This window comes from Eretmochelys imbricata, chromosome 2 (genome assembly GCF_965152235.1).
Source record: "Eretmochelys imbricata isolate rEreImb1 chromosome 2, rEreImb1.hap1, whole genome shotgun sequence".
Classification (NCBI taxonomy): domain Eukaryota; kingdom Metazoa; phylum Chordata; order Testudines; family Cheloniidae; genus Eretmochelys; species Eretmochelys imbricata.
This window is the reverse complement of record NC_135573.1, coordinates 240,620,544-240,902,537: the sequence shown is the minus strand read 5'-3', so window position 1 is coordinate 240,902,537 and position 281,994 is coordinate 240,620,544. Positions and strand designations below refer to the sequence as shown.

General features: G+C 41.7%; 1 protein-coding gene and 2 long non-coding RNA genes across 8 annotated transcripts; 2 read left to right on the top strand and 1 right to left on the bottom strand.

Moving 5' to 3' along the window:
• Window positions 1-38,439: 38,439 nt before the first annotated feature.
• Window positions 38,440-73,522, bottom strand: LOC144259942 (uncharacterized). Its single transcript, XR_013344959.1, has 4 exons — window positions 73,344-73,522; window positions 41,110-41,221; window positions 39,220-39,303; window positions 38,440-38,675 (listed from the first exon to the last, which is right to left on the bottom strand). It is a non-coding gene; the product is annotated as an uncharacterized LOC144259942 (long non-coding RNA).
• Window positions 52,401-92,209, top strand: LOC144259941 (uncharacterized). Of its 2 annotated transcripts, XR_013344958.1 has the most exons (7): window positions 52,405-52,542; window positions 52,716-53,104; window positions 65,243-65,329; window positions 77,544-77,617; window positions 86,066-86,212; window positions 87,004-87,061; window positions 90,648-92,209. It is a non-coding gene; the product is annotated as an uncharacterized LOC144259941 (long non-coding RNA). The 2 variants fall into 2 exon arrangements; XR_013344957.1 differs by having other exon boundaries at window positions 52,401-53,104.
• Window positions 92,210-106,754: 14,545 nt separating this feature from the next.
• NRP1 (neuropilin 1) lies at window positions 106,755-240,137 on the top strand. Of its 5 annotated transcripts, none has more exons than XM_077808291.1 (18): window positions 106,757-107,312; window positions 107,488-107,945; window positions 111,317-111,491; window positions 161,930-162,111; window positions 167,204-167,431; window positions 176,362-176,517; window positions 180,542-180,708; window positions 198,284-198,439; window positions 201,895-202,039; window positions 205,007-205,338; window positions 211,206-211,350; window positions 215,128-215,211; window positions 218,469-218,528; window positions 226,232-226,369; window positions 232,424-232,698; window positions 233,191-233,284; window positions 235,174-235,230; window positions 236,463-240,137. In XM_077808291.1, exons 2-18 carry the CDS (start codon window positions 107,879-107,881, stop codon window positions 236,753-236,755), a joined length of 2,754 nt encoding a protein of 917 aa, XP_077664417.1. In that variant the 5' UTR covers window positions 106,757-107,312; window positions 107,488-107,878; the 3' UTR covers window positions 236,756-240,137. The 5 variants fall into 5 exon arrangements, with proteins under 5 accessions (XP_077664419.1, XP_077664417.1, XP_077664415.1 ...); XM_077808289.1 differs by having other exon boundaries at window positions 215,128-215,232; XM_077808292.1 differs by having other exon boundaries at window positions 106,758-107,312; window positions 232,427-232,698.
• Window positions 240,138-281,994: the final 41,857 nt, after the last annotated feature.

Sequence of the window (281,994 nt, the reverse complement as noted above, 5' to 3'; positions counted from 1 at the left end):
ACTTCCCTAGACATCAGTGGAAGTTAGGAGCCTACATATTTTTGAGGATGTGGGCACTAGCCCTTAGGATAAAATGTTCAGGACTTAGAAGTTTAAATCCCACTGACTTTCACTGAGATTTAAGGTCTTTTTTTCAAAAGCAGCTACATGACTTAGGCTCCTAAGTGCCTAAATCCCTTTTGAAAGTGGGACTTAATCGGGACCAGCTCTAGGCACCAGCAAAGCAAGCACGTGCTTGGGATGGCACAATTCCGGACATCCTTTTTTTTTTTTTTTTTTTTCTTGGGCAGTTGTGCTCTTGGAGCTGCAAATTTTTTGCTTGAGGTGGCAAAAAACCTAGAGCTGACCCTGCTCATTATGAAAATTTTATCCTGTGGTGCTTTGACATTTGACCTGTTGATAGTTGTCCTATTTTACAGGACTTAGCTTAATCGTTCCTAATTGTATTCATTAAAATCATTGTTTGCTGCAGCATGAAACACACAAAAGAAGAAAACCCAGGCCCAAGCATGGGTGATGTGCTCTGCACTAGGAGAACCAGGTTCTATTACAATACTCTTGTTCCCTGGGCTGTCATGGTCTGTGATTGCTCGGAGAGAACAGCAGCAGCAGCTTCTCCAGCTGCTTACCCAGAGATGTTGACAGACTTCCCTGAGCTAAAAGAATAGATGGCTCAAAATAGGAGCAGATGGGATTACGTGAAGTGATGGGACCACTGTGTTCCAATAAGGATAGGGAGGACTGTGTACCCTATTGTTACAGAAAGATGCACATGCTGTCTCTTTCTAGAGCTTGCATCAGAAGGGAGGTCAGATCTTTTAAAAAATGGTGGCTGTAGTAAAGTATAATTTAAAAATTTGTTGAATCCACTAGGTAAGAATGACAAATTTAAAGACACCATATTATAAATAATTTTACAGAGATAATTATCTTAAACATGTCTTTGATTAAACACACTTGTTTCAGATTTTACACAACTGCACAAAACTGTATGGGAACCAGAGGCTCCGGAACAGGGCAGGGCCAGGGACCCATGGCCCCACCACTTTTAAAAGTGGGAGGGCTATGCCTTCCCACTTTTTACTGGCCGTAAGGGTGAGCAACAGTGGAGGGGGGATGGAGAGGAGCCAGCAGGGCCTTGGGGGGAAGGGGTGGTGTGAGGGAGGGGCTATGCTTTGGGCTCTGGTGCCCCACCCCCTCTTTTAGGAAGCTTCCGCTGCTCCTGTTGGGAACTAGTAGAACATTCTACTTTAATGATTAGCTCCCAAGATGCAGCCAAATCTGAAATCCTTCACTCAGTTTTAATGAGTCCGAAGGCAGTTTGCATCAAGTAAAAAATGAGTCTCATCTCTTGCACCCATTGAAGTTAACAGGCCTGACTCTGATGTTACACTCACAGCAGCATAATTCTATTAACTTCAGTGGAGTTCCTCTAGATTTTACAAGTGAAAATAGAATCTTTCCCAAAGGATGTTTTGCACTGACATGGAGTTGGGTCAGCCCCTCAAGAGTTGGCCCCTTAATTTTCATATATAGATCTCATTTCATAATAGTGAAACCACACTGTAGGAATGTGTTGCAAGGTTTTAGGGTGACTTTGCACTTCTCTGGAAGCTATCAATACTCAGTCTTTGACCTTATGTCTTTTAGTACAACCAAAGGTATGCTATAATTGTCCACAAATGCACTGTAAATGGTGTCTTACTGTTTAAGTGGTACCCACCGCAACAGTGACGGGAGCGAAGAGAGGACAGATCTGCTAATTGCATCAGCACTTAGCATCAGGCAATACTGAATCCTGGTGTCAAGAGGTAAAATGTAAAAAATTATATACATTTTCTGCCTAATGTAGACTACTGAGAGTCATTCACCATGCTGTGGTAGAGTACAATGTAACTTCTCATTTGGACCCTCATTAAACAGTATAAATGATAACAGAAACAAAATGGCATCATCTTAAATTGCCTTCAGACTGAGTGTTGATGTTAGACTTAGCTTTGAGCCTCATAGCTTCTGTGGAGCAGAGACTGCTTATTTTCCTCTTTGGGCAGGTCTACACTTAAAACGCTGCATGGATGCAGCTGTGCTACTGTAGCACTTACGTGAAGACACTGCTACACTGACAGGAGAGCATCTCCCATCAACTTCGTTAATCCATCTCTGAGAGGCGATAGGTATGTTGACTGGAGAACACCTACGTCGACATAGCGCTGTCTACACGGGGTTAGGTCAGTATAACTATGACACTTGGGGGGGTGGATTTTTCACACCCCTGAGCAACATAGTTACACCTATATAGGTCTGTAGTGTAGATCTTAGAAGGATTTACCTGGAAAGACAAAGTGGATACTGACTGATACCATTAAGGAGAGCAGAAACCTTCTCCACTGCTAGCAATCCTTCTGGATATCATCTTACCATAGTTCTGTGGAAGATACTGTAAGAACTCAGAATCAGCTGGAAAAAGTACAGTAATGGCCTACCAAGTCAGGCAGATTAATGATAATTCATTATGGAGTTTGGGGGACCCACTTATCTTAATGTACAGACAATAAGCCCCCACTTATTGCTATTGTTCCCTAATGTTTGACATGGCCTCAGCTCTCACTTATGGCCTGGCAGAAACCCAGAGATAGATGCTGATATTCAAAGCTGCAATTGCTGAATCATTTAGCATCCCTTGATACATCTGATTAGAGCAAATGATCAATACTAAACTTTGAGGAAAACGTGTGTGGGTATGTTACAGATGACGTCCCATGAATAAATAACTTAGATAATGGCATTTGTCCTACTACAAAGCTCATCTATAATTTAGGAAGAATAATGCCCATTAACAGAACACCTAAGATCATCACTGCCAAAATAAAGAGTTAATTGGTTTCTATCTTCTGGGAACTCTCTCATAATAAGTAAGGCACAAGGAAGCGATTGCCTACTGTATATAATGAATGTAAAAGTACCTGCTCTCCATATTACTTTCTTTGCACCAAGTCCTTCTTCAACGGCCTTTTAATGGCATCATTTTGATCCAAGTTCTTTATCTGGATAAAGACTTTAGAAAGGTTTAATTCTCTTTTCTTAACATAAAGGTCTAGGACCTGTTCCAACAGCTGTTGAGCTGGGACCTAAGTGAGTATCGTGGAAAAAATGGACTCTTTTTATTAAATGAATGAACTGAGTACTAAATTTAGAGGGGGGGAAACAACCAGTTATGTCTGTGGAATGTTGTACTTTAATAAAATGTAGCCAAATATTCAAAATGCACAGTTATGGAACATCTATAAAAAGATTACTTGATCACTACCACAAAATCAGTTTGCAGATGTCTGCATTCAATCTAGGAATTGTGTGCTTCTCCAAGGCAGAGAGACAACCCCAATCTTGAAGCGTTACTTATGTGAAAATACAAGTGGTTTGTATTTTCCCACAAGAACGGTGCAGATGCACTGGCACATCTGTTCGCTGTGCAGTCCTATAACTTGGTATGGGTAACATTGATTAATAGGGATTAATGCCGGCTTCCCTAGCATAACAAACACTTTTATTCTAACCATCTTTGCAGAATTAAAAACAGAACATTATTTCTTCTGACATCGTGTCAAAATATGGAACACCTTCTAATGCTGCCCTTAACAGGTGATCTGTCACCTGATTCGATTTAGCAAGTTAAATTTACTTTCAGAATTATGGTGATTAAACCAAAATGTTTTGAAACCATTATGGACTAATATCCCCTTTGGAAAATTACAGAGAGTCCCATAGTATTTCACATATACCTTTATCAAATACAATGTAAAACAATCCATATTCCAGACATTCTGTACAGATGTTGTAAGTACCCTATGCCAGCATTTATGAGATCAAAAACATGTCAAGGTTTTAAATCCGCCACCCTGAATATATACTTTGGCTTCATGGAAGACTGAGCTTTCAACCCCAAAGCAACAAATCAGTCCACTGCCCATTGAACCTGTCACAGCCCCATCCTTGAATAAGACCATGTGTCACCTCTGTCAGCTGTCTAGTGTTAGAGTACAGGGAGAAAGCCAGGACAATATAAAACACATAAATTATAAAGTTCTGCTTTGGGAAGACTGGTTGGCTCGGGGATTGGTAATAGGATACAGAGCCACTCTCTAGGGGCTTGTCTACACTTACCGATTGATGAGCAGCAATCGATGCATCAGTGGTCGATTTAGCGGGTCTAGTGAAGACCCGCTAAATCGACCGCAGATCTCTCTCCCGTCAACTCCTGTACTCCACTGGATCGAGAAGAGTGGGGCGAGTCTACAGGAGAGCATCTCCCATTGACATCAAGTAGTGTGGACCCAGCAGGAAGTAGATTTAAGGCCCTAGGTTTCACATCCAGCTCTTCCGATGGCTCTATTCAGTGGCCTATGGGATTGCAGTTCAGTTCCTAGTGAACACATGTCAACATTACTAAAACATGCATTGCTAATTGGCACTTTTGTTAGCAATCAAAGCAGTGAGGCTCAGGATTCAGTGGACACAGAGACTGGATTAATCTTTCAATCCTGAGACCATTTGCCCCATAAGACAGAAGCACATTGGTGGAGGTTTGGGAAAACTCACTAACTGTACTATACAGTATCTGTCCTGGGGATATACAGAAGATTTTAGCCTCCAGGGCTGTCAGCCTAACATCTTTAATGAGTATTAAATGCTCTTACATTTTTTTAAAGTAAGAAAAATGATGCTCTGCACCACTAAAGGAAATCTGCATAATTAGGGTCCATTATTCCCTACAGAGAAATCTCAGGAATCTACTCTGCTTTGAAATGGGAGTAGATTAAAGTTCACTAGGGAACTTTTAGGGTCCACATGGACACTTAGTTTGTGACAGGCTAGATTTGCACCCAAGTTTGCCATGAACTAAATGTCTGTGTAGACAAGTCTGAACAAAAAGAACAGGAGTGCTTGTGGCACCCTAGAGACTAACAAATTTATTAGAGCTACAGCCCACTTCATCAGATGCATAGAATGGAACATATAGTAAGAAGATATATATATGCATACAGAGAAGGTGGAAGTTGCCATACAAATTGTAAGAGGCTAATTAGTTAAGATGAGCTATTATCAGCAGGAGAAAAAAAACTTTTGTAGTGATAATCAAGATGGCCCATTGAGACAGTTGACAAGAAGGTGTGAGGATACTTAACTTAGGGAAATAGATTCAATATGTGGAATGACCAAGCCACTCCCAGTCTCTATTCAAACCCAAGTTAATGGTATCTAGTTTGCATATTAATTCAAGCTCAGCACTTTCTCACTGGAGTCTGTTTTTGAAGCTTTTCTGTTGCAAAATTGCCACTCTTAAATCTTTTTCTGAGTGGCCAGAGAGGTTGAAGAGTCCTCCTACCGGTTTTTTGAATGTTATGGTTCCTGATGTCAGATTCGTGTCCATTCATTCTTTTGTGTAGAGACTGTCCTGGCCAATGCACATGGCAGAGGGGCATCGCTGGCACATGATGGCACATATCACATTGGTAGATGTACAGGTGAACGAGCCCCCGACGGCGTGGCTAATGTGATTAGGTCCTATGATGGTGTCACTTGAATAAATATGTGGACAGAGTTGGTGTCGGGCTCCACTGCAAGGATAGGTTCCTGGGTTAGTGTTTTTGTTGTGTGGTGTGTGGTTGCTGGAGAGTATTTGCTTCAGGTTGGGGGGCTGTCTGCAAGTGAGGACTGGCCTGTCTCCCAAGATCTGTGAGAGCAAGGGATAATTTTTCAGGATAGGTTGTAAATCTTTGATGATGCACTGGAGAGGTTCCAGCTGGGGGCCGAAGGTGACAGCCAGTGGCGCTCCGCCATTTTCCCCGTTGGGCCTATCCTGCAGTAGGTGACCTCTGGGTACTCTTCTGGCTCTGTCAATCTGTTTTTTCACTTCAGCAGGTGGGTATTGTAGTTTCAAGAATGCTTGACAGAGATCCCCGTAGGTGTCTGTCTCTGTCCGAGGGACCGGAGAAAATGTGGCTGTAACCCAGAGCTTGGCTGTAGACAATGGATCGTGTGGTGTGTCCTGGATGGAAGCTGGAGGCATCTAGGTAAGTATAGCGGTCAGTAGGTTTCCGGTATAGGGTGGTGTTTATGTGACCGTCGCTTATTAGTACAGTAATGTCCAGGAAATGGACCACTTGTGTGGATTGTTCAGAATGCTATAGAAAGGAAGGGAATCTTTACAGGACTCCCCCACTCCATTAAGGTGAGGTCCAGAATCCTTCCTGAGAAGAGGTTATCCTATGTACCTCTGAAAAAGCATGAAATGAGAACAAATATTAATTGCAATTCTCACTACAATAGGAAAACTGATTTGGATAAAATCAGAACCAGTCGCCTTCCCCTGAACCTCTGCCTAAAATTCAAACTAAAATTATTTTGAAGTTACAAAATGTTCAGTTCAATGTTCTTTTCATTTTGATATTTGATCTAATTACCAATATTATAAAGCCCTTAACAATCTATGATGAGGTTCATGCTTAGAACTTTGGCTCTGTATCTCAGCAGCAAGGCTGCTGAGATCAGCTGAGACCTTGCCTACACCAGAAAGTTGGACCGCCTTATCTAACCAGTATAGTTAAAGCACTACAACCCCTCCCTTAAGAGGTGGCAGTTATATCAATACAGGGTGCTCATATAGGTATAAAGAACAGGAGTACTTGTGGTACCTTAGAGACTAACAAATTTATTTGAGCATAAGCTTCCGTAGGCTATATAGGTATAATTATTCACATCTGGGAAGGGGAATAACTTTACCAGTAACCATACTATAACCTTTATACTGATATAGCTGCTTCCTCATTAGGGGTTTATCAGTAGGACATTCTGGGGTGCTATCCACACCGGGGGGGGGGGGGGGGGCTGTGTCACCACTTGCCCTGCAACCGGGGGTGCCTTGCAATGCTTTGCTGCTGTAGCTCCCAATCTGGGCTCCTCACAAGCAGCAGCCCTGGTCCCACAATTCTGACCCTAGCAGCTTGTCAGCAAGCACAACCCACACTCTGGCTTCCAGCAGCCTTGGTTACTGCTTGCAAGGTGACCCCAACACACACTCAATCCCAGATATTCCCCCAAAAAGTGTGTTCTGCACTGGCCAGCCTTCTCCTAAACAGACCAGATATATTAGGTCTGTTGATTCTCTACGGGGATCAATATACAACAGTCTGCTACCCTAAATGTAGTTACCCAAGATAGGCTTTAAGTGAGCACAAGGCATTAGAGTCAGAAATGGTTACAAGAGAAATAAAGATAAAACACTTTCTAAACTTAAACTAGACTTGTTTCAAGGTGGAATTCTTTCTACGGGGTTCCAGTAACATTACTGACCAAATTCTCAGGCCAGGATCTGTTCCAAAGGTCCAACAGCTGTTTCTTCTGTCTTTTTAGGTGAAAAGAGATAGATGGATAGGGAGAGATAACTTGGGGTGTTTTTGCCTCTCTGTTTTATAGTTCAGTTACCCTTTAAAATGTATTTTCTTGAGGGTTACGCCTAGTTAAAGTATATTCAAACTGCGAAGGTGGTGACTTGGTGTCTGGTGAAAGAGGATGTATAATGTTTCTTCTCATTTCTGTATGCTGAAATACAGATTTTCCTTGTCTCCTGTCTTCATGCTCTCACTGTCTGAGGACACTGTTTATAACTCATATGTAAATTGAGGTAAACGCACATTCCTTTGTTTAGAACCTGCTTGACCAGTTCTGCATAACTGGGACTATGTGAGTTTGAACATGTGCCACCAACATCATTCAGGGGAAAATCATAACTTTACATATAATGTTGCTACCGACATTTCATCATGATATTATTGATCAGTGAGTTATTAGTTTTCAAATGATACCTCACAAGGCATATTTTGTACAAAGATTATTACAGTGGTGTGTAGGGTGTGAGTACAGGGGTGCATTCCATCACAATCAGGATAATTAGTATGGTAAAATATCACCCTCCCACCAAAATAGTTAACTGGTAAAACTTTCAGGTGTAGACCAGACCTGTGTCACCTTCTTCTTCATTCAGAAGTTCACAGTGGATTAGCCGAGAGCAGTGGTCCCCAACCTTTCTAGCATATTGCTATTCCCAGAAGACCGTGGTGGGCGCTGGACACCCCGCCGCCAAAATGCAGGAAGAAGCGTCGCCACCGAAATGCCGCCGAGAAATGTCAATGCTTCTCGGCAGCATTTCGGCGGCGGGGTGTCCTGCGGGTGCACAAAAATGCCCCGGCGGGCGCCACGGCTCCCGCAAGCACCGCATTGGGGATGCCTGGCCTAGAGCCAGGAATTTCTCAGTGGCAGAGCCTAATCACTGGAATGCCCTTCTGGGATTCCAATAAACATCATCAATTTGATCAGAATTCACTGTAAGTTCATGTCTGGGTCATTTTATTTATGACCATTTAGTTTATCCTATTTACATTTGTCCAGCTCAGAGAGTGATCGGAGATGACTGGAGAGCAGACTCTGTAGCTGAGTCATTTGGCCCCATCTGTGTTTAATGTTTTTTTTAAACTTATCTTTTAATGACTTTTTAAATAAATTATATGATGAGTGGAAATTTAAAAATAAACATCAGAAGGATAGACTTAGAATAGTCCACATTATACAGCATTTGATCTTATTAAATCAAACAGATTTTTAAAAAGTGTCTTTGTGGGAATAGAATATGATAGTCTTAACTTTCTACTAATACAGATGAAAAGTATACTGTCCCAGGCTGTTTTTTTCTTTTCACTCCTGACCTTTAATTATTAAGTTATTGTCATAAATATAAAGGGAAGGGTAAACACCTTTAAAATCCCTCCTGGCCAGAGGAAAAACCCTTTCACCTGTAAAGGGTTAAGAAGCTAGGATACCTCGCTGGCACCTGACCACAATGACCAATGAGGAGATAAGATACTTTAAAGCTGGAGCGGGGGAGAAACAAAGGGTCTGTGTCTGTCTGGGTGATGCTTTTGCCAGGGACAGAACAGGAATGGAGTCCCTCCCCCCCCCCTTTTTTTTTTTCAAAAACCACACACACAAACTCACTCTCCTGCTGGTAATAGCTTATCCAAAGTTGTCAAGGTTCCTCCCCCACTCTGAACTCTAGGGTACAGATGTGGGGACCTGCATGAAAAACCTCCTAAGCTTATCTTTACCAGCTTAGGTCAAAACTTCCCCAAGGTACAAAATATTCCACCCGTTGTCCTTGGACTGGCCGCTACCACCACCAAACTAATACTGGTTACTGGGGAAGAGCTGTTTGGACGCGTCCTTCCCCCCAAAATACTTCCCAAAACCTTGCACCCCACTTCCTGGACAAGGTTTGGTAAAAAGCCTCACCAATTTGCCTAGGTGACTACAGACCCAGACCCTTGGATCTTAAGAACAATGAACAATCCTCCCAACGCTTGCACACCCCCTTTCCTGGGAAATGTTGGATAAAAAGCCTCACCAATTTGCATAGGTGACCACAGACCCAAACCCTTGGATCTGAGAACAATGAAAAAGCATTCAGTTTCTTACAAGAAGACTTTTAATAAAAATAGAAGTAAATAGAAATGAAGAAATCCCCCCTGTAAAATCAGGATGGTAGATACCTTACAGGGTAATTAGATTAAAAAACATAGAGAACCCCTCTAGGCAAAACCTTAAGTTACAAAAAAGATACACAGACAGAAATAGTTATTCTATTCAGCACAATTCTTTTCTCAGCCATTTAAAGAAATCATAGTCTAACACATACCTAGCTAGATTACTTACTAAAAGTTCTAAGACTCCATTCCTGGTCTATCCCCGACAAAGACCAGCATATAGACAGACACACAGACCCTTTGTTTCTCTCCCTCCTCCCAGCTTTTGAAAGTATCTTGTCTCCTCATTGGTCATTTTGGTCAGGTGCCAGCGAGGTTACCTTTAGCTTCTTAACCCTTTACAGGTGAGAGGAGCTTTCCCCTGGCCAGGAGGGATTTCAAAGGGGTTTACCCTTCCCTTTATATTTATGACAAAAGTGACCACTCTCCTTACAATGTGTATGAAAATCAAGGTGGGCCATTTCCAGCACAAATCCAGGTTTTCTCACCCCCCCACCCCCACAAACTCACTCTCCTGCTGGTAATAGCTTATCCAAAGTGACCACTCTCCCTACAATGTGCATGATAATCAAGGTGGGCCATTTCCAGCACAAATCCAGGTTTTCTCACACCCCCCCCACACACAAACTCACTCTCCTGCTGGTAATAGCTCATCCAGCAGGAGAGTGAGTTTGTGGGGGGGAGAGGGATGAGAAAACCTGGATTTGTGCTGGAAATGGCCCACCTTGATTATCATACACATTGTAAAGAGAGTGGTCACTTTGGATAAGCTATTACCAGCAGGAGAGTGAGTTTGTGTGTGGTGGGGCAGAGGGTGAGAAAACCTGGATTTGGGCTGGAAATGGCCCAACTAGATCATCATACACATTGTAAGGAGAGTGATCACTTTAGATAAGCTATTAGCAGAAGGAGAGTGGGGTGGGAGGAGGTATTTTTTCATGCTTTGTGTGTATATAAAAAGATCTTCTACACTTTCCACAGTATACATCCGATGAAGTGAGCTGTAGCTCACAAAAGCTTATGCTCAAATAAATTGATTAGTCTCTAAGGTGCCACAAGTACTCCTTTTCTTTTTACTGGTGGAGTGTCAAAATGTTTCATTACAACACAAACGGATCTACTTTGATCTAGAAAAGAAAATGTCTAAATTGGTACTAAGTCATAACAGCCATTCTTAATAATTCTAAAATTAAAAAAATAAAAATAGAATATTGCGCCATTATGTCATATTATGATATTTCGATACTAGCTTTATTACTGATGTTACAAAATATAAATTATTTTTAAAAACTGTAAAATAAATTTGGAAACAAAATGTTGGAATTCCTAAATGAAAATCTCCAGAAACCAAAATGTTTTGAAACTCTGTTTTGTGAGAAGTTTTGAAAATATTTAGGTTTTGGTCTGATTCAGAATGAAGACAAATTTCATTAATGTCACAATTTTAAGTGAATCAGAAATTCCAAGCTTTGGCCAGCTCTAAGAATTATTTACGTAAAAAAAAATTACACCCATAATCAAAATAGTTATAATGGTATCAAAACTGTATGTGGACCGGGCAGGAGCGGATTTACCATGAAATAAACCGTGCGGTGGCACGGGGGCCCCAACAACAGGGGGGCCCACAAAATGAAGGACAAATATCTGACAACCAGCTCCCGAGTCCCAGCCGGCAGCGCAGCAGGGCTCAAGCAGACAGGCTGCCTGCATGCCGTGACTGGTGGCCCCATGCGACTCCTAGAAGTGGCCAACTGCTGGCATGTCTCTGTGTGCCCCTGGCAGGGGGGGAGGTGGCACCGCGTGCTGCTCCCACCCCGGGCAGTGCATGGAGACCCGCTGCCCCCCTCCTCCCCAAGGGGAGGGAAGAGATGTGCCAGTAGCAGGGCTAAGGCAGCTCCCTGCCCACTCTGCCTCCTTCCCTCCACGCTGCTTCGCTCCTGAAAGTGTCCGGCATGTCCCTGCAGCCCCTGGGGGAGGGTGTGTGTCTCCGCATGCTGCCCCTGCCCCGAGCACCGACTCTGCAGCTCTGATTGGCTGTGAACCGCAGCCAATGGGAGCTGCAGGGGTGATGCTTGCAGGCAGGGGCGCGCAGAGACCCTTTGCCCCCTCCCCCCCGCCGCCTAGGGTAAGTGCCTCTCCTGCACCCCAACACCCTGCCCCAGCCCAGAACCTGCACCCCCCACCGAAACTTCCTCCCAGAGCCACCACCCCACATCCCCTTCTGCACCCCAACCCCCTGACCCAATCGAGGCACCTCACTTTATTTTCATTTACTTCCCGTTACTTATAATATATGAGGCGGATGAAGAAAAAAAGAATGAAAAATGGGGTGGAGATAAGAGAGAATGTTCTTTCTCTTGGCTGGGTCCTGGGGGCGGGGGGAATGAAGCTGCGCACAGGGCCCCACTAACTCTAACTCCACCACTGGGACTGGACCATGAGATGTGGTAAATTCGCCATTTCTTGGAATCTTTAAGTCACGATGAGATGTTTTTCTAAAATATATGCTCTACTTCACCCACAAGAACTAAATTCAGGAAATACTGGAGGAAATGCTTTGGCCTGTGTTATGCATGAGGTCAGACTGGATGAGGTCCTACAGACTTTAAATTCTATGAATCTGAACCTTCACCTTGCAGGGCAGGTCTACTCTGTCTTTGCACTGTCTTAACTAAATAAAAAAAATACTGATTGTGTTATATCAGTACAGCTCCCTAATGTGGATGAAGTTATATAGATCTGTTTGTAAAGGCGTTTATATCTGGATAGCTTGTTTCAGTAACCGAAACTGTGCCAATATAAACACCTTTATTCTGGTATAACTGGGTCCTCCCTAGGGGCTTGTATTCACTTAAATAAATTTTATTTTCTACAAATTTATTTACGTTGGTGCAAAACTAACTGTAGACAAACCCTTATGCTAGTTCTCCTCCCAGTAGAAGATCTTATAGCCCAGGATCTTCCAGTGAGAAAGCTGTATCTCCAGCCCCTGAAGGGGGAAGTTCTTCCCAGTGGAGATGCGTGGGGCAGTCATGTGCCTTCCCCTTTAAATTGTCTTCCCCTCCTCCCCCTAGTATCAGGAGGCACAAGTCATCTATGGTGGCAGATCATGGAGGGCAAGGCATTTTCTGAGATAGATCAGACCTAGCCCAAGCAGGACTTTATGCAACAATTCAATGCTCACGGCAGTCAAGAGGAATCTTTCCCATTAGATCAGTCCTTTTAAGTTCAGGACCAATGTCTTGAAGTGAAACTGCAGCTGAAAGATGTCCATAGCCATTCCCAGGGCTATTTCCATGCCATATCTTGCCTGAAGCATGACTGGAAAGAATCTAGGTTATTTGACTTAGAGGCTAAGTACTGTACTGTTTTGTTGATACTGGCTATATTAGCTTGCCAAATACAAATGTGGAGAGATATGAAAGCACCTGTTGTCTCCTGGGACCTTTGCGAAAATGAGGTGTTGTGTCTCTTGAGGCTATCTTGGCAAAAATAACTTGTAAACCAAAACCCCACATAGCACACAATCTCTTTCTTTTCCTTTTCTTTCTGCCTGCCCCTTCAAGAAAAAATTATCCCTAGAGAGAGTCTAATTAAAGTTGAATCACCAGGAGAAAAAAAAAGCTGAGTATTTTTTATCTGCCTTTTCAAAGTCTTTCTCCTGTCTCTTTTTTGTCTCAATGACTAGGCTCAATCTCAGCTAAAACAGCTGATTCTAATAAAGAACTATTGGCAGCTTTCAGGCCTGCTTTTCCCCCCTTGAACCTAACAGGAAAATAGCAAAGTGTTAGCAAACTTTTCCAAGTGAACTTTGAGGGGCTCACTTTCTATAATTTGAATATCTGGCAAAAGATCCCATTATAATTATAATCAGTGGCAGATTTAGAGTTAGTGGGGGGCCCCCTGGGGACCCAGCCAAGAAAAAGAACATTCTGTCTTATCTCCCCCACCTTTTTCATTCTTTTTTTCTTCATCCTCCTCCGATATTCTAAGTAATGGGAAGTAAATAAAATAAAGTGAGGTACCTTGATTGGGGCAGGGTTTGGGGTGCAGGAAGGGGTGTGGGAGGCAGTTTGGGTGCTGAGTGTGGGCTCTGGGCTGGGGCAGGGGGTTGGGGTATGGGAGAAAGGTGTGGGCTCTGAGAGGAAGTTTGGGTGTGGGGTGCAGGTTCTCATCTTGGGCAGGGGGTTGGGGTGCAGGAGGAGGGAGAGGGGGAGGTGCTTACCTCGGGCAGTGCAGCTCCCAAAGTGACCAGCACACACACCCCTCCAGCAGTAGCTCCCAAGTGGGGCGGGGGAGGGCAAAGGGGGGCAGAGGTGTGACAGGTGGGATCACAGAAACTCTCTTGGGGCTGCCAACTGATGTGCCAAGACTACTTCTGCCCCTGCTTTCCCTGCCAGCTTGGGACTCCAAAACCCTGCCTGGATGTGCCAGACACACTTGCTGGCCACAAACACAGACCCAGGTCTGAACCACATCCCACAAACTGCAAGCTTAACTGAAATCAGCTTAAGAAGTGTTCCTGTCTTTAACACTCAGATGCCCAACTCCCAATGGGGTCCAAACCCCAAATAAATCAGTTTTACCCTGTATAAGGCTTATACAGGGTAAACTCATAAATTGTTCGCCCTCTATAACACTGATAGAGAGATATGCACAACTGTTTGCTCCCCTCCCCCACCCCCAGGTATTAATGCATATTCTGGGTTAAATAATAAGTAAAAAGTGAGTTTATTAAATATAGAAAGTAGGATTTAAGTGGTTCCAAGTAGTAATAGACAAGGTAAATTATCAAACAAAATAAAATAAAACACGCAAGTCTATGCCTAATACAGTAAGAAAACTGAATACAGATAAAACCTCACCCTCAGAGGTGTTCCAGTAAGCTTCCTTTTACAGACTAGTCTCCTTCTAGTCTGGGTTCAGCAATTACTCACATCCCCTGTGGTTACTGTCCTTTGTTCCAGTTTCTTTCAAGTATCCTTTGGGGGTGGAGAGGCTATCTCTTGAGCCAGCTGAAGACCAAATGGAGGGGCCTCCCCAGGGTTTAAATAGACTTTCTCTTGTGGGTGGACACCCCTCCCTCCCCATGTGTAGATTCCCAGCTACAAGATGGAGTTTTGGAGTCACATGGGCCAGTCACATGTCCATGCATGACTCAGAACTTACAGGTAGCAGCCATAGTTCACATGCTACGTTGAACATCCTCAAGTAGACTTCGTATATGGATTGGAGCCTTCCAAGATCCGTTGTTCTTTAAGTGTTTCTTGATTGGGCACTTAACTTGCACATTCCTTTCGCAAGAAGCTGACCAAATGCTTTACTAAGGCTACTTAGAAATCAAGCAAGTACACAGCTGATATTCATAACTTCAAACACAGAAATGATACATGCATACAAATAGGATGAATAGATTCAGTAGGTCATAACCTTTACAGAGATATGTTACATGGCATACGTAGCATAAAACATATTCCAGTTCTGTCATATATACATTCATAAGCATATTTCTATAAAGCCTTATGGGGTGCAACGTCACAAGGGGTTCTCCATGAACCGCTGCCCACAGGTGCCACCCCTGCAGCTCCCATTGGCTGCAATTCCCGGCCAATAGGAGCCGCAGAGTCAGCACTCAGGGCAGGGCAGCACATGGAGACACCCTCATTGCCTTCCTCCCCCCACCTCCCCGGGGCTGCAGGGACATGCCAGCTGCTTTCAGGAGCGAAGCAGCATGGAGGGAGGGAGGCAGAGCTGACAGGGAGCTGCTTTAGCCATGCTGTGCTGCTGCTGTCATGTCTCTGCATGCCCCTTGGCAGCAGGGTCTCTGTGCACTGCCTGGGGCTGGGGCAGCATGTGGAGCCGCCTGCCCGCCCCGCTAGGGGAGCCCAGAGACATGCCAGCAACTGGCCACTTCTGGGAACAGCGTCTGGCCACCAGCCATAGCATGAAGGCAGCCTGCCTGCCTGAGCCCTGCTGCTCTGCTGGCTGGGACTTGGGGGCACTTTGTCAGATATTTGTTCTGCATTTTGGGGGCCCCCTGTCATTGGGGTACCTGTGCCACCACACAGTTTGTTTCACGGTAAATCTGCTCCTGATTATAATGTCCCACTACTGTCTTTAGAAAAGTAGTGTTTCTCTTTCTCTGTTTTCCAGTCCGTTCCCTGGCCTTTCCCCAGAGCAGGAGAAAAGATGTGCCAATGAATAGTAAACTCAGGAGTCCCCAGTTCTTCCCTTTCTCCAGCTGGAGCCACACCTGCCTTGGAGAAACCTGTTACTGTTCAGCAGATGGTGAAATCATAGATCACAATATATTTCATAAGATATGTGTAATATGTGTTTCAGTCTTGTAGCTTGCAATTGGTAGGAATTTAGACTGAGGTAAGTTGAATGCATGTATCTAGCTCAGACAATTCGTCAGTCTTCAATTTATAGCAAGTTGTGTGTGTAGCAATCAAGGGTCACTCTGACTTTCATTTTCTTCTCTGAGGGCCTCTCTGCATTCCCATTTGCGGGATATGGTGGCCCAGATATCGAGCTGCAGAACTTCCTTGAAAAATTATGTTCATTTAGAGGGTGGGGGGATGCATGAGACCTCTCATGCATGAGTGATGTCATCATCCTATTCTATATAAATACATCTCCCCCCAAACACCTCAGTTCCTTCACCACTGCCACAGAGAGTGAATAGAAATCTCCTTTGTGTCCACAGGCCAGAACTTCCCTTAGTCTAGCTTAATAGTTTCCTGTAAATAGTTTATATTAATATAGGATCATTTAGTGTAGATAGCCTTCACTCACTGGGAGCCTTCAGCCCCTCATTGGGACCAGGTTGAGCCCCCAGCTCTATAGGGCTTCAAGAGGTGCACCACTTGCGCTGAGATCATCCTGGAGACCTATGCCTACGTCCTGGGACTTTTATGTCTGGGTAACCTAGGGCCCAGTCAGTTGTGCCTTCACTCCTGTGCTAGAAGGGAGAAATTCTTGAGGCTCCAGGCTCATCTGGCTCCTCAGTGCTTATAGCATGAGACTCAACATGCCCTTCGAATGTACCGAGACCAGCTCTGTGCTGGGGTCCTCTGATGTAGGACCAAAGACTCATTTTGCTGCTCTGTCTTCAGCATTGCCTACTATCCCAGGCTCACAACTAGAATCTCTTTGGGGTCCTAACCTAGGAGCAAATCCCTCACCGAACACTGTGAATACCAGTTAAAAAATAAAGTAGCACTGAAGACCCCACCTGCACCATCTATAAAGGCCTCAATAGTCTTGGTGATGATGCAGGAAATGCCCACTGTGGCACCTACTCTTCACTTAGCACCATTGCCCCTTACGCCAATGCTAGACCATGTCTTCCAGTGCCAATTGTCTTGGCAGTAAAAGCCCATGTAGACAGACATCCAGGTAAAAAAAGAGGTTACATATATCTATGGAAAATGTATTAGCTTTCCCTTTGAGATAGTAGCAGGAACATTATTTCATGTATATCCATTTGTCAAGCTTTTTCTTCTTTTCCATTACACACACACATACACACAAACACGAAAAAGCCTGAAAAATGGATATACATGAAATAATGTTCCTCCTACCATCTCAAAGAAAGGGGAAACTGAAAACATCAAACAAAATGGTATAAACTACCAGGTTTTGATAAAAGATCTCTAGCATTGTATATCCTCCTCACCTTTTTGCTGTTCTCAGCAACAGATGTTTATTTGTTAGCAGTTTTTGTCCTTGATTCATGATATGTTACTCAAGCAATAACTAACTCCTAATTTCCACTGTCTCTCCTGATAACCATGAGCCTCTTTTTATCTGAAAAACTAAGTGACTGAGTCCATTTTATTTTATACCCTGATTACTATGATTGGTCTAAGCCTTAGGTTTGAAATACTCAGACTTCCTGGAGTCACAGGTTTGAATCCAAGCAGATTCTCCTTTCCAAGACACATAAAACTGAATTTCATTTTTGTTGCTCATTCCTCAAAAGTCCCATAAAATGATGGGCTGTGCATCATATCCTTAAGGTCAAGAAAGTCACGCTTTCTTAGATCGGGGGGTGGGACGGGAGAGGGAAAGTGAACTCAGAAGTCCAGGGGCCCTCACAGACAATGGTCTGTCAGCAGCACCCTCTCTTTTATTTTAAGTGGGGAGCTCCAACTTGAGCATATCCACAGATTTAAACTGCAGCAGTATAGCACAAGGAGGTCCCAGGGCACCTAGTACTTCATAAGTCTACACCAAAACGATAAATTCCACCCAGAAACCCTTAGGCATTCAGATCACAAAGCCCATAGTGTAGCAAGAAATTTTGCCTCAGTTTGAATCACCTTAAATGAAGGTTTGCAGAAAAACCTCAGGAGGAGGTTTAAAAATCAGAAAAATTATAATTTCTGTAATTGGGTACAAAAAGGGTGGTGGTAGTGTCAGGACCCTTTGGGATGCTTAGACTAGTAATTAGTTTTAAAAATAAGGCTTTAATTAGATAGAAATTAATAGTAGTTTAAATTAGAAAATCCAGTAGTGGCAGCTATAGGTTGATGAGCAGGATCCTGTGGGAGGCTAATATAAGAGGAAAAGGCATCCAGGACAGCTGGCTGTATTTTAAAGAAGCCTTATTGAGGGTGCAGGAACAAACCATTCCGATGTGCAGAAAGAATAGTAAATATGGCAGGTGACCAGCTTGGCTTAACAGAGAAATCTTTGGTGAACTTAAACACAAAAAGGAAGCTTACAAGAAGTGGAAACTTGGACAGATGACTAGGGGAGAGTATAAAAATATTTCTCGAGCATGCAGGGGTGTAATCACGAAGGCCAAAGCACAACTGGAGTTGCAGCTAGCAAGGGATATGAAGGGTAACAAAAGGGTTTCTACAGGTATGTTAGCAACAGGAAGAAGGTCAGGGAAAGTGTGGGCCCCTTACTGAATCGGGAAGGCAACCTATTGACAGATGATGTGGAGAAAGCTGAAGTACTCAACGCTTTTTTTGCTTCAATCTTCACAGACAAGGTCAGCTCCCAGACTACTGCACTGGGCAACACAGCATGGGGAGGAGGTGGGCAGCCATCAGTGGTGAAAGAACAGGTTAAGGACTATTTGGAAAACCTGGACATGCACAAGTCCATGGGGCTGGATGTGCTGCATCCAAGGGTGCTGAGGGAGTTGGCTGATGTGATTGCAGAGCCATTGGCCATTATCTTTGAAAACTTGTGGTGATTAGGGGAGGTCCCAGATGATTGGAAAAAGGCTAATATAGTGCTCATCTTTAAAAAAGGGAAGAAGGAGAATCTGGGGAACTTCGGTCAGCCTCACCTCAGTCCCCAGCAAAATCATGGACCAGATCCTCAAGGAATTCATTTTGAAGCACTTGGAGGAGAGGAAGGTAATCAGGAACAGTCAACATGGATTCACCAAGGGCAAGTCATGCCTGACCAACCTGATTGCCTTCTGTGATGAGATAACTGGCTCTGTGGATATGGGGAAAGCGGCGGACATGACATCCCTTGACTTTAGCAAAGCTTTTGATACGGTCTTCCACAGTATTCTTGCTAGCAAGTTAAAGAAGTATGGATTGGATGAATGGTTTATAAGGTGGATAGAAAACTGGGTAGATTGTCAGGCTCAACTGGTAGTGATCAATGGCTCAATGTCTGGTTGGCAGCCAGTATCAAGCGGAGTGCCCCAGGGATTGGTCCTGGGGCCAGTTTTGTTCAACATCTTCATTAATGACCTGGATGATAGGATGGATTGCACCCTCAGCAAGTTTACAGATGACAGTACACTGGGGGGAGAGATAGATACAGTGGAGGGTAGATATAGGATCCAGAGTGACCTAGACAAATTGAAGGATTGGGCCAAAAGAATTCTGATGAGGTTCAACAAGGACAAGTGCAGAGTCCTGCACTCAGGACGGAAGAACCCCATGCACTGCTACAGGCTGGGGACCAACTGGCTAAGCGGCAGTTCGGCAGAAAAGGACCTGGAGATTACAGTGGAAAAGAAGCTGGATATGATTCAACAGTGTGCCCTTGTTGCTAAGAAGGCTAACGGCATATTGGGCTGCATTAGCAGGAGCATTGCCAGCAGATCCCCTCTATTCGGCACTGGTGAGGCCACATCTGGAGTACTGTGTCCAGTTTTGGACCCCCCCAGTACAGAGAGGGTTTGAACAAATTGGAGAGAGTCCAGTGGAGGGCAACGAAAATTATCAGGGGGCTGGGGCACATGACTTAAGGGGAGAGGCTGAGGTAACTGTGCTTGTTTAGTCAGTAGAAGAGAAGAGTGGGGGGGGGGGATTTGATAGCAGCCTTCAGCTACCTGAAGGGGGGTTCCAAAGAGGATGGAGCTTGGCTGTTCTCAGTGGTGGCAGAAGACAGAACAAGGAGCAGTGATCAAGTTGCAGTGGGGGAGGTCTAGGTTGAATTATTAGGAGAAACAATTTCACTAGGAGGATGGTGAAGCACTGGAATGGGTTACCTAGGGAGGTGGTAGAATCTCCTTCCTTAGAGGCTTTTAAGGCTTGGCTTGACAAAGCCCTGGATCAGATGATTTAGTTGGGGTTGGTCCTGCTTTGAGCAAGGGGTTGAACTAGATGACTTCCTGAGGTCTCTTCTAACCCTAATCTTCTAAGATTCTATGTAATGGAACACTCCATTACCGATAATGTAATGGAAAGTTCCATTTCCAGTGGAAGATTCCATTTTAAGGGACATAGGGGTCCATTACATTTGATGTAATAATTACACTTCCTGTGATGCAATGGTAAATTCCACTTCCAACTGGGAATTTTGATTGAAAGCTCTAGGGATCACCCACAGGTAAGCTGAAAAAAAATCATAGGAATCCATAGGAGCCCACAGGAAGGTGTAGGGATGATGCAATCAGGAGACAGTATTGCATCATTTCTGGGTGATGCAATAGAGGCACAGTACTACATCACTTCCTGTGGGGAATGACTCAGTAAAATCCCAGAGGGGTAGGCAAACTTTTTGGCCCGAGGGCTACATCTGGCTATGGAAATTGTATGGCGGGCCATGAATGCTTATGAAATTGGGGGTTGGTGTGTGGGAGGGGGTGAGGACTCTGGCTGGGGGTGTGAGCTCTGGAGTGGGGCCAGAAATGGGGAGTTCAGGGTGTGGGAGGGGGCTCCGGGCTAGGGCAGAGGGTTGGGTAGCGAGAGGTGAGGGCTCCGGCTAGGGGTGTGGGCTCTGGGTTGGGGCTGGGGATGAGGGGTTAGGGGTGTAGGAGGGTGCTCTGGGCTGGGACCAAGGGGTTCGGAGGGTGGGATGGGGATCAGTATTGGGGCAGGAGTTTGGGGTGTCGGAGGGGGCAGGAGCGCAGGCTCTGGGCAGCACTTACTGCAAGTAGCTCCCAAAAGCAGCGACATGTCCCTCCTCTGGCTCCTAAGTGGAGGCATGGCCAGGTGGCTGTGCATGCTGCCCTGTCCACAGGTGCCACCCCTGCAGTTCCCATTGGCTGCAGTTCCCAGCCAATGGGAGCTGTGGAGGTGGTGGTTGGGGCAGGTGCAGTGTGCGGAGCCCTCTGGCTGCCCCTACACGTAGGAGCAGGAGGGAGAACATGCCACTGCTTCCAGGAGCCGCGCAGAGTGGGGCAAGCCCTAGACACTGCTCCCTGGTGGGAGTTCAAGGGCCGGATTAAAATGTCTAGAGGGCCAGATGTGGCCCTCAAGCCGTAGTTTGCCCACTCCTGTTGTAGCCCATAGGAATACGTGGGACTTCCTGTCACATGTAGGTACGTTTGCCTGGACAGGGCTATGGATGGAGACAGCAGAAAGCTGGAAGCTGATTGGCTGAGCCTGGTTGACCAACCAGTAGATAAGGGCGACATCTGACAGGCTAAACCCTGTAGTGGGATTGGGGACCTGGAAGAGTGAAGAAGCTGCAAGAGACCTGCAAGGGAGAAGATACTTATGCAGAAGAAGCCACCTGAGAAGTAACATCAGCAGCAGAGAAGAAACTCAGCAGCTTTGGTTGGAGGCTTGTTAGGGTTTGGGAGGGGGTTGCTTTGGGGTTCCATGTAAGAAGCAGCAGCAACCACAGAATTCTAAGGTCGCCACGGCAATGACTTCCTTTGCAGCCCAGCCAACAGAGCTTTTACCTCAGCAGCGGCAAGCGGACAGCGGAAGCAGACAGCGTTTATTGACAGAGCAGAAGGACCAATAGATGAATCAGAGGGCATTTGATTAGAAGAATGCAAGTTTGCCTATTTATTATTAAAGAGTGTATGGGTCTTCCCTGTCAATAAAGCTGGATGTCTGTGGTCGGAGAAGATCTTCCCCTACCCATCTAATAACTGCCTGATCAGCACTTAATGGATGTTAGTGTAAATAGTTAAGTGTTAAATGTGATATGTTTAACTGTCTAATGATTATTGTTACATTGATACACATTATAGAGTGTTAGTGTAAATAGTTATATTGTTATGTCATATAGCATTGAGTCTGTGTCTTTTAGTTGCTGCGCGCTTCATTCTTTTACTGTATTACTATTATTTTTATTATTATTGTACTGTATCTTTCTGTTGCCACACTGCTTATCCTTATTGTATCTATCTCTATTCTTTTTATTGTAACCACTCGCTTCCAAATAAATATTATTTCTGTTTTTGAGGTATTATTGCTTGTGTGCCTATTCTTGATTGGAGGGCTCTCTAGGCTAACTTGGCAATTCCTTTAGGGAGAGCCACAACCTTGGTTACAGGTTTAGATAAATAAAAGGTTAAGGTTTTGAATTAAAAGTAGTGTATTTTGTTAATATCATTGGTTTAATATAACTGGATCTAAATCTTCCAGAAACACCATGGCATACTTGCATCAAGATCATTCCACCTAAAAAGAGGGCTGCTGTATTCTGCATCAATGTCATTATCTGAATACACTTAAGACATAGCCCTAAGTAAGGCATACTGCAGGTATGAATCACAATAGTGAGGTCTACATCTGTGAGTAAAGGTTGCAGTGTCCTAGGTGTATGAAAATTAAAGTCATCCTGACTACTCCTGAAACTTGATTGTCTACCAGTAATTGGGAATCTAACCAGACTCCTAATTTGTGAAAATGAAGAGCAAATGGCTGACAAATACCCTTAATCAGAGAAGCAAATATATTCCTCACCATGATCTCTATTTTATCTGTTTTTAGTTGGATTGAGCCTCAGTCAGCTTGCACACATCCATGCACCAATCCCAACCAAACACTGGGAAAGGTGTTTAACTGCCATCTGAGTCAAAAGCAACAGAAACTGAAAGCTAGATTTCATCCACATACTGAAGACACAATAGCCCATGCTTTCTTATTAGAACCTGTAACATCATCATATGTACGTGGAAGGAGAGCAAGATGAAACTCTTCTGAACTTTATATGAGAGAACTTAAAGAGAAGAGGAGTCATTGTTCGACACCAGTCTCTGGATCTTCTCCAAGGATAAAGAATGAAGCCACGTGAGAGCAGCCCAGCCCACTCAACAGTGCTTCATGATGAACATTATCAAAGGCAGCTGATAGTAATAATATCATCAAGGATAGGGATTCTTCATCTTCATCCATCACTATTAGCAGATCAGTCAACAAAACAGGAGCAGTCTTTGTAGTGCACCCACGTTGATAAAGGGTCCAGGAAACATGAGGCATCTATATACTGTACTAGTTGTCTTACCACAACCTTTTCAGTAACCTTGACCACAAAAGGAAGAGTCGACAGAGGCCAATAATTAGCCAGATTGTCAATGTCAACTGACTGTTTCTTGAGCCAAATCAATGAGGCTTTAAGAGAAGCTGGCAGCCTGTCCTCTTTAAGAGAAATGTTGACTATCTATTTACAGTGGGCTCAGCATCTCACTTATAGAACTCACTAGCTAGGAAAGTCATGGATCCAGAGCACAAGTTCTGAGTCAAAGTTCTCTCCACTCCTTCAGTGCTACAGTCAGCACTAAAGGAATGAAACTAAGGAAGAGATGATATAACATTTTTACCATCCAGATACACACATTCAGACAAGTTTGGTCTGAATTCAAGTGATTTTCAGCTGCAAAATAGTTAATAATTTTCTTACAAGGGGAGGAACTCAAATCAGCCATGGAGAGAGGCAAGATCTACCCCCAGCTGTCAGAGAATCATAGAAATGTAGGACTGGAAGAGACCTCGATAGGTCATCTAGTCCAATCCCCTGCACTGAGGCAGAACTAAGTATTATCTATTCCATCAGGTGTTTGCTTAACCAGTTCTTAAAAACCTCCAATGATGGAGATTCAATCACCTCCTGCTCCAGTGCTTAACTACCTTTACAGTTAGGAAGTTTTTCCTAACATCTAAACTAAATTTCTCTTCTGTAATTTAAGCCCTTTACTTCTTGTCCTGTCCTCAGTGGTTAGGGAGAACAATTTACCACCCTTCTCTTTATAACAACTTTTTATGTACTTGAAGACTGTTATCGTGTCCCTGCCCACCCAATCGTTTTTTGCAGTCCTCTATCCATCACCCAAAACAAATATTGAGATTTGGTGGTTACTGTGCTGCAGGCAAAACATCTTTTCTTTGTCTCCTGCACAGCAGTGGTATAAGAATTTTTATGATGCAATCAGTGCACTTCTGCCTCAGAATTCTACAACAAATGTCGTAGCTGCCTACCATCTCACTTCATCTGTTGCAGATCATCTGTCAACCAAGGTAATCTATAAGGACAAAATCATTGAAGAGGATGCCTAGGGGTCAACCTGTTGATGGTGGAGGACAAAAAATTGTTATAAAATGATAAAATCATCATAAGTGGTCTGAGGGAGGAATGATTCTCTCCCTCAGAGCCCTTTAGATAAACTCCAGTTCCATCAGTCTCTACAGGCCATCAAAACAGATGCTCTGCGCTGATAACAGAGGCGCAACCCACTCTCAGCCTACAGGAGATGATCAGTCTATGAATGTTCCATTGCTCAACCTCAAGTCTCACCCCAGACACTAGATTCAAAGCGTGTAACAACATCAGCCTCCCTTTAACAACAAATTCTAATTCCAGCCTCATACAAAGCATTGTAGCCTTTTATTTTATTTAAAGTGAATTTTGTAATGTGGTATTACAGCACCGGGGGTTTGGCTTTGGTTGCTACAGATATAAGCTTAACAGAGTGAAAGTTACCTTGGCTACTTGCTTTAGATTTAGAGTTTTTAGGAACACATAAAGACCAAGGGTAGTGACCACACACACATTTACAAGTACAAGGTTTATTTGTTTTACAAGTTTTATTAACATTACAATTAAAGTTATGATTATCCAAGCATATAGAAATTTTATACGGACCTATGCACAAGTTACAAATATAGTTATACTTACATTCCTAACAACAGTGTTAGGGTTTGATGGGGTTTTTATGGATTGATCATTAGTAGAGGGATGGTTACTGCTGGAGTTTTCCATAGGGAGCCCAATGTTTTCAACGTAGGCACCCTTTTTTGTAATGTAATTTTGACTATACCTTATTAGTATTTACGCACATTGTGCACCGTCTGGCTGGGGCACATGTTAGAAAAATGTGACTACCGTGTATCTTATCAGCAAAACCAAACAGACAGGAAATCCTGAAGCTCAAATTCTTCTCTTGGCATACCGCCACTATTTTAGGGGCCTCTTTCACAAGCTTCATGGGCAAACTAGGTCCTAGCCACCTTTCTAGTCTTCTCCTGCCTCTTCCAAAGTTGGTAGATCAGTGCTCCCTTCATGCTTACGCTTCCCTAGTACATGCCACTGTCCAGCCACACAGTCGCCTCTGCTGTGAGCTATCCCATTATCTGTCCTCATTTGTAGAAATGCCTAGCATCTTAGCAGAAGGCCTCCATCCCCACCACACATGTTAGAAAAGCCCTTTAAAGTGAAAATTTAAAAAAAACCATGTGAACACCTGTTAATCTGTAGACCAGGTTAAACTACGCAAAAAACTATGCTGTTGAAAGTTCAACCACTGATGAATGCTTAAGTTATTACAAAGGCCTGTGCAAGGCGAAACTGCCTCAACTGCCTATAATTATGAAAGCAAACCTCTTCCGCAGGAGAGTAGAGAAGATCAAAGAAGTTGGCAGAATATGTGTTCTGGAGCTAAAAATGAGTTTTGTATTCTCTCAAGGGTGAATAAAAAAGACAATATATTTTTTTAAAAAAAAGCTGTTACAATACTTTCAGTTTATACCTAATCCCTGATGTTTTAGTAATCAAATGCTTTATCAAGCAAAAAAGGGTTTAGTTTATTACTTAAAAAAGCTCCCCAGCTGGAATTGGTTTATCTCTAAAGGAAGGAGTGCCAGATGCACACGGCAAGAACAGTAAAAGCTCTAGCCCAGCAGTCTTCCTCTTATCTTCACTGGTAAGAGGAAATGAATGAGTCAGCATATCATAGAGGGAGAAATGGAGTTTATTGCACCAATAGTTCTGAAACATAAAAGCCCAAGAAGGTGTCCGGGTTTTTAAATTATCAGCAAAACTTTTAACATTAATACAGGATTTAACTGTAAACCAGTGGAGGGATTTCAAAGTTGGAGGAGTAATAAGTCAGCGTCTCTTTGTACCAGTCACTATTTTGGATTCAGATTTCTGAGCTAAGAATAATATAGCTCTTATATAGTGTTTTTCATCAGTAGATCTCAGCACTAAGTATTAGTCCCCATTTGACAAATGGGGAAAAAGAGACAGAAGGGGGAGTGACTAACTGAAGCCTGTTGCTGGTAAGGTGGTCTGAGAGCCATAAACAGGCAACCAGACAATCTAGAGGAACAAAAGCATAGATCAAGTGTTTGCATATATGCTATCTTTGATTGATAAGATGGCAATGTTCTTCCACTGATAAAAAGCAGGCTTGCTAATTGTTTAGTGTCTTTCTTAAATGACAGCAAACAGTCAGAGGTAATTCAATACTGAGGACGTGCAAAAAAACCCAATGATGATTTTTTAAAAAATTATTTAGTGGCATGTTCACTGTTTGGGGTAGAACAAATTTCTGTGTAGACAGATAATGAGCAAGGTCTAAAGGTTTGGAGGCTCAGCTGAAGTTTGGATAAGAAGCCCAAAGTTCAGATGTTAGTTAATTTGAATTATCTCAACCTTTAGTCTGAAAATTGAGCTGGAAATCTCACAAAATTAAGTTTTGTTATAGGTTTCCTAGTGTTACTAGGAATCCCCCAAAACAAGCCTCTCTTGAATTATTTCAGTATTTCCACTTTTGGTTGCAGCTGAAATCAGGAAGGACAAAGATATGTGGAAATTAAAAGGTTAATCACAAAATTTATTGAATGAGATCAATTCTCAACAACAGATTAAGTTTGGTTTGGTTCCACTTTGTGGGGGAAAGCTCTGGCTTGACCATCCCTAATTAAACAGTGCCATCAGAGATACATAATGTTGTCCAGATACACTATTTTGCCCTGAATAGTAAGGCCTAAATTGTGGCTTAAAGCCAAAGCTTGTAGTTAGAGGCAAGGCACAGATATATGACTCTAAGTGAGAGCTCCTCAAGGCATTTTGTCTTAGGCACAAAGAATGTGCTTGCAGAGACAACCTACTACTACTAATTATAATATAATAACACTTAGATCTTTTCCATCTCTAAGTTATTATTCTAACTATTAACTAACTTTAGCTGGGAAAAAATGAAAATAATTGCCCAGATTTAAAAAGTGGACAGTTGTTGCTGTGGGTGGGAGGGAAAATAGCAGATTTCTTTGATGGCATAGTTGTTAGAAGCAGGCACTTTGGTTCCTGTAGTTTTCAATGTGCTCTGGATTGATTAGAGCAGTTTGGCCCTAATGCTTATAACAGGACTCATATGAATCATTTCTAAAGAGCTCTGACATGCTGGGTATTTGAAGTGAGATTCTCTAGATTCCATTATTAGAAAACTAGGCCTAGATGTTCCAGGGTGCATGTGTCTTGGTTTATAAAGCAGGACCCGCATTGTGAAAAAGGTATTAGTCACTGAAGAAAACATTTTTAAACTGCATGAAGGGGAATTTGTTACCTATAAGAATAGCATGTTTCAGATCTCATTTTGCTTTACCCTTTTGTCCAAGATTTTGGTAGTAATCACAGTAGTTTACATTGTGATTGTGTTGACATTGTGCTGTTTGAGCACGGTCTCCTGTCAATTTCACTGACATCACACTGAGCAGTTGCATTCCCTTACCCTAATGAAAATATATGGGCCTACAGTTTCGGCAATGCATATTACTAGAGAAGTATAGATAGTAAGGCAGCTACAGCTACAGGCTGAGAGAGAATGCTGCGTCCTCTCTGCTTTATTCATTGCTGCCTTCTCTTGACTTTCAATCTCACTGTAAAGTTGATTGTGAAAAGCATGGACCCATTAAGAGATCATTCCCCATATTCTATGGCAGCTAGCCTTCAATAAACATGTCTGCAGAACCATTTTATAATAGCAGGTCCTGACCATGCAAGCAGCAGCAGCTAATTCTCATTCAAATAAAACAATGGGAATGAGAGTCTTGGCTGCTTTGTTAGGAGTAGAATCACTCAAGCATGGCATTCAGCATTGGTCCAAAATGAGCTGTCTCAGATGTAGTGGCTTGTTTTAGCATAGTAAACAACGACCACCTGCTATTCTTGCAACCAAAGAAGAAGTAGCACTTTATTATCTTAACTAGCTTTCAGACTGAGTTGCATATCCCAGTGGATATTTATCAGTAAATTTAGAGTTGTAAGGATATCAAGACTAACATTTTAAAGCCCTTTTCACAAAACATGAGGTCAAATTGAACCTTAATCTTTAAGGAGAAGACAATGTCATTGTCCTGGGGGAATTAAAAATTGGGAGTAAATCATAACTGACTTTTAAAGTAGGCAATAGAACTGTAAGCTTTAACCATGAACAAAATAATTGGCATTTTATGGGAGTATTTCCCATGAACTATTTGACAAACAGAAAAATTTGCAGAATTTCTGTGAAATCATTTCCTAGAGTTGGTCAAAGCTCTTTTCCACTAAATAACTAATAATCTTTTAATAGGGACTGGCAAATGTGTGTGTAAGTATAAAATAGGACATGGTATGTTGTAAAGGGACTGCAAAGTTAGCACATGACCATGATCATTAAAAAAAAACTAAAAAAAAATACAAGCCCATAATTAGGTTACAAGTTATTGCTACCCATTCAGATATAAGTAGAACTTTACATGCTTAGGGCCATATCTTAAGATTTTATGCAGCTTGCTTATTAACTTCATTGAGCGTTCCACCACGGAAGGTGGGTGGAATATGGCTCTCTCAGAAATGAACAGCTATTCCCGGCATATCTTCTTTCCTATTCATAACATTTTAATTCTCCAAACACCTGCCTAATTGGTTAAAGTGTTTCTCTGCCGTCTGATCTTCTTATATACCTTCTTAAAATCACATACACAAACATGACTGAATAGCATCTATATTTTCTCCAATGCCTAAAGAAAAGGGGCCCAATTCATCACGGTGTTACTCCAGTTTTACAAAGCACTGGTTACTCTGGCAGAAGTTTCCTAAGTGTAGTGATGACTTTGAATAGAATGGTTGAGCATTTGCTAGAGAGACGAGATATTTCGTTACATAATTATTTATTTAACCTCGTACCTTCACAAACCTCAAGGCACTTTACAGAAATGAGGAATGTACAACTATATAGGACTCACTTTGCCTCCTTTGAAACACAGCCACCACTGGGGTGAAATGAAGTGGCTGTATAACAGCACACAACAACACTACACAGTAATTTCAGACAAGGGAACTGATTCTCATTTACACTAAGGCCCACTAAGTGTAAACTTCCTGAAAATGGATATAAATGGGCACCCTCTTTCAGTGCCTTTTATACTGCCAGAGTGATATAAATGGACATTAGCATAAATGAGAATCAGACCCGGAAAAATTAGAACCCTGCACCCCCTTAAGCCTTAAATTAGTTGAGCAGAATATAATTACCCAGCAATAAGTTGGCCAGGACAGTAGCATTAGCTATATTTTTATCTCCTTTTTTCTATGTACAAAGTCTAAAACGTAAACACAAGAAAGATTACCTGTAACAGAGAAGGGATGATGGAGGGATTTAAAGCGGTGTGTGTATGTGTATTATCAGCCATCTTCTGAACAAATATTTTTTATCAGGGTGTCAATAGAGTGAGTTTTGGGGGTTAAAGTCCAGAACACTGCAGTGGATAGCTCTTTGCTTCCTCCTGAAAGTAATGAGACACTAAATATTCTCAGATGTGTCCCTACAAGATGCTGAAATTCTCTGACAAGGGCCATACTCAGATACTGACAGCCTTCAAAAACCATTCCCACCATTCCCAATTACATGAAAATTTCTCAATTTAAATTAAAAATGACATGATTTTCCACTGTCCTTGCACATTGTATAGTCTGACACCTGTGCAAAGTGAGTTGAAAACACTGCTCGCATAGCTATGTCAGCATAGCTATCAGAGCACAATCCCAATATGTAGACACAGCCAACACTAACAGGAAGGTTTCTTCATTGTTGTAGGAAAACCCACATAATGGAATTATGGTAGCTACATTGATGGAAGCATTCTTCCGTTGACATAGCTGTGTCTACACTGAGGTTAGGTCTGCATAGCTAAGCCTGTCAGGGGTGTGGATATTTCACACCGCTGACTGATGTAGCTCTGTTGACCTAACTTTTAAGCATAGACCAAGTCCAGGTCTTTTGCTAGAGTCAGAAGTGTATTGATCGGTATTCCACTGGTGTTGTCTGGTGATCAATCAGTGAGCTCAGGAGCAGACGCTCTGTGTTGTTTTAGGGGCCAGCAGGGAAGGGAGAACCTCTTAGCAGGTCTCACAATGTTCTCTAGGAAATCTTTAGCATGGGTGGGTGGAAGAGCTATCCCACAATCCTCAAATGGCTGCATTGGAACTGGGGGTCAACTCACCTCTGAATGCCACAAAATTAGTAAGTATCAGGGGTTGAAGTCCATGCCCACTCCTAATTTGTGTGCCAACCATAGGCACCAACTCCTTGGGTGCTCCGGGGCTGGAGCACCCATGGGAAAAAATAGTGGGTGCTCAGCATCCGCTAGCAGGCCCCGACGATCAGCTCCTTCCCCACCCCGTGCCTGCTGCGTACTGTGGATCAGCTGTTCAGCAGCGTGCAGGAGGTGCTGGGGGGCAAGGGGAGAAGTGGGGGTGGGAAGAGGCAGGGGAGGGGGTTTGGAGGAAGGAGTGGAGTGGGGGTGGGGCCTGGGGCTGAGTGAGGGTCAAGAACCACCCCAGGAACAGAGGAAGTTGATGCCTATGGTGCCAACATTCTCCACTCACCTAAACCTACTTATGTGCCAGAGTTGTTATGGTTTTAATTTACAGCCCAATAATTGTCTTCTAATAAAACTGTGGCATTAATGTACCTAGCAGACACAATGGATTCTTGGATTAATAGATTCTTATATCTCTTACAATATTTAGCAGACAGCAAAAAATATACTGCTTTTTAATTAGGGCCTACAGAGAAAGAGAGAAAATGTTTTCCTTTTAAAATGGTAATGGTTATTATTAGGGCTGTCAAGCGATTAAAAAAATTAATCACAAGTAATCGTGCGATTAAAAAATTAATCTTGATTTAATCACATGATTAATTGAGCTGTTAAACATAATAGAATACCATTTATTGAAATATTTTTGGATGTTTTCCACATTTTCAAATATATTGAATTCAGTTTGAATACAGAATACAAAGTGTAACAGAATACAAAGTGTAATTTATTTTTTTATAAATATTTGCACTGTAAAAATAAAAGAAATAGTATTTTTCAATTTACTTAATACAAGTACTGTAGTGCAATCTCTTTATTATGAAACTTGAACTTACACATGTAGAGTTATACACAAAAAAACCTTCACTCAAAAATAAAATGTCAAACATTAGCGCCTACAAGTCCGCTCAGTCCTAGTTCTTGTTCAGCCAGTCACCCAGACAAACAAGTTTTTTTACATGTGCAGGAGACCACGCTGCCCGCTTCTTGTCACCTGAAATGTCACCTGAAAGTGAGAACAGGCATTCGCATGGCACTGTTGTAGCTGGCATTGCAAGGTATTTATGTGCCAGATGTACTAAAGATTCATATGTCCCTTCATGCTTCAACCACCATTCCAGAGGACATGCATCTATGCTGATGATGGGTTCTGCTCAGTAACGATCCAAAGCAGGGCAGACTAACGCATATTCATTTTCATCATCTGAGTCAGATGCCACCAGCAGAAGGTTGATTTTCTTTTTTGGTAGTTTGGGTTCTGTAGTTTCTGCATTGGAGTATTGCTCTTTTAAGACTTCTAAAAGCATGCTCCACACCTCATCCCTCTCAGATTTTGGAAGGCACTTCAGATTCTTAAACCTTGGGTTGAGTACTGTAGCTATCTTTAGAAATCTCACATTATTACCTTCTTTGCATTTTCTCAAATCTACAGTGACAGTTTTCTTAAAACGAACAACGTGCTGGATCGTCATCCAAGACTGCTATAACATGAAATGTATGGCAGAATGAGGGTAAAACACAGAGCAGGAGACATACAATTCTCCACCAAGAAATTCAGTCACAAATTTAATTAACACATTATTTTTTAATGAGCATCATCAACATGGAAGCATGTCCTCTGGAATGGTGGCCAAAGCACAAAGGGGCATATTAATATTTACCATATCTGGCATGTAACTACCTTGCAATGCTGACAAAAGTGCAGGGGGTCGGGGTGCAGGGTGGGGCAGGGGGCCAATGGGAGCTTCGGGTGAAGTACCTGGAGGAGCTGCCAGGGCAACACACAGCCCCCTTTGTCCCCCTCCCCCAGGTCCTGGCCGCTTCCCGGAGCGGCATGGGAGAAGGGCAGGCAGGCAGGGAACCTGCCCTGCCCCCGGTGCACACCAGGCCGGAGCTGCTCTAGGTAAATGCGGGGGGGGGGGGGGGGGAGGGGAGAGGGATGCCGCGGGGAGCTGGCGGGCCGCAGAAAATAACCAACCAAAGATTATCTTCGCTAACTGATAAAGACGCACAATCACAATCCATCCAAAGATTTAGTTCTTCAGCTGAAGAGTCCAGAAACGAAGAACTGTTACCCAAATCTAAAACTGAAGAACAATTATTGGAAGGTGGAGAAACTGACATGGGATCAGATCCAAGTACATGGCAGACAATAATTACTGATGCAATGCTAATGATTATTGGGAAAAAAGGTCCTTCAAAACTAGATCCTATATTTGAATATCCATTTAATGAGTTGAATCATCGATTTATGCCATCCAGTCTGAAGAAAAAAACGAAAAATGGGACCAAATTAATAGATCGTGGTTAGTGTATTCACAGACCAAAGATGTAGTCTTTTTTATGTTGGAGGTAGCTATAACTTCCATTGAAGAAATATTTTATCAGTTGCATGGGCATTGTGAAACTTTTGAATTTTTATACGATACTGGAAATATTAAAAATCAGTTTTCCAAAGAAGACCTCATGAAGCATTGCTAAGACCTACATTTAGCATTCAGTACTGATAACGCTGCTGACATTGATGGAGTAGAATTGTATGATGAATTAATAGCTTTATCTGAGCTAATAAGTCCTAAAACTTCTCCTCTAAAAGTAATAGAATTTATAGCAAGAAATTATTTTTTCACTCCAAACACTGCTATAGCCTTATGCATTCTTTTAACATTACCAGTATCAGCGGCTTCTGGTGAGTGCAGTTTCTCAAAACTAAAATTACTAAAAAATTATTTGAGATCCACCATGTCTCAGAAGGTTTCAGAGTAACAGCCGTGTTAGTCTGTATTCGCAAAAAGAAAAGGAGTACTTGTGGCACCTTAGAGACTAACCAATTTATTTGAGCATAAGCTTTCGTGAGCTACAGCTCACTTCATCGGTTGCATACTGTGGAAACTGCAGAAGACATTATATACACTCTGTGTATATACACTCTGTGTATATAATGTCTTCTGCAGTTTCCACAGTATGCATCCGATGAAGTGAGCTGTAGCTCACGAAAGCTTATGCTCAAATAAATTGGTTAGTCTCTAAGGTGCCACAAGTACTCCTTTTCATGTCTCAAAAGTGTTTGTCAGGACTCGCATTAATTTAAATTGAAAGTACCATTGCAAAAAATTTAGATTTCACTGAATTATTAAAAGACTATGCAAGTATAAAAACCAGAAAAATTCAGTTCATATAAATTCTTTTAATTTATGTGAAACTGGGTGCACCAGAAGACACTAACATTTTTCATTACAGTGTATAGTTGAACCCAAATTGTTTGTAATTATGATTTTGTTAAAATTAAATGAGTACACAAGTAGGAAATTGTTTTATTTCACTAACTACAAATTCTTTGTTTTCATTTTTTTAAACAGTCAAAAAACCCCAAAACAATACAAAAAACATTGCAAAGTGCAAACATGTGTAAAAGCCAAAAAAAGAGGGGGGGGGTGCATATGTTTCATGGACTTTGGCTGCTAGGCCATACTACCCTGAATGAGTGGGGCATTTGCATAGACTCTGGCCATTGGGCCACAGTACCCTGAGAGTAAGGACGTGTTTCATGGACTCCAGCCTCTAGCCTGCACTACCCCGAGAGTGTGGAGGAATATTTGTATGGACTCCGACCTTTGGACCGCGCTGCCTTGACAATAGGGGCATGTTTCACGGACGCCGGCTGCTAGGCCACATTACCCCAAGTGGGAGGGATATTTGTATGAGCCCTGGCCATTGGGTCACTCTACCCCGCGGCTAAGCCCAGATGTGTGGACTTGAGTTGGGGGAAATAGGCCCGTAAGGCTCATGCGCCTGCCCCTATTCCCTGAGGAAGGTGGGAGCATTCACCCTGCACCGGATGGGGCCCACCTCCACCGTGTCACAGACCCTTGCATAGATTTTTTTTCCCTGTGTCCTTTCCCACACGTTTTCCAGTGTGAAGGGTCAACTGGGCCCAGCATTACTTTTAGCTCAATGATTTTAACAGGCTATTTTATACCTTCACTTTATTCCCACTGATTTTGATGCAAATGCATTACTTCCATATAGGTAAATATATCTGCAGAGTGTCAACACAATATATCTGCACAGTATTACCAAGATGATCATAACTGTTTTTTCAGTCTCAAATAGCCAATGAATTTAGTCCTGGCCTTTATTGGCTTTATTTGATAAATGGCCTCTTCCATAAATATTGCTTTCATAACATCAAGAATCCAGGACTTAACCCAGAACATTGACTTCTTCATCCAGAAGAGAGCTTTTTTACACTGAACCAACAACAAAGCTAGTGATTTTGTTGGTGGAAGTTAATTAAATTTTTCTTATATTTATGTTGCTGCCAGGGTAGTGTGATCTCGAGGTAATTGCTGGATTCTGTCTATTTTTTGAAGTGTACGCTAAGATATTGTCAAGTTCATCCACAGCTTGGGATAGACACACTTTTGTGTAGTAGAAATCAAAATAAATATTTCTGTTCTTACTCATGCCAGTATAAATCCAGAATAATTCCTCTGAAATCAATTAATTTCACAGGAAAGCTACTCTGGAATAACAGTAACATAATGAGCACAGATTCAGAGCTCACAGTCTCTGAATTTCTATCTCCAAGTGCATTATTTTACATATTTCAAGTCTATATTGACTTCTCACAGTATACTGTTGTTTTAACTTTTAACAAGTACATTTGCATCTGTGTACATTTCCATACTAAATGCCAGAAGGTTCCAGTGTGCAAATGGCAGCTGGGACAAAGATAAATATATCTTTTCAAATGTTTGATCATTTCAATTGAGTCACATAAGTTTGGGGGTAACAATTTAATGGATTATAGAAATGTTTTGCCTTTGTGGATATATTTCTAGTGTTTTTACAAATGTTTTGTCAGAGAAGAAGGATGGTCCAATGCACTAGACTAGGACATGGGAGAGCTGGAATGAAGTCTACTCCACTACAGACATCACCTTTGTCACCTAGGGCAAGTCCCTTAGCCTTTCTGTGCCTCATCTTCCCATCTGTAAAATGGGGATAGTTGCACTTCCCTACCTCCAAGGGATTTTGTGAAGATAAACTCATTAAAGATTGTTAGGTGCTTATACCCTATGGTAATGGGGGATAAATAAGTACTTTAGACAGATAGATTGTGTATCTTCTGTTTAGCTTCCCAGATCTTTCTGACTGGGTTGTAGGATAAATTGTAAATAAATTGGATAAGTTGTAGGATAAATTCCATATATGGTTTCACAAATATATTGTTTAATTTGGATATCATATTGTTAGCATTATATTCTTCCTGTATTATTTTCATTAACTTGTCTAACTTTGTAGTAATCATTAAATTAATCAGGACAGGGACTGTGTCTGCTTTTGTGTGTATTCAGCAGACAGCACTCTGGGACTCCTGACTGGTGTTTTTGGATGCAACGACAATACAAATAACAATATTAACTAATAATAAACAGGGATCCAATCCTACCAAAGTGTTACTGCTGTGGGCATATCTAACTCTCACATGCAGCTCCTTTGAATGTACTCCCACATATAGTCCTGTTTAGATCAGTTGGACTCCCTGCAGGAGTAAAGACAAACATGTTAGTCACTATATGCCGCATCAGGCCATCAGTTTTTGACAACACTTCTTAGCGGTATGCATCGATATATTTGGCTTTCTTCCAAGTTGTATTGGCCAATATAGCCATATTTCTATAATGTCCCTGACCCCAAGAAGGAAGAGGAAATACAGCCAGAACATGCTGTAATAGGAACAACAAGGCTTGCAGACCAGGAGTGTAGGCATGTCAGCCCTTCTTTCGCCCGCCCGCATCATGACACTAGGAGAGTGTGACACTAAGCACCCCGGTATTCACACCCTACACATTATTGTAATAATCTTTGTACAAACTATGCCTTGTGAAAACTAATGATTCACTAATCATTGATATTCTTGCATGATGTATGTATGTGGTAGTATCAAGAGTTATGAATACAGACTGGAATTATGACTAAAGTGTGTGTAATCTGCTGAGAGAGTTGGTAAACAGGTCTGCACTAGACAAAGGAATGTGTTTTCCACACCTGGGGGTGACTTCCAAAATCCTTTGAAAGTCAATGAGAATGTCTTTACATATCACGTAAACGGATCCATCAAGCTAGCAAGGGGTGGAGGCAGACCTCATGCTAACAAGATGGGGAGAAGACAGCATGGTGTCTGTTCTCAGCAGGAGAGAGATGCTCAGTCTGGGGTTTACTCTTCAAAGAATGCATTGCAAAGGTTTACTGGTCTATAAAGACAAGGGTGCTGAATCTCCTGTGATAAGCAATTGGATCAACTGATTGTTTGCTGTTGTTATGCAAGATTACCATAGTATAAAAGTGTACAGAGTGAGGTCTTTTCTGAAAGCTAATGGCACACTCATGATTTATATCGATTTGAAATAAAGGTATTAACAATATATGAGGAAATATGGATACTTAATGATATTAAGTTTTAAAGTCTGGGGCCAAACAGGGAGAAACAAGTTCCCTCTCAGACAGGAGAAAAGGCAGCTTTTTACCTGTCTCCCATGTAAATTACGCATGGTGAGATCAGACACAATGGAAGCCCCATTTACATAGAAATTAGCAGAGGGTTGAGAAAGCCACAGGAAGGAAAGAACAGCATGAGGTCATCCTGCCTCTTGAAACAAGGTCATTGAACTTTGGAAGATATAAGAAAAGCCATTTTTGTCATCCATCACTTTACAGACACACGATAACAGAGCTCCAGAAAACTGAGAAAGATGGGCCCTTCAACTAGGGGAGAGGAGGATTGAAGGGTCTGGAACTGAATATAGATGAGAAACCTGCTTATGCAAAGATCTTTCACCTACGAAGACAAGGGAAACCAGCCCCTTGCGCTTTTGACAAAGGTCCTGACTGAGAGTCCTTGGCTGGGAAGAAGAATGACAGATGAGAGAAACCATCTTTAACAAAGCCTATATCTTGCTAGATTAAGTTTTAGACTTTTAGATGTTTGGTTTCACTTTTGTTTGCTTTTAACCTTTTCTAACTTTATTCCTTTTACTTAGCATCACGTCACCCATATCCTAGTATAGTTAATAAATTTGGGGTTATTTTACTATAAACAAACTCAGTATGGTGTTTAAATAAAAGGCTGTATTCACCCCAGTTAAGTTAATAAGCTGGTGGGTTTTTGTTTCTTTAGAGGAACCAATGAACTTTATGATTTCTCTGAATTGTCTAAGAGAGGGCTGGACATTACAGAGCACATGGTTTTGGGAAAATTCAGGACTAGGAATGTGTTGGGGTCATCCTGCAAGTACTAACCAAGGCTGGTGGAAGCCAGAGTGTGACTGGTCTGTTGCTAGCAGGCTGCTGGGGTCAGAGTCTGCTGGACCAAGGCTGAAGCTATACAGAGACACCCAGGGTGTGATCTACATGCTGGCAGGCTGGCTGTGAGCATCCCAGGTTGGGAGCTGCAGCACCAAGGCATTGTAAGGCACCCAGGGCTGCAGGGCAAGTGATGACGCAACATCACGCTGGTCTGGATTGCCCCCTGAATCCCATCACAGGGGCCCATCAGCTGGAGGAGAACTAAAAGGGAATGGGACTATTTATGCCCCAATCCACATGGAGCTGGCTCCAGAAGTGCCCTGACCACAGGAAGAAGAGGGAAATACTGCATGTACAGATTTCAGTAAGACACAGCTGGGCAAGGGAGATGTTCTTCTCAGGACCTCAGTCATCTGACATCATCAGCTCCCAACTTGAATGAACATTTTAAACTATAGTAAATGACATCACCTGGACTACGACTGCTGGGGACTAGTTGCGGGTTAGTAGGAGCCTGTTGGGAGGGAAGAGTGGCCATATGTGCTCCTGGCCCACTCACCCTCTCAACAACTTCATCAGCCAACATTTCTCAATTCCCCACATACATCACAAGAAGTGATATGAGCCATTGATGTCCACTGGTGTCATCTGGAGCTCTGGCTCTACCAACTGACTGATTGGTTAACTCACGCTCAGGGGTGATGACAGATCCCCGGCAGAAAGTGAGAGGCATTTGAGCGAACATTTTCTTGAGGTAGATAGGAGATCAGGAGGAGGGAGTGGGAAGGAGAAAAGAAACATTAGAACTGACCTCTACTAGGCAGAGGGGCAGTTGGGAGAAATTTATAAATTGTGGCAGAGCTCCAACCCTGTCCCTGTGGGTCCCACGCTTCCAGGTGGTTTATGCTAGCCTCAGAGGCTCTACTGCAACCCTCCACATAGCCCTTCTCTCTTTAGGGCCAGGGTTACAGTCTACTGAGCCCTTTTCATCATAAGCGAGCAAGGAGGTTGGTGAGAGAACTCTCACAGTCTCTGTTGTCCCTATGGGCTTATTCCATAATAAGCCTCCTGTCCTGACAGGGGCCTATCTTCCCCTCCCAGGAGGTGTTTCTGTAGTGGCAGTTTTGGGGGAACCCGGGCCCACTCTACTCCGGGTTCTGGTCCAGGGACCCTAATGGCAGCAGCTGTTGGCAGCCGACTTCTCACTGCCAGAGTTGCTACATTTCCCTGGGCCACTTCCCCACAGCTCTCCCACTTCTCTATTCTTCACCCTTACCTTAGGGCTCCCTTACCAATGGCTTGAGGGTGTCTTCATTACTCAGCCATACTTCCTCTCCTCTGGCTCCCTGGGTCTCCTCAGGCTGACTGGAGTGTGCCTTTGTATAATATCAGAAGGGCCTTAATTAGAATTAGGTGTTCACATTAACTTAATGGCCTCACTTGATTCTTTGCAGGTTAATTGGAGTCAGGTGTTCTCATTAGCCTGGAGCAGCCCCTGCTCTGGTCAGTCAGGGAACAGAAAATTGCTAATCCAGTGGACAGTATATCTGCCTTCTACTACTCTGCTGTATGTCCTCACCCTCGTGTCCCACCCTGACACAAAGTGGCGGGACCTCCTGCCACCTCTAGAGGGTGAGGAGCCCCGGTGGGCCAGCCTATATTCCACCTTGGTTCCGAGGCCCGCCGGGGATATCAGTTGGTGGCTCCTTCACGGGGCCGTGAGCACGGGCGTGTACTTGGCGGGTTCACGCCAATCCCGGACACCTGCCCCTTTTACGGCGTGAGGGAAACCCTAGCGCACGTCTACCTGGAGTGCACCAGGCTGCAGCCCCTATTCCGGCTCCTCACGAATATTTTGTTAAGATTTTGGTTGCACTTTTCCCCTCACCTCCTTATCTATGCACTCCCTGTCCGTGGCCCCACTAAGTCGCGGGACCTCCTGGTCAACCTCCTCCTGGCCCTGGCTAAAGTGGCCATCTATAAAACCAGGTTGAGGAGGTCGGCTGATGGAGTCTCCTGCGACTGCGGGGCCTATTTCCGATCCTCTGTCCGTTCACGCCTCCGGGCAGAGTTCCTCTGGGCGGCATCCACTGACTCCCTTGACGCCTTTGAGGAGCGGTGGGCGCTGTCCGGGGTTCTCTGCTTGGTATCCCCGTCCGGTTCCCTTCGTTTGACCCTTTGACCGCACTCCCGTCCCTGTTTTTCATTAGTTGTCCCCCGTAATTAGTTGGCTCTCCAGACCCTGTGGATCTCCCCCTTAGGCTGGGGGGGGATCCTTTCGTAGTGGACGAGCTCTGCCCGCCCACTTCCTGGATCCCAATAGGACTACTCTGCTGTATGTCCTCACCCTCGTGTCCCACCCTGACACAAAGTGGCGGGACCTCCTGCCACCTCTAGAGGGTGAGGAGCCCCGGTGGGCCAGCCTATATTCCACCTTGGTTCCGAGGCCCGCCGGGGATATCAGTTGGTGGCTCCTTCACGGGGCCGTGAGCACGGGCGTGTACTTGGTGGGTTCACGCCAATCCCGGACACCTGCCCCTTTTACGGCGTGAGGGAAACCCTAGCGCACATCTACCTGGAGTGCACCAGGCTGCAGCCCCTATTCCGGCTCCTCACGAATATTTTGTTAAGATTTTGGTTGCACTTTTCCCCTCACCTCCTTATCTATGCACTCCCTGTCCGTGGCCCCACTAAGTCGCGGGACCTCCTGGTCAACCTCCTCCTAGCCCTGGCTAAAGTGACCATCTATAAAACCAGGGTGAGGAGGTTGGCCAATGGAGTCTCCTGTGACTGTGGGGCCTACTTTTGCTCCTCCATCCGTTCACGCCTCTGGGCAGAGTTCCTCTGGGCGGCGTCCACTGACTCCCTTGACGTCTTTGAGGAGCAGTGGGCGCTGTCCGGGGTTCTCTGCTCGGTGTCCCCGTCCGGTTCCCTTCGTTTGACCCTTTGACCTCACTCCTGTCCCTGTTGTTCATTAGTTGTCCCCCGTAATTATTTGGTTTCCCAGGTCCTGTGGACCTCCCCCCGTTAGCCTGGGGGGGGATCCTTAGGAGTGGGTGGGCTTTGCCCGCCCACTTCCTGGATCCCAATAAGGACTACTCTGCTGTACCCAACTGGACTGGGTCTATCACAGAAGCTAAAAGAACTAGCAAAATGTACCAGTCATCACTCTGACTACTCACCGCTCTCCCACCACCCTTCATCTGTTTTTGTCTTCTTAGACTGGAAACTCTTCAGAGCAAGGACCGTACTTTCCCAGAAGTCTGTACAGTACCAATCATGTTGTAGGCACTCCTGTAATACACGCAGCAATATTTTGAACCTATAAATGCTGCAGATGCATTGTCTGAGGTATCCACTTGAAGTGCTTGGAATAGTTCAGGATTATCCCAGACTGGCATTGTTCTTGTCATTATATTGTCTGTTAATGCTTGTGAGCACCATATGCCATATTTTTAGTACAAGTTTTAGCACATGTAGCAATCCATATGGTTATTCCTCACTGTAAGATATGGAAATTTTAAACTGGTTCTGATTTGGCTATACTTTATCCCTTTTTACCTCCATACCATATTCTGTCTTTAGTCTTTTCTGTCTCTTGTTTTCCCTCTCTCTGATCAGTCTTTTCTTATTTGCTCTTCTCTTCTTATTCTGGGCCAGGTTTTCAAATTCAATAGGCGTTAGTGATGCATAGGAGGTTAGCCTGATTAGGGGCTTTTGAAAATTCCATTAGCTATCCATCTGCATCTTTAGGCACCTAAATAGCTTTGAAAATCTGGTCCCCTGTAGGTAGCCTTTTATTTTTCTTTGAAATGCAATATATTTCCTCTTATTCTTTGTTGTCATTTTCATACTTGGTCTCCCCCTCCCTCTTCCCATGTTCTGTTAGCCAGTCCCTCCTTGGTCTCCTTTCTACTCTATTTTCTGACCCATCTCTCTTCCAGTAGTAATCCCATTTTTACATTTCCCCACCCTCTCCAATTCCCCCCACCCGAAACTTGCCTGTCTATCTCTGTTCCTCTTCCTCCTTTTCTTTTTTCCCAACCTCACATCTCTCCTTTCCTTTCTCATGCCACAGGTTCCCACTTCTCTTTCCATCTTTCTTCCTCATCTCTCATTTCTCCTGCAGCCTCGGTTCTCTAAATACTTTGTCCCCTCCTGGGTTAGGATTCTAGAGAACGAATGTTTTCTGCCATCAGGTTACATGAGGAAGCAGTTGGGCTCTGGGGCCCCAATCTTTAACTGTGGCCAAGCTGAGCTCAGCATAGCTTGAGGGGATAGGTGTCAAGATGACTGTGCAGCGCCTCAGAATTCCGGGGCTCCCTGGGGACCAATCCAGCTCTCCCCCATCAGCTAGAGCAGCCTGAGAGCTGAGCTAATTCATGCTCAGCTGCATAACCAGTATGGTTCTGTAGAGCGGGAAGGAGCATGCTGTAGAAAGTTCATCTTGTGCCCATGGAACAAAGCACTGTGGCAGCTTTCACAGTAGCCCAATGGAGTGGGCTGTGTGGGTGCTCCACATTGTATTTTGGGGTGGGTTATTCTGTTCCCCCAGCTTCCCATCATCTTCCTGTTAAATCTGGCTGTGCACAAGGACCAGGTTGTGGCCCTAACTGTTTTTATTTTTGTTATGTTAAATCTGTATCTATAGAATCATGTCAGTAAATATGCATTTAGATGATACCACACTCTAACTGTCCATTTATGTCTGAAATACTTTAAACAGGGTCATAACATTTTTTTAAAAATGATTTACACGATAAACTCCATCTGTTCCAAAGAAGCTGCTTTGTTCTAGTGAGTCAATTAGCAGTGGTTTAAAAAGTCCCTAAATAAGTAGTCGCCTGACAGATCATAATGGCTCCTTTTATTACTCTATGCCAACTCATACACTCCTGCAGAATAATTTGTCTTACTGTTCTTTTGTTTAGGCTTTAAAAAGAGCCGTGATGAAAGGAAACATATGCAAAGTCGTTTTTATAGGTAATGGCACAACAAAACAAAAGCAATTTTGAGAAAAATAAAGTTCCTACTGTAAATGTTGCCAGAATCTTGTATTAGTCCATGTTGCCATATGCAGTGTAGCCCCAATTTATCAAACTCCAGTTAACCAAAAACCTCTGTTAATTTAAGGTCACATTTTCCCCCGAGCAGTTGCAGTGACTGAAGCCCCATTTCTCCTCATCACTGCAGCATTGAACAGCACAGCACTGGCAGTTGCCTCCTTTCCTTTCCTGCTGAGCCTTGGAAAAGTGGCTTAGTTCCCTTCTCTGTAATCAGGACAACCTCAGCGATGCCAACCTCTGCCTTTACAAATGTTTCAGGTGGAGTGGGGGAAATACAGCACAAAAATTGCTAGAGTTTATTAACAAACTCACCTCAGCCATGCTGTGTGCATTCACGCTCCCTAAGCATTCAAACAACCAACCTTTCCAGGCCTGAATGTTAACCAAAAGCAAATTTCAAAAATCACACATGCACAGTGGAAATGCTTTTGCCTTCATCCAACTGAGGAACAGAAGCGATACTATGTGACCCATCACAACTATCCAGCAGAGCATGTAGAGTGAGAAAAGTGTTTTTGATTGGTCACCAGTGTTAAAACGGTCACAAAAAAGTTCCTTGCTTAATGTTTGTAAAGCTGCATTGTCCCAGCTCTCTTAGTAGACTGTGGACAGAGATGCATTTGCTGATGTAACAGGGTCCTGACCTGTTGATGGCTTTGAAGATCAGAATCAAGGACAATAGAAGAAGAGGTGCCGGTAGAAGGTCTTAAGCACAGGGGTGATGTGTTCTTGAAGACCTAACCCACTGAGGAAGCAGTCAGCCAAACTGGAGTCTCCTCACTGCTTTCACATGCAGCCCTAGATACAGTAAATTATAGCCATCTAATCTGCAGTTGATAAATGCATGGGTTATTGTGGCCAGATCCTCTTCCAGGAGGCAGGAACAGGAAGCAAGCAGGAGATAGAAGAAGGCTTTTTTTCATCACTGTTGCTACCTGATCATGTAGAATTAATGTTGGCCTGGACAGGAACTGGACCGCACAGGTGCTTTTGATGTAGTGGGGGAAGAGTGGCTATTCAAAGCATTTCCCCCTTTCATGCAGCATCATTTCAGTCTTGCTTGGGTACGGTTTGAGCCCAGTTACTCTTCATTCAGTATTTGATCTCTTTTAGGCGTTGAGACATCATTTTGGTGGGACTAGTTTTATCTGATGAAAGTGTCATCAGCAACATGTTGTTGGCAGCAGAGCCTAATGCCCTCCAAATATTTTTTCTAGGGTCTCTCAAGTCCCTGTTTAAGATTTAGTCCTGAAGTAACATCATGTATCCCCCCTCTTTCACAAACTTAGGTTCCAATGGCAGTTTAGAAAAATGGCACAAGGATCATAGATTAAACTGAAATGCACAACATGTGGGAAATCTTCTCTAAGATCCCAATCTGAACTCCATCTCTATGTCTCTTCAGTGGATAACACTTTACCAGTGAAACACAAAGGGGAACCCTCAGGAAACTGGTTAAGCTGGCTTTACCTTTGCTTAGCACTGCTCCAGCACAAAGCAGCCAGAACCACTCTAAGGATTGGGCCCAGTGTTTGTGTTTCTCATAAGATTAACCTCTTAGATGCTGCTAACATTTTACCTGCAGACTACGAGTACATTTTCAGAAGAGACCCTCCCCAACCCCCATTTTCAGATTCCTGTATTATCATTCCTTTGGTTGAACTGTAGGTACAGATCCAAATATCTGCACCACTACCTACCTCAGATTCAATTTGTGAGCCCAAAAAAGTGAGGACAAAATTGGCAAGCACCAGGTCTGTTCTCTCAGCCCTTCTGAAATTTTACACTTTTGGATGTAAGTTGTAATGGGGGAGGATGGAAGGAACAATCTTTCTTCTTCATTAGAATTCAAAAATAAACTTTCTTCGATGCTTTGCTCATTATTTTTATAATTAGGCATAAAACGGGGCATTCTTTAGTCATAATTTAACAGATCACAATGTTTATTTCCACAGAAGCCATTTTTTCCCCTGCTAACTGTAGATAAGGAGTCAGTCATATGTGGCTTAAAGCTCTTCTAAAAAAAATTAGTCATGGTAAGTAGTAGTTGGAATTTTTCAAACTTCTGACGATTCAGCTACTAGATGATTGAAATTCAGAATCAAAAATTCATAAGAAATAGCAAAACCTTTTGTCAAAATGATGAAACCAAAGGAGTGTGAAACTGTATTATCTTACAGATCCACAGTAAGATGAAAAATAGCAGCATTTCCAAAAATGCAAGTTATTAAAAGGTTTAGCCAACAGTAGTCAATGTGCATTACTTTTTCTTAAGGCAAAATTATCTCTAACAGTTTGGGAACTGAGCCTGAGATTATCTTCCAAGGGGAAAAAAGAGACATTGTGCATTATTACTGTTAGTGTTTTAAATACATTTGACCACAGGCCATTGAAGCAGATGATAAGGTTTTTTTAGCATGTGCATGTTTTTCCATGCATAGCAGCTAATGACTAGAAAACCATAAAAACTGAGTAGTCCAATAATAAGAGAGGCTATTTGTGTATTTTCCTACTGCAATGGGAAATGAACTTTTATTACCCGTTTTCATTTGTATTATGGAAAACTATTTTTATCCGTTTGGCTGGTGCAGTACAAGCAACTTTTATGTGAGATGCTATGCTAATAACTACAATATGGAGCTGGAGGGACTGCCCTCTGGAAGGGTGAGGTGAGTTCAGTATCGCAGTTACTCTAGTTCTCCTAACCCTTTTCTGAGTAGACGTGCTAATCATTCTGAATTACATCCATTTTATGTGAACTTCAGTTCACTGGTGACTAAACACTGAGCAGCTAACCTCATTCCTTTGAATACTTTTGGCAAGATTCGCAGTATATTTTTTAAAAGGTGGATGAATGCTTTCTTGGAGCCCATGTGACCGACAAGCAGAGATGGGAGTGGGACCTGAAGAAGTTTTGAGTTTTCTGAAACCTTTGTCATTAAAACATGGATATATTTTTCATGATACTGAGAACCTTGGAAAGAGGCGTCTCTCCAGTCTGAGCTCCTACCAGGGAAAAATAAAAAAATGCAGATATATGACCTCTTTAGCCTCACAGAAGGCTGTCCAGAATCCAATCCTTTTGTGAGCCTCTCTGAATTTTCCTCCCTGGTATCCCCTTTGTACCTAGATTAGCCTTTTTCATTCTGCATTTTGAACAGCCTTTGTAAATCCTCTTCTCTCCCTTTGTCTTCTGCAGGACCCAGCCTCTCTGCTCCTTCCTCTGGTTCTTCAGTAACATTACCATTTCTTTCACCCTATGTCTATCTCTGCTTCCAGGATCTCATCTCTGTCTTCCATTACTTGAAGCCCTCTCCTCAGCTGTCTGTCTTTCTATTTCCATGTCTCTTTCCCCTCCATGACTCTCTGTCATTCTGTAGAGTTCTTTGTTCATCAGGCCCAAGGCCATCTTCCATCTCATCTCATTCTGTTCCACTGCTCTCAGATCAGGACTTCCTTTCTTCACTGGATCACTGTTCACATGTTACTCTTGCCCTTTGTTTCTTGTCCCTTCTTGTTCCTACAGCCAGTACAGCTAACAGATGGTTGGGGAAGAGTTTAAACTCCCATTCAATTTACCATTCTTCTGGGCAGAATTTATTAGAAGTTGAACCTGGAAAGGTTTGCTTCTCTCAGGACATTTGAAAAGTTAAGGTCAAATGGACTCTAAGGGCAAGCTCGCAAGAAGTCAATACTCATACATGCAGGGGTGGATAACCATACAAGAAGCTTCTTCCACACCTGCAGCTGCATCAGAACTGGTCATGCTGGGGAGCAGGGGACTGCTTGCTCCCACTCACCATCTGCAAAGGTCCGCAGTGCAGGGCTGGAGTACTGGGAGAGGCAACCTTCCCCACCCTACTTAATGGAACAGTTTGTGCACCCACTTTCACCCCACTTCCATACGCAAAGATTAACACCAGCATTTCTCACCTGCTCCTCCTGGGTGGTGCAGCTCTCCACCTTAGCAGAATAAATGCCACCATCTGGCCCAAGAAGTGTGTATGCTGTTTCAGGACATCATGGTTTGTGTGTGCAAATCAGATTATTAGATTTCTAATGACCAAGTTTGCATCAACAAATTGTACTATTTGTGTGTGCAGACCATTCTGCGTGCAGGGTAGACTGAGACCGTTTGGATTAAGATTAACATTTCTTCAAACACTTATTTCTATTATCCCTAATACAGAAGTGTATATACCATACATTGTTCATTCAAATTGCAACAGTTCTGAATTCAGTGCCAACATTAATGAAGCAAGAAAGTCAATGTTAGACATGGCAACAGATTTTTTTACATTAGTTTGTTAGATTTGGTGGATGGGGATGGGGTGGTTTGTTACAGAAATAACTATTATAGGGGACTTGAACCTTTAAGAGTCTTTAATAAATATAATATAAGGAGAGTGAATTCTTTTTTAACCATGTTGGTTCTGCTTGGTTTCTATTCAGACTTCAATTCCAGAATCCTTTTCTTTGCTGACAGGAGGCGCTCATATGTTTCCATGGTATACATGTTAGTTATTGTACATATACATGTTAATTATTGTATGAGAGGAGGGAATTTAGGTAAGGTTACTAAATGTCACGACTCTTATGTAAACATTTTCTTCCCTTGTCACATCACAGGAGAAAGTCTATTTGACATACCAAAAAAGTCACCAGAATAAGGTCACCAATGTGTTTTGTTTTAAAATCCAATATACGGTAAATAATTAACTACAAAGAGGTCACACTGTTCTTTGTTTGGTCACATAAAATGTATAGCTGAATGGGGAGATTAATAATCATGGTCTTTTCAGAATGATTGTAATTTATAATGCTTATATAAATACAGAAGTAGTATTAGCTGCTCATTTACCATTGCCATGTTAGCACATCAGGGAATTCTATCATTTGTATAAGACACCAAGATGCTAAAATGGCAGAGGAATATTAAATGTTTAATTAAAATTAGATGGCATAGCAGCATGAAAAATCTAATGGAGTTTGCTATCAGGAAGTCTGGATTATATTCTGCTGTTGCTATCTTTTTATTTGTTGTGTTTGGTTGTGGGGGTTTTGGGAGGAGGCGGGCGGCAAAGGGCTTTTTCAAAAAATCTCAGAAGTTGAATAAGACAAACACATTTAAACAATGGGAAATAACTCAGAATCCCATAAAATATGTTCACAGTGTTCATTATTCTCATCTTTGCAACATATAAAATAAATAAAAAATCACAGTGATCTACAACCAGACTGGAAAACATAAGCATTTGCAAACTCCACCCACAGCCAAAGCTCCAACCACTTATGACAACAAAATGATTGCTACTTTCCGGCATGCTTTAATCAGCGGTGAAATTGCTGATAATGTCCACACTTAAATTGTCATCATTACACTTCAGATATAACACTCTGTTTAGGTGAACAGGGCAGTTCCCACTTCTCAGAGCTACTGATTCAAGCTATCTGCACATTCATACTCACTGCCTCCTTTTACATTATCATTGCAACTATGGATAGATCTATTGTAGACCTTTTTTAATTGAAGTAGTTAGCATTTGTTCTAGGCTACAAACATTTGTATTTGACTGAGTAAATGCTCTCATTCACCCACTACAAATCTACAGCAGTACTATTGATGCGGATGGAGTTTTGCTGCATTAAGAGTAGACTCTGGCTCATAAAACTGAAAGCAGATCTCCAAGTAGACTTTCAAAAGCAGAAATGAAACTGCTTCTGAAAATAATCAAATGGTTTTACTAAACTATGTAGATTATAAAGAAATATTGGGTGATGTTATTAATGTTTCCCAAATTGTGGGATTGTGTAAATTGGTCGTGCTTTTCTACTGTCATTCATTTAGGCCTCAGTACACCAAAGCACTTAATCACATACTTAAATTCATCCCTTTTCAAGACATAGAATCATAGAAGATTAGGGTTGGAAGATACCTCAGGAGGTCATCTAGTCCAATTCCCTACTCAAAGCAGGACCAACCCCAACTAAATCATTCCAGCCAGGGCTTTGTCAAGCTGGACCTTAAAAACCGCTAAGGATGGAGATTCCACCACCTCCCTAGGGAACCCATTCCAGTGCTTCACCACGCTCCTAGTGAAATAGATTTTCCTAATAGCCAACCTAGACCTCTCCCACTGCAATTTGAGACCCTTACTCCTCGTTCTGTCATCTGCCATCACTGAAAACAGCCTAGCTCCATCCTCTTAAATATATGTTTAAATTTAAGCACATGCTTAAATGCTACCCTGAACAGGGATGTTTTTTGTTAATCAGGCCCTTGGAAAACATTTATAGAAAGGATGTCAGAAGTTCTTGGTAAAGGGTACATAAAGGGCAGGAATATTAATATTCCATACTGTTTGGGATCAATCTTGCACCATTTAGGCTAATGGGAGTTGACTACAGTGGGAGCTAGATCAGGCTCTAAAACAGGAGATTTTATTCCCCACTCAGCCAAGTAGATAGGGTGTGCACTTCAGGCCCTTCCCACCAAAATTCTGGCAGGTTTTTTGCAATATTACTGGAACCTACACATATGCTTTTCGTATGTTAATGTCTTTCTTTATAATTATATCCATTCCTTCAGGGCACTTGCCTGTCAACTTCATTTCTTTGGCAGGAGAGATGAGCCCAAGTCAAACCCCTAGATGTGAATAATCTCAAACTTCAGAAGAGGTTGGATACAGACCTCAACTCTGCAGCTTGAGGCCCTCTCTAATTGACAGGCCTGGATTTCATTCTGAGCATCTACACTATTATAGATTAACCCCAAATTGGAGTTTGTCTTTACACATGGTTTAATGTTGGCTCCTTGAGTCCTCAGTGTTGAGGACCAGCATCATCAGAGCAACCTGCACTTCATCAGAGGCAACAGGTCCCCTCAAAATTTGGTATCACTCTTCCTGCTTTATATGGCTACCAAGGCAAATGCTTGCTGCTGATTGGCTGCTGGGAGGGAGACTATGACATACTAGGGTACAATCCAGACTAATGAGTAGCTGTGTCACCCCTGCCATATAACCTGGGGTGCCCTTTGCAATGCCTTGCTGCTGTAGCCTTCAACCTGGACTGCTGACAAACAGCTTCCAGCATGGAAGTCACTCCCAACTATGCAAAAAGAAAAGGAGTACTTGTGGCACCTTAGAGACTAACCAATTTATTTGAGCATGAGCTTTCGTGAGCTACAGCTCACTTCATCAGATGTATCTGATGAAGTGAGCTGTAGCTCACGAAAGCTCATGCTCAAATAAATTGGTTAGTCTCTAAGGTGCCACAAGTACTCCTTTTCTTTTTGCGAATACAGACTAACACGGCTGTTACTCTGAAACTCCCAACTATGTCTCTATGTGTGCTGCAACCAGCCAGCCACACCTTGGCTCTTACCAGCCTTAAAAATTACCACAGGGTGACCCCACAAATGTATGTCCTGTACTGTCCAGCCCTCTCCTGGACAGTGCAAATATATTAAGTCCATTATTCCTTTAAGGGAATAATATACACACCACTTGTTACCCCAGCTTGAACACACTGGATTAGATAAAACAATAAAAGAAGTTTATTAACTACAAAGAGAGAGATTTTAAGTGAGTACAAGTAATGAGGCATAAAAGTCGTAAATGGTTACAAGAAAATTAAGATAACATGCTTACTGGTGCCTAACTTAACAAACTACACTAGTTTCACAGCAAAGATTTCTTACCACATGCTTTCAGCAATCTTACCAACCAAACCCTTAAAGTCAGGATCCTTCCCCCAGAGTCCAACAGCTGCTTCCTTTATCTCTTCAATGTGCCGTGAATGTGATGGGCAGGGAGAGAAAGAGGGGTGTCTTGGGGTATCTTCCCCTTCTTTTTATAGTTCTGTCCCACCCCCAACCCCCTTTGAGAAGCATTTCCAGCTGGGAGAAAGGTGACAGGCAGTCTGTGCGGAAGGAAACTCCATGATGTTTCTTTGCTAAGATGAAGATTTTTTGCCCCTGCCCCATTTTCTGCCAAAGAATGGCCACGTAGCAAGTAATGGTCCATCAGCCTTGTTTACATGTGGCTGAGGGGTCAGCTAACCCACTGTCTCTGAGGAACTGGTTTGGCCATGCCCAGACTTATCTGGAAAACAAACTTTTGGTCGTGATTTCAGCTTGTGTTTATAACTTCACATATAATATTGCTACATGCATTTTGTGGTGATATTGCTGATCAGCAAATTATGAGTTTTTAAATGATACCTCACAAGATATACTTTGTACAAACACTACAATAATGGGCATGGTGTGAACACGGGTCTATTCTGTTGCAGAGACTATGGTCAAGTCTAACTGCTGACATATATGGCTGTGAGTGAATTGAGAAGGGGAAACAAGAATGGCAGGATTGGAGAGGGACTGAAAAGAAGTGTGCGTCTGGGGCAGAGCAATGGCTGTACAACATTTATTTCTGTGAGGACCTGAATCCTGGGCTGTACAAGTTTAGGTCTTGTCTACATAAAGAACTTGCACCACTTTAACTTAAATTGATTTTTAAACTGGTTTAGTTAAAATAGTGTAAAATGTGGTGTGAACATTCTTATTTCAGATTAAGAGTGGCTTATTCTTAGCTTAGTTTGGCTTACAACATTGATTCCTAATCAGCATAGCATTGTTATGGAGTGTAGTGCCCCTTTAGGAACAGTCTGGAGCTTACAGCCAAAACATCCTAGTTGCAATCAAGGAGCATCCTGTCCTGTTTTGGGGACTGTACTGTATAAACAAGAAAAGGAAGTTATGCAAGGGAGTAGGGGCTAGAAGCCATACTTGCTGCTACAAGCTTCAGCTCTTGAGCCTGACCTAGGCCTAGAGACTTTGTTTTTCTGGCTATACCTTTAGTTACTTTGACTCAAAGCTCTGAGGACAGGGCCTTATGAACTGAGTTAAGTGGCTCTTCCCCTTATGCCTAAGGGAAAGGGAGAAAATCCTGCCTTCATCCTATAACCATAAGAGACTAGGAACTCTGCTGGCTGGGTTTGGTTTGGAGGCCTTTTTAAAGGGAATGTTTTTTCTCTTAATTTGCTTTGGGGCACCCCACTTCTTGGCTACTATACAAGTATAAACAAAATAAGTCTGTTTTAATCCAAAATAAGAATGTCTACGCTGCCTTTTGCACACATTTCACTAAATTGGCTTAAACATGCATTTAACTTAAACCATTGCAACTTTCTTGTTGACATAAAGTCTTAATCTATAAACACAGCTCTGCATTACGAGAAAACTTATGGTGCACATGGACCAAGCAGGACTGATATTGGTGGCAAAATGTTTTATATCTTGTCTGGGAAATGCATGTAATTTATAGATAGCATTTCTTCATAGCCTTCATGTGATACTTTGAGGATCTCTCTCTAGTATTGTAGAATGTTAATGCTTTGAAGAGAAATTGCCCAAGGGATCAGACCTCTTTCCTTTGTTATTTTTAAAAGAAAGTGTTTCTGGTTCTGTTTGTTTGCTGCTAAGTTACTGTTATACCAGCATCATCCCAGCCTGCTTCCTGCTTCCAGCCCTGCAAAACTTAGGCAACTGTATGAATTATTAAGAACCTCTGTCTGGGGCAATTTGCTCTTAATGACTGTATGTGTCCCTTTGCAATAAGGATCTGCATAGGAACACAGAGATTTTCCAAGATCCTGGTTTTACTGAAAAATTCCTGTCATTTCTAATCATCTTCTTATTTTCTCAATATTTTTATACCTAGGGAGAGCATCTTCACTCCACCACTTCACTCCTCTGGATTCAAATGAACTGACAAAAATACAGTGTTGAGAGGCTGGATAACTCAGGGCATTGATACTGGAATATACAGCATTTCACATCATGGTTTCATTTCAAATTCTGTCTAGATAGAAATGGAGAGCTGTTACCATTAGATGACTGTATAATGGCCTGTATGAAATGATTTTGTGGTCTCGGTCCAATTCCCAGTGGAATTGGGATTCCACATCACATAAAACAACACTGAACTGGCAGTAACTGATACCTTTTAGGGCAGTCTCAGCAGAGAAACAAAGAAGTGAATGAACCAGAAGAATGAACTAACCTTTCACCGCCTGCTCCATTCAGATCAAGGATGCAACACAAAATCAGGTCGGTGTTAGGAAGCTTGCACTATTGCTGTCTATGCTGCCCCTGACCTGTAAGTACACAAAAGACTTAGTTCTTCATGAACATCAGGCTAGTAATTTCCACAAACTCTAAATTTATGTGAAAAATTTGGAGACTTTGGAAGTTAGTATTTAACCACTCAGGTTAGATAAAAAATACAAGTACAAACGACAGTCTCACATAAAGCTGTGCCATTCTGATTGCCAGCTGCATTAATAACTGTTACACTAACTGCCCATTATATATATGCATATATTACATAGGGGCCAACTCCGTGGGTGCTCCAGTCCCGGGGACTGGAACGGGGGTGGGAAGATGCAGGGCAGGGTGGGGGGCTGGGAGAAGGGCTGGAGCTGGGTGGGGGCTGGAGCTCAGCAAGGATTGAGCACCCCCAGGGAAAATTAGAAGACAGCGCCTGTGATATATTATATTTATCTTTGCATGTAATGGGGAGTTATAATAGTTGTTGATCTATGTGTATAGTATCAGAGGAGCGGGTAGCAATACCTATACCTAAGGTTGCCTGACACTCCTTTATAAGAACCTATTTTCATTTTCTTATATAACTTGAAAAACTGACAGTTTGAGGTGGAATTTTCCATGCTGGATGTCTGCACCTCCCTGAATTTGCCTGGCAAGTTTCAGCAAAAATGGTTTAATCACATCCAAGAACAAAGTTTGTGAAAAATGTTATTTTGCCCATGTTAAAATGTTACTTTGCCCACGTTAAAAAATTGTCAGTCATTCAGAGCAAAATGCCCCAGTCACAGGTTCTTAATAATCCGTACAGTTGTCTAACTTTGGGAGCCTGGAAGCACGAAGCAGGCTGGGATGATGCTGCCATAACCGTAATTTAGCAACAAACAAACGGAGAACCAGAAACACTTCCTTCAAAAACAAAAAACAGAGGAAAGAGGTCTAACCCTTTGGGCAATTTCTCTTGATGTTTTGCAGCAAGAATGTGAAATTTGGCAGGGTGTTGCCCTTGTGTCAGGAGTGTATCTTTTGCCATCCCTCTGAAAATCTGGCCAAATTATAATTCTCTGAAAAATCACATTTCTTATATGGTAGAGGATTGTTAGAATTTGCTAGCTAAATTCTCCAACAATCATGTCTGTGCTAAATATGCTCCATTCCCATGCAACTGCTGCATGGCAATCACACTGCGTATGTGCCATCCACAGAGTGACAGAGCATGCTCCATCCCAGGGCTACAGGGGATGAGCAGGACTTTCCCTGCTATTTATCCTCCTAACGGGCAGGGCCCACTGTAGTGCTGGACTCAAGAACTGAGATCAGAGAGACAATCCCCCTCTGGCATCTAGGCAGCATTGAAAAGGAGGAGGAAGCAGCCTTACTGGAATGCAGTGGGGTGGTGAAACATGGAGACAGCAGGCCCAGCTCTAGGGACGGGTGACAAGGTTACCAAATATCTAATCACGCAAACCCAAACACCCTTGCCCATCCCTGCCCCACCCCTTCTTCGAGGACACACCCCTGCCCCACCCCTTCTTTCAGGCCCTGCTCCCTCCGTCTCCCCGTCCCTCCATTGCTCACTTTCCCCCACCCTCACTCACTTTCACCAGGCTGGGGCAGAGGGCTGGGGTGCAGGAGGGGATGTGGGGTGTAGCATCTGGGATGGAGCTTGGGTGCGGGAGGGGGCTCAGGGCTGGGACAGGGGATTCGGGGTACGTGAGGGGGTTTAGGGTGTGGGAGAAGGTACAGGGTGCTGGATCCGGGAGGGGGCTCAGGACTAGGGCAGGGGGTTGGGATGCAAGACGGGGTGAGGGGTGCAGGCTCCGGCCAGGTGGTGCTTATGTCGGTCGGCTCCCGGTCGGCGGTGCTGCCCTGGCTCTGTGCTGCTCCTGGAAGCAGTTGGCAGGTACAGCCCCTAGGTGGAGGCATGGCCAGCTGTCTCTGCACAGTGTGCGTTGCCCGCGCCTGCAGACGCCATCCCCACAGCTCCCTTGGATGCAGTTCCCAGCCACTGGGAGCTGCGGAGTCAGCGCTCGGGAGGGAGGCAGCATGTGGAGACCCTCTGCCGCTCTCCCCCAGGGGCCGCAGGGGCGTGCCAGCCGTTTCTGGGAGTGGCATGGAGCCAGGGCAGGTTGGGAGCTTGCCTTACCCCGCTGTACCACCAGACTTTTAGTGGCCTAAAATCTCCCGGTTTGACTTCAGTAGCCTCCAGGAGATAGAGCCTTATTCCAGGAGACTCCCAGCGAAACTGGGAGGTTGGCAACCCTAGTGTGTGAGCAGGGCTGTCACCCTGGGCCTTTTTTTGTTTGTTTTGTTTGTTCTGATAGACCTGTGGTGTTTGTTTTGTTTTGTTTTGTTTTGTTTGTTTGTTAGGCTGATAGGAGTTGGGGCACCAAAAACATTTTATGCCCTGCCCTGCAAAACATCTAGGACTACTCCTGGGAGAGAGACAAAGGCAGGAGCCAGAAAGAAGGATAGGAGGGGCAGGAATCAGAGAAGGAGGATGATAGAAGAAGAGGGAATTGGAGCATAGGAGTGAAAGACAGGAGCCCAGGGTGTGAGAAGATAGGGGCTAGGCAGGGTAGGAGTCAGTTGGGGCTGTGTGGATGGGGGGGTAGTTATAGAGCAGAAACCAGAAATACAGAGCAGAAGAGTTTATAACCGAAAAAGCAGATTTCCCTCTAGAACCTGGAATAGAACCCAAGATTTCTGAGTCTCAATATTCCTCTGCTGTCAGCAAATAGTTTTAACACACACTTGAAAAGCATGTGGCTCATCCCTCGCCTTTAGTGGCTGATCCACATAAAGGATAACTTTAGCTTATTACTTCTATCTGTTACTCCATTCATTCAAATGGCAGAGGTCTATACTGTGCATAGGTGCAAGCTTCTAATTTTCCCTGGGGGTGCTCAACCCCCCACTCAGCCCCAGGCCCCTCCCCAACTCCACCCCTTCTCACAATCTGCACCCAGTCTCTTCCCGCCCCTGCTCCACCCTCAGCTCTGCCCCCACTCCACCCTTTCCCCCAAGGCCCCACCCCCACCCCGCCTCTTCCCTGCCTCTTTCTGCCCCTTTCCCCGAGCATGCCCCATCCCTGCTCCTCCCCTTCCCTCCCTGCGCCTTCTGCACTCTGCAGATGTGCAGCATTCAGGAGTCACTGGGAGAGAGGGGGAGGAGTTGATCGGCAGGGGCCGCAGGCAGGTGGGAGTCGGGGGAAGGGAGGGGAGCTTGGGTTTTGCTGGTGAAAGCTACGCACCCACTAATTTTTTTCTGTGGGTGCTCCAGCCCTGGAGCACCCACGGAGTCAGCACCTATGGTGCTGTGTATCTAAAGATATGTCTACACTGTAATAAAAATCCCTCAGCAGCAAGTCTCAGAGCCCAGGTCAGCTGATTCAGGCTCATGGGCCTCATGCTGTGGGGCTAAAAATTGCAATGTAGACATTCAGATTCAAGCTGGAATCTGGGCTCTGAGACCCTCCCCTCTTGTGGGGTCCCAGATCCTGGATGCCAGCCTGAGTCTAAACATCTATGCTGCAATTATAGCCCTGTAGCCTGAGCCCCACAAACCCATTAGCTGACCCAGGTCAGCTGCAGCTGTAGCCGTGCCATGGGTCTTTTAATGTAGACATACCCTAAAAGTCCAAACACTGCTGATGACTCAAGGCGGTTAGTGTGGTTCCATCTGATAGAATTTCTATTTTTCTGCAGTGTGCTTTTCAAAAAACATAGGGAACTGCAAACAAATAATCTATGTTAGAAGAATGTTAAGGTTGCAAAGTCAAACACTTAAAAGTTAGGAAATGCCAGAATTAAGGTTGCCTATGCTGTGATCATTCGCAATTGCAAATGAAGTCAACAAGGGCTGTATTTTGAAAAAATAAAGTGCTATAAAAAAAAACTAAGTACTTTGATGCTAATTACTCTGACAAATCAGTTACTTGGTGTATGTACACACTAATTGTAAAGCCAGATCTGAGGGAAATACATCTGTGGACTCAGTGTTTGCAAGCCCATGCTTGGGCATCCACACTGTATTGTAAACCTGGGTTTGCAATTACTGAACCTGTGTCTCACAACCATGCTGGCATGTCCATATTGTACTATGCAGATCTGAATCAGACTTTCTACTCCTGGGGGTATATCCTAGAGTTCCTAGCACTCTTGCCAGCTGTGCCCACTCTAGGCCTTTGTTCAGGGTGGATTGTGGACTGTTCTACATCTGTTTTTTGGTTTAATGTCTGTAATAGTTACTTTTAAAAAATCATTTAAATAATTCTTTATTGGCCATGACTTTAATGAAAAATCCACTAAAGAAAAAAGTTCTTATCTTAAACATAGGTGCTGACTTCCAATATCTCATTTTTCTCTCACAATAATCCTGGTGTTAAAAGTAGGTATTGTATTTATCTCTTTTGTATTGAGCTAAATTTCACTTCACTTTGCTTTATGGTCTTATCACATAGTTTACAAACACTTTATCTTTGTAACTGAAAATAAATGTAATTCTAGGCTTTCGATGAAATGCCAGGATGAAATGGATGGTCCAAAAATCTATATTTAGATGACTGACTCCTGTTTGTAGAAGACATGATAAATGCATGCATATACACTAAAGAATGATGGATTTAATGATCATACCCGAACTGAGGAATGCTATTTTGGAATAATTAAATGTTCCATCATTTGCAAGTCTAAATAGTCCATTGTTAGCTGGTGTTTCTGTCTGTCAACAACCCTTTCCACTTTTTGAGGGAAATTTATCATTAAAACAATTGAAGTAACTGGAACATACTGCCAGTGTGTACAGTTAATAATGCATTTCATGGAACCCTTATTTGGATCCATCATTTAGGAAAACTTAATTTATGTATGGCTCTGGCGCACAAAAGAAACATATGACAGCCACTGTCATTAAAGTGCTAGCAGTAGCTATCTCATTTCAGGTATTAAGCTAGCACTGTGTTTGTGAATCCTACTAGAGTTATTTTCAAAATGAAAAATACCTTGATTTTAATCAGATCGTTACTTGAACTGTACTAAATATTCATAATTAAAACTATAATGAATAACAAAAAATATCAAATTTATGTTTTCATTGGATTAGTAGAAGTTTCTGGGTCCAGTGATACGTTTGAAAATTGAATACTGTCTGTCATAAATATAAAGGGAAGGGTAAACACCTTTAAATCCCTCCTGGCCAGAGGAAAAACCCTTTCACCTGTAAAGGGTTAAGAAGCTAGGATAACCTCACTGGCACCTGACCAAAATGACCAATGAGGAGACAAGATACTTTCAAAGCTGGACGGGGGGAACAAAGGGTTCTCTCTGTCTGTGTGATGCTTTTGCCGGGACCAGAGCAGGAATGCAGGTCAGAACTCCTGTAAAGAGTTAGTAAGCAATCTAGTTAGATTTCTGTTTTGTTTAAATGACTGATAAAATAAGTTGCGCTGAATGGAATGTGTATTCCTGTTTTTGTGTCTTTTTGTAATTTAAGGTTTTGCCTAGAGGGATTCTCTATGTTTTGAATCTGATTACCCTGTAAGGTATTTACCATCCTGATTTTACAGAGGTGATTCTTTTACTTTTTCTTTAATTAAAATTCTTCTTTTAAGAACCTGATTGCTTTTTTCATTGTTCTTAAGATCCAAGGGTTTGGGTCTGTGTTCATTTATGCAAATTGGTGAGGATTTTTATCAAGCCTTCCCCAGGAAAGGGGGTGTAGTGCCTGGGGGGATATTTTGGGGGGGAGGGGGAGAGATGTTTCCAAGTGGGCACTTCCCCTGTTCGTTGTGTAACACTTTGATGGTGGCAGCGTTTAACCTAAGCTGGTAAGAATAAGCTTACGGGGTCTTTCATGCAGGTCCCCACATCTGTACCCTAGAGTTCAGAGTGGGGAAGGAACCTTGACACTGTCTAAGGACTCAGTCTTACAATTAGACTCACACGAGTGGAAACATTCACTTTCACAAATCCAGTTGCTGAACTGTGGCCTGACTTTTTTGCAGTGATTAAATTAAGTCTTGGAGCACTGGGGAAGTTCCAGAAGACTGGAAAAAAGCTAATGTGCCAATTTTTAAAATGGGTAAATGAGATGACCTGGGCAAGTATAGGCCTGTCAGTCTGACATCGATCCCAGACAAGATAACGGAGCAGTTGATACAGGACTTGATTAATAAAAAATTAAAGGAGGGTAGTGTAATAAATGCAAATTAACATGGGTTTATGCAAAATAGATCCTGTCAAACTAACCTGATACTTTTTTTTAATTAGATTGCAAGTTTGGTTGATACATATAATAGTCTTAATGTAATACATTTAGACTTCTGTGAGGCATTTGACTTGGTACCGCACAATATTTTGATTAAAAAACTAGAATGATATAAAATTAACATGACACACATTAAATGGATTAAAAACTGGCTAACTATAGGACTCAAAATATAATTGTAAACAGGGAATTATCATCAAATGAGTGTATTTTCAGTGGGAGGGCCAGCAGAGATCAGTTCTTGTCCCTCTGCCATTTAATACTTTTATCAAAGACTGGGAAGGAAACATAAAATCATCTCTGATAAAGTTCACAGACGACACAAAAATTCGGGGGTGGCAAATAAGGAAGGGACAGGCCACTGATTCAGAGGGATCTGAATCACTTGGTAAACTGGACACAAGCAAACAACAGGTGTTTTGTTACAGCTCAATGTAATCTATACACCTAGGAACAAAGAATGTACACCATACTTACAGAATAAGAGACTTTATCCTGAGAAGCAGTGACTCTGAAAAAGATTTGGGGGTCATGGTGGATAATCAACTGAACATGACCTCCCAATGTGAGATTGTGGCCAAAAAATCAAATGTGATCCTGGGATGCATAAAACAGGGAATCCTGAGTCAGACTAGAAAGGTCATGTTACCTCTGAATTTGGCACTGGTGCAACCACTACTGGTATACTGTGCTCAGTTCTGGTGTCCACAATTCAAGAAGGAGGTTGATAAATTGGAGAAGGTTCAGAGAACAGCCATGAGAATGATTAAAGAATTAGAAAACATGTCTTACAGTAAACTGTGACATTACCCGGGGTACAATCTGTACTGCTGAACATCTATATTCCCTCAATTCTCTAGCCTGGAGTGCCTTTTACACTGTTTTGCTGTGAAACCAACCACTCCTGGCTAGTTCACACACAGCCTCTAGCAAAATCACTCCCGGCTGAAATATAGGAGTGCTTCTAGTCAGTCACTTCTGAATTATATTGCAGGGTGACACCAGCAAATTCTCAGTCCCAGACTTGTCCTCAGAAATGTGTTATCTTGTACTGCCCATCACCCTTCTGGACAATACAAGCTCAGAGAAAGTCCAACATTTCATTAACAAAAATAACATGCTCAAACCATGTTATCTCAAATGGAGGTTCCCATACACTTTGATCCAAACACAGTGGCTTAGATAAAACAATAAAAACAAGTTTATTAACTACAGAAAGATAGATTTTAAGTGATTATAAGTAATGAGGCATGAAAGTCAGAATTGGTTACAAAGAAATAAAAGGTAAAATGCAACTAATACCTAACTTAATAAGCTAAATGAATTTAAAGGAAAACAGGTTTTTCTCACCACATGCTTACAACAGTCTGGCTGGAACTTTCAACAATGACCCCTCCCGCAGTTCAATGATGCTTCTTCTGTCTCTCAAACATTGTTGATGCCGTGAGGGGAGAGAGGTGATTTGGGGCCTCTGTTCCTCATTTTTATATTTTTCCTCCTCTTTGAGAGTCATCTCCAGCTGGACGTAAGGCAACAGCCAATCTGTTTACATGGAAAGCCCCTGCTGTTCCATCACCAAGATGTGAATTTTCGCTCACACCCTTCTTCCTGCCAAAGAATGGCTGCTTAATCAGGTGACAGTCCATTTGATTTTGTTGGCACCTGGACGAGGCATCAGTTTGCCTTTTGTCTGTTGGAAACTGATGTATGCCTGCTTTTCTAAACTTGGACTGTGTCTCAGTAAAGTTATACAATAGAATCTTATAACTTTATATACAACGTTGCCATGCACATTTTACCAGGACAACCATGATCAGCAAATTATGAGTTTTCCAATGATATCTCACAAGGTATATTTTGTACAACATTTATCATGGTCTTATAAAAAGGATGAACATGGGGTAATGACTGTCACAGTGCTCAAAGACCTCAATTTACTTATCTTAGCAAAGGGAAGGTTAAGGGGTGACTGTGGGGAACAAATATTTAATAATAGGCTCTTCAATCTAACAGAGAATGATATAACACAATCTAATGTCTGGAAGCTGAAGCTAGACAAATTCAGACTGGAAATAAGTTATACATTTTTGACAGTAAGAGTGATTAACCATTGGAAAAATTTACAAAGGTCATGATAGATTCTCCATCATTTACCATTTTAAAATCAAGATTGGATATTTTTCTGAAAGATCTGCTCTAGGAATTATTTGGGGAACATTCTATGGCCTGCTTTATGCAGGAGGTCAAGCTAGATGATCACAGTGATCCCTTCTGGCCTTGGAATCTATGAATCTATGAAGAAAGTAAGCTAAATAACTTCTACAAACTGGATCTGACCTCTTAATAATAATTATAGTTCCATATAAACTATGGTCAGCTGTACACCAAACTCCAGAAAGGAAGTACGAAGTGTTATTTTTCCAAACTATTTTTAATATAGTATCTGATGCACAGAAACAAAATAAACAAAAAATAAGATTGGAATTACTTCTTCTGTCCTATCCATACAACTCTGTCAAGCGTAATGTGTGTAAAATCCATAGTAAGTAGGTGTGTTAAAATTGTTCCATTCTTGTTGAAACACTACAGCTAATTAATTAACAAAGAATATAAGTGGTAAGAAGGTAATAGAAAAAATGTTTTAATCACTAATCCCAGATTTGATATCAAGTCACTTCATTTGGGTTGCATGGGAATAACAGAATAGAATTTGGCCTAGTTTTCCCCTCATTTAATATTTATAAGGCACTTGCACTGCATGGTTATAGGGACAATATAAAATAATTAATATTTTCAATGAGAGCAATATTACTGTAACATTTGATATTTGTAAATATAAGATCACTTTATATTTCTTGTTACTTAATATCATTAATATGTGTAGCATAGATCTCAAAATGCTTTACAAAGGTGGTTGATATCATTATCCCCATTTTACAAATTGGGTAATTGAGGCGCAGAGAGGTGATATATCTTGCCCAATGTCACCTAGCAGCCACTGGCATAGTTGGAAATAGAATCTAGGTCTCCAAGTTCCAGTCCACTGCTCTTACTACTAGAAAAATAGTCTCCCAGGAAATAGCCTGATAAACACTTTGCACCAGCCAGTTAATTATCCAGAAAGTGAATCTCAACCTTCTAAAATTGCTCATATCACTTGTGAGTCCCACTAGTAAAATTAAATAGAAATCCAAGTGTGTTCAAATGTGAGAGCTTTGGAAACCCAGATGTCAGATTTTCAATTATTTGACTCGATCAGTGGACAAGATGTACTGAAAATATTCACATGAATATACAGCTGGGATTGATGGTTCAAATCCTAACAAATATGTTGTGGTATACTAGTTTAAACCCCAAGAACGCTTAAAAACTTTTTAGAGATTCTTTTAGTGCTTTTCCCCATGAGAGATTCTTCAGTGTCAGGGATTTCCAGGTCATTTTCTTAATCCTTGGGGTAGCAGTAAAGAATGTCTCAGCAGACCCTTGACAAGAGGTAGGGGGGAGGTTATCATGCTTCAAGAAAATACAGAGCACAGAAAAGTATTGGCTGGGCTGTTAAAAAGACTGATGATTATTTTCCAGTCATCTTATTTGTGGTTTTTGTTTTTAATTACTTTTTCCTAATCCCAAAATGTTTTGAGACACCGGAATTATTCCTAAAATCCTAATTTAATCTGAGGTCAGAATTTATCATCTCTGGGTTACTCAGTTCATGGTGAAAGAGCACTATGTCATGAAAAAGCCTCGATTTGTTCACAAATGACCACAATATGAACATAGATAATTTGGGTTAGAGTAATTAGACAAACACAGCATTATGTGTTACAATGCGGGTAATACATTATTTCCTGTATTACACATCTGTTTTACCATGAATTTCTATTCTCTATTAACAAAGTGCACATAAGACAATGGCTAGGGATAAATACTGATTGCCTTATGCATGTGAATAAAACCACACATGAGTCAGATGCACAGAATTTGGCCCATATCCCAATTACACACAAAGGTGAAATCTTGGCCCCATTTAAATCAATGAAAGTTTTGCCACAGACTTCAATTTCACTCTAGATGAAATCCACTCCACCTACATAAGCCCAAGTAATGAGGCTTAATATAGGTGGAACCTGGGGCCACTGAGCGAGACTGCTTTGCAGCGCCCTACCAACTGCCAGTAGTCATAGCCCCTAATCCCAGTAGCGCAGGGTTTGGACTCATGAGATCTATGTATGAATGAATCCTGTGGCCTTTCCCCTCATCTGCCCACAGCCCACCTGATTCATGGTGAGGAGACCTTTTCTGTGGCACACATACACCTCTCTTTATACAGTCTCTGCATGGAGCAGGGAATTTTATGCTGACACTCCACACCAGGGTGAATTTCCCCCTTTGAGAGAATATCCATTATAGACTCAAGAGCAGAAAGTGATGAGATCAAATCATTATTATTTGTTGTTTGCAGCCCAGTTACAGCCACCAAGTGCCCTGCGCTGTCCACCCACACGAGACAACACAGTCACTGCTCTGAAAAGCTACTGCTGTACCGGTCTAATCTTGAAAACATTTACTCATCTGAGTAATTTTTGGTTTCAGTCAGTCACATGAGTAAAGTGACTCAAATGTTCACAGAATCAGGTTTTAGCTGGCTAATTTCTTGAGGTATCATAGAAGTGGAGCTGAAGAAGGTATTTTAAAAAATAAGATCTTTGGAAAAATAGCAAATGAAAAATGATCATGCATCAATAAATCTATCAAAATTATTTTCAGTGCATGAAAATGAATAAATAAAACATATCAAGACAAGCTTTCAGTTTAATTCATTCATAAGGTATCAGACATAACCATTTATTACAGAAAATTTCACTAATTTGATAGAATTAATTAAAAAAAATTCTTTGCCTAAATATTCTGTTTATGTCTTCCTTCTAAATGAAGATAAGAAGAAACTGATTTGAAGAAGATGTTTTTAATTGATTCCAAAGGGAATATATACCATGGAATATGCTGACTAGTTTTATATAATTCTAGACTCCCATCATTCAGCAACTATTTCTTTATGACAAGATGCTGCAGTGCTGAAATATTGAATAAAAATTCTCTTACTAGCACTGATAATTAATATCAATCATTTTCTAATTATCAATAACCCTCCAGGCCTGTCAATTTAGGTCAGAATTTTCTGAGAGTCTTCAGGGAATTAGACACACTAGCATCAGGGACTGGGGGCCTTCAACACTGGTCGACAAGGTTATGTGGCACTAGCATTCTCCAAGCTGCCAGCTGTTGTCAGAATAAGAGCTGAACCAGACAGAAGAGCCCACTCCTGGGAGCTGATTGGCAGAATGCTGGGGGTTCTGATTGATCCACAGCCCCTATTTAAACCCAGCAGAGGGGCAGGAAATTGTCTGTGCAAATGGGATTCACCTTGCTCTGGACTATGTGCTTCCCAGTCCTGTGGCTTGACTTCCAAGTATCCTGACCTGCCCTGACTCTGGTTATCGATCCGTGGCTCTGTTCTCAAGTTTATCTCCTGTTTCTGATCTCCTGGTATTCAGACCCCACCTGCTTCCTGGCACCAAACTCTCGGTTTGCCCTCTGAACTGTCTTGGACTCTGACCCAGCCTGGCTCCCAACTCCTGTTCTGACCATTAGGTCAGACCTCCCATGTCCCAGTTGTGATACCAAGGGTCATTGAAAGTCAATAGGAGTTGGGATCCTAAATCCTAGGCTCCTTTGAAAATTCCAGTTGAGGATTGAGTGTTGTTACAGTCTCAATTTTTTGATAAACTGTAGTTGTCAGCGCAATAAGAGTCAACTTTTTCAATTACTGCAGCTGCTTATTTTGTCATTCATTCTTTCACTTTTTTCACATAGGTGGCCATTAGTGGAAAAATGCATGGATCTGATTCTGCAATTCCTCTTTGTGTGAAGAGTTCCATTAACTCAAGCAGGACTTCTCATGTAAGTAAGGATTACTCCGAATTAGGCCCTATAGATAAGAGTTTGAAGGATCGGACCTTGCATTTGTAGTTTGATTCAGGGGCTCAGTGCAGGAAATGGGAATCAAGATTCTTCGGTTATAATTCTGATTCAGCTATTGACTGAGTGTGTGTCCTTGGGCAAGTCATTTAACCTCCCTGCCCCTCAGTTTGCACATCTGTAAAATGAATATAATAACATGTACCTGTGTCACATAGATCTGGTAGAGCTTAATTAAAGAATGGGCCATATTGTGTCCCCATGTTCATCTTCTGGCTAGAGAAAACTATGGGAAACTTGGGCTGCATATACCTGGATCTTTTGTAGGTATTAATAAAAATATTCTTTATACATTTCTGGCCTTGCCACACCAGGATGCCACATAATGCTATACAAGGTCCACTGTGGTCAAGGAGTCCCACAAATCTATGGCATGTGGCCAAATCTATCATGTGGCCTCAATTGCGTTTGTAGTATAATATTCTTCTACTTCCACCTGAAAAAGATGTGGCAGATGGGAGATGTGTAGTTAACACTGTGCATTCAGTGCATAGAATAGACTTGGAGCACCAAGGAACCCTCCATTTAACTAGCTGGATGCAAGACCCACAGAGGAAAGATTTACTTTCTTGTAGGCTTACCACTTCAGCAGCATAGCTACATAGTGCAAATGTTGCAGTTGTGCTAGGCCTATGGGGTTATGGGGACCCAACCAGATGGAGTGTAGCATAGGTCATGGGAGTTAGTAACACTGCTGGGTGGCCAGGAGGTGGAGGAGCCATTTTAGCCTGGGACAGGAGAGGAATGCTGAGCCAGTGAGTGGCCAAGAAGGTCCTGGGGGTGGGGGAGAATTGTTGGTAGGCTATAGGGTGAATGGAGAAAGTTGAGGGGTACTGGGGTGGGGAATGTTGGGACACAGAAGAGTGAGTTGAGGAGGCTGTGGAAGGAATGGAGGTTGTTCGGGGGGAGGGGGAGGTTGGGGCTGGGACATTGGGGCAGTGGGGGATGTTGAGGAGGCTGTGGCTGGTGGGGTTGAGGTGTGTAGATTTTGGAATTGTAAAGGGGGTCAGTAGTATACGTCTAGATAGCATTCATCGCCATGTATTTTTGACAAGTTTCCACTTCCCATTTTGAGCTTATGTCTCACCCTCTGTTCCCATTTCCGTTGGCGTCGAGGTTTGGCACTGTTGGCCATTTTGAATTTTTTTTTAATTCTTATTTATGTTTGAATAGGGGGAATGTTGCATGCTTGTGCTTTGATACAATTGGTTGATTGTTTAGAGAAAAAGATTGAAAGAATAGAGTGAGAGAGCTTAAAGGAAAGGAGGTTTATTTTTAAAAAATAAAGCTTTGGTTAGGTTTAGAGTTAAAAAGGAAAGAAAGGTTATTAAACAGCGGAAAGATTGTTTGGTTAGGTTTAGTAAGGAGAGATGATTTTAAAGGCCTTGTTTGGTGTGTTATTAAAGAATAGAAAGAAAGAAAGGAAGAACTTTTTAAAAAAATAAAGATTTTTGTTTTTAAAGGGTTAGTTTGAAAAAATAGAGGCAAGTTATTAAAGAAAAGAAAGATTTTTGATTAGGTTTAGTAAGGAGAGGTGTTTTTAAAGGGCTAGTTTGGCATGTTATTAAAGAATAAAAAATCTGAGATAAATTTAAAAGGTTTATTAAATATAAGGGTAGGTTAAGAAAAGAGCATTTAAAAAGAGTTAAATAAAAGAGAAAAATATAAAGATAGGTTAAAAGAGAGAACATGGCAGGAAAAGGGAAAAGAAAGCCCCTTTGCAAAGAACAAAGGTAGGTAGCATGTGGTTGAGTCAGAGAGAGTTCCTGGGGAAAGAGGGAGCTGCCAAGGTTCACAATCCCTCAGGCTCATTATCTCTGCCTTTGGATCAGACCAATCAGATTCTATTCTACAGCTGAGTCATAGAATATATTTTCCTGAACCAATCCTATAGCCCCAAGATTTTTAAACAAGAGCCATCTCCCTCCCCTCCCCTCACTATGCCCCTCCCTTTTAACTGCCTTATTCTTATATAAGAAAACAGACCCCAGGCATCTTTCCCGCCATGTGGCACCTTTACATATGTGCTTTAATAAAGGTTAAAACCATAAGCCCTTAGTAACAAACAGTTTTAAAAAGTTTTTCCCTGTGCTTTTGGTGAGGACAATTTGAAGCTGCTGCAAAAGCAGCTTTGCTAGCTAGTGAATTAGAGATAAAGAAGGCTGTTAGATGTCTAGAATGTAGAAATAAGAAGTTTGTTTCTTTTTAACATTTTGAACAAAAGCAAGTAAAAGTTATATTAAGTTTTGTAAAGGAATAAAGCTCTATTTTATAATCACTTGAAAAGACAAGCCTGTTCAAAGAAACAGACCTTTATTTACAGGTGTTTTAATAAAAAGTGAGCATGCAGAAACACCCCAGGATTAAAACCAGAGACAACCAGTTTATCAAAGTAATTACAGTAATAAAAAAAGTTTTCCCCTATGCTTTTGCTAACATTGGTTATTTTTCAGTGAGGACAATTTGAAGCAGCCTTTTAAAGTCAGTGGATTAGAAAAGAAGAAGACCATTTTGAAAGACAAGCCTATCTGAAGAAACATCCCTCCATTTAACACTTTTATATGTATGTTTCAATTAAAAATGAGCATGCAGAAGCACCCCAGCGTTAAACCCACAAACTCTTAGTAACAAAACATTTTTAAAAGTTTTTCCCTATGCTTTTAGTGAGGACAATTTGAAGCTACGTTAAAAACAGCATTGTGAGCCAGTGAATCAGAGAGAAAAAGTTTATTTCTTTCCCTATTTTTTACCAAATACAAGTGAAAGTTATATTAAGTTTTCTAAAGGAATAAACACTTTAAAAGACAAGCCTATCTGAAGAAACATTCCTTCACCTAGCACTTTTGCATATGTGTTTCAATAAAAAATTAGCATGCAGAAACATCCCAGGGTTACAATCACAGACAACCTGTTCTTAAAAGTTATTGATAGTGATAAAAAAGTTTCCCCCTATATTTTAGACTCACATTGGACATTTTTTAGTAAGGACAATTTGAAGCAGCATGCTTTTTCAACAAAGCCACTGTCAGCAAAAACAGCCTTTGTAAGCCAGTGGATCAGAGATAAGAAGGCTGCTTCTTTGCCCACTTTTTAAAAAATACAAGTGAAAGTTATATTAAGTTTAGTAAAGGAATAAACACTTTAAAAGACAAACCTATATGAAGACAGAGCCCTTTATTTAACATTTTTACAGGTGTGTTTCAATAAAATAGAGCATACAGAAACACCCCAGGTTTAAAACCAGAGGACCTTAGTAACAGCCAGTTTATATTCCCCTTATTCTGTGAACCAGTGGATCAGAGAGAAGAAGTTTGTTTCTTCCCCCCACTTTTTAACAAATACAAGTGAAAGTTATATTAAGTTTTGTAAAGGAATAAACACTTTAAAAGACAAACCTATATGAAGACAGAGCCCTTTACTTAACACTTTTACATGTTTCAATTTAGAAAAATGACTATGCAGAAACACCCTAGAGTTAAAACCACAGAACCTTAGTAACAGCTAGTTTATATTCCTTTTATTCTGTAATCCAGTGGATCAGAGAGAAGTTTATTTTCCTCCCCACTTTTTAATAAATCCATGTGGAAGTTATATAAAGCTTTCATTTTCTTAGGACTTTTAGATTTAAGTATGAATTTTTCTGTTGCATTATCAGAATGTCTTTATTTTCAAATGTTTGCAACCCATGTGCTGAGATGCAGGTACAAACTTTTGTGTTTGTTTTGATCCATAGATTTTATTAAAATAATACAGCACAGGCTGGAGCTGTGGCTTTCTCTACATTTTAAAAACAGATCAGACTAATTAGGCTAGCTGGTGATCCATGCATATAGTCTGCCTTAGCAATGTTGTAGAGGTCACCCCTTCAGTTTGCTGGGTTTTTTACACAGACTTCTTTCCTAACTTTTTAAATGCTGTTAAAGTTTTAACAAATGGCCAGATTACATTGAAAGACATTTTATGAAAGTTATAACAAGTAATTTATTCCATTTACTTATTATAAAAAACAAAAACCATCGCTTTGTGACTGCATAGGCTATCTCTGAGTTTCATCTGGACGTGTTGTTCCTTGACTTTAGCAAAGGTTTTGACACGGTCTCCCACAGTATTCTTGCCAGCAATTAAAGAAGTATGGGCTGGATGAATGGACTATAAAGTGGATAGAAAGCTGGCTAGATTGTTGGGTTCAACGGGTAGTGATCAATGGCTCCATGTCTAGTTGGCAGCCGGTATCAAGTGGAGTGCCCCAAGGGTCGGTCCTGGGGCCGGTTTTGTTCAATATCTTCATTAATGATCTGGAGGATGGTGTGGATTGCACCCTCAGCAAGTTTGCAGATGACTCTAAACTGGGAGGAGAGGTAGATACGCTGGAGGGTAGGGATAGGATACAGAGGGCCCTAGACAAATTAGAGGATTGGGCCAAAAGAAATCTGATGAGGATCAACAAGGACAAGTGCAGAGTCCTGCACTTAGGATGGAAGAATCCCATGCACCGCTACAGACTTGGGACCAAATGGCTCGGCAGCAGTTCTGCAGAAAAGGACCTAGGGGTTACAGTGGACGAGAAGCTGGATGTGAGTCAACAGTGTGCAGTTGTTGCCAAGAAGGACAATGGCATTTTGGGATGTATAGGTAGGGGCATTGCCAGCAGATCGAGGGACGTGATCATTCCCCTCTATTCGACATTGGTGAGGCCTCATCTGGAGTACTGTGTCCAGATTTGGGCCCCACACTACAAGAAGGATGTGGAAAAATTGGAAAGAGTCCAGCGGAGGGCAACAAAAATGATTCGGGGACTGGAACACATGAGTTATGAGGAGAGGCTGAGGGAACTGGGATTGTTTATTCTGTGGAAGAGAAGAATGAGGGGGGATTTGATAGCTGCTTTCAACTACCTGAAAGGGGGTTCCAAAGAGGATGGATCTAGACTGTTCTCAGTGGTAGCAGATGACAGAACAAGGAGTAATGGTCTCAAGTTGCAGTGGGGGAGATTTAGGTTGGATATTAGGAATAACTTTTTCACTAGGAGGGTGGTGAAACACTGGAATGCATTACCTAGGGAGGTGGTGGAATCTCCTTCCTTGGATATTTTTAAGGTCAGGCTTGACAAAGCCCTGGCTGGGATGATTTAGTTGGGGATTGGTCCTGCTTTGAGCAGGGGGTTGGACTAGATGGCCTCCTGAGGTCCCTTCCAACCCTGATATTCCATGATTCTATGAATACCCCACCCTTCGACTTTCCCCCCATACTTTTAACACTTGCCAAACTTGCAGTGTTTCATTATATCAAAGTTTTTTAACATTTAACATGAAAATAAAGGGTTTTTTTAACATTTAACATGAAAATACAGCATTGACTGAGATGTAACATAACGTGACCTTTTAAAAAGGATATTCTGTATGCAGTGAGGCCTATTTGAAGCATTATGGTTTGGGTTTTTTTTTAAGTTTAACATGAAAAAGCGGTATTGGCTGAGTTGTAACGAAACAAGGCCATTCTTAGGGATATTTTGTAGAAGTTTAGTAAACTAAAAAGGCTCAAGTTACTAGCCTATCCTTTTTAAAATAGTGTTTTTAAAGTACCAAAACAGCAACGGGGTAAGAATATGAAAACTGGCAATTGAGGGGAGTTTACATGTGTGTTTTAATTAAAAAAAACAAAATTAACAAAAAAAATACACAAGATTGCTTTTTAAAGTTTGGATTTATACAAGAAAAAATTAGCTTATGAAAAAAGTTAGCTGTTTTTTACCAGAGATAAGGAGTCTGCCCCTCTCCCCCCTCCCCCACCCTCTCCCTCAGCCCCACTTCTTTGTTTTCTAATGTTTTTTTTTTTTAAATCTAAACCAAGGACAAACAAATTCTTTTTAAAGCCACAGCCACAGCGATCAGGCCATGGGGGTAAGAAAGCTGTCCTGAGTTTTGGGGGAATGTTGATAACTGGTTTGGTGAATCAGTTTTGTAGGCAGCCAGTCTGTATTAGTTGTTATGCTTTAGCATGGGCAAGCGTTTGTCATTCGGAAACACTTTCCCACTTTATGAGGTATTATCTCACCCATCCTACGGCCTAGCAGAAATATTTACAAAAACAAACTTAAAGATACTTTGTTGCTGTGCCTGCAAAGCAGCTATTTTATTTATCATTATCTTGTCTAAGCCCCTAGAGAATATTTTTTGTTTTGTTTTTATAAAACACTTTTATGCAAACTGTAATCCTAGGTGCTGTACAGCATTAAATAATTTGAACCAGTAGACGAGAGACCTGAGACATTGTTGAAATCGGAGGGGTCATGATTAAGTCCTAATGCATAGGGCCTAGTGGGGAAATGAAAAGGTACAGCCAAAGCAGAAGACGGTATGATTTAAGAGGGGTTCTGGGACTGCTTTGCTATGGTCCAGATGCCCCAACAGCCTATATCCCTCATGCACAAGTGCCAGGGCTGGGTGGGGTGGAAGGGTGGGTCTTTGTTAGAGGAACAAGCCACTTATATACCTCTTGTTGTTGACAAACTGTAACCTAACTGCACATATACTATGCGGGCAACCTACTACTCTTTTGACAAACCCCACACTCCTTGAACTCCATAAAAACACACTTCACACTGTTATTTTCAACTGACATTTTATTTTACAACACGCCCTGTTTTGTTCCCAAAACACGCTCTAACTTTTAATGTTTTTTCTTAGCAAGATTTTATAATTTGCTGAACGAAGTAGACATTGAACATTTTGCATTAAACATTTATCTGTTGGCTTGATGATTTCATCTAAAACACTATTTGGATCTTCGGCCTCTGTCACTTTGTCCACCAATTCTGTCCCTAGAGCTAAATGTTCCTGGGTTAAACAGAGGCACTGCAGTGCATATCCCAACATGATGATGATATTTAACACACTCTCCATACACAGACTACTGCTAATTTCTTCAATTTTACAGTTCACATCATCTAAAGACCAGTGCACGCAGTCGTGATGCCTCTGACCGGGGGCATCTATGGCGCACCCAGGACAATCCTCATTTTGTTTCTCTCTCAGGCAGTGCTTGATGATTCCATGCACAGCTGCTGACACAATTGCACGCATCATGATTTTACAGTTATGAACTCACACTGGCTTAATACCGAATTTCTCCCTCAACTTTAGATAGAACAGGCCTATAGAATAAGCATCCCCCACTGTTTTGGCATTCTGTTGAGCATCTGGTTTTGGGTCTGGGCAAAAACAGATTGGGCCCAATCCCCTCGGTCCTTTGGAGCTGTCAGTGTCCAGAACCTCCAAGTCCTCTGAAGAACCATCGCTCAGCTGGCTAAAATAAGGAGGAGCTTTTACTTAAATGGGGTTGATGATTAAAGATGACTGCAGCTAGAAGGCCCTGGCCAACACTGGCAGTCAAGCCTCTCATGAAGAGATGTTATATAGTAACTGCTATGGGACCTGAAGAAACAAACACACCAGGGTCCCTAACCTATTTTAGGGACCTCTGAGATCTTGTTACACACACTGTTGTACCCTTCACTCCAGAAAATTTCCAAGGGCTCAAATATTTAGCAGAGAGCCAGATAGAGTGTTGCCTGGATGGGTAATCAGTCGTGCACATGTATCTATTAGTCATGTGTCTCTTGGCCCAGCCCAAACATAAAAAAGGTGCAGTAAAAATCTCACACAGAGTATCTTTGCACAGCAGCAAATCAGCCTTTGCTAGAAATAGCTCAGTAATGACGATCATATGATGCTGAGAAGACCATAGCAAAATGAGTTTGATAGTTCTAGCTAATTAAAGGAACATTGTTCATTCTAATAACCCTGAAATTAACTCTGCTAGTTATGTTAAATGACTGCCCAGCAACTGTTACTCATGTGAGTAGTCTTTTTCTTTTAACAGGGCAAGTCACATGAAAAAGGGCTACTCGCATGATATTAGGGTTGCAATAACCTACCCTTCATTTGCAGGAACACATCAGAGAGCTGTCAGGCTTGTCTCTCTGCTCCGTTCTTTGCGTAAGCTGCTGGGCACATCTCTGCTGGAGTCTTGTGAAGAAACCAAGCCTGGGCATATGACTTTGACCATGGCTCCCTGAGTCGTGCAACGAAGTTACAGTCTAAGCCTTTGTTTAAAATAAAGATTGTTTCTAGTCCTTGTATTTCAAAGCAGCAGTCACTAGAGTCAGGGAGAAAGTTTATCTTGTCCCACACTCACCACTAAAGGAAACTGGGTCCCCTGATCAGGGATGCCGCCCTGCCACTGCCTGGGAGAAGGAAGGCCCTGCAGACATGAGGGGTGGGGGCGGAGAGGGAAAGAGAGCAGGGAGAAAGACAAGAGAAAGACACCCAGTGCACCAGTAGCTTACTGCTAGGGTGGTAGCCATAGGAGTCCCCCATGTGGGGGTGTGCCTAGGCAGGACTCCTGATTGCCTTGACTTGGCCGTGAAAAAAGCAAATATTGTTAAGGATGAGGTATAGTGCACATGGATTTGCTTTACTTTCACGCTGCATCATCACCTTAGTATTATATGTTATGAGGTTGCTGTGTATGTTGATATATTAATTCATTATATTGTTAAATATTTGTCAGAGGTGCTCAGACAGGCATGTCTTGCATTTTATAAACCTAGATAAATAAGTACACAGCAAATAAATCAGTACAGTGTTGAAGTGGTAGTGGTAGGACATACAGAAATCCCATGGCCTCATCTGTACAGACAGGCAAAGAAGCGTACAATGTAAAATGCTTGCACTCAGAGTGGAACCTTGAGTTTCTTATTAGATCAACCAGCAGAGTAATCAAAGCTTTTCTTTTGGTGCCCACCTCATTTTAGCTCACAAAGAACAAAGAGCCTGATTTTTGGAGATGCTAATTGAGCACCCAGTGTTGCAGGTGAGATCAACAGGAACTATTGCAGCTGTTCAACACCTCTGAAAATTAGGACTTGTCTACACTGCCTACCAGGTTGGCAGGCAGCGATCGATCCAGTGGGGGTCAATTTATTGTGTCTGATGTGATACATCAACTGCTGAGCGCTCTCCCGTCAACTCCAGTACTCCACCGGAACAAGGAGCGCAAGCAGAGTCAACGGGAGAGCTTCAGCCGTCGGCTTACCGCTGTGAAGACACCACGGTAAGTAGATGTAAGTACGTCGACTTCAGCTACGCTATTCACGTAGCTGAAGTTGCGTATCTTAGATCAACCCCACGCAGTAGTGTAGACAAGCCCTTAGATCTAGAGCTGCCCCCATACTGAAGGCATCTGAAATGCAAGGTGTAGTAAGTTCTGCACACACCTTGTTCACTGGGAGCAATGACCCTGAATATTTTTACAGTATCTAGATTAAGTTTGATAAAAAGCTCTGTTGCTTTTGGGCATCTGTTTCTGTTTCAAATGATAATTATAGTTGAGTTACTTCTGTTTATAAAAATGTTAGAAGCAAGTTTTCAGCAGGCCAACAAAAATGTTTCTGCAAGATGTGAAAATATATGTTTGCCTATAAAAAGTCCCTGCATTTGCACAAACATATAGGGTAATATAACCCCATTTGTACACACCAATTTTAGGGCATACTTTCTGAGTCCCCTGTAAATTTTGCACATAATCTAGAAGACAGTGTAGGTACTTTTCACTTTATGCCCTTTTAAGGTCAGTTCTCCTCCAGGGTCACCTGGCATGTTGCCTGTGCACCTGCAGGTTACACCCCTGACTGCAACGTACCCTATGGTGGGGTCAACCCCTTACACTGGGCCCTTTTGACCAAGAAACTCAGGCCAGGTACTAGAATTTGGAGATTTTTTTTTCAACTCTTTGGGACAATCTGTATGAAATTCCCAAGCAACCATCTAAAATTACAAGGACTGTGAAAATACAAAATGTATTAAGAATAAAAAGAGAAAAACAGACTAAAATAAAAGAAATAGTATTTATAACCTCTCTAGTCTCTCCCTCTGCAAAAACAAATCCAGATAGGTATAATCCATGCTATTACATGGAACAAGGACTCTTACATTCCTCTAGAGTGTCTATCTTCCTTCTGACTTTTTGCCTGAACAACATGTCAGAGACCAAACCTCTGGTATCGGGTGTCTCATGTCATCCCTCCCTTTCCCTTGTGTTCCCCAGTGGCCCCTACTTGTACCTTTCAAATTACTGTCATTTGTCCCTCCTGTTAACTCCCCCCCCCCCGCAAAAGTATTTACACCAGATATATTATCTAAGATTATGACAGTCTCTTGTAAAATGTCCATTGTTTGTGTCCTCAATCCACTCAGGATTGTGTTCCCTGCCTTTGATGGACAAATTGAGGTCCCTCTTTTTTTCCTGTGTCACTAGCAGAGTCCTTCTGGAATTGTATAAACATAATAGTTGTCTCGAGCCCCCATGTTCACCCTTATTTCCATCTGCTTTTTGTTGTATCCATAAACTCATCATTTTGCACCTTAATTGTCCTGGCTGAAGGTACCAGTTTGAATCCCGTTCATTTAGCCTTTAAAAAGATAGGGATCATGTCTTCCTCTGAAAGTTATTCTGCTGTATATCAAATATATATGACTGACAGATTAATGCCCATCTGTCACAATTCCTCAGTGTTCAATTTTACTGAAAATATTCTGCATTTTTTCTCTGGGAGACCACTGAGTCTGAGAAAACAAAATAAAACTCCTTACTTCTTTTTTGTCTTTTTTCTTTAAACTTCGCAGCTTCTGGTGGTTTGATATGGGCCAGGGAGTTCATAGTTCAAAGTACAGCTCCTTAAACTCAAAATGCTGGTCACCTGGGAGCTAAGGATAGATTTGAAGGGATCAGAAGGGGAATTTGAAAAAAAATACTGTTTTCAGGTAGGTTAAATTTTGGGGCCCTCAACATTGACAGTGTTCCTTTCAGAATTATTTGTAGTCTGTGTTAGGAATATCATGTGCTTGAACATTAGGCTTGACTGTCAGGGTTGTTGTCAAACAACCTCCAAAATGAAATGAAAGTGAAGAATGCTGTGGAGCACTTCAGGAAAGAGAAATCCCTCCACAGTTGGATGGCAGCGGATGGAGTAGCTTGAACCACGACCAACTGCCCATTAATAGCTAACTTTATACTGTAGTGCACTGCTTTTTTCTTCTTCCACAGTACCACATTAATAAATTGTTCTGGAAAACATCAATTTTTTTAAAAAGTCTATCTCTAATATTTCTCTCTGCAAAATGGCTGTTTAACAAGATTGCCTCCTTGAACTTTTCACAGGATTGTGACAGCAACTTTCATTTACTAATGGAAGTTTTATGGTATATTAGCAAGGGACACTGGGTAAAATTGTGGGAGGCACTGTGTGGTATATTAGCAGGGCTAGTCAAATGGTACTTAAGAGGATACTGTAGAAGCCCTTCTTAATGCCTTAAGTGTCAGATTGCACTTAGAAGTTTAGTCTATCTAAGGGTTAATTTAGTATCATTGTGGCCTTTGCTGAGAAAGGGCGTTTGTAGGGACCATGTTTAAATTGCTTGGAATTAGGAAGAGCAATGGATTCAAAAGGAATAATCTCTCATTATTCATGATGTGAACACCAAGGGGATAGTGTGTGTAATTAGATTTTACGGCTGCTAGTGATTATTTAAGTGAGATAAGGAAGAGAGGAATGAGAAGTAATAAATGGGTAGGAAAGCATGTTGGTTGGGTTACATATACATAGCAATGATAATACTGTAGTTGGGTGAGCTTTGGAACTGATCAAGAATTGGCTATTTTGTCAGTTCACCATGAGTGGAAAGCATTCACTTGACACCTTAGGAACTGTCTCATGTATTCCATTGGGAGAATTCCTATGTAATTTTATGTTAAATGGATGGATACCCCGAGGGCATGAAGTAAAGCTGTTTTCAATTACTTTACAAGGATTAAGAGAGACCAGGAGGACAAATTCTCTGGCCGAAAGAAGAAAATGGCTTAGGATGGGGTTAAGGGCAGGGTTTAAAGGGACAGAGAAAGGGTGTGAGTATCAAAAGGAGAGGTGGAGGAATGATTTATTCTTTGAGGAAATAATTGTTTTCTTTTAACAATTCATATGTCTTTATTGTGAAGTTTTATGATATGATAGGCAACACTAGTGTGAATTGGCCAAATCTACCAGTTTTCACTTTGAGTCTTCATACGTTTGTTGCAGGGTGAAACATCTTCACTTCTCCCAGCAAATGAAGAATGTTTTGGCATAATCAGAAAAACTAAATGCAAACAGAGGTAAAATTGTGAATTATCATGAACGTGTCCTTAGTGAAAACTCCCATATTTACAGACAAATGATGCTTTTTTAGCAGTGAAAAGTGATAGTAGCAAAAATCGTCTTGTTTTGTACCAAAAAATATGGCTTTTATTCTCTCCCGAGTCCCAAAACTTCAGAACAATTGTTTTAATTTCTTTCTGCGTGTCCACAAGAATATTGTGCAAGGTGCCACAAGTACTCCTTTTCTTTTTGCGAATACAGACTAACACGGCTGTTACTCTGAATCCTGAATGTGACCATAGGAATACTTGACAGCTTCTGAGACAGTGAAACCAGCATCACCCAGGGTCACCATGGTGTGATCACATATGACACCATATGTAAAACCTATGATGCATGCATTCCACTCCATCATCCAAAACATTAATGAAAATATTGAATAATACTACACCCAGGACAGACACCTGCTGGATACATCCAGTGGTGTCCTGCAAGAGTCTGTCCTGAGTCTGGAATATTTTCATTAATGACTTGGAGGATGGTGTGGAAAGTATGCTTATAAAATTTGTGGATGACATCAAGCTGGGAGAGATTGCTAGCACTTTGGAGGGCAGATTTAAAATTCAAAATGACTTGGAGAAATGGGAGAAATGGTCTGAAATCTACAATATGAAATTCAGAAAGACAAGTGCAAAATACTATGCTTTAGGCAGGAAAAATCAAATGCACAAATACTGACTAAGCAGTAGTGCCTCTGAAAAGGATTTGTGAATTATTGTGGATCACAAATTGGATAGGAACCAACAATGTGATGTAGTTGCACAAAAGACTAATATCATTGTGGGGTGTTGTATGTAACGCACAGGAGGTAATCCTCCTACTCTACTCATCATTGGTGAGCCTTCAGCTGGAGTTCTGTGTCCAGTTTTGGGCGCCATGCTTAAGGAAAGATGTGGACCAATTTGAAGAGAGTTCCAAGGACAGCAGCAAAAATTATGAAAGGTTTAGAAAACCTGAACTCTGAAGAAAGATTAAAATAACTGGGTACATTTAGTCTTGAAAAAGGAAGACTGAGGGGAGACCTGATAAGTGTGCAAATGTGTTAAGGGCTGTTATAAAGAGGGTGCTGATCAATTGACAAGAAGTAATGGATTTACTCTTCAGCAGGGGACATTTAGGTTAGATATTAAGAAAAACTTTCTAACTTTAAGGATAATTGAGCACTGGAATAGGCTTCCAAGGGAGGTTGTGGAATCCCCATCACTGTAGGTTTTTAAGAACAGGTTGGACAAACACCTGTTAGTGATACTCTAAGTATACTTGGTCCTGCCTCAGCACAGCAGGGTGGACTAGATGACCTCTTGGGGTCCCTTCCAGCCCTACATTTCTATGATTGTGTGTATTTCTACACCTGATAAAGACTTGATCCAAATTTTGCTCCCAGATATATCTATGAATTTGCACTGAAAACAGTGGGTTAAATCCAGTTTTGAGAAAAGCTTCATTACATTACGTCAAGTTGAACTTGATATGTTTGTATATTGTAAGTGGAATACAAATATGACCCAATGTGTGGTTTCATCATAGCACCATCCAGCATCATACGTTGTGGTATCAGTAAAGTTAAAACTACTTCACAGAAGCAAAAGTCATTTTAATAATTTGTCATGAATTTTTGGACATCCAGTTTCCAAATGAAAATTATCTGAACATTTTGAAAAGCATATAGCAAAGTACACCAGGAGTCAAAGCAGCTAAACAACTGTTCCTACCTCCAGATCGGTGAATTGTCTATCATGGAGACACATCATCAACATCAAAAGGGCATAATATCTGGCAGACTGTGCCCCACTTTATTAATGTGGCAGCTAGGGAGATGCATAATCAGATTACAATTATATGTAAGCAAGTGCAAAATATCAGAATAGGACCTCAAGGAAGTATATTCCCTGCTTTTCAAGTAAAGGAGTATCCAAATGTTATGCAAAATAACTGGTGATGTTTAATCTTCTAAGAGACGTAAAGAAAATATCTTCTACTTTATACATTTGAAAAGAAAAGTCTTTTGTTCATCACACTGGACAGAACTTTTAACATTAAACTGTCAAGACAATAAAGGAATCAGCATACATTTAAATTCCTATCTTAGAAAAATGGTAAATGATGTATGCAAAAGAAAAACAGAGTGCATGAGAATTTTCTTTTTGTACCATGGAAGAAAGTGAATGTGAAAAAAGTAGATGTGGTTTCTTAAGATAATGTTAATGTCTGATGTGGAAAGCTAAGTGGCAAGTGAATCCAACCAACGTCAGTCTTTTTTTAATATAGAAACAGCATTTTTTTAAAGTGAGAGATATGAGAATTTTTTTCTTAGGCTTATATTGATGGACTGTGAAGGTCAAAGAGAGATTGATCCACAGAGGCCAGTAAAAGTTAAGAGTAATTTAATTAGTTGTCCAAATCTGAAATATCTTCTAATCCGCTTATGTACTTGTTGCTGGAAGGAGAATGTGTGTGTTTCTACATCTGCCCTAGGAACCAATATATTTTTATAATCTAGAAATGTTCAGATAATAATTTTTAATAAGCACAATGATACATTTAAAAATATAACTATTTCTACTATTCAAAATAAGAACATTTGTTTTCCAGATAATTTGGAATTAAAAATGTGTGTGTAGGTAAATTTAATTCCTTGTCATATAAAGTAGCCTTATCAAACCCAAGAAGGAGGAGACATTGTGGTGTGGTGTCACACCAGGATGCATTTTAATGTAATGTAACCCACTGGGCTGGACTGAAGCCAGCGTGATCCATCATAACAAAAGACATCACATGGGATATTTAAAGTGGTGATTTTTTTTCTTGACAATCTGCACTGATGTTTCAGAACAAAAATGCTTTCCATGAAACTAAAAACTCTGTCACCTGTCAAAGATTTTCATCATATGCTCACTCTGCAGATCTTTTCAGGGATTATAAACAGGTCAGGATAACACAATGTGCATTAACTATAGTTACAAATGCTGAGGCAGCTCTAAATAACTGTGAAGGGAAAGTAGGCATCACATGAAGGTGGGTGCTCTGCAATCCTGGAGAGCTATAGAAAGCATACTGGATTTTCCACTGGACTGTCCCATGCTCTGCTTTAATTATTCTCAGAACATTACTGAAGAGCAGGATCTTCTTGACAATTTTTTGGCATCCCCTCCCAGGCTGCCATGTCATAGAGAAATGTATAAGGCCAATTCTACCCTCTGATTCAAACACATTCAGCTACCAGCAAAGTACATTGGAGCCATCTGCATGGACCCCAGAGAAGAATTTTGGCACATTATGTTCGGTGCCCTTTATGGCAAAAACAGTTCTGTCACTTGGGAACCTGAACATAAAGCAGGGATGGGTGAACCAGTTTTGGATTTTGTGGGAGGAGTGGCGGGGGGCGGGGCATGAAGTAAACCCCTTCCCAAACTTTTGCTCATTTCTAAAAGCAAACTTGAAACTTTTTTGTAATGTTCAGTCAGCTTTTTAAATATATCCCTTTCATTTCCTTGTACTTCTGCAGTTATGATTTGTGCTCAGAGCTAGAAATAAGTGTTGAAATACCATGAGAAAGACCATTCCTGTAGTACTTCTGGCTACCATCAGAATCACAAGAAGGCTCAAAAGACTCACAATAGCAAGCTATTTGCTGACTCTTGAGGTTTGGATACTATTCAGATAAGGAACTGAAACTTTTGGTCCTCCTCTGGAGTCAATCTGCACTCTGAAGTAAATGTTGAATTCTGACTATCATGTAAGTCTCTAGTAGGGTCCTCTTGATATTATTGTTTGCAATGTTACTAGCAGCAAAGCCATGAATATAGAAGAAGCTGCAGTTTTAGCAGGAGGCAGTTGTCAGAGCAGAACCTATTAAGGGAGTTCTCTTGCTCCGTGCGAACCACTGTTTTATCTGCAAATGGCATAGAAACTTCTATTTTGCCAAGCACAGTAGAAGGTAAAAAAGACTCATGCTCAAAAGGGGCCTAACTCCCTAAACTCTTATTCAGATATTATTTAACCATCCTGATATAGGCCCAGTTCAGCAAAGCACCTAAGCCAGTGCTTAACTTTAAGCACATATGTAAGTGGCATTGACTTAAGTGCTTTGCTGACTAGGAATGGGGTTACTCACATGTTTAGAGCATTACCTCAGTAATGAGTAATTACAGGGCTTTGGCCTGAAAACGTTTGTGGTTATTTCATAAAGTCAAACTTTACTGTTATTTGAAATCTTCATTTAGGCCAAATCCCATCCAGGTACAAAGGCTCTCAAGAATAAGGGTGTGCTGTATTTTTAGGATACTTGATGTCTCCTAAAATATATATAATGTATACTACCATTTCACTAGGGCTTTCTTTGGACTATTGAATTTCCTGAAGAGTATTGTCCGGACAGCACGCTCAGAATGATAAATATGCCAAGGTGATGATAACTATTGTCTAGCTTGAATGTTTCCCTGGGTAGTGGGACTTTTCTAAGCTTCTAATAATATGGCTTATTCTCCCAGAGGGATAAAAAAACCCTTTCCTGTGAGTTCTAGAAGTCCACACTGAATATGACTGTAAGAACACACTCAGTGAGAAGTCATACACAAGTTTTTTTTATGCTGGCCTAAGAGAGTTTACACAGCTGTGAGCAATAAAATATAGGAGCCATGGCAACCCACTCTCCAGTATTCTGATAATGCATCAGAAATGAGGCTATTAGAATTATTAATTCACATTAGTGGCTATTAAAATTACTACCTGCAGATTCACAGCCTGGAGTTCTTTTCTCTTGCTAAGAGCAGGTTCAATCGCAGAAAGGACCTTGCTGCTAAATAGGTGCACTGTATTGTGCGCAAGACATTATGGGAAGTCCAAGAGATAATAAAGCTCACATTGAGCTTTATGCAGCTGCTTTGTAATGCAAGGGAAGCAGATGTAATACATTATTCTTGTAATGATGGCAAAGAACCAACACAGCTCTACTGGCAGTAACAATTACTGGGCTCTTACTGGTTCCCTGGAAGCTAGTACTAGAAATTGAACTTACTGCCGGCTATTTCATTAAATACCAAGTGGCACAAAATATTCTACCTTGGTGAGTAATAAACAAAGCCAGCAGAAATCAGTGGAAAATTTGAGCCAGATCTGTAGAAGGGTTTTGCAGAGATTCTGTGGTGAGACTTTGGGGCTCCTGTTGAGACTTGGCTACCTCTCTTCCATCCCCCATTAACTTAACTCAAAATGCAATCACCTGCTGTTTTAAGTAAAAGAAGAAACACTATTACACAGAGGCAACAGTGGGAAATAATCAGGGGAAACAGCAACATGGCAGCAAAAGAATATTTTATTGATGGAAATGAGCAGGAAAGTAACACACAAGCTCAAACTAGCCAAATAGGTACAAGCAAAAATAACAAACAAGCTGAGAACGTGAGGCTGGACCATTGCCAGCATTCAGGAGCACACATCAGAATACACCTCCTTTATGTTTCTGTGCACCAGAAATGGAGGTGGTGTGGCAATGTTTCTAAAGTTGTAGTACTGAGGGGCTACTTGGGATGTGAGGTGCAATTTTCAAAAGTGTCTATGTGATTTGTGAGCCTAGAGATTGTCTACATTGGAAAGTTTTGCCACTATGACTATACAAGAGCAAACTGCATCAGAGTCAGGGACCCCCTGTTTTCCAGGGTCTGTGGATTCAGAGCTTCCTTCTCTTTCATGGGAAATTTTGAAATATTTGCTTTTGGTTTCAAATTGAAATGAAACCAAATTTCAGAATATCAAAATCCTTGGCAAAATGCAATTACCTTTCTCAGCCCAGCTCTCCAGTTAATGCAGGGGGTGGTCAGTGGAATCAGGTGTGGACATTAGTGCTCTTCAAGCCTGCAGAAGAAGTAGGTTTTTAGGAATGATTTGAAGGAGCAGAGGAGAGACACTCAGTAGATACTGGTTGCCCTCTCTGCTTGCAAAAGTCTCCCAGTGGAAAAGAAAGTAAAGTCAGAAGATGGTAAAAGGGAACAATGTGTAGCCATAAACAAAGACTGAGTGGACCACAGAAATTGGGATGGATTGCAAAATTATTTACATTGTCCAGTACAATGAGCTAAAGTTGTATAATTGCAATTGGTGTACTGTGACACACTTAGATACATCTGAATCATGGGGATACTAGATAATACACCAGAGAATACACTGCAGAGAACAACCCTGAATTGGGAGAGGAGGGGACAGAGCAGAAATGGACAAAGTCACCAGATAAAAAGCTCTTGATTTTATTATTCTTTGACCCTGTCCTTAAAAAGACGGTCCAATGCAAGTTGTAGAATTGGGGAAAAATATTCTGAGCGGGAAATTCCTCTAGTGGTTAGAGGTGCTAATGAGTCATTTCCATCAGTGACTTCAGTGATTCTGTCATATGACCTGAAACTCAACTCACCCTCCACCCCCAGAGTGGTTTTGGTCTGTGATCTTCCACAGCAGACTGGACTTCTCCCTGGGAAAGGTCCTTTTAAACAATGTGTTCTGAGGGAAAACATTAACATGACATTTTATTTTTTCTACTGTTTTAACAATTTCTGTTTGATTTTTCTCTAGCTCAGGTCTTAAACCAGCACTGAGGAGCTGTCCCCATACGTTGCCCAGTGATTTGAATGGTTACTGTTGCTATTTCTCATTCAGCTTTTTGCCAAATTTTATATTGAAATTAACTGAGGAATGATTTCCATTTCTTCTGAAAGGCTGGAAAGGAAGAGAATTGTGGGACTTACCAGATGCAGTTTTAAAGCTTTATTTGGAAGGCTACAAGGACACACTTTATTTCCTTATGGATCTCAAAGGCCTGAACTAATTAGTACTTATTAAAAAACAAATTAGAAATGCATTTTATTTCTCCTTATGGTAAAAACAGGATTTACAGTACAAGGGTAGGATGTCAGTAGAGCTGGGCTAATGATTTGCAATGAATAATTTATTTGATGAATTTTGCCTTTCTATCCTCTTTATAAATTGTCCATGAACAGATAATGACTTTCTTGAATTTATTCATTAGTCAAAATGACTTGCCAAATAATCCTTGATCTGTAGCTTGTTTGAGAGCAATTTATTATGTATATTTGATAATTAAAATTCAAAATTTTGGTTGTTGGGAATGGTCACACAGGTCATATGGCACTTTTCTTTTCTCTAATTGGACAAGTATGCTACCACCTAAGCTTAGTTTTCTGGAATGAAAACTCATGGATATGAATTTTAAAAATCACTGCCAGCAATTATTCTGCAAAAGTCACTAAAAATTAGTTATTTCTGGATGAAATTCACCCCTGCACATAAAGCTAGTGCTCTTAATCCCTTAGGGACATAGGTTTTATACTGGTCCCCTTTGGATATATCTGCCACAAAACCAGTTTATTAGAATATTAATGGAAGGTGACCCTGAAAGGTGAGCAAACAGAGTTGAAGCCAATTAATTAAAAAATATGAATAATTATCTACAGAAATGGTTTTCTGGCTATTGGCTACCTCTGGGGGCTATTATTATTGTTATGCTGGAGGATATTAATGGCTGCCATCAAGCAGGTCTTTGATCCATGGACAGTCACACACCTGGTTAAAGCTGAATGGTCTAAGCAACCTTCATTAGGCTAACAGGAAAGAGCAATTAAGCCAGTGATAGCTGGAAACAATATAAGCACTGCCCAAGGCACTGGGCTGCATAGAATCATAGAATATCAGAGTTTGAAGGGACCTCAGGAGGTCATCTAGTCCAACCCCCTGCTCAAAGCAGGACCATAGACCTTGCATGGCAAGGCCTGAGTAAGAACTAACCCAGGGAGAATAAGAGGGATTTTTCTGTGAGTGGTTGCAAATGTGGGAGCTAAGGAATGTGTGTGTGAAAGACAGAAAGTGGGCAGGCAGCTAGAGAAGCAGTCATGAGCATGTCTGTGAAAGGGAGTAGAGAGACAGAGCTCCTCAGGGCAATGAACTTGTTGAAGAGGCAGGCTTGGACATTGTGAGCAAGGAAACTGCCTGCTACTGTTTCCATCTACTGTGTTCAGGGAAACAAGACCTTGTGTACATTCTTTGTAAATAAATAGAAAGAATATACCTGACTTGTATCATCATTTTCTCCTTCTAATGAAAACACTGTAGCAAAGACACAAATATTGGCTAACCACTCTGGCTAAAGGGAAACTTTCTTATTCTGTTATTACTATGTATTATCTGAGTGCTGCCATTGTGCTTGGTGCTGTAAAAAAGAAACAGGAGAACTTGGTACCTGCCCCCAAAGAACTTACTTTCTACATTAAACAAACCATGCAGTTCATACATTTTTAGTATGATTATCCTCTCACACCAGTGAATTGACATTGAGCTATTGGGTGGTACATCTGATTTACACAAGGGCAGTTTTTTCACCCCTTTTTTTTCATTTGCAGACCCCTAAAAATTTGGAATGGAGGTACAGATCCCATTGGATATCTTAGATATAGTCTGAAGACCCCCAGAGATCTTTGGACCACAGATTGAAAACCACTGCACTAGGATGAGAGAGGGGAGAATCAAATTCACAGTGCACAAGCCAAGTAACTCGGTTTTGTCTCAAAATTCTCTCTTTTTATTAATAACACTTCTTTCTCTGGTAGATTAATGTGAACACATATCATTGAATAATGTGTTTTCAGCAGGGATTTGGGTAAAGGGAGGGTAGTCTTCTGGCTCTGGTACATCACTTAGGAGCTTTATAGCTAATGGAAAATGGGCATACTGGCCTTGATCTTTTGTCTGTAGCAGAGGAGGGCATGATGCAATTTAGCACTGGGGGATGGGTCATATTGCAAAGGTGCACTGGGCCTGTCTCTCACTGTAAGTTACACCAACTGCTGATGGTCTGAAGGGGCCCTTACAGCTGTTGGGCATTAGTAGGCCTCAGGGAGGCCACAGCTCTTCTGCCTGCCACATTTTGCACTGGACACAGGGAAGAGGGATGCCAAAGGAGCTGGTGCACTGGCTTCTATGTCACCAAAGGATCACGTAAACTATGGTGTTCCTGCTGTGGGCTGTTCTGGTGACTTTAGGAAGCTTTGCATTGAAGGATGTCATAAAGTGGCTAGAATGCAGTTGAGGATTGACACCATTCTGTATGTCATTCATGCCTTCTCTACTGTTGAGCTTTCCGAGGTATAAAGGACTGGAGTCATGCTTTTGAGAGTATTAAGAAAATTAGCTAGTAAACTCACCAAATGACTGGGAATCAGTGGGGAGGAACCAAATGTTCCACTAATTTTCAAGAAAAAAAATGATCCTTGCAATTAGCATCCGTAGGAGACCTCATAGTAGCTATGCCATAATCAATATACTATTCTTACAATTACAGAGACCAGATTTAGGCATTGGAAGGCTGAAAGAGAAAACTCCCTCTACACTATGTTCAGGTAAGCTAGTTCTGTGAACAAAGGCAATTTTAGCGCTGTCCCCAGTCCTCTCTGGATTGTTTGGCTCTCGGAGCACTCAAACAAAAGGCACTCAGGCCCAGATCCTCCACCATAATTAGGTACCTAACTCTCATTGATTTCAATGGGAGTTGGTACCTAAATCCTTTGATCTGGACCTCATAATTTTGCACAGCCCTTGGGAAAAAAGGAAAAAATTTCCTGAGATTGTGTCTTCTCAGCACTGGGATGTATCACATTATATATAATTTCATATGGAATAAGCTCCATGCTGCATCCCAGCAATTATATTAAACTTGACTAGAACACAGCACTCTCAAAGCCTTGTGCTCCACCCTCATACCACTTGTTAATCTCAGAAAAGGGAGATGTAAAGGAATAAGGGCACAAAGCATAACAAACCTTGGGGTTTAAGCTTTATGATTCTACTTATTCCTATAGCCCACACTATATTTGTGGTCTCCCAAAATGAAGGTAAAAGTTAAAGATTTCTCATGCACACACACATACTATTGTCCAACCTTTATCATGGCAGTGTTGGTACGACGGAAGATAATGTATCTAAATTAAGGTCATTGTCACTTGCTCTGCTGGACAGGCCTAATTTTCACATGGTATTTTTGTATCAAGGTCTACCAAAAACCAGGAAATGGAGAAGTCAATGGACAAGTTAAAAAGCAAGAAAAGTTAATCAAACTTTTTGAACCCCCAAACCTCAGGTTTGGTTTGATTTGTAAGGGAATGCCCAAGTTATCTAGACTGCTTTGTCCATCCTCAGCAGACGCCTGTAAAATAGGAATAATAATACAGATCTATAGTAACTATTCACAAGGGTTAATTAATTAAACCACTTTGAATTTCACAGATGAAATCTGCTATACTATGGGTACAAAGTGTTCTCTCTCTCTCTTTCATATACTGGATCAATTCTCTACTTCACATATAAGCATCAGCCCCTATAATGTCATGAGCATATAAGAAGAGGAGAATAGAACCAATTATGTGTGTATGCAAGCTGACCATTCAATTAGATGCACAACAGGGCATGCAAATTCTCTTATTAGCAGTATGTGCTATTTGCGCATACATCTGCATGCTTAAACGCACATTACTAAACGTTCAAAATGTCGTGTTTGAAAATTTAGTCCACCGTATCTGAAGTGCACATTCTGTAGAACCTTGTTAGTGAGATCTCCAACTCTCATGTAAACCTTCAGTATAGCTTTCACTTCACTACAGGGTGCTCTCAAAAGAAGGTGTTCTGTGTATGCACTATGTGGTGTTGATAGAAAGATATGCAGTGAGATGCTACATTAACACTACGTTTCTGCGAACAGTAATATCCTCTGTTAAAATGTTTTAGTTTCCTGCTTGCAGATTCCAGTCAGACAGAACTACTCTTACCCCAGTGTGAGAAGGAGGGTAGGGGATCTGTAATCTTCCTTAAAATGTTTCTTGGCCAGAAAATTTTTCTAATGTATTTGATGCATTACCCCAACTATGTTCTAAAACACCATGCTGGCCTATGTGCCTAATTTATGCAAATTACAAGCATAGAGGAATCCTGTTTTTTCATATTATGAAAGACTTCTTGATTTCTTGTTTTTCTCTGTTGGTTTCCTTTACCAATAGGAAACCCATAACCTTCCTAGCACCTCTTTTAGTAGCATTTCACTAATCTGTAGATAGTATATAAACCCTTTTCTCTCTTTGAAAATGTTTTCCCCATTATGTTCCACATTCAGAGCTGTATTTCAAAGTGTCATTTTAATCCTTTTATCTTTGTGATAACCTAGAATATTGTTCGTTACTTGGTTATTCCAGTCACATTTCACTGTACTTCACTGAAATCTCAATAGAGAAAGACTGCTTTAGGCAAAATGAACTTTGAACTTTTGTGTCATCAAAATCCTTAATGTGAGTATATTGGATGCAGCCTGTATGGCTTAACCTAAAATCATTAGAAACACATTTACATTATAAAGTTTGCACCATTTCACAAATGAAAGTTTGTTTGTTTTTTAAAAAAACAGAAAGTTCATTCATAAGTATAAATTCATACGACTCTGGTCACTCAATATATTTAATGATAAAAGGTATTTTAAAATATGTACTTAATTCCAATAAAAGGCACTACAGTGATGATTAAAACAAAAACAGAGCATAATGCTTTTTACTATCCATAAAGTATTAAGTGATCTGGCTTTAGACAGTTAGGTAGCAATGACATTGTCTTGCTTTGACACATTTGAATACCTACAGGTCATGATGACACCATAAAAGTTAATGTGCATATTCTTTTCTAAATACCATTACTATGCTGGGGAAGTAGTGCCTATTGTAAAATTGTGTTTAAATTAAAAAGAGATATTAAAATAAGTTAAAATGCTTTTTTTTCTTTGTTGTTGTTGTTGTTCTTTTTAATGCTACGTTAATCAGGAATCATCAGAAAACTACCAGTTTTCTGAAATAGTCACTTCAGCCATCAGTATCTTCGCTAATACTTTTCATACACATTTCTGGTTTTTACATTATTAAATCACTACCTTTTGTAGAGGATTTTCTTTTCTCTGCTTCAACTTTTGCATTAGATATCAAACTGGAGCTCCCTTCTCCTACTGACTAATTTCTCACAGTGTAATACTCAAATTATCCTAAAATTCCTAAAATGCAGCTCCAACTCTACTTATTAATGTTAATCATGTTAAAGGGTTGGGTTCTCTTAATGAGTATGAGCTTAAGTTTTTAATCTTAGTCATTTTTTTCCCTTTCAATTTTTCAGAAAATTGCTAGGATTTCCTTTCCACCCATGCTAGTATGTGGCTGAGATTGCTTAGAAGAGCAGCCTTTATCCTATTCAAAGGATATATCTACAGACAGACAAATGTACAATTAGATCCACCATACATGTGTTTCCTTTCTTGCAAACTTGTGGCTGATAAAATTTTGCAGAAAATAAGAGGTCTGTGTTATAAGCCTCCACTTCTTTCCCCTCCCCTTCATCCTAAATCTACATATTCATCAATCCTTATAGACCCCTTGAGTTTGAGCATACATTAAATATAAATGGCTTTTTAGGTTTTGCAAACCCTGGAAAGTTGTGAATGCAGGCTCCACATCAGGATACATAAAGGTCATCCTACAGGAGAAATAAACAAAACCTACTCCTTAGCAGTGAATTACCTGCGGGGAGTATAGATCAGACAAATGAACTGTCCACCTCCTGCATTTCACTTCTTCTAATCATCAGGACAAGTAGTCTTCCGACCAGTCACCACAGAACTGTGACTGGAGGGGACAAGTGCAGTTTCTTCTCTTGTTCAAATTTGTCCAGTTTCTGCAGTTACTACAATTTTGGAGGTTCAGGAAGAACATCAGTTTATGACCTGCAAATCTGACCCATGCCCCTCCTCAGATATTAAATCCAGCGTTGGCTGAGGTGGATAGTGCTTCCTTGCTGTGGGAACAAAACATACCATCTTCCCTCAGATAAATGGTGTTTAAGCTTCTGCTCAAGAAACCATTTCAATTTTGCCAGTTATCACCGTTTCTAATCTTCCCTTTTTAGAGACACTTGAGAAGGAAGATGGTGGTTAGACAACTTTAAAGTAATCTGGAGTCTTCGTATTTCCTTGAACCTTTGCAGATGGACTTATGAGTTGAATATGATACAGAGACTGTTCTATGCTCATTGATTGCTGATCTCTCCTTTGGACAAAGATCAGCTGTCTGCTGACTTTCTCACATGAGTCTGCAGCCTTCGACACCTGAGGTAAGCAACATACCCCTTGATGAGTGGTTTTGTTCTTTCCTCTCCAAATGTCAAATCCTGTTCCCATTGAACTCAATAGCAAAACTCCTTTTGATTTCAGTGAGAACAGGATTTGGCCCCAAGAGATCAGAGATTGTGATTTTGATCAATTGCTGCCCAGAGACAGCTCTCATGCATGTTCTGCCAGGCTGAATTTGATTGCCCCTCTTGTATGTCATGCTGAGGAAAATAATAAAACAATTTGGTCTCTAGTTCTATCAAAATGCACATGGCACACAGTTCTATGCCTCTTTTCCATCAAACCCAGATGGTGCAGCATCTTTGCTTTCATAGTGCCTGGCGGAGAGCAATACTTAGATAATGGCAAGCTGGCAGAAACTTACTTTGGACAAGATGGAGGCACTGTAAGTGTGTTAAGGGAAAGTGGGGTGATTGTCCTTCCCATCCTTCTTTCATTTAAGAAGTTTTCAATTTGGAGTGCTGCTGGATCCTCTTTGACACCTGGAAATACAGGTGGCAACAGGGACCCAAAGCATCATTTATTCTTGGAGCTGAATCTTACCACTATGATTCATGCCTTTGTGACTTCTAGACTTCATTACTGTGATGTGTACTGTATGGGTCCACATTCAAAGACCACTTGGAAGTTACAGTGGGGGTAGAATGCAGTTGCTCACCTGCTTGGCAGTGTTAGCCATATAGAGCAAATTAGATCTCTACTCTGGAAACTACTCTGACTCCCTGTTTGCTTGTAGTTGTAACTCGAAGTGTTGACTTTGATTTATAAATCACTAAATAATTTGGGTCCTAGGTTCTTGAGAAATGTCTCTCAACCAGTCAACTTGCCATGGCAGATCACGTTGACTGAAATGCTTGAGCTAACAGATCTGAGATTCAAACCATTGGGAAATAGTGCCTGTGCACAACCTGCAACTCCAGAATTGGCTCCCCCAGCTGTTCTAACAGCCCATTTCTGGAGAAAACAACTCAAGTATGAGACTATGGTCAATAGTCATGACACTCTCTGCTTGATACAAAATACAGTCAGACCTAATTGTGAGCCAGATTCCGCCATCCTTTCTCTTGTTGAATAATACTATATCCAGGAGTAGTGGAAGTATCTCGTTGGAGCTACTCATGGAGTAAGGTACTACTCAGAAAGTGTGAAAGTGGCAGAATCTGATTTTTATGGTTCTATGCCGAGAAGTGAATACATGCATCTGGTGCTCTACCTGATCAAGTGAAACCTGTTTACCTGAATGTTCTTTGTGTTCCTGAAACGTTTTGGATAAGTGGGGTTTAGATGTAATAAAAATTCTTTGGAAGAGAAAATATTTCATTCTTTTCATGTAGGCTAAAGGTACAAATAAAAGTTTAAATTCATGAAACTATGCAGGTGTCTCATGGAAAAGGATAAGTTTTGATTCCTTGGTCTCTACTTTGCTTAATTGGATTTTGCTGAGCATCCAAAATAACTGAGACTTTTGATCAACTGAACATCCAGAGTCACTTGCAAAAGCATTCATAACACCACAGACCTGAATATTTCTCTGACAGATATATTTTTTAATCTAGTAACAGTTCTTCACTAAGATATTTTCATCAAAAATGTAAAACCTTATGAAAAATTCAAATGTTTTGGTTCAGTTGAGGCCCTCAACTGGAATAATGTCATCACATCTATACTGTGTGGTGTTATTTCTAGTTGAGGTGTTTTTTTGTTTTCTTCCCTGCTGCAGTGATAATGATTTCAAAGAGACTAACTCTTCTCACAGAAGGAACTACAGCACTTTTGATTCTGATGTGTCAACACCTTGCCACATTATGATATTTCAGGTTTCTTGTTTAGAGTAAATGTAATTCCTTATCATTGCAGCTTCATAAAACAGAAATCCATTTTGAACAAAAAGCATAAATAATGTATTTCTATTTTTATGTTTTCTTGGATATGATTGCAACTTATGAGAAAAGCCACTATAATTATGGATGCAAATGACTTCACAGTTACTGCAACAGATTTTGTTTATATATGTTAAACTATGTTGAGGAAGAATCTGCTTTCATGTGGAAAACTTGTTAATATCTTTGCAAAATAGCAATCAGAATACAGGCTGTGGCAACTATAATGGTGACCACAGAGTATGTCAGAATGTGACTCAAAATATACTTTTTTTTAAATGAAGACATTGCTGTATCTTGGATACAAAAGCAGTGCAATATGGTGAACCACAGGGACACTTAAGATTTTTTTAAATCAAAATTTTAAAAAAAGTCTCTACCCTATTACTGTTAATATTGTAGATTATTAAAACTGAAAGAAATTTACAAACAGATGGCAAGATTGAGATTATCAAGCAAAGGTCTCAATTAGTAGCAGCGCAGAGCCAAACTGTCCCAGCACCCCCTGGTCCCAGTGCTACTGGGTAGCACAGCTGCTGAGACCTCCCTTCGGAAAGCTCAGCTTAGTCAGATGGGATGCTAACAAGGAGAAGACCCTGGGTTATTATTGTGGCTAACCCCTGTGTGTATGAAAAAGATTAAGGGAGGCTCTTGTGCCATGCTCATCCACTATACATTCACACAGAGATCATCCAAACTCTGGCCCTACATTTACTTTTCGCCATTTAAGATGGTGGTTGTGCTTCTTGCATTTCACTCAGCTTGGGCAATGTAATTACTGCAGGGTGCTCCATTTCAGCTCATTTACACCTTCTGGGTCTCATCTTTTTAAACAAAACCCTCAAATTTTGGATGTATACTCAATTAGCAGTTGAGCTAAACTACTTTAATTTGATACAATATATATTAAGCTAACACTTGTAAACCCTGAATCTTTCTTTAGGGCATAGGAAAGGGACATAAGAAAGGACCTGAGTTCTCTAGGAAAATAAACCCATTTTAATAAATAATTCTCAGATACACCATATGATTTCCTGCTCAGGGATTGTTTCTTCCCAATGTCTATAACACTTTATTCTTCAGTACAAGTTGATTATGGTAGACAGTACTCTCATTTTGGGGCATTGGGTCAGTGGGTTAATATCCTGGCTAAAGAACCTGAGCATGTTTCAATCAGCAACAAAGCAGCACTCTATTAGAATACAGCACCAGATGACAATAATAGTAAGCTTGACTTCTACAATAACTCTCCTCTTCGCTGAGGAGAAGAATTATTAATGAATATTCCTAGCCTCTTTTACACAGCTGCTACAGCACCTATACCAGGTGTTTTTTTACATGTACACAGTGTGCTCTCAATGAATGGACACTCTAAAATTTCAGATTGAATTCTTAATTTTGGAATCAATATCCATAGGTTTCATTTTGTTTATAAATTTTTCATACGGGAACGTAGTGCTTAGGAAAAGTAATGGACTGAGGTTCCTGTGCGAGGGACCATGGTCCCCAGGCAATGCACAGACCGTAGCCACCACCCAGCAGCATCCCTGGACATGTGGAGAAGGGGGCTAGTGAAGCTCTAGCCTGCTAAGAGCCCCACCTGATTAGGGGAGACATCCAACCCCACCAACTGGCTTAAACTGGAAAGAGGCACAGGAATTTGTGTGAGCAACTAGATGAATCCCTAGCTGGCTGTTACTATGGACCCTGCCTACTTGCCCACCTCTGGGCCTGTTTGTGGTTCTTGTCCTCCTTCGCTCAGACCCATGTCCGTTCGTGGTTCCTGCTTTCCTGCCTTATTCCAGGTCGCTGCTTCTATGTTCTACCCCAGATGCTGAATCTGGCTTCGACCCTTGGCTTGACTCCTGAGTCCAGCTCTGAACCTCGGCTTAGCACCTGACTCCATATTTGGCTCTGACCCTTGGCTTCACACCTCACTCTGACCTCAGCTCCTGTTCCAAGTCCCTGACTCTAACCACTGGGCATGACTGCCCATGCCCCATTTCCTGCACCCTGGTGACTGAAGATATCTGTTTATCCACAAAAGTAGGGACAACCCTAAAGAAACAGGGCAAGCTTGCCAATATTGCCTCACCAACATGCCTCAACGTCACGCCCTCCACCCATTCTCCAGGCCACCACCTTTACAGGTCAGAGTGTAATTCAGTCTCCAATACCTACTCGCTGTCTGGCCTATCTTCTTAGCCTACCAACAAGTGTACTGATTGTGATGGAGGTTTTCTGATGTGGATTTCTGTGCATTGGAAACTGGACTGCCAGGCTGTCAACTGTCATTCATTTATTTGGTAGCCCTGTCATGCCTGCCCACATCCCAGCTGCCGTCTCCTGCGTTCTGCTGTGTTGCAGACAGACAGTTGCAGTTGCTCCTCCTGGCCACCAGGCATTGCTGTGGCATCTGGCTAAATTCTGTTGTTTTCAACAGGCATTGAATCAGTCTCAAAGCACAATGTGCATAGACATATATTTTGCTGAATTGGGGACTAAGAGTTTTTTACACATATGAAATAACAGAAAATAGATAATGTTAGTATTGACTACCTCACATTCATATCTATACATTACATAATGAACATATTTTACAAAATACAGGTCTCTATATATATTTCCAATCAATCTCACAAGTTCCTATTATTGTCAAAAATATAGTTTAATTTTATTTAACATGTGTTATAGTCCATGTGATACAGTCAGTGCAGCTTAGCCAGATGAGATGTTAACAAGGAGAACAACCTGGGTTGTAATTGTGTCAAAAATTGTATTTCATCCATTTTGAGAATATCTTCACACTATGTTTCATGCAGACAGGTTATCACAAAGGGATGGAATTGTTAGATCCTTTACCTAATCATAGAGAACTCAGTGAAAAGGCATTTGGGTCTGCATTAATGCTTAAACTTTCTGCATTAAGGGTTCAATCCTCCAAATTACAGAGCACTCCAGCAAGGTGCTGAGTATTTCTCCAAAGAGTTGAGCATCTGCAACTCTGATTGAACTCCCAGTGGCAGTTGATAGCACTCAGCACCTTCTAAGAATGCTCAGTATCTTGTAAAATTGAGTCTTAACTGGAGTGATATTTTTTCAGCACTCTTTGGGGCATGGGGTTTTGTTACCCCATGATTTTGCCTGTATCCCTCTGCCTCAGACTTGGCCCTTTCCCATGAACGCACAACAATATTTTCTGCTTAACTTAAAACCACCTTTCCTTCCTCTCAGTACAACCTGAGCGCCTGCCAAATTCACCACACAGAGCTGCTGTACTGAGTCTTTGCACTTAGGGCTTTTCTAAACTGGGAAGTTAGTGTGAAATAACCACTCTACACTAACTCCCCATGTGGAAATGGCTTAATTTAATCCCCACAAAGACCCTTTTAGTATGGAATAAGTGTGCCCATAGGGGGAGCTAGTCCACAATAGCTATACAGCAATAGCTATTCTGCACCGGTTGTTCAGTTCTTTTCCCCACATAGACAAGCCCCTAGGTGGGCTTTGCCACTTTTTTCACCTAAATATAGTATACCTTTGTTTTGTTTTTTAAGCAGTGAGTTCTTTCTAATGGCAGAATTTACCCCAAAGTTTGAGGAGAAAATAACTGAATGTTTTAAGGAATGCACGATGAGCAAGCCAAGAAGGAAATCTCAAAAACAACATGTAAGTGGCAGGGACTCATAGTGCAAACCTGGCTCTTTTTGAAATAAACAAATGCATGATTGTTAATCATTAGAGTTTGAAATGAATCATAAAGTGTTATGGTGTGCATGACACTGTAGCTACAGACATGAAAAAGGAGGTGATATTATGTTTATGAATCCTGGGCTGATGACAAAGAAGCCCCAATGCTGTAAGGCCAAGAGAGCATTTGAGAAGGAAAGCCAGCATCCCAGGGTACATTTTGAGGAACACAGAAAATTGATTTTTTTTCACAGCAAACAAGATGTTCTCTGGCAAATGATACGCAGCCTTTGTCAAGGCTGTCCAGATGGCCTCTGTGAATAAAATACTGCACGCAGCAGTGACATACTTGTTGGACAGATAACTTAGAGATTTGGAAGGAGTCTGCTGAAGATCTACTTCATTAAAGGAATAATGTATCTGGTTAAGTGGTTAACAGAAGCCAAGTGGCTGGTGACACTTTTACAAAAGGAGAAGTTTTAGCTGCTATGGCAACTTGGACAACTTTAAGTCTCCTGATTAAATCCATTCTAAAGGACACTAAGTCATCATGACATCCAGTGCAAAATGGATTCAAATGGTTTGCCATATAAAAAATATCTAGGTGATCACAAGAAAATTAACATCACAATAGTTATGTCACTTTTCCCAAGAAATAAGATTCAGGAGATTGTGACAGTTTGTGACTGCGGGAGCTAGCTTGGTGGTTTGAGCATTGGCCTGCTAAACCCAGGGTTGTGAGTTCAATCCTTGAGGGGGCCATTTTGGGATGGGGCAAAAATTGGGGATTGGTCCTGCTTTGAGCAGAGGGTTGGACTAGATGACCTCTTGAGATTCTATGATCTTAAAGAATCTATAAGATGACCATTGCTAGGAAAGCTACTGATTTATTTATTTTTTGACAACACATTTTTTCCAAGAGGTAAACACAAATTATTATTTGACCCTGCTCCCGTTGAAGTGGGATTTTTACAATTGACTTCAATGCCAACTGCATAGGGTCCAATATTTGTAAAACATGGGTGATGAAAACTGGAGGAAGGAAATGGAGACCACAACCATTTTTCAAAATAGGGTATTCCCACATATATTTCCCCACATAAGGCTGGTCATTTATTTCGTAAAGGTTCGCTTGAGGACTGTTTATCAATCCAATTTTCCTCTCCCCCATCATGCCTTCTTGACCTGCCTCCAGAGTGCACCACAAATGCATTTTCAAACAAACCGGTTGCCCATCCATACCATAAAGCTAAAGTACTTTCAGAGGTTCTATTTTTAAACTCATTTTTTCTTGAAAAAAATGACAACATAAAATATGTAAATACATAAAAAAAATTCAAAGCATCCCACAGCACTGGTTCTACAGATACAGAAATAAGGGGATAATATTAAAAGAAACCATCACTGACGTTCCAGAAGTGAATATGTTAGATCAAACTTCTATTATTGTTGTCTACTTCAAAGCCGCATTCTGAAACAGAATTTACTAATGTAGAATCTAAATTGCTGCTCAAGACCTGATTTTACACCCTTAAGGTACAAGAACAGCAGCAAAACCTATATAAACTGACTACATTTAACTTATTTGAATCCCATGGCCATCAACATATATCACCCCCTGAATAAAGATGCACAGGTTAGTTGCTACTTCAATTACTTTATCTCTTAATTAACCCTGCTCACAGTTGAAACCATCCCACTGGAGGTAATCTGTAGCCTAAGGATTAATCATCTTGAATACCATTCTTGAATTTCTGGTCAATCCACTACAGTCTACAAGTGGGTCCTTCATTTGGTTTATAACATCAAAGTATGCACCACAAACATACTCTAGTTAATAAATAACCCAAACAAGCATTTATCTGAAAAGCCATTTAACATCAGCTGTAATAAGTGACAGACAAAATTATGATAGAGAACATCTATTGAAGAAGATGAAAGATGGCTGAGAAAGGGAAGCTGATCTGTAATGAATGCAGTACAACTGCTTGTTTACAGTGATTGCTGTGTTCAAGTTGAAGGGGGTGCATGAAAAACATGCAGCATCATGATGACAGCTTCCATTTTCCTAATAACATTGCATCCTTTCTAGCATCGTTATGTAAAATATGTATAGTAATATATAATTACATTACTATATTATTTATATAATGTATATAGACAGATAAATTAGATGGGTAGTACATTAATTTTCTAACCAAACCAGAAAAAGACAGGAAATACAAAAGATAAGTCTAACACTGTTCTTTACTCATGTTTGTTTTTTATGATTATATATCTTTAGTTTAGTGAAGCCTTACATATTAAATGGTCTGGCTATTTTTTATGTTGCACATTTATCTTCATTGAAACATACACAGGCACATCATTTTCTAACCAAATGGGGGGGAAAAAGTCGATAAAACAAGTTAATTATCTAAGGCCTCTTCCTGCTCCACTGAAGTCAATGAGAGTTTTGCCATTGCCTTAGATGGGAGTATGATCAGATCCTTAGCCTCAGACAGGCAGATTTGGTACATGTTATTTCTCTGATCATTGGAGATAGCTACTTGAGAACTGTTTTGGTATATCAGTTATTATTAATTCTTAATAATTTACTATTAAATATCGCTTATAATGCCATAAATTCATATTATGTTTCACATATCCACTGCTTAGTCTAATACAAACAAGACTAACAAAGCCAAGTCAAGAATCAGAAAAATAATTTAGTAAAGAAGGTGTGGACAGATGTCTGGAGGGAAGAAAGGAGTTGGGGAATGTAGGAAGGATTTCAGGAGATCTTTCTGATACCAGTGATGGACACAATGTAAGAACCTGAACAGAACAGAACAGCCTGGAAAAGAAGAATGTGAGGTTATGTGCTGGAGAAGAAGAGGGAGCATCTTTCAGAACTATGTGGCTGTATACTGAAGGGACAAGTAAGATAAGAGGACCGAGAAAAGCATTGTGTGTGAAAGATTGAGTGGGAGCATACAACATGTAGGAGTTAAAAAGCGTGGGAGAGGAGAGATGTAGAGGAGGGCAAGATTATGTATAATCTATAAAATGAGGAGCGTCAATTCAATGCAGCAAAAGACAGGAATCCAAAAGGAGGTTTCAAGGAAGTGTTTGATGGGGCTAACGGGAGAGGAAAAAAACACAATAGCTTCATTTTGGAGAAACTTTATGGGAGACTAAATGAGAGACAGGAAGACCAGAGAGGAGAAGGTTACAAAGAATGGACTAGGACTAAAGTAGATATGAAGATGCTACTAGATAGTTGTTTATTGTGCACATTTGTTTCTAGCACTTAATAAAAACTAATGAAATTTCTTTAATATAAAGTAACAGTGCACAACTTCCACTGTCATGAGCAAATATCTTGGATGGTTTGTTGTTGTAGTTGTTTCAAAATAACACCGTATAAATATGTCTACAGTCATGATTAATCACTTGCCAAACTTCATTTTTATTACATTTATTTCTGAGTTATACAACTGCATAAAAGGGGTAGACTTCAAAGCTGTTCTGTACCCCTGTTGTTCAAATGGCAAAATCCTGTTTTCATTTGGATGTTTATGGTTTATATTACATGATTTAGCCCAGGGCAAATATTTTTATGGCTGAATTATAAACTTCTCAAGAAGTGGGTTTATAATGGAAATGCTGGAAATCTTCAACAAATTATTATTAGACACTAAATCATATTTCAAAGTAGTGATGGCCTCAACCAAAACCCCAGATCTGGACACCTCACGAATGTTGACATGGACTAGTTTCAGATCCAGACTTTCTTGCTCTAGTCCATTCCTACTATAAAATCACATTATTGATGTGAAGCTGTAAGGTGAGGCACATATGTCAGCATTTGCAGGATCAGGAACGATTCTAACTAAAATGTGAAAAGTGAATTACGGATTATAGGCTTCTGAATGTTTCATCTGATGCCAGTATATTTAGATGATTCAAGATTAAACATTTTCAGATAAATATACGTAAGCCATGGACACAATGGTTTCACATATCAGTCATTTGAATACAACTCTCACATGGGTGGAAGTTCATATGTGGGTGTCTACAAGAGAGAGAAGCAGAAAGACAGACCAACAACATATAGTTAGAGAAAAGACTATTGATGCACCAGTCTGTAACACTGTATTATATGCACTCAGAATAGCAGAACTCTTATGCCCATTATCTAACTCAAGAGTTGTGGTTCAGTTCTGAAGATAGCTAGGAATCCTGCTTTACAGGCCACGTAGCAACAGCAGAGGTCTCTAGCTAAATTGTCTTACAGTCCTATATTGTCTTACAGTCCTAGTGCAAACATCTCTCAAGGTGGGAGAAAAATCTAGACCTTAGAATGATGGAATAAATCCTGGGATATGGATTAGTGGGTACAGGGCAGGTAAGGTGGTGAAAGCAACCTTAAAGACTGGGATTTGCAGTTTATCACATGAATATCACCTCCACCTATGTGGCATATCTATTTTGCTCTGTACTTAAACATTTTATTTTTAGTTCAAAGAATTATATTTATTTTAGAATACACACGTTAATACACTATAATATAATAAGTCTGGAATAACACAAAATAAAAAAGAACTTGCAAAACTGATAGGAAAACAAATACAAAAAAACAGATGGGTTTTTATTTGGAGCATCCTTGTATAGCGCAGTTGAGAATGGATTTATTCTCTCTTCATAAAGACTACATGATAGAACAGCACAAATCCTGAAGGAAGAGAGCCAAGATTTTCAGATAAGGATAACTTTTAAATATATTTATTCTCTGGGTGTTTGCTCAATAAGTGAAAATAAAGCTAAAATCAGCTTCTAAGGCTGTTTTAAATATAAATATATAAAAAATGCAAACAACCTACTTTAAATATGTAATTTACTAACAAAAATAGATACACTTCTAAAAAAAAGTCTCTCTCGCAGCACCAACCCAGCAGTTGCTTTAAGGATGACACCAACTCATTGGCTGTAATATCAGCATCTGAGTTTCAATATTCAGAGCAATGTTGTTAATCTACCTCCCATACTACTGGAATGTCACTAAGAGAAAAAAATGCAGTGAACTTAATGTGCTATCTGCTAAATATACATCACTCTATCAAGTAAATGCATAAATACCATATATGATGGGTCCAGAGACTAATTGAAGAAGGGGAAGTGAGGCAAGGCTAAGTCTAAACCCAGATCTCAGTCTGAAGTGCCTGCAGGCCCAGTCTTGAGCCAGGAACCATAGGCTGTCTGCAGACATTGGCATGGGTAAGAACTGTCTTTCTTTGGGATCTAAATCTGCAGACTGGGAATAAATTGACCTGAAATCAAGGCTTGAATAGGGCTGGAAAATCTGCTCAGAAAGGCAAAAGAGGGATCGCACCTGAGAGTGAGTCAAGGGCTTAGGCCCAAGTGTGGAGACAAAGGAACAGAGAAGGCTGAGCCCGCATATGGTTTCTGAACCACAGATGTAACACATTTGTAACTACTCTGTGTGTGCCTGAAGACTCTCACAACAGTGTCTGAAATATATTTCAAATGTATCTTTAGAGTGGATAGGGATTTATTCTCTGGTTACCCTAGGAATATGACCCTGGCTATCAACAGGGCCAAACTTGCAGTCACAGCATCCTTTAAAGAAACACCTTGTGGAATAAGGTCCCTGACAAGCTTTTTGAAAACAGAATCTGGCCCTACACTACACTAGTAACAAACAGTTTTCAAATTCTGTTGGGGGAAAGAACACGTGCTTGACATACATCTTCAGCCACAGGTCATTTTCCCAGTGCAGACCCAGCTTGGCAGAGCTTTTAAAGCACCTCCACTGACTAGAGAGGGACCTGAATGTGTTCTGCATGAAGGAAGCAACAAGTTTCAGACAGGTGATTATTCAATGGGAAGTGGGGCACTGTGCAAGGCAGAGCAATCGGGGGGGTAGGGATAGTCCCAGTAGCTGGACAGCACAAAACAGTGAAAGAAAAGGAAAGGATCTGCTGCCAGCTGTGGTGCCAGACGCCTAAACATCTCTCCCTGCAGTTTGTTAGCCTATGCATGCTCCCAAGTGTTGGTGAGGGGGGTTTGCTTATCAGCTGGATAACTGTACTGCCCCTCAAGCCCCTTAATATGTGATGGGGAAAGGAGATTGTGAGGTTGGGGTGCATTAGGAAAGCTAGGAAAGGGACGGATGGGAATGGAGTGATAGTCTGGCTGGAGAGCAAAGAGGAGGGGCAGTACGACGTGGAGGGAGGGCCAGAAGGGCTGGGTGTAGAGGTGAGGAGTGGTGGGTAGGGAGAGCCAGGGGAGCTCAGGTGATGAGAAGGGAGCAGGAGCTGGAGTGGAGAAGGGAGGAGGGGGAGGGAAAGTGTGAGGAGGAGCTGAAATGGACAGGGGAGGAGTGGGAGGGGAAGGAGAGCAGGAACTGGGGGAGGGGAAGAGGAAGGGGAGCAGGAGCTGGGGGGAGAAGGGAAGAGGAAGAAGAGCAGGAGCTGGGGTGGAGAGGGAGGAGGGGAAGGGGTGCTGGAGCAGGAGCTGGGGGGGAGAGGGGGGAGGAAAGGGAGCAGGTAGCTGGGGTGGAGTGGGAGGAGAGGGAGGGGAACAGGAAGGGGAACAGGAGCTGGGGGGAGAGGGAAGGGGAGCAGGAGCTGGGGTGGAGGGGGAGCAGAGGGAGGGGGAGCAGAGGCTGTGGGGAGAGGGAAAGGGAAGGGGATCTGCGGGGAGAGGGGAAGGAGAGCAGGAGCTGGGGGGAGAAGGGGAGCAAGAGCTGGAGGGAGCAGGGAAGGGAAGTGGGAGGGAGAGGGGAAGGGAAGGGCACCTGGGGGGAGAGGGGAAGGGGAGCTGGAGGGAGAGGGGAAGGGGAGTGGGAGCTGGAGGGAGAGGGGGGCAGAGGGAAAGGAAAGGGGAGCTGGAGGGAGAGGGGAAAGGAAGGGGAGCGGGAGCTGGGGTGGAGGGGGAGCAGTGGGAGGGGGCGGCAGGGAGCGGGAAGCTGGACGGAAGCGCAGTGAGTAGCAGGGGGTGAGAAGGAAGCGCCGGGAGAAGCGGGGCAGAGGAAGCGGAGGGTTTGCGCCGGGTGCGGGCAGTCACCCCCCACCCCCTAGCTCCACGCACTGCGGCTGACCCGGCGGAAAGGGACCCCTCCCCCCAGGCTGCGCCCCCAGCCCGGCCAGGCGGGGTCTCCCAGACCCGTGCGCTGCTTCGGCGGCACTGGGTGGGTCTCGGCGCCTCCAAGGGTCTTCTCCTGCCCCCGCCCCCGCGCGAGACCCCGCCGGCGAGCTCCGCGGGCGGCGCCGGGCTGCCTGGCGTCCCCCACCCGGCCGGAGATGCCCGCGAGCCGCTTCCCCCGGCCCCGCGCGCGCGGGCAGATCTCACCCTGCCACGGAGCATCTCCGAGCGGGGCCGGGAGCTTGAGACCAGTCGCCAAGTGCTGGGGGGCAGCGTGACACCCCCCGCCCCGGGCACCCGCTCGTGGGGCCCCGGCAGCCCGATGCCCTTGTCGCGACAGACGGACTGACACGCTCGCCCGGGAGGAGAGCGGGAGGGAGGAGGGGGGTGTGAGTGAAAAGCGAAGGCGCTGGGACTAGAGGTGGATGGACACATCGCAGCGGACAGGCCGGCGATGCTGGGCCGTGGATAGTGAACACAGCGGGACAGTGAGGGTCGGGAGGGGGCCCCGCTGCGTGGTGCATGACTAGAGACCGAACGCACGGCGCTGGACTGGGCCAATGGTGGGCAGTGAGTGATGGACAGTGCTGAGCACGTTGCACAGTGCAGGATGGGGGCCGTGCTGGTGATACACTGGAGGGGAGATGGTGGGCAGTGAATAGCGGGGGTGATGGGCACACTGCACAGTGCAGGATGGGGGCAGTGCTGGTGGATACACTGGAGGGGAGATGGTGGGCAGTGAAGAGCGGGGGTGATGGGCACACTGCACAATGCAGCATGGGGGCAGTGCTGGTGGATACACTGGAGGGAGATGGTGGGCAGTGAATAGCGAGGGTGATGGGCACACTGCACAGTGCAGGATGGGGGCAGTGTTGGTGGATACACTGGAGGGGAGATGGTGGGCAGTGAATAGCGGGGGTGATAGGCACACTGCACAATGCAGCATGGGGGCAGTGCTGGTGGGTACACTGGAGGGGAGATGGTGGGCAGTGAATAGCGAGGGTGATGGGCACACTGCACAGTGCAGGATGGGGGCCGTGCTGGTGGATACACTGGAGAGAGATGGTGTGCAGTGAATAGCGGGGGTGATGGGCACACTGCACAGTGCAGGATGGGGGCAGTGCTGGTGGATACACTGGAGGGAGATGGTGGGCAGTGAATAGCGGGGATGATGGGCACACTGCACAGTGCAGGATGGGGGCAGTGCTGGTGGATACACTGGAGGGGAGATGGTGGGCAGTGAATAGCGGGGGTGATGGGCACACTGCACAATGCAGCATGGGGGCAGTGCTGGTGGATACACTGGAGGGAGATGGTGGGCAGTGAATAGCGGGGATGATGGGCACACTGCACAGTGCAGGATGGGGGCAGTGCTGGTGGATACACTGGAGGGGAGATGGTGGGCAGTGAATAGCGGGGGTGATGGGCACACTGCACAATGCAGCATGGGGGCAGTGCTGGTGGATACACTGGAGGGAGATGGTGGGCAGTGAATAGCGGGGATGATGGGCACACTGCACAGTGCAGGATGGGGGCAGTGCTGGTGGATACACTGGAGGGAGATGGTGGGCAGTGAATAGCGGGGGTGATGGGCACACTGCACAGTGCAGCATGGGGGCAGTGCTGGTGGATACACTGGAGGGAGATGGTGGGCAGTGAATAGCGGGGGTGATGGGCACACTGCACAGTGCAGGATGGGGGCAGTGCTGGTGGATTCACTGGAGGGGAGATGGTGGGCAGTGAATAGCGGGGGTGATGGGCACACTGCACAGTGCAGGATGGGGGCAGTGCTGGTGGATACACTGGAGGGGAGATGGTGGGCAGTGAATAGCGGGGATGATGGGCACACTGCACAGTGCAGGATGGGGGCAGTGCTGGTGGATACACTGGAGGGGAGATGGTGGGCAGTGAATAGCGGGGGTGATGGGCACACTGCACAGTGCAGCATGGGGGCAGTGCTGGTGGATACACTGGAGGGGAGATGGTGGGCAGTGAATAGCAGGGGTGATGGGCACACTGCACAGTGCAGCATGGGGGCAGTGCTGGTGGATACACTGGAGGGAGATGGTGGGCAGTGAATAGCGGGGGTGATGGGCACACTGCACAGTGCAGGATGGGGGTAGTGCTGGTGGATACACTGGAGGGGAGATGGTGGGCAGTGAATAGCGGGGGTGATGGGCACACTGCACAGTGCAGGATGGGGGCAGTGCTGGTGGATACACTGGAGGGAGATGGTGGGCAGTGAATAGCGGGGATGATGGGCACACTGCACAGTGCAGGATGGGGGCAGTGCTGGTGGATACACTGGAAGGGAGATGGTGGGCAGTGAATAGCCGGGGTGATGGGCACACTGCACAGTGCAGGATGGGGGTAGTGCTGGTGGATACACTGGAGGGGAGATGGTGGGCAGTGAATAGCAGGGGTGATGGGCACACTGCACAGTGCAGCATGGGGGCAGTGCTGGTGGATACACTGGAGGGGAGATGGTGGGCAGTGAATAGCAGGGGTGATGGGCACACTGCACAGTGCAGGATGGGGGCAGTGCTGGTGGATACACTGGAAGGGAGATGGTGGGCAGTGAATAGCGGGGGTGATGGGCACACTGCACAGTGCAGGATGGGGGTAGTGCTGGTGGATACACTGGAGGGGAGATGGTGGGCAGTGAATAGCGGGGGTGATGGGCACACTGCACAGTGCAGGATGGGGGCAGTGCTGGTGGATACACTGGAGGGAGATGGTGGGCAGTGAATAGCGGGGGTGATGGGCACACTGCACAGTGCAGGGTGGGGGCAGTGCTGGTGGATACACTGGAGGGGAGATGGTGGGCAGTGAATAGCGGGGGTGATGGGCACACTGCACAGTGCAGCATGGGGGCAGTGCTGGTGGATACACTGGAGGAGAGATGGTGGGCAGTGAATAGCGGGGCATGGTGGATGGTGGGCAGCGCGCACTGGAGGCTGGAGAGTGGCCACAGTGGCCAATAAGCCCGGCTGGGAGAGGAGGCTGGTTGTGGAGAGGCTGGAGCCAGGGGCGCGGGAACGGGAGGGCAGGGAGAGCCGGCGCGGGGCTGGCGGCTCAGGGACACGCTGGGCACGGAGCCCAGCCGGGTGCGAGCCGCGGACACGCCGCGCTGTGACTCTGTGACTGGGAGGTGACGGGACGAGGCGATGGGTAGTGCCCGGTGGGCAGGCGGCAGTGGCTGCTCCCGGGGGGGCTGCGCTGGAGCCCGCTGCCTAATGACCGCGCCGTTGCTGCCGGCTCTGTCCCGCTGCACATGGGCCCCGCACGCCTCGTCCGTTTCACTTGGCTTTACCTGGCTGCCCCAGCGGGAAAGGGGCGGCCCCTCTCCTCCCAGCCGCCTCTGGCAGCGGCTCCCAGCCCCCCGCTGAAGTTCAGGGCCCCAGCCTGTTTTGTTTGTGTGCTGTTCCGTCCTTTCTGCCGATGTCTTGGGGGGCTGAGGAGGAGGAGGAGGGCGGGGAGGGGGAGGGGACTGGGGCTGTGGAGACGGCGGCTCCTCTGCCTCTCTTATTGCCACTGAGTTGCGCTTCTCCTCCTCAGGCTGCAGGAAGGAGCCGCCCGGCGCTTCGCACTTCCCCACGGTCCCCACCCTCCGCCTGGATGCCCGTCGGAGCCTCTAAGCCGCCAGGCAGCAGCAGTGTCCCACTTGCAGGTGCCCGGCGGTAGCCAGGCGTGGTGCCCCGCACTCTCCCCCAGCAGAGCCCGGTTAGTCTTAGGCACTGGCCATCGGGGCTGCTGGAGCGCACATACAAAGGGGACAGCGCTGGGGGAAACTTGTGTGTGTGGCTGAGTTACAGGCGAGCTGGTCTGGGGAAGGGAGGGACGCAGTTTGCAAAAGTCCTGTCTCTCTCTGCTCATCATTTCTCTCTCCTCTCCGCAGACCCCCTCCCTCCCGGGCCGGACCCCTCGCTTGGAGACATCTTCCGGGGGTTCCAGAAGCCGCCAGGATTTTGTTTTGTTTTGTTTTGTTTTGCTTTTGGTTTTTTTTGCTGTCAGTTGGCTTTCTAGCCTCTTTGGAAATGGCAGCGGCCGCGACGCCTGGAAAAGGAGCGAGTGTGGGAAAAGGGAGAGGAAACCGGAGCTAACTGACGGGATGCAGGCGACTTGAGACACACACAAAAAGAAGCGTCTCTGCCACCAGGATCCAGCTGCGGCTGCGGACCTAGCGTTCTGCCCCTAACTCCAGCCGCAGGATTTAAGAGCTAAGAGGAGTTGTGTGCTGTGAGGGGTGGTTTTTTTCTCTCTCTCTCCTTCTACAATCAGAAAGGAAGATGGATTGGGGACTTCTCCTGCACTGGGCAGCCCTCACCTTCACCCTAGCCAGGGCTTTAAGGAGCGGTAAGTGACAGAGAAGACAATTGATTTCAAGTTATTCAGATAATATTTTCAGATGTAGGGCCCATTCCTGAGTTCTAATAACAATCAATGAGAAATGTTTTGCAGTGGAAGGAAGACCAACCTGATTACTAGGATGAGGGGAACTTTTCAGTAAAAATCCGTGATCTGCACTACAGTGTCACAGAATCATCACACGGCCTTTTAACTTTATTTTCAGCCCCTTTCCGTTGTTATATAAACGAGGGCTGCTCGCTTTCACAAGATTAGGGCAGCCAATTATCGTAATAATGTTTCCTCACATGGGCAATTAAATAAGACTCTTAAAATCTGCAAGATAAGGAGCGCCTTAAAGGGGAGGCTTTTCTGGGGTTAGATATTCAGAATATCATCTTTTATAGTTGTAGCTACCTGGCAGGTAGCCTGGTCAAGTAAGACATAACCTATTTGTGGCAAGTCTGGAGTTCCCGTGGAACTTGAATAGTGTCTGTAGAGGAATCTATAGGCTTGCAAGGGCTTGGGACTCAATTCTAATAGAGAAATCCCATAACAATGACTTCTATATCTAATTTACTTTCAGGCAACACTTGAAAACACAGCTAATTAAAAACAACCAGCTCTTCGTTCTTTGAACAATGCCTCCGCACACTGAATATTTCCCTGAATTATACACTTTTAAAGATGGTCTAATTGTAGGATTGTTTGACATTTAACTAGCACACATGAAAGAACTCCTGTGAATTTTCCTTTCCCAGCAAATCCTGAGCAATTATTATTAACTAATTATCAAATATTTACTTTTCCTTACTAGGCTTTCAATCAAAGTAATTAAAAGAAAAGAGCATCTTCCACTTGCAGTGGTATATTGTTTTAATAAGAGATCACAAGTGGAGTGTCCTGCACGGAGAGGAATGTAAATCACATTTTTGTGATGAAAGTTAATCTCTTTGCAATAAATTTTGAGGAGGCTGCCTAATTTAATAAGCAAGAGATTCCTCCTCCAGTGATCTGACACAGAAGCAAACACATTAAGATAGAAAGCGTGTGCCAGTCTTAGGCTGTGAATCTTTAGTGAGATCCAGCCTGGTCTAGCCCTTGTGAGCTGTAGGTAAGGAGGGTGGGGAGTGACAATAACCTCCTCCTTCTGTCTGAAGCCATTATTTGTAAATGTAAAATGACTGCTCCATATTTCTGCATCACTTTGGAGCAGCAGCAGAAGTGGTAAGATAATGGGGGCTGAACCAACGCGTATAGGACTAAATGAAATGAGGTGGGTAGGGGTGATACTGCAATATTTCTGATAATATTCTTCCTTTAAATATAGAGCAGAAATAGGGAGGGCTGTTGATGAAGAAACTGCCTGAGAAGCAGGCTGTCTGCGTAGGTACAGACATAATAGCCTACTGGAGTCACCAAGGCCATTAACCTCTTCCGTAACTTACCAGACCTACTAATGCCAATGTCCACCTCCGTCCAATACTAGTGTCTGCTAAATTAATTCATTAACCTTATTTAGAACTAATGGTCCGAAGTCATCAGAAACTGCCCTTCTTAATTAAGTGTTGGGAGAGATTTCACAGAGCCTGGGAATCTAGCAGTCCGCATTATCTTATTATACTGTCACTTTCCCAGAAGTCACAGATTAAACAGCACTGGTGGTAGTGAGCCCGCCTCAACGTCTTCTGAAGTGACTCTGTCAAGTGACTAGAAACAGCACTGTTTTATTTCACTCACTGAACAGATGCCAGATTCTGCCATGTTGTTTGCACAGAGCTGTAGTGGACTCACTAAGTCAGGGTCACTTCCCAAGTCTGCTACACAGTGGAAATAATGTTAGGTTCCTTTGGACCCACAGACAGGCGAATCACACAGATCACTAGCTCTTTTTTGAGCTCTTGGTTGCAACACCTTTTTGTTCCTGGCAAAGATAAACAATTTGTTTTGGAAAGCGAAAACAGAAACAAATAGGCTCCGGCCAACCCAAGCAATATGGTTAGAAATATCTTGCCTTTGAACAAACAATAGCATATATGTCGTCTCCTTCCTTTCTAATTTATGGCAAAATTATTTCTATAATGCTTGTAGCTTTATTCATTTTTTATATGCACTTCATCTTTCATTTCCATTTGACCTGGTTTTCCTGTAATAAAATTCTGTACATTTATAAATTCATGCTGAGAGCAAAGAATGCCATTTTCCTTCCACAGGGAATCTATGAGATACAGTATTACAAGCTGTATATACCATTATTGAGAAATAGTGATATATAGATTTATATTTATTAGTGCATATATGCTTTCCTTCTGTAGTTTATTCTCGTACTTTATTGCTGAAAATTGCATGTCAGTATGTGAGGGAAAGTTTCTTTAGCTGAAGATCTATGGTAAGAAATCCATAATAATAAAAAGCCACAGTGCCAACCTACACTGAATAATGAAACAAATGACCTTACAGATTGGATTACTTAGCTCTCTCTGTTTTTCCAATACACCTTAAAATGTGTAACCTTAACATTATTTGCCAAAGGAGCAAGATGCAGCCACTATATTTCATACTTGCACTTGGTGACTGTAGTAACTTTTCCAACTGTTTTGCAATTAGAAATAAACCTGGGTGTTGTTGTTTTTTAGGGGGAGGGGGAAAGGAGGGTTGTTTCTGTTCCATTTCTTTGATCTGGTCTCCAAGCATGAACAAACTTCCTTAAAGGAGTAATACTGAATCATTTCTGCTTCACTAAATGCACTTTGTTCTCTGTTAGTCTGCATCTAAGGAGCACAGATAACTTCAAATTGCTTAGATTTATGGACTGATAAAACAAAAGAAGGCTTTGCTGTAAGAGAGCAGGGGTCTATGAAGACAACTCCCCGATGCCCAATGACACAGACCAGGCTTATCATCAGAATAGCTGTGCAGGGGGTCAGACAGCATCTTTTTAGTCACTCTCCACTTAAACCTTGTTCCTTAATAAGATTACACGTCTCTGAGATAAATCTAAATGAAACCCCTCGGAGCCAGTGTTAACATAAATTGTGAGGATGCAGTGTTTTAATGATGTGAGGGTTTTATTTGTGAAGAGAACCTTTGCAGAGAAACAGTTTTGAAACTTGGCCTCTCAAAATTAGAGCCACCATTTGCACAGATTAGCCCTGGAAGCAACAACTGGTGTACATCCGAATTTTGCATTATATTCTTTCCTACAGAAAATGTGATCTGTAAGAGATTACTTTAAACGTGTAGAACTCAATAAAAGGTTGCTAAAGAAAGATGTAGGAAACACAACATTTTAACCACACTTGACTCATGCAGCTGTACTCAAAGATTTGTGATTGATTGGAGACGATAAACTAAACAGGAATTTTTTGTTTTCATTGCAGATAAATGCGGTGATAATATAAAAATTGTAAACCCTGGGTACCTTACTTCTCCTGGCTATCCTAATTCCTATCATCCAAGCCAAAAATGTGAATGGCTGATTCAGGCTCCTGAACCATACCAGAGAATTATGATCAACTTCAACCCTCACTTTGATTTGGAGGACAGAGACTGCAAGTAAGTGAGACCCTCAGTAAAGGGCGCCAGAGCACCATCTAGTGGATAGAAATGTTCATATTGTCTTGATGTCTACATGGGAAATAACAGCTGTGTCCAAGGTAGTGTGTAAAATGAATCCATCAGGGATTTGAATCCGCACCAGATAGTATGTTAGTGCCAAAGTTGCTAAAGTTAGGTTTTGTGCTTCCTGAACCTCAAAAACCAGCAAGATTATCTTTGATTTAATCTTGTAATCTTTCTGTCTGCTTTTCCTGGATACAGAGGCCCAATAATTGTTTTTCCTGTTGAAACTCTTTCCTCAGTATTTGCAGTCATTTAGTGGTGGTGGTGTGTATGTTAGCCAGTGGATGGAGCTTTGGTTTGTACTTTTCTGAAATAGTCAGCTACTAAAGTTCTTCGAGAACCATACACAGTAAAAGTGGATTAGTAGGAGCATTTTTAGGGGGGAAATGTTGTAATTTTCTACTATTTAAAAATTACATTTGAATTACTTATATGTGATGAGAGAAGCCATAACTTAGTGTAGCTTTATAATACATTTTATGGGAACGTGACCAGGATCAGGGATTTTTACCACAACATGAAACACGTTAGTTCCATGTTTTTATTTAAAAAATAAGTACCATAAAATAGTTCTCTCCTTCATGTTAGTTAACTGCTCCAAACAATCTGGTCACAGGTGTACACTTTCTCAAAGCACTGACTTCTCTTAACGGTATAGTCTAGACTGAGAGTCTACCCTGACCTATTGGAAAGGGGCAGTGCATAGCAGTCTGATAGTCACAATTCCTCTCTCTGGTTTTCTCCTACTGTTCTCTATCAGGTTGCTTCCCCTACTTAATCAGTACAGTAGGCTGAGAGGAGGTAGGGCAGAGTCAAGGCTCCACCCATTCTTCCCCCTTGCTCACCCACTACTCACTCTGCAGTCATGAAAGCCGCCCAACAGAAGGTACTCTCCACCCCCATCTCCGTGACCGAAAAGCAGGTAGTTTGCACATGGTGACCCATGGTCTGATTGTGCCTCATTTCATTACAGTGAGTCCATAAATTCGGGCTACTTCTTTCATCAAGAACACATTCATTATTCATTATTTATACAGCTCCAGAAATGTGCATGGTCTTTTGCAGATAAAAAAAAGACACAGTTCCTGCTCACAGACGCTGATCCTGCAAGTTATTGAGTGCCCTCAGCTAAGAAAATAAATTTGAAAACAATGAGATTTGAAGGCGCTCAGCACCACACAGGACTTTTCAGCATCTCACAGGATCAGGTCCTAACGGTAGCATTATCTGAGGAGAGATGGTGACATGCAATGGGGAGGAAAAGGTTATGATTACTGAAAGACAGTGCTTAGACTGAAGTGCTTAACTTTTATCGTACACATCTTCTTGGTTCCAATTTCTGTAATAAAAATTGAGTTAGTTACTTCATGAATATTAATTTCACTTAGAATTAACTTGTTTAGTGACCAAGTGTAGTAGTTTGGTTTACATTTAGTCGATTTTCAGTGTTTTGCATAATCCAGCATTGGCCAACGTTTCATGTACCATGTGTGGGTAATAACAAAAGAAGGCTCCAAGTTTGTAAAACGAAACTGGCTGTTTATTAAAGTTTATTAAACTGCAGCTAGCATTCAAGCTATGTGTACATGGACTGACTGCCTAGTGCCTTCTCCAGACTCTTCCCTCCAACAACCTGTGCACCTCCCTCCAAGTTCCATGGATGTTGATAGAACCAATTCTAGTTTCCGGTTAAGATTATGCTTCTGAATATGGTTATTACTGCAGGCAACATACTTCAGGACTCTTTAATCAGTTATGTGTGTGCAGTGGTCCACTTGCCTATATTTTATAAATGTCATTATGTTCCATTTCCCTTCCGTATACAGGCTTGTTGCTAATCTTTAGAGGTGTTTGAATCTGGATATCAATTTTTTCTGCAGTTTAGGTAGATATCAGAAAGGAAATAAAACATATTGTAGGGTAAAACCTTTTGTGTTCCTTGGCAGATTACAGGTATTCCAAGGTTCTAAAACGGTCTCAGTCTAACAGAACAGTAAATGATGTACAGTATATAACTATTTAGATAAGAAATAGCCATTGTTATGTAGAGATGCACTAAATATGCAAGCTGGTCTTTGGTGCATTGGGGCCTTAGACAATGAAGGAACTGAGCTCCCCAATTCCATCACTCCCTGCTCCCTTCTTCTCCCCTCTTAGGAACTCACCTTCTTCCTCCCAAAGGACCTCCCTATTATTGACAGTTGTCTGTAGCAAGTTCTTTCCCAGGTGGTCAGAAACTCTGCAGGCAGAGTGGTTTGAATTGGACTCTTGGGGAGTGACCATGATGGTTCAGGTGTTACTTGGTGACCTCTTAAATGCAGAACCTTATGATACCTACTATTTACTATCTAGCTACAATTTTGCTTATGCTTAAGGCTGTCCCATTTAACTTGAGAGTAAGTAGGTTTGTACGTTAGCTGACTAATGTAAAAATGATTTCAGCAACAGGAAGTTATCAAGAAACAGTCTGGTTTGAAATTTCACTGTCTGCTGAAGAAATTCATATTCCTGTTACCAGATCTTTGTTAAAGCAATAAACAAACATAATAAAACATATGACACGGTTATTTGCAATTAAGTAAATTTTGATTTCCTAATATAATCTTCAATTTATTTGCCAGCTGTGTGTGTACTATAGAAATGTGACATTTCAAGCTAGCCTCTAGTTTACTTAAAGTTGCAACCATGGAAATTAATAAACAGCTAATATGATGTGCAGACAGAAAATCAGAGGTTGGGGAATAAAATTTCTGGGAAGGAAAAAAGGGGCACTGTTGAAAAACTCTGTGCCCTGGATACAATTATACTGGACTAGAAGAGCAGATGGTGTCTTGGACTAAATCCTGAACTCCTTATGTCAATAGAGGTTTAGTTTGTTTGTTTCTGCCTGAGTGAGGACTGAGTAAGAACTTCTAGAGTTTGGTCCCTAAAGAATAATGATGAGGACCTGGAAATCTCACTGAGCCCATGGAGAAAAACAATAAGACCTTCAGATGTATGTCAAGTTATTCTTTATTTGCAACAAGAAAGCCAAGGCGTCTCATCTATCTTTCATGTACATTGGTGTTAATCAAGATTAAATCCATTGAAGCCAGTGAACTTACACCTATGTAAAACTAGTGTCAGTGAAAGGAGAAATAGGCTCAAGAATTGTAAATATTAGCTATACTGGTGGCACTCTTAGTGAGCATCTTTGTGTCTTAAGATTTTGGAAGTTCCACATTACAGGCCTGGTATAAATATAACTAGCAATTATGTTTTGCTCTAATTGAAGAATATTTCCCAAATGTTTTCTAATGATCATATGGTATGTCATGTGATATTTATATAATCATAGTGAATATACTTTATTTGAGGAAGTTGTATTATTTTAAATTCCAAGTAAGCAGAACTAAAATTCAAGTTTCTTCAGAGAAATCCCAAAGGGCTCAGCTTTCATCTTATTGGGGAATAAAGATACAATAGTAATTAAGTAAATGTACTTTCACACAATTTAGGCAGCTCTAATGAAAAATATCCTAAGGACAGAATTACCAAACAAGTGCTCTGGAAATACACTGTCTCAACAGGATGTGTAAAATCATGTCTTGCAGCCTAAAAACATAAACTGTACATTCATAACAGTATAAGGGTATATTCTCCTCACAAATGTACATAGTGATACCTTTTAACATTAATGGGAGCTACATGCCTGCTTCAGGAAAGAATGAAATCCAAATTCTGGTGGCGGTTTCAAAAGAATACAAGTTTGGGCTTATTGAATATTTTGCCCTCTCACAAACAGGCAATGAAAATAGCTGTAGTTTGTGAAGACAGGAACACAGTTAGAAGTAAAAGGAGGGGACAAAACATATGATTGAATATTACCTAAAATGCTCGAATATTTGTTGCATGTTTTAAATGCTTTTCAGCACTTAGCTAGGATGTACTAGTCTTGTGTTGCTTAAAGTATCCTACTGTGTAAGTGTAGCCATCTTGAATCTTGTAAAACTTTATATCTGGAAATAAACAAGGATGTCACTGATACAGTACTTTGAATTTATAGAACTTTTCCGGTTTCCCAGCAATGCAAACTATCAGCATGATAATTTATAATGGTTTGTGACAAATGCTGCTGAGCAAAGAGGTGTGTGGTTACATTCAGATCAGATATCGTCATCTAGGGAGCAATAAAAATTTCACAGACACTAGGTTAAAAACATTAAGAAAATGAATATGAAGCTTCAGGAGACAAGGGCTTGAGGAAGGTGGAGGGCTGGATAGAAAAAGCCCAGTAGTGGTTTCCTTACTGACAAATTATTAACTTTGTTGTCAGACTTAACTGTATGGTTTTACAAGACTTACATAGATACACTACTGCAGTACAGTTGTTTTATTGGCATAATTTAGATATGCAGAGAGTACTATCATCCTCATTTGACAATTACTGAGCCTGTGTGTACTGTTGCCAGCTCAGTTCAAATGGAAAATTTGTTCATTTTAGAAACATTCAAATTGCAGAAGGAAAGATTTGATAGTTAATTGTTCTTTAAATTTGGGTTTATAAGGGATTAGTTACACTGCTGAGATTAGAAATTATATAGAAATTGCAATCAAGGATAGATAGCAAAAATATGTTTGTTTGTCTAGATCGATGCAGCCCCTCAAAGTCCTTGAGCTGGAGAAGAAATAGGATTCCATCCATCCTTTCCATTTCTAAATAATGTCGATGTAATTTGGTTGTGAACCTGCAGGTATAATAACCCACAGTTCATAAAATAAGACGATACTCAGTGTATGGCACTATGTTGGCACTGCTTTAGTGACACTATCATTCTATAGAATTTAAGTTTTCATTCACATTTGTCTAAACTCAGACTCTTATTCCCCAGTGCGTTGTCTGCTTTGTATCATTCCAGCTAGTGCACAGTTGCCTTAAACCCAGTGGATCCAGCCACTTGAGGATTATCCTTGTGTAAGGGGAACCTTGGGTGGCATAGAGCTGCTGTAGTGACTCCAGCATCACACACTCACGCACCAGCTGCCAGTGCAGTTAGGGAGGCTGGGGAAAGAGGACACTGCCAGAATATCCCATCATTGTCTGACTATGAGAAAGGTTCCTGGATCCATTGGCAGTGATGCAAAGTACAGCAGCCTTCAGGCTGCTCAAAGTTGTGACGAGGAACTGGCCCAGTGCTCCCTAGCCCCAGGGCTGTATAATGCCCTCTTCAGGTGCAGCATAAGATCTGGGCCTGGATATGTGGGGCCTGATCCTGCACTCATCAACGTCAATGAGAGTTTTGCCTTTGATTTCTATAGGAGCAGAATGAAGTCATTGTTCTCTATGGTTGTGAAGAATGATGGAACATGTATCTTGTGTAGTTGATCTATAAGTGGTGTCTATATTAGATATTTCAGTCATGTTTGACAATGGGTATCAAACAAGGTTCCTCACACCCTCTTTTAACTGGTTCTGAGCTTGGCTGTCTTGCTGAGGTAGACAGGGTCAAGTGAATGAAACTTCTTGTAGCAAATGGTGGGTTGACTAGAAGGACACGCAAAGGAACAATCAAACTCAGCACTGGTTGATAGTGGGGATGGAGGAGTCATATCTGATCACTTTCTGACACAGCTGAAAATCCTATAGTAGACAGTCACTGAGCCTGCAGATAGAAAGATAGGAACAATAGTTTTAAGAGCCTTCTTCTGCTCTCATTTACAATAATGCTTTACTAATGATTTCAGTGGGAGCAAAATGCAGGCTCTAAGCAAGTGCAAACTATCCCCAATCATTTCAGTGGGTATTAACACTGAAGCCTAACAATGAAACTTAAATAATGTCCATATTTACGTACGTATCTATTTATTTATTTTTATTTAGACTAACCAAAAAGTATCCACCTGCAGGCAGTGGCATAGCCAGGTGGAGAAAACAGGGGGAGCAGAGATAAAAAAGGCACCACCTGCTTGTACTCACCCTGCGGCGCTCCGGGTCTTCAGCGGCACTTTGGCATCGGGTCCTTCACTTACTCCAGTCTTCAGCGGCACTGAAGGACTCCCCTCCCTCCACCACTGAAATGCCGCCCAAGACCGAAGTGAGTGAAGGACCCGATGTCGAAGTGCTGCTGAAGACCCGAAGCGCCGCCTGACCCGCCACCAAAGACCCGGAGCGCTGCCAGGTGAGTAAAAATTAAAAAGGCCCCAAAAATTGAAAAAGGTGCCACTTGTGCTCATGGGGGAGCGACCACTGCCCCATTCCTGCCCCCCCCCCCCAGCTACGCTACTGCCTGCAGGCTTAGAAAACCCTGCCAACTATTTAAAATTACGTAAATAAAATGTGTCGTTAACTGTTTCATTGCCAATTATTTTATCAGAATACTACCAGACATACTGCACTTAGCTTTCTGGGGTCAGTCCCGAAGCCCCCTCCAGACAGACAGTGTCCAGGGTATGCTGTGGGCAGTCCTGAAGGAAGTACTGCTGCATTCTAGCAATAACTAGAGAGAGGATGGCCCTCTGGTGGCCAATGCTAGCTTGGCTTTGAGCTAAGAGCGGAGGTTCTCAAACTGGGGGGCACGCCATGAGTGGGGACCTGGAATGCATTCAGGGGGCATGAGAAGGCACAGTGGAGAGTGGCGGCTGCTGGCCGGGCACCCAACTTTGAAGGCAGCACCACCACCAAGGCAGCGTGGCATGGCATGGTATTGCCACCCTTACTTCTGCGCTCCTGCTGGTGGCAGTGCTGCCTTCTGAGCTGGATGGCCGGAAAGCTACACACTATTTCAGGGGTGGGCAAACTTTTTGGCCCAAGGGCCACATATGGGAATAGAAATTGTGTGGCGGGCCATGAATGCTCACAAAATTGGGGTTGGGTGTGGGAGGGGGTGAGGGCTCTGGGTGGGGGTGTGGGCTCTGAGGTGGGGCCAGAAATGAGGAGTTCAAGGTGCAGGAGGGAGCTCTGGGCTGGGGCGGGTGTGGGGGTGTGTGTGAGGGCTCCAGTTGGGGGTGCAGGCTTTGGGGTGGGGCTGGGAATGAGGAGTTTGGGGTGTAGGAGGGTGCTCCGGGTGGGGACCAAGGGGTTTGGAGGGTGGGAGGGGGATCAGGGCTGGGGCAGAGGGTTGGGGTGTGTGGACTCTGGGGTAGGGCTGAGGATGAGGGGTTTGGGGTATAGGAGGATGCTGCAGGGCTGGGATTGAGGGGTTCGGATGGCAGGAGGGGGATCAGGGTTGGGGCAGGGGGTTGGGGCCTGGGGAGAGGCTCAGGGGTGCAGGCTCTGGGCAGCGCTCACCTCAAGTGGCTTCCGGAAGCAGCAGCATGGCCCCACTCCAGCTCCTACCCATAGAGGCAGCCAGGGGGCTCCGCTCTGCATGCTGCCCCCTCCCCAAGCACCGCCCCTGCAGCTCCCATTGGCCACAATTCCCAGCCAATGGGAGTTGCGGGGGCGGCACTTGGGGAGGGGGCAGTGTGCAGCGTGGAGCCCCCTGGCTACCGCTATGGGTAGGAGCTGGAGCGGGGCCATGTCGCTACTTCCGGGAGCTGCATGGAGCAGTCCCCAACCCTGCTCCCCGGCTGGAGCACCGGAGTGCCGGAGCGAGGCAAGCCCCAGACCCCGCTCCCCAGCGGGAGCTCAAGGGCCAGATTAAAATGGTTGGCAGGCCGGATCTGGCCCCCAGGCCGTAGTTTGCCCACCCTGTGCTATATACTTAAATGGCTCTGTTCGAATCAATGCCTGTCTGTTTTTAATATTTAGTGGGAGTTGCATGTTGATTTTTTTTATTGGTATATGTACTTGTGTGGCAGGAGGGGGGGATGTAAACTACTACAGACACAAAGAAGTGGGGTGTGATCAAATAAGTTTGAGAATCACTGGCTTACAGCACCCCTCAAGCTGTTCTAAACTGTGTCGCAAGCCCCCAGCTTGCTCCAGGATCAGGGAAGCCCAAATGTCATCTTTGCAATGGATCCTGGACACAACTAAGGACTGGACCTTTTATTCCTAAGTAATATTTTTTTATTTCATTATGCACTCTGGATCATAAGAACTATATAAAAGTATGTGCTCTTGTTTTATAGACTCAGCTTGTACTTGCAGCCAAGTACCATACGCAAGTTTCTAAAGATAGTTCAGGGTAATTTTAGTGGGCTTCGGAGACTAAATCAAAATTGAAAGAAGTTGGAAATTATATTGTGTTCCTGATTATTTGATGTAATAGCCAGGCTTTTTTGTTGCTCATCTAAACTGCTGTGAATAGTCTCTATTGTCAGACTATTGAAGTGTTTCTTCTGCAGAGTATTGTTGTTTGGTTTTGAGCTTTTTCAAAAGTATTAGTGAAATCATGACAAAAGATTGGTTGTGTGTCACTTCACTAGTGGACCCTAGCTTGACAAATAATCCTCCTTTCATTTATTATTAATTGTCATTTCTTTGGAGCAGAGCCCATCTTTTCACTCAAGGTATGTACATTGCCAGCACAATGGGGCTTCAAACCTTGATTGGGGTCACTACGTGCTAGTGCATTACATACAATAATAATATTGATATAGGTAGATATTAATATTAATGTATTGTATATAATTAAGTGAACTGTGGGGAAAATTGTATGTTGAAGTGCTATAACCAGATACCTTTCAACCTATAACATTGTTAGAAGGGCGTAACATGGAATCCTTAGGGCCTGATCCTCTGGCCTTTATATGTGCATAGCCCTCAGTGATGTCAAGGTCAGTTACAAAAAGACAGAGCACACAGTCAGGGTCTTTTATAAACTGAAAGACATTGTATTAGAGACAGTCATATGAAGTTGTCTGCATTCTTTAATTTGACTTCTCCTCTGCCGCCTCAATGGTGATTTAATTAAAACAAAACTCTATGTGTTAATGGAAATTACTTTGCTTAATTATAACTTGTTGCAAGCTACAACATTTGATCATAACTTTTGATAATTACAATATATAGGCCTTTATACGGTTTATGTAAAACCAAATTCAATTATGTTTCTTTTGTAGTGTTCCCAAAGAATCAAATTATTTCTCTGTCTGTGAGCGGAGGATACGCCTACACACGCATATATAGACAGATTATGTACACATACATATATATTTTATGGACATATATATTTATATAATTGCACATACGTGTGTGTGTATACATAAGTACATATATTTATGTATATAATATAGATATGTTAGCTTTTGCAGGCGTTCCAAAAGTAAGTCTACTAATTAAAGCTCTAATACCCATCTTAAGGCTGATAATTAGGTATAAAGAAAACAAGAGACAGGATTAGTGTTCAGATCATGTTCCAAATGCTTCTTAATTGGGTGTTTGTAATCAGTCCTGATTGCAAGAGGCAGTGGTTTGGCAGAAGAAAGAAAGAAAAAGGCTTATCCCTACTATTTTCCTGTTAGTTGACTTGGACATAGTATTTTGGTCAGGATCCAATGACATGATGTCAAAGAAGGTAACTTTGTCAGCTACAGATATGCTCGTAAAGCATACACACAAACCTCCCTTGTGCTCTTTTGAAAAATAAAAATTAATATTCTGTAGAACTACCTCAAAACAAGTGAGTTGTTTTCATTCAGAATCTTATAAAGTGTTTTCAAGCTGACCATAGAAGAGACTTTGTTCTTCTGGCCTCCCTCTACCACTGACTGCTGAAATTAGGTCTGAGTTCACTTTAAACTTTCATTTTGTTGACCTTGGCTCTCTTCTTGCTGACCCACAGTTCTCCATCACAAAACCACACAGTTTGGTATAATGATTATTTCTTTATCTTAAGTAACCAAATAATTTTTCAAGCAGGGTGACATATTTCCTTCTTGTACTATGGGAGACAAGCACCTGGTTAGTTCCATACAGAATTTTGATGACCTTCCTGAATGAGATTTGAAAGTTTTATAAGTCACCTGGCAACTTTTGAGGAGCACAGGTAATTTGCTTCTCTGTAATAGGTCCCAAAATATGAGAATAAAAAACCCAACTTACAAAGATGATATCATGTATTGTGTGATATCATGCATAACAATTCATTTAAATAGAAAGAAACTGTTTTAGAGTAGATTTGCATATTAAAAAGCAGATCTTGGCATAACAATACAAAAATGAAGATTTAGAAGGGTTTTCAGTTAAAATTAAGAGGACAGTCAACAGAATAATTTATTTTTATTCATGTCAATATACTTGTAAGTGGGAGACTCAAGTTTAGTGTTTCCCAAACTTTTGAAAGCTCAGCCCCCCTTCAGGAAAGTAAAACTAATCACCCACATCCCACCGTCTGCTGTTAAAGGGCTACACATCTTAATTTATAGATTTTCTGTTCCTGACTAGTACTTCAGTTTCTTCCCCTCTCCTCCTTTTTCCCCATCCCCCACACATATTTTGGAAAATGCTTGGGTCTCCTTTCTTACATGGTCTAATGAGTTGTGAAACAGTTTAAAATGTTGACATTTAAAATTAGCACCCACAAAAATGATGGGGCAACTGACACATCAAAACTCTTGTTCAGGCTATCTGCAAATTCAGGCAGACATTCTGCATCAGTTGCATTTGCTTCATATTTTGAAGATTTTCATAGCTAGAGATTTACTCCATTTTTAAATGAAAGCTGAAACTCCGGAGAACAATTGAGAGGTCTGTCTACATCTCCATGGCTAGTCTGTCACACTTTGGGAAGCACTATTTTTGGGAGTCAAATTTATTCATCTTAGCCATGTAAGATGGATGGCATGATGGGACTGCCTATGATGGCATGTGGCCCATCAGCGTCTGCCAGTAGCAAAAAATTCCCAACGGCTGGAGATGGGACACTAGATGTGGAGGGCTCTGAGTTACTACAGAGAATTCTTTCCCATGTATCTTCCTGGTGGGTCTTGCCCACATGCTCAGGGTCTAACTAATTGCCATATTTGGGATTGGGAAGGAATTTGTCCCCAGATCAGACTGGCAGAGGCCCTGAGAATTTTTCACCTTCCTCTGCAGCATGGGGCATGAGTCACTTGCAGGTTTAAACTAGTGTAAATGGTGAATTCTCTGTAACTTGGAAGTCTTTAAACCATGATTTCAGGACTTCAGTACCTCAGCCAGAGGTTAGGGGTCTATTTCAGCAGTGGGTGAGGTTCTGTGGCCTGCAAGTGCAAGAGGTCAGACTCAGGGCCAATCGGGGGGGGCGGGGGGGTGGGGAGGGGATGGGCCAGGAGGGCCATTTGGCCTGGGCCTCAAGCTCAAAGGGGGCCTCAATTTTAGACACTTGTTAATTTTTTGGCATTGGATAAGTTTTGCAACTTGTTTTTATGTGCATCCCCATCGGACCAAAATGTGATACACTCTCTCAGCTTAGAGCTGCAAATTTAAGCAAATAAGAGATGTGATTTGTTAAAAGACATAATTTTTTTGTTAACTGATACAGATTTTGTCATGTCAAATGCATCACTTCGTTCTGATCAATCAGGATGGAGCATCAACAGAGGTTGGAAGAAGTTGAAAGACCAAATAACATCACATGAGAGTTCAACGTCACACAAAGAAAGCTATGTTGCATGGAAATCAGCCAGTAGGGCAACATCAGCTGAAAGTTCAGTTGAGAATTTACTCTTGACTGAACTCTCTACAGAAACTCATAACGGGAAAAAACTTCTTGAGCGCATCTTGAATGTCATCCTTTTTCTTTCCGAACAGGGATTGATTTTCTTTGGTTCCAGTCAATGTATTGGTGATCATGTAAATCAAAACTTTCTAGGCATAGTTGAGCTCCTCAGCAAATATGACCCACTTTTATCAGAGCATGTTAAACGTATTCGAGAATCGCAAGAGAGTCAAAAGTGCATGCAAGTCCGTTATCGCTCCACATGCATACAAAATGAGTTTAATGAGCTATGTGGGTCATTCATACAAACAACAATTCTTGATGAGATTCAAAATGCCACGTATTTTTCAGCCATTGTTGATGCCACTCCAGATTGTTCTCACAAGGAACAGACGAGTATAGTTATTCGATATGTTAAGATTGTAGACAGTGCAAAATTTTTAATTGAAGAAAGGTTTATTTTGTTTGATAGCTTCATGAGAAAAACTGGAAAAGAAATCGCTGCTTGAGTACTAGCAATTCTAGAAGGTTTTAAGTTAGATTTTCAAGTCTGCATTGGTCAAGCCTATGACAATGGATCTAATATGGCTGGGAAGTACAAAAGTGTACAAACCGTTCTGATTAAGCATAATTCACGCTGTATTTTCTTCAGCTGTGGAAACCACACACTAAACCTTGTAGGTGTTGACTGTGCTGAATCATGCAAGGAGGCAATTACTTTGGAACTGTTTAGCAAATGTACAATCTCTTCGGTAGCAGTCCACAAAGGTGGGATATTCTGAAGCACTATCTTCCTGTTTCACTGCATGGGATGTCCAAAACTAGATGGTCTGTACAGATTGGTGTTCTACCAGTTACGCAGCATTTGAATTCAGTGAGAAAGGCTTTAAATGAGCTTGAATCTCTCAATCTCACTGCACAGGCTCAAATGGAACTTCAGTCTATTAGAAGCACATGTCCAAATTTGAATGCATTCTGATGTCATCTTTGTGGATGAAGTTACTTATAATGATCCACCAAACTAATCTGGTAATTGAAGCATGCAATGCTACACTTCATGCTGAGAGGGATAACACTGAAAGTCTTATCAATGACATTTAACAGATTCATGAACAATGGGATGCAATCCTGACTGAGTCCAAATTAGTAGCAAAGAATATTGGCATTTCATCTGAGTTCTCCACCAACTGCAACTTACTTACTGAATCTGATGCCGAGCAGCATTATAGGGTCAATCATTGTCTCTATTCAATCTGGTCCTACACATCAATTTGAGTCACTGAGACTCATTTGTAGGGTTCTTTGGCAGTTCAACACACTGAGTAATGAAGATGTACTTTCTGCAACAATACAAGAAAGAAATCTCAAAAGATCTCTTTGACGAGGTCATCTTCGTCAAACAAATATATTCCACGAACTTTAAATTGGATTGCAAGCCAAAGGAATTGCTTCAAGAAATACTCAAACTTGGTCTCTCTGGGGTGTTTCCTAATATCACAATTGCATTGAGTATTTTTGTCAGTTTGCCTGCATCAGTGGCTTCAGGTGAACACACCTTCAACCTGTTGAAGCAGGTAAAGAACTATTACCGTTTAACTATGTGACAAGAGCGTTTGAATGGGCTCGCCATGCTTAATATCAACTGTGACATTGCACGAAAGCTCAATTTTTCCTCAATAATTTGTGCATTTACACAGAAAAATGCTAGAAAAGCATTTGTTAAATAAAAAAAATTCAAATTTATGTCTCACTCTTTTTTTGGTGCCTTATTTTGTTTTCATGTGTCATTTTTTATTTTTATTATGGCTAGGGGCCACAAAAGCCGGAAGTGGCGCGGACCTCTCTGGACCTCTGAGGGGGCCTGGTCAGACTAGATTATCATGATTGTCCCTTCTTATCTTAAAGTCTATGCGTCCATGTAAGTAGTCCCAATGAAACCAATTAAAACAGTGGGACTACTTGTATGAGTAAAGTTAGCAGGTCTTCTGTTTCTAAGGCACAGTATAAATGTATGGTACTATACAAATTAATCAATAATAATCATTTGTAGCAATGGAAATCAGCTGCTTTCAGAACAATTTACAATATGCTACAAATTACTTTCAGGTGCTTACATGACAACAATTCAAGTTTAATCCTTTTGGACACAGCAGTTCATAAATCACCATAAATACCATATCAGTTATTCTCAAGGATCTTAGTCTTTTACAGGATGGGTTTTAAGGCACATTGCCATATGCACTGAGGAGTGTCAAGGTTAACCTCAATGTGGAATCCTCTGCCAATCTGTCATTGAGCCAATCAACTTCTACAGACAATTCTTTGATATGCTCATCTATAACTGGAGAATCAAATCAGCAATTTAGAAAAGCTTTATCTTGATCACCACATAGAAGCTGAGGCTTCTTATTTCCATAGTAAATACTGCTCTTTGCAAGATGCAAAATGGGAGGCTTATATTCCTCATTCTGAAAACACTGTCTAGAAGCAATGCTAGATAATCGCTCCATTTGAGTAGCTTTAGTTAAGTCCCAGAAAATATGCAAAGGTAGTTTTTAAATAAAATCTCTGTCTTTCTCCCCCCCGTTTCACAGCCATCTCCATAATCTGTTTTGAAGACAGAGACATAAAATGTATTAACATCGTAGGCATATGTTCTGATTGCTGAGTGTTTTTTGACATTCCCGCAACCCCCCGGGACTTTGTGTCACTATTCTATACATTTTATCTATTTGTATATTCATATCTGGGTTCTAATCCAGAACTTCTTTACATACATTTACAACAAAATTTAGGCTCTTCTCCTTCTATTCCAACCATAATAGATGCACATTTCAATTTCCCAATGTATATTCTAAAACTCCATTTCAGAAGTGAAGTTTTATATTGTGTTTAGAAGAGCAGATCTCTCTCTCTCTCTCTTTTGTGTGTCAGTGTGTGTGTGTATACTGAACAGCTATCGGATCACATTCAGCCCCTGATGTACGCAGAGGCAGCTCCACTGATTTCAATGGAATTGAACCTGCTTGAGGCCACATAAAATAACACAAGTGCATTACTCTTAATGGTTTCTATATTGTTTTATTCCCCACCATTACCCTGGATGATGCTCATCAAACAATTCAATGTCTTCTTTAGCACACCTCTCCCATTTTATTTTTAAGTCTTTTATTATCCTTAAAGAGATTAGATAGTTTATCTATTATGTACTCAAGTTGCTTCTCAGTCTTCCCATGAAGGGCTTCATCATCCATAAAAACAGTGCTCCTCCCCCAACCTTTTCCAAGTGAATAATTCTTCCGTAGGCCAAACTTGAATGTCCTGTCAATGGATGAACAGCCACCCAGTTGCCGCTCTAGCATCATTTTTCCAAGTCTCAGACTACCTATGGTGTCTATAATATTTTTATCACTCCCATCTTTACTACCTGTATTCATAGATTCCGTGTTGCTTTGTGTCTTTTCTCTTCTAAGGCCTGGTCCACAAAAAACTTATAATGGATTGAGCTATTTCAGTTAGGGGGTGTGATTTTTATTCCAATATAATTAAAGGAATACCACCCCTAATATGGATGCAGTAATACTGGTATAAAGGTGCCTTATCCCAGTATAGCTCTTTTTCTATAAATAAGGAATAAGCTATGCCTGTATAAGCACATTTAAGCTACACTAGGGGGTCATACTGCTTCAACTATAACAGTTTCTAAATTAATTTAATTAAACTGGTTACATATGTGTATACATGTCCTCAGTTTAGCACAACCATAGCATCAGTGATAAGCAAAGGCTTTTGATTAGCATATTAGTTTACTGTATTATCAAAAATCTGTTAATACTAATATCGATTATTTTTGTATTCTGTCACTTTCAGTAACAGGGCTAAAGTTCAAAACTTGACAGTATGAGTGTATAAAACTATTGCAAATCAAGTATTGCATCTCATTACAGAGAATTTTGAAGCAAAGGCCAGTCAGAAGATATGATCAGCTTATTTTGATTTATATGTGTAAAGAAATCTAATTGAATTTCATGAAGCATAACTCCATTTAAGTCAATGGAGCTACACTGATTTGCATATTTCTAATAGTGAGTTAGAAATTCACAGTGAGACGAATAGTACTGTGGGTCAGCGAGACAGAACATCCTTGTTGTGTTCCCAGCACTGCCACTGATGTATTGTGTAATCTTAGGCAAGTCACTTGACCTATCTGTGCCTCAGTTTACACACGGATAATAATACTTCCCTGACTTACAAGAGTGTTGGGAGGATTCACTCTTAGAAAAGCTCTTTAAGAGCACTGGATGGATATAATATCATAAATAAAATTATTTGCCATCGTGTTGTACTTGTTCATCTTCTAGCTATTACGTTTTGTTGATAACAATTTACTATTCTGTATAAATGCATGTGCCAATATATTGGGTTTTTTTTTTAAAAGAACAGAAAAGAACAGAAATCATATCCACAAAAGACATATCACTCATGATGAGAAGAATCTATAACAGACGCAGCACTAACTCGAAACTGAACGCCAAATGCAAGCAATTTCAAATATGTGCATATTGTCAGCATGAAACCAGTCCATTCTCTCCTACACAGAACGTCCCCCAAGGAGTAGTGAACCTAACAGCAGCAACTCTAATGGCTGTGTTCTCATGTGTGGAGGGGGAAAGGAGCACTTTACAGCTATCTTGGGCAGCTTTAAATTGTTCACTCTTTACTCACTTTTTTAAAGCTGTTTCTAGATGGGAGCATAAGACACTAGGACTTTGGTCCTCACAATGCCTACTTTTGGGAGGGTCATGCCCATTCTTTCCACCAAGGGTGAAATCTGGGCCTCACTGAAGTCAGTGGCAAAACTCCAAACTACTTCAATGGGGCTAGGATTTCATCTCGAGTGAACAAAATGTGAGCCCCCAAGGTTGGCAACTTTCTAATCACAAAAAACCGAACACTCCTGCCCTGCCCCTTTCCTAAGCCCCCACCCCTGCTGTACCCCTTTCCTAAGGCCCCACCCCTGCTCTGCCCCTTCTCTGCGGCCCTGCCCCTGCTCACTCCATCCATCCCCCTCTGTCGCTCGCTCTCCCCACCATCACTCATTTCACTGGGCTGCCTCAGGGGGTTGGGATGTGGGAGGGGGTGAGGGCTCCAGCTGGGGCCAGAAATGAAGACTTCAGGGTGCGGGAGGGGGCTCCGGGCTGAGGCAGTGAGTTGGGATGTGAGAGGGGGTGCGGGCTCTGGCTAGGGGTGCGGGCTCTGGGGTGGGGGCTGGGGTCAAAGGGTTTGGAGTGCAGGAGGGGGTGTGGGCTCTGGGAAGGAGTTTGGGTGTGGGAGGGGGCTCAGGGCTGGGGCAGGGGGTTGTGGTGTGGGAGGGGGTGAGGGGTGCGGGCTCCAGGTGGTGCTGATCTGAGGTGGCTTCCGGGAAGCAGCCGGCATGTCCCTAGGCGGAGGCATGGCCAGGCAACTCTGTGCCCTCCCCCCACAGCTCTGATTGGCCACGGATGGTTCCCGGCCAATGGGAGCTTCAGAGCCAGCACTCGGGGGAGTGGGGGAGGGCTAGGAGCCGGAGGGACATGCTGGCTACTTCACGGGAACCGGGGAGGGAGCCTGCCAGCTCCGCACCAAACGGACTTTTTACAGCCTGATCAGCAGTGCCAACCAGCACCACCAGGGTTCCTTTTCAGATAGATGTTCCTAGAGCCACCCATGTGCATCATTCTCTAGGTGCCCATTCCCAAAATGGTACCATGATGAAGGACACTTTCCTGATGTATCTTGCACAGTATTTCCATTTCTATTCTATTTCTATTTCTAGTTTGGGTGTAACATGGTCACTTTCTAAAACGCACAGTGCGTATAGCGAGTCAATAAGATCTATTTCAACTATTTAAACACTGATAAATAATAAACTAAAATGCCATACATGAAGCATTGTGTTGTACAATCCACCCTTTTTATATAGAGCCTGTACTCAGGCACCTAACTTTATTGCAGACTTTTATAAATTTTCTGTTTAGAAAGCAGAACTCCAGCCTCTCTCTCTCTCCCTCTTTTGTGATGCTCACATTCTCTCCTCCTCTCAGTTACAAAAACTGTATCTAAAGTAAAATACTCCAAACTCTGGAAATGCAACTCAGTATTGCCAGCGCCAAGCATTTGAAAATCATGAGTCAGACCTCAAAAGTCATGAGTGGTGTAGAAATAATGAGACTTTTTGAAATATTGGGTTCTTTTCATTTGCCTTCTGGTACTGAAGGCTTTAAGGTTCACTTTTTCAAGCTTTTCTCTGCAACCTTGAGGGCTAAAAACTCTCTTTGTTTTAATTGAAAGCTAAGATTCTCAGGTAATAACATGATTAGAGCAGCTGGTGCTTTAAGAAAAACACCAAATATCATGACACGTGATAAAATCTTGAAAGTTGGCAGCCCTGGAGTCTCATCAAAGCCTTAATTTGCCCACATTGCACTTTTAGGACCCAATTTTTACCTCAGTCACAGCCATGCAGCTCCCATTGAAATGAACAGGAATTAGACATGCGTTTTTCTGTTTTGTAGGGAGAAAAAAAGAGAATAATAAAAGAGATTAAAACATTAATCGATTGATTTCACTGTTTCTGTGTGTTCTTCCCCCACTGCATAGTCAACAACTTACACAGCTAGAGTGAACTTCACCCCAGGGTGGAAAACTCCCTCAACGTCTAACAAACACCCCTTCTATTTTAGTTACTCTAGAGGTGTAAGTGTAGCACTGGTACTTCTGCAGATCCCTTCCACTGGGGTAAATTTTACCCCTTTCAATATTACAGAAAGATAAACGTCACACAGCTACTAACAAACACTCCACATTGTGCTGGCACAGATCCATTGAATTCAATGAGATTACACCAGTGAAAACCAGTATGACTGACTGATAGTGTATATTTACACTGGGTTCTAGATCTTTATCTCTATTACCTTCATTGGAGCTATGCTGCTTTTCACTAGCACAGGTTCTGGCCCTATATCGCTAAACTTAGTGGAAATTTTGTAATGATTGCTAAAGCAATCTCAAAGTTATTCTTTAAAAACCAATTAATTGCTATGTTTTTCCATTTTTATTTATTTATTTTTCATCCCACCTCCCCAACTCAAAAAAAAAAAAAAAAAGACTGGAAGCTAATACTCAGTGAGGACTAACCACTTTGAAAGTTTCCATTTGTCAAGTTCAGCCATTTTTGAATCCACACAGAAAGAGTCATAAGGTCACATCATGCCATCAATTGTTAAACAGATCTCCCCATTAATTACAGTAGAGAGTTCTGTTTAAAAGTCAGCATCACAGCAGGACTGTAGGAATCTTTTTCACAGGAGAAAAAGAATTATTTTTACCTTTCTGCAACTCAGAAAGGGATTAATAGATTTAAAAAAAAATTATAAAATTCATCATTGAGTTTGGGGGCCAAGTGTATAAATTTTCACCAGCAAAGGACAGATTTGCAGAAACCTCTGAGATGTGAAAATGGGATTATGATGGAAGTGTCATTATTTTAACCTCAACTACATGCTTCTCTACCAATGAAATCCCTCTCTTTCTGTTACACACACACACATACACACACCCATGCTCCAAAATAGTTCTTGCTAGAACAATATTAATAATTTTCCAGGTGAGTACAGACGGGGCATGAGTGAGGCTGTCATTTATATGTTCATATGTTTTCTTGTGTATGTGTGTGTGTTGGTACTGAAAAACATAACCTAGTGATATTACTTGTTCATAGGGCTGGTTGGAAAATTTTTCATGGAACAGTTTAGTTGAAATTGTAACATTTTGTGTCAGTTGTGATGGGGAAAGGTTGACATTTTTGTTTCAACTATCACTTTGATTTTATTAAAATATTAATTTTAATATTATATTATACTTGTATATAGCATTTAATATTATATTTAACATTTTCATACACTATAAATGGCATAATTAAATTAATTGAAATGATACTGTCAAAATTAAATGTTTCAACACGATCAAAGGCACTACTGAAATGAAATCTTTCAATACCCATCAAAACAAAATATTTCAGTACTCCTGAATCAATTTTTTTGTGTGTGGGGGCGGGGGAGGGATTTTGTTTACCAGGAAATTTCTGAACTTTTGCTTTTCATTCTGATTTGGAACAAAAATTTTAAAGAAATTTCAGATTTTCCCACAGAACAGAAATTTCAGTTCCCGACCAGCTGCACTTGTGTCTTAAAAATGAAAATATTTACATAGCTCATGCTTTATGTTAAAAACCAACCTTGGTTTCCTTCCATTTTTCTATTTAAAAATACATGGCAATACTATTGATTTAATTTTTAATTCTAGTGGTGCCCACTATGTTAGGTGTTTTCCAAACACTCAAAGAGGATTGTCTCTGCTCCAAGGAGTTCTCAATTTATGGAGAGACAGAGAAGCAGGTTAGGGGAAGGGCGCACAATGGGCTCTGTACTAAGGCCCTGATTCTGCAAACATACAGATGAATAGCTTTACCCGTATGAATTGTTGCAATGACAGTTTTAGTGTGTTTTCTCTGGGCGAGCTGGGGTGGATTATAGCATGTTCCTCCAGCAAAGCATTGAGGATGTGGGATCCTAAACTCCCATTATTGTCTAACTAGGGGAGAGGGAAGAATCACTTTTCTTGCATGGATAATTTGGGAGCTATGAATCAGCCTGTTGTTTTTACTTAAGTAGTGTACAGAGAAGAATTCTGTAAAATTAGGCTTCTGCCTGTTTCTCAGGCAGCTGTAGATTTTCCCCCTGCAGCCTCTCTTAATGTGAGTTCTTGGAAAATTCCAAAGATATACAGTCATAACTATGCACAGCAATACTGGGGAGTCTGATTTTGTACAACATTAGTTTTGTCAGTGATTCTAGTGATGCACTACCCTGTGTTTCAGGGCTAAGGATCCTCAGCTGGTAACCGGAGAATTGAATCAGTAACAGAACAGATAGACACATATGTTCTTGAAACTTCCACATCGGAACCGAAGTGAATTTGTTGTTGTGGCATATCTACAGGGAGTACTTTTTCCAGACATTAATAGGCATTGTTATCTGTTGGTTATGTAGTTTTCAGTGGTATGTTTTCAAAACCATTACAACCTCCCTCAAGAAACTTTTAAAGCATAAGTGTGTGTGGGGGGGGGGGGGAATATGAGACATTTACTTCCTAAATAATGCCCATGTCTCACAGATAATTAGAAATTATCTGTCAAGAAAGCTCCTTAACTGACTACAATAAGAAAACACATTCCAATTTTTGCTTTTTGTGGCTGTCTCCTTCCTTCCCCCTTCTCTTCCCATTCTCCTTGCATTTTCCAAAGGGGCTTTGTTATAGGAACCGTTATGTACAAGTCAAAGACAGATGAAAGTAACTTTCAATGGCTGAGCAGCACCCTCCCTTCACCTCTCCACCCAGTCCCTAGATTGCAACAAACATCTGCCTATGTAAACACCATGTCAGAGTCCAGCAGAGACATTTTATGTGCATTGTTTCTGCAAAATAAATAAAGGAGGCACAGATGATATGAACTGGATGTAGACATCCCATTGCTAATAACTGAGCCATGTTTGTAACTGCTAATAGCTACACTTTGTTTCAGCATGGGAACACTGTGCTAGCTGCAGTGGAGATCTGGCCTGAATAAAGTGACACAGACGGTAACATTATTTCATGTTTCTTTGGAGCTGAAGTGGAAATTTCACTGGGGGAAAAAACACCATGATTTCACGAGCACATCTATGTTTGTTTCCAGTTATTTCTGTAATACTGGCAATATTGGCATGCTTGATCCATGATAAATGTCAATGCCACCTTAGGAATTCACCGTTAAGAGGTTTCCGTGAAGTAGGTAGGCATTTATTTAATCTAATAAAGGAAAGAAAGCACCTGGGAGGTATTTAAGAGAAGAATTGCTTTTTTCTTCCCTTCATAGGGATAATTGTCCCATTTTGATCATATGCAACAACTAAAATACAAGTAGCCAATTTTAATAAATAACAATTTAAACATTACTATAGCTGCTATCTTAGGGCTATCCTGAAGTCCTTCCACACCTGCATCGTAAGAGAACAGCTAGTGTTTTTGTTGTCATTCTCCAGAACACAAACAGTAGGCACAGCCACCACACAAGCAGACACGCTGTGCTCAGATTCTTGTCAATGTACATGGACTAGGTGCTTATGCATGAATGCCCAGCATCCTTCACACCCACATGCACATCTGCTTCGGCACCCTGGTGAGCCAAGCGGGGTGGAAATACATATCGCAACTTTTGGTCTGACTATGTCGACATGGTTGAACAGAGATTTTTTGCAAAATGTTTGTAAATCTGGCAGAATATCAAGGATAAAGGGGGCAGCAATCAGCTTTGGATCTTGATGTGACAAGCAAAAAGGTGGGGTTGTTCTTTGCATGAAGTGACACAGAAGAGAGTTCAAAGTGACTGGCTTCCATAGAGGAGCTGCACAGTGGTGAAGCATTAGTTTACAGTCAGACATCTTCTCTTGCAAAACAGATAATAATAGGGCATGAGAACATGAGAGTCCATGAAAAGACAGGGAATGGAAAGTTAGAGAGAATGGGAAAAATTCGAGGGACATATAGCATGGACCGCCTAATTCAGAAAACACAACTTACATTCTTGAGGTCCTCCTCAGTCTTTACTCAGACCAAACTCCCATTAGTTTCAATAAGCATAGATGAGAATAAAGTCCTGATTCAACAAAGTGCTCAAGCAGAAATTTAAGTCCCATTTAATTAAATGGGACTTCTCATGTCCTTAGAGTTATATATGTGCACATTGCTGAGTCACGGTCTTAAACATCCTTTAACTAGAGACCAGGTTCCTTTAATCAAGATGGAGCTTTGCATGCAGGGACTTGTGATCTTCACAGTCCATACCTCTGGACTGAAGATGAGATGCTGTAAAAAAACAATTTTCATGGGACTACTCGAGTGCTTAAATTTAGGTACTTGCTTAAAAACTTTTCTGAATCCGGGTCTAAAAGATTACCTGTCTTAGCCCTACTTACTGGGCCCAAATCCTGAAGTTCTTACTTTGGCAGAACTCTCACTGGCCTGAACACATGCAAATTTAGTACAGTCTTTGGGCTCCTGGGAAGCTGTCAGTGCAACCCTACTAAACTAGGTTACAGTGTTGATGCCTTTGATTTAACAGTATGAGTTCCCTAAAAGGAATCAGTCTTGAAAGTGCTGTAGCTTAAAAAGCTGCTAAAAAACCCCATGTACACTGGATTTTCACTTAGCAAACTGATTTGTTAGTCTCTCCACACTCGTAGTATGTTGTGACTGCTACAAGTTAAGTAGCATCACAGAACGTTTATTAGTCATGATGCCAGGATTGCCTTTTGCTTAGATTTTAACAAAGCTAACGATGCAAGCCTAGCCCAGAGTCGTCTTGTCTTTTTACTGAAATAATATTTTTCTTGAAAAAGAAACAGATGCCAGAGTGGTCTTTTGATCAGAGAAAAACAACATCGCCTTGAAGGGAATCTTTCCTGTTTATCACGTTACTGGTTTGAAAAAATGCTAGCCTGTTGCAGAGCTAGACTTTTTAACGTACAAGAAAAGGGGCAAAACAGGATGAGGCTACGATGGAAACTGTATATCACAGGAACTCAGAAAGACCGGAAGTAACAAAAGAAATAGAAATTCTTGATTAAAAGTATAATTGTACGAGTTTGGGCAAGAGGATAATGACTTTAAAATGTCAGCCTTTGTGCCTGTTCATAATGATAAAGCTATTAAACCATACGTACTTATATTTGTTTCTCATAACAAGTCATTTAGTATCCACATCAATCCTGTCCACTTTAAAACCCTAAAGTATTTCTGCTGCTGTAGTTTCAAACCCCAGATTAAAAGCAGGGCTAGTTAGAGCAGTGCCAGCTAGAGCTGCTGCACAACAGTTAAAAACATAAGAGATTCTATTATAAACCCCTGTTTTCAGGGATTTTAAAATGACCCATAAAAATTCACTGCCAGGATGAAATCCAGCCAAAGAGTGAAATATTTTTAACACAATTGGCTAAAGAAAAAAAATCAGTTTGATCTTTTAGTAGTTTCACAAGTACAAAAACACTGAGACTTTTCAATTTTTAAAAAAAAATTTTTTGCATGTTTGACTGAAAATTAATTTTGTTTTCAAAAACTAAGTGTGGTAAGAAGTTAGCTCTTAAAACAATCAAATCACGTGTGTTATTTCAGAAAACTAATTAGAACAGAAATGGCCACAACCAAGTCATTTAATTTAAAAAATTCTGCTGCTCAGTAAGAACTTGATCCAACTTGCTGAAGTTCAGTGGCAAGGCTCCCATTCGCTTCAGTGGGAGTTGCATCAGGTCTAACTTCTTCATAAGAAAGTTAAGCTCAGAAAGAAAATTTAAGGGCCCAGGCTTGCAACCAGCACAGTCAATGGGACTTGTACCATTGACTTCTGTAGGAGCAGGAGTAGTCATCAAGGATATAGGGCCACATTTCTACTGGTTTAACTTAATTTACTTTGATGGAGTTACATCAACAGAGAATTTGACCCAGAATCTCTGTCTGATTTTTGAATATTCATTCGTTAACATCCCTGCTTTCGATGTGTGTTAATCGGTGCTGCAGTGCTTCTACTGAACCCATACTATAGGAGTTAATTGTGTTCATGTTTCCAGACTTTTAGTAACATGTTTTATAATTTTAGGCACATGCTAACAGAGGAACTAGAGAATAAATTGTCATTACCAGATGGTTCAATGTTTCAGGAAAAAAATGTTAGTAGAGAATTTTGCAGCAGCTTCCTTGACTTCTACCCAGCAGGTGATATTTATGGACTGTTTACAAGTTGTTCACATATGGCATTCTAAAGAGGTTTGTAACTTTTATACTCTGCTATCCAGTTTATTTATTTTACGAAAATCCCACTCCAAAGGTCAGCCATGTGCTGTCTATTTTAGCAACTTCAGGCTTACGGGGAAAATAGGAATTTAATCCTAGTATGGAACAGCTAAACAAATGTGCTTTTAAGCACTGTAGAAAGATTTTCATGCCTGTTCTCATGTCCCTTAGATCATGTATACCTTGGATTTAGGCATCATTTAAATGAGAATGCTGCTTAGCCCCTCTTTCTAATTCAAATTATACATTTATGTTCTTTGTGTGAAAATGTATGTTTTGGACACTGTTCAATTCCTGTGATGGGGGCAGGAACCAACCAAGTGAGCAAGGATTATGTCAAAGTGAGTGAAAAATACTGAGGTGATCAAAGTACATCTGTTCTTCAAAATGTTAAGGAGAAACCCTATTTGCCACCTCACTGCTTATGAGTGTGGGGGCTCATCTGACATCTGAGCTAGGTGTTGGGGCTTCCATGTCTGAATTCTCTCTGCCCCATCCATAGCTGGGGTAGATTTTACACAGATGTTCTTAGTTCAAGAAACCTTGCTCTAAGGGCCAAACACAGACTTACTCCTTGGCTTTCTCCTTACCCCATAGCACAGAAAGGAATACATTTTAAGAAGGATAGATGCAGTTTCTGACCATGTTTGACCACCACATCCTGAGTAGCTGCACTTCTAACTACAAGATTGCAAGTGAAAATCAGGTAATGAGATGTGCACCCACAGAATGAACTGTGCCTGCACGCAGGGAAGCCAGGGTTCAGCCCTGCTAAACTGCTACCCCAAAATGTCATCCTAGCTGGGACTCAGAGTATCTCAAGCCAAATTGTCATAAATATAAAGGGAAGGGTAAACCCCTTTGAAATCCCTCCTGGCCAGGGGAAAGCTCCTCTCACCTGTAAAGGGTTAGAAAGGGGGGGTGCAAGTGTTGGGAGGGTTGTTCATTGTTCTTAAGATCCAAGGGTCTGGGTCTGTAGTCTCCTAGGCAAATTGGTGAGGCTTTTTACCAAACCTTGTCCAGGAAGTGGGGTGCAAGGTTTTGGGAAGTATTTTGGGGGGAAGGACGCGTCCAAACAGCTCTTCCCCAGTAACCAGTATTAGTTTGGTGGTGGTAGCGGCCAGTCCAAGGACAACGGGTGGAATATTTTGTACCTTGGGGAAGTTTTGACCTAAGCTTGTAAAGATAAGCTTAGGAGGTTTTTCATGCAGGTCCCCACATCTGTACCCTAGAGTTCAGAGTGGGGGAGGAACCTTGACACAAATAATTATTATTTGTGAGAGAAGACCAATGTGAAGATCACAGCAGAGTTGAAAGATTGGGTCTCTGGAGAATTACCTTAAGCAATGTATATATTCAACAAATCATGTGTAAATCTAATTTCCCCTGAAATCTATTGAGATTATATAATATGATAGCTAATATTAGTTATCCAGTAAGATAAATGGGATGAACAAATGAGGGCTTTTTAAACTGTTATCTGGCTTCCCGGTTTTGGAGTTTCTGGAGTGCGGGAAATGAGGCTTTCTACTCATGAAAGCTGATAATTTCACCTCTACCATAACAAGCAAGCATCTTTCCTGCTCAAGAGGACAAAACAGCTAGACTGTATCCAACAAGATGAACCCAATTCTAAAATACACATTCGTTCAAATCCACACATTAGCATTATTAGTAAAATAACAAAACCCATGTTTTCAAGTTAAGTTATTACACAGAAGGATTTGTTTTTCAGCTGGTAATGTTTGGAAGGCTTATCTGCTTAGGAACAGCATCCAGGAGCACAGATCCTGTTTACTCTGGAGCTTCTAGTACATACTCCTTAGAAGCTGGATATATGGTTACATGTAGAGATTACACACGTCAGGATGGCAGGTTCTAGTGTCCTATGATTATATGTAGATTTTATACAAATAACTCAATTTATGTTTGCAAACTATACACTTTTCACTGGAGAAAGACTGCTGAAATTGCATTTCAACCACATCATGTAAGATGCAGATATTAAAATGCAGAGTTCTACATATTTGTAAATTCTGCTAAATCACTCTTTCATTTTAAACTTTGGGGCCAAAGTGTAAATCAACAGAGCTCCACTAAAATTAATAAAGCTACACCAATTTACTCCATTTAAAGATCTGGCCCTAGGGATCAGAATGCCAGGCAGAGTTTTGCACACACTGGATATGTGTTCTGATTATAGTCCTTAGGTTACTGTTTTGCCATGGGTTCTTAAATCAACAACTGAACTATGAATAATTTTCCCCAAGTGTAATTTTCTTCACACACAGAAATAGAATCTAAGAATTAAATTATGTTCTGACTTACACCCTGTGCAAACCTATAAAAGCCAATGGAGCTTCACAGGGTATAACTCAGAGCAAAATTTGATGCCACACAATCAAAATTTTTAAATTCATTAGCAAAATTTGATAGGTTGCATGTTGGGTAAAGTAGTGCATTGGGCCCATTGTGACAAGGCTTCACATTTCATTTCCCACACAGGCAAAGTTCCAGTGACATCAGTGGGAAGTTCTTTTGTGCAAGAACTGTAGGATCAAGGTCCATAGTATGCAAAAGTTTCACAACATTCAATTAACCTATGGAATTCATTGCTACAATAAATAATTGAGACCAAGAGCTTAGCAGGATTCCAGAAAGGTTTAGATGGATATACAGAACATCCTCAGTTATGTTAGAAAAGATACAGAATAATATAAGGAATATAGACCACCCCCTGCTTCGTGGTACAAACCAAACACAGCAGATGGGGACAGGAAAAAAAAGTACCCTCTGAGCAAGTTATCTCATAAGTGACCTGCTGGAATGTCTTCTATTTATGCGTTTATTTTAGCTGATGATTTAGATTTGTATAAACATTAGGAAAAGGCATCTACCCACAAGCTCTTGGTGTCTTTACCATTTAGTAAAAATACAGAAATTTGCAAACAGAAAAAAAAACCCACTCCACCCACATATCTCCACCCTTACTTCACGCATTCCAATCTTCTGTTCATCCCCTGTCTGCCAAAGCATCAGAAATGACTCTGTAGTAGGTTTACATCCTTATTGTGTGAATGAGTGGTTTTGGTGTGGGCTTTTCTTTTGTGGTTTTTGTGCTTTAGAAGATAGTAACTCTGATGCTCCTTGGGGCCGTGAGTCATCTTGGTGCCCCCAGCGTGTAGCATGAGAGAGTCTTGCCTGTGACAGGTGTGAACTCCCTAAGACAACCAGCCTCTCAGCCACTCAAACACTCCTGCTGCACCAGCCCTGCCTTTGCCCTGTAGGTTGACAATAGATGCACCCCACCCCCGAGTCCCTTCAAGGTGTCCCCCTGTGGTACCCAACCCCTGATCACTGGACACCCACAAAAATCCCAGATCCTCCATTCCCAAAGGAACTGTGTACCCCAGTTTACCAGCTTTACCTTAGCCCACTGCTCCTGTACAGTACACAGCACTTGAGTTCAATTATAGTAAAACAAAAGGAAATTTACTTTAAGAAAGAATAGAGTTTCAAAAAGAAACAAGTGTGAGTGATGGAAACAAATGGCTACCTGCAAAGCAAAATCATAAAATGTGAACTAGGGCCTACACTTACTAATAGTTACCCAGTTAGTTTCCTATCTAATAAAGTAGATTCTCACCCCAAAGTTCAGTCTTTTTGTAGTGCTTGCTAGCTCCAAGGACGCAGTCTTCGTTGAAGTATCCCCAGCTCATCAAGGTACCTCCTCAGTGAATGGATCCAGAGTGTCTTTCTTCACCCTGTGATGTACTGAATCAGCCTTTTTTCTTTATTCCCAGGCAGGGCAATCCCCTCGCTGTCATATCATTCCTCTTCACTTCCAAGTGGTTTCAATGATTGGAGTTGGTCTTTGATAATTTTCAGTTGACTTTTCTATGCTGGTGCAAAGGTAGACAATTGAGCAATACATTGTAAAATCAGCTAGCCAGGAAGGGATGACAACTCCTTCTAGCTTGAATGGGCCACCATCGAAACAGATTATTTTCTGGTGACTCACTTTCACTCCAAGATGATTAGGGCATAATTTTCAATATAGTTACATTATTCCTTAAATATTACCTCTACACACACCTTGCAATGTTTACCAGCATCAAGTTACAAGCTTCCAGTAGAGACCTCACATGCTCCTTTTTATTGATAGATACAATGAAAGCAGTGCATTAGCCTGGTGAGTTTGTCAGGTCTGAGACAGGACTTGCTTGTAAAGAACAGTGAACCCTTTGCCAGGTGCACCAATGGGCCTCTGTGTGACAATGACGACTTTAGGGTCAAATTAATCCCTGGTGTAACTTTATTGTCTTTGGTTGAGTTACACCAGGGATGGAATTGTCCCAATGAATCAAATTCTGATCTTGCTTATAATGAAGCAGCTACATGGGCAATGAGGCTGCACCTGTGTAACAGAAAGAAAAATATGGCCAAATGAACATATTTCTCTTTTCCCATTAATTGGTTAAACGTATACCTGACGAATGACTGTTCTGACAATCTTGGACTGTGGCCTGTATTTCATATGACCATATAAACGAAAGGCAAGTCATAAAACCTTTATGGAGTAAGTGGTCTCTTTCTCTTGGACAGGATGCCAAGAGATGTGTTCGAGGTGTCAGAGTCAAAGGTCAACATGGCAGCAAGTATTCTGATAAAAGAGTTCTAGCATGAATTCCTGTTTCATATTAGAAATATCGTTTGATAGCAGTGAAGCTTTTGTACTTGCTAAAGGAAGAAGTAATGGAATTAATCTGCAGCAGACAACATTTAGGTTAAATATTATGAAAAATGTAACTATGAGATCACTTAAACAAAGAGACGTTGTCAAGGGAGATATTCAAGGCGAGAAGTGATGCTCTTTTATCAGGAATAGTTTCAAGAATATTTAAATAAATCTATCTTTTATGCACGGGGGTGGACAAGATGAGCCACTAGAGGTTCCTGGCAAACCAAATGAGTTTGTGAATCTAAGACTATGGCTGTACTGCATACTCCTTGCAGCGGTGTGTCGGCACGGCCCCCTAGCACAGGTACAAATACCAGTGGAGATGATGAGGCACTGCTTAGACAAGTAAAGATGCCTGAACTCTTAAGGTATGTACTACATGGCTCTCTACACAACCAAGCAGTGCCTCCCCTGTCCACACTGTCATTTTTAGCAGTGTAACGTCCCATCACCTCCCTGCTGCTGGAGCCTTTCCCTGCCACAATAACAAGCTTTGGCAGGAGAGAAAGGCTCCAGCGGAGAAAGGCTCCCCCACAGCCTACCCCATGCCAGAGCCTTTCCCAGCTGCTTGGAGCTATGCACCGCAGTGTGGACACACATCATGTAGCTATAAATATCCTACACTCTGCCACCAGTGGTGTGCAGTATAGACAGACCTTTACAGACACTCCACACTGTAATATGTCTGTACTCTTGAAGTGGGGCGTACCGAAAAGAGGTTTTTTCAGCTCCATCTCAAATTGTTAAATATTTTAAATGTTACTTAAATGCAAATACATAAAACTGTTCTTTACAATCTCCTACACTAAATCTGACCTAGTGAAAACATAATGGATAAAATGCCTCCCTGGGATTACTCTATTGAGGTTAGTAGAGTTACATTAGTGATCCAACTGACCCAGTGTCTATGATTGTATATGTTGTTTTCACTAATTTTATGTCACACTTTAGTTTTTCAATGTTTTGGCCCTATTTTGCGCAAGCTCTGGACCCAATTCTTCTCCCATTGAAGTCAATGGGAGTTTTGATGTTGATTTCAGTGAGAGAAGGATCCTCTTAGCTAGAACCTAGTAACTGAAGTACTTAGTTTTTCATAAGATTTCATCTTCAGATTGTTCAGACTATTTTTTGCCCTTCCACTAAAGCAATTAACAACTGTGGTAAGAAATATTTCTCCTTCTATCTGAGAGCTGTTTCTCCAAGCATAAAATTCACCATTTGTAAGTATCATATCCAAGTTCACCAAATAAAAAAAGCAAATACATCAAAGCGTTACTGGAAGTTACTTTGGAGGATAATTTATGTTAAATTAATTTTAAAAACCAGATTGTATTAGTTAAATCTCAGTTCCTGATTTGTGCTGACTAAAATGGCAAATCAGCTTAATAAGGTGTTGCAGAGTTATTGCCTTGATAATAGCTGAAAATTTGAACTTGGCAGTTTTATGGATTGGTTTGTGTCTGAAAAGCTGAAGGCTTTTAAAAGTTCTGAATAAAGGTTGCTTTCTACAGACACCTATGGAGTACCTATTTATAAAAGCACCCAATCATTTTCCTAACTAAAAGTGCAATTGGCAAAATAAACTTAGTATTTAATCCATAACTTGCTATGCGCTGCACTCTACAGTGGTGCACACACAGGGAACCAGAAGAAAGAGATCAAAAAGGCCTTAAAAATGTCAGGCAACAGGGCCATGTTTAAATTATTAGGTGAGATGCTCTCTTGCTTTTAACAATAGCAAGGTGTACCTCATAGCTGCTTTCCCCTCTACTTTTTATGCTGTTTTTTTCTGAGGGGTTATTGCAATAAGTGCAGAAACTGAATTTCTGCTTGTTACAAAATCACTCTGGACAACATATGAGCTACTGCTGAAAGTATGAGCATACGTTTGTAAATCTTGATGTAATATTCCAAGGTATTTGAAGCATTCACAAGTTGCGGGATTTGTGACAGATTCTTAGCCAGTGTTAACTGAAATAAAATTAATTTGACAAAAGCTGGAAACCTGTTTTAGGTGATGTTTATAAGACCAGATAGAATATAAAAGGGCTTATCTGAAATTATGTTAAGTGATTCAACTTTAAGAATTGTGCATTTCTAATTCACCTACAGCTACTAAAGAATTTATCACACACAACATCAAATATAGTTATAAACTTATAATCAGAGTTATTCATTTGTTGTTTATGCTGCCTTAATTGCTGTGCCATAGATACTGTCCATGCTTGATGTTATATTACAGATAAGTATAGCCTTTCACTAATGCTCCAGATCAGTTCTAAACTATTAGGGCTAGATTATTAATAGTCCCACTGATGTTACCAACAGGAAGGCTGTACAGTCTAGTTCTTAATGTATTAGATTAGCAAATCTGTACCTAATACTGTTGTTATCTCAAATTTTGAAAGTGCAAAGAGATTTTGCTGAATATAAGAGTGGGGGAGAATTTGAACTGTGCCAGCATTTTAGATGCTGTTTCATTAATGTGTCTGGTTTGCATTTGTGGTGGATATTTTGTTTAAAATGTTGTGAAGCACCAACCATTTGAGACTAATGCTCTAAAATGGAAAGAAATGCAAAAAAAACCCTAAAAACAAACAAACAAACAAAACCCCCTGCATGTATGTGACAAGTCCCGAAACATAACAGTTTGTACAGTGCTTGCCAAGTACAAATTTGTGAGTGTGTGTGTGCAAAGAACGCAGGATCAGGCCCTTGATGTGGACAGCTTTTGCTTTTTTAAAAAAAAATCACAATTGGCTCTTTTCAGGGTCCTATTCCTAGAATGCTGTTTTTATATACTTACCTTACATTGTGCTCTTAAAGCAAAAAGGTGGTTGGGGGTGCAAAAAAAAAAAAAGAAAAGAAAAAAAAAGGAAACAGACTATATTGCCAGAGTGGTTTACATCTCTAAGGTTTAAGGGCACTGGGAGACACAATATGTACCAAACAAAAGCAAGCTAATCTCTTTATGTTCTGTGTTTAAAGGGAGACAACCATACTTGTTGACAAGAATTCCAAATTCAAAATGATTTGCAGAAGGGCAGTGATGTTGTTGATGCGTCTGCTTCGTCTGGTGCTGCCCCGGGGTGTAAATGACAGTGACCCTGATTCCCACATGCCAAGTAAAAGGAAAGCCATTTTAATGTAACAGATGCATGAAAAGACTAGTGAGGAAAATCATTAACTGTGCAATGTGTGATATAAACTGAAGAGGGGCAGGATCAATATGGGAAACAAGTATGAGAATTAGCAGCATCATTAGTCAAATCACAATGTTTTGACAACTCCATGTTGTGTATGTAATCTATACTGTACACAAACTTGGTTAAGGCTCATGTGCAACAAGACGTATTTACAATAAACTCATTTTAAAAAACTGCACCATTCCCATACTATGTAAATGCCAAATATCAAAAGGTGAAATTGATCCCCCAAGCACAAAGCCTAGAGTCAGACTTTAAGTAGTAAATTCCTCAGGGATTATGGAAGGTCAATTCATCTCTGTGGTTCCTATTCCAGTTTAGTTACTGGACTAATGGCCATAGCCACTTGTCCCCTATGCAGATAGTCGGAGAGACACGACCATTTTTCCTCTCACCCCTGACCTCAGGTGCAGGAAGTGTCTGACTTCAAAGAGGAAGTCTTCTGAGTGCATATACCTGGTTGGTTCATGAAGCCCACAGATAACACTAGTATGGATATTCTGTTGGCATACCCCTAAGCTCAGCCTTCATAGCTGAACTGGGTCTAATACTGCTGAGAGTGACAGTAGAGTCCTCTATGCTAATTTGTACCTCAGGCATTTCATTGTTCATGCAGATGGCAACTCAGACCCTCTTGTGTAAGACCTCATGACCCTCACACCCACCATGGGTTTACACCGGAAAGAGTCAGTCCTGAAACAAAACAAAACAACCTGAATACTCTTCATGATAACTAAATTTCCATCCTTGGGAGTTAAGGGATGCACAGTAGCCTCTTTCGAATGCCTGGGGATTTATATACAGAACTCTTATTAATACTAATGGGTATTTAAATCCCTGCACATCTAAATAAGACTATACCTCCAAGCATTTATGTGTTATGAGAGATGTGGTAATGGTGGTTATTACAAGGAGGTTTGATGTCACTGGAAGGGTAACACAATACTTGGTGTTGCAAAGAACATTTTAAGAGAGAGACTCACAAGAAGGGTGTAATGTGTCAGATTCCTTTGTTCTCCTTATTAGTTATCTACGTGCAAAGTTAGAAGGTTTAAGGGAGAACTAAAAAGTCTTCGGAGCAAGGATGCAGTAGCGTTATTATACCTAAAATATTTACAATTAGTGCATTCAGTTCTAGCAAAGTGTTTGCTACTATTGCATTATTAATTATTATTATTATTTAGCTCTAATATAATGCTTTTCATCAGTAGTTCTCTACCTGCTTTACAAAGGAGGTATCATTATCCCCAGTTTACAGGTGAGAAGACTGAGGCACAGAAAGGTGAACCAACTTTTTCAAGGTCACCCAGCAGGCTAGTGGCAGAGCTGGGACTAGCACCCAGGTTTCCTGAAACCCAGTCTAGTGCTCTATCCACTAGTCAGCACTGCCTCCCATTATTATTGTTGTTAATATTTATTTACGACAGTATTACTTATAGACCTCAACCAAGTCTGAGCCCCACTGTGTTAAGTGCTGTTCAGACACAGTCCTTGTCCCATTACAATCTTTGTTTAAGGTAAGGCAAAACACAAAGCTGCATTTTAAATAGGTATCTGACTGTTCTGGGTCCCTCCCTACCCAATAGCACTGTTTTTATTAGTGTGGAAGCAGCATAGAGCTCTAACACTTGCAAGACTTAAGATTCACAGAACTTGTGGCATCCGTGCAGAAAGACAGCCTCTCTATGTTTTCTCCTCAGCTTCCTTTCCCCTGGGCAGCATGGATCATTAGGAGTGCTATGGCCATTGGCTCCCAATCTGTGGCTGCACACAAACTCTCTCTGAGAGAAGCAGCAGCTGTCAGGAGGAAGTCACCACTGCTCTGAGCAGCAATACTGCTAATGGGAAATGTGATGGAAATAGCATAACTTTCCCACAACATAATGTCACAAAGAATTCATGCTCCCATGTTCCTTGCATTAGAGGGTCTTCCATGGGCTCAGGGAGGAAAGCAGTGTCGTCAGATGTTTGGCTGCGTGTGTGTTCTCCCTTTGTGTTGTCCCAGCTCTGTGCAGATAGCTGGCACAGCAGATTTTGAGCAAACCATCCAATGACCACAACATCCATTAAGGTGTGAAGGCGCTTTGTCCGGTTTATTGTCAGCAAAGCATGGTCCTAGTTCCCCGGATCAATGTCTACAGTTACACTAGCACATGTATGCCCGTGACAATGGACGTAGCTCAGTCAGTGGCAAGACTTTCCACTACCCCCTCGGCTGGACAAAGACTCTCCCTCTGAGATACATCTTTATACACCAATACCAACAAGTTATGTATCACCCTGGATGTATCAGGGTGCCACCCATTGCCTTGTACCTGTAGGTTCGATCAAAACATCTGTATCTATCATGCTGTCATCCTGACCTTATTTTAGGCTGGTTCAGTTTGTTCCTGTTCTGTTTGGGGAATGTGCTGGTATCAAGGTGTTCTGGTACCACCTTTCCGGAATGTGTTTGTGTATATATTCTTATGCCTAGCACTACTTAGGAATGTTTCAGAGTAACAGCCGTGTTAGTCTGTATTCGCAAAAAGAAAAGGAGTCCTTGTGGCACCTTAGAGACTAACCAATTTATTTGAGCATGAGCTTTCGTGAGCTACAGCTCACTTCATCAGATGCATACCGTGGAAACTGCAGCAGACTTTATATATACACAGAGAATATGAAACAATACCTCCTCCCACCCCACTGTCCTGCTGGTAATAGCTTATCTAAAGTGAGCATCAGGTTAGGCCATTTCCAGCACAAATCCAGGTTTTCTCACCCTCCACCCCCCCCCCCCACAAATTCACTCTCCTGCTGGTGATAACCCATCCAAAGTGACAACTCTTTACACAATGTGCAGGACAGTGGGGTGGGAGGAGGTATTGTTTCATATTCTCTGTGTATATATAAAGTCTGCTGCAGTTTCCACGGTATGCATCTGATGAAGTGAGCTGTAGCTCACGAAAGCTCATGCTCAAATAAATTGGTTAGCCTCTAAGGTGCCACAAGGACTCCTTTTCTACTTAGGAATGTGTGTTTCTGCAATATCAGCCCTGTTCTTGCTAGATTCTGTGAGCAGGACCTGCCTCTTGCTCGCTTAACTTTGCTTTATATTAGCAAGTTTTGACCATTAGTTTAGCTCAGGCCACATACCAGGCCTCTTACACAAGGGCTTATGTCTCAGGCTCTCTTCCTACTACAAGGGGAACAATCCTGCATGGTTCCTCTCCCCCTCCTTTGCTATTTTTGAGTGTTTCCTAGTGAAATTTATACTTTTCATCTGTTCTGTGCTCTGCAGTGGAGGTGATGCTAGGGCATTAAATATTTCTTACATTTTCATTGAGATGTTGCTATGGTTCCAAAATTAAACATATGGCAACCATGAAGAGAAGGGGAAAGATATTTCATAGCATCTGACTTAAAAGAAGATATGTGCAATAAATGTGGAAAAGCTGAAACAGAGGATGTAATATGCCAGATATGCCAAAACTGAATTACACCAAGGATGTATTTGCCCCAGTGTGTTGTTGCTGTGAATCAGACAGAATTTTGCCTCAGTTGTATTTGATCTATTAGCCTGTACAATTTCTCATTCTATTGCTACATTCATATTGCATAAATAGGGGAAAGAAAGAAAGAAAGAAAGAAAGAAAGAAAGAAAGAAAGAAAGAAAGAAAGAAAGAAAGAGGCCCACCTGACTTTATAATACCCAGGAGACTAAATTAGGGTTGAAGCTAATGAAGATGGTGTACATTTAATTTGTTAAAGGAGTTTTCTGCATGTGCCTGGGGAGGTGGGCTATTACCATTTCAGATCTGTAATAAAAAACAGGATCTTGTATCTTGGAACTTTTTACAATGTCACAAATTGAGGTTATGTTACATTGTAAAACGTTAAAGGGAAATACACAGTAACGCCTAGGCTACATGGCATGAAATAGATGAGTTCTTCAGATAGAAAGGAGTTACACATGGAAGGGAAAAAAAGTTTCGGTATCTGAAAAGTAAATTTGTTGTTTTCTGAACTAAATAAAACAATGCTTAGGTCCCCCTCCTGGTTATCGAATGGTTTATGCTGAGCAAGAAATCAACACACGTCATTTGAAACTAAGATTTTGAGCTTGGTTACTGTAGTCATCAGTTTGGGATATTCTAGACACAGTGTACAATGGGCCAATACCTGCTTATTGTATACTGTGGCTATAATATTCAGAAACTTAGTCGAATATTTAATTTCCTGAGAAAACATTTTCATAATGACTGGCACTAGAAAAAGTGGTTGGAGGGTTGTTCTTCACAAGTTGATTTACACACAACTAAATAACTACATTTAACTTCAACCACTCGCTGAGTGATGATCATTTTAGAATTGTAAATCAAAATCTGACCTGCTCTGTGGTGGTACTGATCTGCACCCCGCCACACCAAGAAGGACCTCAGGAAGGATTAGGCCACAGGGGGACTGTGCAGGCTACACTATCCTGAAAGATTCCCTTTTTGTAGCTGTACAAGTCCATTGGCCAGCATAAGAGAAGTGAAGGGCATTGCCCCACCTCCTCCCCACCCTGCCTCACATTGTTTTGGTCAATTTACACTCATAGAGGTGCATGAAAGGAGGAGTAGTTCCTGCCTTCTCCAGAATAGGTAGACTACAGTCCTCTCTGTGCAAAGTATAGCGGGAGTAGGGGAGGTACCTCACTCCTTCCCCCTTGTGAACTTTCACCTGATCATGGACAATTTGGCCCATTGTATTTAATGGCATGTTTGCCATTAAATGTCATTTGTGTCTGCTTGAGTTAGTATGTTATTTACTGTGAGTGCAGAGGAAAAGGGATGCAGTGCTTAGTATGAGGGGGTCCTAATCTTTGTTTGGGACAATAGAACTAGCACAATAGAAATATTAATAATTAATAGCCAGTATATAGACAAAGGAAAAACTTCAGGTTTTTGATTATAGCTATATTTGAAACAGAATCAATCATATCTATTTGTATCCATTTAATTGCAATGGTCCAGCCAAATATAGGTGTGGTGATCATTTATGTAATGGTTTATTGCTTCTCAAGAGCCCTTTTATTATAGTTACCTAATGAAGATATGGCATCCATCTCCCATATGTAACAAGAGTCATGCAATTGTAACATACCACTGTTTGTAATTAATTGAGATATTTGAGTAATGTACTAATACAGGGCCCTGTCCCACTGTCCACTTCCCTGAATAGACAGACATTGGCATGCAGCAGATCCTGGCCTATTAGATGAAGAAGGGGACAGTGCCATCTCAACAGCATCATTCCTTGCTCACTTAGACTCCACAAAAGCCTCTCCCTGAGAACTGTACAGTTCTAGATCCACATGTGTGCAGGCTGCCAGGACAAGGATGGAAGAGGATGTGGCTGTGGGGAACAGTTGCTTTCCCCCAAAAAACCTGCCACTTATTTGTGAGTAAATTAATGCTGACTATGGATTCTCTGCTTCAGCAATTACAAGATCGGGGGGATTCCAGGACAGTGTAGCTCCAGCTAGAGTCACATTGTCAGGGAACTAGAGAGAGCAAAGCAGGGGTGAAAGTAACTTAAAGGACTTACCGGTACTCCGGAGTCCTGAGGAGGAGGCAGGGCCTCAACTGAAAGAGGAGTGGCCTCTACTAGAAGAGGCAGGGCCTTTACAACCCCGGGCCCTTTAAATCAGGATTTAAAGGGCCCAGGGCTCCATCTGCCGCTACCGCAGCAGAGCCCCGGGCCCTTTAAATAACCATTGGAGCCCTGGGGGCTCCCGGCTGCCAATGCTACCCCGGGGCCCCGGCCTCTGGCACACACACAAGGAGATGCGTGGATTTAAAGGGCCCAGGGCTCCCACTGCTGCTACCCTCCAAAGCCCTTTAAAACACCACCCAAGCCCAGCTGCTGGAGCCCTGGGGTAGCTTTAAAGGGCCCGAGGTTCCGCTGCAGTAGTGGCAGCCGGGAGCCCCTGGCCCTTTAAATCACTGCCAGAGGCCTGCTGCTACCCCAGGGCTCCAGCAGGGCTTGGGTGGTGATTTAAAGGGCTTCGGAGGGTAGCAGCAGTGAGAGCCCCGGGCCCTTTAAGTCACCACCCGAGCCCCGCTGCGGAACCCCGGGGTAGCAGTGACAGCCTGGGGCTCCAGTGGTGATTTAAAGGGCCAGGGGCTCTCGGCTGCTGCTACTGCAGCGGAGCCCTGGACCCTTTAAATTGCCACCGTGACCCCCGGGGCTCCAGCAGCAGGGCTTGGACAGCAATTTAATGGGTCCAGGGCTCCGGTTGCCACTATGGCCCCGGGTCCTTTAAATCGTCCCCAGAGCCTGCCGGAGCCCTGGGGTAGTGGCGGCAGGGCTCTGGCGGCTATTTAAACGGCCCAGGGCGGTAACGGTGGCCGGAGCCCTGGGCCCTTTAAATCATCCCCGGAGCCCTGCTGCCGGAGATGCTGGGAGCCCTTTAAATTGCTGCATGGGGAAGCCGATCCGCCACGGTACGGCGCAATGGCTCTTGCCGCTACGCCGTACCGGGGTGTACCGGCTTATTTTCACCTCTGGGGCAAAGGTTAGCTTGGAGGGTGTTCAGAAGCACAGGGCTCCAACAGCTTAAGGGAATAACCCACAACTAGTTCCGTGCAGAAATAAGCTCTTCTTCCCCTGCAACATGCCATCTGAAGAATACATCCCTTAAATGGGCATTACCCACCAAAGGATTTGATCTGGCACATACTTACGCAGTCAGGCCCTGATCCAAATCTCATTGAAATCAGTGGGAGTTGGTTCACGCATCTCCTTGTGTGTGTACATCTGTGCTTGTTTTCACAAGTGAGCACTTAGTAGCAGGAGGACCTTTTATTATATGCTTTAGTTTACACTTGTGAAGTCTGGCAGGAATTTATTTTTCAATTTTGTTTTAAAATAGTTTAGGCCAAATCTATTTCTTGTGTATCTCCACTGAAGTCTAGGGATTTACACAGTGGCCTGCTACATTCATTTGCTTTTCTATTACCCATTATCACAGGCCTCTCTGTGTTTTTTTTAAAAAAGACTTTTTTATGAGAGGTGGATCCTTGGGGGTGGATTTTTTTGCTAGGTTGAATTGCCCCAGGCTCCAGCCCTAACAATGCACTGTCACTGTGCTTCGGGTCATATGGCTGACCTCAGCTAACAAGCTGTTCCTGCTTTTAGGCTACTGGGAATGTTTATTGGCCACTGTTTTCCTCAGTTCTAAACACATAGTTATTTCTCAAGGCCCATATAAATCATAAGGTCACAGAACCCATAAAACTGTGACATTCTCTGGGATACATGATACAAATAACTAACTTCAGGCTTAGCAGCTTTAAACATCTATGGGATATTTTATCATAATATACAAACATTTACTGGAGTGATATGTACTTTTCAGCTAAATGACACACACAATAAAATGGTACTAAAGTTGCTTAACAGGATAAACTTTTATATACTGGTGCTTTGACGTGGTACAACTTTACTCCAAGCACCACTACAAACAACAATGTATTGTAATTCTGCATTAAACAAGGCTTAGAGCAAATAGTGATCTCCTTGCCATAAACGTTAGGGCTTGGTTTATTTTATAAGAAAATTACTTTGAGGACATTACTGTATTTCCGCATGTATATGTCATGTAGGGACTGAAACTTACAGAGTTTGTATTCTATAGCAGCATATTTGTTTGGCTAGTTGCGCAGACGTATGGAGAAAGCAAATACAGCTATAAGGAAACACTGCTTTTTACACATAGAAATTTCATTACTATAATCTCTGCTGAAATTACACAAAGCAGTACTATAGCAGAAGTGGTAACAATAGCTATAGTTAAGCTTGCATCACAGTTTCCATTCGAAGCCCCTGATTTTAGTTACTTTAAAATGTTCATTTTTCAGGCTGATTATTTTCCAGCCTTAGTCTCTGCCTAAGGGTGAATTTCTTTGAAAAGTCTTAGCAAAAATGATTAAATTGTTTTTAAGTATAAGGAGAGCGAATAAAAATCTATACTTTCTCATTTTCAAAAAAATAAACTTGTGACTTTTTTTCAGTCAGCTCTGCAGCTAAGCTTGCTGGGGGTAGAGTGTTGAAATTTGGCCTGGAAATAACCCTCAAGAAGTAAAGGTGCCTTAGGCTGCTCTAGTGAAATATGGTTTTGATTTGACTGAGCTGTGGCTTCATGAAAGTTGCCTGGTTGGCCTATTACATAATATATTCTGCCTGGTGTGGTGTTGTTGTTAAGCTGGTAAAGTGCATGTATCAGAAAGCCTCTGTACATTGGTAACCTAATGATATAGGGGAAAATATGCTGAAGGTGCACAAGGACTGAGGCAAGCATTCCTCCAACCCCTTCATTCAGCCCTGTATGCCTGGTATGGTGCAAAGCAGCTAGAGATTATGTAAGATGCTCAGAGACTCTCCCTCTACAAAATTTGTATGATGTGAAGCAGTTAAGGAGAGCTGTTGTGCAGCTCCTAAGATTCACAGGAGTTGCAAGCAGCTCTCCTTAGCTGCTTAACAGGAGAGAGGCTGCTGCAGATCTTCTCAGCTGCATGACAATGGGTGTTTCTGTGGTATCTAGCCAAATAATTCTATATAATGCAATATACACATATTATAACATTTTTCAAGCCAGTAAATCTTCAAAGTCCTAAAGAGTGAAGCTCCTTTTTTATAATATTTTAAATGTTCTATCTTTTTATTTTTTAAATAGTTAAGGAAATTGCATGCAAAGAACTCTCATACATTTCCAGGATTGGAAGTAAAGAAATGTCAAAGTTAAGTTTGCATGTACTACATTAACTTGGCTTCCTTGTGAGAGTGCATTACAATAAAGACTTTGGTTACATGATCACATGCTGCTTTTTGAATAATACAATATAATACCATCAAAAATCTGCACTTATGTACACATGTAGCATCCTCAAGTACTCTGCTACTCTATGAATGGCAAAGAAAGAGCATCCATGAAAGTCATTTATATCAAAAGTACACAGTGAATCAGACATGCATAGTGTAACTGATCCCACAACAGATTCCACACATGGGCAGGAATTTACCAAGAGGGAAGTCTGATGCAGAAGGGGACCAAAGTGAACAACAGCGAACAAGCATGGATTTTGAGTGCTTAACTATGCATACTTAACGTTCTCTTAACATAGCTTCTCAATGAAAATAAATGTATAAATATCCATCATTTTACTACATTTATCGAACTTCAGTACTTGGTTGCCATGGAAGAAAATTGTGATAACCTATACTCTACAGCTGATCTGTATGGCCACAATTTCCCTCCTCCTTTAGCCCCTTTGGTTTCACTAAATGTGGATGTTGCTCAGAGAAGTTGTTGACTGCCCACAAGGGATAAAGATTTGAGAATTTCAGAAGGTTGGAACTTATTTTATGTTCTGAACTTTCACAGTTTCTGTGAAAAACTAACATCTACCCAATACTTTTATGAGCTGAGCTCCTAAGGTTATGCTTAATAACTACACAGATCCCAAAAGGAAAATTACAAATTCATCAGGAGTTCAAAATTCCTAAATGGAGTGATATGAGGTTGCCATCATATAAAAGTGCTCCTTTTTATGGAAAGAGAAAAGGACCATAAGATTCTGATCTCATTTCAGTATAAACCTGACTCCATACTCTTTAGATATTCAAGGAGACAACACTGATTGTTCCATAATTTACCAATTAAGAGGACTTTTTAGTGAATTCTGCACTACATGCTAACAGCACTAATCCAACTGCAAATGATTAATTCAGTCCAGCACATCAAAAGAAATGCTTAATGGATTTAGTGATTTTATATATATATGCCTGCCTTAGCTCCATTCCAGAAAATTGCACTAATTAACTGATTTTTAGCAATTGTCCTAGTGCATGACCTAATATAGCCCAACTCACAGTTATTCTGTAACTCAAAAAGTATCCACGTTTCTGTCACATTTGTTGGAAGTCAGTGTCTGGTTTTTAATCCAACTCCCACTGAAGCTGGTTGGAGTCTTTCCTCTGACATCAATGGGAGTTGGATCAGGCCTCAGGAAGGAAGCTGTAGTCGTTAAAGCGCAGGGAGTCTAAGGATCTGAGTTCTGTTCTTGGATGTGCAAGGAATTTCTATGAGGTCTGTTTCTACCTCAGTCTCTACACCTGGAAAATGAGAGTACTAATCTACCTCACAGCAGAATTGTGAACCTTGAGTCACATTAATAGTTTGAAATATTTGGATGGAGGTGCTTTAATAATGAAAAGTATTCTGATTGATAGATATCTCCTGGGAGGTCATAAAACCAAAACTTGAGTTTTTCTTTACTGTCTGAATTGTTTTGTGAGTTTTGGTAATAAATATTTTGCATACAGGAGCCATATACGAGATCTCTCCCACCCACACCATTTACCTCCTTCCCTCTCATCACCTCTCAACTTAATCTAATCACAAAGACAATTGTAGAAAATTTCGTCAGTATCATCAATTTTTGTCTTCTGAGATGTAGCAACTAGCTTTGAGACAAGCAATAAAAGTTAGACTGCATTTTATTTTGCGGACAACAGTGGAAAGTTGGCAAGAAGAAAGATTTTGCAGTGAAATAGGGAGGTGAACATGTTGTAAATAACTCTAATATCTTCCAGATGGCACATTTTACTTGGGAACTGAGTTTAGAGTAATTAAAGACATGTGAATTTCCTATAAATACTGAACTTCACCAGTTTGACACTGGAAAGCTCTATCTTCTCTGAAATCTTTAAATTGCTAAGTGTTCCACCTCCCCGCCATCCGCCTTAAAGTGGAACTCTTGGGTTTGTGAATCTTTCTAACTTAATGGCTTTCTATGCCAGAAAGTTATGAACTGAAGTTCTTTACTAAATAGGCTTAGAGTGAAATGTTTCTTCCCAGTAGAGTTTTCCATTTTTATGTTTTGGGATTATTACATTATAGTTTCCAAGCTTGATTCTACAACCACAGAAATCAATGGGAGTTTTACCACTGACTTCAACATCAAGCCCTTTTGTTGGGTAAAATGCCTTTTGCAGACAGGATTTCTGACTATCTTAGTGTATTTCTACACTGCATCTGGGAGCAAGCCTCGAGGACCAGGTCCACAGACTTGTGCTGGTGGGGCTTGTGCTCTAGCATGCTAAAAATGGCTTTGTAGCAGTTGCAGGTTGGGCTGGAGGCAGGGTGCCTTGAGAACCCAAACTCTGGCCCCAGCTACAGCATCTTCACAGCTATTTTTTGTGACCTGACAGCACAAGTCTATAGACCCAGGTTGGGAGGGTCACTCCCAGATGCAGTGTAGACACACAGTGGTGCAGCCCAATGGCAACACCATTGTAAATGAGCAAGTGTTTTAGCCCGTGGCCTCATTCTTTCTTACCTATTGCAGAAGACATTGTTGGACTCACGCCTATAGTAAAAGGAATGGTTCATGAGATACTCATTTCTGTTTCAGAATTTTCCAATTGTAATTTGACCTAAAGTAGAATCATATTAAGTAAATATAAGGAATCAGATTGTGTCCTCACTTGCACTCATGCAACCCCATTAAGCCAGCTTCTCAGTATGAACTGGATTAGATACATCTACATCAATGGAGTTACACTGATTTATTCCAACTGAGGATCTGCCAGTTGTTTTCAATGGGGTTGCAGGGATGTAAATTAACACAGGATTTGGCCCACTGAATTCAACCTCTTCAATTTTTTCGCTCTTTATTGTCTTTCTTTTGCCACAGCAAATTGTTTTATAGTACATTGGAACATGAATATTGGAGACCCATTGTGAATTAATGACTTTTTGTGCATTAGTGAACAATGGCCAAATGCTGATGTCCTTATTTCTGCCTAAATCAAATGGAGTTTTATATGAGGAAGGTGAGCAGGATTTGGCCCTGAGTGAACAAACGCTATAAAAAATCATGGCTATATGAGAATCACAGAAGTGTATGAGCAATGAGAGGCTGTCAAAGTGATGGATATAGAAGTAAATTGCAAAAATACATGATGTGATTTATTTAAATATCGATCACATTGACAATTGTAAATTAGCTGTGAGATTATGGGCTGCACCTCTCTGAGGCACAGCATAGAACTTGTAGCCCAGGCAGAAGATGGGAAAGTAGCCGAAAACTCAACCTGAGCTGTTCAGGCCCTGGAGAGCCCCTTCTCCCCACAATGTAACTTAGCCTTTGGTGGGCTGTCTCAGTTATGGTAGCCACCCCACGCTGCCCTTTGGACCTCAGTGCTGCCTGGAATCTCCAAAACACTGTGTGCTGTAGCCCCAGCATGTCTTTTCTCCCCCTGAGCTCCAACCTTGGCACACACCCTATGCCAGGATTTGAAAGGGGGTCCTTGAGAGGCAGCCTTGTGGCTGTCTCCACAGTTTCTGCACCAGGGGAATTCTCTTTCACCTGGATTCTGAGCTTTTAAGGCCCCATTATTTTGGGAAGCCAGACTCATGATTTTTGGATGCTTAGGATTGATGATGAAAGTAGCTGTAGAGTTGTCTAGCAGCACTATGACAGGTAGAGAGCAGGGTGGGCTGGGTAAACCCTCCAAGATACAAAATGAGTTACGAGAGACCAGTCAATCTAGACAGAAGGCTCTGATGAAGGAAAGACTGGCGGACACTGACTGCAGGAGCCAGAAAGTGATCCTAGTTTGGGTTGTGCTTGATTTTTTTTAATGGTATTTGTTTTTTCTATTGTTGCTAATAAACTGGGATTTGGGCTAGTATCCTTGAGTTCTTGTAGTTCTTAGGCTCTGAGCTCTGGGATTCCAATTATCCTGTGTCACAGGTACCACAAGTAAATTTACAACAGTAAATTTCATACTGTTGACTATCAGTTAGTCATGGTGCAATACTTATGATGTAATGGAATTTGCAACTCTTCTATTAGTTTTCCTCTTGCTCTGTCCTTCTGTTTATCTAAAGCAGAGCTGTGTGGGTAACAAACAAAAATCTACTGATGCTGGCAAACCTCTCACTCCTCAGGGGAAAATAATTCTCAGTTATACAGGTAGTTTGACCCACTAATTATCCATCAAATAGTGGGGAGACGTGAGGGTAAGAGTTGCAAGTGCTAACAAACCTCCCAGAATGCTCAGCACTTCTCTTTATGGAGAACACCCATAACCACCTTCACAGCTCTTCTGTAACATGAATCAGTTAAGCATAAATTCTGCTTGCTTTGTTATCTTTCAAACAATCAGAGAATAACTTATAAAATACATATACATTACGGTGAATACGAACAGTCCCCCTCGCTCTCTCACACATGTAAACAATTCTGATTTGGAGACTGAAATCCAACCAAAATTTAATTGTGCCAATTCTTCACTTTTTTCCCATGTAACTCTACAGATGGTACTCTTGGTTTGCAGAGATATTTGAGCCCTTGCTGACCAAAACATTAGTGATCAGCCAATAGGAACAAAGCACAATGGGTCTCAGAATATATATATCTATGAGATGTGCTAATCTAAATTACCCGTGTCTGGTCACTCAACACTTGGTTCAAAGGGTCAAGTGGCAGAATTCTTGGGTTCAGAAGCTTTTGTATTTGTGTGTATGAGTCTGTGGGAAGAAGATTTTAAAGTAAAAGTAAAGAGATCCTGCTGCCTTAATAACAGGAAAATCTTCTGAAGCTGTGAGGAGCTTGGTACGGTAGCTGACTTCAGCAGCAGGCAATGCTTTATAGCAGTCTGTCTCTACCTTCAATAGCAAGACATGCTAGGGTGCATTTCAGGGGCCAATGACATATTCAGAAGAGGAAAAACAGAGATAAGCAGAGCACTGTAATCTCCTGTCTGAAGCTGAGAATGAAGAATTCTCCAGAAGCCGTGTTTTGTAGTTGATTACATTTCTCATTGCCCACTGCTCTTTTTTATAGGTGCTGTCTGGCTTTTTTCCTGAAGCTGTAACTCACACTTTCCAAAAAGAGAATGAGTTTCTTGAAACTCCTGTATGAATTCTTGGAGGAATTCTATATTCTCTCATCATTCTGATGAGAATTTTTCCCAGACTTTTTTTACTGAACCATAAAATTAGGACTGTCTAATAGCAGCATGTTCAGCCACTGACTTGGTGGGGAAGGCGAATGAGAGGTCTGTGCATTGCAAATGAGCAACAGAGAACCCACCCAGCCCTTCTAAGCCACAAAGAGCTTTGCTGACTGCAGTGTGAAATCTTTAACTACGGTGGAAATGGGAGAGCCCAGACAAACTTGGAGAGTCAAAAATAGGATGTTACGGGTATATTTACTGGACCTTGAGCACCTCCAAGCCAATATCCAAGTGCTACCCATGTAGGGCAGAGCTTTCCTACTTGCACTCATGCATTAACACCCTGCTTTTTCACTTAAAGCTTCAGGTAGCATTTAGCTCCATATTTATACTGACATGTCTGTGCTGTTAACGCTGCAGGACTATAACATTACAAGAAATGTTTGCCACACCACTGGCAGCAATGAATTCCCGACTGGGAGATCCAAATTTGCAAACTCAGTATTCTGGGCGCTGAGCCAAGACCGTCTGGGTGCACTGCTGAGGTGACACATTCAGTCTCCTAAGAGGGATGCCAACATACCAGCTGCATCCCTGGCACACCATTTTCTACTGACAAACTTATGGAGTGGAACTGTTACCAACTCCAGAGGGAGACGCAAGCTGCTTTCTTAGCTTCTTTGGCAGCAACAACGTTTTCAAGTTGTGACTGTGCATTCTCCTATTTACAAGGACTGTTGTTTGTGATACACTTTGCTCTCTGTTTGGTGGTATTTTGAAAAAGTGCTAAAATGACAGAATCACTTCAGTTTCCAAATATAAACCACTGTAATCCAGAGTAATTTGATCTCCATAAGCAAAATACCATACCCAAATGTACAGCAGCTCATCTGTAAAATGTAGCTTCCACTGAGGAAAAATCTAAATCCATTTGTTAGAATAAGACTTGTATTTGCCAAGCGGAAGTCAATATACTTATTGTGTAGGTCTGATCTCTAACTTTCCATCTCTAACTTGCCATCTGACCCTCACAGCTAGGTGTCTCTAATGGCCATTATTACTTTCCTAAAGTACAAGAGAGAAATCTGCCACCTAAAAACCCTTTGGTTTTCAGCAGGTCTGGATCACCCAATGCAGCTTGCACATAAATTGCAAAATCCACTAGAATCCAGCCAATTAGTATCAAAATTGTGTCACATACAGATGAAGATCAGCCAGACTACAGAGAATGAACATTGTAAATTACCATTCACTTTCTCTCATTCTGAGCTAAAGTGGAAGAGTGCAGATAAGCTATTGCATAGAGGAAGACACAAAGAGAAAGAGAGAAGATTTCATCTGAGTATCTTTTGCAGTGCATGTCAGGGGGGGAACTGGTACACAGTGTGTAGTGTTATCTCTGGCTGCATACAAGAGCCTTAGTAAAACTCTGAAAAATAATTTATATATACCTGCAATGGAAAAATATACTGTTTGTGCCCTCTGTTTGCTTCTTCATGATTTACAAAAAAGGCAAGAAATGCTTTATATAATTTAAATAAATATCCATGGGTGGGGTTCTTGATTTTACTTAGGAAATTCAGATATACTGAAGTCTAAGCTATAGTCTAACTGAAGTCTAATACTGTAGTCTAAGCTGGAAGGTTCTATGACAAACTAATGAAATGATGACAGAGAAAAGCCTTGTGATCAGCCTGTTTAAAATGCTCTCTCTCTTTTTCTTTCTCGTTAACCGTGTAACTTTGATGTTTATTGAACATTTTGGAGAAAGGATGTCTTTGTTAAAGATTCAACACCCTGAACTGTTCCATTAGATGTAAAAACTGATCATATGAATCCTCTGACACATCCCATAAGTTTTCTAGGAAGATTAAAGTTGAAATTAATGAAATATTTCTAAAGGCATAAAACAAAAAGAAAAAATCCTTCTTTTAAAACCCCCACAACCCTCAGACCTTTTACTAAATCATAAAGAGATTTTTTAAAAAGTGCACAAGCCCAATTAAAAAAAAATAACAAAATCTTTACAAGTCACCTTTTACACATGAAACATCTGTAAAAGTATCTCAAAAGGAAACATTTCCTCTTTGTATTTCCATTACTTTGAAATGGGACAGTGAAACTTACTGGCTGAGCAACTGCTACTAGAAACTTCAGGTGCACCTAAAGAAATGCAAAAAGAAAAGGAGTACCTGTGGCACCTTAGAGACTAAAAGAAATGCAGTTATCACAATATTTCACATAGGTTAATGCTTACAGTTCCATCAGTGTCAGCTTTATTTTTTACTGGATATATACCAAAGCTGGCATACAATTTTAACTGATGTGGGAATATCATTTTTAATTTAAAGAGCCTTAAGCTGGCCACTTTAACTAGTGATATCATCTTTGCAGTTATCTCATGGGACTTCATGTAAACATAAGTCATGTGCCCAAGGCAGTTTGGATCAGGGTTATTAAAAGTGACTTTGGTCATCATGAAGACATTTTTTTCTTTGACTCTAAAATTATCAGATAAAGTTTATATTATTGCTTTTTTCAGCCATTTCTGGTATATTAATATGTCTCAGGACATTTCAATGCACATAATAGAAGAATAAAAGGCTAAAGCAAATTAACTGCATCATTTTAATGTCAATTGTTGTAAGATATGAAACTTAAATGAAATTGTCTGGCTAGCAGCATCTCGATAAATAAAAAGGCAATATGGATGAGACAAAAAAATACACCACCTTAGGCACACAAAAGCTTTCCAATGTCTCAGCCTCTTTATTATTAGAAATGGGCCCAAAAAAATATGTGCATACAGAACACCACCACATTTTAGGAAAGGTTGAATCTGGTTCTGTAAGTGGCAGCTGTTCTCTGTCTCTACCAGGGGCTGACACAAATCTCCAGAATCATCCACCAATGAGCCTTTGAAATCCTTGGATCTGGGCCAAGTCCTGCAGCTCAAGGCTGTTCTTGATTATTCTTCTCTTTATAAGGCTCAGGCTTGCCTGTTGCTGAGCCCCTTTAACTCCACTGAAGTCAGCCTTGCAGAATCAGGTCCTTGAAGATGACAAATCTAGTTTAGAGGACTGAGAAACTTTGTAGCACCACTATTGTCCCCAGACAAACATTTGCTATTAATCATTATTGTACACTGATAATGTTTGCAGGAATCAAGCAGATATACAGAGGATGAGGACCTAGTCCAAAGAGTTCAGTGATCATATACTATATGAATATGAATGTTATAACAATACATTCATTTAAACCAACTCAATTCAAATATCTAAACAAGAATATGTTGAAAAAAACACTTTTGTCTGAAGGAAATCAAGTGTTATAATTAAAGTGTGGATTGTAAGATTTGCTCAGTTTCTGTCCAACTGACATGGAAAATGACAGATTTTCTGCCAGTGGTCTGGAACATAGTGGAGTTTTCAGCTAAATCAAATGTTTAGGGATTCATTTATTATTCTGTGGCCATATATTTAGAGGGTAGTGTACAGAAATCAAAGTATTGTTCATAGAGAGCGCCAGCCAAAGAGACATTTTGAATTCATAACAGAACTTCACAGTTTGAAAAGAATGCTATGCATTATGTATTGATAACACCACCATAGACAAAGGAACACAATTTAATAATACAGAATTGTGCTCATGAGATTTCCTTTTTTTTTTTTTTTTTTTTGTTAATTGGTTACTTAAGCTGACATTGTCTGCAAGCATAATGGACGCCATTCTTCCTAATAGTTCCATGTTGCCAGATGATGTCTACAGACATGATGTAGTCCATTTTAATTATTTCATTTTGCTTACATCTCTCAGCATAATGCAGTTTCCAAGCAGGCTAGCATTTTTCTTGATTATCTATGTTGTATAGCGATGGTTTCTAAATTAATTAAATCTCTTTCTTTCCTGGAAGTTAAAAGTTTCTTTCTTCCATTTATCCATCAGGTATGATTACGTTGAAGTGATTGATGGAGATAATGCAAATGGCCGCGTATGGGGAAAGTACTGTGGAAAAATTGCTCCCGCTCCTCTGGTGTCTTCAGGACCATTTCTCTTCATTAAATTTGTCTCTGATTATGAAACTCATGGAGCAGGATTTTCCATCCGCTATGAAGTTTTCAAAAGAGGTGAGTAAACTATTCATTATTATGTAGCTCATAGACCATGGTGTTTGTTTTGTTTTCATGGAAACATTGATCATAGTTCTTGAGGACAAAAGGAAGGCTATGTCTTTTGAAAAAACAAGAATTTGGTTGTAGATTAAAGTTTTATTGCTAGTGTCATCCACACACTTAAAGCAGGTTGTCAGTTGGTGTAAATTGTCATTTCTCCAGTGCATGAGCTCCAGTTGAGGATCTACACCTCTAAATCCAATCTGATAGCCTTCAGCGGCATGTTTTCTACAAAGTTGTTTATTTAGATTTTTTTTTAGTTGTTGATTTTCTTTCTTTGTGTTGACTGTCATCCTATGATGTATAACGTTTCCACCTTATCACACTGTAACCTTTGCAGTTCCTTGCTTATTTGGTTAGTGCTTTGCTCTGCATTCCCAAAAGATATCCATGGGCTCAGAATGGACCTAGCTACACATGGCCAGCAGATGATGGAAGGATCAGAATAGTGTCACTTTCAGCATTTGTTTTTTGGAGGCAGGGGAAAGAGGCAGTTCACACTGCTTTCAAGCACATCCTGGTGGCTGACTATATAAGAACTTCAGTAAAGGCTGCCAAGCATGGGCAGCTGTATGTACAGAAGAAAACATCTGGGAGAGAAACTACCCAGGATCAATAGTCTCAGCAAAAGGCCCCCACTCTGATCAGCTCATTTGCTGAGTCACGGGCTGTAGGATGGTGAGATCATTTTTGGCATACACCTTAGCTGTAGTTGGATGGAGATAGATAAATCACACATTAAGAAGCCAGGAAGCCCCAGACCAAAACTGGATAATAAAGGCATAAATACACAAACAGTGTTACTTTGTAGGAAACAAGGTTGTCTTTGACAACATAAGTATTTGGGGCTAGATTTTCAAAGTTCCCAAAGCTCAGAATTTCAAGTGCTCAATGCCCTTAAGTGAGACCCACATTTTCAAAAAGAGCTCTCATTTATGCACCTAAGTCAGGGACACATTTTTAAATGTGCTTAGCACCCAGGAGCTCCTATTGTGGCTCCAATGGCCAGATTTTCAAAAGAATTCAGCACCGAATGTGTTGAGCTCTTCTGAAAACCTGGCCACTTATTCTGGTGCCAGAATGGGAGCTGACCTACTCTGAAAATCTGTCCCTTAGATTTTTAGTGCTTGCCCCCTTCCTCTCTTTAAAAAGAGTTAAAATGCAAGTGCAAGAAAAAGCAACTGCAAAAATGACCTGTGAAACAAGCTGTTTTTGAAAGTGAACATTTTCAGATAGACACCTTTTTCATAATAGTCTAGTGACAACACAGTACACTAATAAGAATATTGCATTTATTTCCCCATGTGATCATTTAAATCTCACACTGATATGCATTAGCTGTGTTAAGGTAACATTACAAATAACATTTTATATACACAGAAGTCAGGACACTCAAAATTATGGCTCCCAAAGCAACTTTAACTCTGGTTGATGCTACATATACCTAATATTAAAGCACAAAAGTTATCACCATCTACAGAGGTGGAAAATATTACATATGTGCTAAAGGTATGAGTTACTGTTGCTGTGGGAATATGGATGTTGAATTTCCTGACTTTTGCACATTTAGTATCTCCCAGATAATGTTAAATTACTGTATATATTAAATGCATAATCTACATATTGAGTAAGTAAATAAATAAATACAATGCCAAATAAAGCCGATCAGTATATTCTATTATATAGATACCTACTAACATGGCCAACTTGACCTTATTACTCAGGCACCTGCCATAAGACATTCTTCTCAGCTCCACAGACATGAAAGGAAATTCCAGATAAAAGATCCAGACCCCAACAAATATAGCATAAATGTCATATGTGGTGCCAAGCTTCACTGCAATACACGTGGGGATAGCCATGAACAATACTTTGCTGTGCGCCTCTGAGGGCATCCCCCAACTCATTAAAGTTATGTTACCCCACCTCTATAACACAGTTAGGGCTAATTTTGAAGGTGGTATTGCGCGGGCTCTATAATCAGGGACCTGCTACTCAAATCCTAAACAGAGAGACTTACCCTCAGCAGCAGCAGCCACAGAGAAGATTCAGACACACCCCGTGCTTGGAGTCTGAGATTTTATATATGACAGGAGGATGAGCAAGGGAGTGATGTTGGGGAAGGAGGTGTTGCCTGATAGCCAGGATCTCAAACTAAGGCTTGGCCTGCACTAGAAAATTAGGTTGGTTTAACTACATCATTCAGGGGTGTGAAAATCCAGACCCCTGAAGAGCATAGTTAAGCCAACCTAATTTCCCATGTACACAGCACTAGGTTGATGGAAGAATTGTTCCATCAACCTAACTACTGTCTCTCAGGGAGGTGGATTACCTATGCCAATGGGACTCCCCGCGCCTCCCTGTCGGCCTAGGTAATGTGTCTCCACTGAAGCGCTACGGCTACAGCTGTGCTGCTGTAGCATGTTAACTGTAGACAAGCCCTAAGAAGCCAGCTGAGAGCTCTGAAATGAAGCTCTCAGCCAGGAAGGACAGGGGATCATCATGCTAAAGGACATTCCCTTTCCAGGGCTGGGCAAATGATGTGCAAGTGGGTAGCAGAGACGTCTGGTATCCTCTCTCCCTCTCTCTTTCTCTTCCTCTCTCTCACACACACACAATCACATGCACAACCTCCCCAACTCAGAACTGGCTATTCATTGGATGCCTCTGACAAAGCCCCTTATCCCTTCCTCCTCCCGCCCCCTCTCCCATATTCCCCCAGTGTGTCACTTCATGGAGTCCACTACAGCCTCAAAGCTGGTTTAACTCCTGTAGTCCCTGTGCAGGGAAAATAGAGGATCAGGATCTATGGAGGGCATATTGATGAGGGGTCTCATATGAATGAACTTTGTGCCCTTGTAGCATGTTGGTTTGAACATGCTCAAAATGAGTCAGGGTACTGCTGAGACACAGGTGTGAGGGTAAGGGCCTACCTAACACTCCTTCATCTCGCAGGTCAGGATCTGGCTCCTTATTTTTAATACCACAATAATGACAATGACTTACATTTGATATAGCACCTTTCATTTAGATTCTCGGGGGGTCATAAAGCACTTTACAGAACAAAGGCATACACAAAAAATATGGCAGCGTAATGCATCACCTGTCAGTTGAAGAGTAGCAACTATTTAACAGCAACCACAGCACTACACAACAGTGTATGAGAGGGAGTGAAGATGAATACTCTATACCATTGAAACTGAAGGGGGAATTTTAATTTTTGGTAAAATGTAATTTCCCAGACTGGAATTGGCCATGCCACTGGGGCTTCAATATCAGCATTCTTCCAAAATGTGTCATGACCCTTTTTAAAGGCCACAGGTGTTCAGGACCTGAAATTAGTATCTAATGTTTGTGTCTAATTAAGGACTGAAATAGCTGAGCTAACCCTCCAGATCTACCTATCTCCTAAATGTTGAGTTTACTCGCAGGGTTGCCAAATCAATGTGAAATTGTATGTTTTGCATCATTTTCAAAAGCACCACTTCTTATGATGTGATGGGTATTCATATACATATGTATGCAACAAGCCAGATTGTTTACAGTAAACAACTTAGGTTAAGGACTGGAAATTCTCAAAGGTTCCCTTACTGAGTTTGCTGATGACATTCTCCCAGGGAGTAGAGCATCCTCATGTGGATGAAACTGGGGGTTCAGCACCCAAAATCTGCACACTCCTCAGTTGTCATACAGCATTGATATTAGGTGACTTCTATGATGTGACCAGGGCCATCCACATGCATTTGTGTTGGCTGTTTGTTGCCTGTGGTCCTTACCTGGCTTCATGGCAAAACAGCTCCATCTGGCTTCTGCTACCAGACTCCCGAGAAAGCCGCTGTCCCCACCTTCCCCTATCCCAATCTCCATTAAATGCGGGGGCAGGGAAGCTGCTATGTTCGTGTAAACCATGCTCACTCAATGTTGTGCTCTGTCCCCCTCTAGTGATGGCTAGGCCACTTAGAGATTGATAAGCCTAAAAGAGAACTGGCTGTTTTAATACCAACAGTTGAGGCTCATGCACTAAGATCCAGATGTCTCATGTTTGGTCTCGATTGCCCACAACTCATCCAGGGGTACCAGCAGTACATTAATATGGTGAGAAAGTTGTGTAGGCAGTGCCTGAATCCCACTCTCAACACACCTGCGGAGCTGGAATCCTGTGGAAGGGTTTCTATGGGATATGAGGAATGGAGAAATATGGCCTGCCAGCAAGAGACCAGATAAGGATTTTGTCCCCTACATTTATGAAGGCAGATGCGGTGATCTGGCCTTTTATATTCAACCCATTGTCATGCTTTGCTCAACCAACAACAGTTTTTGGAACACCAAATTAAGCCAAGACTGGTACTTTGGGGAAGGTTAATGTGTCAACATTGATATTAGGTGACTTCTAGCAACACAGCCCGTAATCACACAGTTTATCATGCCTTCACTAACAGCAACACTTTACTGGTGCACCTGTGTCAACACCACTCAGAATGAGTCACTCACCCTTGGTACATGTACGAATTACCTTTCACATTTAGTTTGTCAAAGAGGCATAGGTCACATCTGGCAGAGTTACTGAGTCACTGCTCTAGGAATCTGAAACCACTACTCCCTCTACTGAATTTACTCACTCGCTTTTGTAAAACATTCTATTTCACCAATAAAAGGCTGTCAACCTTAAGATTTAAAGATTTAAGCTTGAAGGGGCTATAATTATTTCTCTGGGGCTCTGTTGAGATTTCTGCAGCTTACTCTTTCATTGTTCCCACATGACTTCGTATTTGTCATAATTTTTTTTTCTAGAGCTGGCACAAGTTTTCATATTGCTCTGCACAGATTGAAAATTGGAGATCACACAATAAATGTGAATTACATTTTAATACCTGACTATCAATAATAGGAACAAGCTGGCTGGATGATTAATACAGTGATTAAAATGAGGTGTTTCATTGAAAAGCCACTTTGCTGTTAGAAAGACAAAATGACCTAATTTGTTTTCTAGTTAACCAGCTTGCTTTGTAAGATAGTGCTAAGTTAAGTATTTTTCTTCGTCACACAGGACCTGAATGTTCCAGAAACTTTACTTCACCAAGTGGAGTGATAAAATCTCCAGGATTCCCTGAAAAATATCCCAATAGCCTTGAATGCACATACATTGTCTTTGCACCAAAGATGTCAGAGATTATACTAGAATTTGAAAGCTTCGAACTGGAACCTGATTCAAATCCTCCTGGCGGAGTGTTCTGTCGGTATGACCGATTGGAAATCTGGGATGGATTCCCCGAGGGTAAGAGAAAAATGAGCTGCAGTATATGGAATCATTACTCCACAGTGAGCTCCAGAAGGCGCATTGTCATATTTTCAAATATTGTATTACAGAGGGTCTTCATTTGAGTTAAACAAAATGAGTTGAATTTAAGGGGTGGGAAAATACACTTTAATTGCACACAATACAGCACATAACTAGCACAATACCGTGTGCATGGTGTTTTACAAACTGTCCTTAATGTCAAATAATTGGTTTAGGGTCATATTCTGCCCTCAAATACAACATGAGGAATAATGGTCTCAAGTTGCAGTGGGGGAGGTTTAGGTTGGATATTAGGAAAAACTTTTTCATGAAGGAGGGTGGTGAAGCACTGGAAGGCGTTACCTAGGGAGGTGGTGGAATCTCCTTCCTGAGAAGTTTTTAAGGTCAGGCTTGACAAAACCCTGGCTGGGATGATTTAGTTGGGGATTGGTCCTGCTTTGAGCAGGGGGTTGGACTAGATGACCTCCTGAGGTCCCTTCCAACCCTGATATTCTATGATTCTATGCAACTCCCATTAATTTCACCAAAGGCAGAACTGGGCCTTCTATGCTAAAATAATTTAGACACTTATTGTGCACCCAAACTTTGAGCACTAATTCAGAGGGTACATGAGTATTATATGATGATACCCTGCAGTTTGCTGCTGCTGTTGCCTTGAGTTTACTGGAGTTTAACATCAAGTTTCCCTGAGATTGAGTACTTCCCCTTAGGGTGCACACATCAGAACTTGACAGTCCTTAGGAATCATACAAGCAGTAATGTGCAACCAACTGTTCTTGATGCCTTTTACAAGCTTTTTTGTGTGTGCCATAAGCATCTAAAGAGAAGCATTTTTCAGTTGTCCTTTTGCCTCTGTATTTTCTAACTTAAAGCCAAATACACCAGCATGGAACTTGACTCACTGTATAATGCAGTAACAAGAGCTATTGCCCAAAAATTTTCTATTGGTGTGATACCCTGCTTTGAAGGATGTTTTCTCTGAGTTTATGAACAGTAGCAAGTAGGTGTTTGACAAACCATTAATACTGTACAGTAATAACATTTTGTGTTAATGGAAACATTCACATTTGAAACCCACTTTAGTAACAAGTTTAAGGATGTGTGGTTCTCCAGACAGATCTATTTTTCACCACAACTGGGTTTACACATTTGGGAAACAGTGCTATTTTCATAAAAGCTTTTGTTCCCGCTACAGCAAATGTATCTGTTTTTTAATGTGTGTTTGTATATTTCCTCTTGGTTTTGGGTGTAATAGGTTTATCACAGTTCTCTTAAACACTTTCCAGTAAATATCAAGGGAAGAGTCAAAAGAGTAGCTGACAGACTATTCAATATTTAATTCCTTAGTTGGGAAAACAGAATTGTAACAATATTATAACAATGTCTGGAACTGTTAATAATAGGCTTATTTGCATATAGCCCAAATCTTTCCAGTCTAAATTCCTGTAGAATTTTAATTTAAACTGACATGCAAAAAGAAGATCCAATCAACCAACTTATATGGAATATTTTCAGAAAGAAACACATTATTATTAGTGTCAAGGGGTTTTCAAAGTGATAATTTTCTGGTTGAAGAAAATGATTGAGCCAAATTGAAGAACAATTAACAACAAGTGTTATCAGCCTTCCAGTTTACCCATGGTTCAAAATGTCTCCTCACATACATTCGGTTGAGGGCTGTGATAGTTTTAGGAACTTATTTGAAACATCATTCATAGACGGATGATTCTTCAGCCAGCAGAGTTTATCCTCCTTTCTTTCACAAAATATGTATAAAGGCTGAAGCTATTTTTGCTATTAAAATTATTATTTATGATTTATTTGTACTGCAGTACATTTTAGAAACCCTGGTAAGATCCCATTGTTCCAGGCTGTGTACAATTGTGTGGTAACAAAGCAATCTCTGCCTCCAAATGTCTAGGTAAATGACAAGACTCTGCAGACAGATGAGAACAAACGCACAAGAGTCGATTTATGTGGTATTTTAACATAGGTATTATCTGAAAAAGGTGTTTGGGAAAACACAGTAATTACAGTTGTATGCACCTAACCCAAGCCCTTCAGCAACATATGTATGGTTTGTTTTGCATATGATAGCAAAGGTTTTAAAGTGGGTTAAGATACATTTTTAATGGAAATTCATGGGGCAGTTTTGTGGGAAATATTATGGGAAATATGTGTAGCTGCAGCCATAGTTACAGGTTTAAGTAGGCAGCTGCCTAGGACATGATGCATAAGAGGACATCAGACTAGAACTGGGACAGTTTATGGCACTAGAGCCGGGTGGGAACTGGATTTTCCATTTTGCAGGATATTCCGGGATTATATTTTTCCCCCCACTTTGAAAGGGAACAATTTGAAATTTCCCATCAAATAAAATTTCAAAAGAAAATTTGTTTTGGGTCAATCAAAACATTTGGATAAAATCCCAGTGCTTCACTATAATATCAGTGTAGTACAGTATAGTATAAAAAAGTATGCCATCATAAAGAATTGAAATGAAAAATTGTTTCAAAATAGAAAATTGAAATGATCTATTCTAAAAAGATCAAACAGAACATTTTGACCATATCAGAATGCTCTATTCCGATTTTTTTTTCAAAATAAAGTGTCATCAAAATTGAGATGCCTGTGAAACATTTCACTTTTGATGAATTGGTATTTTCCAGTGGAACAACCTTCTGTTGGAAAATTTCTGACCAGCTTTAATGCTCACTCTTAAACAAGCTAGTCTCAAAGTGGAGTTTCAGACCAGCTGCACTTCTATACCCCTCCAGCAGCTTGATCCTGGCAGATGATGAGCATTCTGCAGGTGCTGATCTCACCTCAATCCTGCAAAGCAATTAAGCATGTGCTTATCTTTAAGCATGGGAGTGACTTCACTGACTTCAAAGGGATTTCACTGGGGAAGCTTATGTGTTTACATTTAAGCATGAGTTGTAAGTGCCTTGCTGGGAACAAGGCCAGAATGCTCAGCACCCTGCAGGATAGCACTGTTTCTGCAGAACTGTGTCTGGTGGGCATCTTTTGGTCTCAGGTGCTCCTCTCTTTAACACAGCAGCAGTGGGTGCAAACTATTCTGGAGAATATCTGGAAACTAAAGTCAACCCCTGCAAATGACTGAGCAGACTCAGGGCCATCTTTTTGAAGGAGGAAGTGACCCAGGGCACTGAGTGGGTTAGTGTGAGCAGGGGAGCTAAAGAGCAGTGAGTCAGTATGTGATTTTGTGTTGGTGTCTTTGCCTAGGGCACAAATGTACCTAAGCCAAACCCTGGCTAAGAGCAATCAATTGATGACTTCTAACAAAAACAGTTCCCTCAACACCATGAAGAGCTGAGGGCATGAACTGCACATATTCATCATGCACATTTTTTTTGAAGCTTTATGGATTGTCTTCTAGAAGCTCAAAAGCAATTTAAAGAAGTTTGCGTATGTTTCGAGAACCACAGGCTAAGCATTACAGCTCTGGTCAATACCACACATGTGTGCCCTAAATTATAGAACTAAAAACACTTTGCTATCATTCACATCAGTGCAAATGAAGGATGCCATTAATCTAGCTGCCTTTTTGTTGTTGTTATTGTGGTTACTCTCTATATTGGTGATAACCTTTTAAGGAATAGTATGTAACAACTTATATTTGACTATTGCATGTGCTAGGACAGGTGTTCCTTTTTCAAATACTATTAAGCACCCTAAACACTAAATTATATGTAAATGTTTAGACAATAAAAAACCCGACTATCCTGTGAAATACTTTATATTAGGCTGTCAAGTGATTTAAAAAAATTAATTATGATTAATTGTGCGATTAATCATGCTGTTAAACAATAATAGAATACCATTTATTTAAATATTTTTGGATGTTTTCTACATTTTCAAATATATTTATTTCAATTACAACACAGAATACAAAGTGTACAGTGCTCACTTTGTATTTATTTTTATTACAAATATTTGCACTGTAAAAAATAAAAGAAATAGTATTTTTCAATTCACCTCATACAAGTACTGTAGTGCAATCTCTATCATGACAGTTGTAGAATTATGTATAAAAATAACTTCATTCAAAAATAAAACAATATAAAACTTTAGAGCCTACAAGTGCACTCAGTCCTACTTCTTGTTCAGCCAATCGCTCACACAAATAAGTTTGTTTACATCTGCAGAAGATAATGCTGCCCGCTTCTTGTTTACAATGTCACCTGAAAGTAACAACAGACATTCACTTGGTACTGTTGTAGCCAGTGTTGCAAGATATTTATGTGCCAGATGTGCTAAAGATTCATATGTCTCTTCATGCTTTAACCACCATTCCAGAGGACATGCGTCCATGCTGATGACAGATTCTGCTCAATAACAACCCAAAGCAGTGCAGACTGTTCCATGTGCATTTTCATCATCTGAGTCAGATGCCACCAGCAGAAAGTTGATTTTCTGTTTTGGTGGTTCAGGTTCTGTAGTATCCGCATCAGAGTGTTGCTATTTTAAGATATCTGAAAGCATGCTCCACACCTCCTCCTGCTCAGATTTTGGAAGGCACTTCACATTCTTAAACCTTGGGTTGAGTGCTGTAGCTATCTTTAGAAATCTCACATTTGTACCTTCTTAAAACAAACAGCATGTGCTGGGTCATCATCCGAGGCTGCTATAACATGAAATATATGGCAGAATGCAGTTAAAACAGAGCAGGAGTCATACAATTCACCCCCATGGAGTTCAGTCACAAATTTAATTAACACATTTTTCTACCAAGCGTACTCAACATAGAAGTATGTCCTCTGGAATGGTGGCCAAAGCATGAAGGGGCATATGAATGTTTAGCATATCTGGCATGTAAATACCTTGCAATGTTGGCTATAAAAGTGCTATGGGAATGCCTGTTCTCACTTTCAGGTGACATTGTAAATAAGACGTGGTCAGCATTATCTCCTGTAAATGTAAACAAACTTGTTCGTCCTAGCGAACAGCTGAACAAGAAGTAGAACTGAGCTGACTTGTAGGTGTTAAAGTTTTCCATTGTTTTGTTTTTGAGTGCAGTTATATAACAAAAAAAAATCTGTATTTGTAAGCTGCACTTTCATAATAAAGAGATTGCACTACAATACTTGTATAAGGAGAATTTAAAAATACTACTTTTATCATTTTTACAGTGCAAATATTTGTAATAAAAAATAAATATAAAGTGAGCACTGTATACTTTGTATTCTGTGTTGTAATTAAAATCAATATATTTGAAAATGTAGAAAAACATCCAAAAATATGTAATAAATTTCAATTGGTATTTTATTGTTTAACTGCGATTAAAACTGCCATTAACTGCAATTAATTTTTTTTAATCACGATTAATTTTTTGAGTTAATCACATGAATTAACTGCGATTAATTGACAGCCCTACTTTATATGCCATACAGTATACTTTAAAAAACAGATTTTAATGTTCTTTAAGGTGGCTAATTAATTTACACTTTAAAATAGTATTTTAAGATGGCTATCACTGACACATTTTTCCAGTGGATTTAGGCAAGATATGAATTTGGCCTCTTGGGCCAATGTGAAAGGCAACCATAAAGTATGCAACATTGAGATGAGCCTGATGGCCTCAGGGGAAAATAGTTCAGCTCAACATCTCTTCTGTGGCTTCATCTGTACAGAGGGAACAAGGATGAAGTGAGCTGTAGCTCACGAAAGCTCATTCTCAAATAAACTGGTTAGTCTCTAAGGTGCCACAAGTACTCCTTTTCTTTTTGCGAATACAGACTAACACGGCTGTTACTCTGAAACTAGGAATAGACATTCTAGTGAGTGTGTTAAACCACTAGGCATGCACTGTGAATGCTGAACCCCGGACATGTACATACTCAGAACATCTAGCTTTAAATTGGACTGGGCAGAACCAGTGTCTGCATTTTAGGATGGTTCTGCAAAATAATGTTTTGCTGCCCCTCCAACCCTTTAGCCTAAATGTAATGAATTCCTTTCCACTATGATCACACCAGTCCCATGCAGACTAGCTGAGAAAGGAGGCAGGAGTCTCAAGGACAGATAGAGCACTGGCAACCAAGTGGTAAATCCAGGGAGGGCTTGCACGGATGCCTCTGCTCTGTTGGCAATGTCAAAACTGGCCTCTGTTCAGTTTAGTTCAATTCCAAGGGTGTATCTACACTTCAAACTGGGGATGTGATTCCCAGTTTGAGAAGACGTATTCACACCAGCTGTGGTTGAGCTACGGCTCTAAAAGTTAGATTGTAGCTATGGCAGTGTGAGTGACAGGAGGGGCTAGCCACCCTGCGTACATGCCTCTGGTCTCAAATGGTGCAGCTAGCCCTTTCCAATGCTCATGCTGGCACAGCTTACTCTATTTTTAGCGCCCTATCTTGATCAGAGTATGTGTCTTTGAGCTGGGAATAACGCCACCAGCTCAGAGTGTAGACATACCCCAAGTGACACACATTTGGACTAGATCCTCATGTGGGGTGCTAACAAAATTACATGAATCTTTATTGCTGGAGGCTACAAACAGATTTCTAGGCCTAATCTCCAGCAGGCTATCGTTCTAGCATCAGCAGTCCAGAATTCAGATGCATTCTTCTGTCTGGATTTTGGGAGAGCATCCTCTGTGTTGAAATGTATGTATTCCTTTGCCACATACATCATAAGTGAGAATTTGCCTGCTCTCTCCTGAATGGGAAGGATTAGTAGGACGCGACAAGAAATAGAGACACATTCCATCTAAATAAGCAATGATATTGTCTCTTTGGATTATTGTTCAAGCTGTTTTCTCCACAGTACATTATTTGTTGTGGTGACTCTTTATACATTATTAAGTAATTTATTCTCATTCTGAAGTCTGCAAGACTTAAATGGGAAAAAAAGCCCTCAAAGTATGGTAGGTATTTATATAGGAAGAATAAGAACCTCTATTTAATCTAGTTCTGCTAGGATCAATATTGCATTAGTTCAGTGTGTTAAGGCTTACATGTTGTGTAAGAAAATTCAGTACCTCTTTGTATCACGTTTTGCAATGCTTTTGGCTCCTGAATCTACAGAGCTAGCAAAGAGAATAGCACTGTGATATCTAGAGGCAATATTCAGAAGAATGAAATGCAGAATTAACAAGTATGTTTTAAAAATTATAAGCCAGTGAGTCACGGTGAATCTTAAAGTATGAGTCTACTTTAAACAAAGTTCTCTTCTGTTTGCCATTTCAAAGGGTCCTTCCCTGCAGGAAACGGGGGAGGGGACCTCTGAGTGCCATAACATGGAGGCCACATCTCTCCTGTTCTCTTGTAGTCTTCAGCAAAGTCAGTGGCTACAGTGATCAAAGGCCATAGTGGGAAGGAGCAGGGTCACAGCTGTTTGCCCATCCGAGAAAAAAAAGACAACAAAGGGTCAAGCTGTATTCAGACTGAAGAGATTTTGTTTTTTAAAGAGTAGTACAGCTAGTGCTCTAGAAGAACAGCTTTCTCATTTCAAATAATAAGATCAGAAGTGGTTTCATGGTTTCCAGGGCAGGAAAGAATTCAATTTATGTCCTCTGCAGCATGTTCCATTACATCCATACATCCAGAGCAGCCATGGTGAAAAAAGGGTCTGAGTTGGCTGGTGACTATTATTTTAAATGTGATGGCATTGCCAAGGCAACTGGAAGCTGATTCTATAAGAGACTGTGGCCAGAAGATAGAGAAAAAATAAAACCCTACATTGGCAGAAGGGGCTACATCATCTAAGCTGCTTCCTTCTGGCAGCAATGGCCTAGTAGAGAAGCGTGGCTGGCAGTGAAGGTTATTCCAAGTGGAAACTGTTTTATTTGCTGGCAAAGCCCAGTAAGTTTCTAGAGAAATTATGTTAGCTGATGCTTTTCCTCGCATATTTAATAATTAAGCTTCGTAAACGTTTTAAGTTTTAAACTGAAAACTAACCAGACTTCCAACAATGATGATGCTAGGCAGTGTGTTAATTTAGTTCTGGAAGGCTGAAGGTGTGGGTTTTGTGGCCTGCCAGTATTATAGGTAAGTTTTTGCAGAGTATCTAGTACTCTATTCAATGTTTGCTAGCAGAGATTGGTCACTATTCAGCAGTTTATGGCTCTATCCAAGAGGGATGCACAAGTACAGGAAGGCCTTATATATTGGCTGTGCGGTAGCCAGATTAGTCAAGGGGGGAAATCGTCACACTTGCACAAGCCAAGCAGGAAAATATCAGGATTTGTTTTTTAACTTTCAAACTGTAATGAATATCTCTAAGGAATTCAGGTGGGGGAAATGTTCATACTTCATTTTTTTTTTCGTTGCCAGTGTCTGAGTGAAGGGAAGAAAATCGCTGCTAGAATCTGTTAAAAGCTTAAATAGGAAGAGACTCATTGATCACTATGTAATGGCAAGAGAAAAAACATTTTTCTAAATTTGCTGAAAAACTAATGACAGGTTGCCTGCAAACCTTGGGCAGTAAGTGCGTGATTCTGCAAGGTGGTGAGTGGACTCAGTGCCCTTTACTTTAGGAAAAATTCACATTGTTCAGCACCTTGTAGGCTGGGTTTGCAGACTAGGCCACTCAGAGCCCCTTATTATCAATAGGTGCTTTAATCGCATGTCAATATTTCTGCTTCTTTGTGCATGTAATTTTGTACATCATTGCCCATGACGGACCACTTTAAAAACTGTACCTTTTGAAAAATCTAGCCCTATATTTAGCTTTATCTGTTATCTGGAACATTGTACCAGTGAGATTATTATGGCAGGATGAGCAATTTACTGTTCATTACTAAGCTATTGAAGAGACAGTAATTTTAAACTGTTGCAGGGACTCCCTATTTCCTGCTGAGGGATCTCTTCGGTGGGCTATTGTATTGACCCTTATTGTTGTAGGAGAAAGGTAGTGAACTGTTATGCTTTGTTTCTTTTCAGTTGGCCCCCACATAGGGCGTTATTGTGGACAGAACACACCAGGCCGAGTGCGCTCTTCAACTGGAATCCTTTCAATGGTTTTTTATACCGACAGTGCGATAGCAAAAGAGGGATTCTCAGCAAACTACAGCATCTTACAGAACAGTGTCTCAGAAGGTCAGTGTTTATCTATCCTGCAGGGCTTTGTGGTAAATATTCTGTTATGTCTTCTTGCACAATGTATGCCCTATGAAACATTAAAGAAGCCTTACATAATAAGGATGTTGGGATTTTTTGTTTTGTTTTTAAGCAGGTAACCTTTGAATATCAATGTGAGGAGAAGACACTTCCTCATGGTTTTATTTTTTAATAAAGTCAAGAAGGCAGAAGAATTGTTATAAATAACTAAGATGGAAGAGTAAACCTGGGACTGATGAGCAGTGGAAGCATTGCACTGAAACAATGAAATATGAACAAGGCTTGCACCCTTCAAAAACTCATATTCTTCTTTTGTTACAAGAAGGAGTGGGCTTTGATGATCAAGTTCCTAGGTGAAAAGGACTGATTTACCATACATTGCCTTCCTCAAACCATATCAAAAGAAATCTTTTGCATTATTCTGAAACCTGTGACAGATTTCTCTCCTAAATGTCAATCTCAAATCTCTTCAGTGCTTACCCTCACAACACAGCCTGAAATGTTTAATGGAGACCTCACATTACACCACAGCATTGTAGACTTCCTTGTTTGGTTTGAACTTAAAACAAAGGGACCTCTTAGGTTTCAGGCCTTTTTAAATCAAACCTCTCCTCTTTGTCCCAGCTAATGAGGTCCAAACATTAACCCAGAATGAATGTAACACTCCCTCAAAGACGAATGAAGAGTTACCTTGCATAGGGTGAAATTCTCTCCCTTCTGAATGTGAAATCTAAGTAAATGGACCAGAAGCCAACCCAACCTGCAGGGAGGATATAAAGCACCCTACTCCACCCCTTAGACTGGAGCTGTGGCTTCTATCCCTGTACATGCTGAATGTGGGATATTCTGGCCACTTGGTGTATGTTGTTTTAGATTCATTGGCCTCTTACTAAGGTGCAGGAGATGTATCATATCCCTGTGCCCCTGCTCCACAGCCACCTTCCTTCTGTTTATGGAACCACTGTTTTGGAACCTTCTACTATTGTGGGTTAATTTTACCCTTAAAATACAGTGTAGTCAAAACGTTAGGGCTTGTCTATACTTAAAACGCTGCAGCAGCATAGCTACACTACCTTAGTGCTTCAGTGGAGACATTAGCTACACCGACAGGTGGTCTTCTCCTGTCAACGTAAGTACTCCACTCTATGAGAGGTGGTAGTTAGGTCGATGGGAGAATTCTGGGGGTTGTTGATTCTGGGGGTTAGTTTAACTGTGTTGCTCAGGGATGTGGACTTTTCATACCCCTGAGCAATGTAGTTAAACCAACCTAACTGCCTAGCATGGACCAGGCCTAAGTATGTGTATATATATGCACATTTGTTCACAGTGAAATAGTGAAACCTATTTTTACTGACCACAGAAGCAGATATCTTGTTTAATCCATGCAAATAGGGTGTGTCTTTGTTCCCTCTAGTGGCTAAACCACATATAGAGTCTGCTACTGGCTCCAAGCTAAGGGAACTGCTCCTTTACCTCAAACAGTCATTACTGCTGTCAGCTGAGATTCCAGGGGCTCCCATAAAGTACTGTGGTCAGGGTCGGGTTAATTTTTTGTGGGCTTGGTGACAAACATATTTGTGGGCCCCCTTGGGGCATGGTGCTGGGGGGCGGGGTGGTGTTCCTGGAGCGAGGAGCTGGCCAGTGGTAATGGGGCACAGTGTGGTGGGGATGGCCCCGCTCCATCCATCCCAGTGCATGGGCACTGTTTACAACCAGCAGCAGCTGCCAGGTGCACACTGGCCTGCCCTGTCCCCTTGGGGTGAGCCCACGCCGTACACCACACCACCTCCCTACCCAGCACCCCTCAACCGAGAGACACCCACCCCACAGACTCCTATGCCCTGTGTTCCCCAGCTGAAATCCCCTACAGACCCATATGCCCAGTGCCGCCCAGAGCTGCTATGCCAAGTGCCCCCCCGCCCAGAGACCCTACAAACACACTCCTCACCGCAAATGCATAGCGTCCCACACAAACCCCTCACTGCCCAGCACCCTCCAACGCATACACGTCCCTTTGCCCAGAGTCCCCCCGATGCCCCACTGCCCAGTGATCTCCCCACAGCCCCACAATCACAACTGCACAGCATCCCACACAAACCCCCACTGCCCATTGCCCCAATACACCCAGACTTCCCCCACCCCTCTATGACCAGCACTCCCACACAATCGCCCCCACTGCCCAGGGCCCCAAAACACACATCTCTCCCTCCCCCCCCCGATGCACTCACCAGCCCCACTGGGAGGTGACCATATCTGCTGTGCTGAGCCAGCAGCATGGCTCGGGTCGGTCCAGCCCCTTGGGAGCAACGTGGTCAGCCAGGCTGGAGCGGGAGCAGAGCCTGCCCAGGCCAGGCTCTCTCCGGACCCACTTGCCTGGTAGAGCCCAGCCATGCCCCCTCACTCCTGTGCTGCTCCCCCTGCCATTGGCTGAGACTTGCCCAGTCTCTGCACCAGTCCCAGGCATCTCAGCCCCGGGGAGGCGCAGAGGGTCCGACAGCTGGTGGACAGCAGAGACCAGTCAGAGCCAGAGCTGCACTGGGGAGTGGAGCAGACCCCAGCCCTGGATGCAACCCCCAAGAGCCTGCCAGGCACGGCCACACCCACCGGCCCCACGGCCAGGAGTCCTGCCCATCCTGCATAGCGGAGCCCAGCAGCTGGGTGGCGAGCCCCCTACAGGCAAGCAGGACTTGCTGGCTGGGAGTTACTCACACAGCCAGGCCTGGGTGCTGGACTGCCCTGAGTGAGGTGCCAGATTCAGATGTATGGATGGATTAGATAGGTCTATAATGGGCCCCTTCAAAGTGTGGGCCTGGCGCCACTGGCACCATTGTAAACCTGGTACAGACTTTGGTGGCTCAGGATTTGGGGAGAATGTGGTATATCATGGGTAGGGTGACCAGGTGTCTGGTTTTCGACCGGAATACCCAGTCAAAAAGGGACCCTGGTGGCTCCAGTCAGCACCGCTGAATGGACTGTTAAAAGTCCAGTCGGCGGTGCTGCGGCACTAAGGCAGGCTAGTCCCTACCTGTCCTGGCTGACACCGAGCTGTGCCCCGGAAGCAGCTAGCAGGTCTGGCTCCTAGGCGCGGGGGGAGGCCATGGGGCTCCACGCGCTGTCCCTGCCCCGAGCACCAGCTCTGTACTCCCATTGGCCAGTTCCCAGCCAATGGGAGCTGGTGGGGGCAGTGTCTGCGGGCAAGAGTCGCGTGTGGAATGAGTGAGTGTAGTGAGTGGGGGCATATACCCCACCATGTAAATATGTCTCAATCCTGTCTGGAGTAATTTCTCCATGGCCTAGTCCCCATGGCCCATTCAGCCTTTGGGCAGTCTGTAAAGACTACTAACTAGACAGCCAATTAATGCTAAATTGTCATGGTAATGTTTGTGTCTATGGAGATTGGATGGGGACCATCAATTCATGGAATATACAACTAGTTATCAAAGAAATGGTAACTCCTTTTAGTCATTAAACACCTGGGCTGGATTCAAACCTGGTTTGTTTTCCTCAATATCCCGGGTGTGGGAAGAATAGATGGACTTTGTAATAATACATTTTAAAGTATTTTTATACTTGATTCTAATACATTACCAATTGTCATATATTACAAATTTTGATGTGACTTCTGACTTGTTTGCTCCAGTTCTGTGTGTAATTATAGGTTAAGCATACATTGTTTTATGTTATAAATCCATCCACAGAAGTATTTTTCTATCCTAGGAAAGAGAATTTGATTGTCCTGTATTGAAATGGCTACAATGCTGGGCTAAAAATATTTGTACAGCATTATTATTGCAGGAATTGCCATGACAACTCAAGTGACAGCGTTAAGAATGACACTACAAGCCCAGTACTGCCTCAGTGAAAGTTGCTAAAGAATTCAAAATCACATATAAAAAAAAATCTTTAGGTTTTCATATTCAGAACAGGAAAACATGTTCTCATTATCCTGAGACTAAACTGAAATAGCTGACTATAGTAATTATGGTAATTTATTTTTCTTCAGATTTCCAGTGCATGGAACCACTAGGTATGGAATCAGGAGAAATTCACTCTGACCAAATCACTGTCTCCTCCCAGTATAGCACCAACTGGTCTTCAGAAAGGTCCCGGCTAAATTACGCTGAAAATGGTTGGACCCCTGGAGAAGATTCCAGTAGAGAATGGATACAGGTAAGAAGACAATACAGAGATAATATTAATAAAACTCTGTGGAGTGCATTCAAGTTGGCAATGGAAAATGTAAAGAATATACAAAATAATACAGTAAAATATTTCTGCATAATGTAAGAACTGTAGCAAGTGAATATCTTACATTCCCTGTTATACACACACAAAAAAGACTGACTCCCGAAGGTATAACAAAGAAAAGGTCAAGAAGATTAATTCTTTTGCTTCCTGCGTCTATTGTTTTTTCAGTCTTCTGGGCACAAATAACAGAGATTTTGGTTTAGTGGAAAAGTCAATATTAGTTTAACATACACTTAAAGTGAAATGGTCCAGTAAACTGAGCATGTGCTATCCCTCTAACTGATAATACTTAGAGTTATGTGATACCATGCTTTAATGGACTAGAATTTCACCTCTAAAGGCCTGAATCCAATTCTAGATTATGTCAGAAATGAAATGAGTTCACTGTTCCCAATCTTGCCCTTAGTAACTATTCTTCCATATCACAAAACAGAACATTCTTTAGTATGACTGGTAATCTTGTCGCCAAAGAACTATTGATATAAGCCCTGGTCCTGCAAACACTTATGTACCTGAGTACTCTCATTGGGTTCAGTGGGACAACTCATGTTTTAAAGTATTTGCAAGATCAGGTCCATAGTTCGCTGGTCACATCGTTCCTGAACAAGTTAGATGTATTCATATTAATTATTGTGGAATAAAACCAAATAAATTCATTTTAGAAGACTAATACTAATATCACACACACACACACACAAAAATACAAACTTATCTGCATTATTTATTAGAATCTTTTTCACTTCTTGCCTTAATTGTGATCCAAACTCTCTTGCTGACAGCGACAGCCAGACGTTTCACTTATGTCAGATTAATAATGCTGTATTTAAGGCTTACAGCAGTTTAAATATGTGGAGCTCTCTTTCTGCTTCTGTTGTTTTCCATAGGAAATTACTAACTGACATATAAAAACAATGCATCATTAGCCATCAACAAGAATGTTCACGTTGGTGCTTCCTGTGAGGTTTGCTGTGTGCAAGGAAGCTTAAAAGCATGTTGAGCAGTAGTCAGTAAGGGGAAGCAAGAAAGGAAAATTCTTACATTTCTGATTCTTTGCACACAATAGGACTCTCAAGAGGCCTGCTTAAGAGGCCCAGACATATCCTGAATTGCTGGAAACTTGCTAATTGTAAGTGATGGACTCAGTAATATTGGAATGTGGCAAAAAAGCAGTTGATTCTTATTCCCTTAATTAGCCATAAATAAGAGTTAAAACCCTCCCAATCTTTACCTAAGAAGTAATACGCTTGGTATTAATCAATGCTTCTTGAAATCCATGGAATGTGTGTGGGAAAAGAGTGGAATGCATCAGAATCAAATTTCACGTGTTTCATCTGTTTTTATGGCTGCCTTTCTTTCTTTCTGTCACTTACGCATTTGTTGCTGCATAATCAAAACAAGCAGTTAATCAAATCTAATTCATGTGGCCTATGTACTTTATTCACTTATAGTAACTATAGAGAGAGAGTTTAATCCCTTAACTGAAGAACTAGATCTTTCCAGGAAAAAGCTTTTTTTTGTTTTGTTTTATTTTTTAATAACAAAAATCTAACGAAATGGACTCAGTCATAAACTGCTCTAACCTTTATGCTTTGGACAGCTGATGGGGGGGGGGGGACGATAGGAGGGTGATGGCTTTAAGACACCTTTCCATTACCCCGAACCTGGCATAGCCAGGGACAGAAAAACCTCCAACATAATTTAGCGTGGCCTCAGGCTGCAGCCCACGGCTATGCCAGCCAACAAACTGGTGGAGTGCCGCGTGCTCCACACTGGCACACTGTCAGCTGACCTCTCCCAGGCCCTACCTATACCTGAATATAGCCTCAGACAATTTTCCCCATGTGCTAGGGTCTCCAGGGGGACTTATCTCTCTGAAGCAGAATTAATCCTAGAGCCATCTGAGCCAAAACAGCTCCCAGTGCAGGGCTGTGTTTTGTTGACACGATTGAGCCCATAACATAAAATCCCGTTTAAAGATTTGTTACAGTACATACGAAAACTCCACTCAACCTGTATGTTGTAGCGGAGCTCTACATTGCAGGTCTCTGCAATTCACCAGAGAGGGATATGGCTGTGGAAGGAGCATGCAGACAGCACAGATGTACTCACCCAAACTCTGTGGATCTGTTTCTGAGTTACACTAAGGACCCTTTACACCACTCCAGCAGTGTAAAGAGGCCTCAAAATGATGGCGTGAGGTGGGGAGAAGGAGTGGGATGAATCCATTGCTCCCACCTATATTCTGCAGTGGCAGCAGCCACACAAATTGGCAGCCCAGACAGATTAGCGAGTTGGAGCCGAGGATTCCATGTCTTGGTCCCGCATCCATTTCAGTAGCTGGATTCCTTTTTCATCCCAATTGGCCCAGGAAGTTTGAAATGCAGGAAGAGATAAATGATTGATTTTAAATGATCATATTTATTTATTTAATTACATACTGAGGAACAATGGGCTAGGTGCTTTCCACTAAAATCAGTTGAAGTTGCTGGGTCAGCTGCTCAGCACTTTCAAATATCAGACACCTCAACATGGACTTAGGGACCCATTTGTGAAAATCTTGACTGTTGTGCATTATGATTCAATGTCTTTTGGTAACGCTTGTAATAAACCTGTGCTGCGGGATTTTACCTGAATAAAGCATGGAAATGCTATTTTTCCTTTATATAATGGCCCCAAGAAAGGACATGCATCTGCATGAGAGCTCACAGCTAAACCACCAGCTACATGCTCCTTGCAAAATATTCATAAGTGTCTGGAGAAAGAAAATTCACTTTCTAGAAAGGTGCTTATGTGAAAGATCAAAGCTCCTTTGATCTGGTGGAATTATGAGCTGCCTATTTGTGTGAATTCTATGCAAATATTTACTCACACAATACAAAACGAAAAGGTTCCTGTAAGATACTTCAGAAAAGAACTAGGTAAGTTCATGGAGGATAGGTCCATCAATGGGTAATAGCCAGGATGGGCAGGGATGGTGTTTCTAGCCTCTGTTTGCCAGAAGCTGGGAATAGGCGACAGGGGATGGATGACTTGATGATTACCTGTTCTGTTCATTCCCTCTGGGGCACCTGGCATTGGCCACTGTCAGAAGACAGGATAGTGGGCTAGATGGACTTTTGGTCTGACCCAGTATGGCCGTTCTTATACTGATGACACACAGTAGGAACTCTGGGAATCAGAGAACAGCAAAACAGGCTGAATGATATATCAGTGTTGAACCTGAAACTAAGTGGAAACCACTTCTCTTATAATACTAGCTGGACAAAAATCCACGGCTTTACGGGACAGATTTTCAAAAATGCATGTATTTATTGATCCATTCACACTTGTAAGGCCCCAATTTATGCATGAACAGTTAGGTGGCTAAGTGGCCATGTCTGCCTTTGAAGGTGGGAGGTGAGGCAGTATCTTTTATTGGACCAATTTCTGTTGATGAGAAAGCTCGAAAATTTGTCTCTCTCACCAACAGAAGTTGGACCAATAAAAGATATCACCTCACCCACCTAGTCTCTCTAATATTCTGGGACTGACACAGCGACAACATCATTTTAAATTCCTGATACACATACGCAAATCAGGTGTATAAATGAGAGGTGTGCAGCTGTACATATGCAAAGGTGTTTGAAAATGTAGCCCTAACTATTAATTTCCTTGCTTTGCCATTCTTTGCATGTGGCAAATACCACTAATCTCCTTTCCCTTCTCTCCCCCTCCCTTCAAGGTTAATATTTTTGCTAAAAGAAAAAATTCAGTTCCATATCTGGAGAGGGACATCTAGAGAGCATATGATATGATTGTTTTCCTTTGGGTGTTGATGTCTCTGGGACCATTTCACTGAAGAAAGTTAGCAAAATGGTGGCTGCTTGTAACATTTCATTGAACAAAGATCTGCATGAATTCAAGCTGTGGACATATGATCTATTCTTCAGTGGGAAAACTAGATTCTCCCTTTGTGCCCATAAAATATTTCTAACTAACTCTTAAGCTCAGCTGAACATCAGTTGCACACCCTCCTGTGCTAAATGAATGCTTTCTTTTATTTTTCATTTTGAAATTATATGTCAAAAGCTCAGACAAAAGATCAACAGCAAAACTACATTACACATAGCTCTTTCTCCACTTCTTGTTATTCTTTTACAAATGTTTAAAATTTGCTGAAATAACATGAACCTAGGGGTGACCATATTGTCTCCAGTGGAATTACCCTGGGCTGAATTTCTTCCAGTGCATTTTAAGTGATGATGTAAATATTTTCTATGAATATACAAATAAAAATGGAAATAAGACATGAAAGGAACACATGACAATGGTTACCAAAAATAAGCCTTAAGTTAGTAACATTCCATTGGACAATTAACTATCTCCTGACCTTAAGCTAAACCTACTTGTTTATTTCACTTACTTGTTTATTTCACTTACTGTTTCACACAGTCAGTTTCCATTTTGTAATGAAATAGAATTAAATAAAATAAAATAAAATAAAAACAACCCTTTAATTTAATCAAGGGCAAGATACTGCTGTTGAAATGTGTGCCAGTGTCCCTTATTAACATATCTTTTCAGGGGGAAAATAGTATAGTGTTTCCATTTCTGTAATCTAAACAACAAACACGTTAATAGGTATCAATTACCAAACAGTTCCAGCTCTTAGAACCAGTGAGAAGGCCAGGGTGAGGGTTCCACATCTGGCTTTAGTGAAATCTGTTCCTGTCTGTGGTATTTAAAATTTAAAGAACTCCTGTTATTGTACAATTGGGAATCCTAGGGGAGTACAATGTTAATGAAATCCATAACATTCAAGGATTTTATGACTGCACTTTCAAAACTTTCCTTTAAAAGGGATGGCTGATTTCTGCCCTAGCACCAGTAATTGGATTTTTACAGAGTACATTTAATGTTCACATTTAGGACCTATAGTTACACTGTGTGTAATGTATCACATGAAATTCTTATATTTAAATGATGTTCCTATCTTGTTTTTGAAGCCCCTGAGCAAAAACCAGGCACTCCTAAACATGACAGGCCTTTACATCTCTGAACCTCTGTAATAGAGCTTAGCCACTTCCCTTCAAGGGGGAACGTAAAAGACTACAGTGCTACAAAAAGAGCATAATACCAGAGAGGGTAGGTTAAACAGAAGTCACTGGAGACCAATGGGTGTGTGTGATTTTGAGATTTGTTGCCCATTACTAGTCTCATTGGTGACCTACACTATGAGTAATTCTCATGCCAATACAGTTTTTCAAGCCCTCTATGGACATTTTTTGGATATGTTTACTGCGGAATATGCAAGTTACTATCAAAATATTCCTTCCAATTTCTGTGGAACTATTATTCCTTCCATATAGCTCAGCAGTGATGTGTGAGGTGTGCATTTTTTCTTCTTTCTGCACGGTCAGGCAATGACATCTGTGGGTGCATTTCTTATTCCATCCACCCAGCTGGGCAGGAATATCGGTGCAATTTCTTCTTCCCTCCTCCTAGCTGGACAGTAGCTCCTTTGCAGTGCAATTCTTCTCTCCTATAACATTTAGCAAGCCCTCTACAAGCAGGTTGCTTGCAGAAAAGGGCACAGCATGTCTATTATCTACACAAGTACTTAGACTGAGCAGCGGGTTTCTGGCCATGGAGCAGGTCCCCTATTATCCCCCTTTTATCCTCTGGTCTGTCTGTCTAGGTTCTTATACCGAACCCATCTCTGTGGCATCTAAGCACCTACTTAGGGTATTCAATAGGCCCGACTATCCTCAGGAGGATCAGAAGACATGATACAAAGTCAGTTTCCCAAGTTTTCTGGGGTTTACATGCCTCTTGTGGGCATGTAAACCTAGGTCTGAAGTAGGGGGGCAAGAACAGACCCCCTTAAATAATACTGAGCCCTCACTAGCCTCCTTTGATTGAGGTATCTATTGTGTATTTACTGCTAATTTTCTTGTGCAGAGAAAATATATAGATTGATTTTAAACATTCTTGTGTACAGAGTAGTTCAGCAGAATGATAGGGACTTTTGAAATGGAGCTTTCATTCCACATTTGTCTTTATTTCTTTAAATTTGCAGTTATCTATATTCCTATAATATTTATCCCTTTGTAAGTGTGACATAAAAGCATGCAGAACTGATATAAATTGGTGCACAGCAGATTTATTCCTGCAAAAGTTTGAAAATAATTGCATTTCATCATTTGGTGCCTTGGGCAATCATCTGTGTAACTGGCCTATTTCCTTATCAGGTATTCACTTAAAAATACAGTCAGTATTTATATAGGCTGGTGCACAGCACATGAATTTCTTTAACAGGGTTATTCTTACATCAGGCAGTTGTTTAAGTTGGCTTTCCTGAGCAAGCTTATCTAAATGTTTCACACGAATGCTTGGGGAAGTATAAACCAGTGGTGCCTGTGTTTTTTTGTTTTTGGTTCTTTTGGAGTTTGCATTGCAGTGAAGTGCATCATACTACTGCATGAGATAAGATGAAAGCTGGAAAAACTCAGCTTTCAAGTCCTCCCAATCTTTGAAAGGCTGCCTGAGAGCTGAACTTCACAGGCTTTATGGGTGAGCTTTACCCATCGTTAGGGAGTGTATTGACATGAAAGCACAGTAACTGTCAATTCTTCCACCTCCCCCCTTTAAGAATACACGTTATATTTCAGTTCATGTCATTTTACAGTTCATAATGCCACTCCAGCAAATTATAACAAGCAATGCTGGCTGTTCAGTTGTGTCAGGAAAATCATTATGGGTGTCTTATGCTCTTAAGATATGTTTGCATGAAGGTAAAGAAGGCTACAGGAATCTTCCTTTCTGGATATTATTACAAAGTATAGGTGGCACAGGCCAGGAGCTGGGTTAATTGACCAGGAGGAAGCTGTGACATGGGAATAAATGATGCAATTTGATAAAGGCACATACTGAAATCAGATAGTAGAAGAGCCATAGAAAGTATGACATTTGGAATGTTTCAAACATTTAATGAGCCAGTTCAAGCCAAGAGAACTCCCAGGTCTTGCCTTTGCCCCTGGGAAGTCAGAGTGGCGGGGCGACACAGTACTGCACAAAATTCTTTGCTGTAACAAACCATGATAGGTACAGTCTGCAGTATGATAGAAAACCCTTCCTATGCCCCTGTTGACCTTGACAGCTAGCCTTGATATAGCAGGATCCTATGGGCCTTAGGGGGCAATCTTATCTCCAGCATAGGGGAGCACACCAAGGCTGCACTTGCAGCCTTATTGCAATAGACTACGCTGGTCATGTCACCCATTATAGAGGAGCCAGTGGATCAACATAAGCATGGACCTACTAGCTAGGCACATGCTTCCCAGCCCAGCTCCAGATCCCCATATGCCAGTTCTTCTCACTGCTAGATGGCACCTCCTCCTGGTCATTCCAGAGATCAGGTCAATGTGCCTTCACACAGTTGCACACCATCTCTCTGCCTCTCTTGCTCCAAGCTGCTGCCTCTTTGTGATTTGACCCTCCAGCCAGATCACTATATGCATTTTCCCCCTTGAGGGCTATCAGAGTCTTTCTTCAGCAATCTTAGGCAGTCTTCCCATTCACCACTTCCTCAGTCTTCCCACTCACTAACCCATGGTACCACAGCCTCAATAGCTAGCAGGGGAACCCAGGCTGCCCTCTACTCCAGGTTCCAGCTCAGAGACCTTCTAGTCAGCAGCCAAGATCTGTTCCATTCTCAACTTTGCTACCTTTCCATAAACCCTTTCCTTACCACCACCTGGCACTCCCCTACTCTGAGATTGCCACCCTCCCAGGGAGTAACTGTAGACTATCTAGCTCTGCAGACTCCAACCACTTCTCCCAAGAAGTGACTACTGAGTTTCCCAGCAGTCTTTACTGCTGCTAGCTTCTTGGGTTTTTACTAGCTCAGCCCACCTCTGCTCAGGTGAGCCTCCTTCTAATTAGGGCTTTCCTCCCACCTTTAATTTTCCCAGCTTGCAGCCTAATTGGCTGATTGGGCCCACCTGTCCTATCTCAGCCCTCTGAGAGCCAGTGTGGGAAGTACACCCCATCACAGTCCTCCACAGCTCTAAGAAAAAAGCCCCTTTGGAGCCAAGCAGAACCCCTGTGTGTGCTCCTCTAGCTCTGCCTCCCACCATCATGCAGTGGAATCCCACCAGTTCCACTGCAGCCAAGGCCATCTGAAGACATGAAGGAAGGAGCAGGATTTGACTTTAAGTGCAACAAAAATAAAATTAATCTACGAGACAGGGCAGGTGACAGACTGCAGCAGTGACAGAAGGGGGAAGAGAATGATGGAGGGTAACAGTTACAAATATGGGGCTGTGGGTCAGAACACACAGCTGAGATGTGTTATAATAAGGATAGTTGTTACTGAGCCAGAGAGCTTTGTGTCTGTGGGGCCTGTCCATTATTCTGAAGATGATAGACGTATTTATTTTACTGCAGAGCATCTTACTAAGATGATCAGGCATTTTTTGCCTATTCTTTCCACACTTGTACAATGGTATGAAGCTGAGGATTTTATGGGTCTTGTGGGTCCTTCCCTATTCCCCCAACCATGCTGTAGGGTTTCTGTTGCTGTGTTATTTGCCTCATATGTCCCTGTGTTTCCCTGCCTTTTTGTCTTAAGGGCTTGTCTACACTGGCAATTTACAGCACTGCAACTCTCTGGTTCAGGGGTGTGAAAAAACACCCCCCTGAGCACAGCAAGTTTCAGCGCTGTAAAGCACCAGTATAGACAGTGCCCCAGCGCTGGGAGCTATGCCCCTCGTGGAGGTGTTTTTTTAGAGCTCTCTCCCAGCGCTGCACCGTGACCACACAAGGCACGTTAAAATGCTGCCACGGCAGCACTTTAGCATTGCCAGTGTAGACTAGCCCTTAGTTTTTGCCACTAGGTGACACTTTTGCTTACCCAATAGGTAAGGTGGAAGGACAAAGGACATTCTCTCCATGTAGTAAATACCTGTCCTTCACAAGGCAATTCAACTTCTCTCCCATGTTTTGTTACTTACTCCTCTGCCCCCAGAAGATAGGGAGTGGAGAAGGGTATATTGCTACAGGGGGAAAGTTCCATTTTTGGCTCACGTATAAAAGTTTAATATTTTTTTTTTCTATTTTTTAAAATGATCTTCAAAGGGGCATCAGTATAACCTTCATAGCTGTCTGATAAACAAAGCTTCCAGCACATAGCTGACCAAACATTAAACTGAGGCTCACCTCACCTGCTCTCAGGAACAACTGGCTTTTCTTCAGAGACTGTTTACACATAACTTCAAACAACCAGCTGTACCTATCTCACCTGTTCCTTCTCTCCTTTGCAGCCTCCTACGTTGAATGCATTGGTCCAAATTCATTCATGGTGTAGCTTAACTGAAGCTACTCCATATGGTATGAATTGAAAGAGCTGCATATTTTAGGCTGCAGATTATTTTAATACTGAATTAAGTGGCTAAAGTAAAACATGCTTTAGATTAGGCATTGCCCTTGATTTACCAATACAACTCCGATTAAGGTCAGGTTGTGCTCTGGACTGACATGATCCTTGTAGCATGGAAATAATTTTAAAGTGGTGTTATCAAAGTTGGTTGGTCATAAGAATTGATGTCCCTTGCAAGTGGTCCTCTGTGTAATGACATCTTTACCTCAGGAAATCTACTCTGGTGTTTGCTTTTAGAAACCCAGATGCTAAAGATAGAATAGGTGTCCTTTTCACATTGCTTGAGGGGAGCAGCTTCTGCAGGAACAGGGTGGACAGCACAGAAAAGTGGAGCAGCAGCTCCATAGCATCATCCCCTGCCCTGAGAAACCCATCAACATGAAATCTGCATGGTTTGAGCTAGACAGGTTGTGCTGGGAGAAGAGCAGAACTGGGGAACGGCCACTCAACACACCAGGTTCCCTTCAGCTACTGAAAGATTTCTAAGTGAAATCCTCATGGCAATTAATATAGTTTGAATTACCATTAACTTCCCTCTGCAATTCACCCAGCCCCACACTCCCCTCCTTTAGCACCAGGAGAGAGCCTATAGCAGGTCAGGTTCTTCAAAAATTCTATCAGAAGGGAGGAGGGGGCTCAGAGATCACCACTTAGGGCAGTGGTTCTCAACCTATGGCCCGTGGGCCAGATGCTGCCCAATCAGCATAGAGCTACAGCCCATGTGACATCCTCAGGGTAGTATTGGACGTGGCCCACAATGATAAATAGGTTAAGAACCACTGACTTAAGGGTTGGTTACCTATATGACAGGATCTATGCCAATGTTGCTTGGCTTCTGCTGCACTTCCAGATCTCCTACCCTGTGGGAATCCTAAAACCTCTCTCAATTGAGAGGGAACATACTAAGGACATTGCAAGGTGACCCTTCTATGTATGTACTTTATCCCTCTCTCTCTTTCTCTGTTCATAGCATGCCAGTCATCACAGCATCTCACCATAGTTATTGGAATTCCCCCCCACCCTCCCCGCCCCAGGAGGAAAGCATGAAGCCTATATATTTTAAAAAGACTTGACTTATTGCTAGGCTAACAGTAAACAAAAGAAACATGCACCATGTACTGTGCTAGAAATGGGGAGTCATTTTTTTGGCCTCACAAACTTGACAGCCCCCTTTAAAAGAGAAAAAATAAATGTAGAAAAAAGTGAGCAATTGCCTGATTTGCAGAGATTGTACCAAATGTTAAGAAAGTGAGAGCTGCTCACAGATAACTAGAAACTGTGGCTATGCCCATGTAACTCAAGAGTATTTACTCACTCCCATGTTCATGAATATCAGGTCTATCTTTGGGCCTCTTCCTGGATGTCAGTGGCTACACAGGCAGATCTATTTGGAGGATCAAGATCTAAGTCAGTAGAAGTTTTATCCATTATAATATATCTTCTTCATGCTTACCAATGTCCTCCTACTGCATTAGTGTGGGTGGTACAGCAGAAAATAGGGGGAAGCTAAGGTTATTTGTGTGTGTTTACATGTGTATAGTAATGTACTTGGATTCAGAATGCCAAAATTTATTAGGCAACAAAGTCCTGGTACCTACACCCTATGATATGTCTGGGACGTGATTACCTGTGATTACTGTAACTGGCAAAATGTCACAATAGTGCTGTATTGGTGAAATTCACTGCTACCCCATACAAAGCCCAGCTTCTCACATGGGAAGCAATTTGGCTGGGAGACTTTGGGGTGCTTGCTTTTCATTTGTGAGTGTTAGTTACTCATTCATTTTGAAAAAAGTCCTGTAATTATGTTCTTCTATTAGAAGAAACAGGTTCTGTAAGTATTGCTATAGAGTTTCCCATTTCTATAGTCTCTAACAAACTTGGGAAGGTTACATTCAGACTGTACTAAGTACTTGTCTTCATTCCAGATCACAGGATTAAACTCAGGTTTAAAATTAAATGTAAATTACAAATAAGCATTCAAAAACGTTAATTAAAAGTATTAAGTTCTTGAATCATGTATTGCTCAGCAAGGGTTCCTAAGTATCTTAGCTGGAGAAAAGATCCATTCACATTTTTTCCTTTTTCTGACCTACTCATTGTACGTCTTAGGGTATCTGCAAGTTAATGCAGAGTTGAAGCAAAGGTTTTCATTTTAAAGAAGTAATATTTCGCAATTAGATATGCTTCTTGAAGACTAAAACAATCTTTTTCTAAAGCACTAGAAGTACATCAGCCTTTCTGTTCATTGCTACAAGGAGGTTTCAAATTGCATAAGATGCTGATTACTTAGATTCTGGAGTCCATAGAAATCCAAATACTATTACATTTTCTTCTCTTTATTATCAGAGTTTATTGTATCTTAGTGTCCAGGTTGTAAGGAGTTATCAGATATGAGATAAATTAGGAAGAAGATATTTTTCTGATTCTTCTGAATATAATTATGTTACTTCAGAAATTTTAAAATATATATATATTTCAGTAGAACATAGAAATGAGTATTTGAAGACTTGTTTCTCAGCATTGTATATGCAATGAATGCATTTCATAAAATACATTTAGCCCATTTCATCATAACATTGCATTCCCTGTGCTTTAAAATCAGACTCTTTTCAAAGACTCACACTATAAATATCACACAGAGCTAATGTCGACCAGTGGCAGTGCTTCTCCCACCTCACTAACCGCATTTTTCTTTCACATTTGATCTTTATGCTTTCCACACTGGAGCGATTTGGTATGCTGAATTCTGGAAATGTCTCAAGTTGAAATGCTAGTGTATTAACCTGCTGTACTGAGTCTCTTTTGTTTCTCTTTACCAGAGCGCTGCTTGCCAATTTTTACAACTACAGCAGATTTCACTATTCAAATAGAACCAGATGGAACACCAGTTCAAAGAACATGTCAGAATTAAATATTTCTTTTTTAATTAGTTGCTTCTGATTTATGCAAAAAAAATTAACATAAGAGTGGGAGAATGTGCCATGAATCCAGATGTAATACAGCCCACACAAGCATTATCTTTTCTCAGTCAAAAAACAGAGGTCTTTTCTTTTTTCTTTTTGGACTTCATTTTTCTTACACTTTATGCATTTTTCTTTCTTCAGCAAGCACAGTGCTGACAGTTGCTGAAGCTCCTTTATACCTTGCAGCCAAACCTTTTCATCCTTTTCCAAAGTTTTCTCCTATAGAAGCTGGTTAATCTGCCTCTAAGAAAAATCTCTCTAAACTCAGTACTGCAACACCAGGGTCAGTGCCTGCATGCAATAGCCCCCTTTACATTTAAGTTTTAAGGTTACAAAGCAGCAATGGGGATTTAGGCTTGAAGCTAAGACTGTAAAGAATATTTCAGCTTTTAAAGCAAGGGCAGCTCTTGTTTTGCTGCTGTGATATTTTTGTCCTTTGACACAAATGTTTGCCCCATCATCTGTTTCATACTTACGTTGAGTATACATTTCTGCTAATGCACTTAGGTCCTGCTCCTGCTGAGGTCAATGAGAAAGCTCCCATTCAGTCCATTGGTGCATGATGGATCCCTCTTTAAGGGCCATTCTCTCTCCTTATTCTCCTTATGGAACTATCATTAATATCAATGGGAGTTTTGCACAAAGAGAAAGGATACATTTTACTCACTTAAAGCCAAAGTGGAAGTCAATGAGTCAAGGAGTTGTATTTTTGTAATGACCACAGATTTCAGGGATGAAGACTACTGAAATTAATTTGATTTGCCAAGTAAATTAAAAGTTCCTTTAGAGTTTCAATTAAAGGCTGTAACCCATGTGACTTAAATATCAATAAATAAAGGAATTGAATAATAGTTCTACACACAGCATGGGCCAAAGTGATCAATCAAATCAACAGCAGCTATAAAAAAGGTATGCTAATGAAAGACAATGCTGATGAACCCTTGCATAATTAGAGTAGTAGATAGTAGGGCAGTGAAGTACCACCATAGTTCATCTGACTCTGAGAGCCATGTGTGTTATCTAAGGAAATGACACTATTCTCTAACAATATTTACTTTGGTATGTAATGTTAAGTGATTAATTATACAGCTTTTCAAGCCACAAGAGATGCTCACAACAAATAGCTTCCTGTTGTTTATCAAACTCTAGCCCTTTGTCCTTTATTTTCTCACGTTGTTGCCCAGGCCTACAGTAAGGGTGTTAAAAGCTTGTAACAACCATTCCCTTGCCATGACAGCCTCAGTGAACTGTATTTTATTGAGCAAAGCAGATTTTCATTTTGAAAATAAGGCCTTCCTCATTATGACATGATTATGTATGATTATAGGAAGAAGTAATATTCATTTCATGGCTTGTAAGCTACATGCTGCTCTTTAACCAGCAGTTTGCAGAGATTTCCTGTATGATTTACTCCACAGTGCTACGTATGCTACTTTGTCCTCCTCCTTAAGTGGTTTTGAATAAAATATGTGTGCAGCATTTTGCATATCTATATCTCAGGAATGTGACTCCTATAGTTTGTCAGACAATAGTGCAGCTATAAAAAGTATTTTTACTGGATGCTAAGAGGCATTGCAGAATAAATAGTCAGGCAATATTCATACATGGAAACAGTCAGCATCTTTCAATATGCTTTCACAGGGCAGGAATTGCTTTAAGAAGTCTTATGCAGTAAGCAAGAACAACTATTTTCCTTTGATAGGGCCATTTCTCTCCCAGAAAAATGATATATTTGAGATTATCCTCATTTCACACAAGCTAAGGGCCCAATCCTTTATACATTTGCTACCAAGTGTAGTACTTGCCAACATAAGTAATCTCATTATAACAAGTAACACCCTAAGCACATGGGATCAGGCCCTAATGCCTTATTTTTGAGAAGGGATATAAGTTTTCATCTGAATGAAGGCAGGGAAAGACTCAAGAAGAGAACAATCGAGATACTATAACCAAAAATAAAATCCTGGTATTGAAAGTGACGTGTCATGATGTCACTATTGTGGATTGTTCTAGGCTAGCTCAGATAATGGCCACTCAGCCACACAAAGCACAATAAACTTCTACAAAATAGTTTGCATCTCAGAAAATAAATACCAGATGTTTGTTTATCACACACTGAGTGAAATGTCAAATAATTTTAGTGAATGCATTTGATGTTCGGCTTCAGATGTACAGTCTTTCATCACCACATCCCTCCACAGTTCAAATTAACGCGAAACAGAAGTTCTTCAAACCAACGTACCAAAATACAACTAGTATAAAACAAAAAGCCAGCTGTCAAATAATCTATCACAAATGGAGATGGGCTGACTGAGTTAGGGAAAAATGGGCAATCTCTGTACATTAATGTTTGGAAGCCTTTGTGGAAAAGTGAGCATACTGTTATACATAGACAAAGACTAGAAAGTGTAGGGTACAGCTGTTCCTGTAAGCACAACCCCAAAAGCATAAGAACATCTAATGAAATTATGACACAGTTGTCCTCGAAGTATTGCCCTCTGAATATGATTCTTCTGGAAATTCTAACACTGAGCATCTGTGTCTGACCAGAGTTATCTTTTTGGTACCTTCAGTTGCCAGTGGGTAGTAGGAATTTGGATATAGGTTGAAATTCACCTCTGTGCAGAGGCCTATGCAACACTTAAACCCTTTGCACAGAGGTAAATTTCACCTATAAAGCCCTTCTCTAAACAGGTTGTAAAGCTTTATGTTCATCCTTAATGAACGTTAGAAAGAAAAACACAGTTCAAAGTGAGTTCTCAAAGTGATTAATATGAGAATTCAGTGATGGGGAGTTTAAAAGCACGGGAGGACATCTTATGCAGTTTCGAGGGTCGTTTCTACCTTTTTTATATTATTGTTATCACCTCAGTTAGTAAGAAGGATTCATAAACATGGTTTTGAAGGTCTGGTTTGATGGCAATAATTGTTTGCTTTAGAGTCAAATGTTTCCCTTAGCCTCTGATGTTAAGTTTTAGCTTGGCTTCAAATATCTAGAACTCTCATAACAGACTGTCGCTTGACTTCATTCAAAATGTATTACTGACTGTATGTGAAAAAATAAAAAAAAAACCACTAGAGTCATTTCAAATCAGCTGGAACTGTACATGCTTAGGACCCTAATCATTTCAAACCTGAAGAGCTGTTGGAAATTTTAAGAGAAGCAGTTCATTTAAATAACTCAGCACTACACTCCCTCAGACTTCCAGATTTTCAAGTGCACTTCAGCCTGGAAGTGAATGTGATATTGGACATGACTCTGTGCAGCACACTTTACAATCAGCAGAGTACAATTTTGAGAGCATTTCAAGTTAAGTTGAGATTGCTCTGTGCAATGATACCCAGACTCCCCCATGAACTTTCAGATTGTAGCAATCTAACATTTGAGGCTCTCCAGTAACTTTAACTCACTTGATTGTTTTTGTAAGACAGTATTGGGGGTTTTTTTTGAGAGAGAGAGAGAGAGAGAGAGAGAGAGAGAATTTTTTTTCTATTACAAACAAATCTTTGCAGCATTTCATCCCCAGAAATTCAGATGCGGGGATTTTTTTTTGATTCATCAAGCTAAAATGCAAGTATTGGCATTACCAGCCTTAAAAACTATGGCAGAGACAAGGGTTTTGCACTGAAAGCCAGCACTATCCTTCCCACACAGGGCTACTGTTCTTCTGTTGCAGGACTTCAAAACAACTTATATATGACATGGAAATCAAAATAGCAGCTACCCTGTCCTGAATAACACTTCCTGCAGCTATCTGAGAAAGAATGCAGAGCATATTGATTTAGCCACTCCGGTGCCTTTGGGTGTATGACATATATCCAGGAAAAAGGATGCTTGTGGAACACTGGAGACATACATTCTGCATCCTGCATGCTTTGAAAATAATGAAAAAGCCAGAGACATGCATGGCACATTAGCACAAGAGGAGTTAATTCAATCTATTAATGGCTGGGCGCTAGGATATTATGCTGTAGCTTGGGAGAGGGGTTCAATAGGGATTTGTGCAGGAACCAAATATTTGAGCAATTTATTCCTTAATGATAGCTGTATTGCCACAATATACAAGACAACGTTTTTTTTGCATTTACAATGACATTTTTAAGTTTTAGTGACATATGTTGACTAGTAACCTGATTTTATCAATCTCACTCTGACAGAATTAATTATAAAGACTCATGTGACTGTTATAAATCTATCTACCTTAGGGTTTTATAGTGCTGCCCATCACTGTAGTATCTGGGCACTTTCCACATACAAACAGTAACAATAGCTAAGTTCCTAGTGGACTTCATGGAGTCTCTGTCTTTTGTTCCTTTTAGGGGAGTAAATTAGTAGGGCTAATATTTTGTGACTAATTATATTTCTTATATTGAAATGAAATAAATTGTTATAAGAGGCAAAAGCTAGAGTCCAGCTTTTTGGAAGGCAGGTTAATGAACTTAATTTTAATTAGCACTTCTTACTGTTTGGCACAAAGCCAGAAAATAAGGAAGGAATAAAAGTTATATAGCTCTGATTATTGACCTACTTATTAGAAACCATCTTGGTTGCCCTCAACCCTTTGGATGCTGTCTGTCTGAATGAGGGAGGGAGCGAGAATGCATCTAACACACTGTATATATATATCTTTATATATACTGCACAGAAATGCACATGGAGTGGCATTCATTTCCCCAGCAGTCTGGAAAATGTCAGTATGGCTACATCTACACTTAAAATGCTAATGGCACAGCTGCAGCACTTCAGTATAGACACTTATTACAGCAATGGGGGGGTTCTGCCCTCTCTGTAGTAAAACTACCTCCCCGAGAGGGGGTAGCTAGGTCGATGGAAGAATTATCTCTCCTATATATGAAAGAGAACCTTTTAGTACATACCTATTCCTCTTGACTGAAAAGGCAGATGTTTTCACATACTATGGTAATATAGTTTAGGAATAAATTGATACGCAGTCACAGATAAAGAGCTATAGGCCACATTGCCATCAATAATAGGATACTTTTCTTTTTTTATTAACCCCTTATGCTCCTTTGGAAACAAGGCTGTTTTCTGCTATTATAACATTATTATGCTCTAAACAGATTGTCCATATCTCCATGTTTGTTATCACAGGTAGACCTAGGCCTTCTCCGATTTGTCTCTAGCATCGGGACCCAGGGAGCCATCTCAAAGGAAACTAAGAAAATATATTTTGTGAAATCATACCGAGTAGATGTCAGCTCTAACGGAGAAGATTGGATTACACTAAAAGAGGGAAACAAACCTTTGGTAAGTCTTTTCCATTTCACCTCACTCTTGTCAAGTGATAAACCATCATAGTAGCTACAGTAATAAGAAAGGAAGGATGATCAAGCGGTTAGGGCCCAAGTCTGGGATGTGGGAGACCCAAATGCAATTCCCTACTCCACAACAGACTTCCTGGGTGACCTTGGGTAAATCACTTTAGTCTTTCTGTGCCCCAGCTCCCCATTGTAAAATAGGGATAATAGAACTTTCTTCTCTCACAGAAGTGCTCTGTAAATACATCCGTTAAAAGATTGTGAGGCTCTTCGGGTATGTCTACACTGCAGTCAGACATGGCTGGCCCATGCCAGCCGACTCAGGCTTGTGGGGCTCGGGCTCAGGGGCTGTTTCATTGCAGTGTAGCTGTTTGGGCTCAGGCTGCAGCCCGAGCTCTGGGACCCTCCCACCACTCTGGGTCTGAAAGCCCAGGCTCCAGCCTGAGCCCAGACGTCTACACAGTGAGTAAACAGCCCCTTAGCCCAAGTCCCATGAGCCTGAGTCAGCTGGCATGGCCAGTTGTGGGTGTCTAATTGCAGTGTAGACATACTGTTGGACACTACAGTGTTGGGGGTCATATAAGTACCTCAGATAGATGACTCAGCATATCTTTGCAGCCTTATAAAGATTAGTAAATCACCTTCCCTATTGCATTTGTCTATGGATTTGCCCTCTCCACCCTCCAACAGAAACAGCTTTTACCTCTTGTAAGAAAAATCCTCATTATCCACCATCGTGGGCATGAAAGTAATTTGTTTAAGGGCCAAATTCTGCTCACCCTGCTCACATGAGTAGTCTGTTCACTGCTACTCACATGCTCACCCAGAAGTCAGTATTCCCAATAGTTTCTAATGTAACCTAATGGAAACTGAATAACTCCATGCTGCCTTCTTTCAAGATAGTTGTTTTGAGCAGACATGGCTGTTGAAGTCCTGCCATAGTTATGTAATATAAAATATATAAACATATCTATGTGATCTGGACATGTCTGTATCTTCCAGTCCGATCTCATACCTTCAACAAAAGTGTCCACTAAAATGATGATAATCTCTATCACTTAGCTGATTCAATCTTCTAAGCACTTTCATGAACAATAACAAATTAATCCTCACAGGAACCACTTCACGTAGTCCTATCCCTGTTTTACAAATGAGGGGAAGCTCACAAGGTCAAATGCCACAATGATGGGCACTGTATAAGAACCTAAATAGATATAGAGATATTAAGTGACACCCAACATCATGTAGGAAATCAGTGTTGGAGGTGGTATTAGAACTCAGGGGTTTCTGGTTGTTCGTCATGTGCTCAGAACAAATGCCTCTTTCACAACTAGTCTCAAAATTCAGTTTCCTTGGAAAACTTACAATTTACATGGCTGTTGTACATGCTTTGTTAATGAAAAGATTTGACCACTCTGACTTATTGGTTAGAAGAGTTTTAAAACTTTTTTCTCTAGTCAAAGCAAATCCGATGTAAAACAGCAATGTTTTATTGTAGGTCAGAGTATTAAAAAAAAAAGAAAAGAAAATCACATCAACTAAATCTACACCAGGCTGACACTCAATTTTTATATCCCTGATCAAAAACCCAAAGGTAGGGGGACTGGGGCTATTGATGCAGCAACAAGCTCATGAAACTACACAGCTCTTTGAGGAGCCTTTCATTTTGAAAGGATTACAGCTGTAGCATAACCTGGAGTTCCATGCCTTTTAGTCAGAATCATTGGGCCCATCCAGACTCACTCACTAAGAAAAACCAGACCAATTCTTCTTTGAAAGATTTTGCTGCAAGAAATGGATCAGAAGCTGGACATCAGTGTAGAGCAAGGGTTCCGAAACTTGGTTCGCGGCTTGTTCAGGGTAAGCCCCTAGCGGGCCACGAGATGGTTTGTTTACCTGAGCGTCTGCAGGTATGGCTGCTCGCAGCTCCCAGTGGCCGCGGTGCACTGTTCCCAGCCACGGGGAGCTGCAAGCAGCTATACTTGCAGACGCTCAGGTAAACAAAGCATCTCGTGGCCCGCTAGGGGCTTACCCTGAACAAGCTGCAAACCAAGTTTGAGAACCCCTGATCTAGAGGCTCTCCCTAGATAACAAATCCAATACATTAAATTCTTTAATGAATAACTTAGAGGGATGAGCTGATGGCTGCACACAGCTAACCCATCAAGTCAATGCAGCAACTGAACATGATAAACAGGAAAATTGGAATTATGTGTAAGAAACTGTCAAATCTCCCATAAAAGGAGAAGTTCTTAAGCTTACATACGTTTAAAAAAAACAGGAAATTTTGTCTTCACACTATTTGAGGAAGAAGCAGGAAACTGAGTCATCGTCTTTGGACTCTGACTTTTAGAAGTTTTGGCCCTATTACAGAGGAGCATGCTTACCAACAAGAAAGCAGAGACCAATACAATATTTATTTGTGGGACTTATTGTTTGACCATTAACATAAAGGGACAAAGACAGGATCCTAGAAGATTGAAAACAATCAGCTATAAGGATTAATTCTCACTATACAAGACAAAAAAACTTTGGTATTTGTTAAAAAGGATTTTACATAACAGAAGGTCAAAATAAGCGGTATTATTCCCTGCAAAACTCAGAGTCCAAGTACAAGCAAAGGAATGCACATTTTATCCTGGTTCAGTAAAGGAACTTTTACACAACCTAAAATGCAGATCATTCGTCACTGAATTAAGTCCAGATCTTTGATTCTGAGTCACATGTAAACAAAGACCTTGGCTCATACGACACCTCTTTGCACCAGCTCAGTGAAGCTTAGGAGCCATAAAGCTGCCCTAACCAGGCAGCTGAGGTTTTTTCCAGCATAGCACAATCCTTGGATAGCACAGACTCAGTGTAGCTGCCCTTCATCATGCCCTCCACACAGACTCCTGGCATGAGGGACGTGCCAGGAGAAAAGAGGCATTGCCAGACCATTGCTACACTCTAGTGATCCTCAGCTCACCTAATGGTCCCTGAAGCTGTCCTGTCTTGCTTGGTGGAGGTGGGGGGAAAGGGGTTAAATAGGTCCTCACAGGAGTATCTAGGTAGCATATAGCTACCTTTACCCACACCTTGTGTTCTGCACTGAACACAGTTCATCTGAGCATGAGGTTCAGGACCTATCCAATTTATCCCAGTCTAACTATAATGGATTAACAATTGCATTCAATATTGTCATGTATATTGTGTCTTCTTTAATTTTCTTCCCAAAGCCACAGTACAGCAGAGAAACTGTTAAGCATTGGTATGTTATATAGAGGCATCTTCCAGGCTTAGTTGCTTGCAGAAATGATGCTTTGTGTATAATGACATATTCCTCCATGCAAAAAACTGTTTCAACTTTGGATTGTTGGTATGTGTAAAACACAGAATTATAAACTACATTTAAAAGAAAATATATTATTTTTTAAAAATGGTGCCTTTCCTTTCTTCCTAAAGGTATTTCAAGGGAATGTCAACCCCACTGATGTTATTCATAGGATTTTTCCCAAGCCAGTGTTAGCACGATTTGTTCGGATCAGACCTGCAAGCTGGGAAAATGGGATATCGCTGAGATTTGAAGTTTATGGCTGTAAGATAACAGGTAGGTGTCTGGAAGATTTTGAAAACCTGACATTTGTTGTATTTACATTTGGCACTTTTTTCTTTTTCTTTTTAATGATTCTGTTCTCTAAAAAAAGACTATTCTCATAAAGTTGCCAGGTGTCTGGTTTTTTACCAGAATGTCTGGTCGAAAAGGGACCCTGACAGTGGCCTTTAAAAGTCCCGTCGGCGGTACAGCGAGGCTAAGGTAGGTTCTCCGCCTGGCTGGCTCCACGTGGCTCCTGGAAGCAGCGGCATGCCCCCCCTCCACCTTCTAGGTGTTGGGGAAGCCAAGGAGCTCCACATGCTGCCTCCGCTCCGAGCACCAGCTCCACAGCCAATGGGAGCTGTGGGGGCAGCACCTGAGGACACGGCAGCGTCCAAAGCTGCCTGACCATGTCTCTGCGTAGGAGTGAGGGGGGGACATGCCACTGCTTGAGGTAAGCGCTGCCCGGAGCCTGCACCCCTGACCTCCTCCTGCTTCCCAACCTCCTGCCCCAGCCCTGATCCCCCTCCCACTGAACCCTTCAATCCAAGCCCGGAGCCCCCTCCCACACCCTGAACCCCTCATTTCTGGCCCTATCACAGAACCCACACCCCCAGCCCAGAGCCCGTACCGCTCCCACACCCCAATTCCCTGCCTCAGCCCAGAGCCCCCCCCCATACTCCGAACCCCTCAGCTCCACCCCCCAGCCCATAGCCCCCTCCTGCACCCCAAACTCCTCATCCCTGGCCTCACCCCAGAACCCGCACTCCCAGCTAGAGCCCTCACTCCCTCTTGCATCCCAACCCGCTGCCTCAGCCCAGAGCCCCCTCCCGCACCCTGAAGTCCTCATTTCTGGCCCCAGCTGGAGCCCTCACCCCCTCCCACACCCCAACCCCCTGAGGCAGCCCGGTGAAAATGAGTGAGTGAGGATGGGGAGAGCAAGCGATAGAGGGGGAGGGATGGAGTGAGCAGGGGCAGGGCCTCAGAGAAGGGGCATGGCAGGGGGCGGGACCTTGGAGGAGGGGCGAGGCAGGGGACAGGGCAAGGGTGTTCAGTTTTGTAGAAAGTTGGCAACCCTAGGTCCACATGTCTTCCACATTTGCATGGGCAGAGCCCTAAACAGGGGTATAGTTTGGCATAAAGTAGGTGGAATTAGCAAATATAAAAACCATAGAAGCAAAACCCCTGGAAAAATACAAACATTACTTTGGCATCATCTTTAGAGACTACAGATTTAAGGGGTGAGAAAACTGGGGTACAGTTTTCTTTTAATTATTTTACTATGTCATGCATTACTCTTTTGACAGTCCCTCACCTGGCCCTCCTTTCCGCACCCCATAGTCTCCAAGATATTCCCAGTTAGGCCAAGGGTTTTATTATAGATTTATTAAGGAGTTCATTTTGTATTTCAAAGCCAGGACAATGTAACATGGGATGAACAAAAAACCTTTATCTGGTCACTGAATATAAAGCTAGTTATTTACTGGTTTCAGAGTAACAGCCGTGTTAGTCTGTATTCGCAAAAAGAAAAGGAGTACTTGTGGCACCTTAGAGACTAACCAATTTATTTGAGCATAAGCTTTCCTGAGCTACAGCTCACTTCATCGGATGCATACTAGCTATTTACTGAATACCGCCCAATGTTAATATGAGTATCTAAACAGGGTGTCTAGATTTGCACTTAAAACTCAAATCAGCATTTATGTGAGGTGCATAAATGCCTAAGTGCTTATTTGGGCACTAGGATTTGCATGTTCTCTTTATAGTATATAGTGGATACCCAAGTTGAAAATTAGAAAAGATGTGAACGCACAGATCTACAAACCATTCCAACAACTAGATGTATAAGGCCAGATTCCCATTTGTGAAAGAACATTAGTCTGGCTGGAGTGCTGTTGCCCTTTTGTGGCACAGAGATCTCCCCAGATGATCTGTGTAAGCACTTTTGTAATGGCACCATCTGGCCCTCATTATCAGCAAAATGCTGTCTTTAAAAAACAAAACCAAAATAACAATTTTTGAATAAAAAAGTTTAATTTTTGAATTTAAAAAGTTACTTCCATTTTTTTATATTAATAAAATTCCCATTTACCCATAAAATTCCCAATCAGATGTCAAGAATTATAACATTCATAAACCAGTCGGAGAACACTTCGATCTCTCTGGTCACTTGAATACAGACCTAAAAGTCGCAATATTACAACAAAAAGACTTCAAAAACAGACTCCAATGAGAGACTGCTGAATTGGAATTAAATTTGCAAACTGGATGCAATTAACTTAGGCTTGAATAGAGACTGGGAGTGGATGGGTCATTACACAAAGTAAAACTATTTCCCCATGTTTATTCCCCCCCTCCACCCACCACTGTTCCTCAGATGTTCTTGTCAGCTGCTGGAACTGGCCCATCTTGATTATCACTACAAAAGGTTCCCCCCCCCCGCTCTCCTGCTGATAATAGCTCACCTTAAGTGATCACTCTCATTACAGTGTGTATGGTAACACCCATTGTTTCATGTTATCTATGTATATAAATCTCCCTACTGTATTTCCCACTGAATGCATCTGATGAAGTGAGCTGTAGCTCACGAAAGCTTATGCTCAGATGAATTTGTTAGTCTCTAAGGTGCCACAAGTCCTCCTTTTCTTTTTGAGAATACAGACTAACATGGCTGCTACTCTGAAACCAAGAATAGAGTTGACAATGAGTTTTCTGATACTTCCTGGTTCCCATCAGACCAGAAATACTTGTGGTATTTTGGTACTTCCACTACCTTCTGAAACCAGGAAGTACAAAATTAAGCAAACAAAAAATAAATTAAATTAAAGACTCAACCATAATGAGATTTGAGTTTGGAGGAAAGGGTCAAGTTATTTCTTATATTCTTTGAACTGGCTGTGGCATGTCCTTTTCTACTTTGGTTTTATGGCTGTATCAGATTTGCACAGATTAACTGTTAAACGTGGCCTGTTTCTTCTGTAGATTATCCTTGCTCTGGGATGTTGGGTATGGTGTCTGGACTCATTACCGACTCTCAGATTACAGCATCTAGTCAAGTTGACCGAAACTGGATCCCAGAAAATGCTCGTCTTATAACAAGTCGTTCAGGCTGGGCACTGCCACCAACTACTCACTTGTATACGAAGGAATGGCTTCAAGTCGACCTCGGTGAGGAGAAAATGGTGCGGGGCATAATTGTTCAGGGAGGCAAGCTCCGAGAAAACAAAGTGTTCATGAAAAAATTCAAGATTGGCTACAGCAATAATGGATCCGATTGGAAAATGATCATGGATGCCAGTAAGAAGAAGATAAAGGTGAGGGAGAAATCACTACATTGTAAATTCTCTTTTACAAAACACTTGCTTAGCTCTGATCTTTGGAAAAGGGTTGTGTTGAGGTGACCCTAGGTCTAGGCTAAATAGGGAGACTTCTTCAGCAGCAAATCTAAACGAATGTTACTAAAACAGTACTGTGACTGTGGTCAGGCTCCAACAAGCCAATCCCAAATTGCTCCTCACTGCTATGGAGCTTTTGCTTATTTATCATCCCCCGCAAACGAGCGTGATCCCAGTTTCTGTTCGGTCATGTGCAGCAAGCACACTGTGGGTCTGAGGTACGCCTCGGAATCCTTTGCAACGCTGTGGTGACAAATGCTGAAAAGAAATGCTGGAGGGTTCTATTCTTAGCCTGGCTACTGGCTTTATGTGAATTTAGGCATATCACTAAATCTGTGTGTGCTTCATTTTCCCTAGCTGCAAAATGGGGACAATGCTATTTACCTCAAAGGGCTGATCTGAGGATTTCTGAATTGTATGTAAAGTGCACTGGGATAGAGGTGCTCTGTAAGGCCTGATGCAATGCCCATTGAAATCAATGGAAACTCCCGAATGATTTTGATAAGATATGGACCCCATCTTCAATGCACAGTACTATTATATTATTACTAGTGCAGGATTTGGGACCCTGTCTGGGAAAGGCAATTGACACATATGGCTGAGCAGAAATAGCAAAAACTTTAGAGGAGGAAATGACATAGACAGAGGACCAAGTGGATTGTTGTGTGACTGAGCTGGTAGGAGGAAAAAAAGAGATCAACAACAAAGAGCAGGCCCCAAATAGTGTATTTGCCTAGGTCCAGTCCTGGATGCATACTCTGGAATGTTTTAAAAATATCTAGCCAAAATCCTGTCCATTTAGTCTCATGTGCCTTTTTGGTATCTTTGCCCAGAATGTACATTTAGATATTTTTGCCTGAAAGCACAACTGTCACCTCCATAATCTGCCTGTGTCTCCTACTCTATTACTTAAGAGATATCACCATTCACTGCGCAGGGCATAATGAACAGGAGGACTTGTGGCACCTTAGAGACCAACAAATTTATTTGAGTTTAAGCTTTCGTGGGCTACAGCTCACTTCATCGGATGCATAGAATGGAACATATAGTAGGAAGATATATATACACATACAGAGAACATGAAAAGGTAGAGTAAGAGTCTCTAAGGTGCCACAAGTACTCCTGTTCTTTTTGCGGATACAGACTAACACAGCTGCTACTCTGAATCAGGTCATAATGCTTTGCTACTGACATGGTAATGACAAGGAACCATGAATTGTACCTACAATAAGGGAATAAAGAGAGGAAGAGCAATGACAAAAATGCAGCAAAAAACTCCACACACCTGTTTAGCTGCTCTTTATCCCAGTTCTGTTATTCTGGAGTTCAGGTATAAAGGCCATGCCTGCCCTGCCCCCTGTGTGTGCTGGGCCGGACCCGCCCCCCGAACCCCTCCTGCAGCCGAACCCCCTGTCCTGAGCCCCCTGCTGCCCTCCACACCCCTCCTGCACCCTGACCCCCTGCCCTAAGCCCCCTGTCACACCCCTCCTGCATCCTGACCCCCTGCCCTGAGCCCCCTGCCGCACCTCACAACCCTCCTACACCCCGACCCCCTGCCCTGAGCTCCCTGTTGCACCCCACACCCTGACCCTCTTCCCTGAGCCCCCTGCCACACCCCGCACACCTCCTGCACCCCAACCCCCTGCCCTGAGCCCCCTGCCGCACCCTGCACCTGTCCTGCACCCCCTGGGGGCAGGTAGGGGGCGGAGTTGGGGTGGGGATTTCAGGGAAGGAGTTGGAATGGGGGCAGGGAAGGGGTGGGAAGAGGCAGGGCAGGGGCGGGGCCTCACGGAAGGGGTAGAGTGGGCGCGGGGCCGGAGCAGCGGGGGAGGGGGTGGTCAGTGGTGCAGCCCTCAGACCAATGTACTAGTCCTCATGTGGCCCTCATGATCATATGAGTTTGAGACCCTTGGGCTAAGTGGACACATGACTAGCTTTTCTTAGCACATTTTGTAAATAGTGGGCTTCATTCTTTCCTGTTGCAACTCCACAGAAAAGTCCTTCTCAGTCCTGAGTCCTTCTTAGTTGATTATCTTTCTTCCTAATTTGTTTTGGGGATAAACACAAAATGGGGTCATCCTTTGAAGTTGACTATTCTTTCTCGTTACTATGAGTTGTGATTTCACCATAAAGTATGAAGAGGGTTTAAATCAATACTGAGATCTAACCATTTCTCTGTTAAAATGGATGTTGTTTTGACATGTACTTCCACACGCTGGATCAATGAGAAGAAAAATGTTGCCATATGCTTTAAGTGGTACACTGTATGTTACATGGCCTTCTGTTTTCTAATCCAACTGCTTGCCATCGTTGTCAAAAGTTAACAATGTTAACAAAAAAAGAATGCTAGCTAACCCATTTAAGTCTATCCAGAGCTTTCATTGCTATCAGAAATTAACTTCCAAGATTAATGGCTTTTTTAAAAATGTTGTGTTTTATAACAGTATAATCCACCCCAAAAATTCAAAACATTTTCTTCCTTAGAAAAAGTTTTATTAAAAGGGAATCTGATAAATCCTAGGATTTGGGAAACTGATGGATTTAAAATGTTAATACAGGAATGTATTATTTTTAAATGTTAATAAAGCTGGACTGTACAGAATGCTAGCTATATTGAGTCCCAACATGAAAGTGGATTGGAAACATCCCTGTTTGTTTTATGAAATGAAACACATCATTTTCACTTGGGTAAAATCTTGACTTTGAAAAACAAACAATTGCATGTTATACAAGTAAAGAAAGAACTCTGAAAAGCTAAGCGGATCAGCAATATATATCACGGGAATAAAACACTGTCCTGTGTCTACCACCTCTTTTACTCTATCTCCCCATCCATGTCTTCATCTCATTTCACTTGGACTATTATAATTCTCTTCTCCATGGTCTCCTCAATTTCCAGCTCTTCCAGATTCCAGCATGTCTCCACCCACCTCAAATGTACAAAGAAATATATATCACTTCAATCCACAGGCAACTTCATTGGCTCCCTACTCATTTTAGGATTCAATTTATGTTTGCCCTCCTTCTATGTAACCCCCGTGGACTTGCTCCTATCTACATCATGAAGCTTGTCTCTCTTTTTCCATTCTCCCTCCTGACTCCTTCTACTCATCTACTACTGACATTCTCACTCTCTTTCCATGCTTTCTGGCCACTGATGCTGCAAGAATCTTCTCCTTTGCATCTCCTGCCATCTGGAACAATCTTCCTTAATCCATCTGCCAGGCTGACTTTGTTTTAAAATGTCACTAAGAATTATATATTTTCTCTCTTTCCAACACTTATTACCTTCCCTTTTACTGAGTTATTATTTATCTTTGTAACCAAATAAAGCATTTTATGGTACAGCCTGTATGAAAGACACAACTCACAATCACGTTTTGCTGTATGCACCTTCCTCTGCCCCTGCAAAGAAGATTGGTGTGTGTTGGAAATGAGCAATCAAAACTGAATCACAGGCAGGTCTATACTACAAAAGACAATGATTCAATATAATTATGATTCAATATAATTCTAGATGCCTCTTAAATTCTAATGCCTAGGTGTCAGTGCTGAGTACTGATGTCTTTTATAACACAGTTGTCATTATAATATGTTGCTATTAAGACTATTATTAAAAGAGAAGTCAGGATTCCTTAGATAACATATGTCTGCCTACTTTTACACATAAAATGGCTTGTCCTATTCTTTCTCATACAGTAGGTAGCTACTCTGACCTTTTGAGCTGTATTAATATACAAATATAAAAAGAAAGCCTTAATAATTGTAAATTAATTAGATACAAATCGCAGTGCCTTCTGAATACCCATTCCTGACCAAAATCATCTGAGTTCTCTCAGAACACTAGCTGACCTAGTGCTCTTTGAAAGAAATTCCAGAAACCCAGTCTTCTATAGGGAGTGAGGATAGTCATGTCATTATTATAAGCAGCTCTTAATATCAGTAATTCCAGGTACTGGTATATTTACCATTATTGGTACTATTGGTTTTGGGGTTTTTTGGTGATTAATACTCAAGACTCAACTCCACACTTTAGGGCCAGATTTTGCTCTGATTGATTTCAAAGGGAGCAGAGGCATGTCCTCTAGAATAATAATTTATTGCAAGGCCTTGCATATGCATATGTACACCACCCATTTAACTGTGCCTAGTTCACTCCACAATAAGGCTTGGTGTGCTCCAAAAGCCAGGCTCTGAGACACTCCAAACAGCCCCAAGATTAATTGTGGGTTAGACCATGCACAATTGAATAGGAAGCAGCAGGGCACTAGCTGGTACAGCCAAAGTCTCAGTCAAGTAAACTTGTACAGTTGCCAAAAAGGGTTGGGAGCCGCTGGTTTACTATATAGAAACTCAAACCAAAAACAAGTGGCATTTTTAGAATTACAGTGAAAAAAAATCAATAATCAGTTTTTCCTGTGGCCTATCCCTGCTTTGAAATACAAAATCAGCTTTTCCTGCTGCCTCTGCTTTGTCTGCCTTTGGATCACTAGCAGGAAAGTGCTGTGTGTTGAGTTGTGGTCTCATCCAAATAAGACGTGTATCTGGCAGCTGCTTTTCTTATCAATGCAAAAATGAAGCTTCATCCTGAAGGACTAAGAGCTGGAAGTTCCCTTAAATGTCACTGTAATCTCAAATTTGGATTCCAGTTCAAAGGAGATTTTGATTAGCATTGCGATTCAGCCAGTTCTTATACAATAAACTCTCAGCTGCTTTACATACAATTTATTGCTCTGTTCTTTTGTCTAGCCTGTACTTCAGTGAAATTATTTTATGAGTAATGCTGGAATTCAGGAGATCTGAGTTCCATTTCTGGCAATGCCACAGGTCTTCTGTATGATTCTGGGCACTTAATACTCTGTTCCCCACCTGTAAAATGGAAATAATGATATTTCCTTTTTTCCTATCCTTTATTCTCTATATTTGGAATGTAAGTTCTTCATGTCAGGAACTGTCGTTTACTGTGTATGTGCTGTGTGTGTATAGCACCTAGCACAATGGGGCCCTGATCTCAATTGGTGCCTCTAGGTATTGATGAAATACAAATAATAAATAGTAATAACTTGATCTACATACAGAACTTCCATTTCACTGACATCAGCAGGAGTCACAAGCAGTTGAAAGCTGCTGTATAACTAAGGGATCCACAATGCTGCTGAGAGATTTTTGTCCCAAATACATGTCCATCAAGCTGCTTTGCCCTCTGAAATTCTGTTGGGTACTCTTTGCAGATCTGTTAGTAGGTAGTTTTCTTTGTTCTTATTCAAGACCAGTTTCATTGGAAGAACTCTTGCAGCTACTGCTCCTGAGTTTAATTTGCACCTTTTTAAAATAACTATAACTTATGAAACTCTGACTCTGTCACTGCGGGAAATCAGATTGAAGTTTTCTCTTGAATAGTTGGGTTATTATTATAACTACTTAAAAAGTGACAGGATCTTTTCCTCAGTCATTTTCTCCCCATGAAGTGCTGAAAATGTCACCCAGTAAAACCCCAGATATCACAGTGTCATTTAAAAACATGTCTCATTAGACACTCAGCTCCTGTTATGACCCTGATAGATTGGTTGCTACTGAGTTTATGAAAAATGAGATGTGTCACTTTTCAGAGAAGCTTTAACTACATGTTCCTTCCTCATTTAAGAAAGGAATGTCAGGCACTTATTAAATTGGTAGGATTTGGCCTACTTCTCATCCAATTCAAATACTAGAGACCTAAAGAAAAAAAGACAATTGTTGAAAGCGATTTTTTTTTTTTAACAAGCAGCATTTGTCATGCCTTGCAGACTTTTGAAGGCAACACCAACTATGATACGCCTGAGCTACGTACTTTTGAACCCATAACAACCAGATTAATCCGTGTCTACCCTGAGAGAGCCACACATGGAGGACTGGGGCTGAGAATGGAACTACTGGGCTGTGAATTTGAAGGTAATTGCTCTGACAGAGATGAATGCATTGTATTAATTATTTTCATACAGATACACTCTGGCTTGGAGTACTGCTGAGCACAGCTGCTCCCATAGGAGTAGCACGTGGGACTCTTGCATCAGTGACTGCCATCAGTGCTGTTTCTTGGCCCGGTCAACGCCCTCACTGAGGACATTTGAATATGTCTGCAGCACTAAGTTATATATTATTCTTTCCACAATTCCTTTTGTGAATCCTTGTGATGGTCTCACCGCACAGGGTCTTCTGCTCCTTTAAGTAATCTCAGGATTACTTGAATATTGCACAAGAGGGGTGTGCAGCACTTTTCAGAGAGACCAAAGATGCGTCCCTACCCCCAAGTGGTTTGCAATTGAGGTTAGTTATATGATATGACACAGGAAGAGAAGGCTTCTAAGAATGGGGAGGCTCATTTACACAAAATAAGATGCTGAGGACACTTTCTGCAAGGTAGACATCGTGTTACCCACTGTGGTGGGTTTGATAGGTTGGTTGAGTGGTTGTTGTTGTTTTTTGTTTGTTTGGGGTTTTTTTGCTAATCAAGGCCCCAGTTCTGTATCAGGCACCTAGAAGATAGATGGCCAGGACAAGAAAAGTCAAGGAATCAATCCTGCAACAGTGCCCTGAAGTATCACAATGGCTTTATTTCTGTATACCAAAAAAGTGATGTGCATTTGGTCATTTTATCTGATGGATAATAGTGCAGAAGGGTGGCCATTACAAACGATAAAGCTGCTGATCTTCTGCATTATTCTTATTTATATTTATGAAGCATCACTATTCAAGTCTATTGAGATTCTTACACTAGTCCTATTACAGTGGTATCCAAAGATAAATTAAAGCAACTAGTATATGACATGTGGTTCCTTCTCTATTCCATTCCCCAGGAGAAAGTGTGGGAGGTGTTTTTGTTAAAGCTGAACTATATGCTGCTTTGTGTGAAAGCCGGGTTGAAGAAGTGTGATTCACACTTGGCCTGCAAAGTCATGAGGTTGGAGGGACTTCTCTGTTTCTGGGGCCATTCTCAATTCCTATGGGAGTTCTCAGTTCCTGCAGGTCATTGCCCTTGCTTTTGATCAAGGAGAGAAGATGCAGTACCTGCCCAAAAGGCCCTTGCTGTCTATGGTGCAATCATTCTCCAATCGAACTCAATGACTGTTTTGCTAACGATGTTCGTAGGAACAGAATCAAACCCTAAAGCAGACACACAGCACTACATAGTACTCTACTCAGAAGGAAAGTGGGAGGGCATAAAGACTCTCCCTTCTATGTATTCATTCAAGGGCTGAGCACAATCACAGTCTTTATGCTCACCTGAACACAAGGTGACTGAGGATAGTGCCATTAGAATTACTAGCCACTCCAAAAGTGGTGAAGAGGTTGGTCCATGGCTCCACCACACTATCTCATCCTAACCAGGAGAATTGGCTAGCCGGAGAAGGGATAGAAATTGTGATAGGAACAGAGACACAGAAGAAGTTGCAAAAATATGAGTGGGAGAAGGATCCAATGGGAATGATTAGCAGGAAGGTTTGTATGCAACCAGGGCATTCAGAGAGGTTAGGATGAAATAAGAGCTGAAATGCAGGCAAAGGTGGGATGATACCAGGTCCGCAAGGTTAAGATAAGAAGCTTGAACTTGATACCGAAGGCTAGAGGAAGGGATTCATAGAGAGAGATACCTGACTTAGGGAATAGATGTACTGTGTATAGGGTTGCCAATCCTCCAGGATTGGCCTGCAGTCTCCCAGCATCGGCACTGATCTCCCGGTGACTATTGAAAACAATTTTTAAATTTTAAGAAAATGACATTATGTCGTGTTAGGGAAAAAATCTCCCGGTATAGCTTCAGTCAGAGTTGGCAACCCTAACTACCTACTTCAGTTATGTAGAGACCTGTTCTTGTATGTAACTAGAGCTACAGTGCACACGGACCCTGTGGATCCACCGTGTTTCATCCAGAATGGAGCTGCTAGAGGAACCTCAATCCATCCTGGAATTTCTGGCATACAAGGGGACTACATAACTTGCACCTGGAATGGCTGGCCAGCTCTGTGGGCTAATGCAGAGGAGGGAGGAGTCCAAGAGAGACACACATTATTGCATGGGCTTTCAGTACGGTGACCAGTTGTTACTGAAAATAGCAATATTCCAGAGTAGATAAAAGCTTGGTTCAAGCTCCCTGTGCTGATTACACTGAGCCAGCTAATTGCACCTGGCATAGCTACACACTCCTGATATAAAATCTAAATCTTATGCTTAAACAGTGTGTGTGGTGTCTGGGTTTTGTGATTTCCGAGTTGTTATTGCTGTTTGCTTGGTGGACATTGGGTCTTAGATACGTCTTCTGGCACCTTTCACAAATCACAGCTCTTAATCATAATAACAAAAGGTCAAACCTTTATTGGATAGGCAGCGGCTACCAGAATATCATCACCAGCCATAAACGAGTCATGGCCAGCAGCGGCTACTGACATCATTAATGTCTCATATTTATGAATATCTTTAAAAAAATAACCTTCACACCTTCAAATTAAGCAATAGCAATAGCATTGATAATGATGCTTTTCTGTCTCTGTTACCCTGCCTATAATCAGACAGTTCCTCTCCCACACAGGCTCCGAAGGGAGTGGTTATATGTTGCCCACCATTTTTAATGTTTAGTTACACAAACACCAGGATGATGCTTAAAACAGTAATCAGAAGAGTGGGTGGATTAATATTGGTTTAAAAATTTCAAGGATTAATATTTCCTAAGTAAACTCTATTGCATGGAGTTTAGGAAAGGAGGACTAAATCCAGATCAGCATAATCCTAAAAGTCAAATTGTGTCCTGGCTGGTGCTGGAGCTAAATGGGAACAAGGGATACGGGAGGTAAATCCTGTGATCAAACCAGGGCAGGATCCTGCTGGGGGGGATGGGAACTCATGGTGCAGCACATTTAGCTGCTGCTCAGAAAAAGAGATAGTGGATGGTCCCCCAGGTTAGTGCAAGGACGTCCCCCAGGCTAGTGCATGCTGCTGACTGATGTGTAGGGGCTGGCTAGCAGAGTCGTGGGCCTGCCTCCCTAATGCGAGATCATGCATGCCTGTGGCTGTGGTGCATGGGCACGCTGGACAGTGGAGTCCCTCTCCTGACTGTGAAGTAAATACCTGCTCTGTGGAAAAAAGGGCTCCCTCTGCCTCCTTCTTCCCCTTCACACAGACTTCTGCACAGGCCCGCATTCCACGGCCCCAAGGGACTTGGTGTGGCCCAGAGCTAGGCCACTAGTGAAGTATGTGGTATGTAGCAAGTGAGCATGCACCACTCATGCTGCTCCTTTTCAGAACATTCTCTCTCTCAGGTCCGCCCACAGGCACCCTGCTCTGCAGCAGAAGGATGGCTCTTGTACCAAATACAGCACCTCCTCTCTTCCCCTCCCACATGCCCTGCCCTCTACTGTGCCGGATGTCACCCTTCATTAGTAGGAGCATATCACTCATCAGATTGTAAATAATAGAAGGATGTTACTATGATTAAATCCCCCATTCCCTCCCTGCACTTCAGATCAAACACCCTTAATGGGCGGTTAAAGGGCGGCGGTGGGGGGGGGTGGGGATGACAGTGAACAGATCGTAGCAAGGAAATCCAAGGGGATTCTTTTCACCTACTGTAGCACATGAAGTACATTATACTTTGTTCATCAAAATCGCACAGCTGAGACAATGACAAGTCCCCAGGACACATTTTAACTGAGTAACCCCGGGATTTTGTTTCAGCACCGACATCAGTCCCTACCACTACAGAGGGCAATCCTGTAGATGAGTGTGATGATGACCAGGCAAACTGTCACAGCGGAACAGGTGATGACTACCAACTGACAGGTGCAGAAACCATCCTCATTCCATTGCAGCCTCATTTTAGTTCATGTTGATCACCAATTACCAGCTAAATGTCTGTCTTGATTGAATCACTCATGATGAATGGACATTGGTATGCAGTTTGTATTGTCTGCACTGTCACAACATAGGCATCTGCATTTTATATGTGACAATACTTTTGATTGTTTTCTCCACTGTGTAATTTTTGAGGCAAAGAATAGTGACTAGCAGGCAGATAGGGCATTTTTGGACCAAGAATTGCATATAACCAAATGCCTTATTTAACTTTCCCTCAGGAAAAAAACCCTGGACAGACCTTTAGGAAAAGTTTTATTCTGATACCAAGGGTAGCTCAAAATGAGGGTATTGCTGAGACTCAAGAGGCCCATTTTCACACTTCTTTTGTGCCCTTGCCATCTGGGGCAGGATTCCCTGCTTAGCCATTGCCCTTTCCCAAGAGGCCATTGAGTAAACAAATACACATTCACACAGAGAGAGCCGTGATCTATCTCTTCTCCACTGTCCCTCCAACACAACCATATAAGGGGTGGCTGCTAACGTCTTCAGGATACCGCCACCAGCATAGAGATAGGAAGACAAAGAGTCCAAAGCAGTGCACTGCAGACCAGGGTGTTTATGTTTCTTTTTTGTTCTTGTGCATAGAGACCCCTTCTCTCTGCATAAGTTGGCGCTGCACAGTCAGCTTTGGTATTTTTCTGTGGCTTACATATCTCAGAGGATTATGTGTCTGGTCTATTGGAAAAGGCCCTCGGTTAGCAGAAATATACACTGACACCAACAGGGCTTATTTTCAGACAAACTGATACAAGTTATTGCACTATCACTCCCTTCCATGGTTAGCCTACTAAATGTGTATTGCTTCCTATATCCATGATATAAAATATGGCTTAAATTTGGCACTCTGTGTCTGAGAGCACTTTGGATAACCTTAGATAGTTGGGGGTGGGAGGGGGGCTTGCACTGGAAGCAGTCAAAATTGGATGCAAAAAACCTGCCCTTTCAGCATCCAGCTCCTTCTGAGCCTTCACTGTATTTCCTGTAAACACAAGGTGCAAACAGAGGGTTTTATTCATAGTTTAAAAATACAGATCTTTTGAGCAGAAGTGGCACTGCACTGTCCCAGTCCCTGCTTTTCAAATCACAGTATCCTAGCTGATTTTTATTCTTTTGAAAATAGCCAAAGCAATGAATCTGAAATAAGGAAATACCATCTGACTGCTAAATAGTTCAGAAAGCTTTCAGCATCAGTAAACCTTTGGATTTCTTGCATGCATATATCTCCAGAGCTGATTCAAAGAAATCTGGGGCCTTCTGTGATGACATTCAACTGGGGCCCCTAGTTGCAAGGCTCACAGTTTAGGAGCAGATGGTGCATGGCACAGGTGCACCATCTGAGGGGTAGGGGGAAGAAGGAAGGAGCACACAAAGAGCTTCCCAGTTCAATGACATTCACAGTCCCTGCTCTCCAGCGAGAAAGGAACTGCACCCATATGCCTCAGAAGGATATGAGACCATGGCCCCAACCATCCACCCTGGCCAACTCTACAATACACTACAGGGAGCAGTCTGAACCGTCCAACACAGTGATGCAGCCTTCAGTCTTCCCTAAGTGCCAGGCCACTCGGGGAGGGAACAGAACCAGGTCACCTGGCTCTTAGTCCAGTGCTCTATTTCCACTGCACAATACTGCCTTTTTATATAAAGCTTTTCAATAAAGCCTTCAGGCTTTAATATTATTCATTGCTTGTATTACAATCGAACTTAAAAACCCCAGCCTGCATCAGGCCCCCATTGTGCTAGGCACTGTTCAGACACGTGGTATTTTATGGAGATAATATACATAACACAAACATGTAATGATGCTAATTTAATTATTTAAGTGAATTTTCAAAATGTATAAAAGGAATGTTTTATGCTGTGTAAATTGTGTGCCACACTACGGATACTGGACAGGTAAAGAGCTGATTTTTCAGCTTCTTCCCTTTTTTTGCTAGTTTTCAATTAGCATGTGAAAGGTTACATTCTCAAATGTATAACTCTGTCAGATTCAGCTGCTTGATAGTATTTACACAAATGTAAGTATCAAAATAACCTTGTCTGACAATATAACTGTCATTACACTCTAGACCAGATTCTTCCCTGGTACACTTTGGCCCCAAATATAGCTAAATTATTTGTGTGTCTTCCTGCATCGTCATCAGACTCTCCATTATATCACTCACTCAGACAGAAAACCAATATAGCTTGGGCATTCAATTTCATTAAAACTCATCCTAGGCCTTTCTCTAACGTGTAAAACTTACTGGTGAGAGAAGGGAGATTTGGCTGATAATCAGCAGCCTATTGCTTCATAAACAAGCATTCCTCTTCCTTTACTTTTTGTTTCCTTTATCAATATGATGACATCAGCAGTAAATTACTGAGTGTAGAGTGGAACCAAGGCTCCACCCATTCCTTGCCTACCTGCTCCAAGAAGAAAACACGTGGAATAGTTTCTCCATTCTATCCTGTGTGCCTGAACACAAGATCCAGGCTGTCCATGTCGGGATAGAAGAGAAGCTTTTCATCCATCGCATCCCTTCCACAGGCACAAAGTCTGTGTCAGATTCTAGCCCAGATCCAGCTGAGCCTTGTGGAGTTTTGATGTGAACTCTTCTCACAACTTAGCTACAAGACAATGCTGGGGAAGGATCCTGCAGTCGCTGGGGATGGACTAGGTTCCCTAATGTAGATCTTTTCTATCCCTGATTTGGGAGGCAGCATAGTATGGATGCTTGAGTGCAGAGTTGGGTTTTAGGAAGTCCTGAATTCTAGTCCCCAGGTCTGCCAGTAAGTTACTTCAAGGAAGACTTGCTGTAAGTTACTTCACTTCTCTGCCTAATTTTCACCATTCATAAAATGAGGACAATCACAGTGAATGTTGTAAGCATTAATTAGTTAGTGTTTCTAAACGGTTTCTTCAATATACAGCTCTACATAGGTGCTGTTTGTTATGAATATTTTCTATTATTCTCGTGTTGAAAAAGGAAACCAGATCTCTCTCTCTCTCTCTCTCTCTCATTCTGTATGAGATTTATGCATGCACATTCACATATGTATGTGCTTAGCCAGACAAACATCTCGGTAATATTTTTCATGTATATTTAGAAACTTCCTAATGATTGCTGTGTCTTACTGTCCTGTTTCATGTGTCATATCATGTATAATTTATTTTTCAGGTGGTACTACAGTGCTGACTACAGAAAAGCCGACAGTAATAGACAGTACAGTACAGCCAGGTATAAAAAAGAAATTTTCTCATTAAAAACATAGTAAATTCCTTACCCAAATCTCATGCCAAAGACAAAAATAATGAATTGCAGCACTTCCTGGCTTTCTGTTCCCTAAAAGTCTCTGAAGTAAAGAAGCATCTGGTCTTTGAGCTTTGTACAGTAAATATTTAACTCCTTTCATCCACATGTATATGCAGTCAACAGCAATATTTCCTTCTGCAAATGCCTAATGGTGACAATACTCGTTATAAACTAAACTAACTTAATCACGCCACAAACTCCATTTAAATGCAGCATATGTGTGACACTGTTTGCAAGCTCCAGATGAAAAAAACAGACAGAAAGACAGATTCACTATTGACATCCCTCACAATTCTGCAAAACCAAGATAAAGAAAGTTTGCCAGTTTTCTCCACCACAGAGCTGGCAAGTTTACAATATTATTTTCTAGCAAGTACTTTCAAAATGGGGTTATATAAACTGCTACCATAAACTTGCACTAAGAGGAAAGGAGCTGTCATGGGCAGCAAGTCATCTTTCCTTAATCAATACAATAGCTAACAGCTTTTACAATCCTTCATTTGCTACTTCCCCCTGCTTCACAGCCCAGGCTTCACAGCATTTGAGTTCTGGACATTTTTAATATCCTGTACAATTTAAAAAAAAACAAAACCCAAACTCCTAAAAGTATGAGCAGCAATTTTAAATGCTCTGCATTAATAACTGTGGACTGGTGAGGAGGTCAATGTTCAGTTATTCCCATTTCCTTTAGTAAAGCACAGCCAGGCACGGTCTCCCAAGTAATTTATTATTAACAGGGTGTGTAACTGTGTATCAGTGTTTCCTCCACAATAGGACACCATCAGGCTTTGCTTCAAGCAAAAAGAATTGTGTTAATAATTAGAATGCTTCCTTAAGGACACTGGTGACCTGATTAAGAAGCAAAATTGACTTAGTTTAGAAGTTGTTTTTGTTCTTAATTTCTGATTCCCAGAATAAAGGTGTATAGGTGAAAACTTTCCCCCCACCTCAGAATTTGTTTCCCTTGTCCTAGGCATGTGTTTAGTCAGCATGTATTATTCTGAGTAATGTCCTGCTTTCGAGTCAAGATGGGATCTCAACAGACAGCTCTGCCTGCCTGCTCCTGCACCACCTCGGTTAGAGGGAACAACCAGCTTGCAGGTAGAGCTGGTCAGAAAAAGTCAGACAAAGCAGTTATTGATCGGAAAACGTTGTTCTGTCAAAATCGAAATACTTTGTGACATCATGTCAATGCTGTCAACATTTTGTTTTGCAGTAAAAAGGGGGGGTGGGGGGGAAGAGTTCCAAAACATCCCAGTAGGACATTTTCAGAATGAAACATTTTGATTTTTCCTTTCAAAATGATTTTTTTCTTTCTAACATTCTTATTATGTATTATATATTGTAACAAAACAGTCTGACCAAGCCAGAGTGATTGTTTTTTAATTTGCTTTCACTGAGAATTTTGAAATTTTGGTATTTGCTTCCATATAGGAATGAAAACAAATCTGGAAATCTCAAAATCCTCCATGAAATGGAATTTCCACTCTGCACACAGCTCCAGTTGCAAGTTATGCTGAGTCTTGTTGGCTTGAGTGGACTGTTCCGTAATATGACTGACTACTTTTGGCAAGGGCAGGGGAGAGTCTTTCAGGATCTCTTCATTGTCTTTCTTTACTGCCCGCCCCCCCGCACTGCCGTTACTTGCTCTGTGATGAGCCAGCATTTTTCCAGCTAAAGACATTGCTTTGAGGCACCCTTCAGAGCTTGCCAATGTTATTTCCCTTTATTGTTCAGTCAGTCACTTGTGTTCACTAGGCACTACTTCCTCCCATGGCATAAGGGATAAGCGCCGATCCCAAACTCCAATTCTCCATGTGGCAGCATATAACAAAGGCTCACAGACAGATGGGCAGCCAGATAAAATAGTGATGGTCCCTGAAAAAATGTTTATAAATTAAAACAAAAGTTCCAGAATCTTTGCACTGCCTCACTGCAAGGCATCCTTAAACGCTGCATAAAGGGGAAGCTGAGGATATTCCCTAATATTGGGGAAATCTCTAGTGATGTGAAGGCAGTGTAAGTGGCTCTCCATCACCCATTCCTGTTGTCATAAGGGTCAGCCTTGGACATGGAGTGGCAGAAAAGGGGCAAGTAAGTTTGGGAGGGATGGGGTCGGGCAGAGTGCAAGATCCCTACTCAGATCCCCAGCCTCTGCAGCTACTGGTTGCAAGCAGTGTAATTTAAACTAACCTTGAAGCTGGTCTAAGTTATTCCTGGGACCTCTTTGGCCCCCACTGACCCAGAATTGGAGGAGTGACTTAGAGCCATCTTTCTCCACCCCCTCTCCTCAGCTGCTCCAAGTGTAACTTCAGTACAGCAGTCAACAGCCCTCGGATTCGGTCCTGATTCTATTTAAATCAATGAGATTTTTGCCATTGATGTCAGTGGGGCTGAGTCCTAAGGAAGTTAGAAACAAGAATGGAATAAAAAATGCTTAAAGGTTTGAATTTCTTAGGAGAGTATCTAAACTGCTTGCAAAAGTTGAAAAGTGTCGAGTCACCCAGACACCTAATGTAGCATTAACAGTCCTGCCCACCAAGATGACTACTTGACAAGTGTCATTCCTGTGCCTTGTCAGCCCAGTTCTTTTTAAACCTCTCTTGCGGTGGCAAGGAATTGATTTAAAGAACCAAGTGGCATGCTCAACTCTTGCCTATTTACACATAAACCAAGCTGTGTATTTGCACTATATGTGCTCAACAGGTGTGCACAGCCCTGTGTAAATCAGGAAAGTTAATAAATCAAATGTTTTGTTTCATGCAATTGTAATAACTGGTTTACAAAGATACATCAGGTAAAATGAGGGGACAAGAAACATCTTTAAGGTAGAGTGTGTCTGATTCTCTTTACACTAGGGCAACTTTACACCACTATACAGAGCCGCCCGGGGGGGGCAAGTGGGGCAATTTGCCCCAGGCCCCCACGAGAATGTGTGAAGTCTGAGGTCTAAGACAGGGAAGGGGCCAGTAGCGTAGCTAGGGTGGGAGTGGGGCAGCGGCTGCTCTCCCACTGAGCACAAGTGGTACCTTTTTAATTTTTTGGCGCCTTTTAAATTTTTACTCACCCGGCAGCGCTCCGGGTCTTTGGCGGCATTTCGGTGGCGGATCCTTCAATGCCGCCAAAGACCCGGAGCGAGTGAAGGACCCGCCTCCGAAGTGCCACCGAAGACCCAGAGCACCACCAGGTGAGTACAAGTGGCTGGCACCTTTTTTTTATGTCCGCTCCCCTTGTTCGCTTCACCTGGCTACGCCTCTGGAAGGGGCCCCTGAAATTGCTTTGCCCCAGGCCCCCTGAATCCTCTGCGCAGCCCTGCCACTATAGTAGTGTAAAAGGACCTTAAAGTGTGTGAAAATATAATTTACTCCCAGTTTAAGACTGCTTTACACTGCCAGAGTGGTAAATGAGAATACTGTAAATGAGAATCAGATCCAGTATGTGAGCACTGACGTGGTCCAATTATTTTGATAAATTCCCATTTTAATGTTCAGATAACCCTGATTCACAGCATCTATGAAGAGTTTTCTTCATGTCCTGAATGCCATTCTGCTCCTTCTTGCCTCCAGTTGGTGCAACTGTAGAAATATGTCAGACTGTGTCCCAAGAAAGATAAATGGACTTGAAAGGAACTCACCCAGCTGGATTTTCAAATGACTAGCTTGTTCATATGCAGCATTGATGATTACAGCTGTGAGCAAGATGTAGCCTGGAAGTACAGCCATTGGATACTTTCTGAGAGGATAAATTGGTTTAATTCCATACCACATAAACCTACATTTTTAAAGAGTGGGGATTTTGCCACACATAACCAATTGCTTCTAGTGCAAACAACCTGATATGCATTTGAGCTATGGCCAGTTTACTCCATGCTGTTGTTACAAAGCAAACCTAGCGATTGCTTAACAAGTCATGAGAGGATCACTGTAGTTCAGAAAGATCTTCTAGTGGCATGGACCCAGTGTCACAGCATCTACATTTCCTTTCTCACAGCTGCCAACATAGGGTCCATGGGGGAATGGCTGCAGCTGACCTCTAGCTATTGCATCACTCCCTGGGACCTTGAAGAGTGTGATTTAGAGCAGCTCTACACCTGGTGCTCCTCAGCCAAATATCTATAGCTAAAATGTCCATTTCTCATTTTATGGGCCCTTTTAATTCCTAATCTCTTTACTGCCCATTCTTGCACTTCCCCATTAAGTTGTTTTCTAAACACACTGAAATGTCATGCCTTTCCCTAACACTGCTGTTCTGTTTTTCTGAAATATGCATTAGCACCAGGCCAATTTTTGAGAAAACAATAGAGACAGAGCAACGAATACTTCAAATAACTGCAAACATACACTGGCCCAAACCTGATTGCCTAACTCACAAAAAAAGTCCCATTAACTTCAGCAGAACTACTCCCATGGGTTAGGTGAGCCAGAGTTAGCCTATTGAAATCAAGGGGACTATCAAGAAGCCCATTTTCACTCCCAACCATGGTATCTACCACACCAAAGCTCAGATACATAGAAACTGCCATATTAGTTCAGACCAGGGTCCATCTAGTCTAGTATTCTGTCTCTGGTATTGGCCAACACCAGATATTTCAGAGGAAGTTGCAAGAAACTCCACAATAGGCATACGTTGGATAATGTCGTCCCCCCCCCCCCATGAAGGTCTCATCTGAATCCCTACTAGTTAGAGATTGACTTAAACCCTGAAGCATGAGGTTTTGTAGCTCTTCCAGCACTCTTTTTTAGAATTAATTAATTTTCTCTAGACCATTCACAGTGTTATATACTTTTATCATGTTCCCTGTTACTTGTCTCCTTTCTAAAGTAAACAGTCAGTCTTTTCAGCCTCATTATGTGTGCTATGTGATAGCTTCAGACCAATGTGCTGCATAGATCACAATTTTCCTGTGTTGTGGTTTGTATGTTGTGAGGGATGTCACAAGCTTTGCATGATGCTGCCTTTGGGGTTCAATCAAATAAATGTTGTTTAACATTTTTCTTCTACTTTTTTAAAGTCCTATTTCATGGATGCAATGTCACTGCCATGTGACGCAGCTGTCTTTCTCATCATCTTTAGCCGTGAAAGGATATTTTTTGCTAACTTAAAAACTTTCACATCACTGCAACATAGCTCTCTTCCTTCAAAAACTTCCTTTGACTTTGAAGTGTTCCCTTTTAGGGCCTAATCCCTTTAATCTTTACTCAGGGCCCCACTGTCTGTGAGAATAACCTATGTGGGAAGGCATTTCTTACATGTTCTTTCCTCCAGGCCAGATGCTCCCCCTGCTCCGTGGAGAAGCTGGGAATTCTGCTCCTTCAAGCTTTGGATCCCCTCTGTCCAAAAAGAGCCTGGGGGATCCCCTGGAATAGGGAATCCACCCAGTAGCCCCTTGCCTCTCTTCTACAACCCAGCTTCATTATTACTTCTTGGATCCTTCAGGAGCTATGGTTCCAAGGGTTCCCCCAACAGAAATTGCCTTCTGTACCTCCCCTACAGGGTGGTTCACAATAAGTAGGGGAAACTCTGTAATACTGCAGGTACTGCATTGCATTTGCATTGGCTTTCCTTGTGAGTTGGAGATAAGAATGAAAAGGAGCACAGCTCATGTCCCCGAGTTGATATTGATGGGCGCATGAGGCCCTCTGTTCTTAGTTCTTACCCACACAAAACTCTCAGTGAAATTAATGGAAGTTTTTCCTGAATGAGGACTGACAGACAACTGAATAACGACTTCAGGATTTGGCCCTTTGAGCAGTCACTTTGTTGAGAGTGGGGGGTTGTTCCACTGTGAATTTTCATTGCTTCAGATGAGCCCCTCTTCCAAAGGGGACAAAGTGTAACAGATTTTGAAACAGTTTTTGGAAACCAGAAATGCAAAGAATTCCATCCTATCTTTTGTAACATCTATCCATTCAAATTCCAAGTTCCATTGAAAACTGCTTTGTATTAAACCTTTAGGCAGAGTTGAAGAGAAGCTGAAAACAAGATATGATCTCATCCTGACCATAATAAACCCCATAATACCAGACTTCTCTTGTTTTACACGGAACTTGCGGGCAATGGGCCACATTTGTCTCTTTTCATTTTTGATTTGTCCATTTCAATGCTGCCATCTTGTGGGCCAACTTGTCTGAAAGATGCTGAAACTGTTTGTTACTAAACCTATGTACTGTAATTGCCAGCAGGCCTTTCCTACAGAGTTGTTTGCATTGTTATTGGAGCCATGTTTGTCCCAAATCCTTTCATTAGCGTGTCTGACTTTTTGTTGTTGTTTTTCATAACCAAATTTTATTGTGAGCTATTACACAGATCAAAATCTTATGGTATGAACAATTAGAAAAAAAATATGACAATTGGAACAGCATCTTCTTTGAGCCACAAGTATTACAACAAAAGTTATCTGATAATGTTTCAAAGAGCAGATGAGTTAATCAGGTCACATAAAATCAGAGTGGACTCAAACATTTATATATTCAAAAATATTTGACTAGCTTTATTTTATTCTTCCTTTTCCAAGCCTCTCTGCACTTCCTGGTTCTGCCTGGGACCAGAAATCCTAAAAACCTTTTCTTATGAGTTTTTCAGACCAGTTTTGTAGCCCTCCTCAGAGACATAGATAATCCTCTGAATTTTTGATGAATTATCCAAACCAAATCTCCATGTGGTTCACCCATCACTAATTAAGAGACTCTCATTTTGTGGCTTTGGCACAATTTTTTCCTTGTGACCCTCAAGTACATTTATATTACATATATTGTTGTGAGTGGAAATGTGGGTGAGCAGAGAATTGTCAGTTATCATGTATACGCTATGGAAAGAAATTGTTCTTGCATTTTAATGTAAAGCCATTGGCACTACTATACATAGGGCTTACCAGTTTCTAAGGCTATTACTACACTGTGAGCTAGGGATGTGATTCCTCTGCTGGTGTATACATGGAGCGAGCATGAGTACAAATTGCAGTGTAGCCGCCACAGTAGTGGCAGTGAAGGCACAGCTGATCCATGCTGAGCACAGCAGGTTTGTATTCACGATGGCTCAGCCATGCCTCTGCTGCCACTACCATGGCTACCATGTCTATACTGCTATTTATACCCATGCTAGTGTAATGAGGAGAGCAGAGGAATCACACCCCTAACTTCTAATGTAGACATAGCCTAAAAAGCCCCGTCTTGGAATGTATGGAAGAGCCATGCTGCAGCTGAATTCCCAGGTGGAATTCTGAAGCAGGAGGTCCACCACCTGATCCTCCACGCTTCACAGAGCCAAATCTGCTTACTGTTCACTCATCCCAGTCCTTTTGCTGAGGTGAGTACCACTACCTCATGGAGCAGTGGCTTTGCTCCCTAGCCACATTGTGGCTGGCTCTTGTAAATGAGCAAGGTTCCTTGCCACAGTCTGGCCCATCAAACCAGGAGAAAATAGCTACATAAGTTATTGGAAATAATTGGCTATTTTAGCTATTGCCTCGCAATCCTGATCTGTAAGGGCTTCTCAGAATTTCAAGTAGAAATGGTTATTTCCATAGACTAATCAAGGTAGTTTGTTGTTGTTGTTTAAATAAAAAATCTTAAGTTATATTGATAAATTGTATCCTTTTTTTTTTGCCCCACCTTCCTCTGTTCCTGCAGAGTTGCCAGCATATGGTTTCAACTGTGGATTTGGTTGGGGATCTCACAAGACTTTGTGCCACTGGGAACACGACAGCCAAGTAGATTTAAAGTGGTCAGTGCTGACCAGCAAAACTGGGCCTATTCAAGATCATACAGGTAATCATGAGTTCATGATGGAGTCACCTTTTAGGGGAAAGGGGCATTTGTGTAGTGCCAGAGCACCTTCCAGAGCATGAGACTTTGCTGTATCTACATTCTAAAATATGTCTTTTCAGGAAGATGATGCCCTAGTTAACCCAGCCCATGACTTACAGTCGTGGTCTCATGGTCTCCTGAGTCTGCTACTGCCAAGACAAGTGTGCCTTTTTGTCAGGAAATGAAGATAATCATCAGTCCCAATTCCCCTGGTTGATAACTCCTCTACGGGGCACTAAGACTTCAAATGTCTGCAGCAGTACCCTTCCATCCAGTCACTCATCCTGTTACTGCTAGTTAACAACCAATATAATAATAAATGGATCCTTATGCATTCTTGTTAATAATGATGGGTATACATCTACCAAAGGAGCAATATATAAGATAGAATTGTAACTTCCAAGGCTTCTTCAAACATCAACCCACCTCAGATGGTATCCCCCTCTTCATACATGGTTCTTCAAGAAATAATATCTCAAGGAACTGATTGGCTGATCCTGAGGAACCCCTTTCCCAGAAGTGCCCTCCAACTGGGGCTTTGGCATAGCAGGATCATAGATACACTGATGAGTACCAGAGATGGGAGGGCATTTCATGACCTGCACATCTTTAGTTTTAGTGTTCTCTTTTTCATACGTATAGTCTAATTAAATGTGCTAGAGATGAATTTCCCCTTTCCACTTCTGCAGCCCCTTTGCCTAATGAGAATGACAAGGAAATTAGATAAAATTGGACTCCTTAAATTCTGAGACACTTTCAATTGAATCTTGAGACAAGTACAGTAGTTTTAGAAAAAAAACTTAAAATACTTTGACTATAAATGGCACTGTACAAATAAATGGCATCAAATTAACTAAACGCAGTTAGCTGAAATGAAGGCTGTAATGGTGGAAAAATTGATGCAAAGTAAAGTTAAATGGTTCAATAAGATCTGACATTGAAAGGAGGTTAAAAGCTACGTTAGCCAGAGACTGACAAAATCTAAAAGGCATGCATAAGTAAAGCTCTAATTAAGACAACGAAGACAGAGTTCCTGACCCAGCACTGCAATAATATTCTGGAAATGAGAAATATCTGCACTTTGCTACCAAAGATTATAGAGGCTGAACTTGTCTTCAGTCAAGAGCTGAAGAAATGATATTTCTTAAATGAGATTTTGTTGTTCCTACCAAGCTCTGCTATTACAGGGACCTTTTTATTTCCAGTATCTAGCTTTGAGAAGTTTCCAAAGCATTATCTTAAAGCCCCTTTTCCTCCCTCCTACTGCAAGACACAAAAATTTCCTAAATTTCCTCTCTGACTCAAAGGTGGTCTCCCCCTGCCTTGCTTGCCACCCACTCAGCAGCAGCTACAAAATGGGTATGTAGGTAGATTACTAGCAAGCAGTTTGGCTGCACAGAACTGCAGTGATTGACAAGCTGACCAGTATCTGAAGTCACTAAAGTTAGGCAATTTTTCTTCCAGAGTTCTTTATATATTATGGAAGAGAAATTATTAACCATTTTGAGTCACATTCTGCTCTCATGTGCACATGTATAAATCTGGAGTAACTCCCCTGAAGTCATGTTTACTTCAACAGCGCCCTCCCTGAAGCAATTGCTTTAAGACTGCAAGGCCTGCCTCACATGACTTCAGCATACACATGTGGTATGAGGCCTCCACATGGTTATGTTTGGACTGACTTCTTCCCAACTTGGTCAGTCAGCCTAACTCTTCAGTCATTTCCCTTCTCCCCCCGCCCCTCGGATTTCCCTATCACCACCCTGTAGGCACACTTGCACATGTATATGTTGCAGTCTGAACAGAATGCAGGGCTGGGAGGAACATTCAGGCACAGAAACCCTTGCCTGAGAAGCTGAACAGAACTTTATTGCAGTAAAACTGAAAGAATCACATAATTTTCATCCTGGCTCCTGTGCAGAGCTCTTCCAAACCTTGATCTACCCTGCATCCCCTTTGGACTGGGTATCTGACTGAACAATGATTAGTCTAATAAAGCAGAAACACCCCCATTTCACATTAGAGAGGCCAGTTTTCTCACCTCTACTGCCTTTAGCTCCTGGCTCCCACTCCTCTCTTCTTTCTTCCTTCAGCTTTTACTGTCTCCTCCCTCGCATACTTCCCAGAGTGGCATGGCTGGTCAGCCCCCATTGGCCCAGTTTGGAACACATTACAACACCTCAACAAAACACTCAAATGAACGTTGTTCTAAAGGTACTTTAGGGCAGTGGTACTCAAGCTATCTGATGTGGGGGACCGGCAATTTTTTTTTCCAATGTGCGCGCAGACCGGCAGCTGATGGCTCGCGGACCAGCACTGGTCCGCGGACCATCACTTTGAGTAGCACTGCTTTAGGGTATTAATATCACTACACTGTACAGAAATAAACACCAATCCTGAAAATATAGCCTTGTTCTTCCATAGCCTTATGTTACATACAACCCTTGCTTTTTTTCTTTTCTTTTGTTTAAACACTGGTTGTGTGCGTGGACAGATATTACCTAATTTAGAATTCAGGTGTTATATACCTTTATTGTTCCTTTTCTCCCTCCTACATTCAAAATTACTTAGTTCTAATGCCATTTGCATCGCTTCATATGCAGAAATACATCTGCAATCACAATGCATTGTTACGTGATCTCGGGATAAGTCTTATGTCCTGCCATCTGAGATGTTTGTAGAAATCTATTGTAGAGTTTTAAGGATTATGGACCAGATCCTTGGTTGGTGTAAATGGACATAGCTGCACTGACTTCCATAGAGATTTTCTGATTTACACTAGCATAAGGTCTTGTCTTATAACTGGTTTCAGAATAGCAGCCATGTTAGTCTGTATTCGCAAAAAGAAAAGGAGAACTTGTGGCACCTTAGAGACTAACCAATTTATTTGAGCATAAGCTTTCATGAGCTACAGCTCACTTCATCGGATGCATTCAGTGGAAAAAACTGTGGGGAGATTTATATACACAGAGAACATGAAAAATGGGTGTTATCATACACACTATAAGGAGAGTGATCACTTAAGATGAGCTAATACCAGCAGGAGAGCGGGGGGTGTGGGGAACCTTTTGTAGTGATAATCAAGGTGGGCCATTTCCAGCAGTTGACAAGAACGTCTGAGGAAGAGTGGGGGTGGGGGGAGGAATAAACATGGGGAAATAGTTTTACTTTGTGTAATGACCCATCCACTCCCAGTCTCTATTCAAGCCTAAGTTAATTGTATCCAGTTTGCAAATTAATTCCAATTCAGCAGTCTCTCGTTGGAGTCTGTTTTTGAAGTCTTTTTGTTGTAATATTGTGACTTTTAGGTCTGTAATCGAGTGACCAGAGAGATTGAAGTGTTCTCCAACTGGTTTATGAATGTTATAATTCTTGACATCTTATTTGTGTCCATTTATTCTTTCACGTAGAGACTGTTCAGTTTGACCAATGTACATGGCAGAGGGGCATTGGTGGCACATGATGGCATATATCACTTTGTCCTCACCCATAACTATTTCACATTTGGGGACAATGTATTCCTTCAAATCAGCAGCACTGCTATGGGTACCCGCATGGCCCCACAGTATGCCAACATTTTTATGGCTGACTTAGAACATCACTTCCTCAGCTCTCGTCCCCTAACGCCCCTACTCTACTTGCGCTATATTGATGACATCTTCATCGTCTGGACCCATGGAAAAGAAGCTCTTGAGGAATTCCACCATGATTTCAACAATTTCCATCCCACCATCAACCTCAGCCTGGACCAGTCCACACAAGAGATCCACTTCCTGGACACTACGGTGTTCATAAGCGATGGTCACATAAACACCACCCTATACCGGAAACCTACTGACCGCTATTCCTACCTACATGCCTCCAGCTTTCACCCAGATCACACCACACGATCCATTGTCTACAGCCAAGCTCTGCGATACAACCGCATTTGCTCCAACCCCTCAGACAGAGACAAACAAGATCTCTATCAAGCATTCTTACAACTACAGTACTCACCTGCTGAAGTGAAGAAACAGATTGACAGAGCCAGAAGAGTACCCAGAAGTCACATACTACAGGACAGGCCCAACAAAGAAAATAACAGAACGCCACTAGCTATCACCTTCAGCCCCCAACTAAAACCTCTCTAATGCATCATCAGGGATCTACAACCTATCCTGAAGGATGACCCATCACTCTCACAGATCTTGGGAGACAGGCCAGTCCTTGCTTACAGACAGCCCCCCAACTTGAAGCAAATACTCACCAGCAACCACATACCACACAACAGAACCACTAACCCAGGAACCTATCCTTGCAACAAAGCCCGTTGCCAACTGTGTCCACATATCTATTCAGGGGACACCATCATAGGGCCTAATCACATCAGCCACACTATCAGAGGCTCATTCACCTGCACATCTACCAATATGATATATGCCATCATGTGCCAGCAATGCCCCTCTGCCATGTACATTGGTCAAACTGAACAGTCTCTACATAAAAGAATAAATGGACGCAAATCAGATGTCAAGAATTATAACATTCATAAACCAGTCGGAGAACACTTCAGTCTCTCTGGTCACTCGATTACAGACCTAAAAGTCGCAATATTACAACAAAAAGACTTCAAAAACAGACTCCAATGAGAGACTGCTGAATTGGAATTAATTTGCAAACTGGATACAATTAACTTAGGCTTGAATAGAGACTGGGAGTGGATGGGTCATTACACAAAGTAAAACTATTTCCCCATGTTTATTCCCCCCCCCACACACACACACACTGTTCCTCAGATGTTCTTGTCAACTGCTGGAAATGGCCCACCTTGATTATCACTACAAAAGCTTTTCTTCACCCCTCCCCCCGCTCTCCTGCTGGTATTAGCTCATCTTAAGTGATCACTCTCCTTACAGTGTGTATGATAACACCCATTTTTCACTTTCTCTGTGTATATAAATCTCCCCACTGTATTTTCCACTGAATGCATCCGATAAAGTGAGCTGTAGCTCATGAAAGCTTATGCTCAAATAAATTGGTTAGTCTCTAAGGTGCCACAAGTACTCCTTTTCTTTTTGTCTTATAACTGTACTGTATATGAACTATAAACTAATCTTAGTTGGATGGAAATTAAATATAATCCTTTGTTGGATGGACATTATGAGAAACATACTGGTGTAATTTTGTTACCCAAACTGAACAAAATTTCCACATTCTTCTCACTTAAAGTCATTAAAGATGGGATTCCTGAAGGAGCCTAAGGGAGTTAGGCACCCAAATCCCAGGACACCTAACTCACTTGCACGCTTTGGAAATCCCAGCACATTCTTGGTGTTTTGGGAGAGTATTTCACACAAATATATTGAATCAAAATTCATCCCTGAAATCAATCGAGTAATTCCAGAGATTAATTTGTCCAGCCATTATTTATTGTGGTTCAGCTTTACATAGAAATCACTTCTGCAGCAATGTTTGTATTTCAGTTCCTGTCTAACCATGGCTATTCAAAATGGTTTTATACTTCTATGTTCATTCCTTCCTAAAAAATATAAACACTGCACAATTTGAAAACAGAGTTAAAATAGTCCTTCACACAATAATTGTAGGGCAAGCCAAGGTGTATTTATATCTAGACTGGTGCAACATAGATGTCTCTTGTCAGTAGGCATACACTGAAAAACAGAACACTCATTGTAATGAGCATGTTTTAGTCTCCTTTCCTGGGCAACTGTGAATGACCTCTGCATGCCTTAGCAGTGAACATCAACCATGATGCAACAGTTCAGTTCGCTATCAGACTTATACATGATCATGGTGAATTACAGAAAGTCATTAGCTGTGATTTACAACCAAAAGAAGTTATTGCTAATGTATCATTTTTAAAAATTCCCCAGGTAAATACTCCACCTACCTTAACAGTGTGACTCTTGACAGATAAATCTGGAAGAGGATAGAGTGATTTGGAATATTTTGGTCTGTTAGACTAACAAAAAATGAAACTTGGTCACTGTTTCTAACACACTATTATTGTGACAGCAGGAGATGGCAATTTCATTTACTCACAAGCTGATGAAAACCAGAAAGGCAAGGTTGCACGGCTGCTAAGCCCTGTGATTTACTCTCAGAACTCTGCACACTGCATGACTTTCTGGTATCATATGTCTGGGCCCCATGTTGGCACCTTGAAGATCAAACTGAGATACCAGAAGCCAGATGAATATGATCAGGTTCTGTGGACACTGAGTGGACATCAGGGGAACTGCTGGAAAGAAGGACGTGTCCTTCTTCACAAGTCTGTGAAACATTATCAGGTAAGATTGGTTGGATTTGTTCTGGGGCAACAGAGTCAAGGTCTGAGAGATTGTGCCGGCTATATTTCATATGAGATGGTAGAAAATGTCAAGGAACAATTTTTGTAGACACTATTGTAGCTGCATGTGGGATGTTATTGCCATGACAATAACAGCAGTGGCATATTTCATGGGATTCTAGATGACAGGAATACAAGCAGTTTGTTGCAGAAGGCTAGTTGAACTGCTTTACCAACCATTTGTCACCTTGATAAAGTTTCAACCTTACTACATCTATTGTTCTCAATTTAAAAGTCTTTAGAAAAGGTGTGAAATTACATAATGCAATATTGGTATGCAACAAATATTGACCAAAACCAAGCAAAGTACATGTACATGTGACATCATGTGAACTTAAGCTGGATGCTTTTTTAAAGAACTGTTTGAGAATTCCTGAATACAGTTATTGGGCATTAACACTAAAGCCAATGTAAAATTATCTGCTTTTGCCAGGTGGTTGTCGAGGGAGAAATTGGAAAAGGACATGGAGGAATTGCTGTAGATGACATTAATATTGACAACCATATAGCACAAGAGGATTGCCAAAGTAAGTATGACTGGAAGAAACCACAAAAGTCTCATCCAGAACACTATTCATCCTGCTCTGATAGCTGTTGTTTTGCTAAGGGCTATATCATGCAATGGATTGATTTATTGATTATAGTGAGAGTTTTGCACTCTGAACAAGGTCATGATGTGGCCTACTGCTTCAGTCTTTACTCAGGTAAAACTCCCAATAAAGTCAAGGACTGAAGGATCAGGGCCAAAATGGCGCATGCCACCATCTTGGATGAAATAATTCTGAAATACCAACCCCTAACTGCGGATAGCATTCCAAGATGAGGCAACCATATAATTACAGAAGACAGAAATTAAAAGACCTTTTAGATCATCATGTTGCTAATCTGTTTAAGTCCCTTCGTATCTTTCTTTGTTCTAATTGATTTTCAGAATTTCAACCAATTTAGTTAATCAGTGAATTTTGTGAACATGCTACTTACTCCCTCTTCTAGATCATTAGTGGCTATATTGTATCAGACTGATCCTTGCAGTGATCCCAGCCCAGCCCCACTAATCACCTTCCCCAAAGCTTAATGCATTTATCATTACCATTTATTTACAGTATTTTAGTCAGTTTTCAAAACACACACTAAATGTTCTTATCTCTGCCAATATGAATTAATATTTATGATAGGATTTTGCAAAGCACTGTATCACATGCTTTATGAAAACCCAGATAGATCACATCTGCCATGTTCCTTTCATACGCTAAATCTGTAATTCAGCATTGGTTGTGACCTGATTCCCCTAACTACCACCTTCTAGATGTGTGGAACATTGAGTGTTTTAAGAACATGGTACATTCAGTCTCTCAGTGGGAAAGATGGATATTTATATCTGGGAGCATCTGGGCAGTTCAGACCTTTAATTCCTGATCAGTCTCTAGTTACTCCATAATAACTCTATGGGTAGAGCATACTGCAGTTACTCTGGCAGCAATCCCAGCTGTACACCAAGAGTAAAGTCCTGCCACCACCCTGTTGTCTTTAAGTGTCTTATGTAATGATTCTACCATAGGGGATGGGGAATAGAATCCAAGACCTTCAGCCCCAGTTTCTGTCATTTGGCTAACACCATCACCTACAGTAAACTCTTATCCTCTTTGTCCACTAGTAGGGGACAAAACTCAGCCAGCATGTTGCACATACATGCAGTAAATCCACTGTGGCTTCTCTGCAGGAGGATGGGGCAGGATTTGAAGAAACTACCCACTCCCTACGTAGTGTGGAATCCAGCTGTGTGGGGCACCCTGCATGCTGTCATACACTGGTTGTTTAGGATAATCCAGTTCCTCCAGCAACCTCCCCCATGTTAAGCAGGACATTAAGACCATAAGCCAACCTATAGAGCATCTCCTTTCCCACATAGTTGGCTGTGTTGGGGAGGATAATTCCCTACTTACACCCCCTCCCCACAGTTGAGTTACTCAGGCTGGATGCTGGTCAAGGGATTTGGACCTTTGAGTTCCAATCAAGAGCCTGATCCTGCAACTCTTACTTACACAAGTAGTCCCATTGCAGTCAGTGGTACTACTCTTGTTATTACTACTTCTCTGATTAAGGGTTACAGGATTGGACACCAAAATTGTAAATAGAATGAATGAGATGCTAATTTCTCATACTGATTTCTCTTTCCCAGACATGGAAAACCCCTGCTGATAACGCTAAAACTGTGCCAAGATTGGGCGGAGGGGAGTTTTTAAACCTTTCTTTTTTCTCTGTTAATTTTCAAAGCTCCAACGTAATGAACAGCTCTGTCAAGCTGACATAATGATGCTCTGACACAGAAAAATCTGCAATACCATTATTGCCAGCATGATCGTCAATCAGTGTTTGTAACCCTAATAATCAATGTCATTTCTCTTTGCTTCATTAGAATCAACTGATGTGGAAAATGAAATAGACGAAGACGACCCAGAAATTAATCAAACAGGTAAAAATGGTCTTCTTGTTAAAATAGAATAAATTAAAAGGCGCATTTTCATGTGAATTTGAGTATTTATTATCATCCCATTTACTAATTAAAATTATATAATGATATACAGTATTGAATATTTATGATTTATCTGTAGATGCCATTTATATTTTTCAAAATATAAAATATATCTAATATATTTAAAGAGGTTTTAAGTAGGTATAAATAATAAAAGTCCATCAGATTGTAAAGAACAGTAGCATAAAGCTACTCATTCTAAAGCTCACCATATAATGCAAACCTGGTTAGAATTTTTTTGTCTGTAAGTGATCTTTAGTGCTGAAGGAAATAGTATAATGTATGTTCATGTCATACCCAGGTAATTACGTTCAAAACTCTCTTGGCTAATAATTTCTCTCAGTGCACTGAAAATGTAACTTTATGACCAATCGACCAAAGCAGTGCAGTTTTCTCCAGCAGTAATAATCATAGTTCTAAATATATCAATCACTCAACATATTCATTAAAGGTATCATAATTGTCACATTAACCTGATAAAAAAATAGCCCCAATATGTTCATAGTTTGCCGTCAAAGAGGCTAATCCTGCTTCCACTGAATTCAATAGAAATGTTACTATTGACTGAATGGAAGCAAGATTAACCCAGAGAACGCTTTCAGTTTTTACTGTAAAGTTAGCAGGTTTTATAGCCTCATCATATCTCTGTAATAAATCCAGATAGAGATGGGGGAAGTCATTGTGCCATCAACTGAATATTTTACATAAGGAGGTAGAACAAGTTCATCTGTAAAGTGCTTTTTCCCCTGTACCTGTCTCAGGGCCTGATTCTGATCTCTGGAAGCCAAAGTAGTCACATTTAATAAAACGACAGAATACTGGCAAAGGGCCTCAGGTGAACACTACCTTCTTGACACCTGATACCAGTGACTCCCACTGCCTCGCTCAAATTCTGAGGCAGAAGAATAATACCCTAAATGAGCCACAGCAAATTCAGAGATAAGAGTCAAGCTTGAACTAGTATCTGGGCCATACTGTAGTTTTTACCTATAAATTATTGCGCTAAAAAAATTGTGTTTTCAAACGATGCATCAATTTTTGTCAAAATCTAGATATTCTTCCTCCAAACCTCACCTCCATTCCCAAAGAAACCAGTGCATTCTTAGCCTGAGTTGCATATACTCATTCTTATACTCAGTCCTGTGAATGCTGCAATTATTATTCCATTTCAGGGTTTACTCCTCAGAATCGTGAGCATGAAGACCACTACAATGATAATGTCGCCAGAAAGCAAGGCAATGTGCTGAAGACCCTAGACCCCATTCTTATTACTATTATAGCCATGAGTGCACTTGGGGTGCTTCTAGGAGCCATCTGTGGAGTTGTCCTGTACTGTGCCTGTTGGCACAATGGAATGTCAGACAGGAACTTATCTGCACTGGAGAATTACAATTTTGAACTTGTGGATGGTGTAAAATTGAAAAAAGATAAACTAAACACACAGAATTCTTATTCAGAAGCATGAAAGTAAAAAGCAACTAAAGAAGTTTCAAGAGAATTGGAATGGAAGGACATATCGTGATTGTGCTGGGGAACTGTCGATCTTCTTTTACTGTATAGGCTGAAAAGTGCGTTGATAACGCTGAGCCAAGCTTTTCTCAGGAGCTTCAATGAGTGTAACTGATAAACATGGACAACAATCTGTGTTAACAATCTGAATCATGTACAGTCTGCTTTTCCTTTTGGTTTTATTTGGAATAATCTAATGCTGGTGTTGAGACCAAGTATGATTGACTTATAGTTCATTTTGTCTTTCTTTTTCTCCTTCTCTCTTGTTTTTCTTTTATGGATAGTTTTATTTTTATTGTGCAAAATCCGAGATGCTGTCACAAAGTGTATTCAGTGGGGTCCTTTTGATGGACATGCTGTCTGTAGCTCAGTGCCCAGAAAATATTGGAGTAATGGCAATTTAGTGGACTCCTGCACCTGTATTTTGTGTATAATTGCTCGTGTTGTGCGTAGGCAAAAAAGGATTAGGGTGTTTTTGAAAAGTACTGTAGCATCAGTACTGATATAGTGTGTCAGCTCTGTTTACGAAGCAATACGGTCAAATTTTATTGATGTTTTTCAGTGTTGTACTAAACTTCGTGCTTGTGAATTCCATACAAGAATATGTGCCATCATCAGACACAACTGGCAACCGAGTGTACTGCCCAGAATCTAAACAAAAAGTCCTTGGCACTGACTAGTGTATGTCCTCTCAAGTGCCTTTTTGTTTGTACTGCTTCTCATTGTGTTAACATTAACTACAGCTCTGTTTCCCTCCCGTTAAAGCCCTTGTCTTTAATCATATTCTGGTGGCTCATTGACTAAAAAGAAAGTATATTTTAGTGTAAGAAAGTAGCCTCGGAAAGGCAAGGGCTAATAATATTTGACAAATTAGCTTGATTGTTCTGCTTTCTGTATTTCAATTTCATGTCTCTTGACCCTTTTGTATAAAGCTGCAATATTCCCTTTTATTGTTCTTTCATATAGAATGTATTTTCAAATGTAAACTCTCTCTTTCTCTCTCTCTTTCTCTCTGAGTAGATTGCATAAGCATATGCCATTGTAAAGGAATGAAAACTGCAGCTTTAACTTGCTGGTAATGGCAAAGGATTTTATTAGACTTTGTGTTAAAAAAAATAAGGGAAAATTCGTAACCCTCCAAAGTCGTACTTTGGGTTTCTTGTTAACAGCATAAAGTGACAGTATCTTTTTTCCTTAGTCGTGAAACATGTATTTTACCCAATCCAAGATGCCTATTAATAGATAGTTACAGATGTGAAAATTATTAAGAATTTCCTTATTGAAAGATTGCCTCCAAAACAAGAAACATTCCCCTCCCCTGGTTCTATTCTCCCCTTGAAGTGTGTATGTATTCATGCTAATCAGGGTTTCTCATGTTCTATGACAGAATAAGATCCCACACTGTACATAGAACATGAACATTTAGGCCAGGTTATATCAAATGGTGTCCAGGCCTTTTGGCTATTGGCTACAAGTGAATAAGCAGCACTCTTTATAGGGTGAACATGGGTTCTTTGTACCCTCAGCTTTTTGGATAGATACAGCTGGTTGAATAATGTAAACAAATATTCACAAATAATGTGTTTGATGATTGATGTGACAAATTTGTCAAATAAATTGTTCAGCAAATAATACTCAGCCACTTATGCAGCTGGTCCAACAAGGTAAGAAGAAATGAGTTACTGAGGGCAAGATTGTCATTGCCCTTTGGTATCCAGGTAGGGGAGTAAGGGTCTGTGAGAACTATCCCCACAGCCCTTTCATGGCCTGGCTGATCACCATTGCAGATGAAAGTGTGAAATCAGCCTCTTGCACAAGCAAGTGTGTGGGAAGTGGGGCAAGAGGGATGGAAGTGGGCAGAACTTTGATACCACATGCCCCAATATACCAACCAGTGGATTTATTTCAACACAAAGGTTTTTGGGGGAAGTGAGTCTCAGTAAAGCACTGCAGTGATTTGCTTCCTCCTTGGAGCAAAGTGGAACCAGGGAAATAATTGTGATTTTTAGGATGCATAGTTCTTTCCCCGAGCTGCTTCCATAGGACAGCTATGCAGTATCTCTATGCAGGGCTAGGACTAAGTAGGCCTCAATCTAGCCCTGAATAATTTAAGTGATAAATGTAATCAATATTCATCAGATAAATGGTTCCAGGTATATTATTCAACCAGTCCTAATGATAGACCAAAAAGTCTTACAGAAAATCCACATGTATCCTTGTAACAGGGCAGTGGGGATGAGAAAGTTTAACTATTTTACAATAAGACAAAATAGAAAAAAACCTATTAGTTGCTAATACTATGAACTCCTTCAGGAACATAAGAAAAAGACAGAAAACCTTCAAAAGGTAGAGACTTAGGATGAAATCCTGCCCTTATTCAAATCACTGGCAAAACTCCCATTGATTCCAATGCGGCCAGGATTTTTATCCATCATGTCCAACTCATACAGTAATCTAACCATATTGGTATCAAGGCAGCTAGTTAATTATCCCAAAGAAGATTGTTTTTCAAAATTGTTTTCACTGCACTTGTATCACAGTAGTGCAATTTAATTGCATTAGGGTCTGTTCTTCCTTAGATAAGAAAATGTACATTCCATTAACCTACATGCATGTATTGCCTTATAAAAGAAATCCAAATTTGGGGGGCCTGATCCAAAGTCTTTCCAGTAATTTCAATGGATTTTGGATCAACTCCTGGTCTTGGTCTAATCTGAATGGAAAAACTTGTTAAGAAACAAAAAAGAATACATCTCCCTTGGGTATCCAGCCCTTATTATCAAAATAAGAATATAGCACTGATGATTTGATTTCTCTGAAGGTGTTGGAATGAAAGTTGCCCTTCAATAAAGGAAAAATGATACTGCAACTTTACATTGAAAAAGTATCTTGCACTGATAAATATATTTAAAAAATTATATGTTTATAAAGTTATTAATTTGTAAAGGCAGTGTTACAAAATGTTCAGTTTATATTGTTTTAGATTGTTTCATAATTTTAAAGTGTAAAATAACATATTTTTTTTCTTTATTGAAAAACTATAAAAAGCTTCTGTAGTAAAATGATTTCATTTTACTGGTATATTATTCCTTCATGTTTTGTACCATCATAAAATTTTGTGCAAATTTTTTTTACAGAAATTTTTATTTTCTATGACAATATGACACTTGTAAATTGTTGTTTCAAATGAACAGTGAAGCCTTAACTTTAAATGACATTTGTATTCTCAGTCACTGAGTAGCATAAAAACCACATAGAACTGAACTGTAACTTAAAATTTCCAAACTATGACTACTACATTCCAAAGAAACAGTTGAATTAAACATTTTCATAAAATATCCCATATCTGATGCCTTTTATTATGCCTAGATGGATTGTTTTTAAAAGAGCTTGTCTTTTTAATATCTTGTAACAAGCACAATATAGTAATAGAGTCTCATTTAACTGGGAATTGGTCCTGCTTCGAGCAGGGGGTTGGACTAGATGACCTTCAGGGGTCCCTTCCAACCCTGATATTCTATGATTCTATGATTCTATGATTTGCTAGAAGAGAAAATCACTGCTTAGAATAAAAGGATGAGACACAATATTTTGCTAGACTCAATCTGCATTAACTGAAATTGAACTCATAAGAACCCCAAGGCTGCCACCATTATTCACGAGAGTGAAATTCACCCCTTTGCAGAAATCCAGCACAGGGAATATGCACCACTTAAGGTCTATGGCCTTGGTCCTGCAGCCTGATTTGTGCAGGTGGATCCAAACACCCAAGGCAGAATTCCTTTTAAATCAGCGGGCCTACCCAGGTACAGTGTTCTGCTTACGCAGCTCAGATTGCAGAATCTGGGCCTATGGGATTATTCACCTAAATGCAGATTACTTATATGAATAAATATTGCAAGAGCAGGCTCTCAGGGCCCAATCCTGCAATCATTGTGGTGCTGAACTTCCACTGATTTCAGTGCAAATTTTGAGTACAAATCGCCTACAGGAATAGCAATATTGTCAAGTAGTTTGGGCCCGGACCTTGCATAAATTGCAAGTTGCATATTCTATTAGCTATGCCCTTTACATTATATTTACCCACGTTTCTTTTTAATATTGTTCAATTTTAAACTTTCTAAAAGCCCTATTCTTATTTTAAGTTGCATACATAAACAAGTTCATGGTCTTCAATTGTTTATATACATTTTTCTTTATCTACTTTACCACCATAGGTGGAAAACATCACAGAAATTATTACTCACAGTGCTGATGATTATAATGATTGATCAGGAAGCACTGATCAGGATGGATGTTGTGACTTGCTGTATAAAATGTGAGATGCTGCTGTGGAGATATGCCCATGCATGGTATTGCTTTCTGCCCAGGCCTGGAGTTGCTCACAAGAACTATTTGGAAAAGCAGGTTTCAGAATAATCAGCAAACCCAGATTCCTCATAATTCATTTTATTTCACTGTTGCAGATGGAGATGAGGTGGTGTGAAGAATACAGCTACAGAATTAGTCCATCTAGGGTCACTTTTAGGGAAGTGGAGAAACAGTTCTGAGTTCAAGTTGACAGAAATTTGTCTTTCCTTCATTTACTGGAAATGGATTAGCCTAGAATCTAATGGATCCTTAACACTAGCCCTTCAGTCTTGCATGCAGCATACATATGGGTTGGGCTGACCTAATACATTGTGGGGGGACACGTTTTGATAGCCCAATCAGTCTTTGCAGAATTTAGGCTTTCATTTAAAAAAATAATTTCTAATCTTTTTGGGTGCAAAAAAAACCTTCCAAATGATAGACAGGTAGAAACAATAGAGGTGTTAGCTGCAGCCATTCATTGATAGGAGAAGCCCAATGGTGACAATCTAAATGTCAGCACTGGTAACTTTGTCTGTGTTCGTAACTGTAGCAGCAAGATTCAGTGATTCTGGGAGCTTGAGCAGACTTTGGGATTCTGGGGTGGAGATGGGAATAGAGTACCAGTACATTTTTCCTCCAACACAGCCAGTGTCCAGGAATTTCACCATGCAGTTCCCATTGCTAAGAAAAGCAATACACAGCTAAACTCCTGCACATCTTGAAAAACACAAAGATCAAAATCAAAGGAATTCATGCACTTTCACTTAAACACAAAAATCCCACCATGTCCCTTCTTTTTATTTTCTCAGAACCCCTAATCATTGTTATCAAGGCTGATTCCCCACTCTGACACTTTGAGTGCAGAACGTGGGGTCCCCCAAGAATCCTAAAAATTAATACTGGCCACTCCAGGCTTGAATTAAACTCCCAAGGTTACAGCTTTTCTCTGACCTTGGATGGGTAGATGCTGCCACCAGATAAATGCAAAAACCCCTTTGAGAACCCAGGAAGGCGCACTTGGGAATTCCTTCCTGTGGGGTACCCTCAAGCCCTTTCACCTCCCCGCCAGGGGAGAGCTGAGAAAGAAAACAAAGGAAATCAGTTGTTGCCACTGGCTAATTAAACATGTGCACAAACCTCTTAGGACACAAAACCCAATCCTGTTCTTAAAAAAGGTAAATTTTATTTAAAACAAAAAGAAAGAAAATACATTTGAAAACTCAGGCGATTGCTAGATTTAAAAAACACACTTACAAAAATTCAGCATCAAGAATAACCTTCTTCAGGTCCAGCTTAAAGGTTACAAGCAACACAAAAGCATTTGGGGTTAGCACAGAGGAGTCCACAAGCCATAAAGAAATAAACCGAGATAAACCTAACTGCGTCTTCCTAGACATTTCTTGATCTAATTACATATCTGCGGGTTTCAAGTAGGTAGTTTCTAGGTATGATTCACATGATTTTTCATACCTGGCCCCAAGCTTCTTACAGCATAGTTCCAGCTCTGCCTCTGCTTCACCCCGAGAACAACAGACAGACAGACAAAGAGGAAGTTTTTTCCCAATTTTAAGAAGTTTTAGCCTTCCCATTGGCTCTTTTGGTCAGGTGCCCACTCCCTTCCTTTTACCTCTGCTTTTTAACCCTTTACAGGCAAAGGAAGTAGAGAACAACTAAGAAGAGGGATTTTATAGCTAACTGGCTGGCGGGCCCGACCCCGCACTCACGGGGCAGCGGGAAGTGGAGTGACCCAGCCCCAGCCCACTCCGCTCTGCTCCCCTGGCTCCCAGCCTTGGGGCTTGGGGGGTAGGGGGGAACCGCCCCTCAGCACTCATCAGCGGCACGGAACAGGCTGGGACCGGGTCACTGCACTTACCGCCCAACCCCTGCTACAGTCCTCAGGGGAAGGGTTGGGGTGGGGCTGGGGGGGAAGAGGCGAGGCTGGGGTGGAGATGGGGGGGGGGCATGGGGAAAAGATGGAGCAGGGGCTGGTGCCCTTCGCAGCTGCATACTTTGTATATGGTAAGGACGGCCCTGGCCCCATTCCTACAAAAGCTGCTCAAGCTTTGTGTGCAGAGAGGTGCATTGCACCCTGAAGTACACCAATAAGCCCCATTAATGTTATATGAGTTACCACAAACAACAAGAGAGAGGCCACTGTAAAGCATGCAACTCATCCAGTACCCAGTGTACATAGATGATGTCCAATGGCATGATTTTAATTTTAGAGCTTTGTAATCATATTAAAGTATGGTACACATTTAAAACTTCAGCTCTTTCATGTCATTTCCTTTATCCGCTATCTTTTAAAATACTGCAAACTCACTGTTTACATCAACCCTTGTTCCAAGTACTGTACATTCAATTGTCTTTGTGCAACTCTAACTGCTTTTGTCTAGTACAGTACTTTCCTATTTTTCCTCAATGTTCTTATCTTCATACTCCATTGTAAGGTTTACATAACTGGAATTTCCATTCAGTTTCATTCCTAACTAGTCAGGGTTAAAAGGAACATCTATATTTAGGCTCTTAGAGAGTACATTTTCACTAGTACTGTTCTAAAGCTGATCCTTCTCTGTGTTTTCTTATGTATAACTAGTCTATTTTTCTCTTCCATTCTTCACTTCCAAGTTGCCCGAAGTCAGAATGTTGAAACAGGTTTCAACTATCAGATAAATGTTAATTTTAGTAGCACCGCTAATATTTGATCCCAGAAGTCCAACTAGTTTCAGTTCCAGTTTCCTAATTAACCTGTTCTTTAAAATATATTATGCCTAGCAGCAAATTGGTTCAAGGAGCAATAATTTATCAGCTCTTTAATTTCTTCTTCTTCTTCTGTACCACCTCAAGACATCCATGACAATTTTGTTATCTAAATCTGACTAAAAATCCTCTGGCATTTTTCACAAGTCAATTGGGTCTTATGCATCCAAACCTAATTCTATCTTCAGTAATTATATTCTGCCCACCTATAATTACCCCCTACAGTTTTTAATCACCTCTGAGGTCTTTAATTCCTATCCTAAATCATTGTGCAACATTACTGTTATTACTGTTACTCTTAGAGTTATTGTAAAAAGAAAAGGAGTACTTGTGGCACCTTAGAGACTAACCAATTTATTTGAGCGTGAGCTTTCGTGAGCTACAGCTCACTTCATCGGATGCATACCGTGGAAACTGCAGCAGACATTATATACACACAGAGATCACCAGTTATTGTGTTTCACACCAGAGTGACTGCACTTTAGAAATGGGGGAAGTGGCTTCTATAGAAAAATCACTGTTCTTGATAATCAGTGGAGAACCTTCAACACCCAGCATGGAAGGGTCAGGAAGATTTAGACGGGACATGCAGTTTGGGTAGGGATTGTCATCAGCTGTCTGAGATGCTAGGTACATATTCAAGGTGACTAGCCCTTCCTGCCACTTACATTGCAGGGACTACACTCTTATTTTTAGTGCACTAGCTTACAGGTATGTCTCCTTGAGCTGGGAATCACCCCTTCAGTTCAAAGGGTAGATGTACACAACAATGGGCTGGAGGGTTTTAGCAATTAAGCTAAACTAATTAAGCTAATTCAGCCAACGGGCTTGTCTTAACAGGCATGGCATGTGACAGCTGAGAGGATGTTTGTCAGAGAACTCGCATGTTCCGCTTCTCCACTCCTTCTTCCATAACAATATCAAGATGCCCCAATTTTCCATTTTGAGAATCTGAACCACTGTATGCACCACAAAAATCATGATGGCAATTGCCACGGTCTGAATGGGCATGGAGACTGGAATATCCCCCGGACTCCAAGACGTGGCCCTTCCAGCACGAGCTTATGGGGAGGGAGGAGTATGAAAAAAAGCTTGTATTGCTGCTATCTACACCTGTTTTGTGGATATTATTAATAAAGGAATCTAGTCTCCAGGACTGTCAATCATGAGCATTATATTCCCATGGCTGGAAAACCGTTCCCAGAGAGTAGTTATCAGCGGTTCACAGTCATGCTGGAAGGGCATAACGAGTGGGGTCCCACAGGGATCAGTTCTGTTCAATATCTTCATCAATGATTTAGGTTATGGCATAGAGAGTATAATTATAGGATTATAGGAGTATAAATATAGAGTATAATTGTAGGATTAGAATTCAAAATGATCTGGACAAACTGGAGAAATGGTCTGAAGTAAATAGGATGAAATTCAATAAGGACAAATGCAAAATACTCCACTTAGGAAGGAACAATCAGTTGCACACACACAAAATGGAAAATAACTGCCTAGGAAGGAGTACTGCAGAAGGGAACTGGGGGTCATAGTAAACAACAAGCTAAATATGAGTCAACAGTGTAACACTGTTGCAAAAAAAGCAAACATCATTCTGGGATTTATAAGCAGGAGTGTTGTAAGCAAGACATGAGAAGTAATTCTTCTGCTCTACTCCATGCTGATTAGGCCTCAGACGGAGTATTGTGTCCAATTCTGGGCGCCACATTTAAGGAAAGATGTGGATAAATTGGACAAAGTCCAGAGAACAGCAACAAAAATGATTAAAGGTCTAGAAAATATGACCTATGAGGGAAGATTGAAAAAATTGGGTTTGTTTCATCTGGAAAGGAGAAGACCGAGAGGGGACATGATAACAGTTTTCAAGTACATAAAAGGTTGTTACAAGGAGGAGGGAGAAAAATTGTTCTGCTTAACCACTGAGGTTAGGACAAGAAGTAATGGACTTAAATTGCAGCAAGGGAGGTTTATGTTGGACATTAGGAAGGTCAAGGTGGTTAAGCACTGGAATAAATTACTATGGGAGGTGGTGGAATCTCCATTGTTGGAGATTTTTAAGAGCAGTTTAGACAAACACTTGTCAGGGATGATCTAGATAATACTTAGTCCTGCCATGTGTGCAGGGGACTGGTCTAGAGGACCTCTCGAAGTCCCTTCCAGTCCTATGATTCTATGATTCACTTTCAGAACTTTTTCCCCCACCGTTGTAGCCTGATCTTCCAAATCAGGCATTTTGATTCTGATTCACCTTGATTAAACAATTATTCTTACCTTTTCATTTTCTTAATGTATTTTCTGACACACGTTTTCTGCTTCCCTTCTGGTTTAAATACTGCTTTAGAACCTCTTCCCCCATGCCACTTTCACATCATAGGATCAGACAACATCCCCTAAATAAATCATGTCTGTTTCAGAAAACCCTTATTGTTCTGACTCCACATCAAGGCACGGCATCTTTGTATTGATCCATTAATTAAATATTGATGCCAACCATCCCACTTAATATTTACTTTCCAGTTTCATAATTGTTAACATTCCGGAGTGGGTCATTTTTCTTCTGCCTTTTGAGACTACTTACTAAATCTCCATGTCTTATCTTCCCCTCCCTTTGACTTTCTACTTTGAATCAGTCTTCTATAGCTGTATTAGTTAAAATATTTTTTTAAAAGAGCTAAAACTGAGTTGTGCTAGGGATGCCTGTCTATACATGAGGATGAGCAACTCATTGAATTAGAGTGAAGACCTACCTCTTTTAGAAGATACCTGGGGGAGGAAGAATAACTTGTGTTCAGGTCAGGAGACCCATCAGTTTTGCTGGAGATGGAGTCTGTGGTATTCATGATGGGTGTGAAGTCTTTAGGCTAAGGTTGGGCAGTGGGAGAGCACATGCTCTGTATATGGATGTTGCGACCTGCTCTGGAAGCTGCCATTTGGCTATTCCTCTGTCATTGTAGCTGTAGTAGAAAGAAAGCCTGAGACATGAGGCCTTGTATCAGAGACCTGGTATGAGGCCTGGACTAAAGTGGTAGGCAGGCACTGATAATATAAAGCAAAGTTAGCAAAAGTCAGGCGCTGCCTACTTAATCACAGAACCTGGCAAGAACAGAGCTGGTCTTGCAAAAACACACACATTCCTAGGAAGTTCTAGGCACAGGACATATTCCAGAAGGGTGGTACCAGCATACCCCATTACAGGGTCACAGTGTGCACACATTCCCCAAAGATAATACAAGGACAAACTGAACCCCTCTTAAAGATAAGGTTAGGATGACAGGGAGATTAACAGGGATGTTTTGATCGAAGGTAAAGGGTGTACAAGGTAAAGGGTGACAACTAACCACATCAGAGGGGCAATACATAACTTGCTTGTATTGAGGTAGAAAAAGGATCCCCAAAGGGAGTGTCTTTGTATAGGCCAGGGGGGGATGGAAAGTCCTGCCATTCACTGGGCTGGTCCACTATCACAGGCATATGTGTTAGTGAACTGTAACTACTGAGCCAGGTCATTAGCACCATGCTTCATTGGCAATAAATCTGGCTGGGTGCTTGTAGTCCTTGTGGGCAGTTTGATTGAGGTCTGCAGTTTCGGCTATCTGCACAGAGCTGGGACAGCATACTGAGAGAACACACACACACACACACACAGAGTCAATATCTGACAATAGTAACCACTTTGATGGCCACTTTATTGTGACTGAGAGGGTTGAACAATGTTTCTGAATGCTAGAACATGAGGGTACCAGAGTGGGTTGGTTGTGAGGATTTGGGTCCCTTGACTCCTGTGGTGATGGATAGAGAGAGAGAAGGCAGGAACATGTTTGATGCAAGGTGTAAATCAGAAAGGTGATATTTATGCTCGATTCTACTGATTTCACTGTTAATTGGTCCTCAGAAGGTTGGAGGTGTCAACAGACAAGAATCCTGGTCTTGAGTTCAGGATGTTAATATAATGTCTATGGCTATGAAGTGTCAGCCACCCATGATTTGATCAGGGGTGAGGCCCTTGCTAAGGAGGTAGTGTGGCTGTATTGTGTTCATCTAACCTGTAATCTCTCCCATCCCAAAAATGGGTCGTCAAGTAGTGTGTCTATATTGCATGTTGACAGGTTTCAGAGTAGCAGCCGTGTTAGTCTGTATTCACAAAAAGAAAAGGAGTACTTGTGGCACCTTAGAGACTAACAAATGTATGCACTGAATGCATCTGATGAAGTGAGCTTATGCTGTAATAAATTTGTTAGTCTCTAAAGTGCCACAAGTACTCCTTTTCTATATTGCATGTGTGTCTCAAGATGGAGTTAAAATGGAACAAATGGTAGTGTACAGATAATCCCTACAGAGATTTTCTGTCAGATTGTTTGCACCACTATTCTCTTTTTCTTCTCCTCTCCTCGGGCTCCTTAGCTGCTGTACTTCAAAGAAGTGATGCCAATTTCCTTATATTGCTTAGCTGCATATTCCATCACAACACGGTTCACTGCTGGCCAAATTTCTTCAGTGAGCGTGGCTTTAGATCCTTCCTTTCCTTTTCTCACTGCCATCCATCACCAAATAGTTCAGGTGAGGTCCAACAGGATGCTCAGGACTGCATAGCGCAGAACATCTGAATCTTCTACCAGTCATGAGGGCTCAGACCAACCTTCAGGTGCCTAAAGTCCACAATTTAGACTCCACAGACATTTTATAAACCACTGTTTGGTTGCCACCTAACCCCATAGGTGCCAAAATTTCCACCGGTCGGCAGTCACCAAGGTGCCTAATCCCTGATGTCGCCCCACAGCTAATGAGCAGCTTGAAGCCCTAGCTCAAGCTGAAGCTCAGGACGCCCTGAAGTGGATTCTCAAAGTAAATGGGGTGAAAGCCTATCTTGTTAGCAGAGCCCAATTTGGTAGGCATACTTTAAGCATGTCTAAGACCTAATATGTGTCAGACCCCATGGCAGGAGGCCCAGATAGGTGATGGGGCAATGGAGCACCTATACCCAAAGACAGCCAGGAGCACAGGGGAAATGTAGGGTAAGCATAAGGGGAGGTATCAAGCATGAGCAAAAGAGAGACAGAGATGGAAAATTTCAGTTGCTAAGGTGTGGGTTACCTAAGCAGCTGACTTACCTTAGGTACCTAACTCCAGGAGAGGGTTTGCAGTTGAAGATCCTAAGCAACGGGAGGTGCCTGTCTCTGGCCCATCAGCCAGGGGCACCAGTTCAGCAGCTTAGCCACCTACACCTTTTCCTCTCCCTGCTCCTCTCTTCAGCATCTTACTCCTGGGTAGCCCAGGAGGCTCCCCACTCAGCTGGCTGGCTTCTAAGGATCCTTTTATTAGGTGTCTAACTCTCCCCCTTGTGTTATATGGGAAGCCTGAGAGCCTAGCTTGGGGATGAGGAGTCTACTAGTTGGCAGAACACTAGGGGTTAGGAGTTGCAATGCTGAGTGAAGCAATACCTAGGAACCTTTGAAGATCTGGGCCTATGGGAATTGGGAGTGCTAAGCACATTGCAGGAGCAGACTTTTCATTTTAGTTGCAGCATTTATACTGCCTCTTCTGCAACTTTTCACAACCTTCTTGATACCACTTGTGATATGTGGTTTATTAGAAGTTCAGCTGAATGCTGTCTAAAGGCATCACTGTGTAGGCTTGAAAGGATCATCTTTGCTGCTGTAAGGAGTCTATTCCTATCCATTTTCCTTTCTAAGTATGTAATGAGGTCTTGAAGTAGACATCTTAAATTCATATTTCTTAGGAAAGTGGTTGAACTCACTGCTGCTGAATGGTAGGCCATTATCTACAATTAGTTTATGGCTCTTAGTAGCTTTTACTGCAAAGATGGATTTCTACAGAGGATAAGTGTCTTGCTGAAGGTCCTGTTTAGTAAGGCTCTCTCAGAGAAAGTTAAGTAGTAGTTGGTTATTAAAGCAATGAGTTTACCCTTTAAACTGAAATAAATTGGCACCAGCCTACTTTCTTGGTGGTTCTTCTTATTTGTTATTTATAAAGTGTCATAAATCTGCATAAAACTTGACAGCAAAACAAGGCCCTCGCTCTGAAGAGTTTACAGTCTAGATTAAGGGAAAAAAAAAACAAGCATCAGTGACAAACAGAGGCTGGGGAGATAAAGGGAAGGAAGGATGAGAGTGACAAACATAAGATCACGTTGTAGCCTATGACAATTCTAGCTTTTCTTTTCTCTTTTTGTTTATATAAGTGTGTGTGAGAGAGAGAGAGTGCCAATTTAGAGGGAAAAATTAGGGGCTTCTGGGTCTCCTTGAAGAAATGCATTTTGAAGAAGGACATGAAAGAGTGGAGAGGGGATGGGGTCACATGCTTCATTTTACTTTCCATCATGAGTAATACGGGTAAATTGATAGAGTCAGTCAGTTCTTTCATTTCCTTTAATGCAACGCTATTCTTCTTGCTCCCTCTATTACTGACCCTACATTACAGTTGCATCCAGTGCTTCATTACAAGGCCAATCCCTACTTTAAACTCATATGAAAAGATGTCAGCAATAGTGCTCTATGCATCGAATGACTTTGCATTGTGATTTTTGTCCCCTTCACATAGAGAACTACTGCAGAGATAATAACTGGTATTATTTCAATCAAGCCCAGTTTCCCATCGGTTTTGAACTTTAATACAGGTTGTCACTTCTCCTGAATCTGGACTATAATGTACAGAACAGCACTAGTCTGACCTTTGTAGTTTTAGCTCAGAACATACTTGCTCCAGGCACTTTGTTATAGACTTGCAGAGGTAACATCCTTCTGGCATTTTCCTGGTTTTCTTTGGGACTGCTGATCATTGGTAATATGTATTAATATTCATATTAACCTATGGTACAGTGTTTAGATAGATAGATACAATAGAGCTTATATACATATTATATTGAGCTTTTGGTGTGCAAACATGATGCTGCTCCAATCACCAGAGGTACATATTTCAACCATATAAAGTGAACCTTGTCTCAGAAGTGTTGTTAATATAAGATTAGTTTAAATGCCTCAGATTTTTTTAAAGGCTACTTTTTAGCTTGCATGTCAAGCTTTAATTTGCTTTGTACTGGAACTTTATTATTGCTAATAATTATTTGTATTAGAGTAGCACCTAGAAAGCTCAGCCAAGACTGGGACCTCATTATGCTAGTGTAGCCAGACACCAAGCCCCCCCCCCCACCCCTCAGACCAGCATTGCTGGAAACACAGGAGGAAGCCGGAACAGGGCACTTAACATATATTCCAGCAGAGCCTTTGAAGCTGTGAAAGCACAGGTGTGCCTCTGGGGGCAGATACAACGATTAAGCTCACAGCAGGCAGAGGCCCTGTGACAGACATGGCTCTTAGCCCCTACTAACTAGCGTGATGCACACACACCAACATCCTAGTTGGGAAAATATTTACCCTGATAAAAGAAATGTCCAGTAGTCAACACTTATTGTTTCTCTCCCTTGCAAGTGTAAACTACTCTTGCGAAAGCTGGCGTCACCCAGACAGACCAGCCTCAATTTGGCATAAGAAAGGAGAAAGAGAATAAAGGAGTACAGAGGTATAAGTAGGGGACCTACAGCACCATGATTTTTGAGTGCTTTTCACTATCTATCTGCTGGTCAGATAAGTGACAGCCTCCCAAGGCTTCTGCAGCTAAGAGGGTCCCTACGCCTTGTCCCTTATTCGTCTTTCCGCGGAATTGAGTGACCGATCCTGGCTTGGCACCGCTGGAATCGAGAGATGCAAGGAGGGTAAGAAGCACCCACACCTGATCTCCTATCTTTAGTGTACACATATTTTGAAATAGAGCTCTATACTTTGTTTTCTTTCTTTGGGATTGTGGCTTCAGTTTTGTAACTTGTTTGTGTGTGTAACATCTCTACATTTAAATAAGTAGGCACTAGCAATTTTGTAACCACATGATTAGAATCTAGCTTAATAAATTTTGGTAACCATTTATGCATAAGCCTGACTTGTTTTCTCTGGTTTACTGTAAAGCAGCCAACACAATTAAAGAACCTCAGCCGTTTTGGCTCTAAAGCCTGGCCATTAGGTGAGAGTACTAAGAGCCTAGCGTTGAGTTGTGCCGCCTCCACGGGGCAAACTCTTGGGGCACCTGTCAGTCAATCCTGGCTGCCCGCTGCGAAGGAGCTGTGAGCTCTAGCAGTTAAAGTCACGGGTGTGGAGAGGCTCTTAGTGCTGCCATTGGGGCACCTGTCAGTCAGTATTGACTGCCCGCTGCGAAGGAGCTCTGAGCTCTAGCAGTTAAAGTCACGGGTGGTTAGGACCTTGGGGCATCCGTCAGCCTAGCCCGGGCTGCCCGCCGCGAAGGGACAGTGTGTCCTAGCGGTTAAAGTCACGGATGGTATAAACGGGCATAGCTGGCACCTCACCAAACATCCTTGGCCGTCGGCTAACAGAAATTGGCGTCACGAACAGGATTGTGATATAGGCTGCACTACAGTAACACAATGAAACCAGTCATGATAAACACCACAGAATTCCCTGAGCTAGAGAAAAGTTTGACCCAAGAGGGATGGGGAAATCCTCTGTGGAGCAAAGAACTGCTGGAGAAATATTGGGGAAAACCAGCAGAGATCTGGCAGCATTTCTGTAACTGGAGAACTGCCTGCAAGATGAAGAAAGGGAAAGGAAAAGGTGCTTGTATATGGCTGCTTACTAACATTTGGCAAGCTGCCTGTAAGGATTATCATAGTCTGGCAATAGAATTTAATAGGCTACAACAGGAAAGGGACACACTGCACAAGGAATGCCATAATTTAGATACCAGAGTAAGAACACTGAATAGGGATATGAAACATCTTCAGGAAAGATTACTTCCCTTAATTGAGAAAGAAGGGATAGAACGAAGGGAAAAGCTGGAGACTAAAACACGCAGTATCAACCGGGCTAAAGTTGAGACTGCTCTCTGGCTAGACCCTGAGGAATGGGATGGAGACATTTGGGATTCAGCAGATGAGTCCCCCTCCTCTGAGGAGGAAGGTCCCTCTGTAAAATTAAGACCAGCTATCACACATCACAAATCAGAAGAACATGAGGAAAATTTGAGTGGGGCAGAGCTGGATGAAGAAGGGGATGACAATTATCCATCCACCTCTTCAAAAACAAAGAAGGGAGGTAAAAAGGGAAAAGGGAGTAAAGCTCCAACACACTTTACCAAAATTACCACCCGCCAATATACTCCCTTGGAGTTAAAAACAATCCAGGGAGATTTTGCTAAAAAACCTGAGGAAGGTATAATAGAGTGGCTGGTCCGCCTCTGGGACACTGGGGGTGGATATATACGCCTGACAGCCCAAGAAACTGAGCGCCTTAACTTAGGTGCAGGAATATTCCTGGAACATTCAGAGGGGAACACCCCTAAAACACTTTGGTCTCTGGCTTGTCGATGGGCAAGGGGAATTTACCCAGCAGACCGAGATGAACCCACAGTAATGCACTGGACCAACATAGATGAGGTAAAAACAGCTCTATTAACTGTGGCTGTTATTAGCATGCTTGGCCAAAACCCTCAAGAGTTAGCCTATGAAAGCCCATGGGAGGGTCAGGTAGATGTAGATGATCTCAGACCCCTGCTTAAGGGAGTTCCAAGTAACCACAGGGCTATGGCACTGTCCCTTAGATCAGAAGCTGCAGCACATAACAGTACCTTTCGGGCACTGCTAAACCTTCTGGTGTCATACTTTAGAGAATTCGGAGACATCAGAGCACTGACAGGCAAAGCTAAGATACGTTCCCTTCAGGGAAACAAGGGGGCACCATCTAAAGGACATAAAAACAAGCGAGAGCCAACCCAAGAGGAAAAGGAGCTTAGAGCCAAGTTGTGGAGACAATGTCTGGCTTTAGGTTATCCCAGAGATGTGATAAATGGACTGCCCACAGAGCGGCTAAAATTATTCACCACCTTTAAAAGAGCTGACTGGGAGACAACTAATGCTACTCCCAGTGCACCTCTGCAGCCCTCTCCTCTTTCCCCACCTGCAGACACCCTGTATACTCCATTGCTGCGGCAACTGCAAGAGTTACCAGAGCAGGGAAACTAGCTTGCGGGGGTCAGTCTCCTCTCCTAATAAACCAGCTTAAATCCAAAGAGGAGAAAACAACAGCAAAAGACCCCCGGATACATGTAACTGTAAATGACAAACACATTATTCCTTTCTTAATGGACACAGGGGCTCAAAGGTCCATGATTAAGGGAGAAAGTTTTCAGGGCTCGCCACCTACTGGCGGAAAGCAGGTACTTGTTACAGGAGTAAATGGCAGTACCATAACTTACCCATTAGTTAAGATAAAACTGGATATCCCATTGCAACCCCACCATCAGCCCCGAAAATATGAGGTGATTTTGGGCAATGCCAACATACTGGGCATGGACGTTTTAAGAGGAAAGAAGGGAAGGATTAATGGGGAAAGATAGGCTTTTGGAGTCAGTTCTGTTCCTCATGCCACCCACCTGGAAGAGGAAAGCCTTCCCCACTATTCTGTAAACTTACTTAGCAGCGCGCCTGCTCTCCCGCCCTCAACAGTAACAAACATAAAGCAGTATAATGTTCCAGCTGAGGCCATAAGCCCTTTTACTGACCTGATCAAAGATTTGGAACAGCGAGGAATTTTAATTCGTACCCACTCTCGCTTTAATTCTCCTGTGTGGCCCATCAAGAAACCAAATGGCAAATGGAGACTCACTATAGATTATAGAAAGCTAAACAGTAACACTGGACCATTAACTGCAGCAGTCCCTAGCATAACAGATATTGTAAACACCATACAAACCTGGGATAAACCCTGGCTAGCAGTATTAGATGTAAAGGACATGTTCTTCATGGTCCCTTTGCAACCAGCTGACCAGGAAAGATTTGCTTTTACTTGGAAAGGTGTACAATACACTTTTACCCGAATGCCACAAGGGTTTAAACACTCACCCACTATTTGCCATGGGGCACTGGCAAAGGTCCTAGATGACCTTATATTGCCACCCAATGTACAAACTGTGCAATACATTGATGACATCTTAATAGGTGGGAAAACCTCAGAAGAGGTACAGGAGGCTATGAATCAAATCAAAGGAGCACTAGAAGCCCTTAATTTAGAGTTACCAGCTGAGAAATGCCAAGGTCCCTCCCAAGAGATAAAATTCTTAGGTACTGTATGGATGGGAGGTAGGAGGTCTGTGCCTAATGACACTGTGCAAGAGCTAAATCAGGCACCCTCCCCTGAAAGTAAAGATCAATTGAGACAGATTTTGGGAACCCTGGGGTTTTGGAGAAAACATGTACCTGGCTTTGCCATTATAGCCAGACCATTGTACAATTTGTTAAAGAAAAGTGCTGCCTGGGAATGGGCTCCTGCCCATGAGGAAGCCCTCAGGCAACTGATAGGGGAGATACACACCTATCAGGCTCTGGGTCCCATACATCCTGAAGCCCCATTCCATTTGTACCTAACTGTGGGAGCCACTGGAATGTCTTATGCTCTATGGCAAGAAAGTGACACTGCTCCCAGACGACCAATTCAGTTTGGTTCCAAGTCATGGCAAGGGTCACAGGCTAACTACACGCCTTATGAGAAGGTGCTTCTGGCAGCTTACACAGCCTTGAGAGAAACTGAGGAATTAACTCAGGATAAGGACATCACAATTCACACTCCTCTTCCAATCATTAAACCTATATTGGAAGGGAAAGAGTTACCACCTGGTGTAGCACAAAAGATGACTATCCAAAGATGGGCACTTTACATACACCACAGGGTAGGGAGTGCAGACACTGCACAAAACCCCACTATGATTCAGGAATCCCTATGGAAAGTAGGAATGCCTGATGAATACCGCCTACCTCCACAGCAGTCTCCCATTAAGGATGCTGCCCCATTTGATCCTTCTAAGCCTGAGGGAGTATGGTTCACTGATGGCAGTGCCAGGCTGGTAAAAGGAAAATGGAAGGGAAAAGCTGCAGCAGTGCCTGCAGACACCTCTGCAGCACCCCTAACTGCTGAAATTGATGGGTCAGCACAACTTGCAGAATTGGCTGCAATTAAACTGGCCTGTGAAGCAGGAGCCACCGCAGTATATACGGACTCCTATGCGGTATGGGCAGGTGCCACTCAGTGGATCACTAACTGGAAAAATAACCACTGGGAAATAGGAGGTAAACCAGTCTGGGGACTGGAATACTGGAAGTGGTTATATCAGCATGCCCTGCAACAACCCCTGTCTATAGGACATGTCTCAGCTCATCAGAGGAATAATACCCCAGCTGCACAGTTAAACAATTTAGCCGATGCAGCTGCCCAGCTCTTTACCGCACAAGTCGAATGGGAACGCTTATATTCATGGTTACATGATAATTTAGGACACACAGGAAGTGATGAGTTAGTGCGGCAAGCACATATCAGGGGGTGGCCTATCACCCACAGACAGGCTAGAGACCTGGTGCAAGCCTGCACTATTTGTGCTGAGACTAGAAAACATATAGCAGAAGGACAACGGTTTGCCAGGCTAAGAGATGGAAAAACACTATGGGCAACCTGGCAGGTCGACTATGTCGGACCACTGCCCACTACAAGGCAGAGGTGGAAATACATCTTGACTGGGGTAGAAATTGTTTCAGGGATTGGTTTTGCATATCCAACCCGATTGGCAACAGGGTTGTCCACAGTTATGGGACTAAACCGCTTAACAGCAATTGTCCCAATGCCTCAAGAAATCCAATCAGATAATGGTTCGCATTTTAAGAATAAACTTGTAAGGGAATGGACCCTTAAACATGGAGTCCAATGGACCTTCCACCTTCCATATCGACCTCAATCTAATGGCATGGTCGAGCGCTGGAATGGGTTGCTAAAGAATCACTTGAAGCCTACTGATGGCACATGGGGAGACAGACTGGACGAAGTGGTGCAGAGATTAAACAACAGACAGACTCCTACAGGAAGTCCAATCAGCCGGGGATTCTTCCCTACAGGGAAAGCTATCTCCCCTGCCAGAACACCACTGCACAGTTCCAAGTATGCTCCCGGAGATACTGTTGTGATTAAACACCCAGCCCTGGGAACCTTTACCTGCGTTTTGCACGCCTATAAAGAGAAAGGTGTATGGAGTGCTTTAAATGCTGATAAAAGGCTAATAACCATTACAGAGGCTTGGATCGCATCCAAGACCGGCTGACCATGTGATTTATTGCAGGAATGGTCCCACGGTTCCGAGCAACCTGCCAGCTAACCTGTCAGCAAAATGGACCATGCAGCAGACCTGTTTGATCACTAGAGACTACTATGGACTGTTGATATATTTGCCATTACTTATAATAGCAGGTGTAATTTTTGCTTTTGGTTTTAAAATAAGTTTTTTAGCTAGAACACGACCCACAAGAGATATGTTCCTGCAAGCCCTCATGATCCTTCTGTTGGCTCCAGTCACCTTGGCAATACCAGAACATCCTCTTCGGGGAGCAATCCAAACCATCGCCTCAGCTGCTGGTGCTACAAATTGCTGGATGTGCACCTTGCTAGATTCAACCAATGGACTGGGAATTGAACTTGTACCACTACATGCAGTGGCTGAGAATGGACAAACCTCATGGATGCAATGGTTAGCTCAACACTTGGGATTTTCCCTCTCCCCGTTTTTACATTCGGTTGTGAATACTGTTTTAACCATTTTAATTATTGTAATTGTTTTTTGTGTAACTTTATGTATTATGAAGCGTTTGATTCAAACTGCTCTTTCCTCCACGCAAATCAGATACCTAGAGCTAAAAAGGGATCCTAACCAATTCCGCGAACCCTCATCCTCTAATTTGATTGTTGGGTATTTCTAGATTTCCCCAAGGAGGGCAAGAGGTGCTGGCATCACCGCCACCTTGCAATCTGGGATGTAGTGTGGTGCATCAGGGGGTGGAATGTAGCCAGACACCAAGCCCCCCCCCCCCCCCCCCCCCCTCAGACCAGCATTGCTGGAAACACAGGAGGAAGCCGGAACAGGGCACTTAACATATATTCCAGCAGAGCCTTTGAAGCTGTGAAAGCACAGGTGTGCCTCTGGGGGCAGATACAACGATTAAGCTCACAGCAGGCAGAGGCCCTGTGACAGACATGGCTCTTAGCCCCTACTAACTAGCGTGATGCACACACACCAACATCCTAGTTGGGAAAATATTTACCCTGATAAAAGAAATGTCCAGTAGTCAACACTTATTGTTTCTCTCCCTTGCAAGTGTAAACTACTCTTGCGAAAGCTGGCGTCACCCAGACAGACCAGCCTCAATTTGGCATAAGAAAGGAGAAAGAGAATAAAGGAGTACAGAGGTATAAGTAGGGGACCTACAGCACCATGATTTTTGAGTGCTTTTCACTATCTATCTGCTGGTCAGATAAGTGACAGCCTCCCAAGGCTTCTGCAGCTAAGAGGGTCCCTACGCCTTGTCCCTTATTCGTCTTTCCGCGGAATTGAGTGACCGATCCTGGCTTGGCACCGCTGGAATCGAGAGATGCAAGGAGGGTAAGAAGCACCCACACCTGATCTCCTATCTTTAGTGTACACATATTTTGAAATAGAGCTCTATACTTTGTTTTCTTTCTTTGGGATTGTGGCTTCAGTTTTGTAACTTGTTTGTGTGTGTAACATCTCTACATTTAAATAAGTAGGCACTAGCAATTTTGTAACCACATGATTAGAATCTAGCTTAATAAATTTTGGTAACCATTTATGCATAAGCCTGACTTGTTTTCTCTGGTTTACTGTAAAGCAGCCAACACAATTAAAGAACCTCAGCCGTTTTGGCTCTAAAGCCTGGCCATTAGGTGAGAGTACTAAGAGCCTAGCGTTGAGTTGTGCCGCCTCCACGGGGCAAACTCTTGGGGCACCTGTCAGTCAATCCTGGCTGCCCGCTGCGAAGGAGCTGTGAGCTCTAGCAGTTAAAGTCACGGGTGTGGAGAGGCTCTTAGTGCTGCCATTGGGGCACCTGTCAGTCAGTATTGACTGCCCGCTGCGAAGGAGCTCTGAGCTCTAGCAGTTAAAGTCACGGGTGGTTAGGACCTTGGGGCATCCGTCAGCCTAGCCCGGGCTGCCCGCCGCGAAGGGACAGTGCGTCCTAGCGGTTAAAGTCACGGATGGTATAAACGGGCATAGCTGGCACCTCACCAAACATCCTTGGCCGTCGGCTAACAGCTAGGTATTGTACATACCCATAGTAAGAGACAGTCTTTTCAGTGAAACTGTTTTCAACTCACTATCATGTCAGTATTCTAGGAAATTCCCCATTTCAGGTTATGTAGTGCTGAAGAATCTTCACCCATTTCTGCATGTAATGCACAAGGAGATACTCAAAGCAAATTTTGAATACAGTGGTATGACTTTGTCTGACAGTGTATGTATTATTTGCATAATCTGTTCAGTAATTTTGCATTTTCACACAATTTCATTTTACCAATGCAGAGTTTAAATGAGGTTATGGACATGTTCATTTTTTAAAAGGAGCACTGTCAATGCATGTTACCAAATGAAGAACATTAAACAGACTCATTTAATATAAAATTGCTGTAGCATTTAGAACCTGCTTTGTATTTAGACGCCTTTCTTTCTTTCCCTCTTTTTTTTCTTTTTGTCCATCCAGATTTTCAACCTGGTCATTATGGCATTTCTTTGTGCATAACTGTGCAGTTTCAGTGACTTGACAGATCTAAATGGCTTTTAGAAAAACAATTTTTTTTAAATGAAGACATATAACATTTCTTTCCAGAGACACATCATTTATGGGTTTTACAATAATAACTTTACAACCTATGTGTGATAAGCTATACAAACTTCACGCTAGACAACTAGGGGTTAAGGAGCTGCTCTGGGTTCAGCCGCTCCTCCCCGCCACACCTGCAAAGCATGCAGAGGGTGGAGGAGGAGCTTAAAAGGGGAACAGAATGGCTCACTTGTGGGGAGACTAGAGAAGAGAACAGATTGTTAACCCTCAGCTCCTGAGGAAAGGGCTAACTGAAGGCAGGAGCTTCTCAGACAACCACTGCTTGAAGGTCCCGCCCTGAGGGGAAGGGAGAGCCAAATCTTGATACACCCTGAAAGAGAATCATTCTGCTCTCTCTCTTACCAGCTCAGTTTATTTGTGTTAATTCCCTTTGCCTTTTGTCAGTGGACTACCCTGGAAGGGGAGAATTTTGAAATGACCTGGCTGTAAGGCCAATCACAGGAAGAGCAGGCCACTGCACAGGTGGGGCAGCCACTGGCAGCAGACCCCAGTGGAGAAAAAGCTGCCATGCCATGCCTGGCCATGAGGAGGAGCCAGTGATGGGTTGATCCCTTCATACTATTCATGAGCAGTTTCCTGAGTTCCTCAGCTACTTCATAGAACGGATACCACCTGCCTTTCCTATGAGCTATAATAATAATAATGATTATTATTATTATTAAACATTTATATTGTAGTAGTACCTAGAGACCAACCAGGTCATGGCCCCATTGTCCTAAATCCTGTACAAAAATATAGAAAATGAGTCCGTGTCCCAAAGAGCTTATAATGTTACCACTATGTGTTTTAAAACCTAACCTCCCTGTCTAAAGTCTCTGCTGCCAGCTCTATCCACTCTGTTATTCCTAGGATTTTGCTTGCTTTTCATTACCTGATTCAAAAGTATTTCACATTAGTAACAGTGAGGTCAACTAGTCCTCTGTTGTTTACAGCTTCTCTTATTTCTCTGGATTTCTGATCCTTGAGTGTCAAGAACAAAGATCTGAACGGCTTTCATTGTGTTTAATCTCTTAATCATCTCTGTTGGGACTGCCATCTGATGGGAAGATGTTAGTGCAGATTTAACCACTTGGGCTACACTTAGAAAACTAGCACCCACAGTTTGCCACCAGTGCAGTTCCATTAGCAGTAGCAATGGGGAAAGTTGTAATGTGGACAGAACGTAAGTCTGACTGCTAGGCGCAAAGTAAATCTTAGCTGCATAAGAACATAAGAATTGCCAAACTGGATCAGACCAACGGTCTATTTGGCCCAGTATCCTGCCTTCTGACTACAGCTGGTGCCAGATGCTTCAGAAGGAATTAATAGACCAGGGCAATTTATCAAGTGATCTACACCTGTTATCCTGTCCCAGCTTGTAGCAGTCGAGGTTTAGGGACACTCATAGCATGGGATTGCATCCCTGATCATCTTGACTAATAGCCATTGATGGAACTATCTACCATTAACTTACCTAATTCTTTTTTTAACCCAGTTACACTTTTGGCCTTCCTAACAACCCCGGCAATGAGTTCCACAGGTTGAAAGTGTGCTATGTGAAGAAGAACTTTGTTTTGTTTGTTTTAAACCTGCTACTTATTAATTTCATTGGATAATACCTGGTTAGTGTGTTATGTGAAGGGGTAAATAACACTTCCTTATTCTTTTTCCACAACACTCATGACTTGATAGATCTCTGTCACAGCTTCCCTCAGTTATCACTTTTCCAAGCTGAAAAGTCCCAGTCTTTTTAATCTCTCCTCATACCGAAGCTGTTCCATGCCCCTAATGATTTTTGTTGCCCTTCTCTGCACTTTTAAGATTGGATGACCAGAACTGCATGCAGTATTCAAGATGTTAGTGTATTATCAGTTTATATAGCGGCGTTATGATCTTTTCTGTCTTATCTATCCATTTTCTAATGGTTCTTAACATTCTGTTAGCTTTTTTGACTGCTGGTGCATGTTGAGCAAATGTTTTCAGAGAACTAACCACAATGACTCTCAGATCTTTCTTGAGTGATAACAGCTAATTTAGACTCCAGAAGTTTGTATAGTGCCCAGGGCCAGCTCCAGGCACCAGTTTCCAGCAGGTGCTTGGGGTGGCATTCAGAATGGGGTGGCAGTCCGTGTCCTGCAGTGGCAATTCGGCGACAGCTCCGCCACTCTTCTGGGGGTGGTGGCAATTCGGCAGCAGCTCCACCGTCACTGGCGACTGCTTGGGGCGGCAAAATTGGTAGAGCCACCCCTGATAGTGCCAGCTGTAAATTGTTCTTTGCCTACTTTACAGTCACATATTTCAGTTTCATTCTGATCTACATGCATAGTTTTGTATGAAGTTGTCTTTTAAAAGATATTTTAGTTACCTCTTGTTTTATAATCTCTTGCTTCTTCCAACTCCTTGAATAAGACATAGCTTTCACAAGTCCAATTCTGTGCTATCTGGGGAAGGTCTCATACTCCTCCATGCCATAAGAATAGTAGTTCTTCTGTTTTGTGTCCCCCCAAGGCATTTTAGATTACCATTTTAGAAGATTTCTTGGGTATTGCTCTCAGGCAAAAACATACTTTTGCCAGTGACACAGTATCATATGATGCCTCTAAGAGGGTCGAAGTGAACATATTGAACAAAGTTAGAGCCAAAGAGAAACTTGAAGTGACCTAGAGGAAAGGGCCAGAGGTGTTTCTATGCATTACTTCTACAATTAAGGCTGCAAGTCTGTCACGGAAGTCACAGATTCCATGCTCTCTCTGACTTCTGCAGCAGCTAGTGCTGGCTCAGGGGCTGCCCGAGCCAGGCAGCCCCTGGGCCAGCAGCAGCAGTTTGGGTTTGTGGGAGGGGACTAGAGGCAGGTGGTTGGAGAGTGCAGGGGCGCTTACCTCGGGGTGGGGGGCTCCCTGGCTCACGCTGGCATGGCCACCCTGCAGCTCCTAGATGGCGGAGGGGTGGAGGGGTGGTCTCTGCGCCACGCGCTGCCTGCGCCCAAGGGCCCCGCACCCACAGCTACCATTGGCTGTGGTCCCCAGCCAATGGGAGCTGCAGCAGCCTTTTGGCAGGAGCAGCAGAGCCCCTGTCCTGGCCCCTGCCTCCACTGCCTAGGAGCTGCAGAGACGTGGAGCTGGGTAGGAAGCCCCTGCCAGCCCCCCCAACCCGCCCCCCCCAGCACCAGCGGGGTCCCAGGCCATGCGCCGCAGCCCAACCCCTTCCCCAGCACCTGCGCCCCCCCCCCCCGACCACCCACCCCTCGAGCACCCGCGGGCTTCCCCCCAAGTTTTAGTCACAGTGGGTATTTTTAGTAAAAGTCATGGACAAGTCACCGGCCGTGAATTTTTGTTTATGGCCCGTGACATGTCCATAACTTTTACTAAAAATACCCATGACTAAAACGTAGCCTTAGCTATGATGATAATTTCTACCACTTTTGACTCCAATTAGCCTCCACTTCTTTTCAGATTGTCTCCTATTAGTGATGCCTGTATTTCCTCTCTGACATGGTATTTTAACAGCAGTGTCACAACCCACATTCCCTCACTTCCTCCCTTAGCATTTATGTGGCAAACAAGACAGACTACAGCACATGACATGTATGAACAAAATTACCAGCTGGTGATGCATGTCCTAGTTTTTTGTGCTTGCTGCCCACAGAGTGTGTTTAGGGAGACTGAAGCCACTCTCCTATCTTCTGATACTTATTGAGAGTCTTTGACAATTGGGGTAACTTTGAGGGCGAATCTCCTACTTCCTCTTGTCCCCCTCTGCAGGAATAACATCAATATAGGTTATGCCTTCTCTTCGGTCACTGTAATAAATATGTCATCTTTTTAGGATTATTGCCTCGGATCCAATACAAGTCTTTAACCAAATCTGAGTGAAAGCAACAGACAGCTGCTATCCCTTAGGTGTAGATGATACCAAATAGCTGAAAGACATTGTTCAAACAAAATTCCCAAGTCTCTCCTTTACTATGAACTGATGAGAGGTCCTGGCTTCCCAGGGCAATGCTGTCACTGGGGAAGTGTCAAGCATAAATACCCTATGCTTTTGCAGTTACCAATCCTAATTTTGGGCCCAGTTCTGCACTCTGTATTCCAGTGAAACTTCCACTAAAATCAGCATGAGCAAAGGGTACACGTTCAGGCCCAATGTCCACTGCAGTGCACTCTATGGCAACACCAGTGCTTTAGAAGGGTATTAGTGAGACTCCTCACCTCTGGAACCAGACATTAAGAAGAAGAGCAGAGACGAACTAAGACATTTTTAATCAATTGCTGAAATAAAGGATAAACTGTGCATTAACAATTCACACCAGTTTTAATATCACATTTTGCCCTATAAGCAATGCCAATGGCATTTTAGTCTCTGATCCCCAGCATTCAAGTGATTTTTTGACACTCAGACTTAAACTTTAGTTGTGTCTTTGCTCCATAGACAATGTAAAGAATATGAGGAAACCGCAGAGACAGTTGGGTTCCAAATAACCATGTTTACTAACTATATTCAAACAATGTCTCTTTATATATGCATTGTGGCTTGATTAAGATCTGGTTGCTTTTGCAACAGAAAATAGGGAGGCCACTAAGTGGACTCACGAGCTATTTAAAAGGATACTACCCAATTCCTATACATTATAACTGTGAATTGCAAAATGTGGTAAAACAAATGTGAATTTCACACTGGGACATATCATAAATCTTAAGAATTTTTTACTTAAATCAATGTTCATATGGAAAACAATTTAAAAAATGTAGGGCTAGATTTTGATACCCTTACACAAACTTAGTAGCACATTATTCTACAAGTACTCCCACTGAGATCAGTTCTGATACCATACAACACGTATCAGGGAACCTTATGCCATGAGCAGTTCCCACTGGCTACTTATAGTGTATCAGACAGGCAGCTGGCAAACAAGTCACAAACATTTGGCAGTTCTGCACAGCTTCACTGAAACTCTTCTACTTTCAATTTTACTGGAAGACAGCAACCACATATTAACACGCACATGGAATCTGTCCAGAATTTTTGACCCGAGAACCTGGTGACCACCATATGTTGCAGCATAAACAATCAAGTAATTTAAAACCATATCTATATGACTTGGTATAATCTGGTATTGCACAAAACAAACCTATTCTCTTTTAAAATGTAAAATGTGTTTGATAGCTGTTGTTTTCCTTTTAAATTCCATCTCAACTATACACCATTTGAACTCTTGTGCAGCTGCTAGAAACTAGAGTTAAACTTTTCAAAACATCATTATGGTTTGATTACAAAGCCACTATTCTTTTCCAGACATGTCTGTGAAATTTGCCCACACTCTAAGGGGATATTCAGTATGAATTCCAGCCTGAACCCTCCAAAGACCGTGGACTGTTAAAAACCTTTAAAACAAACCATATCTATGAGACTAAATAACAGCATATCTTGTCAGCCGACAAAGATGTAATGATCCCCTGAAGTAGAGGTCATGCACTGTGGGAACATTTTGAAAGCTCAGTTTGAAACCTATTTAAACATTAATGGGAAGATGTTGAAATAGTTGTTGAAAGAGCATTTAAAATACTACCTTTTTCATCAGAACTTAGATTTCTGTGTGTACAGAGGGCATAATTAAACATATCCCTTTACTTCTATTTAAACAAAGAGTGTAATTACAGAGGTGCCTTACATTCTGTCTTTATCTCCACATGGACAATAGCTTTCATTGTTTGCACTGACTAGCTGAAATAGAACCAGCAATCATCAAAGTCTTCCCTTTGCAGTGAAGCAGGATTCATGCTATGGCAAGTTGTCCCAACTTTCCCCCATGAGAACATGCACCTTTCAATTCTCCCTTTATGATAGTTCTTCTCTGAAGACATTGCCTATGGAGACACAACTTAATTATGTTATTGCCTTCACTACTTAGTTAAAGCACAGATTACTAAAAAAACTCAATTTAATCTGGGTGTCCTGGACAAATTCTAACAGCCAATTCTGACTACCTAAATTTCCTAGCATTTCAATTGGAAACAGTATCCTTCTTCACTTCCTGCTCTTAAAGTACTGTTGCCTTGTATCACTGAATAGTTGCAAAGTTTTACCTGCTGCACTTCAGTGGTGGGCAAAGTGATCACTATATGTAGTTTGTAAGGTGCTTGGCAATCGTCTAGAATGAAATACTTGAGCTAGTATTTAGGGCTAGATGATCATCACAGTCCTTTATGTAGCTGTGCAGGAAAGTATCAAATTATTGCCCGGCTCAGCCCACCTCCAGTGGGAGAAGAGAGAGCAGGGATTCCCCATCATGAGCAAAAGAGCAGTGAGGGTCAAAGCCATGGCTGTACCCACTCTCCCTCACTCTCTAGACAGAGTAGCTGGCCAGGTGCATTGCGGGGACAAGGAGGCAAGGTAACTTTTTCCCATGTAAAGTGGTGAAGTCACATACTCCATCATACAGCAAGTGGGAAAGAGTTAAGCCTCTGAGTCACAATGTGTTGTCCAGTCTGCTCCTGGAACAGTGTAGCTATGTGCCACCCCTTACCCAGGGCTGACTTCAAGATTATCATCTAGACCTAGTGACTTTGTAATCAATTGTAACTAAAATGTCATGATCACATGGTGTGCCCCTAAGAGCAACCCAGGGCAATGGGCTCACTGGTCTCAGGCAATGAGTTTTAGCTGGCTTGACCAATTCAGTGTATTCCAATTCACGAGTTATAATCTATGTCTAAAAGGTGGAATGTAACATGCCGTTGGAAAACTAATAGCTCACTTTCCAATAATATTCTTGCATGATGTATGTATATGATGTGTATTAAGAATTATGACTATATGCTTGAATGATGACTAAAATATGCTAGACCCTGTGTGGGTCATGGTGAGTTGGTAAACAGATCTGCTCTAGACAAAGCAATGTGTATTTGATTCTCTGACCACCCCAGGCATCAGGAAGAGATGATGTAGGTACATTTATATATTAGGTAAACAAAACTAACAAGTGGGGGAGGAGACTGCTTCCATCAGGGAAGAGAAACTTTGACTGGGCTATAAAGACAGGTCTGAACCTCAAGTGATAAGCAATTAAATCAACTGATTATTAACTTGATTAGTCATATTGTATACAAAGTGAGGTGTTTTATGGAAGCCTATGACACTGGTGATTAATATCATTGTAAATTATATGTATTAATACTAAATAAGGAATTATGGATTCTTAGTAATATTATGCTTTACAGTCTGTAACCAAACAAAGGGAAAAACAGGTCTCTCCCAGACAAGAGGGAACATCATAGCTATCTACCTGTCTCCAATGAAATTAAGCAAGGTGAGACCAAAAACAATGGAAGCCGCATTTACATTCAGATCACCAGGGGGACAAGAAGCTCACAGGAAGGGAAGAACAGAATGAGGTCCTCCTGCCTCTCAAAACAAGGTCATTGAACTTTGGAAGATATAAGCAAAGACAGAAGCCATCTTTGGCATCCATTACTATGCTGACACAAGGGAACAGAGCTCTTGCAAGCTGAGAAAGATGGGTCCTTCAAACATGGCAGGCTTGAAGTCTCTGGAAACTGAATATAGGTGAGAAACCTGCTCAGGCAAAAATTGTTCACCTAGGAAGACAAGGGAAACCAGCTTTTTGTATTTCTGTTGAACTGACTGAGGAAAAACCAGCCATGGCTGGGAAGAAGGAAGACTGGTGAGAGAAACCATCTTGAACAAAAAGTGTACCTTTCCAATTAAGTTTTAGATTTTTAGATGCATACTTTCACTTGTATTTGCTTGTAACCCTTTCTAACTTTATTCCTTTTCCTTGGCATCACTTAACCTATATCCTTTAATATATTTGTTTTATTTTACTATTAGCCAACTTAGTACTGTGTTTGATCGGAAGGTGTATTTACTTCAGCTAAGTTAATAAGCTGTAATGTGTTTTTTGTCTCTTTAAAGGAGCAACAAACCTTATTTCTCTGAACTGCCCAGGAGAGGGCTGGACATTGCGGAGCATACAGTTTGGGGGAAATTTGGGACTGGGGGTGTGTTGGTCACCTTGCTAGTTGTAGCCATGGCTGGTGGAAGTTGTAGACAGGCTGCTGGGGTCAGAGCTGATGAACCAACTAGCACACAGACACTCAAGCTGTGATCTGCATGCTTGTAGGCTAGTTGTGAGTGCCACAGGCTGGGAGATAAAGCAACAAAGCATAGTAAGGCACCCAGGATTTCAGGTAGGGCTGCCAACTTGGTAATATTTAAAAACCAGACACTCCAACAGGAGTGCTGGAACCTCCCCTGCCCTGCCTCTTCCCCCAAAGCCCTGCCCTACCTCTTCCCGCCCCGCCCCCCCGAGTTACCTGCCCTTGACCCACCTCTTCCCCTGAGACCCTGTCCCCATTGACTCCTCTTCCTCCCTTCTCCCTGTTGCTCGCTACTTTTCCCCTCCTATCCCCAGGTCAGGAGGGACTTACCTGGGGAGCCAGGGCTGGGAGCTGCAGCCACCCAACGAAGGTAGGAGATGGGCTCTGGCTGATTAGGGGCTGGAGTGTATGATGACCTGGTGCCTCCGCGCCTCCCCTGCTCATAGTAACTGGACTTTGAGTGTCCAGTCAGTAGATCTGACCGGACGTTGTCAGGTCCCCTCTTCGACCTGACTTTCCAGTTGAAAACCAGGCCACCCTAGTTGCAGGAAAAGTTGTGACACAACCCCTTATTGGTCTGGCTTGCACCCTCAGAACACTGTGACACATGGACATAATCTAATGCTGCCTCCAGCCTTCTCTGATTTATCTGCCATCCCCTTCTTCATGTCTCCCTTTAACATCTAACTCCTTTTTCTGGCTGCTTTTTCACAATCTATTTTCTTCTCATCTTTCCACCTTCCTCAGACCCCAGAGGCAACCAGCTGATAGTAGTGTTGGTGAGCTATTTGGGCTCCTGGCTAGTACAGGATATCAGCCATTCCTGAGCGCCAGTCAGGAGACCACAGCAATCCATAGGATTTATTATTCTCTGAGGCACCTGGGGGAAATAGGCTGTCTTTGGCACTGATAAAGGTATGGATTGTCTCGACACTGAAACACATGACATGATGGCTGCACTTCTTCACAGGGGAAGTGTCTGAAACATTAAGACAAGACCCACAGCCAAGGTAAAGTAAATACGGTTGTTCAAATACATTAAAGTTCCTTCAAATAATTTTGTTACAATCTCTCAAACACTATCAGTTTCACTGCATTAGAATTATACTCTGCCACGCTGGCAGTCCATCCATCTGTTTACATTTAAAAACAAGACTTTCTGCCAATTATTAAGAATACCAGTGCCCAAGAAGGAGATTTTAAAGAAACAAATTATAGTTATTTTCAAAAAAATATATCTTTTCATAGGAAGGAGTGCAACACACCATGAGGTGTTCTTCTAAGCCAAACTTACATGACTCTGATGTATTGTGCAGCTAAAGGCTTTCAATTGCCTGGCAGGAGGAAAACATTTAGTGCAAGGATGTATGTTCCCAGTGTGTATTTTTATCATTATAAAATGGCCAGGGGTGTGTGTGTGTTTGTTTGTTTAATTTAGTGTTTGTGAAAGGTGCCAAAGCATGGGAGCTAAAAAAGCACACAATACACCCTAGGGCTGTAGCTGTAGCAACCAAATTCAAGTGATTAGAAGGCATCTCAGTTTCAATTCAGTCTCAAATGCCCAATAACCCTGAGTTGCTAGGAAACTCCGGCCTAAACTCAATCACTGAGCCAGATGGTAGAGGAAACAGTTTGCCCCTCCCTGCTGTACTAGGGAAGCACAGCAGCATCCTGCCTTCCAGAATCCAGATCCATTTACTATGTAGGGAACAGTTCTTGGTCTACAGACCCAACTAAGAGACTCATGGGAAGGAGAGGCCACCTTAGCTCCAAGACCAGAGTAGGAAGTGGCTTATGTCAGAGTTTCCCAAAAAGCAAGATCGGTTCCTTACCTATGTAAATCAAGGCACTAATTTGAGATGAAGCAACTGCTACACTGTATAGAAAATCAGAGGACCAGATCTGGAGTGAGAAGTGAAAGGCTGAGTGTATACCTTGTATTACGTTGTACTCATTCTTCTGTTTTTATCTCTTTCGAGATTTGTAATTTTAAGAGTAATGTAATGGATATGCCGCTTAAGCTGGCAAGAAAGGAAGGCCACTGTTTAACTTCCTTTTCCTTAGAGAAGTTGTATTCTTCCCTATATGAAACTGAATATCCGTGGGACTTTGCTGTTGTGATAATCCTAAACCTTTTTCAGAAGCTCAGAGTAGATGCTAGATAAACTACTCCAGATCATTTATCCCCCATCTCCCTTCTCTGGATACATTTCTTGAGTTGAGGGTAGGTTTCTTTAGTGCTGGCTGGACTATTGCATGTTTTAGAGAGAGAAACAGGAGTTTTACTCCAAAAGAGGAGCTGACAATTTCAGTTAGTAGAGGCCCTAAGGTTCCCTGTTCTTTCGCCAGCTGGGAAAACCAAGGATCAGAGTTGCAGGTTTTAAGCCTGCATGCTGTCAATCCTTCCATCTATCACTCCCTCTTGTGCAAATGGATCAAATTCTTGGAATAAGGGTGTTGTGTTTCCTGTTCTGACTGTGGTCTGTTGGCCCCAGTGCCTCTAAAGGTCATCCCGGATGCAGGTGATTGTTCCTGAGAAATGCAATGATAGTTATTCACCATGACAGTTGCTTGTTTCTGGGGTCAAGTGAAGACAGATCAGATTTACATTATGATTCACCATCTGGGAGATTTCTGAGGAGAAAGATTGTGTTGTCTCTGTGGCAAATAAGAAGCAGTTTCTATTTGCCCCTATCACCACTGCATCTTGGACTAGGACCCTTGTGCTTGGGTCAGTCTGAACAACATCCCTGCTATTCTACTCTCTGGCCTCTCCTGAGCAATGATGTGATATCAGGCTGTCATTCTGGAATGTCTAGTTTCACATTTTAGTGCTGGATAATATGAACACAAAGTGGAGAGAGAGTGGAAATGTTAAACAACTACTGGCTTTTTTGGTTTGGCCCCCTAACCAAAAACATCCAAAAGTATTCTGGTTCAATTTGAATAAAAAATCTTTTTGCCCCAAAAGTTTTCATCAAAACTAAAACTGAAAAATATAGTTCTGAGTCAACTCAAAATGTTTTGACTTCCTCACAACTAAATGTCTTGAAATGAAATGATCAAAACAAAACATCCTGGCTCTTTTGAAAGAAAACTGTTCAACTAAAACCTTTTGCTGAATTTGACTAATAGCTTTCAGGACCCCAGAAATGCTTCTTCCCTTCCCTCACCCCCCAATTCACTTGACCCCACAATTAAATTAAACTATTTAATTCACACACACACCCCAGCTCCAACAAGGAACCTTCTCTTTCAAGCCACCAATACTCCTTTGTAGGAGCCAGGTTCAGTCCCAGTCTTTGTACAATCCAACAGCAGTAATAACAAATGGGGCAAGGAGAGATGGGTTCAGGAGGAGGACCTAGACTCGGTTCCTCTACCAAACACATAGAACTAACTATGTCTGGGGCAAATACTCTCTACAATCAGGAAAAGGGTGACCCACGCTCCTCCAGTGCCCTGCAGCTGGGATGACACTCCCCAGCATTCCTCATACCATTGAACTATGTCTTAGCAGCACTGGGTTCTGTCTGCCCCTGAATGAATACATGTAGCTCCCCTTAATGTTAATGAGAGCTACAGGAACACATCAATGAGAGAACAGAATCTTTACAATGGGAATGTGACAGCTAAAGTGCATCAGTCAGCAGGGAAACAAAAGAGGTCATAATTTATGTAAAAGGTTCATTTTTAATGTAAATGCTGCCCCCAAAAGCTCTGCTTACAGGTCTGCTTCTGTGGTTTTTGGCTGCAGAAAATGAAAGGGGTGAAAAACTCACTGCTGGCAGGTGAGTGCATAGTGCGAGAGATTGATATAAAATCCTTGTCATCTTCATTTTGTACCTGCATACATAATGATCCCCAGATAGTCATTAAGGGCTCCTTGTACCTTACAGCACTTAAAAAAATATTGGCTTTGAAATGATACTTCATTGTTACAGAATTTTTGTCAGCTAGTTCCATTTATCAATGTATCAAAGTCATTTTACAACAGATAGTCTCCACTTTGGCACTGATACTGAATACATTACAGGCATGCCTTTTGAGGACTTGAATCTCATTCCACTACTGAGTGGAAGTGCCAATGTGTTATATAATGAAACATGTCATCAGACATTTGAGGGACCAGGGAGATGCTGAATGAATACAAAACCCAATATATTGTTAGGATGAAAGGTGCTAATGGCATTAGGGGTCATTGCTGTATAAACACCCAGGATGATCTCTCCATAGAAAGAGTTAAAGATAATTTGCAGTAACTACACCCAGAGATGTTAAGAGTATTGTCTGAATTAAAGAATACTTTGTTCTTCTGTGCTTCAGTTGAGACCTCTCCCTTGTGTTGAAGAGCAGCTGCACAAAAGAAAGGGTAATGCTCAAACCACACTTCTTTTCCAGACTAGGCAGCCCAGAGAGACTTGGGGGAGTCCCAGGTAAAAAAGGGCAGGGATTGAGGGAGGAAAAGGAGCACAAAATGTGGATCAGTTTGAGTTTTGTGTAAGTCCTGCAGAGGCTTCTGTTTCTGCGGGCAGGGCATGACCTGGGGTTTCTGCAAAATGTATTATTTAGAAAATCACCATATTCAATCTAGTCTGCACACTTTGCATAGAGAATTAAATTAATCCCTTTGCAGAGGACGGTTCAAGGCTATGCACCACTGAAGTTTCATTTTTAAGCCCTAAAAATAGAACACGGGTGGGAGCCAGGCTCTACCAGGAGGCAACATGACGGGAGCAGGGTTGTAGCAGAGAGATATGGGAGCTAGCAGCAGTGTACAAAGATACATGATCAGAGGCAACAGACCTCTGATGAAGGCCAAAGAATAAAGAAGGTTGTACTGGGTGGGGCATAGCATAAATCTGGCTCCACTGTGGAGCAGACCTTGACATATAATTAGGTTTGGCAGAATTTGGTATTTTCTTATCGTTTCAACAGAGATAACACCCATGTTTACTTTCAGCATTTTTTATTTTTATTAAGCTTTTACAAAGGCAAGAAATTATGAGGGAAATCAATTATTTAATTACCGGAGATGTTGACATTCTAAAACTTAAAGTTTGATAACCATTAAAACACAAATGTTCAACATCACACATCAAAATACACAAAGTAAACATCCTTAAATCAAACTAAGTTCTTAAGCAGCATTTTTCTTTCTTTGCCTAACTGTAAATTTTGATTATTATAGATTAAATTGTTTTTGTTGGTTTGGATGTGTATGGTGAAATCAATGTTTACTGACATTTACTGATAAAAATCTAATTCTTCCAAGCCTAAACATAATGTATGTCTCTCTTTAAAGGGCAAGTACATTTTAAATCAACATAATGCTCAAGTCATTATACCCTAATTTTTCAAAAACAGCCTCAACTATTGCAGGCCCAAACTTGCATCACTATAAGTACAAACGAAAACAATGTCTAATTTTGCACCTGAATTTAATTGTGCTCATAATAGTGACAGTGTGGCTGAGGCCTGGTTAAAAGACAGGGCCTATAAATGATGTGCTATTCATTCATATTCCACGACATTATTTTATCAAACATATTATAACAGGAACACAGGAACTGCCATACTGGATCAGGCCCTAAGTCCAGCCAGTCCAGTGTCCAGTCACCAACAGTGGTCAGCACAAGATGCTTCAGAGGAAAGTACAAGAATTGCCATTTAAGGAAGACATGGGATAATCTGTCCCCATGAAAATTTCTACTAGGCCAAGATTAATTTGTTGCCAGTATGGTTTAGTTTTGTGTGTCATAAGCCACAAATACACTAACAAAGTTCCTTGTTTAAGAATCATAGAGTTTAAGGCCAGAAGAGACGACCAGATCACATAGTCCTGTATAGTTCCAGCTGCCCAAATCACTGAGTGCCTACACACTAAAGCCAACAACTGAAATTAGACCAAAGTATTCTAGCCTTCAGGAGACTAAGCTATGGAGTGCCACAGGCAGAGAATAGGAGAGACCGAGGTCCACCGATGCCCAAAGCCCTTGCAATGGCAGGGAACTGATTAAGTGAGTTATATCCAGGTAATCCTGGCAAGCAAGCCATGTCCAACACTCGAAGGAAGGCAAAAACACCCAAAGGTCACTGCTAATCTGACCTGCCCCCTTCCCCCCCCCCCCCCCCCGCACACACACACACACATTCGACCCCACATGTGGCAATAAGTTAGACCCTAAGCATGTAATCAAGAACCAGCCAGCCAAGTACCTGAGAGAGAGAAATCTCTGTACCACCTCAGAACACTGACCCATCCAGTGTCCCCTCTCCAGCTATCTCTGATGCTGCAGAAAAAGGAGGGGAAAAAACAAACAAAACCCCAAAACTTTTAGCTAAAATGCTTAGTTCCATTTTCATTGCTGCCATGGGCTCTTAGTGGCCATAAAGTGCAGTACAGTGAAATCCTAAAGGAATACATTCTTTACAAATGTCTTTCTAGCCTTTTTACATTGAGTGGAGGAATAGTTAAATTAATATGGTTTCTTTCTCCTGAGGATGGTGGGCTCCTTTGCTTTTAAGTTATGAGAGGTGGGAGGTATCAGGGATTTGGCAGTAAGCTATAAGCAGCTCAAAATGAAATATGAGATTGGCACTTGCACTGCATTTAAGATCCACTTGTGGAGATCCAGGAAAATGCATGTCAGCAATTAATGTGGCTTTCTGTTGTGAGTAAAATGTAGTCTCTCAAGTCAGACCATTTGGTATTAATAGTCTGCCTAATATTTTGCACGAATTTAGTTTGGAGTTAACAACACAGGAAATTACCATTCAATTTTGATAGCATTTGAAGCCTTTTGGTACTGTAGTTCCAACTCTCTTATTTCCAGCTACTGAAATCTAAGCAAAAACATTTGTATATGCAACAGCCTCTTAAATTCTTACACTTCTAAGCAGGAAATCATATTGCAGATGTTTCTTCTAAGCTCCCAGATAAGGTTCATATATATCTATATAATTGTTAACACCTGCGGTTTTCACACCTAATTGGGTGTGACAAGATATCTTCACACTTGACAAGCCCTTTTAGCAGAGAAGAGAGGAACACAACCCTCTTTGCAGACTTTCTGTTCCTTAAAGAGTAAGCTTAGCATCAATGTATTTTGTTTTCACTGCTACTCTACCCTGGAGACAGTGCTAATTCAATAAATAAGGTTTCAGAGTAGCAGCTGTGTTAGTCTGTATTCGCAAAAAGAAAAGGAGTACTTGTGACACCTTGGAGACTAACAAATTTATTTGAGCATAAGCTTTCGTGAGCTACAACTCACTTCATCAGATGCATTCAGTTTTCCACTGAATGCATCCGATGAAGTGAGCTGTAGCTCACGAAAGCTTATGCTCAAATAAATTTGTTAGTCTCTAAGGTGTCACAAGTACTCCTTTTCTTTTTTCAATAAATGAGAACTTTCTGTGGCAGGCAGAATGGGGCCATTCCAATTGGATCATATAGTCCTTTACTTTTTGAAAAAGCAGTGATATATTAATGTACAGATAATAGTATTTAGAGTTGTGAGGTTTGGGGGGGGGGGAGAGGAGTTGTAAGCCTCCAAGAGCTACAATATACTGTTTGTTGCAGTGTAGCCGTGTTGGTCCCAGGATATTAGAGAGACAAGGTGGGTGAGATAATAGATTTTATTGGACCAACTTCGGTTGGTGAGAGAGAGAAGCTTCTGAGCTACATAGGTAGAATATGTGCTAATTATTTATGCTAAATGATCTCTTCCACCTATTTAGCTGTGACACTTTGAGTACTGTCAAAGTTCCTTCCCCACTCTGAATTCTAGGGTATAGATGTGGGGACCTGCATGAAAACCTCCTAAGCTTACTTTTACCAGCTTAGGTTAAAACTTCCCCAAGGTACAAACTATTTTACCTTTTGCCCTTGGACTTTCACTGCCACCACCAAACGTCTAACTGGGTTTATTTTATTAGGAAAGAGCCCATTTGGAAACGTCTTTCCCCCCAAAATCCTCACCAAAACCTTGCACCCCCCTTCCTGGGGAAGGTTTCATAAAAATCCTCACCAATTTGCATAGGTGACCACAGACCCAAACCCTTGGATCTTAAGAACAGTGAAAAAAGCATTCAGTTTCTTAAAAGAAGAATTTTCATAGAAGAAAAAGTAAAAAAGAATCACCTCTGTAAAATCAGGATGGTAAATACCTTACAGGGTAATTAGATTCAAAACATAGAGAATCCCTCTAGGCAAAACCTTAAGTTACAAAAAGACACAAAAACAGGAATATCCATTCCATTCAGCACAGCATATTTTCTCAGCCATTTAAAGAAAACAGAATCTAACGCATATCTAGCTAGATTACTTACTAAGTTCTAAAACTCCATTCCTGTTCTGACCCTGGCAAAAGCATCACACAGACAGACACAGATCCTTTGTTTCTCCCCCCCTCCAGCTTTGAAAGTATCTTGTCTCCTCATTGGTCATTGTGGTCAGGTGCCAGCGAGGTTATCCTAGCTTCTTAATCCTTTACAGGTGAAAGGGTTTTTCCTCTGGCCAGGAGGGATTTTAAAGGTGTTTACCCTTCCCTTTATATTTATGACAAGTACCTTTTCCAGACCTGAGGAAGAGCTCAGTGTGGCTCAGAAGCTTCTCTCTCACCAACAGAAGTTGGCCCAATAAAAGATATTACCTCACCCACCTTGTCTCTCTCACAACTGCTTTGGCAGAAAGAACATATTCTGCTGCCATATGAATATTTGCACAAACAGAATACTGAATTTCACATGAGGCTTCCCCCCACTTTCTGATTCTTATTGGGTAGAGATAAGGGACCAAGAAAGAAGACCATATCCTTGTTACAAATGGATTACTTATGGGTTGGGGTGAGGAATAGAGTGCCTGCTTATGTTTCATGGCTAGCTGCTGCCATTGGCAGAAGAGTTCAAGAAACAAGAATCCTCAGGAGAGGTCATATATTAATTTACATTGGTCTCTGCAGCTGGGCCAATTGCCATGGGTGTGGAGAAAAAGCAGCAGACCATTTCTAGAGAATCTGCTGGGTTGAAATTAAGTGGAATAAGACTTTATAAAAGCTGCCACTCACCAACTTTACTCTTCCAGATAGCAGACAGCTTTTAGTAGCCTATGTCCCTGGAAGCAGGGCCAATCAGAGAGGGAGCCAGGAGGATCATTTGGCTTGGGCCTCAAAGGGGGCCTCAAATTTAGACACTTGTTAATTTTTTGGCATTTGATAAGTTTTGCAAATTGTTTTTATGTGCATCCTTATCAGACCAAAATGTGACACACTCTCTCAGCTTAGAGCTGCAAATTTAAGCAAATAAAGATGTGATTTGGTAAAAGACATAATTTTTTTTGTTAACTGATATAGATTTTGTCATATTAAAGGGTTTAAAATGTTCATAAATATTAATAAAAATATATTGATTCTGATGACTCAAGATTAGACTGTGTTGAATGTGTCCTCTCAAATCAGCTGATTATATAAACAAACCACTACTAGTGGCTGGTGCTGGATCAAGTGCGTGTTGAAAGGTAGACAACTGTTACATTTTAAGCATGAGCTTTCGTGAGCTACAGCTCACTTCATCGGATGCATACCGTGGAAACTGCAGCAGACTTTATATACACACAGAGAATATGAAACAATACCTCCTCCCACCCCACTGTCCTGCTGGTAATAGCTTATCTAAAGTGATCAAGAGTGAATTTGTGTGGGGGGGTGGAGGGTGAGAAAACCTGGATTTGTGCTGGAAATGGCCCAACTTGATGATCACTTTAGATAAGCTATTACCAGCAGGACAGTGGGGTGGGAGGAGGTATTGTTTCATGATCTCTGTGTGTATATAAAGTCTGCTGCAGTTTCCACGGTATACATCCGATGAAGTGAGCTGTAGCTCACGAAAGCTCATGCTCAAATAAATTGGTTAGTCTCTAAGGTGCCACAAGTACTCCTTTTCTTTTTGTGAATACAGACTAACACGGCTGTTACTCTGAAACCTGTTACATTTTAGTGTCTTTATAGTTTTACCTCTAGTTGACTAAGGCATTATTTACAATTTCTCATTATTATCTTCATATGGTAGCTAAAAGAGGTGACTGGCTGGTTGGTTGAGCCCTAGCTTGGCCATCATCACAGGCTTTCACAGACTATAGGCCCAGATTCAAGGTGAAAATTTGTGAGGACCATCTTGTACAGTGAGTTTTGTGAGGACACACGTTTGAAATTTTTGGACATTATCCCTCTGTCTGTATCAGTGTCTGTGTTTAATATATATATGTCATCCATTTATCTTCAGCTCAGTCTGTTATATTATACCTTGCGTGCTTGAGTTTTCATTCATTGACAAGGATAATAACCTGCCTGACTGTTTCATTTTGTGTTCTTAATTAGTATTGTTTCATTTTAAGTCTTTTCAGCATTCGTGTACCATTCAGCATTTGTGTACATGTTTACAGTAGAAGATTTCAAGTGTAAATAAGCTACTTATTTATATCAGAATATTTCAAGTGTGGATAGGCTACGTATTGATCAGATAGATCACTATGAAGATGAGATTTGAAAGTGATACAAGCAAGAGACAGCGAAAACAACTAAGTGAAGCAGGAGCTAAGAGCTCAAAGCCAATAACTTTATTTCTCAAATCACTGGATAACACACCTTACTCAACAAACAATGCTACAGATAATGAAAACTCTGCAACTGCAACAGGTGATATTTCAATGCCTGAACATGAGGACAGTAGTCAAGAAGGAGATGTGCCAACAGTAACAGAAGCAGCAGAAGATCCTGTGTACGATCAAGAAACTCAACAGCAACAGGAAGATGTAGATCTTATGCAGCAACAGCAAGATGTAGATCTTATAAAGTCTTCATAAGTACTACAGGTTTGACTGTGACTGACATTGGAATTATTGATAAGAGCAATGATTCTCAAATGCAATCTTTTCTTCAAATTAGTTGTTTTGAAATTCCAAGTAACATTCCACGAGATGCTGATAATCATGCTTTCCCTACTTGTGTGCTGACAAAAACCCTTCCAAATGGTGAGACCTGCACAAGAGACTGGTTATGCTGGAGTACAGAAAAACAATCTGTGTACTGTGCACCCTGCAGCATTTTGAACAAAAGTGCTGCAAATGCATCAGTTCTCCCTGATCAATCAGGATGGAGCATCAACAGAGGTTGGTGGAAGTTGAAAGACCAAATACCATCACATGAGAGTTCAACATCACACAAAGAAAACTATGTTGCATGGAAATCAGCCAGTAGGGCAGCATGAGCTGAAAGTTCCGTTGAGAATTTACTCTCTACAGAAACTAATAACTGGAAAAAACTTCTAGAGCGCATCCTGAATGTGATCCTTTTTCTTTCTGAGTAGGGATTGGCTTTCTTTGGTTCCCGTCAACATATTGCTGACCGTGCAAATGGAAACTTTCTAGGCATTGTTGAGCTCCTCAGCAAATATGACCCACTTTTATCCGGGCATGTTAAATGTGTTCAAGAATTGCAAGAGAGTCAAAAGTGCATGCAAGTCCATTATCTCTCCACATGCATACAAAATAAGTTTATTGAGCTATCTGGGTCATTCGTACAAACAACAATTCTTGATGAGATTTGACATGCCAAGTATTTTTCAATCATTGTTGATGCCACTCCTGTTCCTTGTGATGTTCTCACAAGGAACAGACTATTATGGTTATTCAATATGTTAAGATTGTAGACAGCACAAAATTTTCAATTGAAGAAAGGCTTATTTTGTTTGATAATTTCATGAGAAAAACTGAAAAAAAAATTGCTGCTCGAGTACTAGCAATTCTAGAAGGTTTGAAGTTAGATTTTCAAGTCTGCATTGGTCAAGCCTATGACAATGGATCTAATATGGCTGGGAAGTACAAAGATGCTTGAGCATAATTCAAACTATTTTCTCCATCTCTGGAAACCACATATTAAACCTTGTAGGTGTTGACTGTGCTGAATCATTCAAGGAGGCAATTACTTACTTTGGAACTGTTCGGCACATGTACAATCTCTTCAGTAGCAGTCCACAAAGGTAGGAAATTCTGATGTCATGTAAGTGTGGAAGTATAACATTGTATAAGTATAACGTTGTATAAAGGGACATGCTGGATACATTGTATATGAGAGGGCATGCCAAAACATGTTACAAAGTATCTGAGGGAGCACACGTAGGGACAGTTAGCTTTTGAATGGAGAAGCAATTAAGATAGAGCCAGCACGTCTAAGAAGCAGGCATCAGAATCGAAGGTGTGAAGGGCAATTAGTTAAGTTAACTGGAAGCTGTTAAAGGAGATTGTTAAGGGTGGCAGGTAATTGAAGATACGTGACTGGTCTCAGGGATCTCGAAGGGTGGTGACTAAAATCTTTTTCTTCTTTTGTCTGTAACTTGTTCTCCAAAAAACTGTACAAATTAAGAGACACAAGCCCCACTCGGGGGGCTCACTTCTAAATGTATTAGCAGAGCAGCTTTGCTAATAAAACAGAGTGGTCTGATAAATTGTGAGTCTGAGTCAAACTTTGACATAAGAAAGGATTTAAATGAGCTTGAATCTCTCAATCTCACTGCATAGGCTCGAACTGAACTTCAATCTATTCAGAAGAATGTCCAAATTTGAATGTATTCTGATGTCATCTTTGTGGATGAAGCTACTTACAATAATCCACCGAACTAATCTGGTAATTGAAGCATGCAATTGCTACACTTGATGCAGAGAGGGATAACATTGAAAGTCTTATCAATGACATTCAACAGATTCATGAACAATGGGATGCAATTCTGACTGAGTCCAAATTAGTAGCACAGAATATTGGCATTTCATCTGACTTCTCCACCAATCACAACTTACCTACTGAATCCACTGCCAAGCAGCATTATAGGGTCAATGTATTCCTTGTCATCATTGACTCTATTCAATCAGGTCTTACATGTCGATTTGAGTCACTGCGACTCATTTGTACCCTTTTTGGGTTTCTTTGGCAGTTCAACAGACTGAGTAATGAAGATCTACTTTCTGTAGCTGAACAATTTCAGCAAGAGTACAACAAAGAAATCTCAAAAGATCTCAGTGACGAGGTCATCTTCCTCAAATGAATATATTTCACGAACTTTAAATTGGATTACAATCCAAAGGAATTGCTTCAAGAAATATTCGAACTTGGACTCTCTGTGGTGTCTCTTAATATCACAATTGCATTGTGTATTTTTGTCAGTTTGCCTGCATCAGTGGCTTCAGGTGAATGCACCTTCAACGTGTTGAAGCACTGTTCAATTATGGGACAAGAGAGTTTGAATGGGATCGCCATGCTTAATAGCAACTGTAACATTGTACGAAAGCTAGATTTTTCCTCAATAATTAGTGCATTTGCATAGAAAAAAGGCTAGAAAAGCATTTGTTAAATAAAAAAAATATTCAAATTATGTCTCACTCTTTTTTGGGTGCTTTATTTTGTTTTCATGTGTCATCATTTTTTATTTTTATTATGGCTAGGGGCCTCAAAAGCTGGAAGTGGCCCGGGCCTCTCTGAGACCTCTGAGAGGGCCTGCCTGGAAGCATACACTAGAAAGCCTTATGGCACTGATGAAGTAAGGATTCCAAGTCAGCCAGTGACAAAACTGAGGCCTCGTCTACACTACTGGGATAAGTTGACGTAGGTTATGCTACTCCAGCTACGTGAATTGTAGCTGGAGTCGATGTATCCTAGGTTGATTAACTGCAGTGTCTATACTGCGCTGCATCGACAGGAGACGCTCTCCTGGCAACTTACCTTACTCCGCTTGTTCCGGTGGAATATTTCAGCAGCATCAATCCCCGGTAAGCATAGACATGGCCTGAGATCACACCTCTCTGTTCTAACAGGTTTTTACTGATCAATAAAATGAAGGAGGGAGTGAGATGTGGGTCTCCACCCAAAAGAGGTAATGGCTGGGAGCCAGAAGTCTTAAAGGGTGTGTTCTTAGTGGACCACAGAGGGAGAACACACAGGTATAGATACCCTGAAACTGCAATATTCATTCTTCTCTGGTGGATATCACACTGTTTTCAAGTGGTACTGACAGATGAGACTGTAGGATCTGCTGAGCTACTGTAATTCTAGGAATGAGATAGGGAGAAGCATCTGAACCCAAACAAGGTAACTGTCTTTCTGCAAAGAATAACTTTTTTATCCAGCTGGCATGTCTTAGGAATGCTGTAACAAAAGGCTCTAGGATGCTGTGTTCCTCCCT

Excerpts from the sequence above, each read along its gene's own strand:
- NRP1 (XM_077808289.1), top strand. The coding sequence starts at position 107,879 with ATGGATTGGGGACTTCTCCTGCACTGGGCAGCCCTCACCTTCACCCTA. Across the intron at positions 198,440-201,894 it reads AAGAGGGAAACAAACCTTTG|GTATTTCAAGGGAATGTCAA; the intron begins GTAAGTCTTTTC and ends TTCTTCCTAAAG. Across the intron at positions 232,699-233,190 it reads AGTCTGTGAAACATTATCAG|GTGGTTGTCGAGGGAGAAAT; the intron begins GTAAGATTGGTT and ends TGCTTTTGCCAG.